The sequence below is a fragment of the Styela clava genome, chromosome 1 (assembly GCF_964204865.1).
Source record: "Styela clava chromosome 1, kaStyClav1.hap1.2, whole genome shotgun sequence".
Lineage (NCBI taxonomy): Eukaryota > Metazoa > Chordata > Ascidiacea > Stolidobranchia > Styelidae > Styela > Styela clava.
The window spans coordinates 27,338,141-27,626,498 of NC_135250.1; the positions used below are offsets into that span (position 1 = coordinate 27,338,141).

The 288,358-nt window shown below is 31.1% G+C and overlaps 23 protein-coding genes and 2 long non-coding RNA genes across 30 annotated transcripts; 9 read left to right on the forward strand and 16 right to left on the reverse strand.

Moving 5' to 3' along the window:
* Positions 1–3,454: 3,454 nt before the first annotated feature.
* On the reverse strand, positions 3,455–4,916 carry LOC120334985 (intelectin-1-like). The gene is made up of 4 exons (XM_078115107.1): positions 4,899–4,916; positions 4,530–4,717; positions 4,039–4,124; positions 3,455–3,734 (listed from the first exon to the last, which is right to left on the reverse strand). Exons 1-4 carry the CDS (start codon positions 4,914–4,916, stop codon positions 3,631–3,633), a joined length of 396 nt encoding a protein of 131 aa, XP_077971233.1. The 3' UTR covers positions 3,455–3,630.
* Positions 4,917–4,939: 23 nt separating this feature from the next.
* Positions 4,940–22,570, reverse strand: LOC144426847 (uncharacterized). The gene is made up of 12 exons (XM_078115766.1): positions 22,435–22,570; positions 22,020–22,216; positions 19,553–19,696; positions 19,137–19,272; positions 18,775–18,866; positions 18,093–18,255; positions 17,439–17,608; positions 7,616–7,680; positions 6,336–6,441; positions 5,881–6,033; positions 5,283–5,419; positions 4,940–5,031 (listed from the first exon to the last, which is right to left on the reverse strand). Exons 1-12 carry the CDS (start codon positions 22,505–22,507, stop codon positions 4,980–4,982), a joined length of 1,488 nt encoding a protein of 495 aa, XP_077971892.1. The 5' UTR covers positions 22,508–22,570; the 3' UTR covers positions 4,940–4,979.
* A 5,153-nt stretch (positions 22,571–27,723) lies between these two features.
* LOC120335080 (uncharacterized) lies at positions 27,724–36,542 on the reverse strand. Its single transcript, XM_078115255.1, has 15 exons — positions 36,421–36,542; positions 35,976–36,169; positions 35,418–35,561; positions 34,855–34,990; positions 34,423–34,514; positions 33,923–34,085; positions 33,237–33,406; positions 32,829–32,893; positions 32,206–32,311; positions 31,822–31,974; positions 30,745–30,875; positions 30,397–30,488; positions 29,472–29,634; positions 29,128–29,213; positions 27,724–28,874 (listed from the first exon to the last, which is right to left on the reverse strand). Exons 1-15 carry the CDS (start codon positions 36,491–36,493, stop codon positions 28,771–28,773), a joined length of 1,872 nt encoding a protein of 623 aa, XP_077971381.1. The 5' UTR covers positions 36,494–36,542; the 3' UTR covers positions 27,724–28,770.
* A 2,530-nt stretch (positions 36,543–39,072) lies between these two features.
* LOC144429231 (intelectin-like) lies at positions 39,073–42,046 on the reverse strand. The gene is made up of 6 exons (XM_078117558.1): positions 41,925–42,046; positions 41,562–41,677; positions 41,328–41,419; positions 40,773–40,944; positions 40,585–40,670; positions 39,073–40,129 (listed from the first exon to the last, which is right to left on the reverse strand). The coding sequence occupies exons 1-6, from the start codon at positions 42,024–42,026 to the stop codon at positions 40,026–40,028; spliced, it is 672 nt and encodes a 223-aa protein (XP_077973684.1). The 5' UTR covers positions 42,027–42,046; the 3' UTR covers positions 39,073–40,025.
* Positions 42,047–43,153: 1,107 nt separating this feature from the next.
* On the reverse strand, positions 43,154–48,657 carry LOC120335029 (intelectin-2-like). The gene is made up of 8 exons (XM_078115152.1): positions 48,499–48,657; positions 47,842–48,134; positions 45,365–45,484; positions 45,163–45,280; positions 44,735–44,788; positions 44,157–44,248; positions 43,739–43,901; positions 43,154–43,335 (listed from the first exon to the last, which is right to left on the reverse strand). Exons 1-8 carry the CDS (start codon positions 48,563–48,565, stop codon positions 43,154–43,156), a joined length of 1,089 nt encoding a protein of 362 aa, XP_077971278.1. The 5' UTR covers positions 48,566–48,657.
* A 15,005-nt stretch (positions 48,658–63,662) lies between these two features.
* Positions 63,663–65,656, reverse strand: LOC120335132 (intelectin-1-like). Its single transcript, XM_039402626.2, has 5 exons — positions 65,551–65,656; positions 65,333–65,424; positions 64,837–65,008; positions 64,533–64,618; positions 63,663–64,279 (listed from the first exon to the last, which is right to left on the reverse strand). The coding sequence occupies exons 1-5, from the start codon at positions 65,616–65,618 to the stop codon at positions 64,176–64,178; spliced, it is 522 nt and encodes a 173-aa protein (XP_039258560.2). The 5' UTR covers positions 65,619–65,656; the 3' UTR covers positions 63,663–64,175.
* A 7,651-nt stretch (positions 65,657–73,307) lies between these two features.
* On the forward strand, positions 73,308–74,448 carry LOC120335188 (uncharacterized). Its single transcript, XM_039402673.2, has 2 exons — positions 73,308–73,772; positions 73,979–74,448. The coding sequence occupies exons 1-2, from the start codon at positions 73,314–73,316 to the stop codon at positions 74,225–74,227; spliced, it is 708 nt and encodes a 235-aa protein (XP_039258607.2). The 5' UTR covers positions 73,308–73,313; the 3' UTR covers positions 74,228–74,448.
* A 3,182-nt stretch (positions 74,449–77,630) lies between these two features.
* Positions 77,631–79,319, reverse strand: LOC120335027 (uncharacterized). The gene is made up of 2 exons (XM_039402534.2): positions 78,798–79,319; positions 77,631–78,553 (listed from the first exon to the last, which is right to left on the reverse strand). The coding sequence occupies exons 1-2, from the start codon at positions 79,272–79,274 to the stop codon at positions 78,143–78,145; spliced, it is 888 nt and encodes a 295-aa protein (XP_039258468.2). The 5' UTR covers positions 79,275–79,319; the 3' UTR covers positions 77,631–78,142.
* Positions 79,320–79,520: 201 nt separating this feature from the next.
* LOC144427675 (uncharacterized) lies at positions 79,521–81,335 on the reverse strand. The gene is made up of 2 exons (XM_078116627.1): positions 80,592–81,335; positions 79,521–80,497 (listed from the first exon to the last, which is right to left on the reverse strand). The coding sequence occupies exons 1-2, from the start codon at positions 81,186–81,188 to the stop codon at positions 80,240–80,242; spliced, it is 855 nt and encodes a 284-aa protein (XP_077972753.1). The 5' UTR covers positions 81,189–81,335; the 3' UTR covers positions 79,521–80,239.
* Positions 81,336–88,739: 7,404 nt separating this feature from the next.
* LOC120335025 (uncharacterized) lies at positions 88,740–90,159 on the reverse strand. The gene is made up of 4 exons (XM_039402533.2): positions 90,035–90,159; positions 89,506–89,622; positions 88,919–89,023; positions 88,740–88,840 (listed from the first exon to the last, which is right to left on the reverse strand). Exons 1-4 carry the CDS (start codon positions 90,081–90,083, stop codon positions 88,746–88,748), a joined length of 366 nt encoding a protein of 121 aa, XP_039258467.1. The 5' UTR covers positions 90,084–90,159; the 3' UTR covers positions 88,740–88,745.
* A 2,576-nt stretch (positions 90,160–92,735) lies between these two features.
* LOC120335119 (uncharacterized) lies at positions 92,736–93,932 on the forward strand. The gene is made up of 2 exons (XM_039402614.2): positions 92,736–93,149; positions 93,355–93,932. The coding sequence occupies exons 1-2, from the start codon at positions 92,742–92,744 to the stop codon at positions 93,601–93,603; spliced, it is 657 nt and encodes a 218-aa protein (XP_039258548.2). The 5' UTR covers positions 92,736–92,741; the 3' UTR covers positions 93,604–93,932.
* Positions 93,933–97,702: 3,770 nt separating this feature from the next.
* LOC120335024 (uncharacterized) lies at positions 97,703–100,334 on the reverse strand. Its single transcript, XM_039402532.2, has 4 exons — positions 99,841–100,334; positions 99,012–99,376; positions 97,901–98,078; positions 97,703–97,819 (listed from the first exon to the last, which is right to left on the reverse strand). Exons 1-4 carry the CDS (start codon positions 100,315–100,317, stop codon positions 97,703–97,705), a joined length of 1,137 nt encoding a protein of 378 aa, XP_039258466.2. The 5' UTR covers positions 100,318–100,334.
* Positions 100,335–100,516: 182 nt separating this feature from the next.
* LOC144427998 (uncharacterized) lies at positions 100,517–102,432 on the reverse strand. The gene is made up of 2 exons (XM_078116634.1): positions 101,822–102,432; positions 100,517–101,396 (listed from the first exon to the last, which is right to left on the reverse strand). The coding sequence occupies exons 1-2, from the start codon at positions 102,287–102,289 to the stop codon at positions 101,148–101,150; spliced, it is 717 nt and encodes a 238-aa protein (XP_077972760.1). The 5' UTR covers positions 102,290–102,432; the 3' UTR covers positions 100,517–101,147.
* Positions 102,433–109,015: 6,583 nt separating this feature from the next.
* LOC120335127 (uncharacterized) lies at positions 109,016–110,351 on the forward strand. Its single transcript, XR_013474399.1, has 3 exons — positions 109,016–109,136; positions 109,614–109,730; positions 110,013–110,351. It is a non-coding gene; the product is annotated as an uncharacterized LOC120335127 (long non-coding RNA).
* Positions 110,352–116,444: 6,093 nt separating this feature from the next.
* LOC120334885 (gamma-aminobutyric acid receptor subunit rho-2-like) lies at positions 116,445–126,325 on the forward strand. 2 transcript variants are annotated; one of them, XM_039402401.2, is made up of 14 exons: positions 116,445–116,623; positions 117,748–117,855; positions 118,062–118,129; positions 120,658–120,775; positions 121,179–121,281; positions 121,622–121,704; positions 121,957–122,112; positions 122,681–122,833; positions 123,281–123,342; positions 123,608–123,757; positions 124,160–124,239; positions 124,493–124,616; positions 125,689–125,745; positions 125,858–126,325. In XM_039402401.2, exons 1-14 carry the CDS (start codon positions 116,482–116,484, stop codon positions 126,026–126,028), a joined length of 1,575 nt encoding a protein of 524 aa, XP_039258335.2. In that variant the 5' UTR covers positions 116,445–116,481; the 3' UTR covers positions 126,029–126,325. The 2 variants fall into 2 exon arrangements, with proteins under 2 accessions (XP_039258335.2, XP_039258336.2); XM_039402402.2 differs by lacking the exon at positions 125,689–125,745.
* Positions 126,326–128,705: 2,380 nt separating this feature from the next.
* On the reverse strand, positions 128,706–133,468 carry LOC120334943 (uncharacterized). The gene is made up of 6 exons (XM_039402460.2): positions 133,098–133,468; positions 132,714–132,859; positions 132,307–132,340; positions 131,345–131,466; positions 130,397–130,587; positions 128,706–130,012 (listed from the first exon to the last, which is right to left on the reverse strand). The coding sequence occupies exons 1-6, from the start codon at positions 133,228–133,230 to the stop codon at positions 129,766–129,768; spliced, it is 873 nt and encodes a 290-aa protein (XP_039258394.1). The 5' UTR covers positions 133,231–133,468; the 3' UTR covers positions 128,706–129,765.
* Positions 133,469–135,632: 2,164 nt separating this feature from the next.
* Positions 135,633–146,600, reverse strand: LOC120334927 (uncharacterized). 3 transcript variants are annotated; one of them, XM_039402443.2, is made up of 14 exons: positions 146,469–146,600; positions 145,906–145,982; positions 145,478–145,605; positions 145,036–145,128; positions 144,565–144,670; positions 144,133–144,260; positions 143,680–143,772; positions 142,997–143,143; positions 142,568–142,594; positions 142,222–142,356; positions 141,576–141,727; positions 140,959–141,017; positions 137,880–138,016; positions 135,633–136,963 (listed from the first exon to the last, which is right to left on the reverse strand). In XM_039402443.2, exons 3-14 carry the CDS (start codon positions 145,491–145,493, stop codon positions 136,296–136,298), a joined length of 1,761 nt encoding a protein of 586 aa, XP_039258377.1. In that variant the 5' UTR covers positions 145,494–145,605; positions 145,906–145,982; positions 146,469–146,600; the 3' UTR covers positions 135,633–136,295. The 3 variants fall into 3 exon arrangements, with proteins under 3 accessions (XP_039258377.1, XP_039258374.1, XP_039258375.1); XM_039402440.2 differs by having other exon boundaries at positions 145,906–146,017; positions 146,469–146,594; XM_039402441.2 differs by lacking the exon at positions 143,680–143,772 and having other exon boundaries at positions 145,906–146,017; positions 146,469–146,594.
* Positions 146,601–150,547: 3,947 nt separating this feature from the next.
* LOC120334941 (uncharacterized) lies at positions 150,548–158,929 on the reverse strand. The gene is made up of 11 exons (XM_039402459.2): positions 158,843–158,929; positions 157,628–157,742; positions 156,826–156,956; positions 156,366–156,464; positions 155,900–156,049; positions 155,609–155,644; positions 154,496–154,636; positions 153,112–153,263; positions 152,297–152,355; positions 152,118–152,206; positions 150,548–151,965 (listed from the first exon to the last, which is right to left on the reverse strand). The coding sequence occupies exons 1-11, from the start codon at positions 158,904–158,906 to the stop codon at positions 151,664–151,666; spliced, it is 1,338 nt and encodes a 445-aa protein (XP_039258393.2). The 5' UTR covers positions 158,907–158,929; the 3' UTR covers positions 150,548–151,663.
* Positions 158,930–167,827: 8,898 nt separating this feature from the next.
* Positions 167,828–169,935, reverse strand: LOC120334901 (uncharacterized). The gene has a single exon (XM_039402418.2). It carries the CDS (start codon positions 169,815–169,817, stop codon positions 168,639–168,641), a length of 1,179 nt encoding a protein of 392 aa, XP_039258352.2. The 5' UTR covers positions 169,818–169,935; the 3' UTR covers positions 167,828–168,638.
* Positions 169,936–173,263: 3,328 nt separating this feature from the next.
* Positions 173,264–176,527, forward strand: LOC144425709 (uncharacterized). Its single transcript, XM_078115249.1, has 6 exons — positions 173,264–173,385; positions 174,345–174,578; positions 174,735–174,929; positions 175,251–175,457; positions 175,779–175,967; positions 176,256–176,527. The coding sequence occupies exons 1-6, from the start codon at positions 173,349–173,351 to the stop codon at positions 176,525–176,527; spliced, it is 1,134 nt and encodes a 377-aa protein (XP_077971375.1). The 5' UTR covers positions 173,264–173,348.
* Positions 176,528–188,474: 11,947 nt separating this feature from the next.
* LOC144425689 (uncharacterized) lies at positions 188,475–193,161 on the forward strand. 2 transcript variants are annotated; one of them, XM_078115203.1, is made up of 8 exons: positions 188,475–188,645; positions 189,330–189,563; positions 189,706–189,900; positions 190,251–190,454; positions 190,732–190,920; positions 191,208–191,430; positions 191,799–191,936; positions 192,011–193,161. In XM_078115203.1, the coding sequence occupies exons 1-8, from the start codon at positions 188,609–188,611 to the stop codon at positions 192,045–192,047; spliced, it is 1,257 nt and encodes a 418-aa protein (XP_077971329.1). In that variant the 5' UTR covers positions 188,475–188,608; the 3' UTR covers positions 192,048–193,161. The 2 variants fall into 2 exon arrangements, with proteins under 2 accessions (XP_077971329.1, XP_077971331.1); XM_078115205.1 differs by having other exon boundaries at positions 191,208–191,427.
* A 26,120-nt stretch (positions 193,162–219,281) lies between these two features.
* On the forward strand, positions 219,282–222,165 carry LOC120326243 (uncharacterized). The gene is made up of 9 exons (XM_039392503.2): positions 219,282–219,352; positions 219,523–219,552; positions 220,013–220,024; positions 220,400–220,444; positions 220,931–220,963; positions 221,164–221,205; positions 221,418–221,432; positions 221,641–221,682; positions 222,038–222,165. The coding sequence occupies exons 1-9, from the start codon at positions 219,295–219,297 to the stop codon at positions 222,109–222,111; spliced, it is 351 nt and encodes a 116-aa protein (XP_039248437.2). The 5' UTR covers positions 219,282–219,294; the 3' UTR covers positions 222,112–222,165.
* A 2,827-nt stretch (positions 222,166–224,992) lies between these two features.
* On the forward strand, positions 224,993–229,105 carry LOC120335185 (uncharacterized). The gene is made up of 6 exons (XR_013477603.1): positions 224,993–225,050; positions 227,338–227,370; positions 227,556–227,597; positions 227,822–227,836; positions 228,458–228,502; positions 228,856–229,105. It is a non-coding gene; the product is annotated as an uncharacterized LOC120335185 (long non-coding RNA).
* Positions 229,106–269,907: 40,802 nt separating this feature from the next.
* On the forward strand, positions 269,908–274,714 carry LOC120326404 (uncharacterized). Of its 2 annotated transcripts, none has more exons than XM_039392688.2 (6): positions 269,908–270,135; positions 270,643–270,727; positions 270,957–271,093; positions 271,905–272,135; positions 272,750–273,083; positions 273,352–274,714. In XM_039392688.2, the coding sequence occupies exons 1-6, from the start codon at positions 270,102–270,104 to the stop codon at positions 273,602–273,604; spliced, it is 1,074 nt and encodes a 357-aa protein (XP_039248622.2). In that variant the 5' UTR covers positions 269,908–270,101; the 3' UTR covers positions 273,605–274,714. The 2 variants fall into 2 exon arrangements, with proteins under 2 accessions (XP_039248622.2, XP_039248631.2); XM_039392697.2 differs by having other exon boundaries at positions 272,873–273,083.
* Positions 274,715–278,865: 4,151 nt separating this feature from the next.
* LOC120326446 (uncharacterized) lies at positions 278,866–280,365 on the reverse strand. The gene is made up of 3 exons (XM_078115360.1): positions 280,266–280,365; positions 279,414–279,747; positions 278,866–279,210 (listed from the first exon to the last, which is right to left on the reverse strand). The coding sequence occupies exons 1-3, from the start codon at positions 280,363–280,365 to the stop codon at positions 278,925–278,927; spliced, it is 720 nt and encodes a 239-aa protein (XP_077971486.1). The 3' UTR covers positions 278,866–278,924.
* Positions 280,366–288,358: the final 7,993 nt, after the last annotated feature.

Here is a 288,358-nt window from a genome sequence, read left to right on the forward strand (position 1 = left end):
TAAGGTATTTAAGATGGAGTGATTTTGAAATAAAGTAGATTTATTTGTTTATCTCTTCGTAAAAAAGTTCGGCGGGTTTTTTATTGTCAATTTTGTAGCTGAGATTTAGATTTGAAATTGGCAACTGTGGACGATTTTAGCAAAAGTTTCAAGTCCCGAGGTATGAGTCGAAGTATTACTTTTCGATACTGAAAGTTATAATCGGATATAAACTTTCATGCACTCCGATACCCCTGATTAAGTATTTGTCGTTACCTATCGCAATTACTGCAATTTATTTTTGAACGATATCATGGAAGGCTCATACTAAAATGCTTCCTAGGAATGATTTGCGGTACTTATCCAACGTTAACACTAGGTTTAATATCAGAAATCCAATATAACTTTGCCTTATTGAATAATAAGTCAAATGCAGTAATTACTATTTATATTTGAAATGATGACTTGTCCATTCATTGAATTTATTTGCCTTGTTTCAGAATGAGATCCTTCGATTCTGATTATATTTGTATCGGGGGAATGTCTGATGGCTTGGAACAATATGGAACTTGTGGGGACTTTGCTGGTGAGTTGGTTGGCAATGCCATCAATGCTTTATTTAACATATTTTTTTATTTTTAAACATTGAAAAATAACCTTCAATAATTTATATTGTCCTTCATGTTTTAATATTTATCTTCGTATCCTTCAAATAACTTTTTATATATAAAAAGTCTAAGTATACTCATCGAGTTTTTGAAAAAATAGCCTGAGTTATAATGACTGAAAATTTAAAACATTTTATTGCTTCAGCTTGTTATTCGCCGACCATAACTCAGAATACTCTAACAAAACAATCATCATTTATCAAGTATCGATAATGTTACGAGACTTAATATTCATAGATTTGTTTTATTTTAGGATGGGCTGGAAAGCGAGACGACAATCTTCAAGAAGACAAACCGAGTGGACATGCTCACTCAAGTGCTGACATCTCTTTGGTTATTCTTATCTTTTATCGATGAGCTAGTTGGTGTTTTCCGGCGTTCGTTGTGGCCACATGTTTATTTTGAAGCAAAATGCTTATTTAAGGAATGACTATTTTTGTGGCTTTGTTCATCACAACTATTTCGAGATTGATTTCTGATTGTTTTAACATAAATATTATTCTTTTAATAAAACAAATAATTATTATGTTATTTAAAAATTATTCCTAAATTTCTGAATCACGAAAATATACAAATAGCTAGTAAAATTACGAAAACTAAATGATGCTTAAACCTTGAATGACAATTTTGAATTTTTTTATCGAATGGTAAAATTTTAATTGCTACATTTTTGTTCAAATCTTGCTGAATAGCTGAATCGATAAAAAACAATGATGCACATATATTGGGATTTTTTTCTCATTTATTTATTATCATTTTGAGTTGACTCTATAATATACAATCAATGCATTCATCGGTTGTCATTTAACTTTACTTAGTATTTTAGATCTTTGTAGGTAAAAATATTTGCGTATAGAAAGAATATTTTCAGAGAAATGCGTTTTGAACATATATTGCTGAATAGAACTCTAGCACACGCTATTAAAAAGCCACGAGTAAAGCTTTAGGGCCCAATGATTGACAAAAAAAAAATAACCCATGTAAAATGGCCCCAGAGCGACCGGTTGGGTAGGTAGGGTCAAACTATTTGCACTCAGCATCAAATTTTTTACGTTTTGTTGCCATTTGTCTAAGTATAATCAATAATAGGCTCATTAAACGAGTGATTGTGAATTATATCCTTGTTAGATCATATAATTTAGTGTCTCAAAACAAATCCTGTCACGTAAAGAATATAATCGTTAATGCAGCTGTTTTGGTCTGGATCGCTGACGTTAATATGCCCTAAAAGTTATGCAATGATCTTAACTTCAGTGTATAATGTATATACTTGAAAACACAACGTAATTCAGAAGTAATGAATTTTATTTTACGTGAAAATATTTAAGAAGGAAATAATTTGCAAACGAATTCTTATGTTAAATTGATAAAAATGAAAAATAATAGTTTTGTCACTGCAAAATGAAAATTAACAGGTTACACACAAAGAGTTTACTCAAATTTGCCTCTTTTTGGAATTAGGTAGCGTTTTTCAATTCCAACAATTTTCCAAATTAGTGAGTGTTGGAATTCTTAAAATAACCTATTTGATATTAATTTAATTTATTATATATTTATTTATCATTATCATAGATAGTATAGAAATTAAAGAATGATAATAGTATAGTATATAATAAAACTAGTAAGTATTGGAAGATGGAGCTCAAACAATTATCACTATACAATATATTCACGAAGAAAATTTCGAAATGACAAAATCAAGGTACGGAGTTCAATTAATTTATAGCGTAAGCTCAATTTAATCAAATTTAGATCAAATTATTTAAAATCATAGAAATAATTCTACATATAAATTTAAAAGTTCGACTCTTCGACGTGCAAATAAAAATCATGTAAATAAAACATAATTACTATTTGTGTTGAAAGTATGATGGTGTCATAACATCATCTTGTCATTGTGAAACCATATTTCCGAGAAAATTTACTAATCCTTTTATTTCAATCCTTTTAAAGAATTTCGAATAACCCACCTAGCCTTTTTGGTAATTTTATGATTTATAATTTACAAAATATTAAATATAAGGAAGCAAGAAACATTTAATAGTTTACAGGTGCTATAATAGAAATGCATTACTTCAATTTAGCAGTAGAACATGAGATTTAATAAATTTAATGAAAGCTAAAATAGCATAATATCATTATATTCAATATCTCAAAAAATGCTCTCAGTAGTTAAATTTAAAAACAAGAAGTATGACTTATGGACTCTTCATTATTAATGAGATATATTTACTATTAAAGATAAATTTTTAATAACATTATTTTGTCATCGTTTAATCATATTGGTGATCAAATAATTTTTTCTAGTTTTTATTTATTATCAGATTTCGCATAAAGCTATTTTAAGTTCTCTTTCGCGTTTTGTCATTCAAATAATCAAAGTCAATTAAAGAAAAAAAAAACGTTTAAATAATAATAAAATAATATATTATTTTACACAATATTCTAGCAGCAGAAGTAGGGAAAATTTATGTCAATTTAGGAAATGAGATAAAGAAAACAAAAAACGTTGAATAAATTACGTATAATATATTATTTTACACAATATTCTAGAAGCAGAAATAGGGAAAATTATGTCAATTTAGGATATGAGAATTTAGTTTTAAATATCGGAATTTATAATAATATTACATAACTGTTACTCTACTTCTGGCCCACTCGGCGTAACTCAAAACTTCAAAGAAAAATACAGGAACAGGATACAGGAAAATACAAAATACAGGAACGACAATGCATTGTAAGTAAGATATATTCACTATTACCGATAAAGCTATGATGATGTCATAACATCGTGTGAGCAACGTATATTTTTTTTCTATATTAATTTAAGAATTTCCCAAATAGCTGCTTTAAATTATTTTGTGATATTTTAATTTTAATAAGCAATGCAGATATAAGAAGGTAAAAAGAAATTCAATAAATGACGGGTGAATAATAATTTGCATAATATCACAAAGAGCATAAAAAATTGCACTTTGTCAACTTAACGATAAAATATGAGAATGGTAGAAGAGATGTCTTTTTGGGAGTGAGCATTCCCACTTGCATATTCACGATTAACGACATCCTTGCTTTTACCGGCCCAACCTGATAAATGGAAGACATTTCTTTAATGCAACGGCAATGATAGTTATCAACACAAACACACACAGATCAATCCTTATATATAAAAAATGTTTAATATTTCCCAGTTGGAATTTATACTTCGAGATTTTTACCATCAATTGTGAACTAGCCTGTTTTTTGTTAACTTCTGTTGTATTTATTGAAGTTTTAAAGTTTTTATTTATACTTTTTGATACGTAGTAGCATACGAATAATTCATTCTGTAATTAGCCATAACACTCGTTGAGCGTTTGAATATCTATTTGAAATACAAAGATTTAAACACCTGCAAAATCCCCACAAGTTCCTTCATCTTCAATTTGTTCCGATATTCCACCAATGCAAACATATTCTGGCCAGAATGATTTCACTCTGAAAAAATAATTGATGGTAAATTTCAATCTTTTAAAAAACTTCGATCAGTTTTTCAGTTCAATAAAACATCGCAAATTAATCAAAGTTGATTCGTTATTTCTAATAGATTGTCGTGAATTCTTTATCTATATTCTATATATTACAACACTAAATTCCAAACATCTTTTTTTATACAAAATGCAATCGACGTATTAAAACAAAAATTTCAAAACATCATTTAAATTTGACCTCGACTTTTGTATTTCTAATCACTTTTTTAATTGCAAATCTCAAATCTTTATTTTTTCGAATATTAAAACAAAAGTTATACTAGATTTCTTGACGTTTAAAGCAGTAAAAATATAAAACAAAAACTTCATGTTATATTAGGCCCATTAACCCTATTAATTCAAAGATACTCACTTGATGCCTGGGCACATTGCATTTGGATAACCAGTCAGATTGTACGCTTGAAACTCCAAATAACCAGCTTCAACTGTCGACCTGAAGTTTGTTGGAATAGTTTCTAGAATCGCATCGGTGCTTCCTTTGTCGAATGTTACCGGAGCATCAAGTCCTTGGACCTCAGGTTTTTCTGAAATAGCAACAACCTTTATTACAATTTTTGAACATTGTCGAGAGCTTGAAATTTTGCATGAAAATACATTGCCTTTATTATGTCGTATTTGGGTTGAAACAGTGTCTAGAAAATTAGTCTATATTTGTTGAGAGCTGGACAACATCATTGCGAAATGGCAAATTTGTATTATCTATATATCCCTCGCCACTGACGTGTTGTTGAGACTTCATGAATAAATAGAAGCAAATGTTACCTTGAAAAAGATTATGAATGGATGCAACAGCTTGAATAATCTAATCCGCAACACAATCGGCTTGTGATACAGTTATTTTTCTTCCTTTAGTTCTGAAAAACAAATTCGGTTGGTCAAGAACACCCACAATAAAAACTTTGCTAATAATTAATTCTTAGAGTTAGCTATTCCTTTGATTATCGTTATCATAACCTTGGCAGAATACGACTTAAAATCTTTAACAAAAATTTACATGATTGTAGCAAATTATCTATTTCTAATATTGTTTTTAATTTTTTCAGTTTTAAGGTTTAAAAATGTTTTAAAAGCATCATTAAAAAGTATTTTAGTTAAACTTAAAAACCTTGTAAGGAGCATGTATCCCATTACAATGTTGGATGGACTTCCGTAAACTTGAAATCGGTTATATCGATATGTAGAACTCGATGTTGAAAAGTGATTAGTTCTTTCAAATGATGTCGGGAGCCTGGACATCCAATCCTAGAAATATATATATATATATATTTAAATAAATATAAAGCTCCCATGCCCAGCAGACGTAATACTGCATTGAGATTCGAGAACTATAATAGTATCATGCCCTATTATAACTTTTTGTATTAAACAGTTTGAAAACATAAAATTCAAACATTTACAACTTGAATTGATTGCGTGCAGTGATTACAACAAAGAAAATGAAAAGGCAAATTAAATACTTCAGGAAATATTCAAATCGTTCTGTCAACACCAGGGTGAAAGTATTATGAGTATTATTATTAGATTCAAGTAATATTTTAGTCGATTGCCAAATATAAATGCATGTAAGTTTAAACTCCTATTCGATATATAATTCGATATATAAAAATCATTAAAAATATATATTTGAATCAATACATTTAATATCCTATATTTATACATAAATATTATGAAGTAAATAAATTAAGAAATAATTGGACACTTACTTTTTCGTTGCTTATTATAAAATAGAACCCGCAAACAGTGGCATAAGAAGGTTGGCTAAACTGCACAGCTTTGTATTGCAATTTGTAATTCCCGTTTGTTCTGTTATTTTGCATCAGTTCGATAGTGTCACCTGCGTGGCGATGGTCGGTAACCTGAATGAACATAATCTACATAAGATGAAGCTGAAGACCATTGCTGATGATAATAAATATAGCGTAGATAGGTAAATCATGTTTTCTTCAATCGAATAATTAATTTAATATTCTTTACTGCTGCCCAGCAGTAACAGGTTTCTGTCTCATTAAAATCCACAACATCATCAATATCACAGTTTATTAAACAAAACTTCATTCGGAATTTCGTATCTCAAGTACGACGCGTTCCTGTATTTCTGCTTAGTGTGTCTATAGCAATCCGATTCAGAATTTTTTCTAAAGTTTGCATTTAAACTTACCCTAATGTAGAAGTATTGACTGAAAGAATTTTCGTTTGATATTGCAGAAACCAATATGAAAGGCTGCGATACTTTCATGCGAACTATTGTATGTCCCCAAGACGTTCTAGAAATATCAAAGTTGCAAATGTTGCAAATAGGTGAGTAAAAAGTAATTAAATAAAAGTGTTTTTGCAAGTGTACTTTCTCACTCAAAACGTATAGAAACTCATTTAGAATGTTAATTTTACAATAAAATATAGATATTTCAATTTAGCTATGTAAATCTACTAACTTATTCGTTATAACAAACCGATTTTGTGCCCCAAGTGTTCCAACTGCAGGACATATCTTGAGTAGTAAAAATTATTATTATCAGTCCACAAATGGTACGTTTTGATAAAATGTATTTTTGTTTCATGAAATCATGCCCTCCAGAAGTTATGGGCTTATTTTTTCAAATTTTCATTAATTCAAAATGATTTAAGCTCTACAATGCTATTGTTTTTATTCTATTGAGTTCCAAGTCGACGTTGCTATTTTCATAAATGAGGCGTCACCATGTGGTATTGACGTGACGCCAGACTAGTCCAGCATCTCTGTTTAACTGTGATCTTACCGCTACAGGCGTAAATTAGTGCGGCGATGGGACTAATAAGCAGTTTTTAGTAAAAGCTCTTTATTCAGATAACGGGTCCATTAAAAGACGCATAGACTCCTCGCACTACTGTCAGTTTTTATAGCAATATGGTTCTTGCTTAAAATAAAAATAGCCAAGGACATATCTCAGTTTTGTGATGAATAATTTGTTGAGGATAATTGTTAATATTAGGTTCAAAATGCATATATTTTTCACACTGAAATATCATCAGCGATATGTTCAAAACATCTATACGTATATTACAAATTTACATACGGACGTTGAGGTTATAAATGATAGTCTTCAAAAAATTATTGAAAGCCGCAACTTTCGACGTTTTCACATTCATTTCCCTTTGAACCAGTCCTTAAATTTTAGACATTTCCGCTCGATCGGCAAAAATGCTCATGCATCTTCTAGTCACTCTAGTGGACGCAACATGCTCGCTTACAAGCCGTTCGGTAGTTCATAAGCACACAATCTATTGTTGACATAATTTTTCGGATATAGCAAAATTTGATATATATACAACTGCTCCGTAGAATTAGGAGAAAATTTGAAAACCCATGAAAATAAGAGCTTTAAAATAAACCGAAGTTTCAAAGTAAAATGCATATATGGAAATGAAATGTAAAACTCAAATCAAATGCATTACACTCACTCGTCATGATAATTTGTTTCGTAATTTAGATAGCCTTTAGTAGTTCTTGAATTACCAAATTGAATCTGCAATATACATAAAAAAATCTGATATTTTCAAAATTTTAACTCATTTTCGTAAAATATGCAAATATTTTTAGTGAACCCTAACACAATGCTGGTCAGCAAAGTTCAAAAATTTGGGAAAGCTTCAAACTGCTAGTAGCTTTCTCATGAGTTATCAAAAATTACTAAAAATGTTCATGAACAGTTCAAGTCGTAATACGAGCGTTCATCGGTGAATTGTCTTCTAAGAAAATTTAAATTCTAAGAAAAACTAGAGCTGCGTGCAGCTTTAACAGGCTTCCCGCGTAAAAAAAACTGAAGACGCGTTTTGCACACTGGAGCCTGAAAGCAGGGTCAGTCATGCATAAAATTTGCAATTTATGATGGGGGACTTATTATCTGCATGTGATGTAAATTTCAAGTCTCTAAGTAGTGTCGTTCTCGAGAAGAAGATGAAAATGTAAAATCCTATATTGCTCACTGGAGCGTATCGCCGAGGTCACTCATGCGTATCCTTGACATATCGTATCCGGAACATGTCCATTAATCATTGGTATGAATTTCAACCAAATAGCATGTATCAATTTTGAGAAATTGCAAAAAAAACTGAAAACGCGTTTTGCTCACTGGAGCGTGGTAGCGTGGTCAGTCATGCATAAAATTTGCAATTTATGATGAGAGACCTATTATCTGCATGTGATGTAAATTTCAAGTCTCTAAGTAGTGTCGTTCTCGAGAAGAAGATAAAAATGTAAAATCCAATATTGCTCACTGGAGCGTATCGCCGAGGTCACTCTTGCGTATCCTTGACATATCGTATCCGGAACATGTCCATTAATCATTGTTATGAATTTCAACCCAATAGCATGTATCAATTTTGAGAAATCGCAAAAAAACTGAAGACGCGTTTTGCTCACTGGAGCGTGAAAGCGTGTCAGTCATGCATAAAATTTGCATTTTATTGCTAGCTGAAAACTTCTGCACATTTGAGGTGAATTTCAAGTTTGTAGGACCAATTTGAAAAAAAAATAATAAAAATAAATAAATAATAATAAATAAATAATAATAATAACTAGAGCTGCGTGCAGCTTTAACAGGCTTCCCGCGTAAAAAAAACTGAAGACGCGTTTTGCTCACTGGAGCGTGAAAGCGTGGTCAGTCATGCATAAAATTTGCAATTTATGATGGGGGACTTATTATCTGCATGTGATGTAAATTTCAAGTCTCTAAGTAGTGTCGTTCTCGAGGAGAAGATGAAAATGTAAAATCCTATATTGCTCACTGGAGCGTATCGCCGAGGTCACTCATGCGTATCCTTGACATATCGTATCCGGAACATGTCCATTAATCATTGTTATGAATTTCAACCCAATAGCATGTATCAATTTTGAGAAATCGCAAAAAAACTTAAGACGCGTTTTGCTCACTGGAGCGTGAAAGCGTGGTCAGTCATGCATAAAATTTGCAATTTATGATGGGGGACTTATTATCCGCATGTGATTCAAATTTCAAGTCTCTAAGTAGTGTCGTTCTCGAGAAGAAGATGAAAATGTAAAATCCTATATTGCTCACTGGAGCGTATCGCCGTGGTCACTCATGCGTATCCTTGACATATCGTATCCGGAACATGTTCAATAATCATTGTTATGAATTTCAACCCAATAGCATGTATCAATTTTGAGAAATCGCAAAAAAACTGAAGACGCGTTTTGCTCACTGGAGCGTGAAAGCGTGGTCAGTCATGCATAAAATTTGCAATTTATTGCTAGCTGAGAACTTCTGCACATTTGAGGTGAATTTCAAGTTTGTAGGACCAATTTGAAAAAAAAAATAATAAAAATAAATAATAACTAGAGCTGCGTGCAGCTTTAACAGGCTTCCCACGTAAAAAAACTGAAGACGCGTTTTGCTCACTGGAGCGTGAAAACGTGGTCAGTCATGCATAAAATTTGCAATTTATGATGGGGGACTTATTATCTGCATGTGATGTAAATTTCAAGTCTCTAAGTAGTGTCGTTCTCGAGAAGAAGATGAAAATGTAAAATCCTATATTGCTCACTGGAGCGTATCGCCGAGGTCACTCATGCGTATCCTTGACATATTGTATCGGGAACATGTCCATTAATCATTGTTATGAATTTCAACCCAATAGCATGGATCAATTTTGAGAAATCGCAAAAAAACTGAAGACGCGTTTTGCTCACTGGAGCGTGAAAGCGTGGTCAGTCATGCATAAAATTTGCATTTTATTGCTAGCTGAGAACTGCTGCACATTTGAGGTGAATTTCAAGTTTGTAGGACCAATTTGGAAAAAAAATAATAAAAATAAATAATAATAATAAATAAATAATAATAATAATAAATAAATAATGATAATAATAAATAAATAATAATAATAATAAAACACAGGAATACAATAGGTTCCCTGCTGACAAGCAGCGGGAAGCCTAATAATAATAATAATAATAAAACACAGGAATACAATAGGTTCCCTGCTGACAAGCAGCGGGAAGCCTAATAATAAAACACAGGAATACAATAGGTTCCCTGCTGACAAGCAGCGGGAAACCTAATAATAACTAGAGCTGCGTGCAGCTTTAACAGGCTTCCAGCGTAAAAAAAAACTGAAGACGCGTTTTGCTCACTGGAGCGTGAAGGCGTGGTCAGTCATGCATAAAATTTGCAATTTATGATGGGGGACTTATTATCTGCATGTGATGTAAATTTCAAGTCTCTAAGTAGTGTCGTTCTCGAGAAGTAGATAAAAATGTAAAAACCTATATTGCTCACTGGAGCGTATCGCCAAGATCACTCAAGCGTATCCTTGACATATCGTATCCGGAACATGTCCATTAATCATTGTCATGTATTTCAACCCAATAGCATGTATCAATTTTGAGCAATCGCAAAAAAACTGAAGACGCGTTTTGCTCACTGGAGCGTGAAAGCGTGGTCAGTCATGCATAAAATTTGCAAATTATGATCGGGGACTTATTATCTGCCTGTGATGTAAATTTCAAGTCTCTAAGTAGTGTCGTTCTCGAGAAGAAGATGAAAATGTCAAATCCTATATTGCTCACTGGAGCGTATCGCCGAGGTCACTCATGCATATCCTTGACATATCGTATCCGGAACATGTCCATTAATCATTGTTATGAATTTCAACCCAATACCATGTATCAATTTTGAGAAATTGCAAAAAAACTGAAAACGCGTTTTGCTCACTGGAGCGTGAAAGCTTGGTCAGTCATGCACAAAATTTGCAATTTATGATGGGGTCTTATTATCTGCATGTGATGTAAATTTCAAGTCTCTAAGTAGTGTCGTTCTCGAGAAGAAGATGAAAATGTAAAATCCTATATTGCTCACTGCAGCGTATCGCCGAGGTCACTCATGCGTATCCTTGATATGTCGTATCCGGAACATGTCCATTAATCATTGTTATGAATTGCAACCCAATAACATGTATCAATTTTGAGAAATCGCAAAAAAACTGAAAACGCGTTTTGCTCACTGGAGCGTGAAAGCGTGGTCAGTCATGCATAAAATTTGCATTTTATTGCTAGCTGAGAACTTCTGCACATTTGAGGTGAATTTCAAGTTTGTAGGACCAATTTGAAAAAAAAATAATAAAAATAAATAATAATAATAATAATAATAAATAAATAATAATAATAATAAATAAATAATAATAATAATAAAACACAGGAATACTATAGGTTCCCTGCTGACAAGCAGCGGGAAGCCTAATAAAACACAGGAATACAATAGGTTCCCTGCTGACAAGCAGCGGGAAGCCTAATAATAACTAGAGCTGCGTGCAGCTTTAACAGGCTTCCCGCGTAAAAAAAACTGAAGACGCGTTTTGCTCACTGGAGCGTGAAAGCGTGGTTATTCATGCATAAAATTTGCATTTTATTGCTAGCTGAGAACTTCTGCACATTTGAGGTGAATTTCAAGTTTGTAGGACCAATTTGAAAAAAAAATAATAAAAATAAATAATAATAATAATAATAATAAATAAATAATAATAATAATAAATAAATAATAATAATAATAAAACACAGGAATACTATAGGTTCCCTGCTGACAAGCAGCGGGAAGCCTAATAAAACACAGGAATACAATAGGTTCCCTGCTGACAAGCAGCGGGAAGCCTAATAATAACTAGAGCTGCGTGCAGCTTTAACAGGCTTCCCGCGTAAAAAAAACTGAAGACGCGTTTTGCTCACTGGAGCGTGAAAGCGTGGTCATTCATGCATAAAATTTGCAATTTATGATGGGGGACTTATTATCTGCATGTGATGTAAATTTCAAGTCTCTAAGTAGTGTCGTTCTCGAGAAGTAGATAAAAATGTAAAAACCTATATTGCTCACTGGAGCGTATCGCCAAGATCACTCAAGCGTATCCTTGACATATCGTATCCGGAACATGTCCATTAATCATTGTCATGTATTTCAACCCAATAGCATGTATCAATTTTGAGCAATCGCAAAAAAACTGAAGACGCGTTTTGCTCACTGGAGCGTGAAAGCGTGGTCAGTCATGCATAAAATTTGCAAATTATGATCGGGGACTTATTATCTGCCTGTGATGTTAATTTCAAGTCTCTAAGTAGTGTCGTTCTCGAGAAGAAGATGAAAATGTCAAATCCTATATTGCTCACTGGAGCGTATCGCCGAGGTCACTCATGCATATCCTTGACATATCGTATCCGGAACATGTCCATTAATCATTGTTATGAATTTCAACCCAATACCATGTATCAATTTTGAGAAATTGCAAAAAAACTGAAAACGCGTTTTGCTCACTGGAGCGTGAAAGCTTGGTCAGTCATGCACAAAATTTGCAATTTATGATGGGTCTTATTATCTGCATGTGATGTAAATTTCAAGTCTCTAAGTAGTGTCGTTCTCGAGAAGAAGATGAAAATGTAAAATCCTATATTGCTCACTGCAGCGTATCGCCGAGGTCACTCATGCGTATCCTTGATATGTCGTATCCGGAACATGTCCATTAATCATTGTTATGAATTGCAACCCAATAACATGTATCAATTTTGAGAAATCGCAAAAAAACTGAAAACGCGTTTTGCTCACTGGAGCGTGAAAGCGTGGTCAGTCATGCATAAAATTTGCATTTTATTGCTAGCTGAGAACTTCTGCACATTTGAGGTGAATTTCAAGTTTGTAGGACCAATTTGAAAAAAAAATAATAAAAATAAATAATAATAATAATAATAATAAATAAATAATAATAATAATAAATAAATAATAATAATAATAAAACACAGGAATACTATAGGTTCCCTGCTGACAAGCAGCGGGAAGCCTAATAAAACACAGGAATACAATAGGTTCCCTGCTGACAAGCAGCGGGAAGCCTAATAATAACTAGAGCTGCGTGCAGCTTTAACAGGCTTCCCGCGTAAAAAAAACTGAAGACGCGTTTTGCTCACTGGAGCGTGAAAGCGTGGTCATTCATGCATAAAATTTGCATTTTATTGCTAGCTGAGAACTTCTGCACATTTGAGGTGAATTTCAAGTTTGTAGGACCAATTTGAAAAAAAAATAATAAAAATAAATAATAATAATAATAATAATAAATAAATAATAATAATAATAAATAAATAATAATAATAATAAAACACAGGAATACTATAGGTTCCCTGCTGACAAGCAGCGGGAAGCCTAATAAAACACAGGAATACAATAGGTTCCCTGCTGACAAGCAGCGGGAAGCCTAATAATAACTAGAGCTGCGTGCAGCTTTAACAGGCTTCCCGCGTAAAAAAAACTGAAGACGCGTTTTGCTCACTGGAGCGTGAAAGCGTGGTCATTCATGCATAAAATTTGCAATTTATGATGGTGGACTTATTATCTGCATGTGATGTAAATTTCAAGTCTCTAAGTAGTGTCATTCTCGAGAAAAAGATGAAAATGTAAAATCCTATATTGCTCACTGGAACGTATCGCCGGGGTCACTCATGCGTATCCTCGACATATCGTATCCGGAACATGTCCATTAATCATTGTTATGAATTTCAACCCAATAGCATGTATCAATTTTGAGAAATCGCAAAAAAACTGAAGACGCGTTTTGCTCACTGGAGCGTGAAAGCAAGGTCAGTCATGCATAAAATTTGCAATTTATGATGGGGGACTTATTATCTGCATGTGTTGTAAATTTCAAGTCTCTAAGTAGTGTCGTTCTCGAGAAGAAGATGAAAATGTAAAATCCTATATTGCTCACTGGAGCGTATCGCCGAGGTCACTCATGCGTATTCTCGACATTTCGTATCCGGAACATGTCCATTAATCATTGTTATGAATTTCAACCCAATAGCATGTATCAATTTTTAGAAATCGCAAAAAAACTGAAAACGCGTTTTGCTCACTGGAGCGTGAAAGCGTGGTCAGTCATGCATAAAATTTGCATTTTATTGCTAGCTGAGAACTTCTGCACATTTGAGGTGAATTTCAAGTTTGTAGGACCAATTTGAAAAAAAAATATTAAAAAATAAATAATAACTAGAGCTGCGTGCAGCTTTAACAGGCTTCCCGCGTAAAAAAAACTGAAGACGCGTTTTGCTCACTGGAGCGTGAAAGCGTGGTCAGTCATGCATAAAATTTGCAATTTATGATGGGGGACTTATTATCTGCATGTGATGTAAATTTCAAGTCTCTGAGTAGTGTCGTTCTCGAGAAGAAGATGAAAATGTAAAATCCTATATTGCTCACTGGAGCGTATCGCCGAGGTCACTCATGCTTATCCTTGACATATCGTATCCGGAACATGTCCATTAATCATTGTTATGAATTTCAACCCAATAGCATATATCAATTTTCAGAAATCGCAAAAAAAATGAAAACGCGTTTTGCTCACTGGAGCGTGGTAGCGTGGTCAGTCATGCATAAAATTTGCAATTTATCATGGGGGACTTATTATCTGCATGTGATGTAAATTTCAAGTCTCTGAGTGGTGTCGTTCTCGAGAAGAAGATGAAAATGTAAAATCCTATATTGCTCACTGGAGCGTATCGCCGAGGTCACTCATGCGTATCCTTGACATATCGTATCCGGAACATGTCCATTAATCATTGTTATGAATTTCAACCCAATAGCATGTATCAATTTTGAGAAATCGCAAAAAAAACTGAAGACGCGTTTTGCTCACTGGAGCGTGAAAGCGTGGTCAGTCATGCATAAAATTTGCATTTTATTGCTAGCTGAGAACTTCTGCACATTTGAGGTGAATTTCAAGTTTGTAGGACCAATTTGAAAAAAAAATAATAAAAATAAATAAATAAATAATAATAATAATAATAATAAATAAATAATAATAATAAAACACAGGAATACAATAGGTTCCCTGCTGACAAGCAGCGGGAAGCCTAACTAGAGCTGCGTGCAGCTTTAACAGGCTTCCCGCGTAAAAAAAGCTGAAGACGCGTTTTGCTCACTGGAGCGTAAAATCTTGGTCAGTCATGCATAAAATTTGCAGATTATGATGGGGGACTTATTATCTGCATGTGATGTAAATTTCATGTTTCTAAGTAGTGTCGTTCTCGAGAAGAAGATGAAAATGTAAAATCCTATAATGCTCACTGGAGCGTATCGCCGAGGTCACTCATGCGTATCCTTGATATGTCGTATGCGGAACATGTCCATTAATTATTGTTATGAATTTCAACCCAATAGCATGTATCAATTTTGAGAAATCGCAATAAAACTGAAAACGCGTTTTGTTCACTGGAGCGTGAAAGCGTGGTCAGTCATGCATAAAATTTACAATTTATGATGGGGGACTTATTATCTGCATGTGATGTAAATTTCAAGTCTCTAAGTAGTGTCGTTCTCGAGAAGAAGATGAAAATGTAAAATCTTATATTGCTCACTGGAGCGTATCGCCGAGGTCACTCATGCGTATCTTTGACATATCGTATCCGGAACATGTCCATTAATCATTGTTATGAATTTCAACCCAATAGCGTGTATCAATATTGAGAAATCGCAAAAAAACTGAAGACGCGTTTTGCTCACTGGAGCGTGAAAGCGTGGTCAGTCATGCATACAATTTGCAATTTATGATGGGGGACCTATTATCTGCATGTGATGTAAATTTCAAGTCTTTGAGTAGTGTCGTTCTCGATAAGAAGATGAAAATGTAAAATCCTATATTGCTCACTGGAGCGTATCGCCGAGGTCACTCATGCGTATCCTTGACATATCGTATCCGGAACATGTCCATTAATCATTGTTATGAATTTCAACCCAATAGCATGTATCAATTTTGAGAAATCGCAAAAAAACTGAAGACGTGTTTTGCTCACTGGAGCGTGAAAGCGTGGTCAGTCATGCATAAAATTTTCATTTTATTGCTAGCTGAGAACTTCTGCACATTTGAGGTGAATTTCAAGTTTGTAGGACCAATTTGAAAAAAATATAATAAAAATATATAATAATAAATAATAACTAGAGCTGCGTGCAGCTTTAACAGGCTTCCCGCGTAAAAAAAACTGAAGACGCGTTTTGCTCACTGGAGCGTGAAAGCGTGGTCAGTCATGCATAAAATTTGCAATTTATGATGGGGGACTTATTATCTGCATGTGATGTAAATTTCAAGTCTCTGAGTAGTGTCGTTCTCGAGAAGAAGATGAAAATGTAAAATCCTATATTGCTCACTGGAGCGTATCGCCGAGGTCACTCATGCTTATCCTTGACATATCGTATCCGGAACATGTCCATTAATCATTGTTATGAATTTCAACCCAATAGCATATATCAATTTTGAGAAATCGCAAAAAAAATGAAAACGCGTTTTGCTCACTGGAGCGTGGTAGCGTGGTCAGTCATGCATAAAATTTGCAATTTATCATGGGGGACTTATTATCTGCATGTGATGTAAATTTCAAGTCTCTGAGTGGTGTCGTTCTCGAGAAGAAGATGAAAATGTAAAATCCTATATTGCTCACTGGAGCGTATCGCCGAGGTCACTCATGCGTATCCTTGACATATCGTATCCGGAACATGTCCATTAATCATTGTTATGAATTTCAACCCAATAGCATGTATCAATTTTGAGAAATCGCAAAAAAAACTGAAGACGCGTTTTGCTCACTGGAGCGTGAAAGCGTGGTCAGTCATGCATAAAATTTGCATTTTATTGCTAGCTGAGAACTTCTGCACATTTGAGGTGAATTTCAAGTTTGTAGGACCAATTTGAAAAAAAAATAATAAAAATAAATAAATAAATAATAATAATAATAATAATAAATAAATAATAATAATAAAACACAGGAATACAATAGGTTCCCTGCTGACAAGCAGCGGGAAGCCTAATAATAATAAAACACAGGAATACAATAGGTTTCCCTGCTGTCAAGCAGCGGGAAGCCTAATAATAATAATAAATTATAATAATAAAACACAGGAATACAATAGGTTCCCTGCTGACAAGCAGCGGGAAGCCTAATTAGAATTGGTACTTTGAGAACAGTTTACTCCAGCTCCGAGTAATAGAGAATTTTTTTGTTGTCATATGAAATAAAAATAGGACTAATGGGATTTTCAGATAATACCTGTCTGTTTTTAAATAGCGCAGATAAATCCATGGGCGGATATAGAAATAAAAATACACCATATAAAAATTCAACCCCGCTCTAGATTTCATGTAAGACGCCAGTTGTGATCACATGACTAACTTATGGACATTACTACTCAAAATTTGCAGAATTAACCCGGCTTTGTTCTTTGACAAGGTATAACTTGAACTTTACCATGTTGCCATATGTATTGTACATTTCTCTGTTTTCTATTCTGTATCCGATATTTCCTGTATCGGTATACGTATACCAATTTGGAATGTTGGCTTTTATTCTTGCAGAATTCTTCTCTAGAGCATTTAAAACCAACTTGCTTCGCTTAAATATCACCCTTTTGAATTTTCCTGTAAAATCAATCACAAAGAAACCTCCCGCTAAAATTAAATACTGAAATAGAATAAATGAGAAAAGACGAAAAAGCTAAGCAGCAGCGCGATGAATAAACTTTAAATAAAAAAGTACAATACGATTATGATTGTTGGTTAAAACACATTGTATCGAATAGTAAACAAAACAAAAACGAGTAAAAGTGGCTAAGCAATTGGAATTACAATCACTGAAAATTGAAACCAAACTGCAGTTTTTATTGCCTTTATGCTGAAACTAAATGTTTTATTTTATATCGAGTCACACATTCACATTCACACGCACATACACACCTATTTACAATTCGATAATGCACAAACACAGCTACGATGTTGCTGTTTACGAATAATTTTGATACTTTCAATATTCTGTACTATAAAAAACACCACAATTCAGGTAAATTTGTTGTGCCTCCAGCTGGCTTAATATATCTAGTCGCAGAATTTGTCACATAAATCGTACCCGGATTAACTTTTAAGGGATATCTTTCTTCAAACATCTTTTTCAGATTCCCACCATTGTTTTGTAAGAAATGATTCGTTGTTCTGTAACGGAAACTCGCCTTTCTTTTCATAGTCGCGGTTGGGGTGTTGGATGGTTCGTGCCAGACCATGACGTCGTGTGCCTAAAATTAAGATAATGAAAGTAAGGTATGAAGACTTTTAAAGAAACTCAAAATTGTTGTATCACCACCAATTCAATTATCTTTGGAAGGAATATTCTCGTTTAGTTGCTGATATTGGTGTAACATCACGTGGTTATTGCTATTAATATAAGGTAATTCTATGTAGCGTGGTACGCACGAATTATTAGAATTGAAAGATAGTGTAGGATAAATAAGGATAAGATATTCATTTTTATTGTAAAAAAATAAGGAGTAAAAATCTATTTAAAGGATTCCCATAGCTCAATTACCTCTTTTCAAAAGTTTCAAATAAGGGTTCAACCCACTTTTTTAATTCTTCAAATACTTGCTAAAAATTATAATCTAGTAGAAAAATTTAACTCAGTTAAGAACCACAGACAATAAAATAGATCAAAATAGTATTATTATTATTTCGTTATGTACTACTTGGGCTTACTTACATAACATTCAAATACATATGTTGTTTAATCATTACTTAGTTTAAGACGACATTCTTACGTTCAAAGAGTAGTAGGCGGAATTTTTGTAATCATCTTTCGTGCATTTGCTAACCTCGCCGAAAACTTTCTTGTTTTCCCAGTTTGTTTTTTCTGTCAACATGCAAAAGGTCATACAATATTATTCAATTTTTTGGCCGTTGGGCTATGTATCAAATTTTTTACAAATCTGGGACCATAATATAAGCTCCAGAACGTGACCCGCGCGACGGCCGACGCGTTATGAGTTATTGGTTTGGGTTATAGTCATTGAAGATTTCAATGTGAATTTGGGAAGCATACTTTGACAATTTGAAGATTTAAACAAGACAAAATTGTACAATCACAATAAATTTTTAATGAAAGAAAATACACGACACGTACCAGAAACAGCAATATACTTTTCCGGTACGTAACTTGCCCATCTATCTTTTGCGTCACACTTTTGGGTAATATCTGATTCGTGCACGCTAGCCACAAGTGTCCAACCACCTCCATCTGTTTCCATATCGCAGAATGTCTAGACAGTAATAAACAGTAATATTGTGACACCTGGATTCAAAAGCTCAAAAGCTGAGTAAAACTTTTGAATGGCTCCGAGTTAGATTTAAAGTTTTACCCACTCCGAAATCATGAAGAATGGAATAATAAGTTGATGTGGTTGATTTAGTGCTTTTGAGCTTGTTTGAATAAACTTGAATAAAATGAAATAATTCGTCACGTTACGAAAATATGTCAATTGATCTCAGACAACATAAACATCTTGTATATTGTTTTCGGTTTCAAATTAAAAAGCTCACCGGAAATTGCATAAAATCATTTTCAGGCTTTATGGAATATATGCCATCAATCTTGATTCCAAGTTGCTTCAGTTCGTAACATGATATAGGTGATTGGGTAACGCGTTGTTGGTTGTTGCTGTTCAAACTGTTTGAGGTGTTGGTCTGATTGAAAATGAAATGCTAGTCTTTTATCTAAAGCTATATGTGTTTGCTGTATAGAAATCGCACTGATATTTTGCGTCGGATTTTTAGCCAGACCAGTATCTTCTAAAATCATATCGAATACGCTAATAAATTTAAAATTGACCAGGATGTTTCAAACCGGAAATAATACGAATTTGCAATTAACTACATTAGATAAATTTGTATTAGTGCAAGCGACTGACATAATGTATGTATGATGTTGAAAGATGCAAACTGGTATTTAAATTCATGATAGATATGAAATACCTACTTTGTACGTTAAAGTTCAGCCAATGGATATATCTTTGATGATTTTAATTGGGAAAAATAAATGCATTGTTCGAAAATTCTCAAAATAAGTTGCAAGAAACAAGATAATTAGAAAATAACGTTAAAATTTGAACAAGACGTATGTCTTTGCCTATGGAATGAATAAAATAGTATTATTTTTTCAATTCAATGACTGCTGATAGCATTATGTTCATGATAATATTTCAAAAATAATTTTAAACATAGGACTTTGTCTGCGAAGAGAATAAAATAATATTATTATTGCCTCAATTCATAATAACTAAATCATTGAAATCGCATTTTTGTGTCCACTAAGCAAACCTACTTTATGACATCATGCATTGGGAACACAACGTTATAAATGCTCAATGTTTTAATGAGTTTAGAAGCTCTACCACTCACAACACAAACATTGCAGCATGTAATATTATTCTGATTCAATTTACGTATAAAAAACATCGTGACAACATCGCACAGCAAATTTATGTATATATATCATTACAAATTGGAGAAGACCGTCTGTTTTACTTAAAATTGCATTTTTAAATTGCATTTTTGTCCAACATACGTTGCCATCTAGTATTGAATATTACTTTCTAGAAAATGAGGGAAGGAAATAAAAATTTTACTCAAATCCTCTACCTCTGACTTTTTAACTTGTCCCTTTCGAATGAAATCACAAAACAAATTACCATTAGTTGTAAAATAAGTCAAGTCTATATATTTTGTCTAGTCCATTTTTCAAATCTATGCCAATTTTCAAGCGTCCATTTTCAATAGTATAAACTTTTCAAAAGTTCGCCAGATTGCTAAATATTGATGACGTGTCACACAGATATTATTTATAATTATATTCATGCAATCTAATATACAGAAAAACCTGGAGGACCTAAATAGGACCTAAATACTAGTTTATTTTTTAAAATGTCATTGGGCATAAATAGGTATGTATTTTGTATACAGTAAGCAAACCTACGCTATGACATAATATATTAGCAAAACAACATGATTGATTGACGTATTATTTATTGGTTTAGCAATGCTACCACTCACAACATGAATAATCCAGTATGTAATAATATGCTGGTCAAAAATACAACACCACAAATAGCATTGAGACACCAATTTTATGCAAATAGTTTTTTTAAAATAAAATAGACCGTCTTCGTTAAAAACGGTTGCAAATCTCATTCGTTCCATACATTTCTTGCCATTTTTGCTAAAATTTACAAAACCAAATTCAATATTTCACTTGAGACTCATAATATTAGTTTTGATCCTTAACTTCTAAGTTTTGAATCCGTCAACTTTAAAGCTGTTCTCCACCTCTTTTGAAATTCATTTTTTTGGACCTTTGCCTCTGAACACGTTCTTTTTGAAAGACGGTGGTCACTTTGGTAATATTACCAAATTCAAAGTTTTGCGTTTGCATGACAACATTAATTATTTATATCTATATTTTCTAGCGTCAAATTTAGCACCCGCCCCAACACTGGCTGTTATTCGTTAATAATAGTATCACAATTCTGAGTTTCGATAGTCTGCAACAAGTTGCTATCAAATTTTCAAAAACTGAGGTGTGAAACTCAGGTGAAGTGTATTCGTCCAATAGATAAAAATAAAAATATCAAGACAATAAAAAATATAATATAGCAAAAATACTCTCGTCATCGGGCATAAATGGTATACGCTTACATAATTTTATATTGAATAATAATATGATATTCTACTTTGTGAATCATTTGAACTGATGACAAATGTGGTGTAGTGGTAAGGCGTAGTGGTAAGAGCTTGTCTTAAGGAAATATTTTAAGACCTGTCAAAAATATCTAATTTGAAAATAAAATATGTCGATTTGTGCTGGTGTCTCTTCATGACTTCAGCCAAATATCTGTGAAAGTTGCATCTTTATTAAGCTTTAAGTGTTTGTTTGGTCTCTTGATTCAGGTATCAAACATTTATTGTATCATACTTATATTATGGATACGGCTCATATTTTTCTAATGCTTACCTTAGTTAATGCGATATTCAGTTGAACTAGAACAGTAGCCAACAAAGCAATAGTAATCAATCCAAACCCCATCAGAAGTATCAGAATTGCTTTCATATTTGGAAGGTTTTTGACTGCGGAATTCTCTTGACCTTTGATTTTGATTTTTGGATCAGCATGTGATTTTATGGAAGGAAGTGGTCTTGAAGACATTGTAACTGAAACAGGGAGAGATAATAGAATATAACTACAGAAATAATAATGTCGGTCATGTGTGCAAATAAAATGTATCGAAAAACACAGATTTGCCAATGATATTCACTTTAATTATGTTCAAATATTTTAATGCCAAACCATGCAAATTCAATAAACTAGCATTATGTAAAAAAGTAAGCCTATACCAATCCAATCAATCAACACATTGGCGCCGACTTACCTTCATTATTCTCATATCTCATCGCATGCTCATATGGATTTTCATAGTTTTCGTCGTCGCCGTGTCGCTGCATTTTTGTAATTTATCGTACATTCAATAATTAGACATATTCTTCACCTGAGTAACTAAAAATAAAATTGAACAGTCTAGTTTTAGTATTACTTTTTATTGACCTATTGAACCAATATTTCAGCATAGACCAGCAAATCTCTTAAATATCGCGTGAAGCAGTAGAGCTGGAATTTTCAAAATATAGGATTAGCGATGCCAAAAAAATTAAAACTGTTGCTTCAGCCACTAAGCCAGCACAAATTTTTTAAGTTGATAATCCAACCCCATTTTGAATTAAATGCCGATGTAGGACTTTAAATAGTGATTCTGAATCCCGATACTATCTAGTAAATGGCAAATTGAAATTAAATTCCTGGTTATCATTTTAAGCCAGCCATAAGCCCATCATGTTTTGGTATACGTTATAGTACAAATTTTATCGTTCCTCCAAAAGGCTGAACTTCTCTTATAGACAGCACTACAAAACTGAAGATCATAATCTAATGCTTAGTCTTCAAAAAGCAACAATAGAACCTGTTATTATAAATTTATGTTGAAGCATTCAAATTACTTTGCCCACGTCGGGCTGACTTCCTTAAAAGCCATGTAGGACGAACTTAATCTGATACCACAACAATGTCTACGTTTTGTGATATGACGTCCTATTATTTCATTTTAATATAAAAGTATCCATATTCTAATGTTGCTGGAATATATTTGGATTAATACCTTATTAATTTATCTGAGACTAGAAGAGTTCAAGTTCACTGAAGTGGCATACCCGTATCAATGACATAGGAAGTTGATTAAATCATTCCTAGACAATATTTGCCCGCTGCAAACATTTGGGACTGCTCATACTTGAGTTATACATTTTTGAATTGGCATAAATACTTCGCATTAAATTATTTAATATACGAAGTAAAGCTGTTGTTTTTATTTATTTATGAAACTATCGATTAACGCTCAAATATATAAACACAAAGTACAAATATCCAATAAAAGTGATCCAATATGTCTCATAAATTCATTTCAATTCATTAGATTAAAACAGAATATTTTTTGCAAAATATAAAGTTTTATGTCCAGGATTCAGAGGAAATTTCAAACTGTAACAATAGCTATTTTTGCTCCACCCCTTTACTGAAAATTTCTGCGACTGCTAAAATTAGATATAAAATGCAAATATAATGTATATTTTATTAAAAAATCATGTTACCTTATTCAATGAAAAAAGTAAGTGACAAAACAAAAGAAAACGATTTTAAACGAAAAAATAAAAATACACTGCACACTGCAACCTAGTCCTAGGCAAATGTAAATCAATCCATTATTAGGCAGTCTTTTTCAATCAGGAAGCGAACCCGAAGTATAAATTCTTTGTATGTGATTACTGAGTTTGTTTTTACATCTATAAGTGACACCAATTTCTTCATTTATTTTGTGTAATGTACAGGAAAATATTTATCAATATATGTATATACCAGACCAATGCCTATGAAAAACAATGAGCGTTATAAATTATATGCAAGGCACAAATTTTGAAGGAAAAAATCACTAGAGAGGGCTTTTATAATGAAATAATTCAACGAAATTTTCTACACAAGCAACTTTAAAAACAAGAGGTTAAGTTAATCAACTTCTAATAAAACAAATTTACTATTCATTTTAAAAGTATAATGTCGTCATGAATTCATTTTTTCATCGAAAAATTCGATGAACAAAAAATTATCTTTTCACGATATGCCTAATTAATCTTTAAATTACTCAGCTGGCTGTTTAAACTATTTTGATAATTTATAATTTATATAATCAATGCCAATACAGGAATTTAAAATTTTTTTTTTAATAATTGACAGATGCTAAAATATTTTACACAATATTGCGAAAAGCAAAAATACTGCAAAATAACAAACGAAATATACCAAACAAAATAATAGATGCCATAATATTAAAGTCGATTTCCATTATAAAAATATTGAACTATCCAATTCAGCGATAGAATATCAGAATGCGAGTGAGCATTTCCACTGGCATATTCACGATTGATGACATCATCATTTTTACCGGCCCAACCTGTTTAAAATAAAAAAAATTTCCAATATTTCAACAACAACGAAAATCATAACGTTTTTGGGTACAATTTTTTTTTAATATTTCCCAATTGAAAATTCATATTTGTATGATAGTTTTTAATCAAAAATTAGTCTGACCTAGCCGATTTCTTTTAATTTGTTTTTTCATATTCGTCATTTGTCAAAGTTTCGAATTTGATTTATTGTTTCGAGTGTATACCAATCGTACTAATTCAATCTACTCTAAGTAATACCACACTATGAGTCTTGAATTCTTATTTATGATTTAAAAGTCTAAACATCTGCGAAATCTCCACAAGTACCATCATTCCCAATATCATCAGAGATTCCACCGAGACAAACAAACTCTGGATGGAACGATTTACTCTGAAAAAAATATGCTTACATTTAATTTTGAAGTTTTTAGGATTTCGTTCAGATTTAAAATCTAATAACAAAATTGCAACATAATCCAAAATTTACCTTAACTTCGGTATTTTTAATTAATTTGTGTCAATTCTATATAAAACGTAATGCAAAACTTTTAATAAGACGGATACCTAAAACTAATTCAAAGTTAAACTTACTTGATGCCTGGGCACATTGCATTTGGATATCCAGTCAGATTGTACGCTCGAAACTCCAAATAACCTGTTTCAACTGTCGATCTGAAGTTTGGTGGAATAGTTTCTAGAATCGCATTGTTGCTTCCTTTGTAGAATGTGACTGGAGCAACAAGGGCTTCACTTTCTGAAATAACAACAACACTATTTTATCATAAAAATTTTGAAATTAATATTTTAAGAGCTTATAATGTTGTAACCTAATGTTATAGCCTGTAAGGGAAGTTTACATCAGTATTGGAGAGCATCATTTCATTGAATCTAGTTCGAGTGTGGTCAACATTTACAAAAAAAAACTTTTGAGCTGATTGCATTTATCTAAATGAGAATACTTGAACTAACCAAAAACTAATTGCTAGTGATACTTAACCACAGTTATTGACTCGAATTCAGTGCGCCCCTTTTTTGTTAGTTTTATTCATCAGTAATCTAAACATGAAAACATAGGCACTCCCGTAGTATGTGTACCAGGTTAGGGTCGGTCATAATTTTATTCAGACCGATTTTTCTTATTCTAGTTCTATTACGAGGTTCGAGACTGTCTGTGTTAGCCTAGTCAATATCCCTATTTCCATCGGTTTCAGTGCCTTCACACAACTTGATGTAAAATAGACGAATAAAATTATTTACCTCCATATTGGTACACATATTTCTATACGACATACATTGCATTTATCATATCCTATTTCACTATGACGATTTCAAATAAAAAAAGCAACAGTTATAAAACATTGTGTGTGTGTGATTGTTATTGCATTTTTTTATTGTTAAACAATGCCAGTGCGTAGTGACAAATTTATTTCTGTTCTGCTTTCAATGAAGTGTATAGTTAAGCTATGCATGTAGTTATTGACACGTAATAACAAATAATGTTAACTTGGGAAAGATTTTGGATAACATCATCCGTGATACCATCGGCTTGCGATGCAGTAGTTTTTCTTCATTTAGTTCTGAAAAAATAAAGTTGGTTAAACAATAACCACCACAAATAATACTCTATCACTAAGTTCATATTCATTTATTATAAATTAGTTTAGTCCTATGATTATTCAAGGAAACTACCAAAAAGTGCGGGAATACGCAAAAAAACAAGGCAGCGGAAAAGGCCAATACAAAACCCGGAAGTGCCCATCTAGCGCCCATCAGAGTCCAAACCTTCGTAGAATGCAATTTAGAAATTGTTCAAAAATATACAAAAGCGTAAAAAATTTCATTTTTTTATTATGATAATTTTCAGTTTTTAAGACAAAGGTGAAAGTAACACAATAAATGTGTTTTATTTATGCACAGACCTGGCAAGAAGAATATAACCCATCACAATGTTGGAAGGACTTCCCTCAGCTCGAAATTGGTTATGTCGATATGCGGAACTTGATGATACAAAATGACAAGTTCTTCTAAAAAATCTCGAGGGCCTAGACATCCAGTCCTAGGAATAGATGAATCGAAATAAATATGTAGTTCTTATCGCGGAACACAAGAACATACATACACGTAACAAAGAAACAAATTAAAAAAGATCTACTGGTCTTATCACTTCACAATCACATTTGATTATTGATTGCATCATTTTTGTCTATTAGGCTATTTCTAAACATGCATGCACATCTTGCACATCTTGAATAAGATGATGCGTTTGTCGTTCAACATAAGATTAGACTCAAGTACATGAAGTGCATGTATAAATATTATAAAGTTACTAACTTATTATAATTGGACACTTACTTTTTTTGTATTGCTTTTAACAATAGAATTCGCAAACGGAGGCATAAGAAGGTTGACTAAACTGTATAGCCTTATATTACAAATTATAATTCCCGTTTGTTCTGTTTACCGAGCGTGTCAGTTGTATCATTCCTAAACAATATTTGGCATTTTCAAACAATTTGGGGCTGCCTATACTTGACTTGACGAATATCAAATAAAGTGATCCAATATGTCTTGATATGATATGATATTCGCATTCATTATATCATTCAGTAAAACGATCCACATGCACATTTCGAATCTAATAAACCTGTTATAAATACGCTATGAAGGAAAATTATATTATCTAAACTTAATATCAGGTAACCATTTTCGACGTTGCCAAAAGAAACAGGAAGTAATATAAGTAAAACGAGGCCGCGTAGGCGCAATGTTGTCAGACCATTAATATTGAAATCATTTGAGACGACGACAAATGTATTGTGTAAGACTATGTATTTACAGTATTTAGTTTAAATTCATGATTACTAATAAAATATTTTATGCAGACTTTTAATTTGATATGCGAATTTAAATCACATCGGCAGAACTGATGATGTTCCGACTAGGACTCAAATACCCTATTTTCCCGCAATTTGATGTACAGATACTCTTACTGAACTTTGATTCAATTTAAATCAATACTCAGACACGTTAATGTTATCATAATACATTTATTGAATAATTATAATAGCTATTTAAAGATTTAAAATACACAGATAGTCACAATTTTGTACTCAAAAATGTAAGAAAAGCATTTATTATCAGCGATAGGATGATATAATTGTAAAAAATATATCATTTTGCGATCGGTATTAATTGTTTTTCCCCCGAGTCTTGACCCAACAAAAAAAGTCTTTCTACAGTTTGGCATTGCAAAGTTTTTATATTTATTTCCAATACTCTATTTGCGCTATGTCGGATGATTGAAAACTTATTTTTTTGTTAAATACTTGAAAACTTACTCCGATAGATATTTTGCTACTGCCAAAATTAGATATGAAACACAAATATATTATATTTAAAATCTATGTTACTTTATTAAAAAAATATAAAATTGATGAAATGAGAAACGATTTCAAACGACAAAATAAAATTACACTGCTCCCTACAAGTTCACTAGCAAAGTGTAAATCAATTTGTTCAAATTAGGCATACGTTTTAATTGTGTATCGATCGATCGAGTATTATGACTTCGTATGTGATTACTGAGGTTTGTCGTACACATTTTCTAACACATTTGTCTTTTATGTCGGAATTCTTATAATTATGAGTGGAACCAATTTATTTAATTTTATGACGTGTACAGTTATGAAAATATTTATCCATAGATTTGTGAACCAGACCAATGCCCGTAAAAACAATGGGCGTTATAAATTTAATGCACGACAAAAATGTTTCAAGTCCAGTATCACTTTAGAGAGATTTTATATTGAAAAAATCAAACAAAATTTCCTACACAAGTAACTTTAAAAACAGGAAGTTAGGTTAATCAACTTCTGATAAAACAAATTTACTATTCATGTTAGAAGTTTTACAATTTCATAAATTCATTTTTTCATCATAAAATCATATTTAAAAAAATTTTTTTTTACATAATGCCTATTTAATTTTCAAATTACTCAACTAGCTGTCTATACTATTTTTATGATTTATAATTCATATAATCAGTGCCAATGAAAGATATTGTATAACCTCAAATAAGTGACAGATGCAAAAATATGTTACACAATATTGAGAATAGCAATAAAATGAAAGGAAGAATCAAAAATACCAAACATGATAACGAATGCTATAATATTCAATACGATTTCTATCATGAAAACATAAAATTAGTTAATTCAGCGATAGAATATCAGAATAGTAGAAGAGATGTCTTTTTGCGAGTGAGAATTTCCACTGGCATAATCACGATTGATGACATCATCATTCTTACCGGCCCAACCTATTTAATAGGAGAATATCTTTTATTTTATGATTTTGTTTAATATTTGCGTGCTGAAAAACCATATTTATATGATAGCCTTTTTTTTTTATCAAAAATTGAGTCTAAACTAGCCGATTCAGATGTGTCATTTTCCAAGTTTCGAATTTTTTGTAATGTTTCGAATGTGTACAAATCATACTAATCGTACCACACTAAGTAATACCACTCTATGAGTTTTGAATATTTATTTATCATTCAAAAATTTAAATACCTGCGAAATCTCCACAAGTACCATCATCTCCAATATCTCCAGAGATTCCACCAAGACAAACAAACTCTGGATGGAACGATTTCACTCTAAACAAAATTTATTAAAAGTCAATTTTTCAAACATCGCTAAATAATCAAAACTTATTCGGTATTTATAATCGCCATAATCACCAAATGAAATTGAATTTTGTTATTTCTAATCAATTTTTGTGACATGCTTATTTTTTTTGGTATATGTTAGTGATTAGTGAAGCTCTCTATTAAATATATAACGCCATCGCGTATAAAACACAAATTTGAGTTATATAAGAACCACGAAACTGATTTAATATTGAGTAGACTTACTTGATGCCTGGACACATTGCATTTGGATATCCAGTCAGATTGTACGCACGAAACTCCAAATAACCTGCTTCAACTGTCGACCTGAAGTTTGTTGGGATAGTTTTTAGAATCGCATTGGTGCTTCCTTTGTCAAATGTTACTGGAGCAACAAGTCCTTCGCTCTCTGAAAGAACAACAGCACTATTTTATCAAAATAATCAGAACATTTAAAGCATAGGACATTGCTTAGCATATGCCATCATATGACTCGAGTTAGAGTCAAATCATCAACAAAATTTCGAAGTACTCGAGTCATTGGAAATAAAAATACTATGATTCGTACTCAACTCCCAGTGAAACTTAACTTGATCAATTACTCGACTTCGAAATCATGCGGCGTTTGAAGAATTCTACGTAATCCTGGGCCACATATTAGACAATAAAGGGCCTTCATTGTACATTCATATCATTTCAGAATTTAATGGGTTGAAATAAAAACAACTATAAAAGAAATTTTGTGTAATTTAAAGACTATTTTTTTTGGTGTTAAACAATGTCAACGTCAACTTACACATTCATCTCTGTTCATATATTTACTGCTACTGACTAGTTTAACTCACCAATACCTCTTTTTATTAAGACGAAGAGAACAATGATGTGATTTGCGTCAAAGGTTCTTGGATTATCGTTATAATCATCGAAATCGTTATTCATAGTTTCAGAAGTTAGACAACTGCAGCCAATGCTTTGCATGCACGGCATCTGACAGCTAGCGATATTTGACGTTTCGAAAGTTATGTATTAGATTCAAGTAAAGCGTGTCATATTAATGCAGCTCTTTTGAAATGAGAGAACCTGTTGTTAGTGAGTTCAAAACATAAGAGAACTCGTTACCAGAATTTTGAATCCCACCACTGGTAATAAACGAAAGGTGAATAAATGTTACCTTGGAAAAGGTTATGGATGGATGCAACTGCTTGAATAATATTATCCGCAACACCATCGGCTTGTGATACAGTTATTTTTTCCCCTTTATTTCTGAGAATTAAATTTCGTAGCTCAAATCAACAACTTAAATAAAAAATTGTCTCTATGTTCATAGTAAATTATTAGAACTTCGTAAACTAGTGATGATTAATTTAGGAAAAAACATTTGGCATTTGTTTTTAGAGAGTATAGACAATTACCAATTTCTATACATTTCCGATATCATCATATCTTGAGTTTCTAGGTTAATTAAGTGAAATTGGTCAATAGCAAGCAATACGAAGAAAAACATTTTAATTTGACAAACCTGGTAAGAAGCATATATCCCATTACAATGTTGGAAGGACTTCCGTCAACTTGAAATTGGTTTCGTCGAACGGTAGACGATGAATAGTGATTGTTTCTCTCAAAAGATGTTGGGGGCCTGGACATCCAATCCTATCAAAATAAACATCAAAATAATCATCAAAATAAACCAATTGTTGTTATACATATCAACTTTCTTCTCATTGTGGAAACGGTTATCTGCTACAGTTCCATGTCCTATATTGTTCAAATTTAAAATATGCTGTAGTAGTTACTGTTACCTGCATTTTGTTTAATGACTGTTCAATCCTTTGAAAAGAATCGTTAATTTTTTTTTTAATATCTTTACGGTGATCAGCTTTAACTCAAGCACCGAGAAATATGAATTAAATAGTTACCATTCCATCCGTACATGCTCTACACAAATTATAACTTATGAATCCTGCAAAATACAAATCTGTCTCGGTAACTGTACGCTAACTTGCTGCCTGTGCCTCAGCTGAGCAGTTGCCGTGGTTACCTCGCTTGATGGTGCTTGGAGTCTATCTTTATATTAACGAGAGTCTCTGGATTTCCCAAAAATCCTCTGAATACTTGGAACGTTTCCAACATACAAATTTATTAGTGTGAATATTTTGCTTCTATATTATATTCATTTTAAGCTTTCTATATTATCTTGTTTTTCTTTATGTTGTGTTAGACCCCTTCTAGGGTGTCGCTGCTCAATAACCAGTACAGGTTTTTCGGCGTTTCCCTCCACCCTGAAATGCTATTCTTCTTTTATTCTATTCCTTATATGTATCTTACGTATTTTCAATATTGGTGGAAAAATAAATTACTGATTACTGATTACATGAATTCATATCCTCGGGTACCAATTTATACTGACAGCAAACTTGGACTCTAATAATTTAAAAAATAAAAAAAAAGAACTAGGAATATGTATCCTTTTCGTAGCCCTCTATTTTGTGAATTAATTCATTTTCTGATTTTTGGTCCTAAACTCAGAATTAGCGATGATCTAAAGTATTTTAGGTACCATATAGTCTCTATATGAAAATATCAATTAAACTCTTACTTTTGTGTTGCTTATTACAAAATGGAATTCGCAAACAGTTGCATACGAACGTTGTCTAAACTGCACAGCTTTGTATTGCAATTTGAAGTTCCCGTTTGTTCTGGTATTTTGTATCAGTTCGGTAAAATCACCTTTGTAGCGTTGGGTTTCGACCTGAGTAAACATAAACTTAAATGGATTAAGATTACTGCAAATAGAGAGTTTTCATAAACTATCAACAAAAGATTGCGGTCATTTAATACTGTTACAATGTACAAAACTTTAATCCGATTAGCTTTGACGAGTTCCTGTATTTTTTATCTGACATATATGCTATAACAATAATATTTGAAAAAATTACTTGTTTTAAAGTAAATATTACCTAAAGTTCGGAATCAAACTTACTTTAATATAGAAGTATTGACTGAAAGAATTTTCGTTTGATATAGCAGTAACCAGTATAAAAGGCTGTGATGCTTTCATGCGAACTATTGTATGTTCCCAATACGTTCTGTAAACATTGGGGTTGGAAAGGTAGAAAATAAGTAAGTAAATAAGTCATTAAAGAAAAGTTTTTCGTTAATTAAATTTAAAATTTATTAACTCATCTATGTAGTCTACTAGCCTATCCTCATACTCACATATTGGTTCGGTTCATTTAGAATTATTAATTTGTTGTAGAACTTTTTAAAGAATGCACCGTGTTCGTTGACAAGAAACTCGACGGCCAGAAATCACAATCAGGCAGTAGAATAACTCTCATCATATAGCAAAATTGTGGATATAAATTGGCTTTGGTATAACTAATAACAATTTGGACATGAATGTTAGTGTTATTGAAAAGCTAAAAGCTATTGATCTACCTGTTGTAATATTGGCAAGTTTGTTATGAACAATAACAAAAAGCACATGAATAACAACGCTTCCACAAAATAATTCATAGGGTGCAAAAATATAGTCATGTCGAAGTCAAATAATTGCATTTAAATCTAAAATACAAAATTTAAAATCAAGTGCATTGTACTCACTCGTCGCGATAAATTCTGTTGTAATACAGATGACTTTGTAATATTCTGGAATTACCAAAACTAACCTAAAAAAAAAAATTCTACATTATAAGCATAACTACTTATAAGCATTAACTACAGATATAGTGATACTCAAAAGTTTAGATTGGTTAATTGCAAAATCATGTTTTGATGTTATGTTAGCGATATTGTAATAAGAAAGATTGTATGTGAATTTTATTTAAAGATTGTATATAGAAAATTGGCACAATGTAATTGTGGAATGAATTATCGAAGCTTGTTGTATTTTTCTGGTATGAATTTGCTCGAAAAATGTCATGTATTTTCATGTGACTGAGTTGTACATATTTTGTCTCTCGACTCAGCATTCTCTTTTATTAAATAAACTCGATACAAACTAATTTTTACCCTATTGCCATATGAGCTGTACATTTTGCTGTCTTGTATTATGTTGACGTTGTTAACAGTATAGTTATACGTGTACCAGTTTGGTACGTTAGCTCTTATTTCTGCAGAATTCTTCTCTAGAGCCTTTAGCACCAATTTGCTTCGTTGAGACAACATTGTTTTGAATTTTCCTGTAAAATCAATCATAAAAAAGTTTGATTTTTTGCAGGAATCAAATGTTGTCGATTTTAAAATTTTTCTTTCATTGAGAAATTACTCTCGATGGAGCTAAGGTAGAAGAAAAAGTGCAGTGCGATGAGTCAACTTTATTATAAACATTCATGCACATGCATGCCAGTAGCGATGCATTTGATGCTTGGGTGGGGTTGATTCCTGCTACCATAGTTAGTGTGAATAGAGTGAATGTGGATGAATGTGATCGTGGATGAATGTGTTTTTGCGTACATTTAACGTCTAGTTACTATTAATTCGGAACTTTTAAATGCTACATACGAAGCTTATATATATACGCATACGTACATATTTATACTAATATAACACTTCTATATAAACGTGCATACACAGACATTCAAAAATATATTTAATTTTTTCTCTACCCTACGCAATAAGACGTTGCCATAAGAAGTCGGTAAATTTTGATAGCTATGGGTCATCGTAATAGAAATAATCGTTTTTCGATCTCGTACCCGGATAAACTTTCAATGGATATCTCTCCTCAAACATCTTTTGTAGATTTCCACCATTGTTTTGCAAGAAATGATTTGTTGTTCTGTAACGAAAACTCGCTTTTTCCTTCATAGACATGGTTGGTGTGTTGGATGGTACGTGCCAGACCATGACGTCGTTGGCCTAAAATTGAAGTGATAAAAAAGACTATGCAAACTATTTATGATTACTGCTATTATTTCAAACATTAGCTAACCTCAATCAAATAAACTTTAGTTCTAGTCCTTCCAATTATTCCCTCGCACCCAGCATATGGGCCACTGAGAGGTTCATTGAGAACCCCGACCAAATGCATTAACTTGATTCCATACGCAATGTCTACATAAATTTTAAATAAATTGACTTTGCTTTTATTTCTTTGAATCCTTTGATTTTTTTTTGTATTTTTCAAAACACGTATGTACATCTATAATTATTTCATACGGTTAAATGTTAAATAAGCGAAATGAATTATTCTTACGTTCAAAGAGTAGTAAGCGGAATTTTTGTAATCACCTTCCGTGCATTTGCTAACGTCACCGAAAACTTTCTTGTTTTCCCAGTTTGTTTTCTCTGTCAACATACAATAGTACATAAAAAATAATATTTGAAATTTTCCACTTAATCAACTTTGAGTAATGCTGACGAGTTTAATTTGGAATGTGTTGAGTTGCATATTTGCTCGAAGATTTCGAATGTCATGCGTTCGTTGATTTAGGGTACAAAATGTCACATCTGTAACAGTAAAGATGGGAAATACATGACAAGAAACTGTTTTCTTTGTGCAACATAATAGTTGCAATGATCAAAAATTTAGATTTAACATGAAAAACTTTGTAACAATATCAAACTTTAAATAAAACAGAATTTTACAATGATATAGCTTTTTATTAGAAGAAAATACAATAAGTACCTGTCGAGGCAATATACTTTTCTGGTACGTAATTTGTCCATCTATCTTTTGCATCACACTTTTGGGTAATATCCGATTCGTGTACGCTAGCTACAAGTGTCCACCCACCCCCGTCTGTTTGCATATCGCAGAATGTCTAAAAGAAACGAACCTTAAATAATGAAGTAATCAATTAACAGTAATAAGTCATTGAAAAGAAGGAAATCATTTACATTTGTCAGGGTAAATATATTTTTTGCAAGAATCTGCAGCTATCGTTCTGTTGGGTAACCCTGAGTCATTAGGTACTATACTAACTAAGTCATTTTGAGTCACGTTATCTCATTCACAGTCATTTAATATATTATGTTAACTGATTTCAATTTGTTGGCTTGTAAACATTGCAAAAGTTATTATTTTTTCAACCTGAAATCGGATTTCAAAAGCTGAGTCAGACTTGGATAAGACTTGGATGGAATTTATTACTCACTGCACGTTCATGTGGCAGGAAAAATATATCACTATAACTCAGTTGACATAATCATTATTAATAAACTGTTTTGATTTTTAGTCAAATAGCTTACCGCAAATTGCATAAAATCATTCTCCGGTTTTATGGAATAAATGCCATCAATCTTGATTCCAAGTTGCTTTAGGTCGTAACATGATTTGGATGAATGAGAAACTCGCTGATGGTTATTGATATTCAATGGATTTGAAGAGTTGCTCTGATTAGAAATTAAATGCCGAAGTATACCATATCTATTATTAATATTAACATAAACGTTCGCACCTTCAAACAATATATATTACTTTGTCGCTTGAACATATACATAGTTGAGTTTGCTGTTGAATGTTTGGCATAAAGTTTGATATCCCGAATGTTAAATTCACATATCGTAACCAATATTCAAGTTTTTAGCGATTTGGATTAGCACATATATTGTTTTTTACCTGAACTCGACTGCTATTTAAATAAAATGTTTTGCGTCTTACTTCAGCATAAGCAAAATGTATATTGAATTTTGTCACAAATATGCCTGATTCGGAATTCATCATGTATTTTATTGTGTATTTAGCCAATGATGGCCAATATGCTTAAGAACAGGCTTATTTTTTAGTTATTGTTTTCATTATCTTACCTTTGTTAATGATATATTCAGTTGAAATACAACGGTAGCCAACAAAGCAGTAGTAATCAATCCAAACCCGATCAAAAGTATCAATATCGCTCTCATGTTTGGAATTTTGTTGAATGATGGATCCTGTTGATCGTCTATTGTACGTTTCGGATCAGCATAACTAACTGAGGGAATTGGCCTTGAAGACATTGCGACTGAAACAATAAGTATTAACCAAATATAAATGCAGAAAGGTATGGGAGCGAAAAATAAAACAGATAACACAATTCTTTGGTAAAAGTTTAAGACCAATTATTTTCTTTATTATGGAACAACTTAAACCTCACATATAAAAAAATCTACTATTTTTGTAAATGAAAAATGCAAGATTTTCAATTTGCAATCAACTCATTTGTATGGCATAAATTGACGTATTATTTAGCATGTACAAAAAGTGCCGATTCACCTTCATCATTCTCATATCTCATTGTATGCTCATATGGATTTTCATAGTTTTCGTCGTTGACGTGTCGCTGCATTTTTTGTCCTCTCTAAGACAGATTCAGTAATGAAATATACTATTTATCTGATTGAAAAATAAACAGGGTAGTTTTAGTATATTTTATAATGGCTTTTAAAAAAAATATTAAGATTAGCGTACGATATTTAAATAAATCTTGCTTGAGACGGTACCTTGGGTTAGCTTTCGAAAGTCAGCAATCCCAAAAAATTAGAACCACCCTAATTAACACTAGGCAAATGCGTTTAAATTACTGTACCAAATTGTATTCTGAAAATATAATTTTGTTTGACATTGAATCTTTTACAGATATATAATCATTCATCGTATAATTTCATCTAATATATTCAAGTCACTATTGCCGATCAGCATTAGATTTCTAATTCTCATTTTACCCAACTTGTTCTGGTATGCTTTAATATACAAACGTTTTATTGTTTATTTAAAGTAAGTATGCTCTTCCTAAAGAGAGTGTTACTAAACTGAAGATAACAATATAATGTTCAGTATGATATAGCAATACCAACACTTATTGTTTTACATTCAAGAGATAACTTTGCCCACGTCAGTTCTACTTCCTCGAAAATAATGTAAGCCGTACTTATTTTGATAATGGCACGATGTGTGTGTTTCAACTATTAAGGGATGATCTTATCGTAACGATATCCTAATCAATTTCATCATAAATAGAATTATATATTTTTTGTAATCTATACTTAAGGCACCTATTTAGCTTCCTTTGTGACTTCTTTTGTTTCGTTGTTGTTGTATTCTATTTCATTTTAGTTTGATTCTTCATTCGCTGCTGAGTTACACTTCATGATTTACACAAACATATTAATATTGTACATCTCGTGTTTTGAGTTGCATTGATTGGGGAGAGAATGAGATTTGCATTTAAGATTAGGAATTGGCAGTTAGAGTGAAGCAAATCATACTTGAGCCAATATTTCGTGTTTTAGCAAAGTTGGTTACGGATATCGTGATTTTTTACTGCAGTATCTCATTACGAGTATTTTGCTTTAGATTTTAAAGCAAATTGGCAGTTATTTTCGTTAATTTTTAATTATCCTTGAACAGGAATAAACACAACATTGTACATAATATACCGTTTCCTTCAAACGCGCGTATCTGCCTTAGTATTTGTAATTTTACAAATATTTATAATTTTTATGAAAACGATTCTGCAATATCAAATCGAAAGTTGCACATCCCTAACGGCAAGGCTTCATCTGAGAACAAAATTTGCTGACAATATCGACGAACAATCCTATTCCACTTAATCAATATATTCAACTTATTGTAAGGAATGTGATGTATGGTGCCTTTATATTCATCAGAGAAAGCAGAACTGGGCCAAAGACACAAATCAGTAATCACCTAAATTAGTGAAATACCATTTAAAAAAAATTTAATTTTACTCAGTGTCAAGTAGGCTATTTAGTCAGAAGTTATCCCAGAAGTTTAGGTAAAATGGCAAAGGTAAACTTGAAAATGAGCTTAGATTCCTGCAAAAATTACCTTGAGTCAACTAAAATGATTATGTGCATTCACAGAATATTATAATCTCTTTTCAGTTGGTGTCATGGTCTGATTCTAATTCATGGTTACTAACTTTTGCGTTTTGAACAATACCCAAATAAAGGTCGTTCAAAAACTCTTGTATAGCGGAAGTATTTAATATTAATAGAGGAAGTGTTTAAGATTCCCCGAGAATATTACGCCAGGCATACAATTACCTATCTATATATCAAACAATAACAGCGATATGATAATATATTGAAACGAATCAGCTATGAACATTTTTGAGCACAGTAAGCATTAAAAAAATGAACACAACCCGAGTACAGATTGCACCACAAAATAAATTTATTCTCCTACAAAAGTTTTTCCCTTTAATAAATATAATATTATATTGTAACGATGATTTTAATTCACGTTTCGGTTTGGTGACTTCCATCATATGAAGCAAGAAACCGATATAGTGTCTTATTCTTTGTAAAACATTATTATTTTATGCTAAATACTAGAAGTTAGCAGTTGTTTCTGAGACTGTTGCAAATTGAAATTTTATTAGCACAAATTCACTTTATAGGAACAAGAAGAAAAAAATAAACAATTCTATATCTACTTTGTGAAACTTCACTTTAGAATGCTTGCAAATAAATCATTGGCTTCGTTACTTTGTTATGAGAATTAAGTTTAGATATTCCTGTTGCAGTGTGCGAATCTTTATTTTATATTTCGTCGTTATTATAGTATAGTTCTTTGTTGCTATCACTGATTGTCGTCAAGCGACAACGGACTGTATCCGTCTCACTGCATCAATTACTTTCTGTTACGAGTATTGGACGGTAGACCGATTAAGTTAGGACTATACAATTGACTCAATGTAATTATGTTCTTGTGTGTAAGTTTAGTTGTGTTTCCAGTTTCAGCCATATTATTATTTTCATACATCTGTCTGCTAGCACAAGCAATGTGATTCTGCATTTTGAATATAATTTTAACATAAACTGGGGACACTTATATTTTTACATTTATATATATTTCATCATTTATCCATAAGATAACTATAAAATCATGCATAAGAGCTCTTCACTAAAAGGATAAAGGTATTCAAAATGAAACATAAGAAAATAACTAATGGAAGTAGATGTGAGATATAAAACTTAGCTTATGTAAAACTTATGTGAAATGAAATAATGAGAGTAAATATAAAACTTATGAAAAATTTATCACCGATGTAGTCAGAGTTGCATATGGATTAATTTTGTAACAAATATATCAGTAGATGGCTGGTCCGATAAAAAATGTTGGCTGTGTTTGGGGAAACAGCTTAAAAGAAAGAACTTCATGGGCTTGTAATTTGAAATTAAATTGGATGCATTTTTGAGTAAGTATGCTTTTAGTGTGTTAGCAATCAATTATATTATAATTTCATTTTGACCAAACCAGTTAATGGAGATAATTATTTTCTGGTTTTTATAAATCCGTCAGTATGTAAAGAAATAAGTTGACGCTCTGGCAAAAGAAATCAGAAAATATAGCAAAGAAAAGGCACGCGAAAAATGTAAAATACATGGGAAAATTCACTGAAACTAAATAGAAGTTGTAGTATAGATATACCATTATTATTGTTTATACTGATTTTATCAGTATTCTACTAGCAAAGTGAAATTTGTCAGTAGCGTGGGCTAATACTTTCGCTAATATTTACCTCATTTAATTTTTAAAACAAAATCAATCTGTTTTACCATACTAAAATTTCATACACGTTATTAAACAATTTGATGAGCGAAGCAATAGGACAATATATACACAAACTGACAGAAGTTAGTAATAAACGGAATGAATGTTTATTGTCGATATATTACATTTATATATGCATATATATGGTTTTTGATAAACAATAATAAAAGCTTAAATATGATCTACTAGGGCTCAGAATTACGAAAAAATAAAGATATCGATAGCAAAAAAATGAACTTTCAAGATGAAAACGTTTGACTTGTTACCCATTACGAAATCTTTATGTGTGACTATATGTCTCAACGATAAAAAATCAATATCGTAGAAGAGATGTCGTTTTGTGAATGGGCATTCCCACTAGCAGTATCCGGATGGATCACGTCATTCTTTTTTCCCGCCCAACCTAATGTATAAGAATAAAAAATACTGATGATGTTGGTCAGTTTAATATTTATAGGTGTGTATAGTTTTAGCAAAAACTATTCATATATTCAGTGGAAATTTGTAATACAGGCCATTTGCCTTCTACCAATATGATATTACATCACGGCTTAATTTGCATATTTTATTTTTATAAGTCATTTATTCGCTTAGACGTGTATTAATTTCAAGGCGTAATAAAAAACATGCATCTGGCGCAAAGAAAAATTGTTTTTAATTAGAAAATATCATTTCTTGTTAGGATCAGGACTTCCGGTTCACAATGTTGAAACTATCGTGTGCTTTTTGGTTAAACTTGTATTGAAAGAGTTGTTCCATAATAACTTGAAATAAAAAGCGTTACATCGAATATCACTCATTTTATAATGTTTTTACATATTATTTATAGTAACTAAATACAGGAAACCACTAACAAACCTGCGAAGTCGCTACAGGTTCCAAAATCTTCGATATAATCAGAAATTCCACCAATGCAAACATATTGTGGACTGTATGACTTTATTCTGAACAAGTATACGTTATTACCAAATGTGAAATAATTTCAAAATTTATTTAAAACAAAGTTTTGAAGTGGAAACTAGATTGCAAATGTTGTATATACTCACTTGAATCCAGGACACATGGCATTGGGATATCCTGAAGAATTGTAAGGTCTAAATTGCAAATATCCGGGCACAACCGACATCTTGTAGTTTGGTGGAATCATTCGAAGTATCTCGCTTGTGTTACCTTTATCGAAGATGACCGGTACTATTAGTCCATCAATACCCGTATTTTCTATAACGAAAATAGAATGAAAGTTAAAATTCTATTCAGTATTTTGTTGCTCTATATAGTTTACATTTTAATATAATTTTTATATTCTAATATAATTAAAGGAAGCCGTTATTTAACTGAACAAATATATATGATTATATTTAAAATATATATTCAATATGCCCCAATTACTTACTACAAACAAAACCCCGCTAGGAGGTCATAAAATAAAAATATGAAATAGCTAATTAAACTAAAATCCTCTACAGTGGTGCAACCATCCGACCCCATCATCTCATATTATAGTTTAGTTTTGTAAAAGTTTGAGATCAGTCATAAGTTGTATATTTTGTTAGGATTTAATATGTAAATATTATCTGAATACTACCCTGTAACTTACTTACCATTGAAAAGGTTTGGAATACCAGAAACAGCAAGTAGAATTATATTTGCGACTTCATCAATTTGTGACATTGTTATGTAATTCCCTGGAGTACTGCAAGAGTATTAAATAAATATGTTTTTTTCTTATTGTATACGATTAGGTTTAATTTTTATCAATAAAAGTACACAAAACTTTGGGAAAAAAGATATGAAATATCGTATATGAGTTGTATTTTGATTAGTATTATGCTCACCTCGTCAAAAGCACGTAACCCATCAGTACGTTGGCAGGAGCTCCATATACTCGAATATAATTGTATGATCCACTTCTCTGATGCGAAAATGTACTAGGCTTTACAGAATGCCACTCCTAAAAAAGAACCAATTTTACATTTCATTTTATAGTTTAGTTCTAATGACTTTCAAAGTACAGCATTTGATTATTCAGTGTTACCCTGCGATCTATTTTATTTAGGAATAAATATCGAATTAATATTTATCTCGTTTTCTTTACTTCCTTCGCGCCCGCTTACCCGATCAATCTAACAGGCTCGCACGCAAGGTATACAAAAAACAACAAATATACTTAAATATAAAAACATTATTTATTTACACACATCAGCATTGCTTATGATGAAGTGCAATTCACAAATGGTGACGTAAGCTGGGTTGTACAAATGTACAGCTTCATACTGTAAAAAGAAATTTCCTTCAGTCATGTTACTTTCATAAACCTTGATGATGTCTCGAACATGTCGATCAGAATAAACCTGTTTAAAAAAAAATTATATAATAACTATACTAAGCCGATCATATATCAATTCTCATTTAACATTCAAAAATTGATAGAAAAAACTCACAGGGGAAATACTCTGATAACAAAAACCTGGCATTATTATATGAATAAATACAAATGAATGAATTTTATCATTATAGGTTAAATTAGACACAGTTTGGAAAATGATCTTGGCTACAATTTATTTTGAATATTTAAATATTAGCAAAAAACAGACACTTACATGAGTCTCAAATCGATCACTGTATCCATTATCATTATTTATAGCAGTTATCATAATGAATGGTTGAGCCATTCTTGTGACTACCGGGTTGTACTTCCAATAAGGCCTAAAATATTTTGAATAAATTATTCTTTTTTAATTCGTTCAGAATACTCTTTACTCAAGCTGAATATGACCAAATAAAATAGGAAAGAATTTTGATAAAGAGGCATCGCTAAATCTGTTTCTCAATTAGTAAGTAACAGTTTATATTTACTTACGATTCGTACATGCGACCATATTCTAAAGGCCCAAGTTGTCTTCTGTGGTTCATGAAATATACCTGAAAAACTTTCTGGATTTATTGATTTATTGACTACATACATTGTTTGTTTTGCGTATACCAAAAGTTCATTAAGCATTCAAATACCGATAAGCATGCTTTAAAGATTGATTGTAATATTGAATGGATTAAACATGTCAATGTTTAGCATGCAACCCTGACTTATCAATATTTTACCATGCAATAAAACTCAACTTCGGTCTTTTAGACATCGCACTGTGTTCACTTAATATAATTATACGAGATTTATTTTTTCTAAGTTGTTGCTCTGTCCATTATTTGTAGGATTACACGATTTATACGATATATACACGATTGCGAAAATTTGGTTACGTATTTGGTGAATTTTTTGTGACGTAGATGTATGTGATCAGGTTAATTTATGTGCGGCAAAATATCGATATTGTTGGCAAAATGCATAACAAAACATACTACCCTTGTCGCGATGGTCGCATACAACATGCACCCACCATATTAATAAAAAGATTTGAAGTTAAGAAAATTTTTATACTTTATTTCCGTTTCCATTGTACATTCTAGAATCTTCTATATTGTTGTTTATATTTCCGCTATGAGCATAGTGATAAGTATACCAATACGGAATGATTTTTCTCATCGTTTCAGAATGCTGCTCCAAGGCTTTGATGACCAGTTCTGATCTTTGAATCGAGATAACTCGATTATATCCTGGATTTAATAAAATAAAATATACTTATTCCATTCTGATAAAAATAAAACACTTGAAAAAATAAAATTCATTGATTTATAAAAAATGGTAAACAGCTATGCAAAGATCATCATGGCGATATTCTTCAATAATAATCTAAAACAAGAGAGCTATGCCCCAATTTATGGACACGGATTACATAAATAAACGCATAAATAAAAGCCTTCTAGCAAAAAAATACAGCAATTGGTCTAGTAATTAATGGGAGGAAAATTGATTGTTTTTATAACGATAGAAGGAAGAACACCAACAAGAACATCAACAGCATAACAACAATACGATCCTTATGTCAATTCCGTGTCCGACAATGAAAAAAATAAAAATAGTAATTCAAAACGGAAAATTCCAGCAAAAGAAATATACCATTTTTTTTTCTGAGAGGGTATCTTTCAGAAAACAACGATTTTAAGTTTCCGCCTGCTTGTTGCAAGAAATTGTTTGCTGTTCTGTAACGAAGATGTGCTCGACTTTCTATATTGTTAATTGGCGTTTCAGAAGAAACATGCCAAATCATGACGTCCTTTGCCTAAAATGTTGAACACTTTCATTACTTTCTTAAAATTAAATTCTGTGTTCATACTTACTTACTTAGTAATAGTTATTAAATAAAAGTATTTTAGAATTATAGACTTTCCTCACTTGGCAGTGTCAGAATGATAGCTTTATTGAATCTACACAATAATGTTTTTAATTTTAAGAAATTCAGTCTCGTTGATGAAGTCTATGTTCCAAACCTTTTATTAAGTTTTATAACAGTAAATAAAAGTTTCACGGAACTTACATTTAGTGCAAAATAGGCAGAATTTTTGTAGTCATCAAAGGTGCAGTTTTTTACTTCACCGAATACTCTTTTGTTTTCCCAGTTAAGTGAAACTGTAATAGAAATACGACCATATCAAAATTTTCAGACAAAGTGAAATTATATTATTTAATAAACAAACAAATTTCATACCCAAGGTAGAGTTTTTTTATCAAGACGAATACAAATAAATGTAATGTTTATGATTTATGTTCATTATCATTAATAAAAATGGATGCGACATATTTGTGATTTCATCATTCGTTTTGAAATTATGTTTAGTTTGTAAGGGCGTTCACGGATAATCAAAAATGCCCCTGCACGCCATGTTGTATTTTGTGCTACATTCCACATCGAGACATAATATTAGCATAAACGTTATTATGTGTTCATGTATGTGACAAATAATTTTCATGATTACCTTTAATACAAAAATCAGACCAAAAAAGTTCAAAACTTATTTTAATTGTGTGACAATATTTCGTCAATTTCTTATCCTGCTTCTGTAGCACTTCATGATCAAGAGACGCGCTTAAAAAAAAAAGATAACGAAAACTTACCTGATTTTTCCGTAGATAGATCAACTATGTTAATACCAAAATAGTCGACCCCTTCTAAAAATAACAACAACTAAATTCGGGAAAGAGTAGGATGAGACAATTTTTTTAACAAAATTTAATAATTTATTTATCCATAAAATAATAGATATTGAAAAAACTGCCTTGATAGTATTCAAAGCATTGAACTGATATATGATCTCTTTTCACAAACAGATTAGAAATTGCCGTTTATAAAATTAAGTTAATAGGAATAATTATATTTTATGATTCTACAAAATGTCCAGGAACACAATAGCATTGTTAAATTATTAACAAGCATCGGACAATTTGGTTGTAAAATATTACTATATTATTTCACTTTAGTTTTTACTAGCTAACTTTGAGCTATGCTGAATTTAAATTTGATGACTATGCTTATTCATTCCTACCATTAGGTATATAATTTGACCATCTATCTTTGACATCACATTTCTTTGTTATATCTGACTCATGGATACTGGCAACCAGAGTCCAACCACCACCGTCGGTTTCCATATCACAATATGCCTGTAAATTAAAGGTGAAAATAAATCGATTGCAGAAATTCAAATTTAAATGTTCAATAATGTAATATATAATGTTGAATCTTACTTCAATCTCTTTGAAATCTGACTCTGGCTTGATAAAATGGACCCCACTATTTGTGATTCCTTGTACAATCAGTTCTTTACAAGAAGATGCCTTTTTATTTTGCATGGTTGGCGCCGTAAGCTTCAAATAAAATATTTCTTATTAATATTTGTTTCTCTAATTCTTTTTAGTAAGTTGACCAACTTTTTTTTTCCAAATGTTTTGAATCTGTTTATTGAACTCAAAATGGACTACATAATGTTTCTCCGGTTCATGTAGCGGTTGCTACCGGAAAACCTGCATTTTTGTTTAACTGCTGATTCAATGACTACCGTATTTTACGGACCACAAGGCTAACCGGGTTATATGGCGACTGCGACTGTCAATATATTGCTTAGATTGGGATTTTATGCATACATCAGGCTCGTCGGGCTATAAGGCACAACTCAGTTTATTGTGTAGACATATCACTACTGGATCCATACATCAGGTACACCGGCTTATAAGGCGTACGATTGATTTTTGGGAGAAAAAAGTACACCATTTCGTAAAATAAGATATCCCAACGAAAATCTATTTATATATTCACTCAATAAATTCATCAATTTGAGTATATTTAATTTTCCTCATTTAATCGCTCATGAATTTTTGAACCACGCGAGATGACTTCATTGTACTCGTTACCTTGCCGAAAAGCAAGCAATATGTGACGTATTTGAACGTTTGACCAGGGTATCTAAATATTTTTATGAATACGTAAGCTGTGAGTAAATCTAAAACAAGCCAGGCGTTGAGATAAATTGATTTTAATGGTATCTAATTGTCGCTAGTTCTTTTGAACGGCGTTATCATTTGCACTTTTCGTACGCAATTTTGTATTTAGGTGACCTATAAGTAACAACAACAAAAAGTATGGAGGTGGTATAAATCAAATAAATATGATACGAATAAACAATATTGTAAAAACTGTAATCTTTATTTCATTGAAATTCCAGGTATTAAAACCTGCCAAAATTAAATACTCCAGATTTATATTATTCTACTACTGCCATACTGTAAACAGCCACCAAACTTTTGCATAAAGACGTAAACGAAGGATTTACGATTGTGGACCGGATCAGTGGTGTAACAAGGAAAACTGAAAAAGTTGCTAGTTACACATTTTCACATCGTTGTTTATATTCTTTTATTTTATTCGTCAGAGTGATGTGATCTTTAAGTCTGTAAACACTTTGATCCGTTCCGCCAATTTTTCCGAGCTGCCGACAAGTAGATATTTTGCGCGAAATGTACATCCTGCTGAACCTAGTTGCGAACATAGGCGAAGTAACGTTGAAGCTGGGGAATTTGGATTTTTTTGACCACGACAAAAAGTCTTGAAATTTGCGCCCGCTTTATGTTCACGTAAATATTAGAGCGATATCAATTGCACTAAAGATAAAACGAAAAATCATCATAAATTTTGTTTTAGGAGATTCTCGCCAGAGAATTTTTTTATCTCAACGATATTTTGGATAGTGTGATTTGCAATGTAACCAAAGTAAACGATACCGCGCGCAATTAAAAACACTATTTGACAGTGGTTTTAAAAGAACTCTACCCAAATTATCTATTTTATCCCCGAGAGTGATAGAATAAAATGAAATTTAAAAATTAGAGTTACTGGTTGTGGTCGTTCTATACTTTTCGTGACAAAATATGACCATCAACTGAGAACTTCATCTCTCTAACAAGAAGCAATTTCGACCGCAATGCCTTTTGGACGACGTGATTGATCTTTGTGCCGGATAATCGCACCATACAGAAATAGAACAACATAATCATGTAAAAATGTAGAGATATTTTATTTCAATTTGATGCCAATTCTCTCACAATAGTAACGTTACCGTTGTCTTGCTATATTTGTTTTTGTTAATGTTAACAATATGCGTGATAGTGACGGAAACCACTGGATTTATTCTTTAGTCATAAATCGAGCACAACAAAAATAGAAATACTTGTTTAATAAAATAATTCTAGACGAATGAAGTTTATTACATAAGTGGATTTTTTCAAATAATATTTCATCGTTAGAAGCGAAGTGTGGAGGGGGAGTGGACCACCTCCGCTGACCGCATGTAGTGTAAAATGGCAAATTATATGTCGTAAACTGCAAACATTCACCGTAAAAGTAATAGTTATTGCTTAAATAGTTTAACGTAAAATAAATGCATACAATTTTTGTCACTGGTTTGGATTTTATTGCGCACCAAAATTAATATCTGAATAGTCCACTTGATAACGCCAAATTGGATGTGTAAATTTAATATTGTTGTTATTATAAATATATTATAATAAATATATTTATAAATAAATATATTGTTATTATATTTGGGTTTTATATAACCTACGCAAAATTAATGTTTTTTTATCGTTGTGTGTTCATAAATAGTCATCACATTACAGATTCGAATTTTTGCCCATTCAAAACACATTTATAAATAAATATGAACACCAACCTTTTGGTATGATAAGCTTTGAAGTGTTGACGATGCAATAATTAAGATAACGGATAAGATTGTCAATGCAGCAAGAGCAAAGATCCACTTTTTCAGAGATTTTTGTGAACTGGTATCAGTTGATGATAACGGGTTGATGGGGATAGGCGTTGGTTGTGTCCTGCTGTATGTATTTCGATCCAATGGCTGCAAACTTCGAGGTGGTGGAAGATCACGCCCAGTATTGGATTTATTTATAGATGCCATTTTCAGGTATGGTCCAGTTTGACTGTCACGGCGAGAAATACTGACCACTGTAAATGTATGGATAAAAAAATAAAATCCAAATTTTTTGAAATCTATATCACACTTATGTCGTTTAATAAAATACAAATCACGGAAGAATTCTATATATATATATCAAATGTATCCATGCCGAGGTTTATTTTTAAAATTGTATATAATATGCCGTTATTTAAATTTTATTATATTTTTTCTATTCATAAATGTTTAGTTTATAAATGAATAAAATTAATTATTCGATTGTACTGGTAGTAGATGCTTTGAAATGTAAAATTAATAGTATATTTAAAATAGTATATTCAATGGTTTGAATAGCTCTTGCATCGTACTTTTTGATGTCGTTATGCTGGTATTAAGTTTTACATGACACCTTACCGTCTGATCTATTCTTATATCGCATGGCACATTCATAAGCGTTACCATCATCTTCGGATTGCCACATTTTTTTCACTTTATTAAAATGCTCGAATCATCAAATTCCCAAACACTGCCTTGAAAAAGAATTTTAATTTGACATTACATTATACTCTAGCTGTTAAACGTCAACTGAATATAGGATATGCTTGCACCAATGCTTTAAAACCTCTTTTGACCCTAAAAAGCAAAACAAATGTGGTTGAAAAAACGTGTGGAAACGTTATGTATACATGTCTCATTTTGATACGCACGTTGACTCAATATAAAACAGATTAGACAACCCCGATTGGAACAACACAAATTATGAATACTCAAAATTCATAACATAACCAAGGTGATGATGCATCCTCTTACAAACAAAATATTTGCAATTCCAGCTTTCATTAGGAATATCGATCTTTTAATTTTAAAAATAATGTTATTTGCCATAAAACGGTTGATTTTTTCTTTATAACATGGACACCGTCATCGTAATAGTGTTTAAGCCAGTTATTAAGACTTACTTATTAAGACTCCGGTATCAAGATGTAAGCTTTTGTTACATATCATTGATTTCAAGAATAAAATTACCTGTTCTCTAATTTTCCTTCAATATTTTATCATATTTTCAATCATTCTGTGCTATGGGCAAAACAGGTCGTCATCATATTGTCATGCCCGATGAATCACATTGGGAAATGATGATGTGTTGACTTAGATGGGTCAAGACGAGTTCAAGTTCGAGTTCAGAGGGCATTGTTGAATTTATTTTTTATTAGGGTATTGTTCTAAATTTACTGTATGGTGCATTTTAACAGTTGGCAATCTTTACCCATTTATACCCGAGTTTAACTTTGCATTTCATTGTTATGTAGCGTCTGCACAAATGATATTGCACAAAATAGGGAGGCTATCCTTATACTCATCAATTTGCTTTGTTATTACTGTATATTACATTCTACACAAACAAAGTACTCGTTTTTCTATATTTTTGTGACGAATGTTTATTTATTGTATTTTATCCAGGCTATATAGGCTAAGTATATTATATAAATGTATGTAAAAACTGTTCCAATAACTTAATATCAATAAAAAACAAATTTGTGAAGTCAGAGTGTAATCTTCACCTAAATTTCAAAAGCAGTGACAGGAAACACTGACCTATAACTAAATTTGAATTGTACTACACATTCGGTGTGAAACTGGTTACAAAGAAGTGGCGGACAAATTTTATATGAAACTTTTATCATGTTGTGAAATCGCCTAAAGTACCATCGAGCTTGCCAATAAACGAACTTTTCATTTGCTAAAACAAAATTCGCCAATCAACACACAATATGAATTTTTTTATCTTCATTTATTTTGGAACGTTTTGACGAATATATGATTTTCGACTAGTGCGTAGATCTTGTTGTCAGGATGAAAAGATCGGAAACAATCGAAACGATTACTGAGGTTACTAATTACTAATAATTGCTAATAATTACTAAAAATATGAAACGTGAACGGCCCATATAAATATATATCAAATCAAACCCGCTATAGCAAGAAAATACCTATCAAATCAATAGGACAATAAGCCAGTCCATTATTCTTCATCACTCAATTTTATCACTTTCATCTGTATATATATATATATCCAGTTCTTGTATTCAAAAATTCTAAGATCGAGTTAGCCTTTGTACTAAACTCACTAATTATACAATATGTTCCCCAATTTCAGGAAATGTATGATGGGCATTACATAAATCTAATATATAACTTTCGAAACACTAAATATAACGTTAGTCGTCATCTGCAATGCGCTCTACCTACCAGTCTAAAATCCAAAACCTAACTACGACATTCCATGAACAGCCTGTCTCAAACCTTATAATTTCCATCAGTGTGTATATACCATAATTAATATTACCATTATTACCGAACTATATTATCGAATTATTGACTAATTTCATCGACAATAAGTAAAAAAGAGTTTTTTGACTTGAAAAATGTATTCGGGAGTGGTAGTCGTGAATCACAATTTTGATATGATAGCATTATTCAAAAGAAAAAACCCTAAAAAATGTATAACCCCTTGATATGCGAATTTTTGGCAAGTGAAAAATTCATGTATTGGCAAGCTTGAGAATACTTTAAAACAGAAAAAAGAAGAGGTATTCAAATTTATTCTACTATGTCCTAAAAACTAACTTTACAATTGAATTTTTTAGAGCAGTGTTTCTTTTGACATAATATGAAGTGCAGAATATTTTTGAATGACTCTCTAAATATCTAAAATATTGATTTGAAGAATATTTTAATTTTTAAACTATGAACTATCATTATTTTATAATAATCTGATGTCAAATAATTTTATTTACTCTAGGTATATGAGTAAGTAAGTATACAAACCTCAAAACTAGTTACCTCAATAACAATAGTGAATTAATAGAATTTTATTTCAAATTACTCTACTTCAAAATTTATGTTAAGATAACTTTTCCAATTAACACTGATATATAATCTCACGTATTTAATAAAGAATAGGTTGCGGATGTAATATGCATTATTATAATTGCAATAGACGGGTAATAACAGCGGTTCTTATTTCAAAATAATTTTGTTGGAATATAATGTGTACAATATGTCGATACCACATAACCTTAAAGCATATGTATGATTGACATATCCCAACCTACGACAAATTTTAAACGCCACCTTTATCAAAAAGAATTCTATAATCTATTCTCAGTCAGAAATTTACACTACGGTTGAACGGTATTGACCCATCCATGTCAACACATTACTTTCGTTCCTCTATATTTGCTATATGATTCATGGATCATGACCGTGTGACGACCGTGTTTGTCCGCACGTGAGAAGGAATAAAATTATTGTGAAAATGAAGTGCAAGTATGTTTTATACCACGGGTGTGCTACATGTATTACTGGGGGCCCCAGATACACAGTACATTGATTACGTCATAGGCGAAGATAATAAATAGAATTTAGATATAGGCTTCAAAACGCCAAAAGATTAAAATTACTGGCACAAACTAGATGAAACTAAATTCAAAAATCATTTTTCGGGACGCAAACCATTCAAAATTGGCATTTCTCCACGGGTCGCACAATTTTTTCTTGTGGCACCGCATTGGGCCCGCGGGTCTCAGGAAGAAATACGGAAAAATATTTACATTATATACCTTGGTTTTTCATTTATCTGACATGGGTTAACTTCTTTGGGTGTACATAAAAATTGAATTGAGCATTTAGTATATTTGTTTATATTACCTATATTTATATTTGGCGCTGCCTTTCTCATCAGGATTATATTGAATGCGAGTGAAAAATTGTGATCTAAATACACGATGTTTTCATTTCTATTTATTTTTAGGTCACACGTGGCTAAAACAATTTTGCAACACTATTTACATTCAGTTGACAGTCAACGGAAAGAGTTAGCTGTCGTTCTCAATTTCTTGAAACCAAAAGAAATTTGGGTTGGTTTTAAAATTGTTTACGATTCAAGCTTTTTGGATACGATAAAAAAATGTGGCAATCCGGTGATGATGCTAACGCTTATGAATGTGACATGCGGTATAACGATAGATCCGAAAGTAAGGTACTATATAGAATTTAATAAATAAATAGTAACATGAGATAAAAAAAAAACGCTGCAAAGCTTTAAAAAAAGTTTTAAACCAATTTTACACTCCTACGGATGTTGTGGTAGAACAATTGAATATGTAAGTAATTATATTTATTGATAACCAAGATACATTGCAAACAATAAGAAAATGTATCAAAATTTAAATAACGCAACTTATAAAGTGTTGTTATAGTTGAGAAATTTTTAGCGAATTTTTCCGTGATTTACAATTTAATGAACGAAATGAGTCTGACGTAAAATTTCAAACATTATTTTTCATACTTTTTCAGTGGCCAGTATTTCTCGTCATGAAAGTGAAACTGGACCGTATGTTAAAATGTCATCAACAAAGCAATTTAATACTAGACGTCATTTTTCACCACCTCTGCCTTTGCAGCCATTGGATAAGAATACATTCAGCCGATCACAACCATCCCCTATCCCTGTCAACTCGTCCTCATCAACTAATATCATTTGGCAAAAATCATTGAAAAAGTGGATCTTTGTTCTTGCAGCATTGTCATCTATATCCGTTGTCTTAATTATTGGATCGTCAACCCCTCAATGGCTATTGTATCACCAGGTTGGTGTTTATATTTAAATGAGTGTTACAAATGACATATTTATTTATTTAAAAATATTGATACTATATTTGAGAATATCTTCATCCTCACTAATACCGATTTCATTATCTGTGTGAATATTTAGGTTTTCTTTCGTAAATGAACTAAATGCAATTTAAAATATATATAATTTTTTACATATAGTCAAATATATAATCTCATATCGTCCCGCAAGTTACGACATTCGGGCTCTTGCATTGATTCAGAAAAGGCTGCCACCATATATTTTTTGCCGAGTCGAGTCACATTTTTTTTGACTGAATTTCACAACGCCGAAGGTTCAAGATGTTTTCATTAATTTTAAACTTATTTTAATTTCCAGTAAGAATATTGACAGCTATTGATATTCCTATATCGATCTTTTCCCAATTTTTTTTTTGAATCTGTCTGTACTTTTGTATTGGTATAACACATTTACGTATTGCATTGTTTCACCTACCAATGTTAACAAAATTATTAGGTATTTCGTTTTTCATTGTTTCATATGATTCATTTAATGATGAAAATTTTTTATAATTTATTGTCATGAAATTGCAATCATTAAATTATAAAAATGCGAGAGGTAATATTTCAAAAACGAATTTCAATTAAAAGCAATAAGGTCACTAATGACCCGGCGTGTCCTTTGTTTCGTTTTGTACGTCATTATAAAAACATTCATTGAAACTCGCTGACAAACGCTGTCACGCCATACACCATGTCAAAGGTTTAACAATAGCATGCTTTGTTATTTTATTTGGATCGGATACTGCAGGAAATGAATTCAATTTAACCTTTCTTAATGAGACAGAAAAATGAAGAAGTTCATGACCAAAAAGGGCATTTTATATAACTCAACCCGTGAATATTATCAATAATGCTAAATGAAGTGATTTCTGAATAATAACTTCATCTATCCTTACAAAAAATAAGTAATTTCTTTGTATAAAAATTTTGGGATGTGAATTAAAATTAAATTCAATATATTCAAAATGACAAAAATAAATTTTGATTTGAATATTCTAATATACAGCTTACAACAACAAGTGTACAAAGATCTGAAGCGACATCTTGTAAAGAATTGTTTGAGCAAGGAATCATGACGAGTGGAAGTATCACATCAAACCAGAGCTTAAATTTGAGAATATCGAGGTATCTTGTAATATTCACAAGTCTATTCAGGTTTTAAATAATTTATATCTGTTTAATTATAACATAATTCCAATTATTGTAATATTCCATAGGCATATTGTGACATGGAAACAGGCGGGGGAGGATGGACTCTAGTTGCCAGTGTTCATGAATCAGATATTTCACAGAAACGTGACCACAAAGATCGATTGGCAAACTACGAGTCAAGTGGTGAGAGTTAGTTTCGTGTTTTTTAGATATTGAATTCAAGCTTAATCGATACACATGTAAAATAGCAAACAGTAAACATTTACACTGGGCAAATACAATGAAATACTTAAAACTCAATTTTTCTCTAAGCAAAATATTAGGACTAGTTTTTCAAGTATTAGTAACATTATAAACATTTAGTGTGAAGCAACATGTAAAGATTACCTCATGGAGAATTTTGTAATATACAATGTGGGAATTTCATCTTAAAACGTTCAATTTCAATGACTGAAATTTTGAAAACGATTGTAAAGAGGTGCACATAAATAAGAATTTCATATAAAAATATGTTACTTGATTAAAAATGCCGAGTCTATAGAACCACATTTATTAGCATCAATGAATCTTTTTTATTGTAGACATTTAGTTGTTGCAATTATATTTTGAAAAATAAAATTATGTTTAACAAAAGCAAACAATAATTGGGAAAACAAACAAATATTCGGAAATATTGAAAATTGTACAAGTGATGACTACAAGAATCCCGCATATTATGCGCTGAATGTGAGCAAATTTAAATTAATTTGCATGATGTACTGTGCAGGAATATTTGTACTTAAAATTTTTATTTAAAATGATTATTGGATAATATTTGTATTGTATTGTTTTCAAAAAATAAACAAAGTTGAGCATTCATATCTCTACTCCATTATATGCGTCAGTACATTTGTATTTCAGAATATGAACTTTTTATCAACTTTCGTGCTTCATGTTCCTCTCAATGTTTTTTGTTTTCATGTTTTCATCAATTAAAGGCCAGGGATATCATGGTATGGCATGTTACTTCCAACACCCAAATCGCTTTATTGAAAGATCGCGCACATCTTCGTTACAGAACGAAAAAACATTTTTTACAAAAAGTTGGTGGAAATCTACAATCTCTGTATTCTGAAAGATATCCTCTTGTAATAGAACTTGGTATGGCATATAGAATTTTGTGATATTTGTTGATTTAATTGTCTCAACATTTAAAAAAGTGTTATTCAAAATTTGAAAAAAAATTGAAACAATTTTATGATGATATAAATAGATTGACCATTGGTATGTAAACTTGCCAAATCAAACAGTATTACTTTATCATAAACAGAAAAAGGTAAACTTATTACCATGGAAAGATCACGATCTGTCGTACAAGCATTGGAAAAAAATTCTGCAGCGATTCGAGCAATTATTCCGAACTGGTATACCTATTCATATAATCATAGTGGAAGTATTAACAACAATATAGAAGACAGCTTAATGTACAAGTCGGATGGAAATTTTGTGAGGAGATATTTGTTATTATCCAGAAAATATTTATAACAAATATGCAAAAAACATATTGAATTCAACACCATGAAAACGAGATAACCAAGAATAAACATGTGAACAAAAACATTTTTTGAAATGCACGTCATTTTAGTACGAGCTCGGGCAATTCAAGTAAATCACTTTATTGTGTATTTTGTAATTCTAAATTTGGGTCTCATGGTATTTAACTTTCCACGCAAAAATCATTTAAAAAGTGAATATTATTTATTTATTTTATATACAGTATATCTACTCTAATAATTACATTACATAACATTTACGCAGATCACATTCAGAAACTCTAGATCGGGCTCGATCGGTATGGAATACGAACGCATGTATATCTCGTAAGTAAAGTTGTAACAGCCACTGCTAATCCAATAGCTCCAATTTAATAGATTTGCTAGAAATAAAAACGTCCTAAGGTTTTTATGGTTTCACTTATTTAAAATTAATATAAACTGTAATTTTAAGTAAGAAATATGACGCAATTTTATATATTTAACTCTTCTGTTTAAAATTGTAAAGACGAAATAAAGTCAGAAAAATTTATATTTTCAATAAAAATCAGGCCTAACTGGAAATACAACGCGGTAGTCACAACAATGGCTCAACCCTTTCTAATTATAACTGCAATAGCAAACGAAAACAAGCATAGTGAATATTTTCATACCGAAGTACGTAATTACATTAAAAAACATAGTTAATACCAAATGTTTTACTACATGTTTTACATGGATATTTTCTGCGAAGACATTGATTTCTGTAGAAAAATATTATATAGTCGGCCTAATAAGTACAATATTATTTTCGTGCTTACAGCTTTAAATAGTCAAAGAAATAGTTCAGTCAGTCAAAACAAAAATAGAAAGGCAATCCGTGAAACATTGCAACGACTATTATTAATATATTTATTTTGTTTTGAAACAGGTATTCTCAAATCGACGTAGTGATGACCTTCGCGATCTTCTAGAAAACAGCATTTAAAGAGGAAATTTTCTTCTTCATTATAAGGCTGTGCATTCGTATAATCCATCATCCATCACCATCTGCGAATTACATTTCATTATAACGAACACAATTGTGAGTAAGACTTGACCAATATTTTAAACATTCAAGGTTAGAATTGTGAAAATGAATTTGATAATTTAATTTGAAATTCAAATTGATATAGAATGCTTGTGATTACAAATATTTTAATTCTACCTTCCATTATATCTTTCACATTACAGGACAAGAATTTCGAGTTTTAATAACTTTTGTTTATAAATTCGATGTTTACAAAATAGTAAAACGTTACCAACTGTATCAACTCCCAATTTTTAACACGGCATAGAATACCCGATAGTAAAAAGTTAAAATATAGTTATCTAGTTTATGGACAGTTTTTTAAACACAGTGTGAACCTATTGATATTTTAAAAATGCTTCATTTAGTTCTGTACATTTCTTTTTCCCCATCGCAATACCATATAACTACAGATATATATATATCACGTTGAATCGTTAAATAGATATTTGAATATCTCTAAACAAAAGGACTAATTGTGTCTAATTGAGTATATACCATTTAGTTTTGTCACACTTTTGTTTTTCCAGTATAATGTATTTTGCTTTAGAAAGACAATCTACCTATTCATTACAATTTGAAATGATTAATCTGATATCTTTATTATATTTAATTAAACGTTTGTAAATTTAATCTTTGTGATTTCTTTAATTGATTTAATGAAAATTAACAAAAGTAAGGTAAATATACTTTTTCTAGAACTGGAGATCAACAGTTCCAAAATCATTTTATCGGACGCACTCGAGTGGGTCTGGCAGTAATATTTATAATCGCGTTCGAGTAGATGGAGCTCCCAGTAATATCTTAATGGGATACATGCTTTTGACAAGGTAAGTCACTAATTAACCAAAAAGAACTATGAAAATAATATTTATTTATTTGAAAAATTTGGTTGATTATTATCTAAAAGATCTTTGAATTATTTTTAGTCATCTCGGAAATAACATTACAATATATCAACTTGACGAAGTAGCAAACATAATTTTACAGACTGCATCCAGTCTTAAAGACATTTTTAACGGTAAGTAAAGTCGCGTTTGCTTCTAACATAAAATGAGGAGTTACCAATTCTTCATTTTAAATGAAATTTTTTTTAAATATTCCCTGTAACTAAAATAAGTATTTTATCGAGAGTGTGCGACCTTTGTTGTCGGTGGGTGGTATAGCCATTATTAGACATCTAGCTGAACCACGAAAAAATACGGAATGCGGCTATTGATTAGCCCATGTTTGAGTTTAAATTATTCATGCTTGATCCGGGTGTTCTTAATTACGGTGACGTCATCATATTTTTATTTATAATTATGTATAATTATGTATATGTATAATTTTCATTTTGCAACAAGGTCAATTTTATTTGTATGAGTATTTTAAAGCTTAAAAATAAACAAAGAATCTGTTGTTAGTTGAAAACGAAGTATTTTGAACGCGCGAGCAACGTTCTCCGGCTTATAATAAACAAACAAAGATACCAGACAGCACGCGATCAAATGCTCTTCGATAAAACGAATATCACTTCACTTACACACTTACACTTCACAACACAAAGTAATAAAGGCATCGGGCAAAACTGTAAAAGATTCACCACAGCAACAAGAGCAAAAAATATTATGTAATTTCACTTCTTTTTAAAATTAAACTGTTGGAGAAAAATATTAAGCTTGATGGGTTAAAGTCTGATTTTGTTGACAAGGGCCACATCAACGGTTTTGACGGGTGACTCGCGGTCTGTTGCAAGACAGTGATTGAAGGATAAAATCATTATAAATTATAATATTATTTTCATACGTGTAGCAAGCAATCAAAAACTAGGACACTTTGAGTAAATTACATTATTCCTATCAATTTAGAAAATTCAGAAAGTTGCGGATTAGGGACACCAGTCATCTTAGACAAAGGAAATAAGAGTGAAATACTTCAAATGATACCACCAAACTACAGAACCTCAGTTGAACCAGGATATCTGCAATTCCGAGCTTACAATTATACAGGTTATCCAAACGCATTGTGTCCAGGAATCAAGTATCATTTTTACATAAATTAAATTTGCATATTTTTATTGTAAATTGATATCCAGAATTTTATTGAATATTTCTATCATCTAAAACTTGCATAGCATTATTGCTTAAATTTCTTGTTTCTTGTCTTCTTGTTAAATAGTTTTCATTTACCACATTCGTAAAAATACCAAATTGAAAATTTATATTTTGCTATTTTGAAAAATCCAGACCCTCTTACTCATTAAATTCATAGAAGAACTTTAAAAGTTTTATTTATAATATTTTTAACTTTTAATGATGCCTAACATTTTGGATTACTGGATTTTTTACTTTCGCCAACATATGATATAGTTGATATTACTTCAAAACAATTCAATCATACCTAACTTATTCTATTTAGAATGATTTCATACAATTCACGACAGGTTTGCTTTGGTGGAGTTTCCGACGACTCAAAAGAACATGGGACATGCGGTGACTTTGCTGGTATTAATTTATTAATCCTATATATAACACATCGAATCATTACAGATACTAATATAATGTCGAGGTGTGTGTACCAGGTTAGGGTTAGGCCATAATTTTATTCCGATTTTCTTTATTTTAGTTCTATTACGAGTTCGGGAACTGTCTATGTCAGTCAAGTAAATATACTCCTTACCCATACGTTTTATTCCTTTTGAACAACTTGATATAAAATAGGCGAACAAAATTATTTACCTCCTTATTGGCACACACACTTATGGAGAGCCCTAGAAAGTATGACACGCCTGTACTTTTCGCTTATTAAAAATATTTTGAGAATTAGCAAATCAGACATGGACTTTTGAACAGCTGAACATGGAAATTCAAATACTTTATTTCGAATTATTAAGCAGTGAATTTGACGCAAAGATATAGATTGCTTGAAGGAATTACATTCACTATATATAGTTTTACTATATATTACATAATAGTTTGAAACTGAAACAAATATTAAAACTATGTTATTTTTACATTTGTTAGGTTGGGCGGGAAAAAAGTATGACGTCATTTATCCGGACGTTGCAAGCGAAAATGCACACTCACAAAAAGACATTTCTTCTACAATCCTGATTTTCTATCGCTAAGATATGTGGACACTAATCAAGATTTTCTCAAGACAAAATTTAAAATGCTAGTAATGAAAATTTAACACCCTAATATCAACTTAGCAAGTTAGATGGATAAAAATAATTATATTAATATACATCGACTTATTAAAAAAAAACATTTATTCAATAACCTATTCAATACGGATTAGGCTCAACGAATTAAGATGTTGCCCTAAAATGTGCCCATCAAAAGATTTGAATTTATTTCATAAACTGTTTGCCAATGCTGGTCTGCAATAGACCTAAAGTCATTTAAAACCAATCCCAAGCGGACAAATTGAAAATGGCATACAGAAAACAAATTTAACATTAGCTTTTACGAGGACTGTGTTCACCAGAGCAGAAAGCCTCATTTATTGTTATGGACGTGGAGTGAATTTCGAATAACAAGGTCTATTAATCATGAGTAATGCTATTATTATTTTGTTAGAATATAATAAATACTACAAGTGTGCAATCAAATGAAAAATTTTGCACACACTATTCTAATTCAGTAAAATGTGAATATCTATTTCATATTTCAAGTCTCTATTTATTGGAATTTTGTTTTCGTTTGAATAAATATAAATTTAATCTTTTCACAGAATAAAATACAATATTACCGAATCTATCTCCAATAGCTTCAAAGTTAAGTAGTGTTAATGTCATGATTTTGAGGCAAAAATTCAATTTGTTTAAAATCTGAAACAACATTGTATTTTATTGCATAACATTTATAAACATAATTTTTTAATTTGTCCATTTCATCCTTTCATTCTTTTCATATAAATTTATATTATATTTATAATTTATATATATTCAGTACTGACATGAAACATTACTCAACGCTTTAAATTACGATTGTATCCTTTTACTCAAAATTAATGTTTGAAATGTCCAATCGTTAAATTCCAATCAAGTTTAATCATCATTTGAATACTTAGTTTTGATGCTAGTAGACTTACTCAACAACACATTTACAAATATATTCCTGATTCTGCACAAGGTGGAGACTGTTAAAATAGTCCCAATATAGTTCTATTTTAATACCTAATAATTTTTCCTGTTGTAATTTCCTGGTATTTACCGAATACTTCCTGTTATTTACCAATTAGGTTTCACGTGCGCTATACGGCTTTTTGACGTTTCATTTTTTTTTTCTTATATTGGAAAAGACTTCTTCATGGCTGTATTATTATAATAAAACATATTGCAGAATTTAAAGCAACAGTGTATTTTATCAAAATAATAATCAAATCAAAAGTCAAAAGATTGCTAGATATTAATATCAGATATTAACAATATAATTCTGACGCTCCAGAGGTGTGTTTACCAATTTTGAGGTAACTATTTTGTTCGCCTATTTTACATCAAGTTTTGTAAGGGAATGAAACCTATGGGCATGGGGTATATTGCCTTGGCTGACACAGACAGTCCCCGAACTCATAATAAAACGAAAATAAGGAAAATCGGAATAAAATTATGACCTAACCCTGATCTGGTACACATGCTACGGGAGTACCATGATTCGTTTTTGTGCATTCCAAATTGCAGTTGCTCATCGCGATGAAATCTCAAACAGATGACACTACAAATAACAATTTTCAATCGAGCGCAATAAACCGAATGATATATTGAATATTTTGACGAAAATTTTAATTTAATTAGAGTTGACAATATACAGTGATGAGCATCAGACAACCGTTAAAAATCCAATTTTGGGATAACGGGATAGTCAATGAACCCATTCTTTTCTTTTGTTTTGGTTACCGCAGTAAATAGATAACTCGTACCGCCGCTGATTATTCAGTTTCGAAAGTTATGTGTTAAGATATGTAAAATGTGTTATGTTAAAGTAGCTTACGTAGTGCAGTTATGTCAAGTTTAGAACAATGAATAGATTCTCTGTCTGAAATTAGCACTCAGGTTGCTAATGAACCATTTACCTTCAGATATTACTCTCATTTTGGTACATAACGACTCGTTTTGCTATGGCCGTATGTTGGCCGTTTTTGTTCGCAGTTCAGAATGATTGTACATGCATGGGAAAATTTAAATACGGGTTTATTATACAGGGTGGCCCAAAAGTAGGTGGTGGCCCAAAAATAGGTATACAGTTATTAAACTAGTTTATATGCTTTGAAGCTACTTGCAGTTCACTTTATGTTACTTGTTAAGTACCACAAAAATTGCTTATTTTTTTCAGATTATGAACCAAGTGTGAATTTTACATTAGTTTCCTAGCTGCTTGGATGGTAATAAAAAATAAATAAAAAAACTGTATACCTACTTTTGGGCCACCCTGTATATAAAGCTTACGTATCAACGCTGTATGAGTTTGTTGCTCATTGAGTTATGTTTACGATGACTTATATTCATTGTTAAAAAGCAGTATTTATAAATCGCATAAAATGATCTGATCATTGATTGAAATAGTAAATTAAAAACTAATTTAGAAGTCGTTTAGTTTCGGGAATATGTAAATGACAACAGAAGCTGAATGTAGAATATGAATGCAATATTTTTATATTTCCTAATAGATCAAGTACAACTGAAGATTTTAGACTTGGTGTGATTCTTTGAAAAACTACATTTTTTCTCTTCTTGTTGAACACAGCACACAGTAGATACTATCAAACCATCCTTTCTCAAGTTGTTTTAAATGTATAAAAAAGAAGAATTTAAGCGAACATAACTTCCGACTGTTTCCAACATCATGTTATGTTAAAAAATTACTTATCCTCAATCAGATATAAGGTGACGTTTACGTTGACCAACAAGAATTAAACAAATTTGATTTAAATATTCATATCTCGGTATATTTCATATTTTTCGTTAGGAATTTGAATCTATTATATCGGTGGTTCTCAAACGGGGAGGCCCGCGCCACGAGGTGGCGTAGGCAATTTTTTGAAGTGGGCGTGAAGCTGATTTAAAAATAAAAATATTTGTTAGATATGATCTTGCCTGACTTATTTTGGATATTTACATTTATTTATTTTGAATATTTACGTTCCATCCACGACGATTTCCAACGTGTTTTTAAAGAAAACATACTTTCGCCTTAATATATATTTTATTTGTAGCTTATTGTTAGCTAATTATTTTTGTGGTAGGATGCGAGACATGGCGGTAAATTCTAAAAGGGTGGTCGCGACCTAAAATGATTGAGAAATACTGTACTACAATCGTCATTACAAATATTGTATAATCCTAAACAACGAAATAGACCTATTTATGACCTCAGGGCGGAAATAGTTGATGTTGAGTATTTTTTAATGACTCGGTATATAATCCTATCAATGACCTTGACAATCGAGTTGAAACGCCATAACAACTAACGATCAAGATTAGATTTAAATATTTTGTTATGTATTGCTTGAAGCTGTGACGAACAATATGATGAAAATCATGAGCAATTAGAGAAGTTACCAACTTTTTTTATCGTGGGTTTGTTGTGCAAATTTTATAATTTTGTTTTGTTGATTGCAAACTCAAGAACGTAATGTCTAGCAAACGTGACAAATATGGTCCTTGAGTTTGAGATTTGATTGGAATCATGAGCATTTATGACGATAATCAGCCCCTAGATAATGACCTATAGAATTTTCTACATTCTTAACTTGAGCGATGTGCAAACAAAATACATATATGTTTCTGTTCATATGCTTTATTAATGTGCTAAATCTTGATTATACACTCCATGCATACACTCACGGAAAATGGATTTAATAATTTGTAATATCAATAAGCACATAATTCAAACTATCGACCAATAAAAAGACAAAAATCGGTTTCCGTTTATTTTTTATTATTAAATTTGCCAGTTATTCACAAATGATGAAAACCTGTAATGAAAAATGAACTCTTTACATTGAAATATTCTATTCATTATATACTATTATAAATAAGAACGAGATACAATAAAAATTTCGACTGGAGTATTATTTTATTATTCCCATTAATACATTATTTAATGGTCATAATATTACAACTTCTTGTGTATGGATTGTTCGTAAACCCTCGAGTAGTCAAAAGCAAATAAAATTGAAATTGCATATAAAATATTGATTTTCTTCTAGGGATTGTTTGTGCATATTAATTATTAAACAGTTAATTCAAACATTGAGATGACGACGAACAAAGATGAAAAAATAAAGGATGAATGCAATTCAATAGAGAATGTTACATCAGCAAAGTAAGTAATGGATATTTTCACAATCACGTGTAAATTGCAACTGTTTACCAGTATAAATAGGTTAAGAATATTAAGACAAATACATGCTCAAAAAGAAATAATGTCTGTAAAACGACGAGTAAATTCCAAAAAACTTCCAACAAACTTGTCACTCGAGCATTATCGTTTTAAAGATGCCATGAAATAGGTGTTGATCGTAACGATTTGAATTTAATATACGGTATATGTACATATATAGTACTTATATAGGTGTAGTATTGTATGTCCCCGAAATTATTACAGGACAAGAAACTGCCATGGCTAGCGTGACTGAATTGTATAGGCTAGAATCTTGATCTGTGGTAATATGAATCAACGATAGAAAATCAGTATTGCAGAAGAGATGTCTTTTTGAGAGTGTGCATTCCCAATTGCAACGTCTGAATAGATGACATCAGTCTTTTTTCCCGCCCAACCTAATAAATGAAAAAGTAAATTGGTTCGATTTTTCATCATCTTACTGATACTAAATTATAATGAAATCATTGTAGTAGTTTGAAGTAATTTCATTATATATCAAACTAATGGCTTCAAATGAAACATTAGATATTTTTGACGTCTTTGTACTCACAAAGTTTTTGCCCAACGAATTTGAAAAATTTCCTTTCATTTATTTCATTCATTGATATATTGATAGCATTGTATAATATAGATTTGATAGACTACTACCTGCAAAGTCACCACAGGTTCCAGATTGACTAACATCTTCGGAGACCCCACCAATGCAAAGCTGTTGTGAGTAGTAAGAAAGCATTCTGAATAGTATAAGCATAGAGCAAATTTTATTTTAAATAACCCAGTTATGTATGCGTGAAGATTAAAGTTAAAATTTGGCTAACTTAACGTGCTGTTCAAAAACTGAAAATCAAAACTGTCTTTACAAAAATTTCTAAAAAATTACAGTATTTGCAATAAATTGTACAGATAAGATTTCAGAATTAAAAGACATTTTAATTTATTTGCAAATATTTACTTTATCCCTGGGCACAATGCGTTCGGATATCCTGTAGAATTGTAGGCTCGAAATTGAAGATATCCTGGTTCAACTGAGTTTCTGTAATTTGGTGGAATCATTTGAAGTATTTCACTCGTATTTCCCTCGTCAAAGATGACTGGTGTTACTAATCCACCATTTTCTGATTTTTCTAAATTGATATTTATCCAAACCATAAATATTTTCTCAATTATACAGTTTTAAATTTTTTGCAAGTTGTAGATAATTAAAACGATGTGGTTTTATAAAATCATAAATACAGAATTCATTTTGGCAGCAAAATTGGTATGATCATTGTACGATAATATTTATACACATTATCATACATGATAGATTTTATTGTACAATCCAATTTTCTTAAACGGTTTTTGGGTAGAATTATTTTTGGAACTATTTTACTTTAAAGCAGTTTCAGCATTATTGGTAAAATATCAAATTTTAGCTTACTCAACATGTGAAATAAACTTGTATTTACCATTGAATAGGCTTCTGAGGTTCGAAACAGTCTGTAAAATATTGTTTGCTACTTCATTAAGTTGCAATAGAGTAATGTTTTTTTCTGGAATACTAGAAACAAAATTTGAATTGAGATTAGAGTTTTATTCAGTTAATCACCAAAATTGATGACAATAAAAATTTGTATGAAAATTATAAAAAAAGGATTTATTCTTATCGTCAATTCTATTGGCTAACCTTGTCAGAAGCATGTAGCCCATCAAAATATTACTAGGACTTCCATCTACTATAAAATGATTTGTCATACTACTGCTTGACCCTCTTGAGTAACTTCGTCTGAAGGATTTTGGAATGGTTGATCTCCAGTTCTAAAAAGTTTAAATCTTTACTGTTCTAAATTTCGAATAGCTCGAATTCTTTGATAAAAATTGCAAAAATTGAAATCATCAATATATTATTGATTATATCGTCATAAAAATATTATTATGGTAAATATTGCTTGCCATGAGACTAATGGTTAGATGCCAGATTCTTTACCTTTTTCCGTGCCAAATTCAATTACTCAATTTAAAATATAATGATTACGACGACTGTGTATTTAAAGTAAATTTATCAAAGGAGCTGATAAAATCAACATTAATTACCAAAAAAATTCTCTGCTAAAGATTAAGTTAACCCGACTAATCACTCCTCGTCTTCGTGTTATAATTATATTCAGATCTTTACTTTGCACTCACTTGATAAATGAGACGTTAGTAATATCAATATTAATAACAAGGTATTGTAGAACAAACAGCCACAATTTATTGAAAAATAACTTTTTCTAAGCATTTGAAAGATATATTGCAAACTATTATTCAACTGTAAACTGTTTTTTTTTTCTAATCCTTGAATCCCTAAAAACGTCTTGTAAAGGTTTTTCTGTAATGTGAAAGATATAACATAAAAAGTAATTGATTCCATCATTTGTCATTAATTGTTATTCTAATTTTTCATTATCAATTCGAGAGTTTATTTGAATTTTCAAAATCGATTAATTGACAAATTCAATACGAATATATGCGATTGCTACTCACAATTGTGTTAGTTATTATAAAATGTAGTTCGCAGATAGTGACGGAAGATGGATTATAGGCATGCACAGCCTTATATTGCAACACGAAATTCCCACTTCGAATACTGTTTTCAAGGAGCTCGCGATAATCATCACTACGACGATTGGAACTTACCTGTTAAAAGGCGGGATTTATATTGTGTAATTATCATTATAATAGTTTTGTGCTGGTGAAATTGTTGAAGTGTTACGATAATCACATTTCCATTGATTTTATTTTGAGATCCAGAATTGTAGTCTCAATAATATCAGTGTAATATTTTTTATTTGAATAGGTTGAATAGAAAGTTTTTGAAAAGATCTAAGCAATGAAAATATCTATTGTTCAATATATTTATGAATTAAATTACTTACCTCAGTCTGAAAATATTCACTATATTTATTATCGTTTGCTATTACGGTTACCATAAGGAAAGGTTGAGTCATTCTTGTAGATACCGTGTTGTACTTCCAATAAGGTCTAAATAATTTCCAAAGCAGGTTAATATTATAATACATTTTAAACACTACATTTTTTGCACATTTTTGAAGTTTGTCACCCATTTTACTGAGCCCGTTATGTATGGCCATTCCCTTAATCGTTTGATCAACAACCTTACTCACGGCTTTTTAAAACTTGCTTGCTTTCGTTGAATTTGGCAAAATGGCGCTTAAAAGACCCGAGCAAAATTTAAAGTATGCGACCCAATAGATGATAATGTTAAAATTTACATAAGACCAAATGGGCGATCCAGTTATCAACGATACAATTATTTATTTATTACTATTCGAACCGATGTGATAGTTACAACTTTAGACTTACGAGTTGTGCATGAAACCGTAATTTAGATTAATACCCCGTCTTGAGTTTCGAAAGTTGATCTGAAGAAATAAAAGTTAATTTGCTTGTTATACTAATCGATAGGGACTGTGTAATAAGAATGGCATAAACTTTTTTTGGCCTTTATTTGGCGTACCTTTCGCCAAGATTGTCCAAATACCATTCAGTCATTTTCTAGAATGTTGTGTAATTTTTCTATGATTTCATAATTTTAAACAAATTTGTTGTAGTCATAGTTACCAATGTTATAGAAAAAACTCTCTATAAAATTTATTTTGAATTATGTACCTGAGGATGAATCAAAAAATGCCAACTTGAAAAGAATCTTCCCAATAACGTAATTTATTTGTATGTTTAAACCTTATTCTTTTATATTTTTGCTGTTTAAATAGATATGTCATACATATTTTAATTTCATACAAAATATCGCCTTACGAAATTTCCATTTGAATTGTACATTAAGCTGTTTTCTATATTGTTGTTTACATTTCCGCTATGCACATACGAATAAGTGTACCAGTTCGGAATGATTGCTTGAATGGCTGAAGATTTTTTTTTCAATGCTTGTATGACAGATCGTGATCTTTGCATTGCAAAAAGTTCATCTTTTTCTGGGTATAATACATTAATATTTTATTTCAAAAAGTTCAAATAAAAATTTATAAAAGTATAATATATCAAAAAAAAACTGTTTCTATTTTTCTTTAATCTAGGGCCTTCAAATACATTGCAACATTAATAAAAAAAAGTCAAAGTAGGTATAAATATAACTATATATGCACCGCAAGAAACTTTACAATACCAGATTCTATAACAAGAGGATATCTTTCAGAGTACAGAGATTGCAGATTTCCACCAGCTTTTTGTAAAAAATGATTTTTTGTTTTGTAACGAAGATGTGCTCGACTTTTTAATGATGCGAGTGGGGTGTTAGAAGCAACATGCCATATCATGACATCTTTGGCCTATAAGAGAAATATAAAACTTATTTCTAGGGTTAAAAATTACAAATATATGAAACGTTAGCTATTAAAAAAATAATTCAATGATCAATTACAATAATGAAGCCTTTAAGTTTAAAAAATTTCTTTGTGGGACACTCCAAATGCAGCGATCATGAATGTAGTCTATCAGCTATTATAAACCAGTTCCTCGACTCTGTGACTTAGTTCAAAATAACACGTAACAACGACTTGGAACAATTCATACAGCATCTCATTTCTAATACGTTTACTCACATTCAGCGCATAGTAAGCGGTGTTCTTGTAGTCATCATTTGTACAGTTTCGCACATCTCCGAATATTTTTTTGTTTTCCCAGTTATTATTTTCTGTAAATAAAAATACTATTCAATTAAAATAATAGATCAATAGAGAAAACAAAAATATTGTTTAGAACTATTTTTTTCAAAATACTATAAAATTAAAAATGATATTAAGTTATGGAAAAAGTTTTCTCAAATGTATTCGATGTATTCAATGATTCTCAAGATGTCTATAATAAGTTTTGTATTATAAAGACCTTTGAGTTTGACAATGTACGACACTTTTTTCTATTGTTGGCTACTTTTACATCCTTACTCTCACTACTTGATTTGTAATTTGCCCATCGATCTTTGTCGTCACATTTCTTTGTTATGTCTGACTCATGTATGCTAGCAACCAAAGTCCAGCCACCACCGTCTGTTTTCATGTCACAATATGCCTTTTAGAAAAAACGAGAGAACAATGCTCTAATACAAATGAAGACGAAAGCCGCGCATAGTTTTCTCTAGAGTAGAACTTTAACTGACTACCAATCTTGCCAAAACGATTGGAGGAGAAACGTGGGGGAAGAAGTATCTACATGCGGAATGAAAACTTGTTCCCATAAAGTCGATTCGCACATTAGTTACTGCGATAAGCGAATATTCACAGCAAAAACCCAATGCCTTGAAAAGCAATAACCATTTATCAAAATGACCAATAGGTTCCACATTTGCTTAATTTTATGAAGCATGCTCAATTCGGAATTACAAAATCATCAATTATGTTGAACAAAAGATAATTCTACCTCGATTGCCTCAAATTCGCGTTCTGGTTTGATGTCATAAATTCCACTCTTTCTGATTCCTTCTTTCAGTAATTCATTGCAAGAAGATGCTGTAGACATTCTGATATTTGGTGATGATGAAATCTAAAAATAAACCAAATTTTTTTTAATATATTTTCTATTGTGTTCGCTTATAAATCTTGCCCCAAATAGAAAAATACGTCGTAGAATGACTGGATAATGAGATTGTTTTTGCTTAGTAAAATGAAGAAGAAAATTATAAATTACTCCTCCATATTTGAACTTTAGTAACATATCAGGTATCGGGTACTGAATTGCTCTTTTCTATGTATTGGAAATCCCATCGATATATATTTAGAGTAAACGTTTTCAGGATTCTTTTTTAATATTTGCACCACGTGAATACTGGTTTTTGACACACGTGCAGTTCTATAATCTTAATAACCTTATTCAAAATAGGATTACCGCCATGTATAATTATCTGAACTGCGGGAACTAGGCATAGGAATGTACAAAAAATGATGTTTTCCCAAAACATATCAAAGTTTGAACTTTTGGCCATGATGTAGATTCTTTTTAGTAAAAGGAAGAATTATCTTAACGACAATGACTACTTTCTAGTGTGTTATATACAAAGGTTGAAGATTCAACCATACTATTGTATTTAAAATGTGCAAAATGAACGGAAAGTATCTGAACTGTCGCCTACAATATCTTTCTATCATAATTGATTTTCAAGTGTCATGTGTTTCATAACAGCTTCCGGTGGCCTTATGTGTATATGGTTCAATGAAACAGCATAAGTATATTAATTGGTCCATGTACCCTTTGGCGAATTACCAAAATAAATGAAGGCATTTAAATAAAAAATTAATTAATTAAAAATAAATAATTAAAATATTTATGCGTCTCATTTAGGCTAGGTCACTGCAAGCATCCCACAAAAACTTTATTGAAATTATTTTTGATAATCAATTTATCTTATTTTGCTAATCTATTTTTTTGTAAACAATACAATGAGTAATAGCATTCGATCTTCTAAAAACCTAATTTTAGGATAGTATATAAAAGGTCATTTGTTAAGAAAACAACTGCGTAAATAATTGTATGTTGAAAATTTTTTGATTAAAGGAATCATCCTTGTTGCATAATATAAAAAATGTTTCAAAGCTTAGGCCAGGACACAAATACGATGATGTCCACCACGAATAAAAAATATTTAATTTTCATTAATTAATATCAGTTTTTCAAGAGTTTTATTTTTTAGTAACACAAATGTAACTCCATAACATTTTAACAAAAATCCACCTATATTTCTGTGCAGCAAGACTGTTAATTGATAAATATTAACTTTTTTTATTCGAAAACTGCAGTATCATTTTGTAGACGCTCTTTAGCAAATTTGTCACATGACAAAATTTAGCAAAGGTATACGTGATGCAAGAGTCATTTTATTATATACACCTATTCATTCTAAACCTTAGTACTCCCTTGCCCCTTTGGTGACCCGGGTATCAATATTAGTCATCGGTATATTACGCTGCAAGGGCAAATAGGATGATTAAATTACCGCCGATGCCAACCTGTTTGTATGTTAATCCTTGAATAGATATAATCGTGACCATTGAAAGAACAAAAATGACTCCTGAAACTACTTTTGCAGCTTTCCACCTTTTACTTGCAACCTTATTTGAAATATCAACTTCTGGTGAAGCAACCAGAGGGATCGGTGTAATCTTTTTTTGATACGTTTTCTGCTCAAAAGGTTGTGGACTGCGAGGCGGCGGGAGGTCACGTGATCTATCATAAACAGAATGATTTGGTGATTGACTTAAGCTGAGTTGTGCTGGTTGACTTCTTGATAGTTGACTCCCGGGCGTGTTGACAACTAAAAAAAAATATTAAGCGTACATAAATATATAATAAAACAATGTTTGAGTATAAAATAGAAGAATATCGTTTGTTTCTTTTATATATATTTTGGTACGATGATGGGCTATCTATTATTACTTTATATAATGTGCCTAAGTTTATCAAAAAAAAAAAACGATACAGAAGTCTAGTGTTTTGCAAGTGTAGTATGCACTACGACATTGCTTAAAGTGTACTAAGAATTTCATGAAGTGCAATTTCCAACTAACATAGATAATAAATGGAGAATTGTACAAGTTTTTACTTTGCGTACGGTTCACATAACCATAAACACATCGTAATATTGTTATTTCTGAATCTTATTTCCTAAATATATTTATTATATTGCACAACTTTATAATGCTTATGTTTTTAAGGCCTATAAACACAAAATATTTAATTTTTTTAGGGCTTACATACCTTTCGATGAGTTTTCATATCTAATTGCATCTTCATAAACATTTTCATCTTCATAACTTTGCCACATCTTATTTGACTTACAAGATTGCTCGATAAAACTAAGTTTGAGAAAAATCTACAAATTTAAACAATATTTATGACAAGGAATATAGACACTAATAATAATATAACTTGTTTCCAATAAATTATGTTAGAATCTGAATAAAATAATACGATTCAATCTAAAATTATATTTTTTCGTTTCAATAAACGTTTTTGAGGAAAGTTAGACTTTCCACGTCTGGCATAAATTTTATATCTTTTCCCGATTTAGTAAAAATCGTTGTTTGGAATTTTTCCAATGTTGTAATGTTACCGTTCCTAAGCATTCACTAATTTAAATTTATTTTTTGTAGTTAACTTTATTTGTATTAAGCTTGCTAATAAGGAGCCTAACAACATCATATTAATAACCGGCTACATAGACAACTACGTAACCACGATACCCGTTTAAAAATTCACTCGCGAAAATTTAATTCTTTAAACTCATCTTGAATTTTTAGTTAATACAATTCACACAATTGAAAACTGCATACTGCTTTGTTACTGCTGGCCAAGATCTCAAGAAATGCCATTGTCACTTTATACCCTTCCGTATGTGGCTGTGGCTTTTTGACATCGAATGTTGTACAATTCAGCAACGTATGCAAGGAAACGTGATAATGTTATGAAGGGTAAAACAAAGTTTATAATAAAGCTGATAAATAATATAACCTTAGAGAATGTTATTGTACTATATTGTTTAATAACCACTACCGTCATCTCATTTCCGTTAATCGTTGCTTATTTAAAAAAAATATTGAAGTCAAATATATATCGTTTATTCATAGTATTTTAGAAGTATCCATACAAAAATACAAAATTAAGCATTTTTAATATTGGGTAACTGCATTTACTGAACAACAGTTTAAAAAAAATTATTTATTCAAAAAATAAATATAATTTTCTGATGGACAAAACATATTAAATAATGTCTCATTTATCTTTATGGTTTCTAGGTGAGCTGTGTTTTCATAACGAGAGAGCAATTTGTATATATATGTTAATAAATTTGTACAAGTATCACAATATACTATTTGTTATGTACTGCTTTATCGGAGCAACTGAAACAAAAAGTAAAAATTCGCGTTGTGGTACCATTTCCAAAAGTACATAACAACGGACACGAAGGAGTTTGGTTGAAATAGTAATACCACTAGGAGTCTAGTTCAATTAAAATATTTTAATCATTGCCTACAGTTTGAGTGGGTGCAATCTCCTAATTTTAGTAGAAGTTTTCAAAAGAATTATTCTCAATTGACCAATCCATAGTCTCCGTATTAGACATATAAAGAGTGAAAAATAATTTTAAGAAGACATATCGTCAGATATGATCGAGTCGATGTTTTATTTTTATTTGAAAAATTTATAAAACCATAGATTAGAAAACACACAGCAGATGGCTGTAATGAGTCACTGCATAAGCCTTGTCGTCGTGAGTGTTGTTGATTGCTTGGTCTAAAGAATATAATGCTCTACGTGAACGGGACGGCTTGGGGTTTTAGTATCTCTCAACTAGTTTGGGCCTTTGTTTTATTAATGTGTGTATACAGGGGCAATGAAAAATTAATTTTTTTGTTTGTTTTTTGTTACAGATAAGTAAATATGAGTACATTGGCTAGAAATGCAAAAGTGGACTTGGAAAAATTTAATATAATCTCAATATGTGACCAAGGAAATGAAACAGATATGGAAGACGCAGCTTGGAAAATTTTCAGTGGAGTAAAAGATGCGTCAACTTTGGAAAGGCGGTCATATCGAGAGAGAATGAAAATTATCGCAACATCTCCAGAAAGTCGGTCACAAAAATACGCAGTCAGTGAGCTTAAATCTCATATTTCAAAAACATCTTCCGTGGGAAGTCGTATTTCGACAATGATTTTTGCTTACAAGGGTGGAACTCAAATTGTTGAAGAAGCGTTCACTTTTCAATCACTATCAGGAACTTTACTAGATGAAGGGGAGCAAGAACGGCATATCAGCAAACGCATTCAGCAAATACGTGAATCTACGGTGATCGTCGCGATTGAGGGAAAGAACAACTTACCGGATGATTTGGCAAAGGTCTGTGTATAATAATAATATTCTATTGCTAAATACGCTCACAAACTGAAGTGAAAACCAAAAGTTTTCGATTGTTAATGTTGTATGTTCTTCATTGCGACAAATTAGTAGTACCATGTTTTAAATAGCTAGAATTAATCAACTAGGAAATTTGTTTAAATCACGGTTGTTGAATATGTTTTCGCAATGTGATATTTTTTATTCAGATTTCTGTAAATTTGAGAGAGCGTTCAGACGTAGAAGGGTCAGTAGAAGAGCAGACAATAATCGGACCCACCGGGAAAAGCGCTCATGAGGTCAACTTCAATTTTAACCAAAAAAAAAACCTGAAAAGAAGTTTACTAAATTCTTTGGCAAGTTCTAGCGCGGCCTCATTGAATATAGTTGAGTTTTTAATCGATACTGGAGCGCTAAAATTTATATTATCTATTCTTGGCATTACATTATCAATTTAAAATTATTGATCATGTGGAATATCATCATAAATTTATATTTCAATTGTATTGAACTAAATTAAATTAATTTATTCGTAGATTTATTGCTCAACACAGATTACTGATATTTTGTTTATAAAAAGCGAGTAGAATAAAAACAACTACATACTAAGCTAAAATTTAGAACTTTGTTGCCTAAAAACTTGGATTTTATGTGCGGTGCTTTTATTTGGCTAGTATATATTGTTAATAATTATATTGGAATATAAAATATTGTTAAAATTTTGTCTTTGTTCATCTTTGATCGTCAAGAAATATGTATTAAAAAACGATACATTCATAAACAAGGAAAAAAAGATTTTTGTTTGGAGGAGTGACTCTGAGCAACATATGAGGTTTTTGAAAGGAAACAATATCCTGGCCATCTAAAAATGTCCAAATATATAAAATAATCTTTATCAATTTTTTTTTGGGGGGAGGGGGGAAAAATGCAAGATTATCGGCAAAGGCATAAAGCCCTACACCGTGAGAAAATATGAAACGCTAAGAAAAAATTGAATTTGTCGGATTTCCAAACTTTAATGAAATGCCTCGTCGTGTATCCGTGATTTGTTCGGTAAAGTTTTGCATTTTGTGAGGAAATTCTTTTAAAAACTAGTCTCATTTCCACTAGTAGAAGTATTAGCCAAAATAGAAAATAGAACCACTGCATGTTGCAATCAACATTAAATTACAAAACATTCACCTAATAAAATGATAATTTATTTCATAAAAGTAATCACAAATTGAACTCATACATTTTGAGAGCAGTTTATTTATGTACATTACAAAGCATAGACAAAAACTTTTATTCACAAATACCTACAGATCAAACCACAATCCTTTGGCATCGCCTAAAGTGAATTGACCTGATACAAAAGAATTGCTTAGACAATAACAAACGCGAAAGGGATATGTTTCCTAATCATAGATTCTTCTCATATATCCAAGAATACATCTCATACGTGTAAGCCATTTTGTTTGTCATTCATATTAATTGCTCATAATAATTCTTTTACCATGTATAAATATATATATATATATCTTAAAAGAGTTATTACGCAACTCGATATTAGCATTTAGGTGAATTAAACTCACTTTGGACTGAGTTCAGTAGTAATATCTGACATTAAAAAACTCAAAAATTGTATGTAGTTCTGAATGCCATCAGAAATAAAGTAAAACTACAAAAAAAATGTTAAACTCATAAATTCTATTATTTATTAGCGTGAAAAAATACAAGGTACCAAAATAATGCATTGGAATCACCAACTTGAGAATTTTAGACGCTATGACAAAACTGAATCAGTCTGATCATTCCTAACTTTAGGGAAGTGCTTTTTTGTGTTTCTGTAATTTGTTCTGCTAAGTCTTGTTCAGCGTGGAAGAATTATATATGAAACAAACTATTTGTAATACATCCAGTATATGTAGAATTCAAAAAGTAAAAAACTGTTTTACGTTTGTAATCCACATTTAATTATAAAATATTCTCCTTATGAATTGTTTAATTTATTTTAAAATAAAGAATTAAAAATAAATTGGTATCTTATACTTTGGAAACAAATCACATCTGGAATATTTTATAAACAAACTACATATACATTTGGACAATGAAATAATTTCAGCATCTTGTGTTATGTGCCGCCCAGACTTCTTCAAGAAATCAAATCTCATACTTTAAGTATGATGTCAAGTCAAAATATTTTATTAACAGCTATTTACAAAACACCCCGAAATCTTTTTCACAGCGTAAAATGGTCAAATACATAAAATTGCCAAGATATTGAATATAAATCGTGAAAGAATATGCTTTCGTAGCTATTCCTCGTTCATTGGCACATACACGCAAGTATTTAAATTCTTTTTTAGTATTTTTTCGTTTTTTATAATAACTGATTTGGTCCAAATGTATTTTCACAAATATGTAATGAATAATTTCGTTCAACTCAATATTAGCATGTAGATGAAGAAACTCACTGCAGACTAAGCTCATTAGTAATATTGGACTTGTCAAAAACCCAAAAGGTGTGTGTAGTCAACAATGACCTAAAAGATTGAATTTCATTATTGAACACGTAGTGGACATAGTAATTGTTTTGTTGTTATGTTGTTCTTAGTCTTGTTGTTGTTGTTGTTGTTCTTTGACACGTTTTGAAGAAATGGCTTTTCTCTTCGATGACTGAGAAATTTTCAGTGGTTAAAGATAGAATTTTTCTCCAGAAGGCTATTACTTTTTTTCTCTATGACGTCATCAAATCACGTGGCTCAACGTGTCCATGTATTTGAGCGTAGCTCTCTTGTATTTATAACGTATAATACGAACTGGAGAAACTGTAAGATTTTCTGCACCAGCATTAGGCACACCACCTTTGAAAATTGCGTGCAAGATACGCTGTATTAGTCTATTCCTCCCAAACTTTAAGTTCTAAATCAATCATTTGTTTGATTAGAACATATATTTTGTGTGCGGAAGTATTTTTTTTTTGCAGAACCTATATAATTAGTTCGAGACGCTTTATGCGCCATAATATTGAGCTCTTGTGATTTGTCGCGGCAAATAAAGCCAACATGTTTAACGAAAATTTCAAATATAAAAACCATGTATTTCATGTTGTGATCAACGGTTATTTTTGTACGCTACTAAGCATAGTCATCATCTTTCACTCACAAATACCTACAGAACGAACCACAATCCTTTGTCATCGCGTAAAGGGAGTAGACCTAATTCAAAAGAATTGCCTAGACTAAACAATAACAAACGCGAACGTGATAAGTTTCCTTTTCAACGATTCGGCGCATATTCCCAAGAATCTATCTCATACGTGTAAGCCTTTTTGTTTTCTATTCATATTAATTGCTTCGTTCCCATTTTTGCATCTAGAATTATTTTACCATGTAACATAACCCACTTATGAATATATATATATTCAAAGAGTTATTACTTAACTCAATATAAATATTTAGGTGAACAAAACTCACTCTGGACTGATATCAGCAGTAATGTATGACATGTCGAAAACTTGAAATATTTAGACAGTCTTATATGCCTACGAAAAATGTCAAATACATGAATTTGTCAAGTACATTACATGAAAGGTTTCAAACTAACGCAGAAAGCTTGCCACCTCGGAGAAAATTTAGCCCGCTCTGACAAAACTGAATTAATCTGATCTTTTCAAATTTCAGAAAAGTTCTCCTTCGTGTTTTCGTGATTTGTTCTGCAAAGTCTTGTTCAGTGTGGAAGAATTAAATATCTCCTGTATATGTAGAATTCGGAAAAGTAAAAAACTGTTTTACATTTATGTTCAACATTTATTAACAATAAAGTAAAAGTGGAACACTAATTAAAAATTTCATTAAATTCAAGTATAGACCGGACTGAGGCACTTTGGTTCAAATTACACTCCTAGAGTTAGGTACAATTCGGGAACCAAAAAATTAACCATAGTTCCTATTTTCCATTTTTTTCAAGTTCATATTCAAATTACGAAATAATTGATTTATTTGATAAATCTTCCTGAATATTCTACTGCTTATGCCATGGACACTGAATCAATCATGTTTATTATTTTGAACCAAACAAGTGTTTTTGGCTACTGTGATCTTAAACCAAATTTTGTTTTCATACCAATTTAGAGACGTTTTTATCATTGTTCGTAATTTTATATTCAATTGTGAATTTACGTTAAATTCTTTTTTGCGCCCAAGTATGGAGCATAGGCTCTTTATCACTGTACTTTAAAACTTTATTTTAAACCAAATAAAACATTGGTAAGCTTATAGTCAAAAATTTAAGTTTCAATCACGTATGTCTGAGAAGAATTATTTGTCTTGATAATATTTTTTATGAGCAGGAAACCTGATTTTTGGTGGCAATCAGTTCGAATAATTTCTTCACGGCTTTTGTGAATATATTGGATCACATATTTTGACCCATTCATCATTTTTGTGTTTTTTAATCCAGTGCATATTTTCGGGTTCGTTTTTTGTGGTCGTCTCTGTGCAACCACACGGCACAGAATCGCCTTGCAGCCTCAACGTTTTCCAAATGAACCTCGTTATAGCACTATCGCTCGTATAATCAAACAGTAAATGTTTTGTTCCTTCAGTTGATGCGGTTTTCAATGTTTTTAATTGAAAGAAGTTTTCAAGTCGGACCGATATTGACTCAGAAGAAGGTCTTGATTGGGACTCCACTTCTCCGTTATGAAACTTTATTATTTCTGAGTTTTCACTGCTTCCTCCATACACCTTGTTGCCAAACTTAGATTTTACATCTTGTATAAATCTCAGGTTAAGACATATCTGCAAAGCAGGTCAATAAATATTTATTAAAAGTTGAATACATCGCAAACTAAATTATTGAACAGTTATTTTTTTGTTCATTTTAGAACAACTTGATTGACCGGATGCATCTAAGTGGTTCAACTACCTAAAAAAACAAAATGTTTTTGGATGAGTCAGCAAGAATTTGTTACTTCAATATTTTTGAATGTCAAAGATCATGTGCGCATTTGTGTTTGAACATGGGAATATCGAAGAAACAAACCTTAGCATAGTCTTTTGGAATTGTGTCGATGCCACCAAAAGTGAAGACTGCTAAATTATCTTTAATTCGATTGAGTTTATTAGAAAAGTCCACTCCACTTTCATTCAGACGATGTTTGACAAAATAGTAATAAAGTGAATTTTCACCAATTGCCGTTCTAACAATTTTAGCTCCATGACTGTGTGCAAAAATAATGCGAGTTATTCCATTTTTACAGTGAGGCATATGGAAAAGAATTTTGTGAATCTTTAACACAATTAACGTGGGTACTTCTGTCAAACTGCTTGCAGTGTCTACAATTGACTCAACGTCCCTGTAATGATTAATTCTTTTTCTTTCTGAAAAGTTGTGTAATTTTTTACATATCTCCCACGCTGCATCTTCAACTTCATTGATATCGGCTCCAAAACCTCCAATTAAATATGCTTTGAATCCTTTCTGGCAAACTTCTATAACATTGTAAGTTTCATCAGCCATTCACCTCACGTATTTTAATGTCCTATCGTTGGGAATCAAATTAAATAAAACCTGTAACAATCAAACAAATAAAATTAAAGCAGAGCAAATTTTACATATCAAACATAAGTAATTTTTATCAAATATATTTTTACCTATTCACGATATATATATATATATTAAAATAAACGCAATACAACACAATAAAGTAGTGAATCTGAACATAATCAAAATACAAACGTTTCTAATTTTATACATATTTTATACAGAGCAGGACATATGGTCAACTGACGTTGAGGGCATAACACAAATCCTGAATAATATAACTTGGCGTTAATCGTTTAATGCTGACGCTTGATAACGTTTGCATATTATATATTGTAAAGATATAAAATTTAAATTCATAAATTCTAAAAACATGTACAAAATAAAATGGCAAAGTTTGTTAAAATGGTTTAATTACTAACGCTGAAGTTGGCATTGAAATTTTTTTTTAAATGTTGTACAGTATTAAATGTACTAAATAAAAAAAGTAAAATAAATAGCATTTGTTTGACATAATTGATATTATACTCAAATAAAAATATAAAATCCATATAAATAAATGACAATACAGAACTGCGCTAATACAAATTTGCTTTTAAGACATTATTTCCACGTTCTGACAACTTGTTCCGACGAGTGGGCTCAGTCAGTTACGTGTGCATGCTTACATGCTTTGTGGAATTTGCTGTTTCTTTCAATAATGAACAAATAAGTCAGTAAGTTACACAAACCCACTCAGGGTTTGCTGCTATTTTTAAAAATAATTTCTGTTTTATCTTTTATTTAAAACAAGGATTAGTTTCAAATTCTAAAATATGAAGGCGAAGATAGTAAAAATTAAACGTTATAAAATTACAGTATTTAGAAATCACCCGTGGGTTTAGGTCAATCTTCAAACTTTTGAATTTGAAGATCTCCGTCTATTTTAATAAAATACTACATTACATTTTAAGATAAACGTCTATTGTTTTGAGCACGTCTTCATTATTCACATACTCTCGCAAAACATGATTTGCTTTATCCCATGATGATTGACTTAAATCAGCAAAAACTGTCGAGGAAAAGTTTTTTTTTTCAGATTTTGTATCTTTACTTTTGGTCTTCGGAATTGTTTTCTTGTTGCACTTTGTCGCTCTCCCGACGAGCTTTTTTCCAAACGTTGCAATGGTATCATCCTCCAACCGAATATTTAAACAAGACTAATAAAAAAAATATGAATATGAATTAAATATGAAAAAATATGTTTTACACGGTCTCCTCTATAACAATATAATGCTTCTTCTATCGTTTTACCTTAGCATAATCTTTAGGTATGTCTTGGATCCCCTCCAGCGAAAATATTGCTAATCGATCTCGGATCTGTTGAATTGCGTTCTCGATATTTTCTTCAGGTGTATTTTCCTTTATAAGAAACTTCCTTAAGGCCTCAGTTTTGCAAGCATCATATATGATCAGTGCACTGTGACTATGACCAAATAAAACATGAGTGATACCATTGCAGGTAAATTGTCTTTCATCCCATAACAATTTATGTATTTTTATGATGTCTGATTCTGAACATGCTTTCATTGACTTTGAGGCGTTTACAATCACACGAATATTTTCCTCGTGATTTTTCTTATTTCTATATGAAATATCATGCACGTACGAGTATATTGTCCAGCACGAATCTTTAAGTTTCGGTTCAATACCCGAATCTCCTTCTCCTCCATTATAACCCCCAACAAGTACAAACATTTGCCTTTTATCTATGCCGCTTGCCATGAGTATTTTAAGTCCAAAAAATACTGCCAGTAATCGCTCCTGTTTTAAAAAGATCTTGAACACTCTTAGCTTGGTATCGTAAAAAGCGCTCGGTGTTCTGTATCCCCCTCGCGTGATCGCGCGCATTATGGCTGCCAATACCCTGCGAAAGTGAACCCTTTCAATGAATCGCTTGTAAACGAATGTAGGTTTGGATTGATGGACAAAGAATTTCAATTATGTGATTATTTGAACCATTGGCATACTATTAAACCAAAGGCATACATTCGACATATTTACTATAAGAAGCGGAGGTTGTAAATTAAATACCGGTTTTAAATGCCATACTTCATGACCAGTCTTATCGCTGAAATAATCAATACAGGAATATTGTATTCTTTAAATCCAGTACAGTTGTTCTTAACACAATAGAGTGTATTTAACGGGTTTCTCAATAGTGTATCAAGCCTTCAACGCCCAGACAATAATATCAAGTTTCATCCGCCAACAAAAACAAGCCCTATAAATTAGGCTGTTGGTATATGCCACGATTTGGCCAAACAAGATATTTTAGAGTGAAGGTGTAATACTCAATCACGTACGAGTATATTGTCCTACATGTATCTCTAGGTATTAGCTTTATATCCAACCATTCTTTGTAAAAATATTTGGCGTTTATTTATGCCGCTTGCCATGAGTCTCTTTAGACAAATAAGTACTGCTAATCGCGCTTGTTTTAAAACTATTTCGAACACTCTTTGTTTGGTAACACAAAAATTTGCTGAGTGTACGCGTATATCGGGCTTTCTGGCTGCTTATACCTAACTAAAAAGGGCTTTCCAAATTAAGTGCAGCAATACAACTCTAACCTGGTACACATACTATATTCAGGAAGTGCGCCATCTTGGTGCACACACTTCTGGAGCTCCCTAAATAGCACCCTTTCCACGAATCGCTTGTAAATGAATGTAGGTTCGATTGATGGACAAAGAATTTCAATTACGTGATTATTTGCACAAAAACGTGCTGTTTTTGTTCGAGTACAATTGTTACTAATACAATCGAGTGTATTAGAAGGATTTCTCAGTGTATCAGGTTTCATTACGTTCGGACAGTACTACTTATTCGGTTTATTCAAGCTTTATAAATTTTGCTGTGCGTATATGCCACGATGGACCTAACAAGATTTCTGGAGTGAAGGTGTAATACCGTACGAGAATTTTGGGCAACATATAGCATCAGGACTTGGTTTCTTATGCGATCATTCTTTGCTCCTATTATAAGCCCCAACAAGTTAAAATTTTAGGTCGCTATCTATTCCACTTGCATTAGGTTTTCAGGCCAAATAGATAGGCTACTGCTCGTAATCCTTCTTGCTCCAAAAATTTCTCGAATACTCTTTACTTGTCAACATAATAATGCACTGAGGACCCCCCCTCCCCTCCGCCAAAACTATATATTCTGTTTATTCAAGCCCTATAAATTCGGCTGTATGAATATGCAACGGCTGACTGATGAAAATGCTGTCAATACCATTTGCTTGGGAGAATCTATTAAAAAATATTCCAAATTGCTATTATAGTTTTGTGATTGACATCTTTTTTTTGTAGCCGCATTTAAATATTTATAAATTCAAATATGATTTTAGCAACCACGTTTGTTAAAATTGGTCACTTTTACAAATTTTGCGCCAATTGACTACGTCAACGGTAAAGATATTTAAATACGTTTAAAACAAGATTTCCATTATTCATATAATAGGATTATTAACAAATCGTTAACATTATCCGATGTTTATGTAAACTGGCTTAAAGATTATTAAATTATTCCTCATAGATTTAAATTAACTTTGTAAACTTATTTAAGTATATTAGTACAAACAAGACCGAGTTCAGTGAGTAACGTTAAAAATGTCCCACAACATTAAATTCAATACTATAGAAATGTGTTTTGTCATTACATTACAATAATCATACATAATGGTACATTGGCAATGAGATACCCCTTTCAACACAGTATTGATCATTCTCTCTACCGCCGTCTGGTTGTACAAAAAAACATGAAATAGTTCAAGGGTTTTCGATAGTTTCACTGGTCCAGACAAACTTGTTTTCTTGTTTCATATTGTTCCGACCACCGTTTCTCAACCAGTGGGCCACGGTCCACTTCTGGGCCACAGATACATTTTCAGGTGGGCCACGAACCTATTAATAATTGCCACAATTTTTGATAAATTTGTTAAACTTTGATTGAAATGAATGATACTGCCGCATTTTTGGCTGTGGGTGGTGATGCTCATTTTAATTATTTATTAACGTGTCTATTTTTTCAAAAATAGTTTCTTGTATTTTTTATTTTTTTCTTTGCATTAGAAAGTTGATGGACCTAATAAATTCTTGTGCACAAAAAGTGAACCAAGACAGAATTGTGGATAACTATTGGTCAAGAACAATTCACACTGAAAATTGCCCAGACTGAATTATTGTCACGAGTCGACTGCAATGTTATTACTATATTTTAGTAAGTTTTAAACAAATTATGAAAACTGAATCTCATTGTCGCAATCTGAGTCTACAATTATTTTAATCTTTATTTTTGTAATTGTATCTTGTTTTGTTTGAATAAGTTAGACAATAATTTGAAAAAACTTTAAAAAAAATATGCTCACTCTTTCGAGGAAACGGATCACTTTGTTCTCATTTATCACATTTATCTTGTTCAGATATCATAGTGGCAATGCCCACATACGGATTTGAAGTAAGAAGTAGATAAGGAGAAAGGACCTGCAGTTCAATATCCAACATCCTAATACGCAATCATATGATCATAGTTATTTCATATCTTGCTTGGAGTTATGCATATGACAGTAAATATTAATCTTATAATTGTGAAAGGATACATTATAAGGTTATAGGTATTTCGTATTCACATATTCCAGTTCGAACCTTATATGGTTTCACCTTAAACAAATTTAATTCCAACATACAATTTAAGGTACTCCTGAAGTATGCGCACAAAGATGTCGCATAACCTGAACCCTAACCTGGTACACAACCTGAATTCAGTTTGTGCGCCATCTTGCTGCGCATATTTCAGGAGGTCCCAATTTAATATAACCGATATTTTTACCGTATTATTTCCTAAGTCTAATTGTAATTTAATTGTGTGTTTTTATCATTTTTACACCCCAATCTTTTCCTGGTTTAACTTTTTATTTCCAATTTATATTTAAAGATTTCATCCCAGTTTTCCAGGGCATGTTCATTTTTTCGTTATATTTGTGAAAATCTAAAATTTCCTTTTGCTTCTATCATTTTATATTTTAATAAGTATAAATTTAGATTTTGCAGTCTTTTATTATCTTTTCCGATCTATCATGACTACCTGTAAATTGCAATGAAATCTGGTATCCTTATGCATGATGCCTTGTCTTTGAAATATTAAGGATTTCCTGCATGACGAAATGAAGTTGGTTCTATTGGATGCATAGGACCTGTCGTTTGAAATTTTATCATATTCATACATATTCCCATTCTTTCTCTAACAGCATCTGCTATTGCTTGTGACAGAGACACAATGGCACAATCGAAATCAACAGAATCTAAGAAATTCAATTAAACGACAACGACCAGCACAAAAGATGAAGCAAGAGTTAAAATGAAGAAACTGAAGTTGCTGATGGTCAAATCGGATGTCGTCCTCCTACGTTAATCATAATTGATTTTAATAACAATTCATTAAATAGGCTGCTAAAAATTTAGATAATTTAGAAAAATATAAATAATTTTTTAGAGTGACCCAATTTTAGAGTGACCAAATACATGAACAATTCTAAAAATTATATCATACACTTGAATGAAGACTATGAGTATCAGTTCATAATTTTAAAACGCCAAGATTTGCTATGAAATTGAATTGTATTGGTTCAAAGTATTTATTTTGTATATACAAATTGATTATCAAATTCACTTAGCGCTGAATATAAAATCAGATTTGTTGCTAATATTTGTTACCACTTACCATCAACGCTTCCTGATAAAATTGGGCTGACGTGAAGGATATGCGCAAAGGAAGAGATATGTTTTATTTTTACTGTAAACTTTGTCGATATTATTTTATATATTGTATAGTCAGTCATAGCGAAATTTCGGTTTATAAAGAGATAAAGTAGAAGTGCTGTACAATGATGAAACTTGCTGAGAAAAGTCGTTATATTTTCAAAGCATTTGCATTACTTCTTTCTTCGACATTAATTTACAAATCTTCGCCAGCAGCTGGTGTGAGTTCCACAGAGAGACCCGGTGAGTGTACTGAACAATGTTATTTGAGATTGGACTAGCTAATTTCCATTCTATGACGAATTATATTATCCTGTAATATGGTATAGTATAGGGCAGGGTGGTCCAAGGTTGTTGGCTCCGCGGGCCACAAATTTATTTTTTTTATTGTCCGAGGGCCACAATAGTGCCTATAGAATAGGTAAACTGTGCAATACAAAACAAACACTTTAATTGTGCAAACACATAAGTATCAGACATAGCCATCCCAGGCTAATAGAATCCGCATTCGATTTTTAGTTTTCTAAAATGCCTATATTATTAGCATATATTCCCGACCAAAAAGATAGAAAGCCAGAGAATAATTTAGACTGCCAAGCACATCATTCAACTTTGCTATTTGCCTTGGCTAGCCATAACACTGGTCAATTCAGTGACATTAGAAATGAAAGAATATGTCAAAAGATTTTTCTGAATAATTTTATTACGAGACAACACGAAATGTGATTTATTGATTACTTTCCGAATGTGACGCGGGCCACAGGTAATGCAGCGGTGGGCCACATGTGACACGCGGGCCTGGGTTTGGACCACCCTGGTATGGGGTATAGTCATATACAGTGGTGAGATTCATCAGGTTCGCACCGGTTCTATAGAACCGCCTCGCGGAATTTTATGAGATCAGCGAACCGGTTAGCATTACTGGTTACTGTCAATGTTTTTTTTTGTAACAGAACCGGCTGAAAAGTTTAACTTTTGTGAAGTAACCGGCTGACAAAAAATTTGAACCCCACCACTGGTCATATAGTATAGATTGACCCGTGATGTATTTGGATATATTGTTCCATTCCATATTACAGTAACACAAGAAAAGTACAACAGTTGGAGACAGAAACTAAAGCAATGCTCAACGCCAGTGGTGTATTCAACATCAACAGTTGGTACGTTGACGAGTATACCAACAAACAGGACTATATTTCAAAAATTCAAGAGATATTTTAGGAAAAATTGAGACTTCCTACGTGAACGACAGAAGCTGTTTTAGACATGAAATTTTTGCATGTACAGATATTGTGACCCCCTTATACCTTTCAAATATTATGAAACAAATTGAATAATACTTGTATCTCTGTTTATATTGAGTAAAATGTAAATGTGATTATGTTGAGTTTTGTCAATGATTCCAATTTATGGGTTTTATTGTTATTCCCGCAAGTTCCTAGTTTGGCGTGTCATCACCCAACTGGTTCTTAATTCAAATGAAAATGATATGAATCTTCGATGATACTAAAAATCAATTTCTATTCCACTAAACATAAACTTATTATAGCTTATTTAAGTTCTGTTCGACACACGGAGTAAATGCGTATACAGTGCTGATAGAATTTCAACGGACAACTGACATGCTCAGTGCTATATAAAAGATTACTAGAGAACTTACAGTACACAGTACAGTACACGAGAGTTTAGTTTCGACTATTTCCTGTAAACTAGTTAAAAGATATAAATAATTGCAGCGATAGGTATTCACAATAAATATATATTCATCTTGAATATTCATTGTTCGCTTTTTTGTCCGATTGTTTGGGTCAGATATTTTTGAAATGTGTGTGCGTGTATTGAACAAAGTATGTGGCTTATATTCAATTTTTCACATATTATTATAGAGGGCTATGATGGATTTAAAGTTGATGATAAAACGGGACCATACAGCAGCAAATACGCTTCAACTAGCACAGGCGAGTTCGTTAATAAGATGTGATCAAAAATGTTTTCTCACACATATACAATTATCAACAGAAAAAAGTTCTCAACCAGTCCAAAAGCTTTAGTATTCTGACATGGTTACCTTTTAACTCCAATTGAGGTCCCTAATTAGTTCGAAAGTCTCTTATTGTTCTTTTTGTGTTTGTTATGTGTTGCAAGTTTTTATTGGTATTCTTCAAGTTAATATATACAGCATAATATTATTTTGCATAATAATTATTTGTAATATGTGAACCCGGACAATAATGGTGATTAGTCAGAAACTATTTGTATTAATGGTTAATGGTAAGAAATAGTGAAATGTGTATTTTAATATCAATACTGTTTTCATTGCATTTACGCCATGGTACTGACGAATGCAACTCTAAATTTAGATATCCAAAATGGACGTTATACTGCGTGCAACTTTCCGTACGATACCTGCTTCAAAACTTGGAGTGGCACCAGTCGCAAAAGATCGCCAACAAATCAATGTATATGCGACAATTTCTCTCCTTGCCCTTACAACAATAAAAAAATGCAGGATGTTGTTTCGAAGATCAGCAAGATGTTTCCGTGATTTATATTTGAATATGAATGAAAATTGATGTTTTTCTCATTTCAATCGCATTACGGTGTTGGGTAGGACTATTAAACATGACCTAGGCGATTTATTGAATTTATGAGATCAGTGTGAGCTGCCATTCTACCATATATTTAAACCAAAACAATATTTTGGAAGTTAAAATGATAATATATATGGTTACAGTACATATTAAGCATTAGAGAACAAAACATATGATACACAATTCATTTATCCGCAGTGCAGTGCACACAGTGCATTTATCTACCGAACGCAATCCCGAAGCGATACAAAGGTATGTAATGGAAAAGTATGGAAGAAGTGGGTCATTTTTAGTTTTAAAGTCTGAAGTCTATCCGCGAAATTGAAAAACAAAACCGATTTCACAAAACATCTAAATCTGCGGTTGTTGTGTAAAATAAATTGTGTTTAAGTTTTGTAGTTTTTGGATCAATTTTGTGATCAAAATGGTAATTGAACACGAAAAACTTCTTAGATACATCTAATGCAGGTCATTATTCTTTAAACTTAAGTTAAACTTAAGTTCGTGTACTTTACTTTATACGGCTAAAATCGTGATTCATAAAGTAGAGGCCTAAGTTTGTCGCCCGATTTGTTCCTGTATTATATAAGTTGTCGGCAAACTGTGGCCCGTCGTGCATTTTTTGCGGGCCTCCAATAAATTTCAATAACAGGTAGTGATACACCGAAAAGTTTTATAAATACAACATAACATATAATTATTTTAACAAATGGTTTGTGTGCATATATCAAACGATCATGCATTACGTTCATTCCATCTACAGTACCGGCATCACAATTATTCTGTTTTGTTGATTCCTGCGCAATTCATACGGCTATTATATACGTCTTGCCCTCCGAATAAGATTCTTTACAATCATGTACGAATATGTAATTGCCACTGCTTAAATAAACTATCTTCCATTCTGAGTAAGTTACCTATCCTTCACACGTGTCCTCTACAATCTTTGCGAATGTGAGAATCACAGATATCTATTAGTTTTTTTTTTTTTTCTTCAACAATGATTACAGCTCATTTAACAAAAGAAAAATATTTCAGCCTCATAGTTCCAACTATTAAATGTATTGGCTGAACACCAATGCAGATAAAAAGAAGAAAAGCATTGCTACTTTGATTCCCATCTTTTTTGAGGTTGCTCCATTGCATAACTCTAAACATAACTAGATTTAACATCAAAAATATTTTCAATATAAATAATTCATCATAAGTTTTTTCAACAAATCTTCACCTGTGTTACAGTAACATGTAGTTGTGAAAGTATCGCTATTTACATCACCTACGGTGCTGCATCCATCTGATCCACTGCTGCACAATCGCCCAACTTGGAGAACGCCTGAAAAGTAAAAATAGGCATGTACGGTGGAATATCTCAGATGTAGGCTTATTTAGTTGTCGTGAACTGTATATTCAAAATATCTAATGTTATTTAATATTGATTACTGAACACGGAGTGGACATATTGATCGTTTTGTTAATATGTTGTTGTTTTTGTTGTTGTTAGACGTTTTCTCCCTATCGTTATGAATAATTGTTTTTCTCATTAACTACTGAATAATTTGCTTTGAAATTTTCAGTGGTTGAAGATTGTATGTTTTGATTGGAGGCATTAATTTGTATTTGTATCAAAAATTTCTACAGGACCAAAGAGATTCGTTTTTTTGTGCGCTATGACGTTATTAAAAATTAAAATCTCCTCTCCTCCACCTTCGCTTTACCGATCGTGAAGTCCTACAAAGTCGTGAACATTGTGAGTACCGATAGTTTATTGTAAAAAACTGTATTTTATTTACCATAGATTTGATCGTTTGTACCCACCATTCAAAGTTGCTTCTACTTTCGTACAGGTCGGTGTAGTCCCATTACATTCTTTAGTTTCTGTTGATGAGTCGACGGTGTCACACACAAGGCATGTGTAACATCTGATGGCAGATGCTGTGAAATAAATCATAGAAATATGAATTATAGTAAATACTAATTAGTCAAGAATTATTTACTCAAAGTGGCGAAAGTCAAAAGTTCATTGAAGATATTTATTTACAATCTGACTCAACCTTAAAATTTTTGAACTGGATATCTGGCGCTCTATGAGTTGCACCAATAAATACACAGCTTGGAAAACTTTGCATGAATGTAATTTTATTTTATCGTCACGGTGTTTATAAATTATATTTTTAAAGAAGGAATAGATATTGAAGAGAAATTTGCATCATCAAAACTATCATACAATAAATGAGTATGTTTGCTCTCATATATTCTATTTTCTGAATCCAAAATACAATTTTAAAATTACTTCAGATGTACTGCCCTACTGTACTAAGAATAATTATTGATCGTACGAATATACCTGTGGCAAAAATCAGCATCAAAGCCGCATAATATTTCAAGACCTTCATTTGAAACAGAGAATTGCTAAATCGTAATAATTTTCCGGTATACTGATCTATGTATTAAAACCTGCCACGATTCAACCCGTGGTTTTTGTATGACCTGTCATTCCATAAAGTATCTCTTTTGAACCGTTTAATAACAATAGGAAATAAATTATGTGTGGCCAAAGGTAGTATTATATGTTTAAATTACTAATACATGCTTGGGACGTGCTTAAAAAGTCACAATATTTCTGACAAAAGAAAAATAATATTATCGTTTGGTCATTGGGAAAGCTGATACACTGTTAAGAAACACGTTAAATAAGCTAGAAAAATAATTGTGCTCAATATTTCGATTCTGCTACGTGTAGTGAATTAATCGACCACAGTACATTACATTTCAACCAGTACCTTGTCTTATTCTTTTTTTTTCATTTTGCAAATACTGAGTTTAACCGCCCATGTGTCGGTGTTGCAGACGTAGACAATAGAAATTCACGCTTGGAGGGTTGCGAATAATAGAACGTTTGTACATATTTGGAAAACAATAGTCGATTTTACCTAATATATATTTAAAACTTGTACATCTAATTGTATTCATTTGATAACCCTGTGTAAGTAAAATAAATTCGCATATGTAAATACTTTGAGATATTATGTGATAGTCCGACACACTCAAGCAATATGAATATGTCAATAACAAAAAATGAAACTATGGATATAGATTCACGTAATATTTACAAAAAAAATATATTCATATGAGCCTTATGCCAGATATGATTAAATAAAAAAGACATGTTTGTATTGATTAAAGGCAGTGGAACTTCATATGTATCAGCTATGTAATATGTAAAATCAGAATAAAGCACAAAAATTGTTTAATGAATTTTTTCCAAATTTTTAATCGTTTTTTAATCGCTCAGGAAAAATAGTTTAACCAAAACCAGACTGGTCTGCAATCATAATGCATTCTAAATACAGTTCGCTCTTTTAACGGCTTGGAATATACAAATATGTCAAAGTCAGTCTTAAAATTATTCCTAATACATCTTGGTTTTTCTAAGAAATCTATAAAAAAAAAAAATTAGCGAATGTTGGACAATAATGTTACTGTTGGAAATACAACATGGACATATCAACGTCAACTTATTTTTGATACATTTCATTATCTTAGATTCATAGTTTAGACTAGATTTTGATTTAAATAAGAGTTATATAACTGTTTAACAAGCAAGGCGTTATTCAACAATTTTGATTGAGTCACATTTAAAAGTCTCATTTAATGGTATGGCAAAGGTTCAAATCTGCACGTTTTGGTGCAAATAAATCCCATAATAAAAATTCTTTGCCCATCATTTGAATCTACATAAATTCTTAAGAGATGCATTGAGAGGGTGCGTTTCATTTGAGCAGCTAGAAGGCGCAATGTCACGCGATGGCGATACCCAAAACCAGTGTCATTGTTACGTTTCCAACTAAAGAGAATTAGAGATATTTTCAGAACAAGCCCGATCATGAGCAATTCTTATTTAGGCAATTCAGAGGTATAAGTACCGATATGAAGGTAACTAATTTTGTTCGTCTATATTACATCAAGTTGTGTAAAGGGAATAAAACCTCTGGACAGGAGATATATTCTGTTGGCTAACACAGACAGCCTTCGAACGCGTAGTAAAACTAGATATTGGAAAATCGGAATAACAGTATGGCCTCACCCTAAACACATACTACCTTATTTGGCCTATTTTGAGTATATGTCAGGCTCCATCGACTTAGATGAAAGACAAAAAAAATTTTTGTCGAGGATAATAATGAGAGAAAAGTTAGATCGACTATAAATATAATTCTGATTTCATCAATCAAACTTGTCACGAAAAAGACGTTTTCGACGCATGAAGCGTCCCAAAATGTTTTAAAATTACAAAGGGTATTTATCGACACTATATATTGTTTTGTACCTCAAAGATGTATTAAATGAAGTGAACAATTACTTATTAAAATACAAGAAACCTGGATAAGATATATTGAGATCTGATTTCTTAATAATATTGAAATTATAAATGGACTTCATGGACACCCTGCACATTGTGCTGCTTCATATTGTACCCTGTTTTAAATGGAATTCTTTGATCAGTAGTTCGAATCGTACATTTATATACATAATAAGCATTGAAAAGCTGCGGTTTAGTTGAGTACAGCTAGGGGGCCCTATGTCACGCGATTGTGTAACCCGAAACCGGACGCTTTATTTCATTTTTCAGCAAAAAAGTGTTTGATTTATTTTCGAAACAAGTTCGATCACGAGCAGAGCTTATTCGGCTTAATATGCGCATGACAAACGCGACATGGATAAAGGACGAATGTTTAGTAATATCGGTGGATATGATGAAATTAATGATTTTTCTTTTAATTACATATTTGCTTATTTTAAGTCATAGCCGTTCAAAAACAAAAACGTTTAATTATATACCATACACCAGGTGGATATAATTAGTTACGCTTCAATCTTGCAAATCGAGTGTTTTCGAATGTTTGTTTCAAATAGAATAACAGCGCCGAATAAGATAGGCGGTTTAAATATCCTACGACTACTTGAGCACTCGATACTCGATTTGTTCCTCTTGGTATACAAGGGCAATGAAAATTAAAGTGCTATATTTTAATATTTACAGAGCGTAAAGTATGAGTAAATTGGCTGGAAATGCAGAAGTGGACTTGGAAAAATTTAATATAATCTCAATATGTGACCATGAATATGAAACAGATATGGAGGACGTAGCTTGGAAAATTTTCAGTGGAGTAAAAGACGCATCAAGGTCTGAAAGACGGAATTATCGTGATAGAATGAAATTTATTACAACATCTTCAGAATTTCAGTCCCAAGAAGACGCAGTCAGTGAGCTTAAATCTCTTATTTCAAACAATTCTTCTCTGGAAGGTCATATTTCGACAATGATTCTTGCCTACAAAGATGGAACTCAAATTGTTGAAGAAACCTTCACGTTTCAACCATTATCAGACCTTCTACGTGAATCAATAATGATCGTGGCGATTGATGAAACTTCAAACTTATCGGATGATTTGGCCAAGGTTTGTATTTATTTTTTTCCTATAAAATAAGAGTCGAGATTACAGCGAGAATCAAGTGTTTTGACAGTTTATTTTGTTTCTTCCTCATTGGGGTAAATTAAGAGCGCATGTCCCAACTATAGTAGAAAGTAACAAATATAAGTTTATGATATCTTTATTGGATTGGTGATTAATATTACCCATTATTATGCGTTGTTTTTCATAGATATCTGTAAATCTTCGGGCGCAGTCAGACATAACAAGAATGCAGGAAGAGTACAAAGTAATTGGAGACAGAGGAAAACAAGCTCTCGAAGTCAGCTTCGGTGTAAAAGAAGAAAAACCATGGACACATAACGTGCTATCTTCAATATCAAGTTCAAGCACCACTTCGTTAAACGTGATTTCCTTTATGCTTAAAACTGGAGCTTCAGCCTTTATATTATCTCTTCTAGGCATTAAACTGCCTATTTAATTGAATACGCTTTGCGGTAACAAAATACCTTCCTTCAAAATACCACACTGTAGCTTTTAAAAAAAATAATTCTATTGTATCAAATAAAAACGAATAATACTAATATTTTACTTATTAAACTTATTTGTTTCTCTTTATAAGTGATTTACATGTGAATAGTGTCATTTGTATGTGTTTGGTTAGAGAAAAATTATAATAAATTTCAATAATACATTTTGTCTAGATGTACATTGATCAACAGGTCAGAATTACATGCCAGGCTGAGTCTTTTCTTTCGAAATTATCAAACACTCTTTGCCATATTTGTGATTTATTTAGAGTCCTGTTGTTTGTAATTTTTACGAAGTTTGAAAAATATTCTTTTTGATGTTGCTTTTAATATTTTCACAAATAATTCTTGTCATAAACATTTTGAATTTATTTTGAACAAATATCTACATATCTATAACGAATATAAACAGTTTTTTAATCAAGGTGTAGTCAAAATTCTCGTTTAAACAGTCAGACCAAGAAACAATGAGGGCTTCGAGTGAGGAACTAGTGTGTAATGTCGCCTTGGTTTTGGAGTCAAAGCATAAATCAATTACGGCATATATTGGGCGCGTAGAGATAAAACGTTTTACAAAGTTCAAACATTAAAAACTAGTACTTGTGGCAATCAAAATTCAATACAAAGAATTCTTCTCGTACATAATTTAATTTAGAAATAAACTGTTAATCTATAAAAACATGGCGTACCAGGAATTATCTTATCAAAAAACAAAACTTTAATACATTCAATAGGGAGCGTAGCCGAAATACCTTAATTACAAAACACTCTTTGCTATCGTGGTGCGAACGTGCTATCGTTTATCGTGGATTGGCATATAATTGTTTTAGCAATAAATGTAAACCGTAAAATTGTTTACTCAAAGCAACGTAATAATCTAATGTTCATACGGAAATCTATCTTTCGTACGCCATTTTGTCTACCATATATGTACGCATATATCTAAATCTGCTTTACCTGTCGCTTCAATATAAATATTAAGGGAATTTTTTCATTGCATAATTTTAGAACGAGGTTGAACAAAACCTAATCAAAAGCTATTTGACTTGTTAAATATCGAGAATGCTGAAATTAGTTGGCCGAGTTAACCGCTTTATAAAATTATCTGTTTACATTTCATTATAATCGTCCACTGCTGTTGTCTAAGATAATAGTATATTAATTTGGATTATCCTAAAAATTCTCTGTAATTTTATATCGCGATCCAATTAAAAATATCACTAAATGGCAAATGGTCAAAAAAAACGACCATACCTCGTAAAACTTACGAACTGTTAAAAATATAGAAATGCGCAATACTAAGTTTTTAGAGAGTTATCAACTTATTAGGATAAATGATTAGTACCAATGATTAGGGCTGGAGATGGTTAACCGGTTAACGAATTATTAAGTAAATATTTGAAAATCTGGAACTGCTGATTATGAATATTTGACAATTTTAGGTTCAGAATTAGTTCCGGTCATACGTTAGTAAAGTTTTGACAAACGCTTTGAATTTTTTTCAATATTCATCGCCGAATTGAATACACACTCTGATGGTACACTGATAGCAGGTATACACACATATATATATATATAGGATCTTTTGTAAAAGCTTCGCCTTAAAAACACCCCGTCGCCACTCAAAATTAAAAAAAAAATTGATTATCAGGTTAGGGTATGAAATATACATCACGCTGGAAGATAATATATCCAATCATTCCTAATACGAACCTAAATCTTAACGGGATAATTGCGAATTGTTATATTGAAACGCGGCAAGCGTATTTTTTTCAAATCTCACATTTTTGCATTAGTGGCTTGGGCCTTCTAGAAAAGATTCCATATATAAATTTTAGACCATTCCTGCTAGATATTTAAATCTGGATATATAAATCTCTTTCACTGCTGCAGTCTCTAGTGGACCAGAACTGCGAAATTGTTCTAAAACCCGTGTGACTCATTAATAGTAAATTTTTACCATTTACGTCAAGCGTCACGCTGCGGTTAACAGGTCAAGTATTTTAAACTGAAATTCGCAGCATAAACCAAAATGTGTGATACCAATTGTAGGACATCCAATATATGCAAATTCTTCCAGGAAAATTTAGTAAAATAAGTATCTTTGGAAAGTAGGGCAAACGCATAAAATTGCTTATCATTAAACTGAGGTAAATTAATTTATTATTATTATTATTTTGCACTCATCAAATTCATAAAGTTCACACTATGTAGCGTTAGATATGCAAGATTCTAAAAGCAAACGTGACGACAGCAAGCTCAAAAAATCTTGGGTAGACTAGGTTAAAGCTGAATAAGTATTATTCTTCAGTGCGAAGTGTGTGGAGTCTTGTTGACCGTCAAACTGCTTTATTAATTTTTTTTTTACTTTTGCCCACAAATTCTTCCTCTGGAGTCTTAACATATTTTAATAGTAAAAAGAAATAGAACGATAACGTCTTGCAAAATCAACAAAACAAAAACCATTTCTTGCTATATTGAAAATTTAATACAAATAATTATTTCAAAATGATGGATTAAAATAAATAGTCACAAAATGAACTACTGTATTTTACTACTGTACAAGGCTTAGCCAATTTTTTTTATCGCCTCATATATGATTGAACAATCAGACCACCGTTTTTTGGCGAAACAAGCATAGTCAAAATCTTTTATCAAAAAATAAACACAAAACACAACGCAATCTTCTATCACTGCCTATAATATGGAACAGTAAATAATAAATTCAACATTCACGAAAAACCGTAAAATGAGTGACTCTGTGAAGGAATGAAACAATCAATGTATAAAAAACAAATTGTATAGTATACGAAATTTTGTTTGGTGTTTCTAGTAACAGTTCTGGCCGGAATTGTATATTCATCTAACTTTACTGTACCTTGTGCTTGATATACCAGGGTGTGTAAAATCCCTTTACAATTTTAATTTTGTTATTAAGTAAGTTGGCAATATCTCTCAACCAGGTTTGTTGAATTTTAGAATTTTAATCATTAGTTGTTCAAGAATAATTACATCCTTTTACATCTGTGAGGACAAAAATATATCATATCAATAAATTCTTTCTGCAAATTTGAAAAAATCTAAGACTTTATGAATTTTTGATAAATAACAATTTTTGCACCGCATAATTTCATTTCCAAGGTGAAAGAATTTCAATTCCATCGAAATCCAATAATTAATCTAGATATAAACAGTATGTAATTGTTGAGGGTTAAAATACTTGGTCAGATAATCTTTCCGTCGTATTAAAACGGCCACAAGTTATTTTTGAACGTTAACTACCTTTCAAAATAGTAATTCAATTCCCGATGTAAATGAAAATATTTAAAAAAAAGTAGCTTCATGAAGTAATGCAAAACACTTCACAATGTTTCCCAACGAGTTGAATACAATTTAAAAATTTCTCACAATAATTACATGTCCGCGTCAATATTAAAATTACTCGCAAATATTCCAAATAAACTCCTTTTTTTGCAAAAAGATGGCAAAGCAGAGAAAATTTTTTTTGTTTTCAAAATTTTGTTCCGTGTTGAATTCTCAGCAACACCAGGGTAATTCATGCAGAAATTCTTTAGGTTTTCATTACCCCATTAAAAATATGTCAAATTTAACGACGTGGAATGTGACCTTCAACACTTCGAGTGGGAGGTCAAAATAGTTCATTGAAAGATAATCACAAAACACACTGCAATCGTTTGTCTCCCCTTTAATTGTGGATAAACAAAGAATTGTTTCAACAATAAACAAAAACCGTGAAATGATAATGTTTCAAGAGCAATGATTAAATTAATGTAATGTAATGTAAATTGAATTTATAAAAATAAATCTGTCTTATTCCATGCACAAGTAAGTCTCATCTTCAGAATAGCGGTTTTGCCTCAGATCACATATCGAATCTGTCTAGCTTCGTAGCTTACTGAACAAATTTTGTTTGGGAAAATGAATACTCGAGGTGAAGAAAACTTCGAATTGGAACTGAGTTGTCAAAAAACTTGGTGTGTAATTATTAGGGTTGCCGGGCGAATGTCGAAACTTATAGGACACCCTGTATCAATCAGTTATTTTTCTGTTCATTTTAGAACAACTTGGTTGACCGGATGCAAGGACGGGTGCATCTAGGAGTTTTGAATAACTAACAACAAAAAAACATGTTTTTGGATGAGTCAGCTAGAATTTGTTACTCCAATATTTTTAAATGTCAAAGATCATGTGCAAATTTCTGTTTAAAAATGAGAATATAGAACAAACCTTAGCATATCCTTTTGGAATTGTGTCGATACCACCAAGAGTAAAAACTGCTAAATTGTCTTTAATTTGCTCGAGTTTTTTGGTAAAATCCACTCCATTTTCAGGTCGACAATATTTGATGAAATACTGATGAAGTGAGTTTTTCTCAAGTGCAGTTCTAACAATTTTAGCTCCATGGCTGTGGGCAAAAATAATGCGTGTTATTCCATTTTTACAGTGGGGCATACAAAAGAGAATTTTTTGAATCTTGTAAACAATGGTTGTCGGTACTTCTGTTGAATTTTTTGCAGTGTCTACTATTGATTCAACGTCGCTGTAATGACCGATTCTCTTCCCTTCTGAAAAGTTGTATAACTGTTTGCATATCTCCCACGCTGCGACTTCTACTTCATTGATATCGGCTCCGATATCACCAACTAAATATGCTTTGAGTCCCGTCTGACAAACTTGCTTCACGTTGTCAGTTTCAACAGCCAAGTTGGAGGCAAGTCAAAATTAGACAATGAAATATTTAAAAATGCAACAATTATTTTTAGGTCAATATTTCACAATTAGAAATCTTTATCAACATTTTAAATCACCGGTTCAGCAGTCATACCATGAAACAATTAAGACATGGTAATGCTTTTAGTTCAGAGATTTTATAAAAAATGAAAATTGCAAAATATTCCTTTAATTAGAAAATTAGTAGTAATTCAAAATTATATTAAAGTTTGAGTAGATTAAAGTTGAAATCGTTTTTCGAAATATATTTACTATTCCTAAGGAAATCTCATATCACCGCGTAATATATGAGATTATAAGAAATTCATTCAACAATAAACAAAAACCGTTAAATGAACTGTATATGGCCCTGTAAAGTACCGTAACAAGCGATGCACATATAGAAATCTAACTATCGTGCACACCATTTTGTATATATATATATATGTGTGTGTGTTCGTAATAGCCAATTCGGCATGAATTCTAAACATAAATGAACTTGATGTGATTTTTTTTATATTGTTAAATACACCATTTACACTCATATAATTTAGAAACTGTAAAATTCAAATCCTATTTCGCTCATCAGAGATTCGTTTTGTAGAAGTATTTTGGGGCGCGAGCGTACGACCATGTAATATTGTGTCTTTTGATGTTCCATTCCTTATTTTCAAGTTTCTTCTTGGTAGTCGTCCCTGAGCATCCACATTGCACAGAATTGCTCTCCAACATTAAAGTTTGTAAAATTTTCCCCATTACAGCCGCGTCTTTTGTATATTCAAATAGTACATGTTTTGTTCCTTCAGTGGATGCTCTTTTTAATGTTTTCAACCGACAGAAGTTTTTAAGTTGATCCAATTTTGACTCAGTTGTTGAAGATTCCACTTCGCCGTTGTGAAACTTTATTATTTCTGAGTTTTGGCTGCTTTCTCCATAAATAATGTTGCCAAACTCAGAATTTATATCTTGTTTAAGCCGCATGTTGAGACATATCTGCAAAGTAGATCAGAAACTATTTATTAAAAGTTGAATACATCGCAAACAACATTATACAAGGTGTCCAACAGGTATTACCCAATTTTATAGTAATGACAATTGTAAGTTTTAATAAGTTTTGGTGTGTGATAAATGAGAACTATAACGTCCAACATGTGTAACATCAATTTCAATACGGATTGATTACAAATCATTTTACAATTAAAAAAAAATTCCTTTGATTATAAATACTTTACCATGGGCCGAAACTTATAGGACACCCTGTATTAATCAGTTATTTTTCTGTTCATTTTAGAATAACTTTGTTGACCGGATGCAAACACGGGTGCATCTAAGAGTTTTGAATAACTATTAAAATAACATGTTTTTAGATGAGTCAGCAAGAATTGGTTACTCGAATATTTTTGAATGTCAAAGATCATGTGCACATTTGTGTTTGAACATAGGAAAATCGAACAAACCTTAGCATATTCTTTTGGAATTGTGTCGATGCCACCAAGAGTAAAAACTGCTAAATTGTCTTTAATTTGCTTGAGTTTTTTAGAAAAGTCCACTCCATTTGCATTTTGACGAGATTCAATGAAATAATCAAGAAGTGACTTTTCATCAAGTGCCTTTCTAACAATTTTAGCTCCATGGCTGTGGGCAAAAATAATACGAGTTATTCCATCATTACAGTGTGGCATATGGAAGAGAATTTTGTGAATCTCGGAAACAATGGTTTTCGGTTTGTCTGACAAACTTCTTGCAGTGTTCACAATTGACTCAACGTCCCTGTAATGAATAATTCTCTTTCTTTCTGAAAAGTTGTATAACTGTTTGCATATCTCCCACGCTCCAGCTTCCACTTCATTGATATCGGCTCCGAAACCTCCAATTAAATAAGCTTCAAATCCTTTCTGACAAACTTGTTTTACATTGTTAATTTCATCAACCATTTTTATTGTATAATTTAAAATCCTATAATTATTTAGTACATCTCAGATTAAATAAAATCTTTTAAAATCAGACAAAGAAAAATTAGGCAAATACAAAGTCAGATTACAAATTGAATGAGTTCAAATTTATTTTTAATTCAAATATCATAATACCTCTTTACGATATATAGAGTAATAAGAAAGACAAGGCATTTGAATCAGGGTCTTACTTCAAATAATATTTTAATAGTATATTTGGAAATTCTCCAATTTCATTTTAATCAAATTCAGTGAACTTTCGGCAGAAAACGATATTTACAACTACTAGACAATAATAAGGTACAATAATAATAATATGACGCATTCGAAATTCAAACGGTTTTGCAAGTGACCGATACTAAGTATTGTGTCGCAAACAACGTTCCCTCTAAGAGCTTGGTAAGTTGCGCGGAATAGAAGGCCATGGAAGCTCCAAAAAAAAGTCTGCACGGAAAATTAGAGCTTGTATTTAGCTTATCTTGTTGTCAATACTCATGCACTTTTTCAAAAAGCATAAAAAATGAAATGCAATAATTATCAATATAAATGTAAATTGGAAAAACTGAATAGACTGTATATCAAAATATCAAAAAAATCACACAGATATGAGTAGGTTTCACTGATTATTCTGGAAATCATTTTATTTTATTTTAATATTGTAGCAAAAGAATTTGATTAATTCCATTGATATAGTTTTCTCAATGTGTTGATATGAAAAGATCAAAATTATGCAATGTAATACCTCAGAATACCAATAATTTATGTCGATATTTCATAATGAGAAAAGTTATTCTTTAAAATAAACTTTAATTTCATTTAAGATATGCATCTATAGTTTCGAGCACTTTCTCGTGATTTACATACTTTCGTAAAATATGATTTTCTTTACTGCACGATGCAGAACAGGACAGATTTGACAAAAACATTTGTTTCTGTGACTGTACAAATTGTTCAGGTTGTGGTTTTGATATGATTGTCTTGTTGCTGTCTGCATATTTCCCAAAAAGCGTTTTGACTGATTTTGCAATACCATCATTATCAAATTCAATATTCCAACACACCTGTTAAAAATTATATGTTAATCATTATATATAAATGTGAAATTGTATTTAGAAATAACTAAAAAGCTGTTTAATTATTTTATACATTATTTGAATAACAAGAGTTCAGTTTAGCGATTCCTAATTTAAAAATCTTCAATTCATATTTAATATTTCCTAATCATGGCTATAGCCGTTGGTTTTGGAACTGCTTTTTTAAATACCCAATTTAATTTTAAAAGATAATCAGAATTTACTGTTTGATTTATCGTGTTCTGCATAATATTAATTTAATTTAGTTCAAAATGAAGCTGTTTTGGATGAGATAAGATGCGCGCAATTCAACAGCATAGATTGAAATTGTTAATTACCACACGATATCAAATATATCTTTCAATGAAATGTAGCAGTTGTAATTTGTAATATACTTTATTTGACTGCGATACCTTTGCGTAATCCCCAGGTATGTCTTGGATTCCTCCCAGGCTAAATATTGCGAGTCGACTTCGAATCGTTTTAATTATGATCGGTATTTCTCTTTCTGGTGTACGTTTCTTTATAAGAAAGTTCCACAGGGCCTCATCTTTAAGAGCTTCATATATGACTAGTGCGCCGTGGCTATGACCAAGCAAAACATGAGTTATACCATCAAAAGATTCATCATTGTATAACATTTCATGCAATGCCGTGATGTCTGCTTCTGAATTAGCTTTGAGATATGAACTTGAGTCGTTAACAATTACGCAGATATTTGGCATGTGATTGGCTCTACTCCTAGTGCTAATATCATAAACATACGAGTATATAGTCCAACATGCATCCTCAAGGAATAATTTTCTTTCCGGTATTTTTTCGCCCCCATTGTAGCCACCAACTAGTAAAAATTTTGGCTTCCTAGCTACGCTGCCCGCCATTAGTGTTTACGTCCTCAAATAAATCTCGAAATCGTGTTCGCTCTGAAATAAATCAAACATTTAACCCATAGGAAAAAATGGGCTTAATGTTTGCTCTCGCCATCGCGTGCCATTTATTTCGAGGCGCTGTCCGTAAATTCAAAGTTTAAAACAGCGGTTCTTGAATGCGGCCACAATTTCGAGCAATTTCGGATTCACACGGAACTTTGATAATAACGACTCGCACATGATTTCACCTTGGTATTATAACATAATTTTAAAATATTGTTACACATGCAGTTAGAAAATTGAAGCACATTACAAAAAAAATTCCAATTCAACTTCAGTACTACCCAATTTTGAGTCATTGCATCTAATTAAAAATGAGTAATAATACCCAGTTTTCATTTAGCTATATATATATATACTGTATATATAATTATGCACAAAAAATCCTTGAACTACTCAAAGATGGGGCTTTGTCCTCTATACAAGCTAAGTCATAAGAAACAATAAACTGATATGGAGCGTCTGATATTCGACCTTTATTGAACTTTAACCTTAATGAACAACCTTTTAATTTAAATATGCTTTGACTCGGAATGTATCCGTGGCCATTTGCAATAAAATGAGAGAATTGTCGGTTCGTGTGCACTTTGAGGGACAACGGCGGCATTCAATCGATGATATTTTATCTTCCTGACAGACCCAGGCTAGAGCAATGATTTGACTGACTAGTACATAGATTAATTACCAATTTAGATCTACGTCAAATATTTCGATCATCGGGTTTTGCCGATGAATCGCATCAATTTGAGAACACAAATATGAATTTGACAGTGGTTCGTTTGGAAAATAAAAAACGTAGTTTCAATTAGACAAGCTTTATGAAAAATTTAAGTTTCAAGTTATTCATATCACATGGAGAGTAATTTTTGAAATTGTTGAAAATTGAGAAATAAATACTTGCGACGAAAAAATTTAAAAGAAGATCATAGTCATGCATGCGACCCAAGTAATATTAAAGTTGAATGACTACTGAATGCAATACGCATTCGTGCAGTCATTTTTGTAAAATTCACAATGTAACCGGATATGACAGACTCGTCGGAAACATGATGAGCGCGAAAACCTGTTTTTGTAAGGAAGATTGGTTATTTGTACAGAATTTCTTCTTTATATAGACATGGGGCACGTGAAATTGTACCTTTTTTACCTTTCATGGTTTTACCAGTTCGGTTCAATCAACTAACAATTCGACTGAGCGATAACTATAATAAAGAAATTACTAAACTTGGTCAAAAATGTTTTAGCTATAACATCATAACTGATATGCAATGATACTTTTATTATTTCCCTACCAATAAAATCGCATTCAAAATATTAAAAAAGTGTTGGCAATGTTTATGGAACTTTTTACTGACCTTACCTTATACGTAACTTTTATAATTACAATATTTGCAAAAAGTAGCAATGTTGCAATATACGAACACGTGGATTTAATACCCAACGACTTTGCAAATGATTCATATTCCACTCTGTATTCATTTTTTTTTAATTTTAATTATATTTATTAACTTTTTATTAATTATTTAACTAAATTGATGAGTCATCCGTTCGTTTAATCATGAGGATCATTTACCATTGAAAGTTGTTAAAATAAAGCTGATTTCAACATCATTTCAAGATCTGAAAAAAAAATTACTATTTGAATTGAATAGAGAATTATCATTTGCAAATAATAGAAAGAAAAAAAAATGTGCGATGATATTGATTCATGCCATCATGTGCGTTTTGATATTATGCGTTTCTTCTTCGGTTATCACAAATTTGATTGTTCTAATTCATTCGAATATTTCAACCTTATATTCCAGAGACTGTGGAAGTTTCCAATTCGAATCAGGAAATGATGTCTAATTTTCACACAGTCTCGATCATTCGTGATCGAGTACAATTGTTTATAACAAAATAAAGTTCATTTAACGGGTTGCCTGACAGTGTATCAGTTTTCTACGTACGAACAATAGTATCAGTTTTCTTCCGTCAGGAACATTGCAGCTTATTCAAGTTCGTTAAATTAGAATGTGTGTATATGCAACTATTGGACAAACAAGATGCTGTCAATACAATATGCTTTCTAATGCACATAAAAAAATGATAACTTATTATCATAGTTTGCAACTGGCGACTTTTCATCAGTATCGGAATTTAAATAGTATTAAAATTTAATAAGATTTTGGCAACCATGTTTGTTACCACTCGGCATTTTCATAGAAACTTGGCTAATTGAATGCCGCAACGGTAAAGATGATTAATCATCTTTAAAACAAGATTTCGAACATGCATATAAAATTACTAATAACAAATTGTTAACATTCTCGTTGTTGTTTGGAAAAGATCTTGCAAACCTACGGTAACTTATAGAGAACGAACTGTATAGAAATAACTGCTGGTTGACAGCTAACTATTATATAACTCTGCAGCGCAACAACAATTCACCAATTTGATTATCTCCAAACGTAATATACTAATATCGGAATCATAAATGTAATAAAATTATTCAAAATTTTGTTGCAATAGCTATATAAACCAATATTTCTATTAATGATTTAAGTCAGGGTGGTCCAAACCCAGGCCCGCGGGCCACATGTGGCCCGCCGCCTCTTTATCTGTGGCCCGCGTCACATTCGGAGTGTAACAAAAAAATCGCATTTCGTGTTGTTTCGTTATAAAATTAATCAGAAAAATTTCTTGACATATTGCTATCACTAATGTCACTGAATTAAATAGTGTTACGGCTAGCTGAGGAAATTAGAGAAGTTGAATGATGTGCTTGGCAGTCTAAATTGTTATCTGGCTTTCTAACTTCTTTGTCGGGAATATATGCAAATAATATAGGCAACATAGAACACTAAAAACAAATGCGGATTCTATTAGCCTAGAATGGCTATGCCTGATAACTAAGTGTTTGCACAATGAAGGTTTTGTTTTGTATTGCACTGTTTACCTATTCCTGGCACTATTGTGGCCCGCGAACAATGCAAAAATAATTTTGTGGCCCGTGGAGCCGACAACCTCGGACCACCCTAATTTAAGTATTTTTGTGTTTATTGATATTCGATTTTAGCATGAAATATTTTTCAAGAACTTTGATATTTGAAAATTTATTACATCACTTGGTACTATTTTCTCATATGTTTATATATATGCGTATTAAAAAATGCATGCTTTAAAACAAATGTAAACAACGAGTGTCTGTTTTAGTTTAACGATTTTACGGTAACCTTATATATTAAATTGAACCATCGACAACCTATGCAATTTTAAACGAACAATATTGTAGGCTTAGTCGTTTTTAAATGAATAAATGTAATTTGTTAATTTAAATAAACTCATTTTATAAATTTATTTGAGAATATTATTCCGCAAGTAACGTAGGAAATGTCATCACAACAGTAAATGTAATACTATAAAAAAACATGTTTTCTCAGTATATTACATCAATTTATCATTAATGTAATATACCAAGGAATCATTAATTATACAATTAGAAACAACAATAATTAACAATATTAATAATAAGTGAACACGAATTAACAACTGCTAATTAATATTGTTTATCACGTTGAGGTTTAATTTTGAATTTGGCATTGGTGGGTGGGATATTATATGTTCATTTCTTCTCACAAAGATATTTCAATTTTTTCGAGCATCTTTCGTCATTCAGTAGAAAATAACTATCAGAACCAGTTTTCACACAATCTTGGTCATTCTCTCTACCGCCATCTGGTTGTCCAAAAAGCCATGGAATTGTTCGAGGATTTGCGACAGTTCCATTTGACCAGACAAACGTGTTTTCTTGGTTTATATCGTCCAGACCAATCCACACTGGAAATTTGCCAGACTTGATCAATGGCACAAGTTGACTGCAATGTAATTACTACATCATTAGTAAATTTTATTATTAAATAGAAACTCGAAAGCTTTGTGTCGATTAAAAAAATTTCCATGAAGAATGTCCTATTTAAAAAATAAAAATCTAATATAAACTGAAAGAGTATATAAATACATTATATGCCTACTGAATTAGCCGAAGTATGGGCCACAAAATCATGACAGTTGAACAAATGTACTCCTGTAGTATGCAAACCAAGATCGCGGACACCAGAACGTGGTATGCGTGCCAGGTTAGAGTTAGGCGGTAATTTCAGGTACAAATACTACGAGAGTCACTTGGCTAGTGTCCGAACTCGTGATAGAACTGAAATCAGAAAATGGGAATAAAATTATGGTCGAACCCAAACCTGGTACACATACTACGTTCCGGTGTTGTCATCTTGGTTCGCATATTACATGAGTACCGAACAAAACAGATACAAATGATATTACTATTTTACTTGTGAATTGTGTTATCACGAATCCCCTCTGATGACAGCATTGCCCCCTCCTTTATACAGTTTAATTTAGCAGTTGTGTAATCCACTTTATCATCGAATATTTTATAGTAGAATTTGTTACTTGCTTTGTACCAAGTCTTTAGTTGGTCCATGTTGTTGAGTCTGTATATTACACTTTCCATTTCTGTTAAACGAGACTATCATTGAATATACAATTATGCTTGAACTCGTATATACTGCAGTTGCAAAAGAAATTCTTAATTAAACCATAACAGACAGACTTAGTTTAAAACGCAAAAAAATGGAAATTAAAAGTCCCAGCTGCACGCAAAATATAATCTCACCTTTTTGCAGTCCCACTATGAGGTCGTGTTCTTCAGACCGCTGTTTCAATATAGAATTAAACTTTGCTTCGAATTGACTTTGAAGCCCTATAATTAATCATATAATATGTTGCGTTACCTAGCATAATAAAAAAACACTCCCTTTTTAAAAAGTATATATTTACGTTTTTCATATTCCGTGTATCTTTTTTCATCATCACTTTCAGGAAGTTTTGTAAATCGGTCGCAAGTAATTTGAAAAGTTTGTCTTTTCAAATAATCCTTCAATACTTTCTTGGTCTTTGCTGTTTCGTCACATTTATCTCCGTCGCATTCGGATTTGAAACTACAATTAAATTCCTCGCTCAAACATGTGGTCAATATTGACCACACAACAACAAGAATTTTCAAAAATCCCATCATTTTTTATCAACTAATGATCCGTTACTAATAGTCCTATTGAGGAAAAATAAATTTTAATCATGAACAATGCATTTTCTCTTATAATTGTTTCTATTCATTCTAAGAATCAGTTATTAATGGATGTTTTTTTTTATTTCACAAATGTCCCTGAACAAGTCAACAAGTGTAATTGGTTGATATAATTTCGGAAAAGAAAGACAGTTGTACTCCCGAAGTATGTGAACCAATATGGCGGACACCGAAACGTAGTATGTGTACCAGGTTAGGGTTAGGCAATCATTTTATTTCAATTTTTCTTATTTTTGTTCTATTACGGAGTTCATGGACTAGACAAGTGACTCCCGTAGTACCTGAAATTATGGCCAAAGTCTAACATGGCACACATCCTACATTCCGGTGTCCGCCACAGATTTTGCATTGGATATTCGACTATTCACTTATCGATCAGCTAATCAATTCCATAAATGCATGCTGCTAATGCGCGTAAGTTCACTATCGTTCACTATTTTACTAATATGTGATAAAAGTAAATTTAAGACTGCCTTTGACAAATTTATATACATCATCGTCCAAATACACGAACTGTACTTAATATGCATTGTGATTGCAGACCAGTCTGGTTATGGTTAACTATTTTTCCTGATCAATGCAAATTTGAGAATTTACATGATTCGAAAGTTTTGAAATATGTCTTTGAATATTCTCGCAATTCAAATATTTGAACCGGTTTCATACGTCATCATAATCAATTAAATCAAAAATAAAAAAAACTATCAAAAAATAAAACAGTTTATTGAACAAGTTTTTGTGCTTTATTCCGATTTTACATAATATATATCTGGTACATGTGACGTTCCCCTGCTTCAATCAATATCACCACGTCTTTTTTATTTACCCATATACGTCATGAGGCTCATCTGAATATAATTTTTTTTTGGAAATTTTACGTGAATCTATCCAATAATTATTTTTGCTATTGACATATTCATATCGCTTGAGTGTGTCGTACTTTGGCATAATACCTCAAAATATTTACATATATGCGAATTTATTTTACTTGCATTGGGTTATCATATGAATACAATTTGATGTACAAGCTTCAAATATTTATTAGGTTAAATCGACTTTTATTTTCTAATTATATATAAACGTTTTATTCCCAACCCTCCAAGCGTGAATTTCTATTGTCAACGTCTGCGACACCGACACATAGACGGTTAAACTCAGTATTTGCAAAATAAAAAAAAAAGAATATAAAAACTTTTCACAAGGACTGGACACAGTACTGGTTGAAATTTAATGTTCTGTGGTCAATTTTACACTACACAAAGCAGCATTGAAATATTGTGTAGAAGTGCACAATTATTTATCTAGCTTATTTAACGTGTTTCCTAACAGTGTATCAGCTTTCCAAATGTCCAACGATAATATTTTCTCTCTTTTGTGAGGAATATTGTAACTTTTTCAAGTCAGTTCCAAGCATGGACAAGTCATTTGCACATATAATACTACCATTGATCACACATAATCTATATCTTATTGTTATTAAACGATTCAGCAGAGATACTTTATAGAATGTCAGGTCAGACAAATACTACGCGTTGGTCCACAGCAGCATCAGATATAGTATAGGTCAGCGCTTGATAATTATTAGAATTAATCTATTCACTGTTCAAATGAAGATCCTGCAATACTTTTCGGTTTTGGTGCTGATTTTCGCTACAGGTATGTTAGGACGATTAATAATTATTCTCAGTTCAGTATAGCAGTAGATGTAAAATAAATTAAAATTACATTTAAAATTAGAATACGTGAAAGCAAACGTTTATTGAACGTTCCAGGTCAGGGTTTGGCCATAATTTTATTCCGATTTTTGTTATTTTAGTTCTATTACGAGTTCGGGGACTGTCTGTGTTAGTCAAGTGAATGTACTCCCTGCTCATAGGCTTCCGTCCCTTTAAACAATTTGATGTAAAGTAGGCGAACAAAATTAGTTACCTCTATATTGGTACACATACTTCTGTGACGCCTAATGTTGCAATTTAAAGAGCACCAGATATCTAATTCAGAAGTTTCAAGGTTGATTCGGAATGTAGATAAATATCTTCAATTAACTTTTGACTTTTCGCCACTTTATGTAAATGATCTTTGGCTAATTAGTTTCTACTATTTCCATAAGTATTTTTATAATTTGTTTCACAGCATCTGCCATCAGATGTTACACATGCCTTGTTTGTGACACAGTCGATTCATCAACAGAAACTAGAGAATGTAATGGGACTGAAACGACCTGCACAAAAATAGAAGCAACATTGATGGGTGAGTATAAACGATTAAATTTTTGGTAATTAATAAAATCATTGATTAAAATTGGCAAATTTAGATATAAAGTTCACAACAATGTGCCAATGCCATATTGCTTACTAAATGATCCTAAATGTGAGATATTTCAGCGTACATTCAAATTGATAAATAATAGTATAACCAAAATTATTAACATGGTTGATTTGAATATGCAGTTTACAACATTGTGCCATATAGCTAACGAAATAAGCCTACATCTAAGATGTTTCAGCGCACATACTTATTTTTACTTTTCAGGCGTTCGCCAAGTTGGGCGTGTGTGCAGCAGTGGATCAGATGGATGCAGCACTGTCGGTGATGTGAATAGCGATACTTTCACAACTACGTGTTATTGTAACACAGATAAAAATTAATTGACTTCCGATGCATTCAAGATATTTTTGATGTTAAATCAAGTTATTTTTAGATCTATGCAATGGAGCATCCTCAAAACAGATAGGAGTCAAAGAAGCAATTCTTGTCTTCTCTATATCAGCACTGGTGTTCAGGCAATACATTTAATAGTTGCAACTATAAGCCTTGAGTGTTTTTGTTTGTTGAATGAGCTGTAATCATTGTTGAATAAATTAAACAGACTATGGAATATCTTTCCTTTTTTATTTCCACAATCATTTTAGTTGACACGTGTTAAAGATAAGTAACTTAGATGATAAGATACTTTATCAAAGCAGATAGACATCAGTAGATACTTGTACATGATCTTGTTTGGAGCGAAAAACGTGAACAGAATTCGTATGAATAGCGTGATAACGGGAACAAAGCGGGCAACAAACTTAAGACCCTACTTTAAAAATCAAGTCTCCTGCCCCACCTGAAAAACAACTAGCTAACAATGAGCTAAGAATAAAAGATAGTAAGGCGAAATAATAATGAAAAAAACGTTGAAATTTCGTGGACGGAATGTAAATAATGAAATAAATGATAAATTCTGAAATTTTGAATAGCCTCACCCCCTTCAAAAATTGTCTACGACTCACCGTTTGATTCATCGTTTAATATATTTTAATTTACTATATTGTTTCGGTTGAAATACTTGGTAGAATGACGGCTCAGACTGATCTCACAAATTTAATAAATGACTTACTTCAGGTGTAATGGCTTTACCCAACACCGAAAAAAATCGAATATCGTTATTGGGCACTGAAGACTCCAATAGCTCCGACCGAGCGAGATGTGACATGGAATTGGTAAGGCTTACAATAATACCAAGCATAATTCTTCCTTTGCTTAAATCCTTGACGTTACTATAATGTAAACATGACATGCTGTCAGTAACACATAGTAAATTAGAAACTATAATCAGCATTTAAATAACTCTATATTGAACTTATGAAAATTTATCATCTGTGGATTATAATTTTTGATAATTCTATTAAATCAAATCAGGGAAAACATGACCCCTATAACATCATTACACCTAATATTATACTAATTTCACCTTTTTTATCTATAAATCTTTTTGGCGACCCAGCGAATTAGTTTAGGTGTTGTTTGAAATATACGATCAATGCTGTAGAACATAGCAATTTTTGTGACAATAAACGTGTTTCCAGTGTCAAAACAAAGTGCTGCAATTGCTACATGTTGCACTTTTGTCTTAAATTATTGAAAGCTGATATTATTGAACCCTGAAAACTACCGATGCATGAATATAGGAAAGTAAATGACACAGAATACAACCTCATTAAGTTCAATATACTTTATTAGACTTCATCGATTGACAGACGTTGGTTAATGCACTTTAATTCAAACTAATATGAAAATGTTATCTACAATTTATTCTCATTATGTTGCAATATGATATGATACTTCAGTTCTGCAGCGAGACACTCAGATATAGATACAGAATTTGCTTGAAACTTTCAGGAGTCAGGAGCGTCTGATTCATTTGTTTTATTTTGCGTATGGAAGGCAGTGAATAAGTGTTTGATAAAAAACTATCTTTTTATATAGTTTATTCCTAACCCAATAATACATGTAAAAAGAATACATCTGGATAGAAAAACAGATATGTTATCAAACATTAAAGCATTTTGTTTTTACAGAGGAAAGTGCTTGAAAAGGGATAATGCTGGAGTACTAATAAGTTTCATGTTATCTAAAAGTTCTTGAGATATATCATGTTATATTTTGTTCTGATAATAAACCAATTTCATTGCCAATAAAAAATATTTTCTGGTAGCTCGTTAGTCCTGACGATCCTAGAAATATTGATAGAACTTGCATTTTACCCGGTGAAATGGTAAAATGTTAATGGCTTGAAGCGTGAAATACATGCTGTAACACTATATTTACTATAGTGAATTGCTGCCTAGCTGCTGTCAATGAAGAGTTCAAAGCCGATTAGCGAGGACAGGCATAAATAATTCACAACAAACAAAATTCAATAATGAGTTCAAGTTCATTGCTACGATTCATTGAAAAAATTTAAGAATTCTCAGGTTCAAATTTTGAAGAGATCACAGGAAGTGTTTTTATATGTGAAGCGCTATAACAGCGAGTAATCAAAACATGCAAAACAGGTTTGTTTTCAGGTACTTGAGAAATGAGGCATTTGAACTAAGTAAATTGTTCCAAAAAAGACTTAAGCTGAAAATTGTACACCTAGACGTATTGTTAGACCGCCGTTTTAAAATATATACTCGCTATGATGTCGGAGATTAGAATAAAGCTCAATTTCACGTACGAAAAGCAAAATTTTATTTACCGCTATTCTGAACGTTTTTGTGGCTTATCTATTCCAAATGCAGGTTTATTTAATATCGTACTCGTGTGCTTGCTTTGAGTAGCGCTTTAGAGTCATGCTATAGGAAAATATTCCTAAAGCGAACCAAAAAAATATTTAATAAAAGTCAATTATGGCATTTTTCAATAAAAGTCACTATATGTTGTTTGCAGCATGTTATCAAATAATTAATATAAATAGGGTGGGATTCATAACTGATTCTGAAGATCCTGACTCTCGTAAAAAAGTCAAGTAACATCCATTTGAATATGAATCTTTTTGCCTATTGTATTACGGGAATTGTAAATATTTCTCGTGAAAATGATGATGACAACTGTGGGTATTTAATTGTCGCATCTTTGATGTAGGTTATAAAAATTTATCGTTTACCTTACTTGATTAAATTGTGACTTACGATGCACATAAAAAAGTTTTTCCTGTTCGCTTTTAACAAACTGAAAAGGTATGAGAGGGTTTTTATTGAAATGTTGCTTTTTTACTGGTTATTTGATAATTTTTCAATTTTTGTATTGGATATGTCAATTTCATACCTATAGATATGGAATATAGAATTTTATCAGCAGGATAATTGATAAACTGAGGTAGTGTTCCTGTTCTGTATCTATCTTGTCCCTGTCACAAATGTTGTACAATAGTATTTTCAGGTTTATTTACAGTTCACGTTTATTTACCTAGAATCACATCTAATAAGTATTATGACTATAAAGCAGTGCTCTTCAACAGAGGTTCCAGGTTCCGCAATACATGCAGTGGGGTTCCGTGAGTTCATAAGGTTCCGCGCTTTTTTTTTTTCAGGGGAAATCATTTATTACTTCAGCATGTTGATGCGTCATTATAAATATTCTTAGACCATCGGGTCTCATTCAAACTCCAAGTAGGCCAGTTCGTTAAACAGGAGGTTTGTTTAGGCACAGTGCAGTTAACAGACAAAACAGAAATATTTTCGGTTGTTGCGTCACTTTAGTCATTGTTATGCAACTAACAAAAACGCTATTGTTGGAACATAGTTACATGATGTTCAAAGTATGTAGAATGTAGATATTGCTCGAGATTAGAGAGAGTATATACTACAAACAAGAGCTTTTGTTGGAATATAGTAAAAATAGTCAATACAGATGAAGCAAAATAGTATATTTTCCTATGTGAGGCGAAATAATAACAACGGTGTAGGTCAGGACGGCAATGAGCAAAGTAGTTCAAATGCAAAAAGCTGTACCTGCTCCTCCTCCGAAGCGAACCAGGTGTAATTCAATTGCCAAAGTTAGAATTTTTTTTTCAATTTTGTTAATTGGGGTTCCATAAAAAACGAAAAAACTATATCAGGGGTTCCACAATAACAAAAAGGTTGAAGAGCATTGCTATAAAGTACTGTTTTTGTTGTACAATAGGACTTCTTTATTTTGCTTAACATGCCTAAGATCGATTTGAAAACTTGTGCTGCCCTTGTGCTTATCGCTTTTGTATAAGGCTTATAATGAAACAGTAATTGGAGTTTAATCTTATTGTGGGATCTCTAATTCAACACGCGCTCAAGTTATGTCAGGAAAATGTATTTCCCGTTTCATCTTAATTGTGAATTAATAATTAATGCAATGAAGAGAACACAAGAATTTTTACAGTTGCAATCAACATGAAAAATGCTAGAAAACAAAAATAATTAACAAGCAGTGTTTTGGTATTTGGCGAAGATACAAACTTATGACAATGCTTGCATATAAGTTCATTTATCTAATTTGAATTGTAAAATGGAGTATATTCTGGCAGCGGTGTATCCCAGTCATAAAAATTAAACGAAGGACCAAATAATTTCTACCTATTAATATAATTGACTTTTCCACAATTGTTGCATATATTTCAATCGGTATTGATTTTTAACGTAGAAGACAGTCTTTATTGACTTTTTCAAAGTTTCTAATTGCCATTCCAATCGACCCATTCTATAATGATACCTTGTTTAAAAATGTTAAAAATCGTGTAAACTTTACAAATGTTTTAATGTAAATGAATTATATAGCTCCATTTTTTTATTATTTTTCATGGTGAAAGGATAAAAATTGTTCGCGTTAAAAATAAATTTGTTATCAGAAACAGTGAACTTTAGAAACATTTCAATAGTGAAAGATTACATTCCATATTTTTCATATTTTTTTCGAAGTAATTCCGAAAGACGTATGGGATAGCAATTATTGATGGACTTCGAAGTTGAGTGACACAGTGACACAGCACGACTAGTAGCTTTATTATATCTTCATTTGTCTGGTTCCTACTGCGATATTATGAAATGTCTTTATTTATTTTTTGATAATTTAGTATTATACAGAACAAAATGGTATATGAAAATATGCTTGCTTTCTTTAATAATCCCTTTTTATTTAGTATGGATATTTTCCAAAGGTTTTTGTTTGTATTGACGCCAGTGTCTTTTAAAGGCGCAAGTTCAATGAAGAGAAACCTGTTGCGGACACCGTGTACTGTTCAGTCCGGATGCATTTAACTAGCAATATGTGTATATTTAGTTAGACACCAGTATCCGAGCAAGAGTTCAAATATAGTTATTGTAAGTAAGTTATGGCGTCAATAACTTCCTATGGGAAATCTACTTATTCCGCTTTTCCTTAATCTCGAGTCGAAAGGTCATACTGTCACATTTTCGGGTGATAATGATATGTCGTGAGTCTTTGAAGTCGGCGACGTTTAAGTCTGAGAAATAATATAAATATGAAAATGCCGCTCCTATAATCATATGTACGCAATTTAGGCAATGATTGTGTCAGCTATGCAGCATATTGATTTCGGAAATTCTGTAGATATAAATTTTGCAGCAAGATAGTTTGATAGGACTGTTAGAGATTGGGGGAGACTTTATTTGAATGAATATTTAAAATACCTTTATCAATATTATTTTTTATACAAAAATGAATTAGTTTTGTATTTTTGCCAAATAATGATGTACTATCTATATACAAAAACGCCATAAATGTAGCGTATTAGAATGAAGGATTGGCAGAGACCCGCAGAAACTATTTACTGTCATTAACAGTAGGAAAATTGTGCTTTCATAGGTTGAAGATCTGTATATTTACTATTTTTCATCCCACGTATTTGTAATGTAGCAAGCAAAACGTGTATTTTACTAGACCTATTATTCATACATTTGTGTATCTTTTTCAGTTGCAGCAAAAATTATGTGAAGTGATATTTGAAAATAATATATGTGTTATTGTGTGAAATTTGAAATTTCCAAGAAGACAATAATTACCAATTGGATTTTCACTTCACTAAAAATATGGTCAAAAGCCAATTTTCTTCAGCAATCTAAGCAAACAGTCGTGGATCTTGAATGACTCTAAAGATGTAGTGCACAATATTTGTTGATTCCGATTATGAATTCAATTGCAGTGTATCACGGGAGCAATAGTAAACAAAATTCTCATACTATAATGATAATTATGGCCAACAAACAACACCCAAGTTCGGTAACAATTGCCCCGGCGTCCAATTAAAATTGAAAGCCAAAGCCAATTAAAAAAAATTGTAGGTCATTTACAAAGGAAGGGATTTGGTTAAATGAGCATTTTTCTGTCTGAAATATGAGCTAGTTAATCATCATTTCAGTAATATATAGTCCAGTATTTTTATCAGAAAGAAAAGGTTCGGTTAATCTTTTTCCATCTTCTCCGAAATATCAATCACAAGGATGATCAATATCGTGCTTACCGATATGTTATGCGGCCGTTTTGTTTTATAGAGGGAATAAAAAGTCTTAGTTCAACATATGATTTCGTTGCCAGAACAGTTCAAATGAATAACTATAAACACTGCAATGAAATCATTTTGAGCTTCAGAGAATTACAAATACCTCAATTTTCTCTGGACTAATCAATCCTAACTATTCTATTGTTTACAGAAATTATATAATTTTTCCTCAGTCGCTTGGTTTTTACGTTTTTAAGATTTAAAATGACTATTTTTCGAAAAGCAACTCTGGTTTGGTATATTATCATTCTTTCGGATATGTCGTCAGAAGCAAAAAGGCGGAACAGATCAAGAAACGATGATCATATTGCTGAAGAAGCAGATCTCAAAAGTCGAAGTTATTATGGTATAAAATTATTTTTATAGCGGACCACTCTCAAAAAGCCATCACTTTGCCTACAAGCAATCTTTTTCATAAGAAGTGGCACCAGGAGGGTTATTAGGATATTTATATAGATAGACACGGCATAGTGTCTACCTTGCGTTTGAACAAGAGATTCTCATAGTCCGAGAAGTTTAAAATAGCCTTGCGCACGGACTTCTATGCCACCTATTTTACTAAAATTGCTCTTTTCGATAACATGGTAAAGATTTAAACTTGTCATTTTTCATATTAGCTACCACAGATGACATTAAAAATTAGAAACCTAGTAACACAAGGCGACGTATGGCCTATTCCACTTTTTTGTAATTTTTTTTCAATACTAGGGCACGGAAGCATGGAGGTTAGACTTAAATATGACTGAATCGCAGGCTGTAATGTCAGATTCGAATCACATGCACACCACTTCACTCGTTGCGTAACAAACTATGTAAGCCAGCGGTTCCCAAACTTTTTGTTTGTGCGGCACTAAATTATCAGGAAAAAACAAACGGCGCACTTACACAAAAAAAACAAATGCTGCTTTTAAATTGAACTCTATTTTTGTAACCTTGATGTGTACTTCATGCCTTTCAAAGTTTGTAAACACATAGATCTAAGGAATAAAAAAAATATTCACTTTTTTTTCTCATATTTGCCTGATTTTACTTTGAAATGCTGAGAATATCGCATATGTTCCCTAAACTCGGTTCAGCAGATAAATAAACTGCAACTTGCAAAATTGCAGCAAGTAATGTTTATTTCTATTATTACGTAACAATAGAGGCAGACCCTACGTAACAGAAAGTAAACAAAATAGGAAGGTAAAATGAATTGGTTTGATCATATACACAGCATTTTAAATAAGAAACAATAAAACTTACATACTAAATACAGTATGTAAAATATTTTATCATATTTCAGTTATGTTTAAAATAATTTTGTTGATTTTTGCGGCGAATTGTCAAGTTGGCGTACCCTTTGCTGGATGGCAACGCTGTATCTGCAAGATTCCTGTTCATCAAGACCAAATCAGTCCTCGTACAGAGCCTTGTTCTAAGCGTATGGTTTATAAACACGTCATATTAAAATATCAATTATTTGTTTAGAACAGAGTCATCCGACCCTTGATCCTCATACAACATCTATGACGCAGCAAGTTGAAAAATTGTTCAGAAGTCATGCATATGAGATGAGCGTCAGTCCTTCAAGAAACGGTAAAGAGCATTTTTCAGTAAATTTCACACGTATTTATAGATCAACCCACTTCATCTATAGACATAATATTTTAGATTAATGATTAGATTAAATAGTGATATTGATGATCTGGGCCCTGCGATAATAGACGGGTCAAAAATAGCATTTCTGTACATTATATTTTATCATAGTTCATATTATCAAGATTCATTTCATGTACTTTTAGATGAGCCTGTGCGCGTTGGAGTTGCCATACTAATTGAAAGTATATCAGACATTTCAGAAGTGAATATGGTAAGTGTACAGCTTTCCTCTATATATTGTAAGCGTTTCGTTGCAGAGATAATTTTATATCGCTGTAAAAAAAAAATTTACAACAAATTATTACAGTGAAGCGCTCATTGTATTAAAGGACAGCAGATAGGATTAGTATTTACGTAAAAATTCTATAACTACAAATATTTAGAATTTCAATCAGAGGCTTTATTACATATCGATTTTAATCGGTAAGTATGTTGATAGTTATTTGTCTGTCCATCTGTCTGTTAGATGCACGCGATATCTCACGAAAGCTAGATTAAATCTTCTCCAGATTGCATGTGCATTCATCATATCAGAAGCCTATTAATTTGGCGAATTATGTCGTATAATTAGCGAGGTATTAATTAATTAGTGATGGGACACAAGGTGTCACTATGGAGTAAGAGCGCTGTTATGGCGGATCCCCTAACTTTCGATCGATAAGTCTTCGGTCTCTGACCGATATTCTCGTTTATACGTTCATGCAATATATTTTTAAGCGTTTGCTTATATTTCAAAAATAACGGAAGTTGACATTTGTATATGATTTTTATTCTGTGAGAAAAGAATACTCAATAGAGTATTGTTGCGGTATAACAACAAAAGTAGTGCATTAAAAAAGGATGTTTATTTATTTGAACAGGAAAAAATTAATTATAATTTAGAGCCACGTGATTATATATGTTTTCACTATACACTCGTGTAGTCCTAGAATTGGAGTTAGTAACAGAATACCAGACCCATATGTCTTGCGAAGAAAGCACAAAAGCGTTTTTCATTAAGCAGTATTTATGTTTTTGCTATGTTGTTTCATTTATTATTAATGAACTTGAATGAATATTCATGAAAAATGTTTTAGGTCATAAATTGGGTTGTCGAAGACTAATAATTTTTGATGTCGATGAAAGACGACATATGATATGACATTCAGAAAGTATATGAAAATAGTCAGTTGATTTTGTTTTTAAATCGGGAACAACGACAAAATTTCGTCACGCAGTTTTATTAATTTTCTAAAAATTTACCAAATTTTGAATTAGGCTCAGTTCAAAGCACAGTTTGGTACAATTTATAAAGCTTCGTACGTCTTCCTAAAATCGCCCGTTGTTATTCCAGCTTATCTTTAGTTTATAATATTGACTCGTGATTGTTCTTAAGACATCGCAATGTATAATTCCATACTTTACTCAAATGTCAGATCCAAAATTTTAATTGATTTATTTATACTTAATAGTGGACAATTGATTAGGGAATCTGGAGTAACCATCTAATGCCGATTCACAAATTCACGTCATCTCTGACTTCAAGGTTACGTGTGAATGTTGATATACTTTACCAGTATAGTTTGATTACAGCAATATTGAGTTTCAACAACTTCATGAATATTTAATATAAAAGTCACTTGAAATCAACACCGCATTAAAATACAATTTAAAAATCAATGGCAATTCTTTCTAATGAACGTTTTGACTCTGTTTGGCAGGCAATATTAGTTGGTGACTGATGAGATTGATCGTATATTTTGCTATTAAAATTTTTTGGAACAATCTAAGACGTGAAAAACAATAAATTAGAATACAAAGATGAATATGATAAATTTTAGATCTTATTTTTTTAATCTTTTATTATATCCGTGCAATTATTCAAAGATAACATATATTTTAATTAGATTATAGTTATTTCAATTGTATACCGTTCCGAACACGAAACCATTCTTCAAGGATCTCGAAAATGAAACTCAAAGCTCAGTGGTGAGGCCTATGTCACACCTAAGCTTCATTTTTTATTGTTAGTTTTTTGAGAAGAGAAAATTAAAGCAATTTTCAATTTATCTTGGAATTAGGTTTATACATCATACGTAGTAAGAGTGTCATTCAAAATCAGATCGCGTTTAATATTTCGCTTCTACTAGTTTATGTACAGATCTTTCGTTTCTCGCGTCATTTCTCTTCTAGTGTCGTTCCGACATATTTATCGATTTTCCGCTTTAAACTGCCACTCTATTTTCATTGGGCAATCAAGATGTATATGTGAAACATATTGACATGCGTAAGTAGCTGAGCAAAAAATCAATACTTCTATATTTTTGAGTCTCTGTGTCGCGGTATCTTTTCAGGATTTGTAAAATAAGTTACTCTTACTACAGATTTATTTCCCCGAAAATAAGACAGGGTGTTATTTAAATTTTTTTCATTCGAAAAATAACAATGGGGCTTATTTCTGGGGAATGTCTTTAATTTTAATTTATCGAAAACGAAATTGCAAAGTAGAGAATTACGAGCTTTTCGAATATACAAAATATGAAAACCGATATCCGTTTACTTATAAATAACACGTTTAGAAAAAAACTGCTAAACATAGATTATTCAAAAATGACCAACCATTAACGGAAGAGTCAATTTTTTTTTCGCCTAATCGACTAGGTCTTATTTTAGAGGGGATGCTTAAACTAAAATAATTTTTAAAGTTTGGGCTAGGTCTTATTTTCTGGGAAACACGGTATTATTTTGATCTCATTCCAGGATTTAACATTCACATTACGGATATGGAAGTCATGGACTGATGAAAGACTGAAGATGACAGGAGAGCATGAGAGTATTGTTTTACCTAGTAGATTAATTGACAAACTTTGGGTACCAGGTAAGTAAAAACTACCCTTAAAATTTCAGAAATCTGAGAACATATTTATTCAATCTAAATATCATCATCACAATTTGAACTATGGAAATAATATTGTTTCCAATTTATATAGTATATTTTTATGAATAATATTTCATCACTTTCATAAGTTCAATATGTACTTAATACATTCTTTATTAGTCCTAAATATAACCCATAGTTTATGCACGGTAGTTTACAATTGTATAATATGTCCGATAATTGCAAAGACTGCAATTCCAATAAATGTGAATTATGTATGGATGAATAAAAAGCTTACATATTAATACATTGCAATAAAGTATAAAATTAATTTAATTTTACCAAATTTTTTTTTCACCAAAATAAAGATTCAATACGTTTAATATTTTTTCAAATTTTCAAGATTTATTCATTGTTGGATCTAAGAAATCATTTATTCATCGCACTACAGTTGATAATATTATGCTGAGGCTTTACAAGAATGGAACAATTAGTTACAAAGCTAAGTAAGTAATACTGTGTTTAAGATATACATAATGTTTTCCTACTTCAAACATTAGTAATTCTTGTTTCTATAATAAATAGAATCATGGTTTGCACGTTTTAATTCCATCGAAGTATATAAATATATTGCCCAATATGTTACGAATATTCACGTTGACTAACTTCCAACATAGTCTGCTTCCTTCATCACACTAACTAGCGCAATAATATTTATACATTTAATATATATATATATGATTTGTATCAATTTATCATTAATAGCATTAATTAATATAATTCAATATTATTATATTATGTTTTAAAGCTGACTGATATGGAAAATTTTATTAATAATTTTTTCAGAATAACCACAACTGTGGCATGTCAAATGAATTTGTACAACTTTCCTCTTGATATAGAAAACTGCACTTTAGCTATACAAAGCCGTAAGTATGAAGCCTCACTACTTTGTTGCAGTATTAATATTTATATTATTTTATGATATATTTAACACACAACAACATGTAGAGATTATTGCTGTAAACAAATATTCAACTTGAACAACTTTTCTTGGAATGAAACAAAATTTTTATTTGGAAGAACATGTTTAGCGTACAACATCGCTAGATAACTGATAGATGAGAATTTTGATTTTAGGTTCATACCGCTCAATTAAAAATACTTTTTTTGTCCTTTAGTCGCGTACACAACGGATGAATTGGAATTAGAATGGCGAATGGGAGAGAAAATGGAACATCTTTTCATGGATCCCAAATTAGTTAGCAACATGCCAAAGTTTAAACTTGTTCATCATATTCTTCATACAAATACTGTACGTTGTAAACAGGGTGGAGGTAATTAATCAGATACTTTTATTGGTATTGGGTATTATGATCAGGAGAGTATTGCTCAAATATATGCACACGAAGACGAAAAACGAAATATTTCACCAACAATTCCCCACAATCATATCCCGAATAAAACTGGAACTCTGGATAAGCTACGATAACTTATCGGTATACTGGTATCAGTATCGGTAAGCGGATTGGGCTAGCTTTTCCATGTTCTGTACTATATAATCCGAGTCTCTACTGTATTATCAGGTACAGTACTGTAGTCTACCTAACGTTTCTATAAAAATTCTCCGCTGACGATCGCAGAGCCGCTACAATTTTAGATGGAAAAAGCGAGTTCGCGAGAAGTAATAGCCTCGTAGTGACAACAAAAATATCCAACCACTGAAAAGCAATTGGTCCTGTAAATGCGAATTTGAAACAACAACAATAATAACAACAAGAAAAAGAATATCGCCAGCAACAACAACATAATAACTCCGTGTCTAATGAATATTATAGCAACAATTGTAATATGGTTTGTTGTGGTAATTTTAACCCCAATTCTATTAAATCTCTTTTACTTCAGGCGAGGTATCTGAACTGCGTGTCAGCTTTGAATTACAAAGATATCTTCTATCTGTATTTTTTCAATCCTATTTCCCAGCTATTATTATGGTGATACTTGCAGGATTAGGAATGTGGCTAGATCCTAGATCAGTGCCTGCCAGAGTTGCGATGGGTAAGATATATTCTCACTGTCTTTAGCAAAAGTCAAAAATGGCATTATATTTTATTAATTAGATCCCATACGATCATGAAAGACTTGAATGAAAAAGATAAATTGCGTCTTCGAATTGGGTTAAGCGGAATATTTTATTACTATCAGGTTAGGATGAACATAAATGAATGCTCCACAATTCTAGGCAACGTTCACATAGAAATTAGGGAACATATAGATGTTCATTCAAACCAAATATTAATATTGGATAAAGAGTTACAAAGCATACAATGTTGATATAATCAATAATATAAACATACACTAATTTGAACTCTTCGGCTATGATATCTAGGAAAATGATAAGCCCGTGGTTTTTATTTTCATTATTAATTCAGTGTTAATTATTGTTGTATAATTTACTTGAATTTAATACTATGTGTACAGTGAAGTAAAATTTCAATTTTTCAGGAATTACATCAGTTCTCACCATTTCCACAATAATTACTGGATTAAAGTCTTCACTGCCAAAGGTGACGCCTTTTTCGCTTTTTTGTAAAATAATTAATTGTTGCTATTTTTCAAGTTTTCTATCCAAAATATTCTAATAACAAAAGAATTTCGCGAACATTAATATAATTTTATTCATTCAAAAAATGCAGGATTGAAATTAAAATAAAAAATTGAGGATTGATAACATATTGTTAAAAATATTTGCTACTCAAACAAAACTTCAATCAGGTAAAAAACGTTGTAAAATTATAGTATTACAATTTATTTACTTGATTCAACTTTCAGGTTTCTTATCTAACAGCCATGGACCTATATCTATGGGCTTGCTTTTTATTTGTATTTGCAACCGTACTGGAATACTGTGTTTTAAATTATGTCATGACGATACAAGTTAAAAAAATAAGAAGAGGTTTAAAAAATGAAGAAATGATTTTGGTAAGATAAGGAAATGTATATATATATACTCATTTAATAGTTCGTTGACTGTATATTTTTTACTCTGTGTTTGTATTTAGTAAGTATGATTATGCTACTCCTTTAGTGTGTGTACCAGGTTATGGTTAGGCCATAATGTTATTCCTATTTCCCTTTTTTTAGTTCTATTGCGAGTTCGGGGACTGTCTGTGTTTTCAAAGTAAATATATCACCTGCCCATAGGATTCAGTTCCTTCACACAACTTGATGTTAAGTAGGCGAACGAAAAGTTACTTCTATATTGGTATACTGTATACAAATACTTCTGGAGCGCCAGATATAGATTTTGCATGTTTTAAATTTTACTAGCTTTTTATTGGAGATTCTTCTATAACATTTATTGCTATTTTGTTTTGTATCTAGAAAAATGGACTGAATCATCATAACAACACCTATCAAAGATTTACGAAACAAACAAGCAATGATTCAGTACAAAGACATAGGTAGTGCTTATTTTTCCTACATTGCAATAAAACATCACCGCCACAAATTATTTCACAAATCATTTCTTAATCTGTTTTTGCAGTATTACCTATCCAAACTTTGTGAACGAAGCAGTGTGAAGGATTCAAAACAATTTTTGCTTGATATTGAACATCTTCTCTTTATTAAATCATGCACTTCAAGTTATACTTATGGATTTTGAATAATAACTTCAATCTAGAACTAGACCTTCACATTTCATACCGTTTACAGAAATTCAAGGACTGAGAAGGATAAAGCTGAAGAATGTTCTGAAATATTTTCTCAAAATTTTTCATCAAGGCAGCCTCACACTCAGTATTCCAATTCAATTGGACCTTATGAAGAATCCCAAAAGGTAATTACAAAATTTAAATTGGATTTTAATAATTGATTCAAACAACAATTTGTCCCAAATGCACGTCAATCTGTTTTAGTTGTATATATGCAATATATTTATACTGTCGTAACCTGTTATGTTTTGGGCCAAAATGGCGTACTCAAATTCCGGCGCATGTTCACAAAACGCCGTAAGAATTCCTAGTTGGCATGGCACAAACTTTTTCCATATGTCATTCCTAAATCCCACCTGACTACGCCATCAAAAAATTACGTTACTAATTGCCAAAGCTTGCCAAAGAAAAGCTACGATCGCCCGAAATGTTATATCCGCCGACGATAACGAACTCGCAAACGCCACCGATCTCTCTCATATCGGGATCGTTACGACGAAAAAACGATAGAAATAGCTTGCTCAATTTCAGGTGATCGTCTGCGCGTTTTAGACGAAAATCCGTATACTTTGACGAGCCTTATTTCGTCAATGTGACGTAATGTTTGAATGACGTAGTCAGGTGGGGGTTAGAAATAACATATGCGAATGGTCATACCACGCCAACTAGAAGAACTTGACCGCGTTTAATGAACTAGGCCCCAAATTCCATAGTTCTGTCGATTTTATACATTTGTTGGAAACATTATGACTATAAATTTTGGCAATATTTGCAATCGTTTACACAAACAAGCTAATTCACGCAGGGAAAACTATATTTAGGCAGACACGCCAGGTGACCCTTTGACATTCGAAATGCAGTTGTTCAGGATTTAGTATGACACATATTTATATTAGTCCGAAGATAATCAGAAATTTTTTCTTAATTTAAAAAAAAATATCTGGCAGCATATTACCCGGTATCTCTCCTACATTTACGACGATTAGAATGTAAATGTGTTTGTTAGACTTTGATGTAATTATAAAAACGCACCATATCTACATAATGCGTACATAAATTACTAATGTATGTTTTGCAGATCCAATTACAGTTTGCTTATGTGATATCTAATTTAACCATGCTTTCTCTTCTATTTCTTTTATATACATCGCTTCATTCTTTTCACTACTCTTTTCTATTTCTTCCACTTCGATGTAGGATACTACTCCTAAAGCTGAAGCTGTGAAAATATTCAATTGTTCTACAAAATCAACAGTGAGAATAAATATATCTTCTTGCTATTTTACTATTTCTGCACAGTTATTTTTCTTGAAGCGTCTGGATCACAACCGTTCAACAGCCCTTTTAATCATTTTTATTTGTTTAGAAACGTAAATCTTCAAGATTACAAACTCACTCTATATTCAACGACGCCAACGATGCAACAAAACTAGACGTTTTCTTCAGAATATTCTATTTTCTTTCTTTTATAATTTTTAACATTGCGTATTGGTTTTATTATGTTATATCAACAGACCACAGAAATATGGATGAATAATATGACAGTAGTCTACTTTTTGTAAGTACCCAACACAGAAGGTCCATGATGCCTGATAAAAAGTTCGGCGTAATGGTTGCGTAAAAAGTTGTTGACAGAGCAACAATATATACACGCTGAGAAAGAACACAACGAAAAACTTGTTCGTTTTGAAATATTTGCAAAATTCTTATTGTAGAATATAAGTCAAGTAACAACAAACTTTTGCATGAATGCTCTGCACAAATATATGAAAGGCCTTGTTGATCAGTAAACATGAGAATTGTTATTTATTATTTTGTAATATATATCACGTCTATTTTCTCCTTGAGTTATTTCATTTATCAGTTTATTTGGGATCTGCAGGGAGCTACATTCTGATACCGGGGTACAGTCGATGAATTGTTTAACCCTCAGCCCCACTGTAGTTTTTCGTATTGGATAATTCTGGCATACCCGCGTTTATTATCTTGGTTACGTGTCCTATATACAGCGTCATGAAACATACGAATATGGGTGCATTCATATTAAAATTAGTGGTATTTCGAAAGTTAGCGAGGATATTAGTTGCGTAAGCATCCATTATCGATTGAAACAAGTTTTTGACAGAGAACAACATCAGGATTGGGCAAGTTCACTTATCGTTACACTGCAATAATTTATAATTTCCATGTTCAGTTGCATTCACGCTTGTCATGTAATATCAGTGAAAATTGACGCTTAATATTTCCGCGTGGAAGAAATATCAAAAAATTCTGCCAATATTCATGGTTATTGTGCTGCTGAATTGATAGCTGCATTAGTCTGTCTGTCTGTAGGGGATGTTGAAGGGTTAGGGCTGTTGTTAACTTGTTACACATCGATATTGTGATTCCAATATTAATAACCGTAATTACCTGGCAAACCTCAGCGGAATTACCAAAACTTCTCGTTAAGTATTACTGTATTGTGCTTCTCTAGTTTGGTATTAAACCGGGAACGATAACCTGTTTTCACTGTAACGTTCATGGGTATAATTAGGGACGGTTACCTGGCTAGTGATTCCCAGTTCAGGAGTGAAATTGTCATGGTCCTATCTATGCCATGGGAAATCAAGACTACCCCGCTTCAAGCGACGTCCCAACACTACGGCAAGGCCAGATAACTAGTAAAGCAGGCGGAGATAACTAATAATGCAGCGATAAAAATATACCTCAGAATGTGGACAGAATAACAAAATTTCGGAACTAGTTCCCACGCGGAAATATTCTGAACTCCGATTTCAAAAAATCTAGTTACAAGATTTTACCCCGTGTTTATATTTTGAACGTAATAGGAATCATAACTAAACTGATATTTGCCGGTTATAAAAAAAAACTACACGAGGTAATTAGACACATAGAACTAATTACTTCAAAACGTACCTGCAATATTTATATAACTTTATTTCTAGAACATTGGGAGTCAATTACAGATTTTCTCGATCAATGCCTGTGAGCCATTTATGCATAAGGAAATAGCTTATGAACATCATTTCGATTCGTTATCGTGTAATTTTGAGCCACGTTCAACCATAAAGCTTTCAACTAATTTTCCTTTGTTGTACTACTTATTCTAGAAATGGTGAAATTATTTGCGAACGTTGACGCGCCACAGATTAATCACCACTGATATATGCTACCATTTTTAAAATTTTGTGGTCAATTGAATGCTACTGATAATTCAACTAAAATACCAACATGCGTTCAAATTGCTAATCGATTAAAAGCAACTATTTGCTACCACCAGGTAGCGGTACCGAAACGCTCTATCCATAACACGGCGGAATACGCATGTAGTAATTTAAATTATTAGGTATTTCAATTAAGCATCGAACCGGTATTGTGGCTTATTGTGCCATTACTGTCTGAAATAATAGGTATGCACCAATACTATATGACGTGCTGATCGTAAATTATAGTCGTTCATATTGTCACCACCTAGCTTAACTGTATGTTCCCATTCTAGCTTCAGGAAATATATGTACAAATGAATAAAGTATTTGTGTATATATTGTAGGTAGTACAAAAATGTTTTTAAATCTTTTCCCCTGGGAATGAACGAAATTTTTGATGTCCATTGATTCTAAACCAAATTTCATTTGATGCTGCCCGTGGCTCAATTTTAGGACTTTTATCGCTTATTCAAAAATGGGTGCTCCAGAAGTATGCGCACCAAGATGTCACACAGCCTGAATACTAACCGGTACACACATCCTATGTTCAGGTTGTGCGCCATCTTGGTGCGCATAATTCTGTAGGTCCGTGGTACTCCTGAAGTATGCGCACCAAGATGTCGCATAACCTGAACCCTAACCTGGTACACAACCTGAGTTCAAGTTGTGCGCCATATTGGTGCGCATACTTCAGGAGGTCCATCTGCATATGGTCTCATTTGCAATCACGTTATGTGTGTTGAGTACTCTATATGTGACGAGCACACTCAATATAACATTCGTTATTCTTGTTTTGATGCAAAACGCGGTACTAATCAATGTTTCTAAATGACCGTAAAATGAATCAAATTTGTGTTTCAGGGGGGTTGCCAATGGTAAGTCTTTACAAGCTCTAAAACCCCAAATAAGGTCACTGTCGCTCAACCTTTTTTCAAAATGGTGATTCGTCTCCTTCCCTTTGCTATATGAAAAAAAGTTGCATGCGTTTAAGTCTTTAGTTTATTTTTAAAGTTTCAAATAATGTTATAACGATATTTTAATATATATATCACATACATTGATTAATTTAATCAAGTTCGCATAAAAGAATTGTCAATTTGGTTATTCGCGTAAAAATGCATTACAAAAATTGACTATTTTTTTGGTGCGCAATAAGAGATTAGTTATATGCGAGTCATGTATGTTCATATAATAATGGAACACAGAAGCATTTTTGGTTATATGGTGCATTAAATTCATTTTGGAAATACAAAAATTCTAAAGTCATATTGGAAATACTCTAATTCTTAATTAAAATACAAAAATTTTCACCAAATTAAGCCATTATGGGACATATATAAGAAAGATTTAAAAATATAAGTTGTCAAACCGGTCTTCAACAAAAGGTTCTTTCTTCTGTTTTATAATACACACTTACATCATACATAGACAACGTCAGCTTGTAATAATAAACATAACGGAAAGCATTATAAATAAATTATTTATGCTCGAACAATGAGCAATTTTTTATATGCTTACCCCCAATGTTGATCACTATTTAAGTATATAATACCCACATGAGTGAACCTATTCAGACATGATATTATTGCAAATCTTGTGTTTTATTAAAGATAAATTTAGCATCCGCTATGTTGAAATGGCAGAAATGACTTTCTCAATACACCAGACAAGCAGATAAAATTGCGGAAAAGTTTAACGCTAAGGTATTCCCAAAAATATTCTATTTTTAGGTACGACAGTAGATAACAAGATACTATAGAGCGTTTCTCATTCTTACGTGTTATTTTAGTTTGAATATTTAAAGCAATATTTCAGAAATAAGTATTGTTGAATTTCATAAAATAAGAATCGATAAAATAATTAAAAAGTACAACAATATTTTATTTCAAACTTCACTAAACAAACCTTTTGTTGCGTTTTGAGTAATATTACATGGTGTGGTGTGAATATTTAAACACAGCAAGAAATTAGATTCGTCAAACAAGAATCAAGACGAGGCAAAATAAAGTAAATAGCAAAATATTGTAATATTTGAAAAAATTGTTACTTATATACCACAGATTAATTATGCTTCGCACAAAAAGGAAGATGGCAATGAGCAATTTCTGTCATTAATCCCGCTCATATTTATCTCTCCACATGCCTCGGTCCACCCATTGTACATATTTGGTTCGTACAGACCCCAATCTGTATTTCTATCGTTTGCAATTATATCATCCGACCATATCCATAAGTTGTTTTGATGTTTACGTAAGCCGATCCAAGTATGGGAATTCAGTATTTCGGGAGCTAGTCCCCTATTTTTCAATTCACTGAAAACAAATCGCATTTTTATCGTCATATATTGGGCAAAATACTTTATAGTCTAAACCTAAAAGTTCTATCAATATGAGGTAAACCAGAAATAAAATGAAAGATTTGAATTATATGGCAAAAAGTTGAGGTGAGTTATGAAAGCAGTGCGATTTCTTATGATATAGACTCGTAATAATAACTGCTTATAAAACGAAGAGCTCTTGCTGATATCACAAATGTAACAATTTTATTAACACTATAATAGGAACCTGATTAGGCTTACAGTTTTACCATAACATGATATTTTGGTGGAATATTAACTAAATCTAAATTAATGATATAGGTGTAAAGGACATTTGCATGCAATACCACAGTGTTATTTGTTGGGAAGAAGCACTTACTTTCTGATACGATTGTCTCTCAATCCAGTAGATGCTAATTTTGCTCCGACCATTTCACACTTTTCTTTTGCTTCCGTATAGTTTACCATTTTGCGATATCTTCTATACAGCTTATTATTTTTTGCTACGTACCAACCCGAGACACGGATTGCACTTTTCATCTTAATATTAGCTTTTTTGAGAAGTGCAAACTGAAATTTAAGCAGATTTTTTATTGACATAATTGGTTTTGAAGAAGAAAAAAATGGGATAAACGTAATCATGTCAGTCAATTCACGGTAGACGTATACCAATAGGAGGATAAAAAATTGGGGCTTGTCAAAGAGCGCGATACTCGAGTGTATGGACAAGAAATTTAAAACGCCGTAGTACGGGTATGCAATCTGTCGCAATAGGTTCTGGTGCCGGCAGTAACGATGTCATAAAAATGTGGAAGACAGCCTTCACGATATCATAAACACGTGGTCCCATAAATTAAAATATATACAGCGCATTTTTGATGAAATATCAGATCTCACAGACATTTAGGAACAAATAAAAATAATAATCTTCTAGCGAAAAATACAATCTTTAATCACTTAAATTTGCAAATTATTTGGTCCATTAGGAAATGAGAAAGCGATTTAATAAGGTGAAAAGTAGAAGAAGAATAACAACAACATAATATTAACATAACGATCCATAGATCAATTTTATGTTCAACAAGCATGAAATGAAAGCCACAAACGGTCGTTATCAGAGGTCATGTATATCATAATTTATATATTGCTTAACATGTGACTATGTGAGATGTATTCGGCTTGGCTATTTAAAGGAAATGAACCAAAACCAGCTGACTCTGATAGTATTATTACAGTTTTATGATTATATTTGTAAAATTATCATGCTCAAGGAAATGCATCCAGTGTAATAATCAAAAAAATTATATAAATCATTAAATTACTCAACTGCATCAACCAGCGTTTTAGTTTGTGTTGTAACATTCGCTGAAACTGCTTTATTGGGCAAATTTTCATCCGGTGTATTTGTGGTGGGAATAAATAAAGATGAATCGTTTTCTGTCTTGCTTTCTAAAACAAAAACAAAAAAGTTTGATATTCGATGGGGAACATTTTTATCTCATCCGACGTATTTAGTAAAAATAAATAAAATGAGAAGTTTTCTGTCGTGCTTTCTAAATTGAAATATTTTTGTTTTCGATATATCGCTTTTATAATCTCGGAACATACATAATATAAACCTATGAATTGTTTTGCTATTATTTGTATTATCGGGGATGTTCATGACATTTTCATTACATCGTTTTTTCCTATAACTACTATTGTTTTAGCAGCAATAGTAGACGTCTCTAGCAAGCCGTGCTGTGCGGGCGAATTTTTACTTAGTCTAATCGTAGTAGTAATAATCTTGGGACCAAATATTGGCGGATTACTGCCTTTTTCAAACAGTAAGAAATTCTAATAAAACTTACGAAAAAAAGTAGTATTTTTTGTAATTATTTCAGCTGTAGCATGATTGTGACTGATTGTCTAAATCTTCGCTAGGAGTCAGGTTAGATCAGTGGGGGTAATTATGGACAAGACAATTGTATATATATAATGACATAACTTTAGGCCGTCATATTGCCTTTTCCTCTCTTTTTGGATAAATATGTAAACCCTTTTCTTTTGTACTATACGCGGGACATGGCTATTACGCATGGAACAATTTGAAATTGTTGGAATGGATTTGAAAGTCATATATTGGGTTAATGAACAATATGAAGTAGATGATAACTCTGATTAGCCAAATAATACTAATGTGTTATGAAGGAACTGAGATTATGCTAACAAGGTACACATTAAAACGACTTGTAACGTTCTATTTATAGTGCACGAGTTAGGAGAAAATGAATAAATGAGAGTTTATACCTGTCTCGTTCAGCATAATAGTTCCATATCTTTGCTGCGAATAAACAAAGATAATGTAATTTTATAACGTCAAGAAACAAAAGAGTTACTGCTTACAAACATTTTTAATTTTTCTATCGATAGATTTATCAACTTATTAATTTGGTCACTTATTTTGGGCCTCATTCTACGCATATTCTAAACTATAAATATTTTCAAATATTTATTTAAATTTAGAGGTATTTCAAGTAATTCTTCCTGATTTTTCAATATTCACAAGATACCTAAATATCTCAACAGCCTAATATACTTTGACTGAGAAATATACGCAAAAAGCTTGTAGAATAATATGCCTAATGAACCACTAAAAGTATTTCGATACGTGCGTAAAGATTAACATGTGGGAAGAACTAAATCTGTTCTATTACCTCCAGAACCATATACAAGCACCAAGCCAACAACCCTGCCATGCATATCACAAACACAGAAAAGGTAAGAACTGTCCACATCAAACTTTTTTTTAGTTTCTCCGCTTTTTTGCAATCAGAATTCTGGTTGGGTAGCGGAGGAAGAGCTGAAAACATTATATGATACATAAATATACATATGGCTGTGTTTCTAACTAATCCATTTATATATCTTGGGTATATATTAAAGATAAACTTTTCCATAACAAATTTATTTAGGAGTTATTTTACTTTGCACTTTTTCATGACATATGACATATATTTGGGATATATAAAGTCTATAAAATCGTGAAAAATATTTTTTTTCAGTGGCCGCTGCTAAATATTAATTACATGTTTTATCACCTTCATTTTGCCTGTCCATTCTAACGTATCCATTATCAGGAAGTCTTCCAACTTCAGGATTTTGATAAACCGGCTGGCCATTTGAAGTTTGAATTGGTTCTGTTCGAAGAGATCTTTGATTTGTGTCAGCCATGATTTAATGCAGTATCGGCAACGGAACTTTTTTTATGAAGAAATCTGATTTAAATATTACTTAATTCTCAATTCTACTGACTAGCCTGAAATGAATGTAAAAGTTTGAAATTGCCGAAGATTTTTACTTTTCTTTAAATTATTAAGGTTGCTTCGAATCAGTCATAGTTCAAATAAAGCGATACATTTATTTATTTGTATGTAAATACAGACAGGTATTTTATTGAACTCTCATATTGTTCAATGTGTTTGCTATACTATAGATCATTATTAAATTTCTTAGTGTGCTGTCTGTCTATCACCTCATTCTCAAGATTAAGTTAGTAATTATTTTATTTCATTAATCTGCTCTACAATTCAATTAGAACTCTGTTGCCGAATACAAACAAAAAACGTATTCTTCTTATAGACGTTCATATAAATGTAACGATTCTTATCTTTTTTTAATTCAAGATTACCCGATTGGGAAGACTTACATAAATTGCTGGTTATTTCCCCGATATTTTTTCAAGTTGCACTGAAAGTGTTTGCGTATGTAACTTATAATTAGAAAATGAGAAATTATCTATACCTAGGATAATTTTTTTATAATTTCAGCTCTGTTTACGTACATTTCAAAATAAGTATCATGCGTTGTAATGGAAAGCAATAATTTGTGGGCATTCATTGCTTCGTAACAAAAACAATAATAATAAACACTTTTACTTTGTGCTGAGCGTGATCGTTTAAAAATATTTTTGAGACTTGTGGTATGGTGGTTAGCGCTTTGACGTTGTAATGAATTGTTATCGTTTGAAAAATATATTTGAAACCCAATTAGACATAACATTCCGAATCCAAATCAACCACATAACCCAGCATGTCATTAAATGTCTGATGTTATGTGAAAGTGATAAAAAATATAAAATAAACTCAAGTTCAGATGCTCTAAACTTTGTACATTGAAAATAGTTTTAAGATTAACTAGCCATAATTCAAGCTTGATCTATATAGGCCGATATCATGAAATGTTATTTGGTCTACCTGTAAAACGAAAATAGCTGAGGTATATATATATATAGATATTATCTTGAAGCTCTTCTATAAGATTAAATGACAATATGACAAAATTGTTTGCGAGGTTAAACCCATAAAAATACCGAATATCAAAACAAAAAAATCAAATTGATTCTCATGTTTTTATGCCCATAGATCATTCAGATAAGTCAGTATACATTATTACGTAAAGACTAAATGTTTTAAACCCTATTAGTAAAGATTAAATTAAACAAAGTTATAAAGGTGACAAACGTGACGTATGTTGGACTTGGCGGAAAGTTGAAGCTTTGTGTTCAAATGCAAGTTAAGAATGGTTTTAAGAAGAGAAAGTTTTCAATCACATCAACGAAAATGCGTTTATCTTCTCACATGTTAATAAAGTCATTTGTATTTGTCTTGCCTATTTACTTTTGTACAAATTGGTTGGTACACTATACTAATTAACAATAACAAATTGAAATGTTAAAAATAGTACTTCGACTATAATCTACAATGTGCTGCATTAGCGTAAAGTAACTGAAAACGAACAAACATGCAAATCTCTATTGAAGATGCATAAAATGGATTACCATCGCTTAGTCGCTTTCTTCTAGTGGTAATTGCTTCGTAAATAACCTCTAACATTTAACAATGCGAAAATGCGTTCATCGGAAACTCTAGACCAGGGTGGTCCAAACCCAGGCTTTATTATCTATGGCCCGTGTCGCCATTGCGGGAGGGTTAACAAAAAATCAAACAAAACAAAATTTCGTGATGTTTCGTTATAAAAATAACCAGAAAATTTTTTTGACATATTGTTACAACACTAATGTCGCTGAATTGACTAGTGTTATGGCTAGCTGAGGCAACTAGCGAAGTTGAATAATGTGCTTGGCTAGTCTAAATTGTTAACTGGCTTTCTATCTTTTGGGTCTGGAATATATGCTAGCAAAATAGGCTTTATAAGTAACTGAAAATCGAATGAGGAATCTATTAGCCTAGGTTGACTATGCCTGATAACCAAATATTAATGTTATGGCCGAACAATATAATTTCTGCTGGGTAAATACCCTCCTGTATCTCAAAATTAGTAAAATTCGATAATAAATCAATCTGCAGTTATTTAAAGTTACACTCTTGTGGCCCGCGAGAACATAAAAAATAATAGTGAGAACATCAACCTTGGACCACCCTGCTATAGAATGTCTATGCTGGAAAAGAAAAATTACGCTGCAGCTCTTATTACCACCACTAAACTCGCATGCAAAAACTCAGATAACAATTTCAAAAAAATCAATTTGGCATAAGTTTCACAAGTCTGTGGTGATATGAAAAATACCAATCAAATTAAATTAAAAAACACGTTGTCAAATTTATGTGTATAAAGATGCATTATGGACTCAAATTGGAAGTTGAGAGAAACGGATCTACACTTTTTGATCTACAATTTTTACGTGAAAAATACATCGTTGAAGCCAGCAATTGCAGAATAATTCTGATATAAATATGTTTTCTAAGTGTTTAACATTTTGTTTATCTCAAATTTGGTCATAATGTTTATAAGCGATTCAAACTCGATTACACCCACGTTGTTCACACACTCGACAAAATCGCTTCGCAGTTACCTAATTTTTACAAAAAATAAAATACTTCAGATACGAAAATATTTATTTCCTGATTTTTGGTACAATTTATTATATAAGTGGTTAAATGAAATGTTACTAGTTCAGAAAAAAAGTAGACATTTTTTATAATGTGACCATTATCCCCATCAGCAATATTAACAGAAATTTATCAAAAATCAATTATAAATTACATGAATACCCGTCGAAAATGGTGTTTAGCATAGTTAGATAATTTCAAATAAAATATTACACATAGTTTTACTGTAGAATTACTTTATTTTTCAACATAACAAATATTTTAGTGGAACCAAGTTGACCTGATGATATTTGATACCATAAAACACAAACATATCAAACAAAGTACTCGTTGTCAATGACAAACGTAAATCAGGTAACTACGTCAAGAACTCTAGCCGAGCCGCTTTCACTTTGGACTATATAAGGCTGCATCAGTTGAAAAAGAATCTGAGTTTACAGTTTTTGGAGCAAGACTAAATACAGAGTCTTCTACATTATCGATATTTGCGCAGACATGGCGAGATGTCGATGACATTGGATTGTTTTTACCTTCAAGGAATTGAGGCGAATAATTTACCGGTACATCCATTTCAAGAAAATGGGGTTCATCTACACTTGATAAGTTTGTATTGCTTGTTGTCTTACCAGAAACGGGGCTTTTGGCCAAGTTATCACAATTAATTTTTATTGTTTGTATTTTATTGTTTGGCAAATGTTCTCTCCTGTTTTGAACAGACTTTTGCGCGTTCCTTGCCATCGTTTGGATTGCACAGCCATCTTCGTCAGTTTGAACAGGGGTTTGTAATTTACGTGGCGAAATTTCTGGCAATAATTGACTTGGTTCATCGTTTTTAATTCGCGGTCTGTTGGTTGTCGCGTCGATTATCAAGTGGTGGGCTTGACTTTCACGAGAGGTATTCCACATCTCCCTCATATATGGGTGGATATTGTATAATGCTTTGTTGTCTTCGAATAGAATTTTGCTTTCAATTTTGTTAATTTCGAATTCCCCGTGTTGAACAGGTTGATGGGTTGTTTCGTTAAAGTTTTCATATATTGAAGTTCTTTTCACATCTGAAGAACACAATGTGCCATGTTACAATATTGTCCATATTATTAATTTTGCTTCTGTTTCGTTTCTAATACAGGATTGCGAACGAGGCATCAAAAAAGGTTCTGCAACACGTAGCTCTGCAGCGGCGTGCAACCGATTTTTTTACTTCGTTTTAATTATAGCTAGTGATGAAAATATTTTTTTGCATAACGCAGTAACTGTTTGAAAATATGGACAACAGTTTTATTGCTCGATTACTTAGCGATGGCTATCCTCTATCAAGAAATATCCAAAATTGTGAGAGTAATTTTTTCAGAATTTGTATTGTAAAGTAGAATCGCAATTGTAATCAAGTGTTCTCTTTTTCATCGGTTCATCATATTAATCCCGCTGCAGTTGATCGACGCCCCAAACGAAATGAATTTACATTACAACGACAAAGTCATCGATAACCTACTGTGTTCGCTCAAAATACTGGAAAAGATCTCTGCGGCCCATGCTTTTTTGCGCGTCTCGTGATCACCTGCAGGGTCGGAACAAGTTCATATCTTACTGGAATATTATACTGTCCTTGACTGTTTTCTGGTTCAAACAAAGAAATATGCATATCGTTTTATGTAGATGCTCACATTAATCAGAAAAAGCACGCCGAACAAAAAAAGCACGCGTGCCGATTGTTCGGTTTTTGAGTCTTGCGAGGTTTGATGGGGCGCATTCGCGATGAATCGGGGCCTAAAAAGCGAAAAGTGTTATTACTCGACGCCACGGTATCACGAAAGACGTCGCAGTAAGACGCCGGAAGAGAAATTGCGTAATAAACCAACGCAACTTCGTCTTCGATGAAGCGTTCGAGACGGCATAAAAATAACAAAACAACGAGATTTCTCGCAAACCGGCGGCTGGGAACCACTGCTTTGAACTATGAATATAATATACCTTCTAGATTTTGCGTATTATTCGCGTTCTGTGGATTTGGAATGTCATTGATAATTTCAGAGCTGCTATCTGAATCAGCATCAGCTTTTATTCCTTCTTCATTAGATTCTTTTGCTTGCAGTAAATCCCAATTGCAGCTGTTAGATATAAAACATGAAATAAATATTTGAGCAAAGTTTACTCAAATAAAAGCGTGATCTAACATACCCCTACATATCTTTTGGAACCAACATATATTTGCTGTTTTAGCCATATGACGCTGGACCAAGATGTCAGTGCTCTCATACGTTTGAAAGATATTCACCATTTCACTCCGAATAAGTCGCTTTTCCAGACCCAAATGTCTCATTTTTGTGATGTGGGGCGTCTTGTTGGGCGACTATTTTTTTTGGGGGGGGGGGGGGGGGGGTGTACAATTTGAACTATAAAATACCTTGAGAGTGAAACATCCCTCACGTCAGGTCAGTTTAAATGAATTGGCGTTCTCGCACTGTGAATATGGAATATCACGGCTGTGATTATTATATTTGAAGTTGCAGCTTGTGTGTGTATCACGAGCCGAGGCTATTACCGATACCATCACACGTGCGATTGCATTTTGTGAAATTCGCGGAATGGTTTCGTCATCGTGATGTGTTATTTGGGCCGTAAACATCTTTTATTTCAGCATTTATTCTTCCTAAATCACAAATATTTTTGACATATCTTTGGCGTCGCGAAGACATGATAAGTACATTTTTGTTCTTAAACGCACGATGACACCTGTAAAAAACGAGTTTATAGCGACAGCGACGAGATGCAAAGAAAGGAGTGAATACGCCACCCAAATTTTTTTGATTGAGGAGCGGCATTATAAAATACTAAAAATGAAACGGAAAACGCCATAAGTCTTGTTTTAGGATGGACCGTGACATAATTAAAGACGCTTTTTAAGACATTGCATATTGCAAAATATGATTGTTATATGTAAAAACCCATTGTCAATTTACAAAAAACCACTTGAATATTTTACGAACGTCAGTTTTGAAATCGCCATATTTCTTATTGAGGCATTAGCAGTTGTTGAGATCACATTTTCCTTTAGAAAGGTTTGTATATTCATTTCTAATATAGCGAATAAAATGTTATACTACCCAACAATATAGTTTGAATACTTAAGGTATTTAGACAATGTTTCGTAAACAAACACGCTCGTAAATCCGTAAAACAGATTGTGATAATTTACGACCTGTTCTATTTCTCAGGAATTTTGTAAACAATTAATCAACTATATAAACACGATCAAATTAGAGCGCGCATCAAGATATAAATTGATAATACTCATTCAAAGTACTTAAATTTGTATCAAAAAAGATTTTGTTACCCCTTTGCCAGCCAATTCAAGTCTACAGTGTTTTATTAAAATCTCATTTAATTTTAAATTATAGAATTCAAAATCTCGAAAACAGAATGCGTCCAGATTTGTCAACTGAAAATTATAAACGAAAACAAAAAATAATTTGAGGATAATATTTTTTATATGGTCTGGATGATAAGGATATACATAGGCGGTCACCGGAGTCGGTTACTACCCAACTTTATTTGTTACTCCTGACGTAATGCGCCAAAATAAATATCGAGGCCAGTTCGGTGGATTTTCAGGTCAGCGTAAAGCATTAACACTTACGCAATTTATTTTCATATGTAAATATTTTCAACAGGAATCTTTCATGATGTCACTCAAAATTTGAAATCTTGCTTTCATTATTTCAACGATAGCGTAGCAAACTTAGCATAAATGTTTGATAACAATACTTAACAAGGAATATTTCAACCGATCATATCTGAGTACAGCTTATAATTACAAGAAAATATTTACTATTGCGATGACGTATATTTGTTTTTTCATACCATTTCAAACATTTCTTACGATTGAGGTATATTTTAACTGTTTGCCAAACAGATGTGCTTATCACGAGTCAATATGTTATTTACCTCATGCCGAAGAGGGAAAATTGAATACCAACATGGTATTTGAGGTTTTTAATTACAGCGCGGTGTGGTTAAATGACCTATAATCGAACTACATTAAAATTTTAACAGTACTCGATATTCTAGTTTCATTTTTGATTATCGGCTTGAGAATACAGAAATCATTTTCATACCACCAAATTCTTTTTGTATGATTCATTTTGTGCAACCAAGTCTTATTTTGCTAAATTATACTATATTTTCAAAGTCGTTCGAAACCTTTTCTATTTTAAATAAAAAAGTCAATTAGAGTGTAATTTATATAAAATATGAAATTCAATTTTAAAATAACTTTTACTTCCAAAATTCATGATTTTGATGGGTATGTTGGTTTTACATCACACATACATGTATTTATAAATTTTCACATCTTAGCCAAAATCTTATACAGCAATGAGAAATTATTATTTATAAATATTATTTCAACTCGCCAGCGGTAATGGTTGAAATCTACACAGCCAACGCAAATGTTAATAAGCGTTCCCTTTTAAAGATATGAAGATCCCTATTACATCTTATTCATTATTGTCAAATATTTTGCGTCGACCAATCACTATATTTTACACGTAATTTTTGTCTTTGATGCAAAACTACCAGAAAAATATTCTATTTAATGAACAATAATAATGTAATAACTAGACGTGAACAGACGTAATTTTGAATTTATGCTTGTAATTAATTATCTTGTTGCTATATAAACAGCAGATTATTTTGACACATTGTTATTATATATCTAAATAATTATTTTTATTGGACCTAATAATTTTTACACGACGTTGAAATGACGTTTATACCGCGAACAAGGATGGCTGCTATATTTTGGTAGTATTAGAATCTTTTCGGTTCTGAATTGCCTACTCAATTCATAAAACCCTTGATAGATGGACAACGAATTGAGATGATAGAAATTGATGTTCAGTCAGAAATTTGAAACCTGTCAATATTGTTTGGCATTTGTTCTATAGTTATGAATTGCTCATAAAAATGTATTCAATTATGTATGTATATTTAATCTTCAGTAAATGGTAAAAATGTGGATATTCTATATTATAGGATAGAAATCGCTCACCAGCAAAGTAGATTTATTGGCTCTTTTGCTTTATTTTCGTAATCACATTTGATTGTATTCTGAAAAAGAATATTAGGAATACTTGCTATTTTTTATTACTCTAATACAGCCATTTTTTATATATACATTGGGCTTTGTTTCACTTTCACAGGTAAACTGCTACAAAAGAGATAAATAAAATTCTAAATGCTGCCAAACAAGTAATTTTTGATAATACTATTTAGATAATATTGTATATATTTCCATTTTTTCCTGCCAAACAAATATTTATTATAAATATATATATATATATATGTATATAAATGCTCACTGCTCAGTAGTTACCTGCATGCGACACTTACCTAATTTTCAGGTAAAAATTTGCGTCACTTTGAAAAAAATTGCAAGTACAAATAAACAAAATATTTTTGTCAAGTGTACAAAGACTTAATTATATTACTCTCGAAAATCTTGAGGCATTAACTGGTATAACAAATTTTGATGAACAAAATCGTTACTCGACTTAATATATTTATATATATAAAATTTTTATACATAGCTCCGAACATTTTATAAGTTTTCCCAATTTTCAATACCAAGGAATACGTTGTTGTTCGGTTATTGAATAGATTACTTACCACATTATCAGGAATAGGAAGTTTTAGCAATTGGCTTGGTTCTTTCAGAAATGTTTTAAATAATTTCCATATGCCAAACACAGACGAAGCTAATAGTAAACATCCAAATAGTGTTAAAAAGAGTGCAAGTTGTGCTTCTTGAGGAAACGGATCTGCAAAATATGTATTTTGAGTATTTGCGTATATGTATTATGAAATGTGCTTATTAAATTTCGGAAAGACGAATTACTCATCCTTTCTTAGAAGGTTTGTATAACAATATTCCACAACTTCAACTCGGACTGAAAAATGCAAATTAACGGTCACAGCGTTTAGGTTGTTAATACCAACAACCTCATTTAAGATGTTATGAAGTTGATTTAAACATTGCTAAACACGAAAACCTGATGTCTCATTACATATCAGTGGCTGGTTGTCAAAAAATTGACTGAAACCGATACATGCACGATGGGGTTCTAATAGCTTAATAATGTGAATCGATTTAAAATTACTAGATAGACAACAACATGCAAATAGAATTAAATCACTGATTAGCAAAAGTGTTTATATTTTTTATTTAAAAATAGCTAATCATTACAAATTCTTTTCGATTTTCATTGATGTCAGCTTCCAGTAGAAATGATTTTATTATCAACTTAACACTTACCATCTAATGTTTTTGTGTAAACTGTAGCATTGTCGCTTTTTATTCTTTTGTCTGTTCGTGCCATATACCAGGATTTTACCGTGTAGTTGGTGCCTGGCTCTAGTGTTATGTTTGTGTAGTACGGTTTACAGTTACCTGCAATAGAGAAATTATATTGCAATATTCTTACAAAAAAAATTTATTAGTTGATCTTGGACAGTTCAAAATACAAATCAAAATCATGTTCAAAAGTATGAAATAATAGGTACAATTTTATTTTTCAATCTTTTTGTAATTTACCATACACGTTTTGTCGTCAAAATTTTAATTGAAACACTTTTTTTAAAAAAAAAATTCTTGTACTTACTGTATGGTTTTCTACATTCTCCTTCATCTGCAATGAAATTATAATAATATGTTATATATAATAAATTATTGCAAACAAAATAATATAAGACAAAAAAATAATTAATAAAAACGTATAAATATAAAACGTATTTGATTTCAATGTAAGTCCGCAAGGTTATATTGTAAAGAATTTTAAACAAGTTGTTTAATCAAGTTTATCCATTGAATCATCCAATTATATTACACGCTTGGTAAATTGATCCACATGGATTATATTTAATAGTGACGAGAGCATGGCTCCAAATTTGACAATTAAAATGCTAATGCTACTTTTATTCCTTTAGCTATCAAATGCATATCATATATGACTAAATTTTTATATGATGATAAATGTGTTACTCACTTCATAAAATTAAAACCTACTAAATTTATTAAATAACTAAATTACCTTTAAACAAACAGAAATAGTATATTATTCCGAGATCATAGTCGTAAAGCGTTGTAATGCTCTTAGTCAGTTCACTTGGTAAAGTCAAAAACACACTTATTGAAGTTGTGGTACGTTGAAGTTGTAATATCGGTGCCGACAGTGACACTAAAATAAATATTGATAGAACAAAACAAATTTACAAATTATCATTTACCTGCTTGCTAATAATACAGTTTACCACATGGTAACAGCAATCAATTCTGCAGGTGGATTTTAGAACCCCTATTATCTCTACTATTTACAAACAAAAAATTTTGAATATTAAAAGCGCTAATACAAGTTCTTTATTTAAAAATCCCTACACGGAACACCCTTTTCAATATCATTTTGCATTTTCCATTTTCGGGATTAAAAAAATTAATAGTTGATCATTACAATTGTGAGAATACTGAATTGAGATATTGTACTGGTCTAAAGAAAATGATCACAAAATGTAGTTGTAGTCGGTAAAGCACAATTAGTCAATACATAATAAGTCCAATTATACTTTGAAATTATTTTGCAATAACCATTTTACTTATACCACACTGCAAATTTTATTTGAATTAAAAACTTCAAGTTTTGTCGTATTGGGGTAAAACATACGAATACTGATATTTTCTTATAAGATTATTAGTAATAGTTTCCTATTCTTTTCTTACTTTGATTTTGAAGGGGTTGACACTCATTTAGTTTATACAATCTTGTTTCATTATTTTCATCATTTTTATAAATTGATATTACCCGGAACGTGACTGTAATCAAAAGTACAAAATCAAAAAAGACAAATGAAATACTTGATGCCAAAAAATTATATTACTTTAGATGTTTAGAATAAAAACTCTCTAAACAATTTGAAAGTTGATATAATTTCTGAATATTCAGATACTTCGCACTTCCCAACATTTCTATATATCTTGAGAGTTCAATATACGTATAGCATAACTTGCAAAACGAGGAACCTGACAATTGATTTCCTATAGGGGCATACACTATATGACCTTCAATATTCCTAAGAAAATCACGTACAGCATGCTTATTTTTGTAACAAACCTTTGGTAAAATGGACAAAAATCTTTGACAAAAAGAGTTAAATGTTATATATATATTCTTACCGTAGTTGTACGGCAAAAAAATTTCGACATCTACTTTACATTCTGTGACGTTTAAATCAGTTATTTCTATGGTTCTGTCGTCGTCCTTGTAACAGGCCAGAGGCAGAAAATAATAGGAATATCCGATGCTGAAAAGTTGGTAAATTTAAAAAAAAAAAATTTTAATTTATTTACTGACATGATTAAAATCTGTGTTAAAATTGACCTTGCGTTCAATATATGTTTATCCCATTGAGCCGTAGGAATAACATCCTTTAAACACACACACTGCTCCTACAAAAATTTATAATTAAAACCAAGTTGTAAAAGAAAAAGAGACTCAAGAATTGAAAAATGTTTACTTAAAATATATTAAATTACTCTTTATAGTAATACATGTATACATTCTCAAACTGTTTGATATGATATATGCTAAAAAGATTTTTCGGAAACCTAAATTCCACTTCATATTTCAATAGTTCAAAATCATCTGATACATTTTCTGCTTTCCATTTCAAAGTTCTCTGCAAGTTACGATCGATGCATTTCAAATCCGGATCTGTGATACAAATTGGATTACGCCATGATATATATACAAATTCAATTCAAATATGATTTTACTTGTATCGTGTGTCTTCCGGAAGTAATTTTAATATAGTTGAAATCCCTCGTTAAACTGTTGAATATTTCCTTTAATTCGTCAGATTATAGCATGTAATATAAAAATATAGATAGTGGCATTAAAGAGGAATGAATTATAGAGTCATGCTTCAATTTATGTCTGGAATTCTCTGATTTCATTCCCAAGGAAAAAGAAAGTGCTGTTCGTCTGGGCGACCATTTATGAGGTGATGCTTAATTTCACATAATATACTAATATTTTCTTATATGATATTTAGTAATAGTTTCATATTCTTTTCTCACTTTGATTTTGAAGGGGTTGACACTCATTCAATTTGTACATTCTGGTTTCATTATTTTCACCAACTTTATAAATTGATATCACCCGGAACGTGACTGTAATCAAAACAACAAGATTGAAAAAGGCAAATGAACTATTTGATGGCAAAGATTATATTATTTTAGAAAAAAACTCTTTGTATTATTTAAAAGTTGATATAATTTCTAAATAATCAGATACTTCGCACTTCTCAACATTCCTATATATCTTGAGAGTTCAATATACTTATAGCATAACTTTCAAAATGAGTAAACTCAAAATTGATTCTCCCGGGGCTTACACTATACGACCTTCAATATTTCTACAAAAATCACGTACAGCATGCCTATTTTTGTAACAAGCCTTTGGTAAAATGGACAAAAATCATTGACAACAAGAGGTAAATGTTATGTATATATATTTTACCGTAGTTAAACGGCATAATTTCCTCGACATCTACTTTACATTCTGTGACGTTTAAATCCGTTATTTCTATAGTCCTGTCGTCGTCCTTGTAACAGGTCAAAGGCAAAAAATAATAGGAATGTCCAATGCTGAAAATTTGAGAAATTCAAAAAAATAATTTTAAATTTATGTACTGACATGATTATAATCTGTGTAAAAATTAACTTGCGTTCAATATAGGTTTATCCCCTTAAGCCGTAGGAATAAAATCCTCTATACACACATAGTTCTCACAAAAATATAGAATTAAACCAAGTTGTGGAAGAAAAGAGTGGCCGTTCAATTGAAAAATGTTTATTTAAAATATATTCAATTTCTCTTATAGTCATATATACGTATACATTTTAAAAAAGGAGATCTAAACTATGCTAAATAGATTTTTTGAATACCTTTTGAATATCTCCACTTGATATCTCAATAATTCAAAGTCATCGGAAACATTTCCTGCTTTCCATCTCAAAGTTCTCTGCAAGTTACGATCGATGCATTTCAAATCGGGGTCTGAGATACAAATTGCATCACGCCATAGTTTTATGTACAAGTTCAATTCAAATCTTATTTTACTTGTATTGTGTGACTCACAGAAACACAATTTTTTAATGGAGGTAATCCCTCGTTGAACTTTGAATTACTTTTTCTAACTTATCAGAGTATATTATATGATATAATAATATAGATAGTGGACTAAAGAGGGATGGATGATAGAGACATTCCCAATTTATGTCTGGAATTCTCTGATTTTTATTCTCAAAAATAATAAAAAAGTTCTATTTGTCCGGAAGACTATTATGAGGTGAAGCTTAATTTCACATGATATTGCAATAAATTATAAATGAAAAAGAGCATCCATCGTCTTTTCAAAAATATAATACAAAGTGAAGAAAACTTTGAAATGGAGCTAATCAATCATTTTTGAAGATTTTTGAAAATTCAAAATCACACACATACATACCTATATTCTGCATATCGTAATCGTTATCTGCATAAATAATCTCGGTTGCATAAATTCTACATGATAAAGACGCAAACAAACACAAGTATATAGCTAAGTTTATTGTAATAAGTTTAGTCATTTTGAAACGTGCTGTTATATTGGAGTGAAAAAAAAATGATAAAAGTTTAATAGTGTAAACAAATAGTATTCATTTGTATCAAAATCAAAATTTTTGGTAGTGATACTGTCGCAAAAGTGGAAACAGTTTAACTGAAATAGGTTGCCAAAATGAATTATTATGTACTCTAAGAAATTTGTCGAATATAAACAATGATGAACTTTTAAACAAATTATTCGCCTTTTAATTCGATATCTCACGTATACATGTATACGATGCAATGCTGTGTCTAAAAAGTAACAGTTGTATATACAAATTTATACTGTTAGCAATATTGACATAATAATTGGTTTTGATTTTTCTCCTTTACATATTTCTGATAAAAATTGTGATTAATTGGATCTGCAATGCGTTAATTTGTTTTCTGCCACTGTTCTTCGTCCACCAGGAAAACGTGAATTTCATTCATTACAAAGACATTACAAATTAAATCATTACGTAACTAAACTGTGATCAACACAAAATGACAAATCTTCTGATGCCACTCAAACGATCTATCGAATTCATATCAGTTCGCCGAATTTATGCCTCGTGCTTTGATAAATACTTTTGTATAGCAACATAAGAGTTAGAACTACAATGATTATATAACATTATTACGCCACTCTACCTGTCTAGTTCTAACTGCCACAACAAAACATTCTTGTGAATTGCAATACATCGGTTCTTAGAGACCTCGTTATATAGAAATGTTTGTTTTGTCCTCTAATTCTAAGTACCTCATGTTATCTACAGTAAACAAATACTGCCAAACAAATGCGTTGATTTAAGATGAGTTTTCGGTATGTAATTTTATAAGCAAATGGATTAAAAAAGCCTAAATTAGGTTTCACATTAAGATCTGTCCGAAAACGATTCTTCATAATAAGATTGAAATGAATATAAATTACAGTGAAATTGAAAGAGATACATTTTATTGAAAGTGAGTTAACTAGTACACTTTAGGATGATGAGCGATTCACGATCATATGAGTAATTATACCAAAGATAGCGATTTTATCAGGCTTTGACGAATTGCCTACAACAGGCTATACTCAGATATTCTCTTTTCAAAAAAATAGGATTGTAAATTACTACAACAGGAAAAACATCTTGGCACTTTTAAAATGACTTCGAATACTGAACTCAAACATTAATTCACATAAAAAATTTTGAAATGTGTTACTAAAATCCAAAATCAGTATTTATAACTTTTAGTATGACTATTAAACTTGTTTAAAATCAGATTATATTATGACATATATTGAAACATTATATTATCGTTCAGTGGTGACGAATTTATATCAGCATGCTATACCATTTAAAATATGAATACTCGACATCAGAGATTGGAAAGAAAAGAATTTGAGCAAAATTTTAAAGATAACAAGAGACCGCTAAAATTTATAAAATGATATGAAACCAAAGAAAAATATTTAACTATGGGACCTCCTGAAATATGCGCACCAAATGGCGCACAACCTGAACTCAGGTTGTGTACCAGGTTAGGGTTCAGGCTATGCGACATCTTGGTGCGCATACTTCAGGAGTACCCAACTATCGAAATTTTGAATGAAATATCCTTTTAATGAGATTTATCTATCTGTGAAACATGCTTTTAGCCATCATTCGTTTAACACAGAACGAAGCACAACTATCCAGATAGTGAGCAATTTGGTACCTCGGTTAGAGTGGCGTGTGTAAAAGTTTTTAAAGAAAGTTCACCGTTGTTTCTGCAATATCTTCAATTTAATTTTCTAACTACTAAAGCCAACATATTGGGAACTAGCATGTGACATTTGACTTATTTTAAGTTAATATTCTCCTAAATTTTCTATTTATTTTTTAATTTTTTAGGAGAGATATACAGCGTTTTACTTCATGTTGTGTCTTTAAATTTGAATGAAATAAAGTCGAAGATGAAGCGGTCGCAAGGTGTCGCTTTGCAGTCGCGTAATCCTTATCAATCTTGAAAACGTTTCGAATATGGCGTACCCATGGAATGCAAATGTATAAATATTCGCACATACGAAATGGTTGTCATAAATACAGACTAGAGATAAGATTAGGAATATCATTCAATTTTTTAATGCCAATGAAATTTTAGGTAAAAGTCATTAATGGACATGATATGGTCATATGGATCGTCTTCCTACGTTTTGTTTTGTTATTTTATTTATTTTTTTTTTGTTGAACGAATTTTTGATTGCAAAATAACCCTTCTTTACAAAAAGAGGGATAATCAATTAAAAAGTCAGTGCTCGAAGGTAAAAGCACTCGCATGAACCTATTTTATTTATTTTATTTTTTTTTTCAAATTTCCGTGTGAATCCCACAAGATCCGATATTTTACCTAAAATTTTATTGTTTTATTTTAACTCTTTAAAACGGCAAACGTGACTTCAAAATATCAAAATAGAATCATGTTATTTTTTTGAATAGAACTTGCGAACTACGGTTTCCCTTATTTTATGAAACCATGCCGTTTGCTGCTTATCATGACATTCCATAAACGCTACTCGCGGCCCCATGCGTTCATTGAAGTCAGTTACCACCAATCAGACACGTGACCCAAAAGTTTCATGACGTGATTGGTCAACGCAATACGTTCAGCCCAGGTGATGTTAGTGACAAAGATCAAAAGAATGTATGATTGCAGTAAAAAGCAGTAGGTTGATCTCTGTTCATTCATCCAAGATGACTTGAGTTGCTTGTTTTCAGGTATCGTGCGTATTTCTAAGATTGGTGCTTTTTTCCAGCTTGCGTCTTATAAAGTAACGTTGTGCCTATTTCTCAGAAAAGTGTTTATTTTTTAGTTGCGTGCTTAATTGGTCCTAGAAACGTTTTTATTCTGTCACCCATGGCAACCTACGTCTTGGCTATTTTTTCCGATTTTGCGAAATATATACTCAGGCTCATTTCCTGTAATCGCAAAGCCTACCGGTACTATGGCTACTCACGGGACTTCAATGTCCATATATTGCTATCTTGTTTATATAAAAATAACTTCTTTGGCTAGATATAATTTAAATAGATGGCCTCCAGACCACAACCCGCTCGCGATGTTAATTCAACACTCCCCAATTTTTTTTTTTAATAGAAATAGAAAGAATATAGTTGAAAAAATATGATAATTTGTTGTTATTGTTGAAGTAAGATATTTCGCCAACAAAATATAGCGGCGTTCTCATAAATAAAATTTGTTCAAATACATTTTCCTAATTTTAAAACAAGGTTCAAATCATTTTTCTGCGGCATTTATTTCCAATTTCTTTGATTCACTTTTTCGTTAAACAGCCATTAATAGTTGCCCATCACGATTTTTGAAATAAAACAGAATAAACAGCATGCCTATTGTATTACATAATGTGGGTTCAATCGGATTAGATTCTAATTCTCATGGTAAAATCCCCCCACCCCTCGCGATCAGAAACAGGCACCACGACGTCACATTTTATCATGAAATCTTACCATAGCTTGCAGCTGCTTAATTTGCCGCAGTTATCAAATTTACAACCGAGCATACTTCATTTTACTCACAATTTTGTATGTTACCCATTTGTTCAAAATTCATTAATTGCTCATAACGTCTTAACTTATTTTACGGACATGCAATATGACGTTGCAGTTTCATTATTTGGGTTGTTAAATTTATAAAGTGTTACACAATATTTTGACGTCACTGGATTTAAAATTTTTACGTTCTCCCATATCCACGAAATCCTGCGAAGCCAGCGTTTTTAACCTTTAAGGTAAGCAGGCATAACATGAACGCATTGAATACCGCTAAGCTATTCGGTAACCCAAGCGCTAATTCATCCCTTTTTTTGTCTTTAGGACATGAAAATATCGATTGGAAATCCTTTCAAAATGGCCTTTCTCACGTTAAATTTTATAATATTTATGAAAAAATGGTCATATTTTGTTTAGAAATGTTTTAGTTTATTTTGACGTGATGAAGTAAAATTTAAAAAATGATAACATGATATTAATAATAACAAATAGAAAGGCATAAGCAGTAAGAAACGATACAAGAAGCCATTGAATAAAACGTTTCAGCTGAACAGTTGCTGAAATTGAATGGCTATATACAATTTACATAAAACCATTATCCCTTTAGTATGTTTGTGCTTTGCAGTAACTTTCAAAACCTCGAGTATAAAATACAAAGGAACTTTTCCACAGCCGAAATAGTCAAAACTATATGAAGAAATATAAAAGATTATTGCATTAAATTTCTTCAATATCGATTCCGAGTAGCGAATATTGGAAAATATTAGATGATGTCGCAAGATGGCGCTCTCAAGACCATTACGATCAATTTGATGTGATAGCAGACTGTGATTTATTTTTGTGCTTGATTCACTCTATTGGCACCATTCAAAAATTTAATTCACGAAATCAGTTCCTTCTAATTGACTGTTGCATTACGTTTGAAATTATTTTGTTGAAGTCTACGTAGGTTTTCAATGTTGACATGAGGTAAACATTTATTACCAAATATTGAATATCCCAAGAAATAATTAAAATTTGGTTCGTTCTCAGTCATTCGACATTAATAAGAAATATTTGTAAACAAAATTTATAATTGCTTTAACGATAATTGGTTCAACAAAGTATTTCTCAACAACATCCATGAGATGCTCACATATTATTATATAGCTGAGTTACTGAATTGATAAACTTTTCAAAACACAACCGTCATATAAAGTTTTTACAAAATCGACTCATTTAAAAAAAATATTAAATCAAAATTTATTTGAATAAGGAATTCTTTTTATGTATATATCACGAATGCTATTCACATTATATTGTTGTCAGCGAAACCACCTTTAATAACATATTTTTTCAATTTTTTATACAGGAATATGTCCCTGAGATGCAAACGCATTGATAAAATAAAAAAGAGAGCTGAACCAAATAAATTTGAAAAATGAACAATAAAAAATGAAAGAATTTTTGGTTATAATAAACTGTACTTTTTAACAAAAAGAAGAGATTTGCTGGAATATTTTTCTGTTTTCAACTGAACCAAATAATAATTGCTCACGAGAAGTTATGAGACTATTACGCAATTACGTTTACGTTGTGTTGTTTGCGGTGTTATTGCATCATAAAGTTCACTATTTGTGTTAGTAGTTTTAGCATGAGTACTTGATAAAGTTTCTTTTCGAGAAACATCCTTTATTGTGAAATTAATAATTTGCCTGTCTTTCACAATAGATGACGTATGATTTTTCATGACGTAAGAGGGCGGTGAAATCACAGGTTCTTGACACTTCTCAAATGTATTCGCATGTGTGGTTTCGGTTCTACTTGATGAATTTGAATATGTTGTGCCATTCAAAGGGTTAGAACCTGAAATTAAAACAAATTAAGCACTGTAAATACATTTTCGATGTATAGATTTGAAAATAAGTATATTTTGGGTTAATTTTTCAAACATGATAAATTTATGGGTGAAATAAATAAATGAATATGGATTCAACAAAAGTTAATGAATAATATACCTGTTGAACTATTTCTTTCTTTCATCGGGTCGATATCTTGTTCTGGCTGATTGGTTAAATGTCGCCTTTGTAGTACATCCCAGTTTGTGCTTAATAAAACAAAATATATTAAAATATTTATCAATTATATGCTTTCTCAAAAACTAAAATATATGTATAAATTATAACACGCCTCTCACCTGTTTAATAAATCCGAGTCTCTGGTTGGGTTAGCTTCTAAATCTTTAAAAAATTTGCTCTGCAATAATAAATTATTTTTCATAATGAGGCCACTTGCTTCTGTGAATACCCCAAAAAAATTCAATGATATTTCTCACAGATTAAAATATTCATGCATCGTATGTTTACAGATTTTTAGTTTATTGCGTATAGTTTTGGAATTATTTTCGGTGAATCATAAGACAAAACCATATTTTATATTTCTGTTTTAAATAAATAATTTGTATATATATATGTTGAATAATTATTATTTGTGGTTATCAGCATACGCTTCGAAAATAATGATTTGGCGTTAAAACAGGATCAAAGTGGGTTCTGGTCGATTTAATGGATGCGAAAGCAGTTTCTATTTGCCGACAGCTATGTTTTTTCAATGGGCTGAATGGATAAATTGAATTACAGATAAAATGAAATATTTGTGTGCACATTTGCTACTACAAAAATAATATCTTTGCAATAACAATATCTAAAACTTATAGGTATAGTTAGACTAGAGATTTTGATTTTATTTTCAAAACCTGTAAAACCATGATCATAGTGTAATTATTTCATTCAAATAATAATTCAAAACTCAATGACCTTATTTACACATTCAAATATTGAATATTACATATTGAACTTTACTTGGTAATATAATCTAAGACAAATCGTGGTTTTCATTGTTTAAAGGTATAAACATGACGTTATCACACGGCCGTATAAAAAATAAAATGAAATAAATATCATGGATACTTTAGTAGGTTATCATGTAATATAAATTAGCAAACAACTTTACCAGTATTTCTGGAAACTGATCTGGATACTGTCGACTAATCTTTTTCCATGCTTTTATTAAATATCTTGCAACGAAGAGAAATATAGCAAGGAAGACAAAAAATCCAATCAATGATACACACAATAATATTTTTGCTACGTCCGGAAAAGGATCTGTTAAATGTAGTAAATAATGATAATAGAAAGAAAACCAGAGATCAGTGCTCGGATATATTGGTTTGCGCATTGCTACCAGTATCAAAAAACCCTAAAAAAGCATTCGTTTAAAAAAAATAATAATGATTACGAAGATGTGTGTCCCAGACGATCGATAGTGCTGAGTAAACTGTTACTATAAATGTTTCACATATCACAACTTTGGGTAAATTAAGATGCTCCGTTGGACACGAAGAAAAAGTATGAAAAAGAATTATGAAAGAAAAACAAATTATATCTTTTAGCACAGTGGTTCTCAATCTGTGGGGCTGGCCCCACAAATGGGTCGTAGACATTTTTTGAGGGGGCGTGATGCTGATTAAAAAAGTATTTGTTAGATTTGATCTTACCCGCCTGATTTTATATATTAACATTTTAAAACTTTTCGTTTATTTCATTATTAAATTTCCATCCACGCATTTTCAACGTGCTTTTGAATAAAACATACTTTCGCCTTACTACCTGATATTTGTAGCTTATTGTTAGCTAGTTATTTTTAAAGTGTGGCGCGAGACTTGACAATGTCTAAAAAAGAGTCGCGGCTCAAAAACTTCTAATGAGCTTTGGCCATTGTCAAGTACTGAAAAATAGTTGTAAAAACAAGAGTCACGTGGGCTAAATCAAAATATCATCAGCAAAACTTTTACAGTTCCGGAAGTCTAAATACAAGATCGCTTGATTGTGAAGGAAAAGATTTAAGCTGTTCAAATTGTAATGTTGACGATGTCATAACATAAAATTTTAAACTTCAACGATTCTCATTAAGCTCACGAAAATATTTGATATAAATAAACGTGAAAGTTTTTGAAGCGAAAAAAAACTTTGACCACCTAAAAAGTTTAAACAGTTGGTCCAGTAAATGAACAGAAAAGCTTTTAATGTACAACAGCAACATGAATACTGAAAAAAAAAAAAACTAATAACGAACCAATCCATAAGTCAATTTTGTGTCCAAAATCGAGCATTATCAAATAAAACCACAATCATGGCGACAAAAACAAATTAGCATACCCATCAATAGATGCACTACGTATCCAGTTGAACAAAATTAACAAAATGTTGCTTTACTATGTATGGTCAAAAAATGTGTTTTTCAAACTCCCGAGCAATGTTATTTCAGTTCGGAATGTTGTTATGTTTATTATGATTTTGCATTTTGTTATCTGATAAATGTCCTCATTACCACATACCTATTTTTGTATTGACTTGTTTTATGGACTTTTTGCTTTTAATTTTGTCCTTTCCATTTCCAAATGTTTCAAACCAAGCCTCAACTGTATATTGTGTACCGGATTTCAGCAGTTGAAAAGTTGAGACTGAATCACATTTTTCTGCAATAATATTGTGATTGTTAATATTAAAAATACAAGCCGGTAGCCGACGAGGACCTCCGCTGTAGTTTAGGTTCGCACTCAGGCAATAGGTTACCATCCATACTTGTGGATTTTTAAGACATAGAGGCAGCTTGAGTTAGCGATCTGGTTACCAAAAACTTACAGTTCATTTAAGCGCTGTACGCTTCGTAGACATTATTGCGTACTGGTATATTGTTTCAAATAATTAAAATGATGTTCACTGAAATCCCCAAGGCTTCTCCAGGTAATTGGGGCAGGAATGCAAAAGACGACTTGGTAGACTTGGTATTTTCTTCTGCGAGAGGTAACGTCATGAAAAAGGAATTTCAATTTTCGAATTGGTTGACGAGAAAACCGCGTTAAATAGTGAACAACTTGAAAATTTTATAACAATCGGCGCCGCAGTTGCCATGGAAACGAAACTTCAATCCGAACTTTCTATAAAACGCACATTACTAGGGTGACATGATAACCGACGTGGGAAATTTCCACCAGATCGGTATCGTTAGGACGTTGAAGCTTGGACAGACAGAACCATCGCGAATAATGGTTTCATATAGCGAAAATATGTTATTTATTTGTTAAATATATCAAAGGATTAGAATAATAAAGTTTAATTATGAACCACGCAGTTCAAAGTAGTTTCAAATAAAGTAAAATAGTTTGTCAAATATGTCTCAGATAACCCAAGGCAAATAAGACATCGCAGTTATGTGGAAGGTACATTGAAGCACCCGGTTACTGAACCAAGCAAGAACTGCGACTGCGTAAACAACCCTGTGGCTCATGGTATTAGTCAATCAATTTCAAACAATTGTATATTTCTGTTATCTATGGAATTCTGCGAACTTATGGTAATAGGCCATAGCAAGCAGGTACACTAAACATTTGAACTTTTGTGACAAAGTAATATAACGTAAAAAAATGAAATATAAAATTTGTTCTCACTGTATCTGCAACCGATTTTCGACGTGTTTTCTGAAACTAAATATATCATAATTTTAATTATCAGCGAACTCTTTATTAATAAAAAATATTGTTCAATTATGTGTTATGTCCAAGTAATTTTATTACTAAAGCAGATAAAATTAATTCAAAATCCCAAGTATAAAATCAAAAATACGAATACCCTTAAATTGGGAAAAATAAATTTAGTCCTTTACCCATTAGTGATAAAAGGTCACAAATAAAACAAAAACAAAATGACGAAATTGCTTTAATTTAAAGCTTTCTTCATACCTTCACCCTCATAAAGACAGAAGGAATATTGAATTCCAATCTCGTAACCGGAAACATTTTGCGCGTGCACGAATTCTGTTGGCAATTCAGAATGGACTTGAATAGAATCCTTTGTTGAGGATGCATTGATGCTTGGAGATGAAAGACTCACTAAACAAAATTGTATTTCAATCATCATTAATTGAACATCTCAAACACGAATTCATTACTACCATTATATCAACTTAATATAAAACGTGAACTATTTTCTAAGTGAGCGGACTGATTTTGTTTACAAAAAATCGAACGATTTTTATTTACGAAGAATACAATTTATTACTTTTTAAAATGTTTTCTAATTCATCATCCTTACTCATAATTTAATGCCAAAAAAATAGAATTCATTTCTCCCATATAGATATCTAATTATATAATAAATATTTTTTAAAGTTGAACGCGTGTTAAAACCTATAATATCAAACATTACTTTGTGATTTGATAGATTTGCAGATAATATGTCTTTTCTTTGATTTTACTGTCGTTTTGTCACTCGTATTTGAAAACACAGCTTCGACGTAGAATATATCTTTTAAAAGAAAGAGATAAATCATGTATTTGGGGAAAAAATAAAAAGCTTTTTTTTATTTCTGTCGCAACTTTGAACAATGAACATGATTTTGTTAAAAAAAAATTCTGTATTTTTTATTAATTGTTTTCCAATACATTTTTCTACTCTAAGCTCGTGTAATGCAATAATGAAGATTCAATAATGGCGACTGAAAATTGATATGAAAATTTATTTAGTTAACTTCTAGACAAAAAGGAGCTAAATTATAAAATAGGACCAGAAAACACAATTTCAGTTATGCTTTGTCAAAGTTTCATTGCTTTATTTCCTATATGGAAAATTAAAACAAACTGTCAATTATACTTTCTTAACTACTTACAAACACCCCAAGCATCCAACTGCTCGATTGAAGTTTTGCACATTGGTGAAGCCGTATTTATGACTTCTATGGTGCGGTTAGTGTCTTGATAACATTTTAGGCGCTCCTTTGGATCGCAAGATGCCATGGCACTGTTAAGGTTAATCGATGTTACGTCAATTAATTTTTGTAACTATAATAACGTATTTAATACGGTTAATCAGTAGAAAGATTGTGATTTTTGTTGGGCTTTTTATTTTATCATTTCCTGAATAATCGGGTCTATTTTCCTTATTATGGTATGGAAATGAACTCTGGTTTTAGGCGTTAGTTATTTTTATATTCTGTAACTCATTTACTACTTACATGAAGAGTATTTAGATAATTACACAATTGAGTTTCGAAATATGAAGATCAGGATCACGTAATGCCTGATGATATGTTGAAGATCCCCTCCACAAAACAATATTTAGAATACCGTGTCAGTCTTCAGAAACAGACTTAATGCAAACATAGAAACTCTGTTATATCTGACCACATTCACTGACAAGCGTTGCGCCTTGCTCTCGTAAGCGTTATTTGAAACGACATCAAACTAAGTATTAAACAAACACAGAGGTGTTTATTTGTCAAACATGAAACTAATAAAAGTATGTTCTATATGCTTCTCAAGCTAGCCATGGTATAATTTTATTCAATATTATTCTTTTTGAGTTATTAATAATATACATATAATAATAATAAAGATCCATAGCATTTGTCAAAGAACATAACATGTAAATAAGTGGACTAAGTAAGCTAAATTATTTATTATAAGTATTACCAGTATGAAGTTTCGTAATGCTCCAGTTTAAGTTCATCACTTCTGGGTTTTGGTGGTTCCCATACTAAATTTCGTTGAAGGTTTTTATCTACACATTTGAGATTTTTTGGTCGCCCTGATGAACATAACAAACACATTGAACTAATGGAAAATACAATAAATTTTTCAACAATAAACAAGCGCTAATAAAATTGTCTTTCTATAAAAAAAAATTAATCTTAGATTCTATATCAATTTGCCTACCTTTATTATTATTTCAATTCCTGATCGCATTCATTTCATTGTCAAATGTCGGACTTAATTTTTAAATTTCCTATTTTTGGAAATTCTTACAGTCAAAGTTTTGAAAATTTATAAAAAGAAGTGAGGAATATCGTCACGCTAATAACCGAATTGCGTAAGTCATTTTTAAAACTCCCTAATGATATTGCTATGCCATTGAGAGTCAATAATTTGCCATAGTTCAATTTTTTGATCATAGCCGGATTTAAGTTAAAATTTGTATGACGCAGTCATCTGACGACGTCATAATGGCGCCCTGTGGCTTAGGCAGAAATGTGTCTATGACTAGGGGACATACGCAATTTTGCAACGTGACTATATGTACCAGTCCTGAAATTCAAACAATATAAAAACAAATATAATTCTTAGTACATACGATGTCTAATCCCCAAAATAGCTAATCTGTTTGAATTACATTATTTTTTATGTTCAAAAATATATTTCATCAATATAACACGCTCTGCACATCCACCGAAATAAGAATAAAATTAAATATAAAGAATAAAACAGCAATGTACCCTTATATAAAATCCAACCAAGGTGAATTGGATTCAGACAGTGAATATCACAAGTGCACGTTTTCCTATACTGTAGTATAAATTAAAATTTATGAGCGCTAAGCTAGAATCTGAGATGCAAAAACTCGAAAATCCTTCGCCGAGGTTATTTTGCCTTTGTGACGTCACAATAGTCCTACATTAACAAAGATAATTCATTATGACGTAACAATTGAACAAATTTGCATATTATACAAAATCTATATTTCCATGGGTTTCGGAATTCTTAAAATAAAATCTGTGTTAACAGACAGGTGGGCAACATTACATAAATACCTATTTTATAAAAAAAACTCAAAACCGCCAAAAATGACTTACGCAATTCGGTTATTAGCGTGACGATATGTAAACTAGCAAAGAATAAACGTTATCTTACTTGGTATATGTCTACTTGTGATTTTCTGTGAGGAATTGATATTTATAAAACACCATAGTAACATTAATAGATATACTTTAAAAATATTCATCTATACAATATGATAGACGTACAAGTATTAAATTTTTGATCTTTCATAAATAAAATAAATTTATTAGTATAAAGTAAAAAAGTAGTATCTTGCAATGGGCTTTCGTTATACACTTTCTGCTCCTTCAATATTCAAATATTAAATGACAAATCCTCTTATCTACCTTTTGTTTGTTTGTTATTAGATATGAGGATATGACACTAATCAGTAATAATATGATATGTTATATATTACAAATGTTCAATACAGTTAATGTTCCATACAGTTGCTGCAGTTTAAAATATATGCTACGCACAATTGGGCACAACCTAGGGTTACCAGAGGTTAGGTCTGCTAATTTTCGACAAATACCTGCTAATTCCATATAGTTTATCCACTGAAACACATTGTGGTGTAATACGGACTTTTTATTAAATATTCATTTTCTTGTTTCTTTGATATTTTTAGAGCTTATAGTTATACTCCATGAATAAGCGAACCAAGCAGAGTAAATAATTCTTCGAACCAACTTATTTTCAAATATTACGAATTGATATTAAAGATTGTAGTTCGAATTAATTGTTTCCTCTTGACGTCAAATAAAACTACAGTATTTAGTATAACTTATACATTTTAGTATTTACTATCTAATTATATTCATTTGCATCTACAAACTGATTCGAAGACTAAAATCATATTGATACACGCTTACAAATCGTTTCACAGAGCAGTCTATTTAGCTCCATATTTCTTGTAAGCGAACAGAATACTTCATTGTATTGTATGTACAGAATAGAGTGGCAAATATTTGTTCAGTTCCGTATGAGAGGTCGTCGTGTGAGATTCGCTTGCGCTATTCTTTAAATTGGATCAAGCATGAAACGTAAATCTTTCGGACAATCAATACGAGACATTTATAGGTCATGCTTGTTTCCCACAAGAATAGAATATTAATAAAATAGGGCATGTAAAATACTTATTTAACATTTATTGGGAATGCGATTGCGCTCATTTTTCTTGGCTATGCCAAATATATAAATAGAAAATTCATTTCTAAATGAAAGAAAATTAATTGATTGAGACGTATACGATATCGATTAAACTTTGAAGCATTGCAATATTGACAGAAAAGCCCAAAATTCAATTCATCCTAATGAATTTTCTTATCAGTCGTGTTCACGTTGCGGAAAATACTAAACTTGGCAAAAATATGAAGAGAATAATAAAATGAATAACCTGATCTAGTAGTATATTACAGTGACGACAATTATAAAAATAAAATAAACAAGCTGTATATATTTTAATATCAAATATTTTTTTAATCAGCTCACATTTCTATGAAAACGAGAAACTTTGTTCAAATTAAAAAAGATGACAAACAATATATATACGTATATCATTTCATTCTTTTTATTCATCGTGAAATTCAGACAAAATAAATCGAATACCATTAAAGGCTAAAAATATTTAAATATTTAACACTAAAAGTTTTTATCATCAACGTATGTAAAGATGACTCCAGAACCAAAATTACAAAATATCATTGTCGTTGTTTCAAAAACTGTACTTTTCTGTGGTGAGCGATCTGCAACATAATACTTCTGAAAATGAAATAAACTTTTCACTAAGTCACTTATAAACATCCCTAATTTAATGATTACTATGAGGACAATTAGTGAATAGCAAACTTCCATCTAAAAAAAATCTAGAAAGTTGAATGCTTTTTGTCACAAGGTTTAAGCGTGAATAAAAACAATTCTCACACCAAATCCACTACATTGTAAGTCCTGGGATTTTTGCAGTCCTTTATATTTGGAAATCTATTTATAGTTTTGGTCATATATTTACTCTAACAAAAAAAATCGATTATAAAATCAAATTTCATATATATATATATATATATATATATATATTCATTATAAATATTTCGACAAATCATTTAAAATTGTTCCGGGTATTCAAATATTATGTGAACTGGGTGTTTTAATTTTTTGAATATTTACACGTTGGTGTCAAATCAGAAGTAGAAAATCTAATAAAAAGATTCGAAGCCTTAAATTCATCACAATTTCTCTTTCAATTTGAAGCTTTAATCCCAGGTTATTTCGCTTATTTTTTCAGATATAGAAAAATGGAATGAACTACTCTCTCTCTATCCTAGACGAGATAGTCATTGCTGACAAGCCGTTGCACTTTTCACGGATCGACGCCATTGATTCCGGTTTTACGACAATTTGAACAACTGAGAAAACTACTCTACATTTTTGTAAAAATAAGATTTTGTCGAATAGAGGTAATGAACTAATGTAGTGTTGATTATTGAAAAAATCTTTCTTTGCTGAATGCTTTGTGTTGCCAGTCGTGTGTGTTTCATATTCAAACTGCATTGGTAGCAATATGGGGGGAAATTAATACAGATTCTGACATGAGTAATAATCATTCAATATTTTGATTAAATACTCAATATTCAAGTTTGATATCATTATTTATTAATTAAATAGGTTGAAGCATTTAAATGTAACTAAAAATTTTCCGAGATTGGCCCAAACAAAAATCATTTATAACTATTAAACATCTTGGAATTATTACTCATTTTATGATAATCGTTAAATATATTTATTACTTGATTTGACGACCGAGCAGAATGTTTATTATTAATTATGATTTCGAAAGCAGTAAAATCCACGAAATTACATCGGAGCTAGTCGCGCACATAAATTCTCTGAAATGAGAAGGATAGTATTGACAAATTACGCATTTTTGTTGAATCAAACAGAACTAATTTTATCTTTAACCACGATTGCAGTACTTTGATAGATGACTGTTTCTGATTGTACAGCATGATTTAACATAAGGATTATTATTACTATAAATCAAAACTTAATATTTTATGAATAAATGTAAAGTGATATTCTCCACGTTTTGGAAGACCTATGACGCCAGCCTATCTATTTTGTCAACAGGTTTTTTAAGATGAAAGCCTAAGTTTTCATACATCACTGTTATTTGGATTGGAACATATACGAATCTTGAAGTAATTTTGGCGCTGTCAGTTCAGGTACAAGCTAAATATGCATTCAACAATTAGAACTTGGGATAGTGTAATTAACAAAAATGACTATTTAACAATACTTAACAAACTGTAAAGCACAAATTTGTCTATTTATACGAGATTTAAAGCATTGAATGCGAATTTGACCCTCAGTATTCGATCGAAAAATTCAACATAGCAAATATGATATCAAAAACTTCGTTAACATATTCTCATTCTATGCTAACAATTTAGGAAGTCATTGTAAAAAATTGAAATATGATAACATCCACATATTAGATTGATATGAGAAAATTCCTCAATTCATATATGAATTGCTGATTAAATATAATTTTTAACGTAATTTACTAAAAGATATTGGCAATTTATGAAATTGTCACGTCATCATGAACTAGTCATTTTTGTTAAATATAAAAAACACGTGGGGAGAATGATTGCTTCACATATGCTTATACGTCAGCGAATCAATTTTTCATTTTGTAACAACTCTTACACAAAAGTAATGCTGCCTTGCTGTCTTTTCAAAGTAGTTATATTATTTAAATTTTTGTAATATAAAAAACATAGTCGATGGCCACTCACAACCTATTGGATTACACACTTTCACGGTATAAAAACTAAAAAATGTAACAAATTATTTCAACACGAGCATGACTACTACGGGAGGTAGAAATTACTTGTCAAATCTATTTGAACTCTGTTAAGAAGAAAAGAACATCATTCAATGAATTAATTCTTGGAAAACTATTTCATAAATGTTTGATTTATTTTAATTAAATATATAACAACACACCCATACTGACTCCGATAAGCCCGCAATGAATCACTCTAACAACTGGTAGACCACAAAATGTATAGGATCACGTGTATATTTTATTGCATATTTACTGAATCTTGTGTTTCATGGTATTTAAGATAAGATTCAATTAAAAAAGCCCTTTCCTGAGAATTGTATTTCTTTCATTTTCTCCAATCAATGGATCCTTTGTTGTCAATATTGATTTGAGGTTATTTCCTGTACCCAGGCAAATAGGTATCTGTTTTCTTGGAATTTGACCTGTAATTTTTTCTAATATCATATTCATGTTGGTGTATTCATTGCATTTCATTTTCAATAGTTTTTGCATTCTGATTTTGTCTTACTGTGTGCTTTTGTATCTAAGACCGAGGGTACCTCATTCATATACTCCAAAGTCTATCGGTTTCATTTCCATTCGGAACAACTGTTGCTCTCCAGGTTCAGATGTTTGTCAAAAATACTCAATAAAGGTATTAAAATAACTCTAATAGGACAAGCGACTGAATAACTAACTTTAAAAATTTAAACATTGAATAAAATATATTTTATGTTAAATAAATCCAAGCATTGTATGACAGAAGTCGTACATTGTCAAATAAAAGAACCGAGAAACACTTGAACTTTGAAGGCTAATTGCGTGTTTTCGAATATCGTTATAAAACAAGCTCACACATTAAAAACGGAATTCATTTCTCCTGTCTTACATTATAGCTTACTCATTTCATTTGTTTAATTTTTGATAACATGACCTTTTTAATATATGAAAAGAAACTGAAAATGGAAGATATTTTCCATTTTGTAATAGAAAAATTTTCGTATTTCATAACATATGTCATTACCAAAAAGGATAATGTTAAGCTGGGTCATAATGTCTAAGAATAAAATAAGGTATGGGATTTGGTTCATAACATATACAAACCGGCTTATGAATGAAATACTCGCCTGAATGTTGCATTTAGGATGCAAGTTATTCTAATGGATCCTGAAATGATAGGTACAGTAGTAAAACAACCATCAATATCACCAATATCTTTCAAAAATATGAATGCATAATTTATTGGTGCTAATGTTTATAGAAAATATGCAAGGAGTTCACTATCGAGACACTACAAGAAAGATAGTGACTAAATTTTATTCAATTTCCTATTCTTTTTTTAATAATAGTTACAAATGATTAATTTTTTTAGAAATATTTGGATGAAAAAAAATGTCCAAGGAATACCAAACTGAGGTATTGCTAATATTTTATATTTGACGTAAAATGTTTTCACATCATTATTCGAAGATGGCAATTGAACATATGTTCAACTACCATGAGATAATTGTGGCAACTAGTTTCGAAATAAAACATATGTCTCAGTTTCGTTCAGTTTCGAACGCTAAGATTATTTCTTTTGCATATAGTGATTTCACTATTACCATTTATCTTTCCTAAATCTCTAGTACATTTGATTGGTACAGTGTCGTATAGATCAAAAGCCTATTTTTTCTGACATGAAAAGTAAAGGATGAGATATGATTTTCGTTTTTCTTTTATACATTAGGTTATAATTTCCCATCAAATTTATTTATTATTTTTCAGGTTTTCATATTAATTCTTTCTTTTACTATGAGAATTTCTATTAGGATTTGAAGAATATCTTTATATTTTTCAACCAGTGATTGTATTGAGAATATATGAATGGGAATTTGGCAGTCGATTAGAAGTAATATATTCTTTAATATTTTGGATATTCCCGCTTCAGCTTATCACTTTAAGGCTTTGTAGAATGCCTAAATTTGTATGTTTGTAAAATACCATCAAACATAATAAACTGATTAGGTAATAGTAACATTTTTAGTAATGTTATCTGTGCATCAAGACAAGAAGTTTGTTGCGCACCACACGCTCAAATTGAATATCAATTTTAAGTAGTAGTGGGAAATTGTGATAACTTGCAATTGGATATATTGCTAGAATATATTATGTTTATCTTATGTTTTAACTGCCGTACCAAAATCACAATACACTGTAGTAGCCAGTACTAAATGAATACCAGCAAAGTTGAATATGATTTTGTTATAAAGCAATAAGAGTAGAAAATCTCCTGAGACACAATAGAAAAATTGCTGTAAAGAAAAAAGGAAACTGAACTGAAAAGAAAGAAATGAATTTTCTGTGTTGATCATTTATTTTTATTGAAATATTGAGGATCGGAATAATATTAAAATATGAATAATACAATTATGTACATATTTATCTCAGATATTGCGGGGGAATAGTTTCCACGAAACATATATCGATTTTGGTTCACAGAAAACAAAGATACGATTTTATTAGTACTCTCTGTTTTGCACAGTCATCCATTTGAAATCAGAAAATATTTTTATTATTTTTGCAATTGTTTTGATTGTTCATTTCAAAAAATAAATTATTAAGCGGGACTAGAACAAATAAAATGCGCTGGCAAAACGGGTGGCTAAAATTGATTTCTTAAAATAGACCACGCACTACAAAACATTGTTTATGACTCAGTTCCATACTCTAGGGATTAATAATTTTTATATATTGATTCATGAAGTCAAAAATATTCAGCTGGAAACAAATAAAATTTTAAAGAAATGCAGTATATTAGAATTGTAATAAAGTACAATATTATACAACGTTGACTGTGAGAGATTCAAGCGGTTCGACGGATTATTTTTTTAAATTTTTCGATGATTAAGTTTATTGAGTGAAAATAAGGTGAGCATTTAATTTTCACCTGACTGTCCTTTTTGTATAACTTATTGTATTTTTTAACGCAAAAGTTTAAGCGCAACCTAATTTTAAAAACTGAAAAAATATGTATATATTTATGTGTAAAAATAAGTGTATAGTTAGCAAATTTGTGATTGATTAAACATGCGCACATAAAACACATACACCTATACGTTATCCGATCTAAATGAAAATGAAAATATCGTTTCAAAAAGTTTGACACTACTTTTTAACATGATGATCTATATGTGATACTTTTTGAAACTGCAATTTTATTAATAATTCTATCCAATCACAGTTGATAACGAACTACGACCACTAATTATTAATTTTCATCGTTCCGTGTCACAATAGTTCACGACTAATGAGAATTATCAATTTTGAGAAATTATTGTGAATAATAATGATGTTATTTTTTGTTTTGCTCAACCTTTAATTTAGCATTTGACATCTAAATAAAACTTATAAATTATTTCATATTCTCTTAGCTTTTAGTGGACGCCGACATTTTCTACCAAAATTCGGTAGTAGTAAATTAAGTAATTGAAATAAAATTGTGTACGTATTAAAGAGACGTATCAACATGGAAAAAAAATTAAATTCAAGATCCAACTCAACCGTGTTGTATTTCGAAAACAAATACTACTGCTGTGGTATCGCTGTTTGGCCGCTGGGGGGCATCTCGTTCATCTGACATCAGAATATTATTGAAATCAATATCAGACGACATATTTTGTTTTTTCCCGTTGAAATCTATCCGAAATCTAAAGTATAAAGAGAATTATCATAAATGTCATTATGCAGCAACACATTTTTTAAATTTAGTCCCAACAAAACTTTAAAACTGTATCTTCAATAGTTGAAACATACGAGATTGCCGCTAAGTTGGCTGAGATTGAAGACGACAGCGTGTATACTGAATAATATAGAATTTGGATGCGAAGGTATTCTAAGCCGACTAAAGACATTCTGTAGAAATCAAAAACTTGACAAGTGCAACTAACACACCCATTCAGAAGTGCTCAATTTGAGATAAGCTTCCTCATGTCAAATAACCAAAGTGTCTATTACCCAAAACAACTCGATCCAGTCGTTAGCCTTCCAAAACCTATTTTGTTCTTCGACTGGACAAAAATATGCAAAATAATCTATGTCTTTGTCGCAATAACATATGGAAAATGTTTGAAACAATCATCGTTGTCGTTATCGAGTTTCGTTGATGAGAGAAAATTTCAGTCTTCATTCGCAGTTGCTTCAATATTTCAAACAAAAATTGGCATTGGTAAAATAAAATGTTTATAGTATCCCTTTCTCTCGAGTAAATGAAATATATAAGTTGAAATAAAAACAATAGTTTGCTTTGAACAGGTATATTTATTGTACCTGTGCTCAAGGAAAGCCTAAAGATATTAAATATAAGTTTAAAATTAATGATTGGAAACTCATCATCAAAGATTGTAGTCTGTAATCTGTGTAATACCTGTTTACCAACCATATACCGCACACCAAAACCACATTAACATCGTTAAGTCTTCACTTTTAATCCCATGCATGATCAACATTCCACCATGAATAAGCGTGGGTTAAGAAAACAAGTACTTACCTTATTTGCTAGAAAGTTTTTCTTAATCCGGTAGAATAGGTTATAAATTTCAATGACTTATTTATGTAATTACAGCCCCAGGACATTCGAGTCACACTCCAGGTAATCTGTCTGCCATCAGTTTAATATTAAATGGTCGCTTGAAGTCACAAATTATCCCATTACAATTTCATACCTAATTTATGCCATAAACAAAACTTAATCGTTCAAATTGGTCGTTTCATGTTGAAAACGAAAAAAATAACTGGGCTGTGTAATTTAGACACACAGAACAACAAAGACAATCTGTTACTTATCAATTCATTCGGACATCGAATTTAAAATTTCTTGGGTCTCCAATACGGTGTTAGTGAATTTTATTGAATATCTAATTTTCAAAGCAAATATTTACAAATACTTGTGAGGATTTATAGACAATATTGCAAGTCTATTGACTACATTCTGTTTTTGTTACCAGGTCCAAATAATCTTCCCTTTCTTCAACTCCTCAGTGCGTACCAAGCTTTTCAATACAGTTATTGTAAATAGCACATTGTTTGTTACAAAGATTATAAAATTCAATTTGATACATCTCCGACGTATGCACCTTGCCTAGTGCCTAGATTGAATGCTCAACGAATGTTCAGTAAAAAAAAATTAAGTAAAGAAATCAACAATCATGCTATGTTACTTTTTAAATCTTACCATTTGAAACCCAAAATTCACAACCACAAAATATATTATTGAGCCATTTTATTGCATTTTATTAATTCAAATAAAATTTTTAAAATAATTCTGATATATATATATATATAGCGTTAAAGTTTTTATTTTGAAAGCATCAAGTTCTAATTTGGTCTAAATTTACTTTGGGCTGAAAAATGAATTTAAAGATTTCAATCGATTAGTCCAAGGTTAAAGTTTTTATCTCAGCAATTACTATTGAAAAGACGTCCCGTGACAATAAGTGCCTTTTATGTTCCAATCTAATCTTTGAATAGAATCAGTTTTATTATTAATTTTGCATATATAAAATTGAAATAGTACAAAAATGATTGAAACACGAAGTGAAAATATTAATTTTATTTGGAAATATATGAAGAAATTATATTAAGTTATAAGTGAAACCACATAATTCACAACTTTCTTGTTTTTTATTATTACATTATGCCCATATCTTGGCAAATAATATGTATGGTACAGCAGTCATTTGGCAAATAGCAGAGTGAGAAATCCAAAATATTTGAACAAATTTGTAACGCAAGAGTAAGAGTATACCCTTGTTAATGCGACAAATCAGGGATGTTTTGAAAATTAGAATAGCATATACTTTTCACAGTGTACAAAAATGCGTGAATATAACTAAAAACATCCTCGCAAATCGCAATAATCTAATGAAGATAATTGTTTCCTTTCCAAACGATTGGGATAGCAAATTCGTATTTTTTATTAAAAAAATGGAGTAAAATAAAATTGAATACACCTGTTTGAATGCGCATTCAAGAATAAAATAGTTGCAGATCAATGGAATATAATGGAATATATGGATTGCGTTATACCGTAGATTCTGATGTATTGATTCGTTGACTCTTCGTATCTCCGAAGCTTTTTCTTCTAGTGAATTCGGGGATCACCGTGGAAAATTGCAACTTAATCATGTCCATATTCCATATTGAACTTCTAACTGGGTCGGATTGGTAAAGATGTGTCTTTGTTTCTGACTTGGGAGATGAGTAGTAAAATGGAAATAATGTTTCCTTCCAGTTTGGAAAAGAAACGATTGCCATACAAACATTGATTAATAAGCTCAATTGCATTAGCTGGGTAGATATTAAAGAGTTCTTTATGAACATAATCGTGAGGGATATACCTATATCCGATATAGCGCAGATCAATGCTGAAGCAAATGCACGTTTTAATAAAGGCATCAAATTATCAGCGGCTCCGCCTACGTTTCTTCTATGTCTTACCAAAGGTTGCAGAAAAAGATACAGTAACGTTGCTTGCATTACCATAGAACATACGGCGAATCCAATCCACATAGACCCATTTGGTAACCATGATTGAACAACAGCGCAACCATATTGCGACATGTCGATACGATATCCAGCTATATAAGCAGTTGGGTTGCCAACAGCAGTCGCCAATATGAAAACCAAAACAACTACACTCAATGCCCTGGATAAACCTGTTGTTAAATGTTCAATGTTTTTGTTTTCATACAACAGTCTTTGTCGCAACCATAGAACAAAATAACTGATAGAAAGCACCAATACGCCTGATAAAGTTTTCGAATATTTTGTCACTGGACATATTTGTGGTTCATATTTCTCTACGACGAATTTTTCTACAAGGTTGGAAAGACAGTTTATCAAAAAACAAATAGTCAATATATATCTCATTATTACCATGAGTTTGCCAATTCGTTTTGCAGTGCTTTCCTTTGTTTTTCTTTTATCAATACGCTTTTGCATTCCTATTGTTAACACTCCAAATATGTAAAAGCCAATAGCTAAGTATATAGACGTTGCCAATATGTTAGTAATCCAAGAAAGTTCATTTTTTCCATAAAAATATAATGCTTCCTCGACTTCAGATGTTGTAAAATTTGTCAATGTTTCATTCACATAGTCTTCAGTATTGTTTTTAATATCAAAAGCTATTTCAATCCCATTATATCCGATTGATGTCAAATATACTGTTGACGAATTGCCATCATAACTGTTGTTCATTATACTAAAAACAATTTTAATTGTAAATAAACTGACAATATTTAACAAATGAATTCATTTTTGTAGACGCTAAAAACTAATATATTTCAACTACTACAATTAGCAATTTTAATTTTGATCAAAGATAACAACCAAACTATGTTATTATGGACTGCTTTCCGTTACAGAAGCTGACGTTAAAGCCACGCATGTATGGAACGAATACGGTGCCTCGGGCACATAATTTAACAGTTGTTCAAACTTGACTAGTTTCTAAATGTTCTATAGTAGTAATTGTCCAACATTTTGCACTTGATTATACATAATTACCTCGGCTCTGCTTTATTTTTTTATCAACCTAGTTATTATATGTAATTTAAGCTTAAGTTCGTTTTCAATTTTTCATTATAATCTGGCTTAATTAAAAATGTATTAAGGGCTTCACGTTTAAAATATCATGTAATAACTATTTTACAAAATTAGTGTTTATAGATGAACACTCACACATATATATATATATATATATATACATATTACTCATTATTATGACACAGTTTATTTATGGAGCTAAACTGCTTTGCCTACTAAGTCACACCAAAAATCGCAAAAACAGCTTAAATGGAATTCCGTATCAATTCCAATACCTATCTACTTCATTTTTAGTACATTTTTCTATGATCACTTCGGCGGTATCGCCTCAAATCATTTTCTATTAGCCATAACTTTTTGGTGTAATATATTGTTACGTCCCGAAAAATAATCGAATGGCAGATAAACTACAAATACATTTGTGTTTCGTGAACTGTGTATAAACATGTTAACATGGTCCTTCGTGAACGTGATTCAAAACAAGAAACAGCAAAACGCGTAGAGTCTTGTTGAAGCTCGCTCTACTAATAGTGTATCTGAATGTGGAGATCGTTCTTTTAATCATGACGAAAATGTCCCAACTTATGACGAGCCGAAAATTTCTTTATTTTGCAAATTTTAGGTAATATGAAATCAACTATCACGTTTAATTATTTTAATATCTTTGGGATGAGAACAGCACCTTTTCATACCAGATACCAGATATAACACACGGTACGTTTGTTGCGAAGGCATACAATTACAAACTCTGATACACGATTTTTAGTACACATAGCCACTGGCTTCATGGTTACATATGACTCAGCATCAAAGAATGGCATTATATCTGCAAGGGTACAATGCAAACTGATGCATCAAAACAGAAAAAGTGTAATAGTATTAGTGATTTTTCACATTGGCGATTAATATTTTTATAGTGTGTATTGATATTTGGTATATAGAAATAAAATTCAATGAGATTTTTTAGTTCATAGAATGAATATTCGCATATAGAGGCTGAACCAATATACATCATAAATACAAATAACAGCAAAAATAAAATATATGAAATTCAATATTGCAGGGGTCAAACTATGACAAATATTTTTAATGAAAAATTACTGTCACATACTAATACTTATGTCTCTTTGGTATTTTATTCAAAATATGACATAAAGAAGATAATAAATTTTAAATATATAAAAAATTTCAAAACATTGAAATAAATGTGCTTGTGCTTAGCTATAACAACAGCCATTTATTAATGAACACTTACGCTAACAAAATATCTATTCTTTATTCAAATGTACCTATTGAGTACAATTTTGAGCAATTTAGCGATATATGATAATAGATTTTAAGAGGACTATAAGGAGGATATGACATACATAAAGAATGAATCTCGATGCTATTTTTCAACAGTGTTGACTGCCGTCACAATTATAAGACGCATAAAGTATTGACTTGAATGATAGTGTCTCTTCATACAATATAATCCTACAATACAAATTGACGCATCGAAACAGAAAGAGTGTAAGAGTTTTTTTTTAAATTTGCGCACTTGCGCATGTGGTGCATTGGGTAATGCTATTTAGTACATAGAAGCAAAATCCATTGTGATATTTTGGTTCATTGGAAGTTCTCATATGGAAGCTGGAACAACAGATTCCGAAAATAAGCATAACGGTTATCAACATTGCATGAAGAAACTCCAGAGTGTGAATATGAAGTGTGATTAAGAAAATAGTTCTTGATTAATTCAAATATTTGAAATACAATAATAATAACAAACATTTTGATAAAAAGGTAATGTCACATACTGATAATATCATGTGTGATTTGAACTGCAGTCAACTTGTTGCGCTCCAGATGAGGGTAAGCATACGAGAAATTTACGAGTAGAGGTGCATAGAATATGGGTACCACATTTGTGTACCTTACCTGCAATGATTCTAAAATTTCCAAACTTTTTATAAAAAGAGTATCAAAAGTGGTTGTAATAAATGTGTATCTTATTTTCAGAACGTTTTTTTTTTCAATTTTAGCAGGACTCTGCGGCGCAACATTATGGTCCACCACTGATGTGCCAAGAGCTGCTGAAACTTTAATATTAATTTAGTAGAATACAGTGAAGCAGTTCAGCTCGATACGAACATAAAAGCAAGCATGAGGTAGTGTAAAACATGTTCTTATATAATTGCATTGTGGGTTCACCGACAGTAAATCGAAAGTTCAAAAGACCACATTTTAATATAATATCCATAAATATTCATGTTTAAAGGTGTCGCACATCTAATTATTTTTAAACTTGCTGAACTTTCTATTTCTAGCCTTCCAGGAATCAATATTGCTCAACAAAATCTTCCATTAGGTGTGGATTGCTGCAATTGAGATTTGATGATAGTTTCACTAGCAGATAGATATGTTGCATGTCTAAAAAAGTTTTAATAAAGTCAAATATCTAAATGTGTCCCTGTTTTAATTCACGGCGCTGAAGGAAATCCTACATATTAGAAACTATAATGTTTTACTATGATGAGAATTATCAATACTTTTTGTTCAAACAAAGACAATTCAAATTGTAAGAAGTTCATCGAGCCATATTGTGTGCACTTCTGTTCAAAGATATATTTGAGCGTATCATATTATTTTATTGCATTTGTTTTATGACTGAGCTCTTTATGAAATGAAGCGCTTCAATTTACAAAAAAATAGAAACAATTTTTGTCTCAAAGATATTTCTGTAGTATAAATCGTTTTTTTTTTTTATGCAAAATCCAATGTATGGCAAACATTCATAATGCGAGCACTTTCATTCCCGATATGCGTTAGTGGCAATCATATTACCAATGAGTATATTTGTTCCAGGTAGGAAACAAGTAAAAGAATACCTCAAGTAGTTTCTATTCAATTGATACAGGAAGCAACGCAAGTGAAATGAGATTTATCGTTTTTTACTGGCATTTTGTTTCATAATATTTCAACGTTCTAAAGCGTCATTCAAAGTGTATAGGTAATTTCCATAGGAAATATCTAAGCAAAAGCCATTTTCTTATATATGAGCTGTTATATTCTTTCCATTTTAGTGCAAGGGTGATATGCGAATCATGCGCATCAAAGTGTAAACGTTTCTTATAGAGAATGAAAATTATTATTCATCGTTACTTTACATGATAGCTGTAGGCAAGCATTGATAATCAAAATATGCACTGTTTGATTGGATTTATTCTGGTATTCCTTGGTGAGTAACTGCAGTAAGTGCAATTTCATTACAATACAATTAATCAAACTACTTTTCTGTATTTATAAAAAATCGAAACTATCCCAACTACAATGTGAAGTTTGAATCGAAACATTATTATTACAAAATTATATAACTATTATATTTTGAATTAATTTGTTCGACTATTTTTATGTAGTGCGCGTGCATTGAATTATTGAAAGTCAAATGAAAAATCACTTTTCACCAATTTCAATTTGTTATGCTTCAGCATATATATAAGCGATAATCAGTTCTCTTCAAGCGTGAACAATCTGTAACAAACCCATTTCAATAAAGTAATAATTTTTTTTTAAATCAGCAACAAAATACTTGAAATTAATGAATTTAAAGTTTTTGTTGGGAAATATAAATAAAATTATTGCCACAATTTTTTTTTATACCCAATCAAACACTTATGTTTTTTTGACTTTTATCTTCTTATGCTCTATACCGGTGGTTTTCTAACGGTGGAACGTGCCCCGTACCAGGGGGTAGACAAATTTTTGAGGGGCGTGAAGCAAAATAAAATTAAAAATATTTGTTAGATTTGATTTTGCCCGCCTTATTTTGAATATTTAGATTTCTTTGTTTAGAGATTGCGATTCCATCCACGTATTTTCAATTTGTTTTTTAAATAAAACTTTCGTCTGAATATCTGTTATTTGTAGCTTATTGTTAGCTCATTATTTTTAAGGTGGGCGCGAGACGTGATACATTTTAAAACGGGGGCGCTCTATATGTTCTTGAGTTGGTATTGTAAACTAGTAATTAAACTGAAAAAGAGCTCTATATCATGATTTATGACAAGGAAATAAATACTAAGCTAATGCACTATTGTATATTACTTATAAATACTAAGTGAATTGGTAATATTGACTAACACCATACTAGCGGGTTTCAGCGGTTTCTGATTTTGGGCAATAAAACTCTTATTTCAGGTTTGATATCGTGTTCAAGAGCTAGCACCTGCGCAGATGGGAGTTCAATTAAGTACGAATCAGGAACAATAATGAGCCCGTCACAACGGGATGAATGCAAAGACAAAATATGTTCATGGAGATTTCGGTTGATAATCGATGGATATTATACCACAAATGACAAATTACTTGTATTGAATATTTCGAAAAATTATGGCGTTGGAAATTCTGATTTACTCTGGATCGAAGGAGAAGGTAAACAGAATAAATATGACATTAATTTATTAAAATGAATAAAAAGTAAAATAATTGATTACACCTACTTTGCCGAACTAGTTTCAATTTCGCAAAAATACATTTTATTTATATTATTTTCTCTTATTTACACCAAGTGAAAACTTTGAAATTCAGGACTGAATTACAAAAATATCGATTTTGAATCAACATCTACTGTGTGTTTATCCTACTACATCTCTGATAAATGTTTGGAGGAAATAAAAACTCTTCAGTGGAATGCTCTTCAAGTACAAGAAGACATCATACTCAAATTTAAATGCGAGCCAAGCAGATTCCAGTTTACTATAGACTATGCGATTTATCCTTGTGGTATGTAGTTTGTTGTAAGAAAAATTGAAATTTTAAACGTCGTTTTCGAAAACTTCAATAATATTGAATTCTACTTTTTAAAACTGTCTATTTTTGTTTCTTTTATAATATTCGGTCACTTCAAATGTGTTCAGATGAAACTATAGTTTTCGTAGCAGCATAACGAGATCCGCATACAACTTGGAATAATTAATTTCTCACTTAAATTTATTGAAATATAATATCTGAAATTTTTAACATCATATGTTGGATATCACTTCCGTTCACCAACCATTTTTACAAAAGAACTTATTAAAATAACTCAAACTACTTTTATTTAAGAGAACACGTGCAAAGATATTTCGATATCTAATTCTAATGGAACAATTCAAAGTCCTAAAAACAAATCGGAATGTGACCAAAGAGTATGCACATGGAAGTTTAGTTTTTCTACTTATGGTCAAGAGAATACAGCAGAAATATTAATTCTCAACTTTACTGGAACTACAAGTGCAAAATATAGAGAAATGCTGTGGATTGAAACATCAGGTATAGTGTATTTTATACTAAACGCATTTTGTTGAATATCAGCAATTAGTTCAAATTTTGAATTATTGCCTGAATTTCATAAATTAGACGCAAGAATTTTTTTTTATGTTTAAATATAGATCCAATTTTAGGTTCTTTGCAATTTTTGGCTAAATAAATATCAAAAACTAAAGATTTTTAGGTTCAGTGTTTTTACTCAATAAATTTATTCAAGCGTTTAACATAAGCAAAATATACCAACTTTTGGCGTTAAATTGATCGACAACTAAAGATCGTTTGAGTTTTATTTACTTAAATTTTTTTTTACCTGTGTTTGTTTAGAAGGCTATAACAAACATATCAACTTCAGCTCTGACGCGAAATTTGTGTGTATGATATACTACATGTCTCATGATGGGGGATTTGACGAACCAAATTGTGTTACTCAAATAGTGGACACTTCTGAAATATATCTGAAATACATGTGCGAACCATCAATAATTCAATTTAGATTGGAATATATTAATTTTGGTAGGCTCAGATTTATTTTTGATAATAACGAATAAGCAAATATATTACAATTATCTATGTAAAAATTCGGAAACAATATTAACACAAAACACTTTCCATTCTATATACGTTTTGGCTTTCAAACATAACAAATGGTTACTTTGATTTTGTCAGAAAAAAACAATAAATTAAAATTATGAACAAATAATTATTAAATACACTATAGTAAAACAATATTTGAACAAGCTAAAGAATTCATATTTTTAGTAATTTAAGAAATTGCAATAAATATTTTAATTCTTTCGACAGGTAATCGATATTCCGGCTTAACATCCGAGGAAGAATTTATCATCATGTTAACATGTGCTCTGTCCGGTTATATATTAAACATGACCTTGATATTATTTGTCATAAAAAACAAGAGGAGGCAACAAAATACTCAAAATCGTGTTATTGATTCAATTGGGATGTCTTCAAATTTGCAAAATACCGTTGACTCAGTAAATTCAAATGAAGAGCGTGAAAACACCTCACATATCGATAACTCGCCAACATCTGCTCCAATCACCCCCGAGTGGTAGGCATAGTTTTGTTACACAAGATTATTACCTTTATTCAGTTGTTTTGAGCACATGCCACAAATCTTCATTATTAATTTTGTTTTTATATGATTTATTAATGGTTCGGTATCGGTTGTTAATCAATCAGCGTTTAGTTTATACTAAGCCTATATATCCCTATTTTTTCAAAACAATGCTACGCTTAATTAACTAACAATTTAATCGAGCATATAAATATTCTGCGACAGCTAAATATTTTTCGCCATTTCACAGAGATGATTCACAGTTTAATCAATTTTTAGCGATCAGAACCAGACACCTGACTCAAATAAATTCTTACTCCGTCGTTTGCCTAGTCTTCCCTCGATGGATTTACCAAATATACAACGTAGGTCGGATGTCTCATTTGAAAATATTTACGAAAAACTTGTGAAATTGGATACTACATTTGATGAAACGGTAGAAGAACTTGAGGAATATTTTCAATTTGAAAAGTAAGAACAAAATTGTATCGTTCTCTATCTAGCTTTACGGGTTCTCAACAAATGACTCGAGATCACCAACTCATAATATCAGTTAACATAAAAAGCACACTGTACAGTAGAACAGTTACAAGAGAAATACCTCGTTTTGAAATGACAACGAAGGTAATCAAACACAGGTAGCGAGCGCTCTAGGATATATCGTGTCATGTCGTAACACCCCCTTTTTATAAAAATGTATTAACGCATCAATGTTTGAGGTCCTCATTTTTATATATTAAGAAAAATCCAAATGTTTTCATTCTTTATATCAACATGCAGAACCACGGAAGAATATGCTGTTCAAATCTTTCACTAAAGAATTATTCTTGATATTTTTAATAAAAACGGAAGACTATATGTATATATCTCAAGTCGGAAGTGAAACAATTGTGAATTCTATATTAGGGATTCGATCGTGAATATTTATATTGTAGTTCAATTTGTGAGTTAGTCAAATATTGGTAAGAACATGTTTAGGGTATTTTTTTTTTGCTTTTAGAAACTTTTATTTGCTTTATATAAGATAAATTTCAACAGATTTGAGTTCACGCAATGTATTGTTTTCATTATATTTAAATTAAATAATAGGACACAGTTACAAAAGCATATGTTTTTATGTCTCAATTACAGTATAAAATTTAAATAAACTCGAAGTTCAAAAATTTGACATTGATTGGAAATTATAATCATATTACACAATATCGATGAACAAACTCCTACTGAAATCGGAGTACTTCGAATAAATATTAATTTGTTTTCAAACTGAAACTAAAGAACACACATGCAGATCATTTGTTTATTGTCGTCTTCTGCAAAAATAATCGCTTTACTCTCTGGATATTTGTAATTAAAGTTGACTTATCTGTTTTTTCCGAATTTTTTTCTTACCATGTTTTTTTAACGGGAGTAAAAATGAAACCTTATGAAATAGATAACAATTGTATTTTTACATATGTCATGCATTTCTAGTGAGATGGACTATTTTATTTGGTCATATTTAAATTCATTTTTAGACGTATAAAACAATGGTGTGCAAATGAAAAATAATATTTTGTCAAACTAGTAAAATATTAAATATGTATATTTTTTACGAATAAAAGAGTTTGGCCAAGTCGTTTTTTTTGACATAGACAAAATTACTTTTAATTGCTTGTAGAAACTTTGTATAATATACTTGTTTTAACAAAACATCGTGTCATTTAATACAGATGATAATGCTTTTACGAGAGTAGTAGATTGAAACCTTTTCATCAATTTTTAACCATATGTGAAGAAATCGTAATTAAAGTTTTAGAAATTAAAATGTTAACTTTAGCAATAAAATACTATATACATCAAAGCAGTTTTCTCTATTTATTTCATTAAAACGAATACTTCTAAGAATTTGGATTGAAAAAATAACATCACAGAAAACAAAAAAATATTAGACGCGCTTGGCGAGTATTCAAACGATTCAGCAGCAAATTGATTATGAAGCTTTGTGTCCCAGGGTCATAGCACACAGGACTGAATGTATTTATGTCTCGTGTTATAGTTCTAACATGAACAAATCAAACAAGAACGCATACTTTGGGATAATGATATGAAAATGAATACATCAGGGGTCGGCAAACTGCGGCCCGCGAACAAATTTTTTGCGGTCCTCAAGCGACTTTTAATTCATAAAACAAAAATTGATCTTTAAATGTATCGTATCCATGTTAATTTATGTGGTAACAAGTGCCGCTGTTCGTCGCTTGTTTTATAACGAGTTGCGTCAGTCGTAAGTGATTTACTTTATGAACGTTCCATCGTTGGTTGTAATTATAAAATTTAAAAATGTCTGAAAGGGAGGAAAATTTTCGACGAGGGCCGAACATTCCAAAGTGCTTCAAAGGAAAAATATTTTTCTTTCTTGCGCGTTTTAAAACCAGTTTGCTTGAAATGCCACGTCAGCATCGCAGGTATTAGGGTATTTGATGTTAAACGTGTAATTGCGAAAACAAAATTCGACACCGAGACCCCGGGCTGCGCCACTGCTCATCTGTGCGACAGTGTAAAACGTGAAGTGTATACGTTCGAGAGCACTTATTGGTGTGAGATCTAAAATATAATAAAATAAGTACAACCAAGTTGCCGCTTTGACCAGGACACAGAAAGCAACAACATCCTTAACACTGTTAATAAGTAAAAACAATGTATTGTTTGATAAAATATATAGAAAAGGCCATATACACGTCTCACTGTTACAGCCTTTTAACACAGCAATAGAAGGTGCTTGTGCACCATAATTTGAAGGTATGTGTGGCGATTGTTCATAGTCGGAAATTAATGCGGCCCGCACCCTAGCGGGCAAGTGGATATTTCGCCCGCGAGTACATAAAGTTTGCCGAACACTGATTTACATTATAAACAGAAAGGTTATGAAGATGATCACGTTTTAATTTCCGAGTACAACTAGTTTGTGGAATGAAATGTGATATTTTATAGGAATATAACGTCTGTGACATTCGCATTGACGTTACATTTTTCGACGAAAACTTCAGTTTTGCTGGATTGAGTAATACGTATATAAACAAATAGAAAAAAACATTTAGAACTAATGTTTCACGGATTTATACATATATTTTACATTCATCTACAGTCGCATTCAATTGCAAATTTGCACTACATGTTTGAAAATTAGTCAGCTTGTTTTGACATGTTTTTGTTCCACTTCAACTATTTGAGGATTAGTAAAAAACACAAAGATAGCATTTTAATACTTCAATAGAAATAACTCACTCTTGTATGAAACATTCACAATGAAATATCATATGTTCAGAATAACTTTGCTACGTTATGCAATTGAAATGTGAAGGCGTGAATATTTGGTCGGATCAATGAATATTATCTTGAAAAAGGCGGTTGTAGTTTGAATATATTATTTGAATTCGATCATTGGATGACAACAACATTTTGTGAATACTTTGTCATAACATTTCATAATGTGATTGCATATATCAATGGGTTATAAAGCTATATACCTAAATTTTAAAGGAAATACATATATATATTTTGTCGTGGAAAAAACGAAACTAATTGTGAGGCTTGCATGTAATCGCTTCACTTGACATAAATATATTTGTCTAAAGCAGTCTTACTCTCTTCCGACGGAACGTTACAAAAATGCAGAGTTATGGTTAAGTCTTTTAGGTATTTAATGTAAATTGTTAGGGAACCGTAACTGTTTCAAGTACTAGTTTATGTATAAATACTTTCTAAAGCCAATAGGCTGAGCGCAAATGGAAATAAAAACAAAGTATTTCTGGATCGCGCCATTGTTTATTCTTTATAACTATTACTTTTATATGTCTTTTTTTTAAGTTCATCTTATAATTATTCTTTCCTGGTATGTAACATCGAATGTATATATATGAATGGGTGGTGTAAACCGCACAAGTTTCTTGAAACATTGTTGGAAAACACGTGTCTACAATTTGTCGAGTTGTTTCAAGTTGGTAAAAGGCAAACTATGTTAATTTTACTGAACATGACGCCATTAAATTTTGCACTTGTTTAAACTTATTTTAATACAAGTAAAATTGTCTGTTTCTATTTTCCGTTTGTAAATAAACTTTCCAACATTACAGTTAAATATTTTTTGAGTTGGCTATATTTTAGTAAAGTTATTACTTTCAAAAAATTTCTGTATGGAATTTTTTGAAATTTTGAATGTGTTCTAGCTCCTTTTTTTAATGAATTATTAGTGATATTGGTAGGAATTTAGATTTTTAGATTTTCAGAAGTTGTCTAGTTTAATTACAGTGGTTACCAATTTTTAAAAATTTAAAGGATTATTCAAGTTTTACAAAATGTTTGAATTTTTCAACAAAAAACTAACAATATTGATTAGTTTTGAAGTATTTGGTGTCTGACTTGAGCCATAGAAATGTTGAGTTGTATAATTAGCTATTTTAAATAGTTTTAAACAATTTTGGGGTTTAATACCCCTTTTCTTTAAAGGATAGCATATAAATATAATATATGAATGTGTATGAAATGTTAAATATATACATATTGTTCAATTTGGCAGGCAATTTTGTCGTTTTTGTGGGTTTCTATAAACATAGGTGTACGTCTGGGAGCGCAAAATTTTAGGAACCAAATTGAATATTCAACCACAAGTATATCTTTTTCAATGGCTTCCATATAATAGATATAAGACACGATATAGCTTGATGCGGGGGAAGACAATTACAAATTCTGATACACGATTTTTAGTATACGAAGCCACTGGCTTCATGGTTATATGAGACTCAGCATCCAAGAATGGCAATAAATTTGCAATGGTACAATGCAAATTGACGCATCAAAACAGGAAACTTTTAAAGAGTATTGGTAATTTTACACATTGGGGAATTATATTTTATAGTACGTATGTCTGTTAGATATATAGAAATAAAATTCAATGAAATTTTTTTAATTCATAGAATGAATATTCGCATATAAAATTTGAACCAATATACACCATAAATACAAATAACAGTAAAAATAAAACGTATGAAATCAATAATGCAGGGTTCAAACTATGACAAATATTTTAATGAAAAATAACTGTCGGATACTGATATTAATGTCTCATTTGTATTTAATTCAAAATATAACTTAATGAAAGTATCTTAAAATTTCTGAAACATTGAAATTGTTGCACTACGTCTCTTGTTGAAATCTGCAACAGCATTTGGGTTATTATTTTGCGCTTCCGATAAGGATAATTCATCTTCGTGAGTTTTCAAAATATCATTGATTGCATTTATTTTTGCTACTATATATGTCATTATGCAACCGCACCGGATTTTTTCAGGATGAATTTGGGATCAACGATTATCACAATAAAGCCAATTTTGCGCAAATAATATTTATTTTTCCACCGGCGGACTAAGGCAGATGTAGACGCAATTATTTTTTTATTTTCATTACATAAATTTAAGACGATAGAACGCCCGCATATGGCGCCATACAAAGCTTTTTGACTCGAATAATTTTGAAAAGCGTGCATGCTCTATTTTTTGTCAGAAAATTAACAATAAGTTAACAACAATTGACTGAAAAAATATTGTAACGTGTTTCAGAACAAGAAACACAAAACTGTAGTGTCTTGTTGAAGCTCGCCCCCTTGATAATGTATCTGTATATGGAGATTGTTCTTTTGATCATGAGAAAACTGCCCCGATCTCGGCTGAGCGGAATATCCCCTTTATTTTGCAAATTTTATGTAATATGAAATCAACCATAATATTTTTAATATCTTAGGTGTTTACCAAAAGCTCTTTTTGAGCTATTTGGGATTATCTAAAGATAGTTACGGGTTTTCATAAGAAGGAACCGTAACAGGCGCAAGGAACAATCCGGAAACAATCCAAGTAATCGGAAACAATCTAAATAATTTAATATCAGTTATACATTAATCCATTTCTGAAGGTTCTTATAAACACAATTGTACGTTTGGGAGCGCTTGATTTCAGAAACCAAATTGATTTCTTACACACCGCTGTCTTCTTTTAAATGGCTTTCCTAGGAATAGATATAACACAGGGTATAGTTTGTTGCCAGGAAGACAAATACAAACTTTAAATACACGCTCTTTCGTTTTCTTAGTCACTGGCTTCGCCGTTTACACGAGAATTCGCATCCAAGAATGGCAATTTATCTGCAAGGATACAATGCTAATTGACGCATAAAAACAGAAAAATTGTAATAGTATTTGTGATTTTTCACATTGGAGATTAATATTTTTATAGTGTGCATTGCTATTTGGTATATAGAAATAAAAAAACAATAAGATATTTTAGTTCACACATAGAGTATAAACCAACAGCATTCATACATTTAAATTCCACAAACATAAAACATATAACATTCAATAAGGCAGGGTTCAACCTCTGACAAATATTAAAAATAAATTACTGTCACATACTAATATTTAAGTCAAATTTGTATTTAATTCAAAATATAAATTAAAGAAGACATCCAAAAACTTTTAAAACATTGAAATTGATGCACTGAGTCTACTGTTGAAATCTGCAACAACATGTTGGTTATTATTTTGCATGTATTAATGCTACTTCTTGTGCCAATCTTCACCAGCAGCGGATTTTTTTAAGGATAAATTTAGTATCAACGATCATCACAATGAAGTCAATTTTACGCCTATAATACTTGTTTTTCTCACTTTCGGACTAAGGCCGATGCAGAACACGATTATTTTTTATTTTTAATACATACATTTAATATGATTGAACGCCCGCATGTGACGTCATAAAAACATTTTGACTCGAATAACTTTGAAAAGCATTCGTGCACTATCATTTGGCTGAAATTCATCACTAATCCAAGTGTCGACATTGTATTTTGATATAAAAAGTCGGTACGCTAGAAATATGTACACCAAAATATCGCACCACCTGAATCCTAACCGGTACACAATACTGTGTTCAGGTTGTACGACATCTTGGTGCACATACTTCTGGAGCTCCAAAAAGCCACCTATTAAACAACATTTATGCTAACAAAATATCTAAAACTTTATTTAATTGTGCCCCTTTGATAAGATTTTAGGCCATTTAGAGAAGTGTCTATAAATTGGATATAACATATATAAATAATGAAACTTTATGCTATTTTTCAACAGTGTTGACACAATTCACAAACGTTAACACGTATCAGTATTGACTTGAACGAAAGTGTCTCTGTCATACAATACAATGCAAATTGACACATCGAAACAGTGAGAGTGTAGAATTATTTTTAGGATACCACTTTGCAAATGTGGTACATTGGGTAATGCTATTTAGTACATGGAAGCGAAACCCACTGCAATATTTTTGTTCATTGGAAATTCCCATATGGAGGCTGGACCAAATTAAGATCCCGACACTGAATTGAGGGTCGACATTGTATTTTAATATAAAAACCCACCTTTTAACTAACATTTATGAAAACAAAATATATAATTCTGTATTTAAATGCACCTTAGAGTAAAACTTAAAGCAATTTAGCAAAATGTCTATAAATAAGAGATAAAATCTATAAATATTGAATCTTGATCTCTTTTTTGATCAGTTATGACAGAATTCACAAACTGTGACACGCATCAGTATTGACTTGAATGAAATTGTCTCCCAATACAACAATACAACGCAAATTGATGCATTTAAACCGGAAAAGTGTGGGAGTAAGTTTGAAATAACGATCTGCAAATGTTGTTCATTGCGTAATGCTATTTAGTACGTAGAAGCCAATTCCATTGTGATATATTTGTTTATTGGAAACTCCCATATGGAAGATGGAGCAACAGATTCCGAAAATATTCATAACAACTTCTAATATTGCATAAACAAAACTTGGTCAAATCTGATAAAAAAAATTGATAATCAATTAGTCACTGTAACATAATAAAAATATTATGTTTCGCTAGTACTGCAGTCAACATGTTGCGCGTCTGAAAAGGATGAGTATACAATAATACGTGCATGGGTGCATAGAATTTGGCTACCACAATTGTGTACCTTACCTGCAACGATTTTAAAATTGCCAAAATGTTGATAAAAGAGTATCAAAACTGAGTTGTATTAAATGTGTATCCTATGTTCATAACGTTTATTTTTTAATTTGAGTGGGGTCCAGTTCAACCAAGCAGAAATAAAAGACCCTGGTATATATGCATAATTAGGGCCACCACCGAAGTGTCGGGAGCTACCAAGACGTATTTACTCGAGTGTTTTGCTGAAAATAACAAAACGTATTTAGGATGAAATACTAAATACATGATGCTTCAATCCATGTAGTTCTCTGTCTTTTTCTGTTCTTCATTAGAAAATACCGCAAGACGCAAGATTTGAAGCATTTTAACTTGAAACTGATTTGTATACGCGGAGAACCCCATTCCCTTTTCTTTTCGTGAATGTTATAACATGAAAAACAAAACGAGCAAAAAATGTTCGAATAACAAATTATATTCTTGGCATATTGAAGTTTGCATAATTAAATTTTACGCATTTACACATGACGATATTTGCCTGAATATTTTGTGTAAACTTTTTTTTATCTTAGTAATGGGTGTGATTTCTTCACCCCACCATGAAGTCTTTTTAAATGAGTAAATGAAATAGGTTTCCGGTAAAAAATTAATTTCAAAGAAATAAGCTTGACTTTGGTTGAAATATTGGTGTAGCATATATAATTGTTGCCAAACGTTTTGGTATTTATTTTTGCATTTCTATTACTCAACTTCGTATGTACAAAAATCTTCTACTGGACGAGGGTCGCTGCAATTGATATTTGATGTAGGTTATCCAGCAGCTATGTTGCAGATCTGAAGCATAATTTTTATTAAAGTCAAATATCTGTAAGCATCCCTATTTTTATTCATGGCAATGAATGAAATTCAAAATATTAAATCTATACCGTTGCATATTATTAACTCTTTATGTATGTATACGAGTATGTAAATATTATAACATAAAATTTCAATATCATATAGAATTGATTAATTTATACTTTATTGGCCACACGGAGTCAATTCAAATTGAGAAAAGCCAAGAGATTCACATCGCGTGAACTGGGCATGAATATATTTGAAAATATCTAACTATTTTTTTGCATTCACATCATCAGTAATATTGTTTAGAAAACAGTAGTCTACTTTTATATTAATTTTTTTTTTAAAGATATCTCATCAAAAATAATAGTTAGTTTTAATGCAAAGTACAAAATTCATTGAAAATGTGTATGTGAGCGATTTTTTGTGAGCCATGCGTTAACATTAATTTCATTACCATTGGATAGTTTTGTCTTATTGGTAGTAAACAAGTAAAATATAAGCTTCGGTCGTTTCTATTCTATCGAAACAGGAAGCGACGCAAGAAAAATGAGATTCCTCGCCTTGTGTTGACATTTTGTTTTAAAAAACTTCAATGTTCTAAAGCGTCATTCAAAAGGCATATGTGAATGCAAATGTATATTATTCACACATCCGACTATTATTTGCCAAAAGTATATGTTTAATATTTCTTCCTTTCACTGGCATTTAAAAACATTGTGAATAAAAAATACAACATTTTGACTTGAACAACATTGCTATTTTTTGTCAGAAATGCATCACTAGATAAAGTGTCAACATTGTATTTTGAGACAAAATACCACCAAAACTTATAATAACAAAATATATAATTCATCAATTAAATGTACCCTTTGAGTGAAACTTAAATCAATTTAGCAAAATGTCTATAAATAAGATGTAATAAATAATGCATGTTGATGCTAATTTTTAACAGTGTTGACAGCATCCACAAACTGTAATGCGCATCAATATTATAAGTATTGACTTGAATGAAAGTGTCTCCTAACACAATATAACAATACAATGTAATTGACGCATAGAACAGGAAGAGCGTAAGGGTATTTTTGAAATAACACATTGGGTAATGCTATTTAATACATAGAAACAAAATCCATTGTAATATTTTTAATCGATGGAATATCCAATATGGAGGCTGGACCAACAGAATCTGAAAATAAATATAACAGCTTCCAATATTGCCATAAACAAAATCCCTAATATACTATTTTTGATAAATTTATTATTAATATTATTTAAAATACAATAATGCCTTGGTCAAATTCTGATGAAAATTTTGATTAAAAGTCACTGTCACATACTTATAATATCATGTGTCGTTTGTACTGCAGTCAACACGTTGCGCTCCTGATGAAAGTGCGCATAGGAGAATTTCACGGGTATCGGTGCATACAATATGGTTACCACATTTGTGTACCTTACTGCAACGATTTTAAAATTTCCAGACCGTTTATAAAAAGAATATCAGAATTGAATTGCATTAAACGTGTATCTTATGTTCATAATGTTTATTTTTTTAATTTGAGCAGGATTCAGTTTAATATTCAAGCAGAAATAAAGGATATATGTGCAAAATCATGCAATATTTCAAGCATGGAAGTATAGTAATTTATATACGAGGAGAACCTCATTCACTCATTCAAATCCCATTCGTCCTATGCCATTATTTATACGTAAATATTATAACATCGAATACAAAGCAACCAAAAATGTTCAAATTACAAGTTCTATTATTGCCATAATAAAGTTTGCATTATTTAATTTTGAGCATTCTCGCATGTAGATATTTGCCTTATTAGTTCAGTTTTACCCTTCAGAGAAAATATAAATCTAGTTTCGTGCATAAGTTTCGTGCATGAGTATTAAGTTAATTTTTAATCGTAGCACTGGGTATGATGTTTGACTCCAGCAAAAAGTGTTTTGTAAAGGAGTAAATGGGAAAAATTCCCGTTAAAATTAATCTCAAAGAAATAAGCTTGAATTGGGTGGAAATATTGGTGTAGCATATATGATTTTGGTTAAACTTTCCGGTATTTATTTATATATTTCTAGGAATCATTTTGGTATGTCCAAAAATCGTTCACTCGGTGTGGTTTGCTGCAATTGACTTGCCAAAATCAATTTTACTTATTTAAGTAAAGAACTATAGTACCCGTGAATATTATCAATTTGCTAACAAATCCTAAAATTATTTCCTTTGTTATAGAATACGTACTCGTAACGGGTCGAAGCATTTTAACACCCAACGCTTAATATCACAGTCCTGGTGCGCAAAACTAAGCCAGTTATAAGCATCATTAAAATAATAATAATATTAATAATAACCAGCAGCTATGTTGCAGCTCTAAAACATAGTTTTATTAAAGTAAAATACCCTTAGGTATCCCTATTTTTATTCACGGGGAATGAAGGAAATCCGAAATATTAAAAACTATAACGTTTCATTTTATTAAATCTTCATATGTATACGTGTATGTAAATATTCTAAAATTAAATTTCGATAGAATATAGATGTGATTAATTTATACTTTTGTGTTCACACGGGGACAATTCAAATTGAGAAAAGCCAATTGAGTCACATCGCGTGAACTTGGCAAGAATATATTTGGGAATATCTAACTATTTTTTGCATTCACCTCATTAGTGATATTTATCAGAAATACAGTGTTTTCCCATTAAAATAAAATATTTTTTTTCGAAGATATCTCTTCAAAAATAATTGCGTGTTTTTATGCAAAGCACAAAATATGGCGAAAATGTATACGTGAGCGATTTTATTTGCGCCATGCGTTAGCAGCAATTCTATTACTGATGAATAGTTTTGTCCTATTGGTAGAAAACAAGTAAAATAATAGCTTCGGCAGTTTCTATTCTATTGGTACAGGAAGAAACGCAAGCAAAATGAGATTCATCGTCTTGTATTGACAATTTGTTTTGAAATATTTCAATGTGCTAAAGCGTCATTCGAACTGTATATGCGAATTCTATAGGAAATACCCAAGAAAAACTCATTTCCTCATATATGCGCGGTTATATTTTCTTTCCATATTAGTGTATGGGTGGTATGATAATCATCCGCATTAGAGTGTAAACTGTGAAGATTGACGTATCTTACAATTTCTTTCTTATACTGATTAAAAATTCATTATTAATTGTAAGTTTACATGATCGCCGTCGGAAAGCATTAATATTCACAGGATGCAATGCGTGATTGGATTTATTCTCTTAGTCCTTGGTAAGTGAGTAGAGTAAGAGCAACTTCATTACAATACAATTATTTAAACTACTTTTTTCTATTCATAAAAACTCGAAACTGTCCCAACTAAAATGTGAAATTTTAATCGAGAACACTATTAAAATGAAATTATATATCTATTATGTTTTGAATTCTATTTGTTCGATTATTTTTATATATTGCGTGTGCATTAAATTATTGAAAGTCAAATGAAAATCACCTAATTACTAATTTCAATTTCGTATGGTTTAGAGGAGGTAGACAGTACCCTCCAAATGTGAATAATCTATAAAAACGCAAGCCAATAAAGTAATAATTTTTTTCACTCAACAATGAATTACTTCAAATTTATGAACTTGAATTTGATATTGGAAAATATAAAAACAAATATGCGTCAGAAAATGACATTATATTTCAAAGACAGTAAAACAATCATGTTATTATGGGTCCATGGTTCATTATTGACTTTCATCTTATGCACAAAATGTTGTTAAGTTTACTTTACAATTTAGTAATTAAAGGAAAAATAGCTCGTTATTCTAATTTATAACATGAAAAATACAATATAAATAATTGGCTAATCCACTATTGTATATCAATTACAAATACTGATATTATGACATTTATCTGTCACTAATAACGTAATTCAATGATTTCTGATTGTCATCAAAACTAATATTTCAGGTTTGATATCATGTTCAACAGCCAGCACGTGCGCAGATGGGAGTGTAATCAATCAAGGATCAGGAACAATAATGAGCCCTTCAAACCAGAATGAGTGCAATAATAAAATATGTTCATGGAAATTTGGGTTGAACAAAGATCATCATTATACCAAAAATGCCAACTTACTTGTATTGAATGTTTCGAAAATTTCTGGCGTCGGAAATAATGATTTACTCTGGATTGAAATAGAAGGTATAGTAAAGCTAAATAAATATGACTTAATCTAATTGAATGAATAAAATGTAAAACATTTGATTTCACCTAGTTTGCATAACATAAACATCAAATTTCTTTTAAGCCTTTATTTGAACAAAACGTAAATTTTAAAATTAAGGACTGGATTACAGAAAAATCGATTTTGACTTAAATCGTACCGTGATTTTGTCTTACTACATCTCAAATGATTGTTTGGATGAAATGAAAACTCTACAATGGATTCCTCGTCAAGTACAAGACGACGTTATACTCAAATTCAAATGCGAGCCCAGCAGATTCCAGTTTACTATAGACTATGCGTTATATCCTTGTGGTATGTATGTTGATATTGAATGAAAAAATAAAAAATTCAATTTTCAAATACATCATTAACAATAAAAATCATTTTCATTTTATTCGGATATGTCGAATAGTTATTTTTTGAATTACAGTTGGTGTAGCGGCATAACGGCTTCCCATACGACTCAAAACATTTCTTTTCTCAAATAAATTTATTCATTTCATTTAAAAAAAAAAAATCATATTTTTCACATCACACTTTTTTCCGATTTTTTTTAATGGTTTTCACACATCCCACTGTTTGTTACAAAAATATATGTTCAATATATCCTCCTTTCACTTGCACTTAAAATATTTGTGAATAAAACAATACTTTTCTTCAAGAGAACACATGCAATGATATTTCAATTCCCAATTATAATGGAACAATTCAAAGTCCTAAAAAAAAATCTGAATGTGGCCAAAGAGTGTGTTCTTGGTTTTTTAATTTGACTGCTAGTCAAAACAATACGAGTAAAATTTTAATTTTGAACTTTACCGGAACTACAAGTGCAAAAGACAGAGAAATGTTGTGGATGGAAACACCAGGTATGGTGTATCTTATGACAAAGATACTTTGTTGATTTTCAGCAAAACGATCATATTTTCAGTAAATACCTGAACTTCATAAATTGAACGCAATAAAACATATATATATATTTTAAATTATTTTCAATTCATGTTTATTTTAATTTATACTAAAAAAATATCAAAAACTAGAAACATAGTCAAACTATAACAAGTTTCCTCGTTGAATAATCATCAATTAAAATTTTGTTCAAATTCTTTATTTATTTATTTTTAATTTTTAATCGTATACATTTAGATGGATATAACATGAATATTAACTTCAGCTCTAACGCAAAATTTGTGTGTATGATCTACTACATGTCTTATGACGGCGGTCTTGGCAAAACAAATTGTGTTACTCAAAAATTGGATACTCCTAAAATATATCTAAAATACATGTGCGAACCATCTTTAATTCAATTTAGATTGGAATACACAACTTTAGGTAGGTTTCAAATGTAATTTGGATAATAACATTTACGCAAATATATTACAATTAATTATGTATAAATTTAAAAACAATATCAACACAAAAATCTTATTATTCAAACATTTTTTCTTTCAACCATCATAAAAATAGTTCTTTTGATTTTGTGTGACAAAAAATTAAATATAAAATTATTAACAAACAATTTATCAAACCCATAATACTGGAATTTTTTTGAAAAAGCTTTAGCTTGAACATTTTTAGTGATTTCTAAATTGCGTTAATTAATTTAATTCATTTGACAGTTCAACAAATTTACGTCATGAACGAAAACGTGCTACTTCTCATTATACTTAGTGTTCTAGCGGGTTCATTTTGCATTGTAATTGTCTATGTTTTGACCGAAATTAAAAAACTCAACAGTAGGCAACAACCAAGACAAAATGGCCTGCCAAATTCAAATGAAGAACCTGGAAACACTTCACACAACGATAATTTGACAACATCTGCCCCAATGCCCTCCGAGTGGTAAGCCTAAGCTATATATTCGGACATTTATTTTCATTCAATTGCTTTAAGCTCATTTAACAAACTTTCAATTAAAATTTCTTATGATTAATGATTATAGGCAATCGGTATCATTATTAACGTTAGGTATATAGTATACATATACAAAAATTAGAATTCACGCTATTAGTTGTATGCAATTGTATCGTGATGGGAAATCGAATTATTTCAAATTTTTATTCATTCAGTATTGAGTAAATAAGCTTGATTGAATATAACAATTTAATCAACCATATAAATATTTTTGTCAATTCAAAGACATGTTTCACAACTCGATCAATTTTAAGCGATCAGAACCTAACATCTGACAAAAATAAATTTGTACCTAGTCTTCCCACGATGAATTTACCAAAGTTACAACCTTGGTCGGATGTCTCATCAGAAAATATTTACGAGGAAATTGAAGAATGGGATGCTACATTTGAAGAGAAGATTAAACTACTAGAGGAAATTTTTGAAGTTGAAAAGTGAGAACACCATTAACTCAATTTTATGTATTTAAGGTAAATTCAAAGGTTTGTATTTTTTTATGTACATACAGAGTCACGGAAAAATATGCTGTTCAAATCTTTCATTGAAGAATCATTGATGACATTTTCATTGAAAATGAAAGAATATTGTTTTGAAGACCATCGTTTGTAAATAATCTGAAACACCCAATCAACAGTGAAATAGTTGTGACTACTTCTATATTTCGGATTCGGTTCTAAATATGTTATTGTTTTGTAGTTTGAGTTGGGAGTTAAATCAAGGGCATGTTTAGGACTTTTTGTTGCTTTTAGAAAATTTAATTTTCTATTTTATATAAGATATATTTCAAAAGAAAGCTTGGTCCTTGCAAGCTAGTGTTCTCATTATATTTAAATTAATATAATAGCCCACACACTACATGTCTTTTTGTCTCTATTACAGTTCAAATTTTAAGTAAACTCGAAGTTTGAAAAATTACGCAATGATTGGCAAGAAATTAGGCAAGTTCGGGAAATTTTTTTAATCCCTGCCGTGTGCACTGAAACAAAACATTAACATTCAGTATGTTTCGATATTTGGTAAACGTTTAAATGATTAGCTACCGCACTGCAGTTAGTAAACATGGGGTGGCATAATTTGAACTCTCTCTGTCCACATCACATTGAAATCGAAACAGAAAGTGAAGAATCAGTGACCCCTGCCGTGATTGCAAAGCAGCAAAAAATGACTTTTCATAAATTTTAGACTTGATTTTTGAATTATAAAGCTATTAGCAATATTACAGATTTGTTTTGCGAACCCTCTGAAAGTGCTTCACGGACCTCAAAAGTTTGCTGACCCCAATTTGGGAACCACTGGTTTAATGTATTTTTCTCTTTTCTTTTTTCTATTTTTCTCTGTTTTTGTTTTTTCAACGAGATTAAGAATGAAATCTTATATAATAGGTTATATCTAAATTTTTTACATATTTAATGCATTTCTGGTAAGTTTGAATATTTTATTTGTTGATTAATAAATTCATTTATAGGCGTATAGAACAATAGTGTGTAAATGACAAAAATATTTTGTCAAAATATCATAAATTCTAAATTTTCTTTTTAAGTACGAAATAGTTTTTCTACGTCGTTTGTTTTATTTTTGAGGAATTGTAAAGTTTTATTGCCATAACTAAATTACTTTTAGTTGCTTGTATAAACTTTGTAAAATATATTTGTTTTGACAAAATAAATTTTCATTCAATACAACACAGTAATATTTTTGACGAGAGTAGTAGATTGAAACCTCTTCATCAATTTCATCAAGCTGTCTCTATTGTTCATAATAATAAATAATTTAACAAAATTGGATTCAAAAAATAACTTTAAAAGGAAACAAATATATATTAGTCGCGCTTGGCGTGTATTCAAACGAATGAGCAGCAAATTGATTACGACGCTTTGATTCCCAGGGTCATAGCACACAGGATGGCAGATTAGGTCTCGTGTTCTAACTTGAGCAAATTAAACAATAATGTAAACTTTGAAGTTATGACATGAAAATGAATCCTTTATATCAGGGCTTCCAAACTAGGCGCCGCGAAACGAATTTTGGGGGCCGCAAATGGAACACTAGTTTTACACAAAGTAATATATATATCTAATGTACTTTTTTAGACTCTTGATTCGAAACACAATTAATAAAACTTGTGTAAAACTAAAACCTAACGATTCCAAGTGAATACCCCGAAAATAAAACATTGTCTTCAATTTTTTTTTTTTCGAAAAATCACACTAGGGATTATTTCGGGGGGATGTCTTTAATTTTCATTTATCCAAAACAAAATTACAAAGTAGATAATTATGAGATTTTCAAATATACAAAATATTAAAACCAATTTCCATTCACTACTAAATAACATGTTTTTATTTAAAATAACTGGTAAACATAAATTACTAATCATTTAAAAAGAGTAGGAAAGATTTTTGCTATCGACTAGGTCAAAAAAAAATTGGAGCTATCAACTAGGTCTTATTCAGAAAAGTAGGGCTTTTATTAAAATCTTTTTTTAATTTTAGGCTTGGTCGCATTTTCAGGCCAGGTTCTATTTTTGGGTAAACACGGTAGAATCATCGTGCTTGCATAGCAATGACAAAAACCCGATCTGCGCGTGCTTGCACAACATTGACGCTTTAATCGTTAAGTCAGCGGTTCCCGAAGAAGATTTGCTAAATGCGCCTCGAAAACTAAGAGATTTGTGTTAAATATTAACTTATATAAGATTTAATATTTCACATATTTCATTTTTTCCAAATGTTTTGTTAGCAAAGTGGTGTATATGAATCAATAAATTCGTCTTACCTTTCTATGTTGTTTAAATTCTGTTACGTATGGTCAATTGTTACGTAACAGAAGAGGTAAACGCTACCTGCTGCAATTTCGTAGGCTGCAGTTTATTTATTTTCTTAACCGTGTTTATCGAACATGAGTGATTTTTTTTAGCATTTTAAAGAAAAACCAGGCAGAGATAAGGAAAAAAAGTTAACCTTTTGCATTTATATTTAGGCCTAACTGTTTATAAACTTTAAAAGTCATAAAGTACACATAAACGATGAGAAAATTGTATTTTATTCAGAGGCAGCATTTTATTTTTGTGTAGGTGCGCCGTGAGTTTTTTTCCTGCTGGTAATTTGACGCCGCACAAACTGCTGCCTTATGCTGAATTTGATCACTACGAATGAGTAACAATGCCAATCGACCATGACGTCGGTGGCCAGAGATCCTAATTCATAACTATTGTGACCTGCATAAATAAACAAACATTGAGCAACAACAAGAATTGCTGTGCAGCAAAAATCATTCGCACCCATCATACTGAATAACTGAGTAATGTTAACCTGAGTGAAAATGTGTTTGTTACTGAGTAGTTCTACTAAAACTTGATAATTGACTATGTCATTAAAATATCAAAAATGCATATTTCGGACTGTTCAGCATTATTAAACGTTAACAGTGGCCGCGAAAAATTTAGAAATGTTGAAAGAGGCCTCGAGCTTAACAGTTTGAGAAGACCTGCTTTATATTATAAATGGAAAGACTATGAAGATGATCACGCTTGAATGTTTGAGTATACAACTAATTTCTGGAATGAAATGTGATATTTTTATGGGAATACGACGTCTTTTCGTATGCATATTGATGTTAAATTTTTTGACGAAAACTTCAGTTTGGCTGGATTGAGTAATACGTATATAAACAAATATAAATAACAAGCCGGTAGGCGCCCATGATCTCCGCTGATAGTTGAGGCCCGCACCCAAGCTACTTATTGCCATCCATAGAAACTTGAGGATCTTTAACGGTGGCGCGATTAACTAAGTGAGCGGGTTGCCAAAAAGTCCAACTCATTTTGAGCGCTGCGTATTTTGTAGACATTCTCACGTGACTGATTTGCGGTGACTAAAAATTTAAAAGAATAATGTTCATTAAAATCTCTGAGGCCTCTCTAGTTTATGGAGTATCGAGACCAACGATGACTTATTGGGAAGAGTATTTTCTCGCGCGGAAGGTAGCGTTCTTAGAATTTCAATTTTCAACTTGGTTAACGAGTAAACGGCAATAAGTTGTGAAAAATGGGAAATTTTTTTAACGATCGGCGCGTTATTCGTTGTTGCCATGGAAATGAAACCCCCATCCAGACTTTCTATAAAACGCACAATACTAGGGTAACATGATAACCCACGTGAAAAATTTCATCCCGATTGGTCCAGCCGTTTAGACGCTACGTCTAGACAGAAAGACAGACAGACATACACACATACGGACAGAACGACTGATAATGTTTCACGGATTTATACATACATTTTAAATTCTGTTATATTAGAATTGAATTTGCCAATTTGCACTACATGTCATAATTTTAGTCAGCTTGTTTTGTAATGTTTTTGTTCCACTTTAGCCATTTGGGAATAGAAAATAACAGGAAATATAGCATTCCAATACTAAAAAGCATTTAACTGAATCTTGTATGAAACATTCATAATGCAGCATAAATTTTCAGAATGACTTTGTCTTGATATGCAATTGAAGTTAAATAATATCACAACATTACTGGCATAAAAATATTCGAATATGTATTACAAATCAGCTATATATATATATTTCCATTTACATGGTTCCCTCAATGGCAGAAGTGCAAAATAGTAAATTCAATATAATTTCAATTTGTGTTCTATGGAGGATTTTTGTCCTATAATTAACTTTATATTTCCTAGTTTCAACGTGCTGTTTGAAGATAAATAATTCATTCACAAATACAATTTAATTTCATGTAAAGTCAACACCTTTCGACATTCAAATCAATCGAACCGGTTTGGTCGAGGGAAACAAATTTTCAGTTAACGAGTATCAACATTATTGATTAATCATCGGTAAAGCTTTTTATAATTTTTTAAAAGTCTTATTTTCATTTTTAAAGCAGACAATTCATTTAACTCTAGCTGGGATATTTGGACTGCGCAATTTGAATTATTTTCTGAATAGACAATTTTAGACAACATTTGTAAACATGTCAATTCCTATATTTTAACAGCACATGTTGTTTTTGTAACCAGTTTTAAATTAAAAAAAATTAAATTAAATTAAAAGTAGATTGTCTCATTATTTGATAACGGACTCTGATGGGGAGGAAACTACTCATGAATGATTGCGCAATTGTAAGTCTATAAAATCCGTCAATACATCAATATTTTGTTGAAATTTGAGATGTGTTATATATTGTATTAGACGTTACTGTCATTAGAAATCGATTTTCAAAACAAAACGTTGTTGTTACAACTACATTAAGCTCTGAAGAAAGGTTTGGTCAATTGTGCACCGACGCTTGAATATTTGGTAGTATCGACTAATATTATATTGGAAAATGTTGTGGTTTGTGTGGTTTGAATATAATATTTGAATTCGATCATTGGATGGCAAAATACATGCATATTCTCAAAAATTTGAAGGTTTTCGAGAATAAGCTCTCACGTAAATAATGGGAATTTGAATTATGTGGAAAATTCGATGATTGAATTGAAGTGAAATGTGACGAGCATTATACAAAATTACAAAATAGTATTGCAAAATAAATTCCTTGAAATACTCGTGATTACTACTTAATTAAAACTCTTGTAAATAATTTTATCAAATTGGATATAAATGAGGTTAAGATTTTTTGATCAAGTTATTATTTGACAAATATTCAAAGTTATTTAGCCCTAAAACACCGAAATACTTTAGAATTGTTTTATGAAATTTAGAACCATTTAATGTAAATTGTTAGGGAAACGTAACTGTTTCATGTACTAGTTTATATCCGAATACTCTCTAAAGTTAATACGCTAATTGCTAACATTATTAGCGAGATTGATTGGAATTTAGATTTTTATTGGGATTTGAAGGTTGTCAACTTTAATATCAGAGGTTACAAATTTTTCGAAATTTAAATGATTAATCGAGTTTTAAAAAAATGTTTGAATTCTACAACAAAAAACCAACACTATTGATGGACTATCGATTTTTGTAGATTTCAGGAAGCAAATCGATTTATTGACCATAAATACATATTATTCGTTGTCTTTTATATGAGTAGATGTAACACATGGTATTGGTTGTTGACAGGGTCGACAAATACTAACTTTGATACACGCTCTTCAGTATTCGTAGTCATTGGCTTTGCCATTTATACGTGACTTCGCACCTAAGAATGGAAATATATCCGCAAGGAATGCAAATTGACGAATCGACACATAAAAAGTATTAGAATATATTTGTGATTTTCTCCATTGAAAACTTAACTTTTATAATGTGTGTTGTCATATTGGTATATAACAATAAAATGCAATTAGATTTTAAGTTCATGGAATGAATATTAGCATATAGAGGCTGAACCAATAAAAACCATAAATACAAATAATAGCAAAAATAAACTTTTCAAATTAAATATTGCAACGGTCAAACTCTAAAAAAAAAAAAGTTAATGAAAAATGACTGTCACATACTAATATTTATGCCTCGTTTGTATTTCATTCAAACTATAAAATAAAGATGGTTCTAAATTTCAATATCTAAAAAAATCGAAAACAATGAAATCAATGCAATACTTTTCCAGCTGAGAAACATGTGGATTAATATTTTCCGCTTGAGATAAGGATAAGACATCTTTATGATTTTTTGAAAATATCATTGATTGTATGTATTATTGCTACTATTTGTGTCAATCTGCAACGGCACCGGATTTTTTCAAATATAGACTTATTATCAACGTTCATCACAATAAAGCCAATTTTGCGCCAATAAAATTTGTTTCGCCACTGTCGGGCTAAGGCAGATGCAGAAAGAATTTTTTTTTTTTTCAATGTTACTCCATAAATTTAAGGTGATAGAACCTGAATGATGAATTCAGATGAATTCATCACTAAATTACGTGTCAACATTGTATTTTAATATAAAAAGTCATCAATTAAATATCATTTATGCTAACAAAACATTTAATAGTTTATTCAATCGTGCCCCTTTGATAAGATTTTAGGTCATTTATAAAAATGTCTATAAATAGGCTATAACATATATAAATAATGTAATGAGGCATCGGAACAGGAAGACTATAAGAGTATATTTAAAATACCACTTTGCAAATGTGGTACATTAAGTAATGCTATTTAGTACATATAAGCAATGTTCATAACTATATGTTTGTTTATTGGATATTTTCATATAGAACACTGGACCAACAGACTCCGTTAAATAAAGATTCCGACACGGAATTAAGTTTCAACTTTGTATTTTGATATAAAAAAAACAATAAATTAACCAATATTTATGATAACAAAATAGATATTTTTTTATTCAAATATACACCTTGAATAAAACTTTGAGCAATTTAGCGAGGTGTCCATAAATAGTAAATTACATACCGTATTTTCCGGCGAATAAGACTACCCGGCCAATAAGACGAGGCCTGTTTTTGGCACCAAAAAAAGGGGTTTTTCCGTGTATTCGTCCAATAAGACGAGTAAGAAAATCGCAACCCTGCGTATCCGTTCGACAGTTGAGCAAAAAAGCGCATAATTTTTTTTTAACCGATTTTGTTGTTTTATTTTTCAGTTAAAAGTCAGGCGGGCAGGCAGGCAGGCAGGCAGGCTGCTTAAAAGTTTGGGAAGCCCTGCTCTATATTATAAATGGAAAGGCTATGAAGATGATCACGCTTGAATGTTTGAGTATACAACGAATTTCTGGAATGAAATGTGATATTTTATGGGAATACGACGTCTTTTCGTATGCATGTTAAATTTTTTGACGAAAACTTCAGTTTGGCTGGATTGAGTAATAGTATATAAAAAAATATAAATAACAAGCCGGTAGGCGCCCATGATCTCCGCTGAAAGTTGAGGCCCGCACCCAAGCTACTTATTGCCATCCATAGAAACTTGAGGATCTTGAACGTTGGCGCGATTAACTAAGTGAGCGGGTTGCCAAAAAGTCCAATTCATTTTGAGCGCTGCGTATTTTGTAGACATTCTCACGCGACTGATTTGCGGTGACTAAAAATTGAAAAGAATAATGTTCACTAAAATCCCTAAGGCCTCTCTAGTTTATGGAGTATCGAGACCAACGATGACTTATTGGGAAGAGTATTTTCCAGTGCGGAAGGTAGCGTTCTTAGAATTTCAATTTTCAACTTGGTTAACGTGTGAACGGCAATAAGTTGTGAAAAAATGTAAATTTCTTAACGATCGGCGCGTTATTCGTCGTTGCCATGGAAACGAAACCCCCATCAAGACTTTCTATGAAACGCACAATACTAGGGTAACATGATAACCCACGTGAAAAATTTCATCCCGATTGGTCAGGCAGGCAGGCAGGCAGGCAGCTTAAAAGTTTGGGAAGCCCTGCTCTATATTATAAATGGAAAGGCTATGAAGATGATCACGCTTGAATGTTTGAGTATACAACGAATTTCTGGAATGAAATGTGATATTTTATGGGAATACGACGTCTTTTCGTATGCATGTTGAATTTTTTGACGAATACTTCAGTTTGGCTGGATTGAGTAATAGTATATAAAAAAATATAAATAACAAGCCGGTAGGCGCCCATGATCTCCGCTGATAGTTGAGGCCCGCACCCAAGCTACTTATTGCCATCCATAGAAACTTGAGGATCTTGAACGTAGGCGCGATTAACTAAGTGAGCGGGTTGCCAAAAAGTCCAATTCATTTTGAGCGCTGCGTATTTTGTAGACATTCTCACGCGACTGATTTGCGGTGACTAAAAATTGAAAAGAATAATGTTCACTAAAATCCCTAAGGCCTCTCTAGTTTATGGAGTATCGAGACCAACGATGACTTATTGGGAAGAGTATTTTCCCGTGCGGAAGGTAGCGTTCTTAGAATTTCAATTTTCAACTTGGTTAACGTGTAAACGGCAATAAGTTGTGAAAAAATGTAAATTTCTTAACGATCGGCGCGTTATTCGTCGTTGCCATGGAAACGAAACCCCCATCAAGACTTTCTATGAAACGCACTATACTAGGGTAACATGATAACCCACGTGAAAAATTTCATCCCGATTGGCCAGCCGTTTTGACGCAGGCAGGCAGGCAGACATACAGACATACAGACATACAGACATACAGACATACAGACATACAGACATACAGACATACAGACATACAGACATACAGACATACAGACATACAGACATACAGACATACAGACATACAGACATACAGACATACATACATACATACATACATACATACATACATACATACATACATACATACATACATACATACATACATACATACATACATACATACATACATACATACATACATACATACATACATACATACATACAGACAGACAGACAGACAGACAGACAGACAGACAGACAGACAGACAGACAGACAGACAGACAGACAGACAGACAGACAGACAGACAGACAGACAGACAGACAGACAGACAGACAGACAGACAGACAGACAGACAGACAGACAGACAGACAGACAGACAGACAGACAGACAGACAGACAGACAGACAGACAGACAGACAGACAGACAGACAGACAGACAGACAGACAGACAGACAGACAGACAGACAGACAGACAGACAGACAGACAGACAGACAGACAGACAGACAGACAGACAGACAGACAGACAGACAGACAGACAGACAGACAGACAGACAGACAGACAGACAGACAGACAGACAGACAGACAGACAGACAGACAGACAGACAGACAGACAGACAGACAGACAGACAGACAGACAGACAGACAGACAGACAGACAGACAGACAGACAGACAGACAGACAGACAGACAGACAGACAGACAGACAGACAGACAGACAGACAGACAGACAGACAGACAGACAGACAGACAGACAGACAGACAGACAGACAGACAGACAGACAGACAGACAGACAGACAGACAGACAGACAGACAGACAGACAGACAGACAGACAGACAGACAGACAGACAGACAGACAGACAGACAGACAGACAGACAGACAGACAGACAGACAGACAGACAGACAGACAGACAGACAGACAGACAGACAGACAGACAGACAGACAGACAGACAGACAGACAGACAGACAGACAGACAGACAGACAGACAGACAGACAGACAGACAGACAGACAGACAGACAGACAGACAGACAGACAGACAGACAGACAGACAGACAGACAGACAGACAGACAGACAGACAGACAGACAGACAGACAGACAGACAGACAGACAGACAGACAGACAGACAGACAGACAGACAGACAGACAGACAGACAGACAGACAGACAGACAGACAGACAGACAGACAGACAGACAGACAGACAGACAGACAGACAGACAGACAGACAGACAGACAGACAGACAGACAGACAGACAGACAGACAGACAGACAGACAGACAGACAGACAGACAGACAGACAGACAGACAGACAGACAGACAGACAGACAGACAGACAGACAGACAGACAGACAGACAGACAGACAGACAGACAGACAGACAGACAGACAGACAGACAGACAGACGGACACACAGACGGACAGAACGACTGATAATGTTTCACGGATTTATACATACATTTTAAATTCAGTTATATTAGCATTAAATTTGCCAATTTGCACTACATGTCAGATATTTAGTCAGCTTGTTTTGTAATGTTTTTGTTCTACTTTACCCATTTGGGAATAGAAAATAACAGGAAATATAGCATTTCAATACTAAAAAGCAATTAACTGAATCTTGTATGAAACATTCATAATGCAGCATCAATTTTCAGAATGACTTTGTTTTGTTATGCAATTGAAGTTAAATAATATCACAACATTACTGGCATAAAAAAATTCGAATATGTATTACAAATCAGCTATATATATATATTTCCATTTGTATGGTTCCCTCAAGGGCAGAAGTGCAAAATAGTAAATTCAATATAATTTCAATTTGTGTTCTATGGAGGATTTCTGTCCTATAAGTAACTTTATATTTCCTAGTTTCAACGTGCTGTTTGAAGATAAATAATTCATTCACAAATACTATTTAATTTCATGTAAAGTCAACACCTTTCGACATTCAAATCAATCGAACCGGTTTGGTCGAGGGAATGAAATTTACAATTAACGAGTATTAACATTATTGATTAATCATCGGTCAAGCTTTCTATAACTTTTTATAAGCCTTATTTTTAATTTTAAAGCAGACAATTCATTTAATTCTAGTTGGGATATTTGAACAATGCAATTTGAAATATTTTCTGAATAGACAATATTAGACACCATTTGTAAACATGTCAATTCCTATATTTTAACAGCAAATGTTGTTTTTGTAACCAGTTTTAAATTTTAAAGTAGATTGCCTCATTATTTGATAACGGACTCTGATGGTGAGGAAACTTCTCATGAATGACTGCGCAATTGTAAGTCTATAAAATCCGTCAATACATCAATATTTTGTTGAAATTTGAGATGTGTTATAGAATGTAATAGACGTTACTGTCATTAGAAATCGATTTTCAATACAAAACGTTGTTGTTACAAATACAATAAGCTCTGAAGAACGGTTTGGTCAATTGTGCACCGAGGCTTGAATATTTGGTTGTATCGATTAACGATTTGAATTCGTTCATTGGATGGCAAAATACATGCATATTCTCAAAAATTTGAAGGTTTTCGAGAACAAGCTCTCACGTAAATAATGGGAATTTGAATTATGTGTAAAATTCGATAATTGAATTGAGGTGAAATGTGAAGAGCATTATACAAAATTACAAAATAGTATTGCAAAATAAATTCCATGAAATACTCGTGATTACTACTTAATTAAACCTCTTGTAAATAATTTTATCAAATTGGATATAAATGAGGTTAAGATCTTTTGATCAAGTTATTATTTGACAAATATTCAAAATTATTTAGCCCTAAAACACCGAAATAACTTAGAATTGTTTAATGAAATTTAGAACTATTTAATGTAAATTGTTAGGGTTAACGTAACTGTTTCATGTACTAGTTTATATCCGAATACTCTCTAAAGTTAATACTCTAATTGCTAACATTATTAGCGAGATTGATTGGAATTTAGATTTTTATTGGGATTTGAAGGTTGTCAAGTTTAATATCAGAGGTTACAAATTTTTCGAAATTCAAATGATTTATCGAGTTTTAAAAAAATGTTTGAATTCTACAAAAAAAAAAACACTATTGATGGACTATTGATTTTTGTAAATTTCAGGAAGCAAATTGATTTATTGACCATAAATACATATTATTCGTTGGCTTTTATATGAGTAGATGTAACACATGGTATTGGTTGTTGACAGGGAAGACAAATACTAACTTTGATACACGCTCTTCAGTATTCGTAGTCATTGGCTTCGCCATTTACACGTGACTTCGCACCTAAGAATGGCAATATAATCGCAAGGAATGCAAATTGACGAATCGACACATAAAAAGTATTAGAATATATTTGTGATTTTCTCCATTGAAAACTTATCTTTTATAATGTGTGTTGTCATATTGGTATATAAAAATAAAATGCAATTAGATTTTAAGTTCATGGAATGAATATTAGCATATAGAGGCTGAACCAATAAAAACCATAAATACAAATAACAGCAAAAATAAAACTTTTCAAATTAAATATTGCAAGGGTCAAACTCTGAAAAAAAAAATTAAGGAAAAATGACTGTCACATACTAATATTTATGTCTCGTTTGTATTTCATTCGAACTATAAAATAAAGATGGTTCTAAATTTCAATATCTAAAAAAATCGAAAACAATGAAATCAATGCAATACTTTTCCAGCTGAAGTCTGAGAAACATGTGGATTAATATTTTCCGCTTGAGATAAGGATAAGACATCTTTATGATTTTTTGAAAATATCATTGATTGTATGTATTATTGCTACTATTTGTGTCAATCTGCAACGGCACCGGATTTTTTTAAATATAGATTTAGTATCAACGTTCATCACAATAAAGCCAATTTTGCGCCAATAATATTTGTTTAGGGTGATAGAACCTGAATGATGAATTCAGATGAATTCATCACTAAATTACGTGTCAACATTGTATTTTAATATAAAAAGACATCAATTAAATATCATTTATACTAACAAAACATTTAATAGTTTATTCAATTGTGCCCTTTTGATAAGATTTTAGGTCATTTATAAAAATGTCTATAAATAGGCTATAACATATATAAGTAATGTAATGAGGCATCGAAACAGGAAGACTATAAGAGTATATTTAAAATACCACTTTGCAAATGTGGTACATTAAGTAATGCTATTTAGTACATATAAGCAATGTCCAAAACTATATGTTTGTTTATTGGATATTTCCATATGGAAGGCTGGACCAACAGACCTCGTTAAATAAAGATTCCGACACGGAATTAAGTTTCAACATTGTATTTTGATATAAAAAAAAACAATAAATTAACCAAGATTTATGATAACAAAATAGAACTTTTTATTCAAATATACACCTTGAATAAAACTTTGAGCAATTTAGCGAGGTGTCCATAAATAGGAAATTACATAATTAAATAATGAATCTCAGTGCAGTTTTTAAACTGTTCTGACAGCATTCACAGTTACAGAGAGCAATGCTCAAATATATGGACACGCAGAACTATTTCCCAAAATTCAGATGGGGTGACTTACCAGTAGTACCTGTATCGGGGTACTGTGACGGTACAGGAACTGTCATAGATATTTTAGGTTCTGTGACAATGATCCATTATTCTTGATTATATTGAAACATCAATTGAAATACCTCGTCATATGAGTCAATTATGTACCGTATTACCTTATGAGGTTCCGAACCACAGTCAAAAATTTCATGAACAAAAAAAACATGCGTCAACTTAACACCACCTGAATCGTGGTACAAATTTTGGTATAGTGACTGTCATAGCCGTTTAGGGCTGATGGACAATTCGACTACACGGACAACTCACCAGGCCTATCTGTAGTCGAATTGTCCGTGCGAAGTCGAGTTGTCTGCCCCCCATATTACATGTACCGTGGCAATGATCTATTCTTCTCCATTCAATTGCAACATGAATAGAAATAATAAGTAATCCGTTTCACTCCCTTCTCCATTATTGGAACAAAATTTAAAATACAAGCCCCGCCTTTACCAGACAGCTACGAGTTAGTTCAGTGTCACTGCGCTGTGTTACGGTACCGGATCTGCCCTATATTTAGCAGTTCCTGTCTTGTGAGAGCGTGGATTGAAATTGCAAGATGGTCCGACTCCCAACTGTAGTTATACCAACGGTCCGAGTCACAACTGTCATTTAACACCAAGTACGGCACTATTCGCTATTCACCATTCCTCAAATCTTAGCAAAGCAAGGATTCCGTTACGAACCACCGACGTTCGATGTCACGTGATCAAAAAAACAAAGAGGAGTGCCATGCGTCCGCAGAACGTTCGGTGACGTCATAGCAAACAAAAACAAATCTCGCAGAGCTAACAGCAATTTTCGAAATAAATAAAAGTAATAGCCTTCTGAAGAAAAATTTCATCTTCAACCACTAAAAATTTCAAAGCAGTGGTTCTAGCAGTGGTCCAGTAATCAAAGAGAAAAGCGATTTTTTAGGTTTTCGACTAGGTGTCCAAAAAGGTGTCAAAGAACAACAACATAATATTGAAACGATCCATAGGTCCACTACGTCTCCAATAACACGCACCAGTATTGACTTGAATGAAAGTGTCTCCTCATACAATACAACAATACAATGCAAATTTACTTATCAAAACAGGAAGACTGTAAAAGTATTTTTGGAATGACACTTCGTGAAAGTGTTATAATGTGCAATGCTATTTTGTATATAGAAATACAATCTATTGAAATATTTGTTTTACTGGAAATTCCCATATGAAGGTTGTACAAACATATTCCGTTAAACTAAGATTCTGATACTGAATCACGTGTCAACAATGTATTTTGATATAAAAAAAACACATACTAACCAAAACTTATGCTTACAAACAAATTTACCTCTTGAATACAACATTGATCAATTTAGCAAAATGTATATAAATAGGAGATAACTTATTTTAATTATGAATCTTGATTCTATTTTTCAACAGTGTTGACATCATTCACAAACTGTAACACGTATCAGTATTGACCTAAATGAAAGTGTCTCCTCGTACAATATAACAATACAATGTGATTGAAACATCGAAACAGGAAGAGTATTTTTGAAACATTACTTGTGTAAATGTAGTACATTGGGTAATGCTATTTAGTACATAGAAACAAAATCTATTGCAATATTTGTTGTAATATTGTTCATTTGTAATTGTCATATGGAAGCTGGATCTGGACACTGAATTAATTGTCGACATTGTATTTTGACATAAAAACCCCATATCACCTAACTTTCATGATAACAAACATATAATTCTTTATTTAAATGTACCCTTTGAATAAAACTTAAAGCAATTTAGCAAAATATCCATAAATTGAAGATAACCTATATAAATAATTAATCTTGATAAGTTTTTGAGCAGTTTTGACTGCATTCACAATTACAACACGCAGATGTATTGACTTGCGTGTCACCGCGCACAATATAACAGTACAATGCAAATTGACGAAATCGAAACAGGAAGAGTGTAAGAGTATTTTTGAAATAACACATTGCGAATGTGGTACATTGGTTAATGCTAGTTAGTAAATATAAGCAAAATTCATTGCTATATTTGTTTTGATTGGAAATTCCCATATGGAGGCTGGACCAAAATTAATATAACTGCTTCCAATATTGCACGAACAACCCCCAGAATATAGAGTGTGATTAGAAAAAGAGTTCTTGATGAATTTGAATATTTGAAATACAATAATGCCGTGGTCAAATTCTGATATATTTTGATAAAAAGTCAATGTCACATACTAAAAATATCATATTCGTTTGTACTGCGGTCAATGTTGCGGTCAATGTTGCGCTCCTGTTAAGGGTGAGCATACGATAATACGTTCATGAGTGCATAGATTATGGCTACCACATTTGTGTATTTTTCCTTCAACGATTATAAAATTTGCAAACTGTTTATAAATAAAATAACAAAAGTGAGTTGTATTGAACGTGTATCGTATTTTCAGAATTTTTTTTGAATTGAGCGGGATCTAGTTTAATCAAGCAGAAATAAATTTTTATGCATAAAATTATGCGCCACCAGTGAAGTATCAAGAGCTACCAAGACATATTTACTCAAAATTTGAGGGGTTTTCTGAAAATTAACAAGACGTATTTAGGATGAAATACTCAATAACTGATGCTTCAATCCACAACATTTCTCCGCCTTTTTCTCTTTTATCTTAGAAAATATCGCTAGAGGCAATATTTGAGGCAGTTCATCTCGATATGACAACAATAACAAACATTAACTAGTGAATGTCAGACAACTATTTTGAATATCACGTTCTCATACTTTTTCATTGTGGGTTCACTAAGAGTAGACCGAAAGTTCAAACAACCACGAATAAATATAATTTCTATAAAATAAGCCCGGAGTCATCAGACATTTCTACCACGAAAAAAAGTTTTCAATTTGAGAAATACTTGAAAGCCAATCACACTTAATGCTTGGTGCACTCTAACAGAATTAGAACGGCTACTGGAGCACCAACAAAATGTTGACAGCAATAATTCATGCATGAAATTATAAACGGGGAGAACCTCATTCACTCATTCAAATCCCATTCGTCTTATGCCGTTATCTAAACGAAAATATTATAACATCGAATACAAAGCAAGCAAAAATGTTCAAATTACAAGTTTTTTTTCCTCTTAGCAATGGGTGTGATTTTTTTACCCCAGCAAAAAGCGGTTTGTAAAGGAGTAAATGGGAAAGTTCCGATGAATATGATATTCCACAAATAAGCTTGAATTTGGGTAAATTAATGGTGTAGCATATACGTGTTGTCAAATTTGCTGGTATTTATTTTTCTATTTTTAAGAATCAACTTCGTATGTACAAACATTTCCAATTTGGTGTGGGTCGCTGCTATTGAGATTTGATGTACTTTAAGCAGTAGTTATGTTGCATCTCTGAATCAAAGTTTTATTAAAGTAAAATATCTTTAGGTATCCCTATTTTTATTCATGGGGAATGAAGGAAATCCAAAATAATAAAAACTATAACGTTTCATTTTATTAAATCTTTATATGTATACCTGTATGTAAATATTCTAACATCAAATTTTGATAGAATATAGATGTGATTACGTCATACTTTTGTGTTTACACGGAGACAAGTCAAATTGAGAAATAATCGCATGTTTTTATGCAAAGTACAAAATATGGCGAAAATGTATACGTGAGCGATTTTCTTTGCGCCATGCGTTAGCAGCAATTCCATTACTGATGAATAGTTTTTTCCTATTGTTAGTATACAAGTAAAATAATAGCTTCGGCAGTTTCTATTCTATTGATACAGGAAGAAATGCAACCAAAATGAGATTCATCGTCTTGTGTTGACATTTTGTTTTGAAATCTTTCAATGTGCTCTAAAGCGTCATCCGAAATGTATATTCGAATTCTATGAAAATACACAAGAAAAAAGTTATTTCCTTATATGTATGCGCGATTATATTCTTTCCATATTAGTGCAAGGGTGGTATGCAAATCATTCGCATTAAAGTGTAAATTGTGACAAGTGACCTAACTTACAATTTTTTTCTTATATAGATAAAAAATTTGTTAATTATTGTAAATTTACATGTTAGCCGTCGTTAAGCATTAATAAATACAAGATGCACTTCGTGATTGGATGTCTGCTCCAATTCCTTGGTAAGTAAGCAAGCGCAGTAAGTCTAATTTTATTTTCAATACAATTATTCAAAATACTCTTCTTTATTTATAAAAACTTGAAACTATCCCAACTGCAATGTAAAATTTGAATCGATACTTTCTTATAACAAAATTTTATATCTATGATGTTTTGAATTCAGTTTGTTCGACTATTTTTATAAATTGCGTGTGCAATAAATTATTGAAAGTCAAATGAAAATTATCTATTTAATATTCAATAAAAACCCATGCCAATGAAGAAATGAATTTTTCACTCAGCAACAAAATACTTTAAATTAATCAATTTGAATATGTTGTTGGAAAATATAAAGACAAACATGCGTCCGAAAGTGACATATCATTTTGAAAGAAGTAAAACAATTAAGTTATAATTGGTTCATTAATTATCTTTGACTTTCATCTTATGCACAAAGTTTTGTTTTCAATTTAGAAATGAATGAAAAATAGCTCGCTCTTCTAATTTATAACGAGGAAATTACAAAATAAATACTTAGCTACTCCACTATTGTCTATCACTTACACATACTAAGCTAATGACGTTTGTCTGCCATTTTTTGTACGTAAATCAATGGTTTCTGATTGTCATCAAAACTATTATTTAAGGTTTGATATCATGTGCAACAGCCAGCACGTGCGCAGGTGGTAGTTACATCAATCATGGATCAGGAACAATAATTAGCCCTTCAAACCAGAATGAATGCAAAGACAAAATATGTTCATGGGAATTCGGGTTGAACAAAAATTATCTTTATCCCAAAAATGCCTACTTACTTGTATTGAATGTCTCGAAAATATCTGGCTTCGAAAAAAATGATTTGCTTTGGATTGAAGAAAAAGGTACCAAAGACCTAAATAAATATAACACTAGTTAACAATAAAAAGTGAAACTGTTGATTACATATAATTTTCCAAAAGGTTGATATTCCCAGAAAAATTTTTTTTTATTTTTTTTCTTATATACACGAAACGAAAATTTTGAATTTAGGACTGAGTTACAAAAATATCGATTTAAAATCAACATCTACTGTGTGTTTGTCCTACTACATTTCTGATAATTGTTTGGATGAAATAAACACCCTACAGTGCAAGCCTCGTCAAGTACAAGAAGACGTTATACTCAAATTTAAATGCGAACCAAGCAGATTCCAATTTACTATCGACTACGCTTTGTATCCTTGTGGTATGTATTTTGATTTTGAATAAAAATAAATCAACTTTTATCTTAATTTTTTAGATATCAATAACATTACATTTAATTTTTTATAGCTGTTTTTTTGCTTCGATTTCATTTAGGTACTTCAAATGTGTTTATTTAAATATATAGTTATTGTAGCAGCATAACAAGTACCGTATACAACTTCAAATGAAACTTTCTCATTTGATTCTATTGAAATAAAAGAAATAATAGGTCTTACATCACACCTCTTAAGTTTTCAACCACATTATATTATTTTATAAAAATAACACATTTGAATATTTGTTGTCAGAAGTATATGTTCAATTACGTTTTTTTGGAAGATAGTTTAAATTTATTTAACGTGAATAAAACTAGATTTTTTTTTCAAGAAAACACGTGCAATGATATTTCGATATCCAATTCTCATGGAAGAATTCAAAGTCCTAAAAAGAACTCCGAATGCGACCAAAGAGTATGTGCTTGGTCGTTTTATTTGTCTTATTTGTCTGCTAGTAGAGAAAAAACAGAAAACATATTAATTCTGAACTTTACTGGAACAACAAGAGCAAAGGAACGAGAAATGTTATGGATTGAAACACCAGGTATGTGTAAATTAGAATAAAGATATTTTGTTGATTTTAAGCAAAACCTTCAAATTTTGAGTAAATACCCAAACTTCATAAATTGAACGTAATAAAACAAATATATATTTTTTTAATTTTGTAATATTAATCAAATTATAAATTCTTTGCAATTTTTGGTAAAAAGGTATCAAAAACTAAACAAATCCTTCTTAGGTTAAGGTCTAAAACGTTTTTATTCAATAAATTAATTCAAGTGCTTGACATAGGCAAGCTATAACAACTTTCCACGTTAATTGGTAACACCTAAATATTTTTTCCATTTTTTCGTTTGATTAAAAAATTTTTAATTGTATACTTTTAGAAGGCTATACCAAAAATATCAACTTCAGCTCTAACGTAAAATATGTGTGTATGATGTACTACATGTCTCATGATGGGGGATTTGACGAACCAAATTGTGTTACTCAAAAAGTGGACGTTCGCAAAATATATTTGAAATACATGTGCGAACCATCTATAATGCAATTCATATTGGAATATAGAACTTTAGGTAGATTCGAGTTAACTAATACCCAAATATAATAAAATTATTTAGAAATATTTAAAATTTCTGAAAAATATTAAATGAAAATTTTGATAGTTCTATGAACTGTTTGGCTTTCAACAATTGAAAAAGGATTTTTTGATTTGTCAAACAAAAATGAAAATAAAATTACAAATAATTTTTTTTAAACTCAAAATACTAGGTCATTTTTAAACAAGCTATATCAGTCATATTTTTTGTAATTTAAAAAGTTTCACCAAATATTTAATTCATTAGCAGGTCATCGTTATTACGTCTTGACAGAATATGATGTTGTCTTCATTACCGGTCTTGGTTTGTCGGGTCTGCTAGTCATTGCAACTGGTTTCGTGATATATGACTTTATAACGAACAAAATGACCAGCAGTCAACAATCGAATGAAAATCATGTTATTAATTCAATTCGGATGTCTTCAAATTTGCAAAATATTACGGACTCAGCAAATTCAAATCAAGAGCGTGAAAACATCCCACATAAAAAAAATTCGCCAACATCTGCTCCAATCAGCCACAAGTGGTAGGCATATTCTTGTTACACAAGCCTTTCCTTTTATTCATTTGTTTTCAGCACATGCCACAAATCTCCATTAAGTTTTTATATGATCAATTAATATCTCTGTCGAATTAATAATTCAATCGAAGAATGAAGATTGAAGAATTTTGCAACAACAAAATAGTTTTGTCATTTCAAAGACATGATTAACTAACTATTCGATTAATTTTAAGCAATCAGAACCTAACATCTGACAAAAATACATTTCTACCTAGCCTTCTTCCCTCAATGGACTTACCAAAGACACAAGGTTGGTCGGATGTCTCTTCTGAAAATATATACGAGGAAATTGAAGAATGGGATGCTACATTTGAAGAGAAGATTGAATCACTTGAGGAAATATTCAAAGTTGAAAAGTAAGAACACCATAAATTCATTTTCATGTATTTAATTAAGGTAAAATCAAATGTTTGTATTTTTTTATATTAACATACAGAGTCACGAAAGAATATGCTGTTCAAATCTTTCATTGAAGAATCATGGATGCTATTTCCATTGAAAATGAAAGAATATTGTTCGGAAGACTATCGTTTGTAAATAATCCGAAACACTCAGAAAAAAGTCAAACAATTGTGACTTCTATATTTCGAATTCGATCCTAAAAATTTTATTTTTGTTTGTAGTTTAATTTGTGAGTAAGTCGAATGTCGGAAAGAACATGATTAGGATATTTTTCCTGCTTTTCGAAAATGTTTTTATATTTTTTGTACGATATATTTCAACAGATAGTCTACGCAAGGTATTGTACTCATTATACCTAATCGAAATAATAGACCACAGTTATAAAAGTATATGTTTTGTGTCCTTCTGCAATGCAAAATTTAAGTAAACTCAAAGTCCAAAAAATCCGCAATGATTGGCATGAAATTATGCAAGATTGTAATGATATTGCACAACTTCAATAAACAAATTCCTACTAATATCTAAGTTCTTTGAATAAATTAAATAATTTGTTTTCAAACTGAATCTCAAGAACACACTAGCAGATCCATTTGTTCACTGTTGTTTTCTGCAAAAGTAATTTGCTTTTCGCTCTTGTTATTTGTAATCAAAGTTGATTTATTTGTTTAGTCTGTTTTTCTCTTTTTTTTTCTATTTTTTTTCTGATTTTTTGATGAGAATAAGAATGAAACCTTATGTAATAGGTTACATTTAAATTTTTTACATACGTAAATTAATTCTGGTAAGCTTGAATATTTAATATTTAATGTTTAATCTTAAATTCATTTATAGACGTATATAGACGTATAAAACAATAGTGTGCAAATGACTAAAATATTTTGTCAAATTATCATAAATATTTATTATTATTTTCAAGAATAAAAACGTTTGGCTAAGTCGCTTGAGTTTAATTTGATTATATAGTTTTTTGCAATTGACAAAATTACTTTTAGTGGCCTGTAGAAAATTTGTATCATATTTGTTTTACCTAAACATCGTGTCAGTCGATAAAACCTGGTAATATTGTTTGACGAGAGTAGAGGATTATAACCTCTCCATCAATTTGTTAATTTTGATTGAAGAAATAACATTACAGCAAATAAAAATATAATAAACCCATTAATCCCCAATTGGCTAGTATTCAAACGAATCAGCAGCAAATTGATTACGACGCTTTGAGTCTTAGGGTCATAGCACACCGGATGGCAGAATTTTATGTCTCATATCCCAACTTGAGCAAATTACACAAGAACACCAACTACAGAAAATCAGTGTAGATAAGCATGTGCGGTGCAGCGTTGCCAGATTTGGCTACTTTCGGAAACGTTTCGTTATTTAAAACTACTTGTTCAACTACTGGCGACTTTTTAACTACTGTTAGGTTACTTTTTGGCCTTTTAATATCGTGAAATATTAAATAATATGTTATCAATTCATACTTTTGGGCAATTCGTAAAGCTTTTTGCTAAAATAGCCGATTGTTTTTGTTAATTGTTATTTTAACGTTTTATTAGGCCGTAAACACTTTTAAGTTGGTCTTTATTCTCCCTGAATCACAAAAATTATTTCACAACAACGAAAATTAATAATTTCATTTTGTAATCACCCACAAATGTGAATTTGCTGAGATTTACTATGCAATAATTGGCGGCGAGTTTTTTGAGTCAAATCGGAGTGAATCGAAGACGCAAATTTTTTCATTGGAATGCGGCAATATGAAATACTAAAAATGAAACTGTAAACAAATTGTTGTAGAAGGCCTGCGTCTGATTAAAGTCGCTTCATTAGGCATTTTGTAACTTGCAAAATTTTATGGGCCTAGGACACACATAAGTTTGAGCGGCGGTGATCATATCTTCACTAGAACCGAAACACAGTTAATTGTGCGAGGATTTTGCCTTTTTATTCATTACTTCAAATTGCCGTCGGAAATTTTCGTGTTTATATTATACGATCCATATTACAAAGTTGGAAACGCAACTTTTTACCGAGTCGTGGTGATATATTAGATAATTAATTAAAGTATATTCAACTAATCTTTATTGTCCTAAAATAAATTTCACTTCATGAGATTTCATAGCAGACTTGGGTATTTTTCTAACGGCTTTATCTGAAGAAAATTATGTCCTTGGCAGCATTGCGATAGAGCGGAGTCATTATTGCAAGAACAGCTTAGGTTTGTCAAATTCGAAAAATGGCGAAAATACGAATCAAAACTAGATAAAACCGGGAAGTTCCCCATACATTTTTATGTCGGATTGCTGTGGTATTTTAGGGTAGTGATGCGTTCATATTGTCGACGCAACCGCAAGTTAAATTGAAGACAAGTAAATTAAAAAAAAAAGCAAGACATTTTAATGTGATGACCTTATCGGTCATGGATTGATTACTTTGCACAACAGAAAAATCATTATTATTCGTCGAAAAATTCGTTCCGCGGGGATTTCTAAGCGATGAATATGTATTTTTGATTTATTTATGTACTTTATACGTATTTAATTATACTCTACGAGACTTTTATTACAGATCTTGAGATTTTTTTAACGGCGATAACGAATTCGCAAGATCACAAAAAAGTATCAAAACTAAATACAATTAGTCTAGTAATGTTTATATTTTGACGCAAGATGACGCAACCGCGATTTACGTTGGACACACAATTATTATAAATATAGAAGAAAACTTTATAGATTCTCATACCCGTCATGAATCGAATATTTTACGCGACAAAAAAGTTGATATAAGCTGAAAAGGCGGCTCTTAACGAGCGCGTAATCGCGGTAACTGTTACAGAAGAGAATGAAATATTTCGATTTCAACCCCCATTTCAGAGTAATAATGAACACTGCGTGAGAAAATTGCAGTCATTGCTGGAGATACGAAACGAAGTTTTGAACTCGGAAAAAAGAACGTCAGCAAGATGTAAAACAAAAGAAATTCGGAAAATAGGCTCTCTAGAAACATGCCCTTTCTACAGATCACAAAATTCATTGGGAAAACAGCAGGATATTAGAAAATGAAATTCACTACAGGGAAAGACTATTTCTCAAATCGTATCACATAAACAAATAGAAAAATTCAATGACCGATAAAGAAACTACATTGTTCCCGCATGTGTATAAGTCATTGTTAAGATAGCCGCATATATTTTTAAACTTGCGCCAATTCACTCGAATTTATTATCCCCTTTTGTTGTATTTTTTGTTTGTCCCCTTTTTCCCCCTTTTTTTCCCTTTTTCCCCTTTTTCAATTTTTTTCACGCCGTGATAATTCTTACCTTTTATTTTTGTGCTCTATATATATATATACGATAGTGTACTCTTCATATCATGCCCTGATAAATTTTTCTGAATGAAATTTGAAACGTCGACAAATTAAATCGCTTTACTATACACCGGTTGTGCTTCACTTATCTTCTACACGCGATAGTGCTCATGATTCATAAAATGGCAAGCTGAGTTCAAAAGGTTGCAAACCCCTGCTTTACAATATATATGAAAAAGTGATAAAGATGAATACGACTAGTTTGTGGAATGAAAGGTAATATTTTATAGAAATATATCTTGGGTGACCTCGGTAACTACGTTACATTTTAGGACGCAAACTTCGGATTCGTTGTATCGGGAAAAACCTATATAAACAACATTTTGGGTGACTGATTTTTAACTTATATAATACATTGTGATATTTTCACTTTAAATTTTCAAATCTGCACTACATGTTAAAAAATTTATCAGCTTGTTTTGAAATGTTTTTGTTTACCTGAACTCTTTTAGGATTATCAAATAAAGGAAAAATAAATTAGCAAGCATTTCAATACTGAAATGGAATTAACTAACTCTTAAATAAGACATTCATTATTCGTTATAAGTTCAAAATGAATTTGCCATTTTTTGCAATTGAAATTCTAAAACTATACTTTGCATGCTTTGAAACACCACGACTAGAGCATTAAAAACAGGAAACTTCGCATTAAGCCGAAATTTAATTTAAACCTAATTCATGTCGTCAAATCCTATTTTACTTAAAAATTAACCATGATCCTATTGGTTAGCAAAAAACAAGCATGATTGGTATTTTTGAAATACGAAGATATAAAGTAAATGTATATTTATACGCAAATACAGTTATTTGCAAGTTTTATTTGCGAGTCTGTGTACTCAAGACACAGCTGGTTTTAAAAATGTTCCTTACGTCACATAATAGCATTGTTTCATAATTAACATATGCACAACACAATAGAATAGTCATTTTGAATTCTTGAATGAATTTTAAGATGCCACTTATTGCGTATTATTCTTTATGTTTGAATACACTATATATCAGGGGTGGCCAACCTGCTTACGACCGCGATGAACTAAAATTTTTAAAGCAGTTCGCGATCAACTTACTGTTTGGTAATAAGGTCATACACAAAAACGAAAAAGTAATAAATATACGGATAACTAATAACACACATACAAAAACTCCGACGCTGCTAATAAGCTCGGCTCCGTGTGCGCATTTTTTTGAAATCGACTCATGTTCCATCAAATTTGGTTTTGCAATTGTACCAGGTGTAAATGTTTCAACTTTTATTTGAGATTTATTCAAATATAACAATTCAGATTTAAGGCCTGCCTAACTTTTAGTCGTAAGTGATGAAACTTGCTCAAAAAACCTTCCAAATATCCGTATTTTCCAAACAGCGTGAAAAAACTTCTCAAACCATAAATGTTACATCACTGATCAAACTTATGGGCATTGGGCATTGGGCAAAAAATTGGGCATTCTGATGTCACTCTCTACCCTTGCGAATAAAGTGTATCACATTATTCTTGGAATGAGACGATAACTTTCGCATGCTGCGCAAGAAGGTATTGTAGGATCGTTTCTCAGACAAGACACACAATATTCAGCACGTTCATTCCTTAACCATGGCATAGGCGAAACTTGCATTTGTTACGTAATAATATGCTATATATGTCGGACTATGTCTTACTGTATTCGTCTTGTTTCAAAACATACAACCGGCCCTGAATGAAACTGGCAAGACAATTATTTGGGGCATGGTATTGAATTCACTCAACATCAGACGCGATCGACTAATGGAGACGTGGCTATCGACGTGTTGGCCACCCTGGTATATCTCATTTAGCCGAGTTTGCAAGTTATGGGTTTGTTTTATACAAAATCTCGACCAGCTGAATCAACATTAAATAATCAACATTGGACTTGAACAACGCTATTTAAACACCCGACAATTCCTATCTGTGAAACATCAAATGTTGTTTTTTGAACCCTTCCTACATTTATGCAATTTTGAAAAAAAAACACATTTTCGAAAATCAATTTATAGATTAAAGTTTCACTACTAATATGATTTTTTGATAACAGGCTCTTATGTGAATGAATCTATTTATAGGTTTCTTTGCGATGACAGGTCTATAACATTTGTCAATTGCTCTATTCAGTTCAATATTGTAATGAAACTAGAGATGCGTTATAGGAAGTTATTGATATTTCCATCATTAGAAACAGCCAATTGCTTTTTAACATCCTGTTGTTATGCATTGAGGTCTAAAGACGGTGCACTCTATTGTGTACGAGTTGTGAATATAAGTCGGGTCAGAGACTAGTTACTTGAAAAATATTGTGGTTTGAATATATTATTCCAATTCGATCATTGGATGGCAATTACATTATGTAAAATATTTTCATCACATTGCAAAATGTGATTCTATACATCAGGGCTACTCAACTATTTTTATCGAAGGTCCGCAAACAAAACTTCAAAATTATTTGGGTCCGGTATTTTCAGAAATTATATTTCGGCATCCTTAAACGAGCACTTCCTCGACCGACTAATGATTAGTAGAAAATTTAAATTGTTTATTATGGTGTTATAATTTTTTTCGTATATATTCAAAACTATGAAAGTCATTTTTTAATAGAAAATTCAAAAAGTGGGGCTAATGATCCAAAATAAATAATTAGGTGCGGTCCAAATCCAATACTCGAAAGGTCCGGATTCGGACCGCGGTCCGCCAGTTGAGTAGCCCTGCTATACATTCCTGGCCTATAAAGCTCATTATATACATAAATTTAAAAAATCATAATACATATTTATATTTTGTTGTAAAATAAAATGATCACAGCAATTCCGTTCGCACTCACTCAGATATATAGAAGTTGTACTCCGAGTAAAGTCTCTGGCCACCCTCAAGTCGCAAAAGCTACTGTTATAATAAATTCCACAAATTTTAAGTTTTTGCGAAGAAGGTTTTACGTAAATGATGTAGGTTTCCATTTTAGGTCAGTTTTAATTCCTGAATCAAATTAATCACTTAGAATATAAAGAAGTATTGCATAATCTATACCACAATTTTTATATATTTGGATTAATTTAAAGAATTTATCTCCAAATCATTAGTCTTCCAGGTTTTAAACAGCATATGATTAAAATATTTGCCGGTATCGTGTATTGTTCTTTTATGCAGAATTCCGATAATTCTATGACGTCCATATAGTAACCAATCCATGTGTTTCCAACCTGCTGTTCACCATACATTATCAAATATGTTCGAGTTAATAAATAATCACTACTGGAGGTGCCGTGTACTTTATTTCAAACATTCTTTTTATTTGTTAGGATCAACAACATGCTGAAGAGTCTTGTAATAGTGGTAATATTGGCTGGTTTTGTCTTCAGTGAAGATGGTAAATACAGAAAACGAATTTGAATTAAATACTGCTTCTCGGTTGTTGTTTATAGGTTTTGTAATTATTTTTTCTGTTTAATCTGATTTCTCGATTACCAAAATTGTGGGTGTAAATTTATTTTTATTTAATTTTTTCTTAACTCCTAACGTTTTGCATTTTATTTTTAGGATCGACCCCTACAGCAATTGATAGTGTAGGTTGGTATATTTATTGTCTCTTCAGAAATTTAAATAAATATTATGATTTGCATCAATCTAGCTATTTTACAGAGTTCGATGGAATTCATCTTCATATTCGTTTGCTTTCACTTTTCAAATTTAAACTGGCTTCAAATTAGTTTTACATACAGTCCTACGTATCCTGTTTTGAATCTTATTTTATTTACGTCATAATATTTTACTATGCTTGCTACATTTAATTACCTTTACTGATACTTTGTATCGTGAAACAATGCTGTTGCATCTGGCATAGTAATTCAGAAATTAACGATCTGTTCGTTTTTTGACCATTGCTAAAAATATTAAAACTTTTTAAACTATGCAGATGGCTTGATAACTGATTATAAATCTTTCATGTATGGAATTTGATATATTCACTTTTTAAGTTTCATATGCAACAAATTAACAACTTTTATTAAAATATAACTTTTTTCTACAGAGTCCGTATCAAGTGAGTGTAAACTTTTTTTAATACTTTTATGGCATATTTCAAATAAGAGCAAATTAAAAATGGAGAAATTTTCATTTGATTACCATAAAATATAATCTTATTCTTTTAAACATTAAATGTATTGAAAAAAAATTATCTTATAAAATAACATGTCATGTTAGGTTTCAATAAATATCTGTTTGCATGTATTTTAATATATCGAAATTCCCAAATTAAAATACGTTGGCATTTGTAAATATTTGTGTGCAACATAAGTTGTCTGCTTTAATACATAGAAAAAGTTTAATTGACAACGCTTAGGTGAATAATTAATTATTAAAATAGACTTAATTATAGATTTCTAAAAGTATAATTGCATTAAACAAAATCATTCAGACTCTGCAACAACCGAAAGTATATCTAGAGATTTGAAAAACACTGGTATGTTTATTACTGTTAGTAAAGAATAATTTATTAAACAATTGGATAATAAATTTTGTAGTAGTATATAAAGTATATAAACGATGTTTTACTCCATGATCTCTCATGGACGAGATTTGCGATTGAACATTGCAGCTTATACGAAATATTGACAATAAATTTTTGAAAAATATTTTTTTTATGTAGAATTTCTAAATAAATAAAATTCAATATAGAAAATCCATTTTTGGTATATATTCACTATACATTTATATGCAATATGTCCAAAATCTAGAAATTAATGCATTATATACACAAGAAATATAAATAGCATTTTAGTCTAGTTTTAGACTATGAATTTTTCAAACAAATTGGCAATTTCGAAAACAATATTTTAAATATTACAAATAACTAATGCTCACACACACATATTTTACGGTTTTATATTTAGTAAATGACATACATATTTAGTAAATAACATACTTATTTAAATATGGGTTACTTTAGAACTTGATCTACAAATATTGCAAGGAATAAATAGTAAGTATGTTTATTTTTATTTTAGTGAGATTTCATTGTCTTCCAGGTGTATATTAAGTCATATTTCATCTAGTTGAATCAGACGCCAATCGAATTAAATTCATTGTGAAAATATAAAATACACTTCGAGATGGAACAAATTTTTGTTTAAAACTGGAAAGTTATAATTTTCAGTTCAAATAAATTTTTCATTTATTTAGAAATGGAAAAAGAACTTATTGATGAGGCACTTTCTGCATCTGGTAAATACGTATTTTAAGTTTTAGTAACATCATAAAGGTTATATTTGTGAAAAAAACATGATTTTATTCTGGAAAATAATTTATATTGATTTAATATGATACCGAAAAAGTTGGAATTATTTTTTTTAAATGTTTCACTCTTTATTTAACCAGTATTCAAATACCTACATTTATCATTCTTAACTGTTAATTAATATTGTTGTATTTGACAGGTCGGATATCAGCTAGTAAGTATTTATATATGTTGCAATTGCTTTATTTAAAATCTCGCATCTAATTGTGTTGACAGACTTCACTTATTTAATTTTCTCTTCACGTTCTTAAAATATGTTTTTTTTTCAGTATCGAAGATCACTTGACAAATAATATATACCAACTTACTTTTCTATACTGGAAAATAAAATAAAATAATTACTTTGTTGCATTGATTTGTAGGTGAACTATTGGAAGCGCAGATGAGAATGACCGAGTTCACAAGTGAGCTAAAAATTTAATAAAACTTTATATTCTCATTTTAAATATATTGTATGCCAAGTTTCATTCAATATTTCTGTAATGCTCTTATCAATAATACGTGTTCGAAAATTTTTCATTTTTATCTTTTAATAATTTTTTTTTTTATTATAGTAAATTTTTAATTCGATTCAAAACTTATATCAAATCCAAATTTTCCATTTTTAAGTGTGCATGAACACTGATTAGTTTGAAATGTCGCTGAGATATAATTATAAACAAACTATATCACATTGCATTAGATGTGTAAAATGATCCATGCAATAAGCTAATCTAATCTCTATTGTTGATAACAGTCTTATTTCTGTTTTTGTTTTAGTTCGAATGGAGTTAATGTCAAAAACAGTCAGTGCAATGGATAAAAATATAGAATCACTTCTCAAATCGCAGTGAAGATAACTTCTGAATTATCAGAAAATAGCATCAGAATTGCATCATATGATTGGCAAAGAACCTCGTTGATTTAGTTTAATTTGAAAAAATGTGTGGTTAAAATAAATAAAATATCATTCATATGGAAATTGAATTTGTTTATCTCATATTTATGTCAACAACTTACAGTCATTTGAAAGCGAAAGCTTTGCTGAGTATACATATAAAGATCTTACTACATACTCTAGTTACGTCTAGTAATTATTGTTACATAGCTATTTTTACCAAAGTTACGTACACAACATTTAAAAATTGCCGGGGTCCGATCATTCCCAGAACGTATTTTAACTAATCATGATAACTGCAAATCCAACGTTTGACAAAATACAAGGGCAATGCTCATCTATTTGGTGCCTTTGTGACAAGATTTCAGTTGTATAGCCGAGCGCGTGAGATATTGTGAAATATTCGCCCCCATATTACTAGTAAAATATTTATTTATTTAATAGGTTTCCATCGACTTGAATTATCTTTAAGACTAGAAGTTTGGAATATAAGAAAAACCACGAAGTACACAAGAATTTTAGAAATTTATTGGTCGACGCCGTGTCCAATAGCGGACGTCAATTGTTAGTCTCAGAAATTACATTTCACTGTTTAAGCCAATTATTACAATTTGGTTCTAGGATGTGAGAGTATAAACTATTTTGCAAAATTGAGTAATTTGTTATATTTTTAAAATTCAATAATATAAATATAAAATACGATAAAATCTGACAAATAGCTGCATGCTATGAGCTACATAATAAGGAATGTTTGCCCTAATATCTAAAAATCTGTGAGGAATGTATTCTAAAAGCAACTCCTTTTAAAACATTGAATCAAAATGGAACATTGGAAACTTTATACAATTAATGATAATATATTAAAATAAAGCATTGGAAAAAATTTAAGACCACTTTTATTGAAAAATGGACTATAGTGTAAAACTTTCATTTCAAACTTTGTTTTAACTCTAATGTAATATGATCAATATGTTACCTAATAATAGAAGATGTTAAAGGAATACTTTATTGCTTTTAAGTTATCGATCAATGTATCAAAAAAGCTTGTACTGTTGAGTTAGTGAGTGACTCTTATATTTGTCAAAAATAATATTCTCTAACAATAATTTTAGGAATTTAACTGCCTCGCAAATAGTAAAAGCATAAATATTTCATATGCTCTGTGATTTAGAAACGGCTATTTTTTAAAACTCATTTTTAACAATTGAATTATTACCAAAAATTTAGAATAAAGTTTCAATTTTTTACTAATTGATGTTAAATCATCAAAAATATATCATCAATTTGAAATACAGAAAATATGTTTTCCGTTTGATACAGAAATTAAAATTTATCTTCTAATTAGAGAGAACAACTTTTTGTTCAGTAAATAAATTTAAATAAATAAAAGCTTGTGTTGATTAATAATATAATACAATGATTAAATAAAAAACATAATTATATTTTCCCAATGTTATTTGATATAAAAAAAAAAATTGCAAGGTTTATGGTACAATTACATTTTTCTCAAATGAGTCAATTTTTTTGGCAAAGGCTATTTTTAATTTGATATCACTAAGCAGAATTGTTGTCGGAATTACTAAACTACAATTGAGGTACATACAACCTAATATTAGTTTTTACTAATTTATATTAGATTTATGTCAATATTTTACAGTATTTCAAAACAGAAAACTTCGATAGCAGTGATTTATATTATAGATATAAATTGTAAAAGAACCTTATCTGATCATATATATCACTGAAGGAGACAAAGGTATGTACCGTGTATTGCATGCCTAATAATTAGGAATTTTATGGAGGTAATTGCTACTAACAGCTTAAGTATTCAGAAATTAAACACTCGAAATGAAAATCTATACGTAAGTGAAAAAAAGGATTTTTGAAAAACAGATTTACCATGCGGGGAAACATTGCTTGCTTATGAATCCATTTTTGTTGTCATATTGGTATTTACCATTTTGTTTCTTATTTATATTTCATGAGCTTTAAAAATAAAATCAAGTGAAAATGTCTCATTCCGTGCTCGCGGTAATGTAATTGTAATTGGTAAGGTTTAAAACCGATTTTGCAATTTAACCTATTTTATGATAAAATTAAAATTTGTGAATAACTTACTTTTGCAAGACCAAAAGTTTAGTCCTAAAATTCATATAACGCACAGACATAAATGCATATTAACACAAATTTAGTGGGATCAACGTATATTAATATTGGGAACACTGTACTTTGTCTGTAACAATGTAAGATTATTGACTGAACTATGAAAAGATATGTGCTATGATAGATATATAAATATAAATAAAATTAAATTTAATAAAAATGTGTTACTTACTAGAGGACCTGTTATTATAAGAACAACGTAAAATTAACTCATAATATTTGTTGTAACATTTGTTTCATACACGATGTTTTACAAAATAATTTTGGGCAAATGGATTATTAACTTGTCCACGCTGTCTGTAAAAAAATATTTTAGTCCAAATAAAAGACGTCTTTTTTAAATCACTCGTTCTCAATGTTTTCAATCTGAACAGAATATAGTTGAAATATTTTCCTGCGTCATTAATTCATTTTATTCACAATTATCAGATGTCCAGAACAATTACACGGCCATATTGTGAACAATACATTGTTTACCTGCGTCATTATTTCATTTTATTCACAATTAACAGATTCCCAAAACAATTACACGGCCATATTGTGAACAATACAATTGTCTTTTTCACACCTGTTTTCTATATGCTACCAAATATTTATTTGCCAAAATATAACAACTACGAGAATGCACAATGCATTTATTTTGAAGTTTCTTGTACATCGGGTGCATCGACAACATGATGAAGAGTTTTGCCTTAGTGTTAATACTAGTTGGTATCGTTACTTGTGAAGATGGTAAGTGTGAATGGATATTAACGTAGACAGGATATTTCATTTTTCGTAATTTTAGCCATCCGCAATTATTTTATTGTGATTTGCGTTCAAAATATTTCAAGTAGATATTTACTAATTGTCCAGGGAAAGTTTGGATACACATGCCCTTTCGAATACCCACACATAGAAAAATCTTCTGCGTTCAAGTCAAATGAATGAAGTGCCCATTCTACACCACTGATCAAACTTTCTGAAATCCATCTCCAATCCAGTCATGGGCGTCATTTGATATGTTTGGGTTCTCTCTGTCTTGATGAAACTACTAATAAACCTAATCAATTCCTCTACCTCGTCCAAGAGATGCCCATTTCTCCCACAGCATCGCCTCATACTGTTCTATATTCAACGCTTGATTTTCGACTTGGACCAAATATGGATCAGTTTTGCAAAGTAAACGACTCTTCATGCTGCGCAATGTACTCAGTGCTCAGTGCAGTTCACCATACCTAATCAAATATGTTCTAGTCAATAAAAAATCAGTACTAGAGGTGACATGCACTTTATTTCATTCTTGGTATTTGTCGGATATACAACATGCTGAGAAGTTTTGCTTTAGTGGTAATATTGGCTGGTTTTGTCTTCAGTGAGGATGGTTAATATAAAAAGAAATATTTAAAGTGAATTCGATTTCTCGAATTTTGTTTTCATATTTTGTAATCATTTTAATTTTTAATTTATTTTTTCGATTACATAAATATTATGTTTATGTATTTTATTTTTAATTTTATTTCTCACATTTTGATGTTTTCACATTATTTATAGAATCGACCTCTGCAACAATTGCTGGCATGAGTAAGTATATTTATATATAATTATTATCTGTTCAGAAATGTATATGAATATTATAATTTACATCAAGCTAGTTATTTTACAGAGTTCGAAGGAATTATTCTTTACATTCGTGTGTTTTACACATTTTAAACTGGTTTCAAATTAGTTTCGCATAAAATTACCTCGTATTCTGTTTTAAATCTTACTTTATGTGAGCCATTAATAATTCTTTTTTATGATTAATAAATATATTTATTTATGTACCCAGTGGTGTGCAACCTTTTTTGCAGGAGGGCCAAATACAAATACCTGACTGAAACCGCGGTCTGCAACTTTATTAAACATTTGCTTTATAGTATTCGAAAGCACTAAAGTTTTAGTTATTGTCTTATGATATGTGTAATTTGTACAAGCTAGCTGTAAGAGAAATTTTTTAATAAACTGTGCAATTGTATAAAAATTCTTTGTCAGATATTTGTTCCAAAAATCATAGATTTCAAATATTTTACTCTAAAAATATTATTTAGCCAAATATAATTGAATTTAGTTAATAATTTTGTATATAAATATATATTGTTTTCTAGCTGCCGCATCAAGTGAGTGTAAACTATTTTAACTACTATTAGATCTATTTTTAAAATATAACAATTTTAAAATAGAGACATTTCGATTGTTATAACACTTGATTATTTTTAACTTGAATTGATGAAAAATAATTAATATGTTATTAAGCATTATGCCACGTTAAGTTTCAATGACAATCTGTTTACGGGTATCGAGTATTTTTATATTTTAAAATTAGGTTTTGAAATACTTATTGAGATTTTTAAATACTTGTGTACAATATTTGTCTGTTTCAATACATAGGAAAAGTAAAATTGGGAGCGATTAGATGAACAAATATTTTATAATACAGTTCAATTTCAGATTTCTAAATGTATGTATACATTTAAACGTAAACATTGCATTCAGACTCTGAAACGCTTGAAGGTTTATCCAAAGATTTAAAAAACACTGGTATGTTTATTATATTTCATGTTAAAATAATATATCCACTTAGACAACAAATTTCTGTGAAAAAATTTGAATAATATTTTAAATTTTTATAATTGCTCATGACCGAACATTTCAGCTTATACGAAATATTCACATTAAATTTTGTATAAGTTACTTTTTTTTTATGTGAAATTTCTAAACTTTCATATATCCAAAATGCAGAATCTATGAGAAATATTTTAGGTATATACCCGCAACATATTAGTACGCAATATATCTAAAATCTATAAAATGATATAATATACAGATGAAATAAAAAAAAAGCATTATATTCTAGTTTCAGTATGATATCTTTCAAACAACTTGGCATTGCAAAAACAATATTTCAAATTTTAAATCACACATACAAATTTTTACAGTTATTTAACCATTGCAATTAGTAAATATAACATTACATATTTCAAAATTTGTGTCAATTTAGAACTTGATCTTCGAAAATTGCGGGAAATAAATAGTAAGTTAGTTTAATTTTATTCTGGTTGGAGTTTATTGTTTTTTGAAGAGATTTTAGGTCGTATTTATTCAAGTTTAATGAGAACTCAATCGAGTAATTGAATGCTCAAAATACACTCAGGGATTAAACAAATTTTCCTAAAAACTGTAAATACTTGTATGCTAACGACTTTTTTGTTTATTTAGAAATTGAAAAAGAACTTATTGATGAGGCACTTTCTGCATCTGGTAAATACGTGTATTAATTTTATATTAATATCATTAAGTTTTTATTTGTGAATAAATATTATTATGATCTTTTTCACAAGAATTACTTAATAATTTATATTGATGTTATATTAGTAGAAAATTGTTTGAAGATATTATTTTGTTTTTTGTTTTACTTTTTATTTGTTTAAATATTTTAAAAAATATTTTTAATGACATATATTTAATATTGTTGTTTTTGACAGACCTGGTAACAGTTAGTAAGTATTCATATATATGTATTTTTAATTTATTTGAAATCTTGCATCTGCTAGCATTGACAGACCTTCTTTAATTTCTTACTACATTAACTCTTTCTCACATACTGCATTAATACCAAATGATATTTTGAGTATCGAATATCAATCACCTAATTTACGGCTGCTTACCCTGAGGTCATTTTGCACTTTTTATTTCAAAATTTGTTGTTTTAGCAATTGTTAGTTCCTAAAGATATACTTATGCCTTTTTACTAGCGCATGCTAGAGTTCTATTTCTAGCTATATAACTTCTATACATAGTTCTTCTTCTTCGTCCATTTAGCTATATACCTTTGAAAACAACTCTGAACTTTAGAGTAGGTTTTCCCTGGTAGAGGGTTAAGAAATAATTGTAGATATTAATTAATATTTCAAAGTTGTTTTCTGTTATTTTACAACAAAACATCACCACAACCACTATTACAGCTAAATCGCTAATGTGAAATTCACATTTGTATTACGAAAATTACGAATTTGACATTTTAGTTGGTAGTTTTAATGACGTCACACGCAAATTATTAGTGTATCAACACAAATTTTTTATATTGAAATGAAAAATTAACGAAATACTTTGTTTTGTAGGCTTGGTTCTATTGGAAGCGCAGATAAGAATAAACGAATCCAATCGTAAGTTAAAATTTGGATAATTTTTTTAATATTCTCCGTTTGAACATTTTTTATTCCTAAAACTGAAAAGTTTCATGCAATTTTTTTGGAACAACATACGTTTATATAAAAGTTTAATTTTTATTATTTTGTAACTACTTTTTTCACACAATTTGAAATTTATATCCGCATACAGTTTTTTTATATTAATCGGTACATTAGAGTACACAAGAGTGTCGGGTTTAAAATGCCACTGAAATAAAATGATAAATAAACTATAGCAAATCGCATTAGATGTGTAATATTAACCTTGCAATAAGTCGGTATAATCTCAAATATTGTTGATACCAACCTTGTTTCTGTTTTTTTCTTAGTTAAAATGGAGTTATTGTCAAAAGCAACAAGTAAAATGGCTCAAGAAATAGACTCCCTTATCAACGCACAGTGAAGATGAATTATTAGAGAAATGATTATCATCAAAATTTGCATTATATGATTGGAAATGAACCTCGTTAATTTAATTTAGTTAGAGAAATTATAATCAAAATAAATGAATTATCATACACATGAAATTGTTTTATTTATTTCATGTTTATGACAACAATTTACACTCAAATGAAATAAGAAGCGTCGATGATAGTATTATTGTATCCTTCAACAAATGTTTCGTACACAAATTTTTAAAATTATCGATGTCGATCATACCAAGAATATACATGCGAATTATGCAAATGAATTATCTTAAAACTGAATTAATATTAACACAAGTTTATTGTGATCAACGTATATAAATATTAGGAAAATTATTCCGTTATAAGCATCTATAACAACGCAAAACTAGTGATTGAAATAGGCAAAGAAATGTGCAATGATATATTTATATGAAAAAATTTATATTCATTAAAAATTTATTACTAATGAGAGGCGCTGTTATTGTAAGAAGTTCGCCAGATAAAACGAACTTATAATATTTGTTGTTATGGTCGTTTCATTCACGTTGTATTAAAAAATAATGTTGGCTGAAGTGCTCATTACCTAGTAATTATGAATTATTTTGGTCTTCACTTCTAAATCACTTATTCTATGAAAAAGGAAAAATAATCATTAAATTTCGTTTATGCCTCAACTTCTATTTGAACATGATTGTACCCGAACGTCTCTGGAACGGGGATTCTTTGCTTAAAAGTGATGTTCTGTCCAGAATATGTTTTAAATAACCTCTTATAATGGCTCCTAGGCATAGGAGACAGACTTGCATGGGCTGCACAAAATCGTCCAATCACTCACATAAAACCTCAATTAGTTATTGTTTTGATTTTTGTTGCGAATGCAGTTTAGAGTTTACCAATCGTTCGGGGAATGTTCTGATACACATTGGCATTCGCATACCGCCACAGACAAAAATCTGAGGTGTTCAAGTGCAATGATTGAGGTTCCCACTCTTCGTTACACTTCCTGCGTATCAGTCTTTTCTGACATTGCTCATGGGTCATGGTTGTCATTGGATATGTGGGGGTACACTGTGTCTTGCTGAAACTACTAATCGACTCGATTAATTCCTCTACAGCGTCCAAGAGATGCCCATTCTTCCTCAGCACCGCCACATAATATTTCATATCCAACGCTTGATTTTCGTCTTTAAACCATATATGTCCAGTTATGTAAAATTAGGAAATGGCTTCTCATGCCGCACAATACATTCAGTGTGTCGTTCTCTGTAAGATATTTCTCGCGGGTGTTGTACTCAATAATTTTGCCATCGACATACCCAGACAGCAGAAAACTGAAAGGATGATTGATAAATTATGCACAGTGTATATATGTTTGTCTCTGTGCTTAGGAGGTGATTTGGAACATATTCTAGAGAGAAGCTAACTTTATTGCATAACGTCCCCAATTTCTGCAACACTTGGGTAAAATCATATAGTAAACTAAAGTTCGAGTGTAAATGAAATTAAATTATTTACCAAGATTTTATCCTTCATGGGAAATGCAAATAGGTTGGAAGAATCTTAAAACTACGTCCAACTTATCAAACAAATTTGAGAAAAACTTTTCGAAACATTTAAAACGATTAGTTGGTCATATTTTCATATAATTTCTATTTCAATTTAAAAATATTTCCCTTCCCAAATACCTTGAAACTACCGATTATAATATGAATATTTTTTTTGAACTTTGCGCACTGTAGAGGGCTATCCTGCTTGTGATTACTGAAATAATGATATCAGTATTGAGAAAAAAATAAAAGGATGAAAGTTTCAATCTAAGGAACATAAAAACTACGATGACTTATATTCAATTACTGGACTTCGGTCTTTTAATTTCCAGAAATTGAGCCATAAAATCTCAAAACAAGAAAGAGGTACATTATTAAGCAAAAGGTGGCTTGAGCAACCGAACCGTGAATTCAACTAGTAACTATATTTATCTATTCGCAAAGTTAGCGCCATTGTCTCAACCAGAGCTTTCAGGATACATGATTTATTATGCCCCGAAAATCCATAAGTGAGCTCACCTAGTTCTGGGGAAAGGGCAGGTTATAAATCCGTCATGGCAGAAAAGTCACACATGTTGACACTTCACGTAACAACTTCGACACCCCACACTCAATGATGTTAACCGGCATTTTATCTGGTATGTGTAATGTGAAAGTCAAAAGCTCCCTTACACATCACAATGTATTCTAGGTTTAAAACAAATACCAAACACGGAAATATACAACTATTTTCCTTCAACTGTAGTTAGGTCAATGTGAACCTACCTTGATTTCTATCCACAGTACAGCGTTGTGTCCAAAACTACATCTGCACGAAAAATAGCCTAGATCACTTCCCAATGAAATGTAGAAAAGCTATCAATCAAAGTATAATAAACTGCTTCTTGATTTAGTGAGTAAATTATATCCTTATCTACGTGTAAAAAATATTTTTGTTCCGAGGAATATGCTCTCTGATAAATTGATAAATTATTATTATTGGTAATTAGGAGAAAAAACATAATCAGTTGAACACACCAAATACATCTATACATTACATAACAAATATTTAACAGAATGACTCGTTAATTTATATTTGTAGAACTTTATTGAAGTATAACGTTGAATTCAAATTATACTTGAAAGATTTGAAGAAATACAATTATATGTTAAATTTGCTTGAAGCTAATTTCCTGTCATTGCTAAACCCAAATTTTTTCTGAGTCAACAGTTTGACGGATATTTTAACGTTTCAGAAGTTTAGAGCAACTGAGTTCAGGATATTCATCTTCTTGTCCAACCAACTGTCAATATATTCCAAACTTTCTAAAAATAAAAATAAAAATATGTATTCTATCCCGCTTTGCAAAAGTTGTTATTATTTGTATATGTGTGGCAAAATGCTGATGGTTAGCACTGATAGGTAATATTTAGTTTGAGAAGAATGGCATTGTGTTCTAAAGATTCCCATTAAAACTAAATTTGAAAAAAATGCTTTAATGCATATTTATAATCTCGGATTATAAAAATGAAATTTAAACATTCATTATCCCCGAAACCAATGTACTGCGCATTTACATTTCAATTTGATTGCACTAAACTACTTGTTACAAACGTGGTTACTTACTTTACTCAGGTCAAATGGTTTACCGCAGTCTCACGCTAAAGGAACTAGCTATAAACAATATATAGTAAGGCCTTACGATAACGATAATAAAAGATACAAACAAAAAAGTACTCTGCAAACTCTAAAACAGAGGTGTGCAAACTGCGGCTCGCGGGCCAAATGCGGCCCGCAAGAAGAAGTTGTGCGGCCCGCGTAGAAATCACAATTTCGAATGGTGTACCCGCAAAACGGATATTTATTCTTTTTCGTCGCAAAGCCCATATCAGTCATATTAGCCAAACAAGCTGGCAAAATTCTGTTGCAAAATAGACGATTTATATCACAAAAACGTGTTTCTCACTGCATTCGTTTGAAGTCGGTGTGACAAAAAATTTGAATAGCAGTTTCTGCCGAAGTTTATGCGTTTTAAATCTACTATTTCTGCAATTACCCCTAATAATGCCGTAAGATCAATAGCAAATATAGGCAATTTTTTTGCTTGCAACTACCAGAAAGCCTAAATTAAATAAAGGTGCGGCCCGCGGCTTCACCCAGTTACTTGTATTTGGCCCGCCAATAAAAAAGATTGCACACCCCTGCTCTAAACAATAAAAAATGTAAATATCTAAAGTAAGGCAAGTAAGATCTAGTCAAGCTAATATTTTCATTTTTATTTAGCTTCACGACCCCTCAAAAATTGTCCACTACTCACTGTGGGCGCACCCCACCGTGTATAAAAACCACTGGTTTAGCGCAGGAATTATCAAATAAAAATTAATTCCTAAACAGTTGACCATGACGTTAATTGAACATAGAATAAAATAGCTAAGCAGAATAAGTTCTTAGCTCACTGTTCATTCTTGACGTATATTGATTCAAATCTATGGAGAGTAGTTCAGCTTTAAAAAAGACAAGTCGAAATTATAGAGTGATTGATATCAATTTATGTTAAATTGTAATGGTATAAATTTTATATTTTTATTTTAATTATATTTGATTAATGAAAAATAATCAATTTAGTTTATTTTAATTCCTTTAACGGCATCCACGATCTAGTTAAATTACTTGATAGCAAAGTTGATGCAAGGTTTCATATTATCTTCCAAAGCAATTTTATTGATATCTATAGACATCCGACCTAAACATTACTTCTTGAGAGATTGATAAATTCTTCACTATTAAAATGTTGTAATTTTTATGTAAAACAACCAATATATAACCAACAGATAATAAGATTACTTTGTTTGGCCCTCTGAACATAAGTCAGCATTGTATATACAAATAAAGCACAATATCACAAAAGGCTTTAAGAATTCATAGGTTGCGTATTATGTCATATTCACTTCTTGAAATTAAAAAATAAGTAAGAGCAATATTATTTAGTAAAACAATAGGAAAGAGCTTTTGTTTAGTTTTCAGAGAGTTTATTTATTATTTGAAACGTACCGTCTGATTGCAATTTTTTGACTGTAAACATAATATTGAAGAATATAGAATATAATGATGAGCAATCGTTAAAATAGTTTTCTAGAATTGTACTTGTGTTTGTAAAGCTTTATACATAATTCATTGGTATATCAAAATTTATGAATAATGAAAATAATTCAATACTAAAATTTTTTTTTTCAACAAAATAAAAACGTAAAATAAATTGTATTAGCACAAAATATCTGTGTGTAATAACTCTGTATTGTCTGACATTTCAATCCAAATTTATTTTGGGCTTCGGAATAATTCAAAACAAGAAAATACCCACGATAATTTTCAAGATCTTCTAAAATGGTCATTTATTCTTCTGAAAAGTAATATAATTGTGTGAAAAACAAGATCTTGTTTTGGAGTTTTGGATATTTATTTTTATGTTTGGCTTGCATAAAAATAACAAAGCCCACTATTTGTTTACGTTTCATTTTGGAAAATACGAGATACTATTTACTGGTATTCAAATAACTAACACATCAAATTGTCAGAATTTATACAATTGAAAAATATTTTGAATATTTGAATAAAATTTCGCAACTATGCAAAATTGTATAAACATATACACAACAGGGTGAAATTATACATGTAATTTGTGTGGTTGGGAAGTAAGCCTTGGAAATAGATCCGTTCAGTGGATATTATAAAAGTAGAGGTAAAATGAATAAATAGCACTGACGATTAATTTCTTCCATTGAATTCAGTTGAAAGTCTAAAATAAAATTGACCTTTTCGTTATTTCCGATTTGAAGTTGTTTTTATGTATTGCAAGAATGAAAGACCGAATAGTTTTTTCAATCATCATGTGGAATGTTAGAGAACTAAAATAGATTTTTATTTTGTAATAAATCTTGATCATAATTTTTGATCGACTATTTGAGCCAAAATACCTTTTCGGTGCTCAAGTTACACTTTAAATTGTTCATTAGACTTGAAATATAATTAATGATTGCATTTTTAGTCCAAATTAAGTTTCTTTTCATAATATTTCTGATTCCGTCGCCTGATATTTAATTTTTCAACTGTATTTTGCATTCCGCGTCATTATTTCGATAAATATATCTTTGTTACGCACGCTTTAAAAATTTGAAGAATAATTATTTGTTCAATCTATAAAAAATTTTACTTTTAATTGATAAAAGAAACATATTAAATTCATTTTATATTAAACATTTCAGCGCCATTCATAATCTGGTACAATTTAGTTGATAGTAAAGTTGCCTCAAAGAGTCAGAATACCCGAATCGGTTTTGATAATATAAAAATTTGTGACTGTAAGAGCTATTAAAAGAATATCTGAACATTATCTATTGTAGGATTAATAATACTTCACAATTAAAAAGTTGCAAATTTTGTGTAAAACAACCAGTATATGACCTGTAGAAAACAAGATTACTTTTAAGTTAGCATTGTATATATAAAATACCAATGTCAAACCTTTTCATAACTCATGATGAAATATACTTCCTAGAATTAGAAAAAAACTAGGAATATTTTAATAATGGAGCAATACTATTTTGAAAAAGAATACGACAGAGTTTTTGATTTTTTTTCAGCGAGTTTCAATTATTAACAGTGCTCATCTCAAAAAAATATCATTATTTACTTCTGATTCCAAATTGTCTAATGTGAACATAATATTAAATAATATAAATATTTAACAATATTAAAAAATTTGAAATCTTTTTTCTAGTAAAGCATTTGTGTGTAAAAAACAATATACCTGATTATGTGATCTTCCAAAATAAATGATAAATAGTCCAATACTAGATTTATATTTAATCAACAAAATAAAAACAAAAGTAATTTCGTTTTTATAGTTCATTTTGTAATTGATATTAGAGTCAAAAATCTGTGTGGAATAATTCTGTGTTTACCATATGACATGTCAATACAAACATCTTAATCTAAACAAGAGAATAATATAAATACTTACTATAACTGGTAATATCCCCCAAAATTGTCATTTCATGTTCTAAAAATTAAATTATTTGTGTTGAAAACAATATATTTTTGGAGTGCCAAATATTTTCCTTTAACGTTGGCTTGCATAAAAGTAAAAAAATCATTTTTCGTTTAATTTTGTTTGATTTGAAAGATACAAGATGCTATATATATATATTATATTTATCTATATATAAATGAAACATGTCAGTGGTGTTAAATATGGAAGACTGAATATAAATATAATTAAATGTACTCACGATTATATTCTCCCATTGCTTTCAGTTCAAAATCTAGAATAAAAATAAATACATAGGAATTGTATTTTGTTAGCAGCATTGCGCAGTGTCAGCTTTTCTATATTCAGCATAATCTTTCATTTATTATTACTATATTTTAATATCTAAATTCAAAAAAAACAAGATTAATATAATTGGTATTGATTATTTTTCCAAATATTCTGAGAGAAACTGCAGTTTCTATGCGGTGCTTAATCATCATACAACGTTTTTATTAACGAATTGAACAGTTTTAGTTTTATATTTTTCGAGTTTTCAAAGATATTTACATCTGAAATGTAGCTACAAAGAGAAAACAGAGCAACTTTCTACAGTTATATTTGTAAAAATCAACGAGAAGGTTTTATTCTTTGATGAAAATATATCTTGGACAGAGATCAAAAAAAGTTTTCTCATTAAAATGCAATACTTAAAATAGTAAATACTTACTATAACTGTTAAGATCCTGTAAAATTGTCTTTTCGTGTTCTAACAATTAATATAAGTGTGTAGCTAACAAGATTTTTTGTAGTGTCAAAAGTTTATCTTTGAGCTCGTTTTGCATACAAATACCAAAATCAGTTTTGGTTTATTTTGGTTGATTTGAAATATACAAGATGCTATTAATTAGTATGCAGTTATTTACCAGATAAAAATTTTATGATTTATGGCATTGAAAAAATCTAGTTATTTCAATTGATTTTTGTTACCTCGAAGCATTGTTCAAACATACACACAACATAATATAAATGAAACATGTGAATGGTGTTATTGGGAAGTATGCTTTAAGAATACTTGAGTAGAGTGGATATAAAGCCAAATATGAAAGACTGAATATAAATATAATTAACAAGCACTAACGATTAGTTTCTTCCTTTGATTTCAGTTCAGAGTCTAGAATAAAAATAAATATCTAGGTATTGTATTTTGTTACCAGCATTATGGAGTGTTAATTTTTCTATAATCAGCATAATCTTTCATTTATTATTACTGTATTTTAATATCTAAATACAGAAAATAACACAAGTTTAATATAATTCACATTTATTCAATCAATAGAATTATTTTTGGTAATGAATATCTTTTTAAATATTCTGAGAGAAACTGCAGTTTTTATGCAGTGCTATGCTACTATTATATTTGTAAAAATTAAAGAGATGGTTTTATTCTTTGATGAGGATAAATCAGCGGACAAAGATCAAGAAAAAGTTTTTGCCTGATATTAAAAATGTTTTTTCATGAAATAAAACAAAATGACAAAATAAAATTTTGTGTTAAATATTGTTTTTTTTCGAAAGAAAATAAAAAACAATGAAATTTAAGTAATAATATATTTTTAGTCTTTTAGCAATTTGTCCTTAAATTTTAAAATTTTTAATATAGTGGTTTAATAGTTGCGAGGAAAAACAGTTTTGGCCAATTCTAACAGCAATCTCTTTGGACTTCTAAATCTATACAAGATATTGATGTGAATACCTACCATAACTGATAATATTTTCTACAATTATCGTTTCGTGCTCTAAAAATGATTGAAAGAAAACAAATTTTATTTGTATTGTTAAATATTTATCTCGAAGTTTGGCTTGCATAAAAATAATTGCAGCAATTTATTTTTCATTTTCAAAAATACGAGATGCTATTTATTAGTAGGCAAATAATTAATTAACACGTAAAATTGTCACGATATATAGTACAGTATTATAATTTTTATTTGACAATCAAACAATTTAGTTGAATAGCATTTTGTGACAATGCTGTATTGTTCAAACATGATACAAGCACATCATGATAAATAAAACACTAACGAATAATTTCTTCCATTATTTTGAGTTCCGTGTCTAGAATACAAATAAATATTTAGTTAGTTTTATAAGTATTGAAAAAACATGACCATAACAGTAAAATAGTTTCTAAATACGGAATGTCTGTCATTAAACTATGAAAAATGACTTTTATCTTGTAAGAAACCCTGATAAAGAGATTTTAACCATTTCAAATCTATAGAATGTGTATTTTTCATCAAGCTACTTTTTAGCCATCTCCTGTATAACTTTTTTTTATTGCATTTTAATTATTCCTATTTTCCATTTAATAAATTTATTGATTCCGTCGAAAGAGATGTCATTTTTATTACGACTACATTATGCAGTATCAGTATTTCGCACAACAAAATAAACCTGCATCAATTAATAATATATTTTAATACCGATATGAAGAAAAATAACGAAAGCTTTATATAATTGATATTTGCTGAATCTATGAAATTAAATTTTTGAAAGATTACCTGTACTCTCTATATACTCTGATAGTAACTGAAATTTGTCCGCGTTGATCATGGCATCATATTTTCTGTCAGTAAATTAAACAATTTTCAAAACTTGTTGAACATTTTTACATTTAATAATTCATTGCATAGATTAGAAAAAACCAAGTATCTTATTACGATTTTATTTGTAAAAGTGTATGAGAGTGTTTTATTCTATAATGGCAATGCAAAATAAACTATTGAATTTATTAGAGTTTCAGTATTACATATCTACATTGACTTGCAAATTAGGCTAATCAGTCAACCAAAGGTAAGGAAAAGTTTTCCCATAGTCATAAAAATATTTTTCCATGGAATAAAAAAATAAAAAAATAAAATGTTGTCCAAAATATCAGTTTTGTGTAAAAAATACGACGATCCCAAATAAAAATTAAAAAATGAAATAATTTAGTCTTCTAACGACTTCCTTTATATTTAAATATTGAATAATTTATTCCAGTAAAAGACAAAAGAGCGATGCTCAAATGTATGGTGTTACAGGCATAGATAGAGTCACATCAGAAAGTACTGCTGTGTTCACGACTTTGCTAGACCACAGGATTTCTGACGCAGAATCGCCGCAAGGATCACAATTTTTGATTTAATTTAATTGCAAAAAAACGAATCCTTGGGCTTAGAGCCTACAGGAATTTTTGAAATACCTAAGAGTAATAATCGTCTAGCGTAAAATTCAATCTTTAACCAATGAAACATTTCAAAGCAATTGGTCGAGTAGTTAAAGAGAAGGGCAATTTTTTCATAACGATATAACATCAAGATGAATATTAACAAGAGCAATAATATAATACCAAAAGCATTCATAGGTCCATTTCGTGTCCAATAAACATTCTTGGCAACTTCTCCTTAATTCATGAAGTTTGAAAATTGTTATAATAATGGTATATATCCCATTTCTAATTTTGTGTATAATAATTAAAATTTTGTTTCAGTTTTCTTTCGAATAAAAATTTGGATACCAGCCTTTGTCTGACCAAATGTAATAAAAATACAGGCAAAATGAAAAGTTTTTTTTTTGTTAGCTCTCAACAGTTTATACTAAAATTTGGTTTTAAACATTTTATACCTATACTTGCTTGTCTTAGATTATGTTCCAGACTCAAATCAGTCGAAGTTGTGTCTAGTGTAAAATAATAAATACATGAAAAATAATAATAACCTTTTGTTCCAATTAACATTTAATTCTAAACATCATTAAGAAATATTGGCCCTGAATAGTTTATAATAATTTTGGTTTAAAACATTTTATAATAATCAATGCTAGTCAAGGTAGAAAAAAATTGTACCTGTAACATCAGTAGTACTTGTGTCTGTAACATAACAAATAAAAATGAATACATGTTCAAAATTGACCCTAATAAATTGAAATAATTTTTTGTTTATATTCATTCAAAGTATAATTCTACACACCGTACTGCTATAGGTTTCGTATAATTTGGATCGTTCGTAGAAAGCTTTGAAGAATTGGGATCTAGTGTAGAAAGCTTATAGATATTAAATATCAAACTGCCGTTTGATTTGAACAATATGTCATTAGGGCTAAATGTGATAAATAGGAAATAAAATTTATAAATTAGTTGGTAAACAAGATTGATATAAACTAGTTTACTTAAAAGAAAATAATAATAATAATAATAATTTTTTCAATATCACTAATGATTATAATAAGTCAGTGTGTACCTTTGTTAAATAATCTTGCAGCACAAGCATGATTTTCAAAACTGCTGGCAAATACCAAACATAGCAACGTCAAATATTGCAAATAATTTGTTGATGACATGACGCAGCAAACTTCATCAAAGTGCGTCTTCTATTCAAGATCTTTACTGAATGAATTATGTTGAGTTACGCAGATGATTTATACACAATAAATTGAGATAATATGTTTTCCATATTGTAAAACATATTTGCAGCAACATTTTACATCGTATGGTTCATAACAAATGATTGAATTGAAAAGCTTTGTATTGTCTAGGCGTACATTGTTTTGGAATTTCGGACAATTTCATAATATATGCCGTAAGAAATATGAAATTGCTTCAAATATAGCATTCTGGAACATTTCCAATCATGCAGGTTCAGGGTGGATAAATGTATCTTTATGTCATTCCAACGGCAGATATGAACGAGTTCAACTAAGATCGTTTACTAAAAAACACACCCACCTTGAGTTAATGAGAATTAGCTAAATTATTAAATGTTCAAATTGACCAAGTAATAACAATACAAACCAAGTTCTTATATCATTTAGTTATGATACCAAAATACTGTTTCTATATTGAAAAAACACGAGATAGCACCCCCTAAAAAATTATCTATTTTTAGTAATAGCAATATTCTTTGCATATAATAATAGTAAAACCTAACATACGTTACAAAAATATACTCCAAGTTTGTACAGAGTTTTGAAATAAAAATCTACCTTAATAATTTTTATTGGTTGAGCTTCTCCGATTACAAACAGAACTAACTAGTGATTCCTTCGCTATTTAACGAAACCCATTTCTTAGAATATATATTAAAATATCAAACAATCCCTCCTCATAATTTGATTTGTGACACCAAACTTCAATTCCTAATTTTAATGTTATTGTATTTGAATATCTAAAAAGTAATGCATATTCAAATGCAAATGATCACTCAAATACATAACACATTTTTATGGAATACTAATAGTTCTTTAGGTGCTATGTCTGAGTGTTTTTTGTCACTCGTCTTTGAACATTTGAGATGCTGAAGCCTCAACTCGACAAAAAGCCCTCGAAGTGTGAAAAGCTAAATCACTCCGCTGCTCTTGCTATTGGAATGTTTATAATTGATAATATAAAAGTTAATGCAGACGAAAAAACAGGGAAGATGAATTTAATTTTAAATAAATAAATTTGGAATACTTGTACCTACCAAGGTAAAAACATTTGTTTAATAGTAACCTATAACTGCAGTCGGCATAGCCAAAAGATCATTAAACTCTGATACTGAGTTACGAATGCTTTTGAATATTTTCATTCTCATTTTTCATTTACAAGAACAATTATATTTGACTAATTAACACGTTTTGAAATATTTCAAAAACTAATTTAAAGCAAGCAAACTTAAGATTAACATAAACCAATCGTCAGAATTGAATATTAATTAAAAATTTATATTCGACAAAATAGCTTTAAAAGTACATCATTTGAATAAGAAACATCACGATGATTATTAAGTTAAAGAAATAATACAATTTGTGAGAATTTGCAACGACTATATCACAAACTACGCAAAGGTGACAGCAACATTTAGTCTGAAGAACAAAATCGTCAGACCAATATTTTTTGAATTTTATTAGGTTGTAGATGAAAAATAATGTTTCTGTTAATACAGCAATTTTAGAAAATGCTGCATTCTTGTCTAATTTTCAATTTCGTAGGGGGGATATTACTTATACATTAACAGAAAGCTATTATATGGTCATAAGCTTTTTGCTTGTAATACCGAAAGATCAAAAACCATCAAATATGTCCGTTTATTACTCAACAATTTTGAGCTTGGCTAAAACTTGAAATAAAAATTCGACTTTTTTTGAACGAGTCGGAATTAATTTTTTTTTGTAGTCTGAAAATAGATTTGAAACAGTGAATTTTGAATTTTGCACATCCGAGAGAGTGAATATTATTTTACATACTCAAAACCGTTAATTTCTACTTCTGAGTTACAAAAAGCACAATTTGCTAAAACTTATGACTAGTGAGGCTAATAACTTTCTTCATATGCGATGTTAAAACATATATATTTAGTATTCAATTTATATTTTTCAAAGTACATTAAAGGAATTCCGAAATAGACGGGCAAGTCTAATAAAAACGTGAATAAGAATAATTCCATATTCAGTCATTTGGTCCTGGTTTCTCTGTATTTTACAATCTGTCGGAAAGTGACTGTAGAGACTGATCCAATCTTATCCAATGTATTGGACAGATATTCCAAACTTTATGAAAATAAAGTGATAAATATGTTGTTTGTTCACTCATTTTTGAACCAACTAATTTTTCAAACAATGCTATTAAAATGCTGATAATTAGTGACAGGTACCACTATTAATAAAAAATATTGAATTCTGAAATTAATAAAATATTTTGTGAAGTTTCATTCAACTTGTGTTTGCAAATATCTAACGATATTTTGAAAATATTCCTAATGAAATATTTTCAAATTTATTAATATTAGTTTATTAAACAATGTATTGTTTACTGGGTATTCTCGACGCAGAATTACATTTCAATTTTGCTAATGCCAATCATTTATTGTTTTTGTTTGAGAATATGTTTGTTTCTTATCCTTCAATTCCAACGTTTTAATATTGTTCTACTAACCATTGGAACAGCTTAATATTGAATAAAAATAATGACGTGAACTAAACTCACATGCATTACTTAAAGTTATTAAAGTTATGTATACAATGCAATCAAACCGCAGACATCGTTCTCAAATTAAAAAGTCATGATAGTTGCAGCCTACAACTAAGCCACTGCCCGTAATTATTATTATTTAAAATAAGCCTAAAAAATTACTATCAAGTTAACATTTAAAAAATCACTTCAGTTACTTACGATAATTCAAAAAATCTTGTATAATTGACAATTCTTGTTTTAAACAATTGTAAAATATTAAATTAAAAATAAATAATAATTTTTAAAAAGAATTTTTTTAAATGTTACATTACAAGGAATATGAGTATTCACATGTCGTTTCTCTATAAAGTGCTAGTTTTCGATTTTGAAATAAATTGTAATTAACAACCATGTGTGTAATTATGCGTAATTCGTAATTCACCAATATTCAGTAAGTTAAAAAATACAATATGTATCAAAGTAAGTATGCACTTTTAATTTTGATTTGATTTTCAGGTACTCACTATATGGCGTTTCTTTTTTTAGAAAACGATCTTCCTAATCTTTGTGCACCAACTTTAGATCCAGTTTTCATAAATTTACGATGAATTGCATAACTTGTTTGTCATGTAGGAGCCGAATTAATTCCAAATTCTATGTTAAAGAGGCGCTGAGTTTGCCTTACTGATTTGTATGCTCCTATCTTCTTGTCATTCAGTTGGTTGATGCATATTGCAAACATCTAAATTGTACTACTCATCCATACTATGTTTTCTGAAAAAATGAACGCTCTATGATGAGTACATGGAAAGCAGATCAAAATTAAAAGTGTATACTTACGTTTGAGACACCCTGTATAGTATATAAATGGAGTTATATCAATTCATGAAAAAGTATTAATAACGATTCTAAAAGACGAATTACATATAGAGAAAAAAATAGTAAAATTACTAACTTTTTATTGATTCCATCAATTTTAGTTCAGAGTCTGTAAAATATAAGTGATGTTATGTTTTATAATTGCGGATTTTTGTATTGCTCAAACCGCGTGATCACACATTATGTCGTAAAAATACTGTTCGAATGCAGGTATGAATATTTAAAAAACTGTATCTTTTAGTACATGACATCTTAAAATATAAACTTGAGCTATCCTAATCACCCCCTACTTTTATAATGAGTTTGAAGTATTAAAATGCGCGTTTTTGCCTTACAGCAGGGTCTTTGTACAAAATATGGATTACCTGTAATTTCCAGATATCCTGACAGCAACTGCAATTATTCTTTGTCGCTCGTTAATTTGGAACAAGTTCCTAATATTGAAAAAAATGTTCTGATTTGTTCAATTAAGTTTTTTTTTTGACTTCAACGTGATTTCTGACAATTTGAAAATTTAACCATGTTTGGCGAATAGATCAAAGTTATTAATTGCGATGATTTTTTCTCCTTCAGTTTCTCTTTCAGCCGTACTTGGTAGATCCGAAGAACCTGATTCATTGATTAATTCGAATATTTTCCAGCCAGCAATATTTCAATTTATTTTAAATATTGCGTAGTGATATAATGACCTATTCCATTAATTTAACATTTGCTCATTCATTTCATTCTGTTGTTGTATGGTAATTTTTTTTATAATTTGGATGCTATTTGTTCGGTCCATTTTTAGTTTTATGGAATGACATTCCCTTTGATATCAATTTGCTGTTTTGGCTCCTATATCCTCTGCTAAATTGTAAAAAGTAATGGTCCAAAAACGATTTTCTTCAGAGATTTGTAATTTCAGATATTTTTTTAATATCACTGAAAGATTTGAAAACGTAACAAGAACCTACATCAAAGTATTTTAAAGCAAAAGCATGATTTCCATTACCTAGAATGCTTGCACATATCAAAAACATCCAAGTTGAACATTTCGAAAAATTTTCTGATGAAATTATAGAAATTTTTTCTGAAGGACGTCTTCAATTTAGGCTCCCCACTGAATGAAACATGTTATGGTAAGCAGATAATACATATTAGCAATATGACTTCCATATTGAAAAACTTATTGGCAGCAACAATTCACTTTGCATGAATTTTGAATGTTTCTTATCTACGCCAGCAGCATTGTGGTACATTCTGAAATAGCCAATTTATCTTTGTTTGAAAAAAATATTGAGTTCCCGAGATACTCTTTATGTACACAGGGGGAGATAAATATATGTAACTATTTTTCACTTTAGTCTCGTTGTTTTACTTGGAAGTCTAAGCTATCATAAATGCAGCCAAACGAAAAACACGCATATATTAGTCAAGCTCATATGATTTGGATGTCGTTAATAATTCTAGGATTGATTTTGGGAATAGAGATCTCTCGATGGATGTCTCAACGATTATAAGAATGCTCGAACGTTGTGTACATTGTGTGCAGCCAAAAATGTACCTGTTGTCAAAAATGTATTGTATACGTTAGCTTTTTTAGGAATTTTTATTTCAATATTCTTCATCATTTATTGGCTTTAGTATATTAAAAACTTCAAAAAGGAATTTTCATGTATTGTATGTAACCGTTATGAATGGAAGCAAATTTTCTATTTTTAATGAATTCCACTTTAATCTTCGCAAAACTCCGTGTTAGCGGAGACTCGTTGGGACTTGGCATCGCGGTTTTTCGTCCAGTTCGAATATCACTTGCTAGATAGAGTAAAAAAATGTTTATCCAAATGTGGGTATGAATAATACTTACATGGGTACTTTAAATTTAGAAACTAATGATTTAAGTTTGGCAAGCAATGTTTTCTGCTTTAGTATGCGTAATAAGTGATACGTACATAGTTACTCTGAATTTGTAACTGAAGATTTGAATTTGGCAAACAATGATTCAAGCATGCGTAACAACCTTTACCCTGGCCACGATTTACGTTTCAAAATTGATACCTTGGGTTCACCAAATGAAGTTATTTGGTGAATGATTAAGGGAAAGCCACCAGACATATTCAAAAAATATGCATTTGTTTGCGCCGATATTGTTACTTACAGGTAAGTAAATTTTTAAATATTACTTTTCATTAATGATTTTCAACCGTGATTATCAATAAATACAATTTATTCCAATAAGCAAAGTAAATGAATTTGTTAATGTAAAATTCCTTATTCAAATTTATATAATTTCAAAAGTATTTTAGACTGTGGGATGTTATTAGTAGAATTCATTAAACGATTTATATTCTCTTGAGCAGCGTTCCCCAAACTTATTTATGTTACCCTTCTATGTCATTTACTTTCCATTACGTAGTGTTTACCTCTAATGTTACGTCTAATGGAGATAGAAGTACTTGCTATAATTTCTTGAGCTGCAGACGCGATATTGAACGGTCAGTTGGGCGACAACTTCACGTTCCATAGATCTCCATGTGGACCAGTTTAGACGTATTTTTGATTCCTTTTCTACGGAACACTTCGAAGATGTTCGAGGAACACTAGTGTTCCGCGGAACACAGTTTGGGAAACGCTGCTCTAAATAACAAAACTTTTTGTTCAGAAATTAAATTTTTTTGACAAGGGTATAGGGAATTGATGTAATTACATTTTTCACCTCTTATAACTTTACATATATTTGAATCATCTGTCAAAATATGCCACATATTTGAAACTCAAACTTGTACTAGCGGATTAGCAAGAGGCAAAAATTTAATGTAATTAATTTTCAATTTTGTTCACCGATATCGGCAGCAATACTTCACCAATCTATTGGTCAAAACCAGATCAACGTTGATTTATGTACTACTCCAGAATCAGAAGTAAAAGTAAGGTAAGTACTTTCCTAAATGTTTCTGCTGATAAAAGTTAGAAAAAGTACACAACAGTTGAAAAAATTGAACATTGAATGAAATTGTAATAAAACAGATGAAAATACCGATTTAATTAATTTCTAAATACTGTTAAATTAAACATGTTCAACTGTAAATACATAATAAAATATTAGATACAATACAAATATAATATTTATAATTTAATTTTGCAGACGTGCATTTCAAGAAGTTCACGACGTATGGGAATTCAACTCCGATCATTGCAAGTCAGTAAACCGAGCTCTGATAGTTAAAGTGGTCAAAAATAATTTGAAACCGAACAAGCATTGCGTTGGAACTTTGAAAATTGCAGGTAAGCAAAAAGATTAAAATGAGTTTTTGCGTAGAAACTACGCGACTTTCTCAATTTTAATTTATTGACCAAGTTTTGATTTTGTGAAAATAGTTTTTTGTAAACATGAACATTTAAAACGATTGACAATTGCTGTGAATCGTTGATATTTTGCAAAAAAATTTAAAGCAGAAATGGTTGCCTCTCTTAGAACTTGTTTATCGGTTATAGTATGTTACATAAATCCCTACTTATCTAATCTATGCTAGTTTCACAATTGTCTTTTTAATATTCTGTTGCGTAGATTTGGAAATTGAAAATGTTTCAGCCCTTGTTATTTATTTTGAACCATCACAAACTTATATAATTTCCCTGAATAATACAAGCGTCTAACAAACGTGAAGCATCTTTCTATTATATAAAAAGCCCTTTCACTGCATAATAAATCATAGAATGTATTACTTCAATCATAAAACATTACACAATATAGCTAGGTATACTCTTTAACGAGATTTCTATGTAGACAGCCAATAAATCGGATATGTTATGCAAATTAGGATCTTATATTCACATCACTGCGAGATGTGATAAATTTCAGGAATTATTTTCAAAGATTTTTATTTTGATTGTATAAAATGCGTCATGTTTTTCAGCTGGCTATATGGGCACAGAACTTTGCGGTTCACAAACAAACGAATGTTTCCTTTTTGCTTCAAGACTTGTGAATGATGAATATATTACTGAGGACTGTGACATGATATTTTTTCATAGCTTTAAAGATAGTATATTTCCCTTCACTTTGACATATTGGACAAAGGATGATTTCTCGGATGAATTTCAAGAATTTTTTATTAGGTGGATATACGTGATGATGAACAGCACAGGTACATAACGATGTAGTAATTACTTACGAGGTTAATCGTGATTTGCATGCAAACTAAATAGTTATATGTTTAAACACCCAATAATGGATATTATTGTTTGAATGCAATATAAGCATAACGCAACTTTCCATAAGTATTTCCTTGTCTCACAGAAACATGTCGTTTGATAAATATATAGAAGTTGTTTGGAAATGGGTCTGTTAAAAATACTTAGTGACATATACATAACGTTAAGGTTAATCAAGGGTAATAAGGTTCGTACCAGTCTCACGGAAGAATTGTGTATTGAAATTTCAATTATACGTTTCTTTCTAAATTTTGTAACTTGGGGTGTCTAGTTGATCAATATGAACTTTGAGAACGCTTCTAATTTTTAATATCAATAGCTCAATTGTGCATGATCTATTGACTCACATTCTTCAAAGAACTTTATAATAAATCCATAAAGGTGATGAAAATGCAACTACAGAAAATTTCTCAAATTCTACAACAACGACAGCCAATTATATAAAAAGTAGTGACCAACCTACACTTCCTAACACCGATGTATCGATTGAGAAAACTGGAGTTGTCGATATAACACAACAGATTCCTTGTAATGACGACTTTGAAAAATTATTTGAAAAAATCTTCTTCATTTCTACTTTTGCATTGGCCATTCTTCTCTTCATTGCAGTGATCATAATCATTGTTCTTGCTATCAGGTAAGATCTCAAATCACTATCGAGCGTTGAATAAACACTGTACTCACAACAACATTACTTTTAAAGAACTGATTTCAGAGTTGTCTTCTTTCGCTTTCAAATATTAACGGACTTGAAATCTGCTTAGTTTCGATGCCACCCATAATTTTTTTTAATTTCGCATGTTTATATAAGAGAGTTCAAATTAGTGAATCGTTGATTTTAAACAAAGTGTCAACTCATTCCGGGAGACTCTGTAATTCATTTATTTGGTATATATATATATTATTTTCCGATTTTAGGTTGAGAAACAATAAGAATACTACGAAGTTTAAAACAAATGGAAAACAAAATAGGGAAAACAATAAAGAAGCTTGGGTGACTTATGACAAAGGAAAAAATAAAAACAACGTCTATAACAGTCGAAGAAAACCAGCACTGAAAGTCGAAACCTCCGCATACTCATCACCTGCTAGTCGCGAGTATTCCGCAACAACTAACTATCCCGATCCAGGACATCATATCCAATACTTGACGACCAAATCATTGCAACAACCTGATGGATCATCCGGATACGAACCGACAAATTTTTACGAATATTATGATATTGAATATTAACTTCACCACTACTTTTTTTTTCTTTATATCTTTGCACAAGTTAGTATTTGTTTGTGAATTGTCGCAATCGTGAATTAAGTTAAATTCTGAATTGAATAGTGTTTTTGACAAACCGATTATAAAATAATATTTGAAACTGCAAAATTTATCAATGTGAGTCATGTTTTCTTTCTTAAGTCGAATAATGGAGACAATTTATTTGTATTAAGTATTCTTCCGTGTATGTTATATTTTATAATTTTCGTTTACCATAGTAATTACCCAAAATAAATGTGAACACATATAAAAGTTTTGTGAAAGTTAAATGGGTATTATAAGGGTATTTAATAAAAAGTTATTAAAAACTGTTTTTTGGGGTTGAACAAATGTTTAAAGTAATTTGTAAAATTACTTCATTTATTCATCAAAATTAACTTCATTTATCTTTATAGAACACAAATTGACAAAAATCAAAGATGTGTTATAATCTCTTAGTTATCAAAGTTTAAAAAAAACTATAAGCCTTACATTGCAATTTGATTTCGATCGAATAAGAATTGCGGCTTTACTCTTTTTTGTAACCCATACTTCAATGCATAATAGTAAATTATGGAAAATAGTATAGAGCATGTGGCGATCTAAAATACAATTTGGAAAATTAAGAATGAAGAGCAACGTAATAGTGAACAGGTTTTAAAAAGAATATGAAAAAGTTATGACAAATGGCGCATTATTTTAAAATTAGTTGTCACCAATAAGTTTTTGTGCTACAAACCGGATGTAATGACTCGTTGATTATTCCTGCTTGCCTTCTCAACTTACTTTGAAGTATTTCCTTGAGATGGTTGATATTGCAGATTACTTAGACGAGGCGGTAAAGTGCTTAAAATATAATGACAGTGCTCCAGGTCGTAAATAAAACATGTTCAGTCTATTTACGTCCTAGGTTCCAACTATAAGCAACACAGTGCTGATCCTGAACACCCATGAAAATTTACACATACATGTTATGTATAGTTTTGTTATATGCCATGCTCCTTGATACAAGTCCTATCAAAATATTATTTGAATTATTGTATGACGCAGAATAACATTATGTTAAAAAGTAGGGCTGGGCATTTCAAATCGAATATTCGAATGGAATACTAAATTATTCGAATCGGTTCAGAGCAAAATTTCGAATCGCCGTCATCTTTTTTTTTTTCGCCAGTAATCGAGGTGAATTCCCCAATTTTTTTTTTCATTGAAGCCATATTTTTTCAAACAATTCTGACATATGACTATTTTCTATAGTGAGTTATTGATAAAACGTGTTTGTTATTGTGTCTGAAAGCTCAGAAATCTATCTGAATAATGTATTCTATGTATTCAGTAATTAATTTGTTGAGAGGAACAATTACAATAAAAAATTAGCTCACAACTATATATTTCCAAGTATTCGAGATTCGATTCAATTCTGAAATCCCAAGATATTCGAAAATGCCCAGCCCTATTAATAAGTGATAGTTTAAGTACAATCCACAAAATGAACAAGTACCTCATTGGAGCATTTAGTTCATATTTTTGGGCATTACCATTATGCTGGACACAATTTGGGCTCATAAATCATTCGTTTTGCTAAATTGTTTTTGTTGTTGATAGTATGAGGTAGTTGTTGTTGTTTTTGATAAAATATATACGCGGTACTTACAGATGGAAGAAAATTCAATAATATAACTTTGATTCATGATAGCACTTTTATGAAATATGGCAATATATTTTTCTACACTAATTGTCCGCCAATCTTTTTATTAAGCTTGGTGCTCAACTAAAACATGCTAAAACTGTAGGACTACCAGATAATGAAGCGCGACATTCGTGTCTATTTATATGAGCAATACCGTATGTTTTTTTATAGAGTTCTCGAGTGCTTTAATCATGTCATTTTATCATGCAATCATGCCAATGCATATATTGGGGAGAATAATCTGGAAATACATAAAGTGTTTGCGATCCTAGTGAACAGTAATAGTAATCCACATATTCTTTGTAAGAGTCGAGTAAAGTTGTTGAATTACATTCGCCAGATCATTATTTTAAACATCAAAATGTAGTACGTACAGTGTAACATCTGATTTCTTTCATATGAGAGAAGTGATCTCACTTCTAATTACAAATTCCACAAATTACTAACTCCCATTACTAATTCCTCAATGAACGTACTTTATGATACGAATCTGCATTTGGCAAGTAATGTGCATCGATTTGGTGTGAGCAACAAGACAATTTGGAAAGTGATGTGTATCGCCTTAGTATATGCTAAAAGTGGAGACGTGTCCAGGAACTCTGATGAATGTATGTGTAACAACTGTTGTCTTGGCCATTAATTATAAATTCAGAAATATAACTTTGAATTACCGAAGACAGTTTATTGGTATATGTGGAAGAAAGAAGACTGGAAAATTTGAAGAAGCATGTATCTGTTGGAGACTGTGTTGTTGCTAATAAGTAAGTAATTTTTGCGCATCTTTTTTTCTTTAGTAGCTCCCAATAATGTATATAGGTGTTGTTTACTTTATAATATTACGAAAAATGAATTACTTTGCTTGGAATGAAAGTTTGAATTATCAAAAGCTTTAGGCGGCATACTTATTTAAGAGGACCGTTTTCAAATTCAATAACCTAATTTCGTTTTTTTTACAACGTTTGGTCATACATTTGGTTATTTGGTCACACTTCCCTGATATAATTTGCGTGATAACATAGAAATTTTAATTCTCGTGATTGATTTGTGATCGATGTAGAGTGACATTCAAAAACAAAAAGAATCCATCAGCAATAATTTGCAATCCTGCACGTGGTGATGCCAATTCAAATATTTGTTCTGTTTAACCATTTACAGTGGAAGGGATAATTCACAATTCCCATGGTCAGACACAGGTCGTGCAGAATTTGTGCTCAACGGCTATTTCAACATGGAGATTTAAGTGAGTATTGGGTTTCGCCGAATTATTTGATACAACTGGTATAACAAAATAATAGATTGTACATATAGTGTAATATTATATACCGTATTTTCCGGTGAATAAGTCTACCCGGCAAATAGGACGAGGCCCGTTTTAAATCCTGAAAAAATGGGTTTTCGCATATAACCTGCCAATAAGACGGGGTAATAAAATCGCATCAACATCGAACTCTAAAATTACCACGCAAAAGCTTTTGAGCGGCGCCGTGGCAAATTTGTGACTTGGGGAGAATAAATGCTGAAATGAAACATGTTTACTATCAAATAAGACATCACGCTGACAAAAACAATCGACAATTTTCACAAATTGCAATCCCATGTGTATCGGTAATAGCCCTTCACTCGTGATGCACACACAAATGCGGCAAATTCAAATATGATTATTACAGCATTGAAATTCCAGATTCACAGCGCGAGAATGCCGATTTATTTAAACTAACCTGATGATGAGGTAGGGGATGCTATCGCCGAAGTTATTTTATGGTCCGAATTGAATGATAAGCGATACACAAAAAATGATAAATTATCATACTCGCCAAATGAGACGACTCCCCCAAAAAAGGCCAAAAATTTGGGTCTAGAAAAACGAATTATTCGCCGGGAAATACGGTAATTCAAGTAATTTATATAATAATAGAGTTAAATATGAAAACACCCTCAATATCCATATATTTATCCATAATTTCTGACTTGTATGTATCTTTTTAATTTGGTTAATTAAATTTGCAGAAGACCCGATTATACGCATGGAATTATAAATTTCACTGCTGGTGATTGTAAATCAGACAACAGCTTGGTTAAGTTCAAAATTCACGAAATTAAATTAAAACCCAACATGGATTGCATAGGATCCCTGGGAATTACAGGTAAGACAAGTAAATAAAAATGCAATGAACTTTCTGAGTAAATACGAAAATAGTCGTCTCCGAAACTCATTAAGTAGAATGGGTTTCTTGTGTTAGTTTACTATTGTCGATGGATGGATGCTATTTGTATAATGACGAATATTATTAGAAATTATATGATTAGAAATTTGCTATGAATTTTTTGTGTTAAAACAAATTTATAGTAGCTTTGTTTAGAATATATAGTTCGTTCTTATGCTTGATATTATACTACGAAAACCGTTAACATATCTGGTTTCGTGTTTTCTGCAGTTCAATAATATTCGGCAATTTCACATTGACGGGGGCGCAAAAATCGCCGACTTTAAGTTTGGGTATATACTTTCGTATTGAATTGTTCGCACTGATGAAATTAAACATACTCTAGAGTCTAGACTAGAGCCAGTGCTATATTTTACAAAACCAAAATTGCTTGAAAACTTGGTGAAAACTGGTTCAATACTCTATTGTTAACCAAGTAATTCTATCTTGTATTTTTAAATAGAATTGTTAAAAATATATTGTCAAGTTCAAGGTTTATTTGCGAAATGAAGAGAAAGCTACATTGTATGGAGTCATTCAGGGTTTTGAATTTCAGCCTAGACCATGACATTGAGGCTAACATGAAATATGATCATAATGAAAGTTCTAATCTGGATATGAAAAAATAAATGTCATGAAACGTTTGTTATCATTTTTTCCAGTAATATTGAAGATATTCAAATAAGAAATACTATATATACTTGTTATGTTGATTTTAATCATTTATTATGTTTTAAAAATCAGCATTTTTATGATTATATCGAGGAATACCTAGTTGTTGTACGGTATACATATGAGCCGGTTTCCGAGTATTTTTTATAGATATACTAGGAATACATCTTAATCACTCGACGCGTCGAAAAAACAATACAAGTGGTCATTCTTCGTTTGTTATGGCACAAAATTGGGGCATCGTCACAAAATAATATGTGAAAAATGCAGGATATATTTCAAAGTTTGGGAAACTATATAAATTTACTAGTTATCACAAGAAAAAGTTTTGCAATCTCCAACTTGAAACATGCTCATCATAGATTGAAACGCTTTGTAGTTTGAAATAAATATATAAAATTTGGGAAATTCTATAGTCAGACAACTAATTGTTGGAAATATTAACTCTGTGTCATACTCTGACTGAGCATCCATCTATTTATATAATTCATATTTTTCAGATGGACTAGTGAACGTAAAACTTTGTGAGCATCAACCAGGTGACTGTTTCATTTATGCTTCAAGAACTGTAACTGATGAATCTATTACCGAGGGATGTACCAAGTTATTTTCTTATAACATTGAAGATAATACATTTCCGATAACTTTGACGTATAGAACAAACGATGGTTTCTCTGGTCAAACTCAAGAATTTGGTATTTACTGGGAGTATGTCGTTATGAACAGTACAGGTAATAGCGTTCTTGCAACGATTAGGAATTTTGTCAGGCACATTTAAATGTAGGTTTTTTCACACGTAAAATACAAGATTTGACAATAATATCTGTTGATATATATAAAATGTAGCTTTATCTCTGTACACGACATTCTATTTTATAACGCACTTATTGAAGTTTTATCCTAATAAGCGACAAACCTGAATTTTACTCAAAATAAAACTTTTGTTAATTCTCTTCAATATCAGATACTTGACTTGAATTTAAAATATTATTTTTCAAATTGACATTCACACAATACTATAATAAAAACGAATCTTTACCAATTTGTAGTGCATCAACAAACTACAGCAAGGAATAGTATTCCAACCACATCTTACAATCATGTCACAAATTCGGAAAATGGGCCGACAGCGACAAAACCCGTTAATTTGAAGAACAATTTACAGAAAGGCAAAACTTTCATTTTACTGAGACAAATGTTCTGGCAATCTTGCTTTGCTTAACTGTGAACATTATATGAGTGCCTTTACATTGAGATAATTTGAATATAGATTTTTTTGATTTTTTTTTGGTAAATTCTGTATGATTTATGATTATATACATAGCGCTGTAAAAATTATTTATGTTATTATTTTGCGAAAAATGACAATTTATAAATTTTAGGAATTGTATTTTAGTTTAGTTAACCAGTCTTACAGAATAAATTTGTGAGTGTGTGACAAATGCACGAAACGTTCAAGCAACAGATTGTTATGAACGATACTCGAAAGTTTAGTACGGCTTAAATTGTGATGTAATTGGGAGTGAGCAAAATAATTATCACATTGTAAACAGTCATTGACAATGTATAATACGGCAACAAAAACCTTTAGATATTTGTGCAAGGTTCAAAAATTCAATTATATTAAAATATTAAAATATAAAATATAAAAAAACATAATACAACAAATTTCCGTTCTATTGTATCTGAGAAAAAAAAATTGTACACGTTTAGCAACTCCTCGTAAACCGTATCCTATAGTTAATTTTTTCTAATAAAAATTTATGTTGTGTGTGGAGCCCTAAGACAACGTCATAAGAAAAAGTGACGTATAATGAGACTGATAACAAAATGAAAACATAATACAACAAATTTCCGTTATATTTTATCTGAGAAAAAAAAAATTGTACACGTTTAGCAACTCCTCGTAAACCGTATCCTATAGTTAATTTATTCTAATAAAAATTTATGTTGTGTGTGGAGCCCTAGGACAACGTCATAAGAAAAAGTGACGTATAATGAGACTGATAACAAACTGATCATTGAGAGTAGGTTTCTTCTTTCCTTAATTTAATATTGCCAATATTGCCAATATCATGTTGTGAAGAATATTCATTATTTGAAAAATTGAATTATATCACAACTTAATAAATTCACATAGATAATCAAGATGCAACTACTCAAGGCAACACGCTCCTTTGCACAACAACTGCATCGTTTAATCAAATTGTAGTTGAGGAAATACTAAAACCTACGAGTAGCGAATACTATGGCAGAGAAACAGAGAAAATCGTCTTCGTCTCCACTATTTTACTTGGCATTCTTCTCATTATTGCAGTGATCATCATTATATTCCTTACTATCAGGTAATATTTAAATCACTGCTGCACATTAAAATATCAGTGCACAGACATTGACCTTGCAATAAAAGCTAACATTTAGTTTATTTTTTTATATTCTATATAATGTCGGACTTCACCAGCTTTCAAAGAACCAAACGTTTTATAAGCCATACATGTAGGCTAAATATAAGTGCTCTAAAATTTAATTTCCTATTTTAATTAAAATCAACCGTGTTGTGCGCTATGTAATTCAGAGTGAGTGATTGGCTCATTTGTCGGATGACAGGTAACTGTAGTAGTATATCGAATTAATTGTAAATGACAAAATACAATAAATTTTTGTCGGAGTTGCTTTTGTTAGAATTTTTAAAAAGTCTGTATAACAGTTGTAATTCTTGTAAAAGGCTTTGACAACAATATAACAAAGCATGCAATAATTCAATGCCACCATAGCTCAAATATATATATATATGTGTATATATTTATTATTATTTTAGATTGAAAAACTACAAGAACACAACTACTTCCCGAAAGTATAAAGGTGAAAAAATGAATAACACAAGGACATCGCAGTTTAGACATATTCACGAAATCTACGATAACAACGTTGTAAACAGCAAAAAGAAACCAGCTATACAATCTGCATCTTCTGGATATGAATTACCTATTTGTCACGAGATTTTGCAACGATTAATCATCTCAATCCAAGACATCAGATCCAATACATGACAAGCAATTCATTGCCGCAACCTGATGAATCATCTGAATATGAGCCGACAAATTTCCATCCATATCATGATATTGAATAATGATTTGATCTCATACCTATTAACTTTTGATCATTGATTTATCTTTGCCCACAACTTTGATACCTTGAGAATTGTAACAAGAGTGAAAATTGTAACTGGTTAGGGTGAAATTTCAAAACCTAATATTTTGTTAAAACTTGCTTTTTAGAACTTGCTTTAACTGTATCTACATTATCAAATTACTCATTAAATGTTTTTGTGCTTGATTAACTTGTTAAATACTAGATTTACATGTTTGTTAAAACCAACGTTCAATTTGTTGAACTTGCTGAATAATTGATAAAATTGATAATTTTGTAATGTTTTATCACTAATCACGTCACAGATTTAACCACAATGGGACATAACGTTTGCGTCTTTATACTTCATTCCTGTAATGTTCAGCTTTATGTAATAAACAATTGTATTTTATAAATAAATACTTTAATTTGGCTTTTTTTTTATCTTGGAGTAAATTACCACAAACTGTGGAAATATGGGTCTATATCAATTTTTCACAAGGCATGTCAAATGCAGAGTAAACTAAAAACAGAACTCAGATAATTTGAATTCTGGAAAACTGAAACTATTGGGCACAATCTAAGCAAAATTATCACTTGTTAAACAAATTTCCTTTTTTTTCCGTAGAAGTATATTTAAAGAATTTATAGTCTTGATTTTTAGTCATCCCTTTTTAATTTTTTAATTTTTGTAATAAATTTGTAATGTAACAAAAAATGTATACAGTTGAACAAATTGAACATGCAACTGTAAATAAAATTAAAATATAAATATAGTCCAAATATACTTTTCAAAATTTAATTTTGCAGGCGTCATTTCAAGAAGTTCATGTCGTATGGAAATTCAAAGCCGATCATTGCACTTCAGTGAACAGAGCTTTGAATATTAAAATTGTTCAAAATAATTTGAAACAAAAAAAGCTGTGTAATGGAACTTTGAAAATTGCAGGTAAGCAAAGTGTATAAAATTTGCTGTCTCGTAAAAAATAAAACGACTTTCTCAATATTGCTCTAATGGTCGAATTTTAATTTTGTGCCTACAAATAACTTTTTCGCATCTGGAATAGAATTGTTTGTAAATGCTAAAATTTTTACCGATTGACAATTGCAGTGAATCGTTGACACTACGCCAAATAGTATAAAGCAGAAATGGTTGTGAAATGTTATGCAAAATTGAGATCTTATATTCACATCACTACCAGATATGGTAAATTTTGGGGATTATTATCATTGATTTGTAACATGTTTGTTAAAATACGTCACGTTTTCAGCTGGTTACATGGGCGCAGAATTTTGCGTTTTCCAACCAAACGAATGTTTCTTTTTTGCTGCAAGAAATGTGAATGATGAATTTATTACGGAGGGCTGGGATAAGAAATTTTCTTTTAATATTGGAGACAATATATTTCCCTTTACTTTGACATATCGGACAAATGATGATTTATCAGAGGAATTACAAGAATTTTATATCAGGTCGATATACGTGATGATGAACAACACAGGTACGGTACATTGTTATGTAATAATTACTTGGTTTAATGTGATTTGCATGCAAACTAAATAGTTATATACAATCATTAATGAATAATATAGTTATAATGTAATATAAGCATTATGTATTTTTTATCAATTTTTTCTTGTCTTACTGTAACTTGCGGAAATTGTTTTGGAACGTGTCTGTTTAAGCGAGTTTAATATCGTTCGTACCCGTCCAACGAAAAAAATTGTGTAGCAAAATTTTATTCCTCCGTTTCTTCTCAAATTTTGTAATTTGTCGTGACAAGTTAATCAACATGAAATTTGAGAATGCTCCTAATCTATTATATTAATATCTCAATTGTGCATGATCAATTGACTAACATTTTTCAAATAGCTTGGAATAAATAAACTTTATATTAAATTCATTAAGGTTGAAAAAAATGCAACTACAGAAAACTTAGCATATTCTACAACAACGGCATCTAATTATACAGACAGTATACAGTAGCGACCAACCTACAGTTTCTAACAATGATGTATCGACTGGAGTTGTTGATATAACTCAACAAACTACTTGTAATGACAACTTTGAAAAAATTATTTGAAAACATCTTCTTCATTTCCTATTTTGCATTGGCAATTCTTGTCGCCTTTGCAGTCATCATTATCATCGTTCTTGCTATCAGGTCAAATCACTAATAGCGTTGAATAAATACTGTACAAAAAAGTTTTCTTCTTTCGTTTTCGAATCTAAACAGTCTCTGATCTGTTGAATTTTAATGGTCGCCATTATTTTACATATTTTACATTCTTGTATAGTAGTGTTCAAATTAGTAAAATGTCGATTTTAAATATAGTGTCAACCCGTGGTTTGGCGACTTAGTCATTGATTCACCTCCAGTTAGATCCGAGTAACTACTATTCAATAAAGAATCGAAATGTCTCGAGACATCTAAATATAATGACTCGACTCATCGTCAACTAACTGCTAGTGAAACTCAACTTGAACTTGGAGTCGACATCTCAACAAAAATGAACCGTTATTATTATTCCTCGTATTTCGGTTGAGAAACAATAAGAATTTTTTTAACGTTCAAGAAGACTGTGAAACCAAATATGGAAAACGCTAGAAAATCCCAGTTGACATATGACAACGGAATCTATAGGAACAACGTATTTATCAATTCAAGAAAGCCCGCCCTACAAGTCGCAACGTTTGGATATGCATTATCTATTTTTTTTGTCCACAAAAACTAATGATCTCGATTCAAACCATCAGAATTAACACTTGACGACCAAATCATTGCAACAACCTGATGAATTATCTGAATACAAACCGACAAATTATTATGACAATAAATATTACCTTTATCTTTACCGATATTTTTTTTTCTTTATATCTTTGTACAAGTCAGTAGTTGTTTGTGACTTGGCGCAATCGTGATTATAGTAAAATTCCGAATTAAATAGTGTTTTTGACAAACCGATTATAAAATTATATTTATAACTGCTAAATTTATCAACGTGAGTAAATGAGGGTAAATATTTAACTGTTTTCTTTCTTAAGTCGAGTAATAGAGGCAATTTTAATGTATTAAGTATTCTTCCGTGTATGTTATATTTTATAATTCCACTTTTACCATAGTAATTACCCTAATTAAATAGGAACACATATAAAAGTTCTTGAATAATAAGTGAATTGCAACAGCAATCCGCACGTATGATTTCGAAGAGTCGAGCAAAGTCGTTGAATTACGTTAGTCAGATGCCTGATTCAAATATTGAGACTGAGCAAACTGCAATAGATTGTAAGACTGTAACAGATGTTATAGACAAACTAACTGTTTGCATAGGAGGAAGTGATCCCACGCATTACTAATTTCACACCGAGCGTACTTTACAATTACGTATCTACATTTGGCAAGTAATTTACATCGCCTTGGTATGCGCCAGAAGTAGGCATTTTTTTATGACATATTTAATTTTAGTTTAATTATTGTGCGCTTGGCACACGTATGGTACAAAATTTTACTGCAGTATCTGTCAATATATATTATATATTATTATGATTGTAACTACGTATCTTCATCACTATACAAGGAATTATGTTTTTCTAACACACATATTAGAGTTATTCCAATACGCGACAAATCTGAATTTAAACGAAATAAAACTTTTGTTATAATTAATTAACTCTATTTAATATCAGATACGGTAATAACAAAACAATATCCTAAATTCATAGGTACGTTCTTTTTTTGTGGTAACCAAGCATTCTTTTTTAGTTAAACATTTAACATTGAAATCACAATGCTCTAGGAGGTTTCTTCAATAAATGTTATGTTGAAATGTATCGCAAAATTAGGATTCAAAATGGTAAAAACAAAACCTGGTGTTGTGTATTGATTTTCCATGTATTTTATGTTTCCACTAGCTGGCGTTAAGTGTTTACTATTGCATCATTCTTGTAGAACCTCATGTGACATTAGTAATTCGGTGCGCTGTTATAAGTTTGCTTGCTAAGCGTTGTTATTGTTTGTTTTCATTAAACTGATGTTTCTATCAAGTTGGATTCTTGTATAGTTCATTAGTCAGTGTCAGGGACACAACAGAATGGCGACGAGGATTGGTGATTTTTAAAGAGTCGTTGAAAATATGACATAGTGAAAACAGGCAAATTACGGAAGTAGACTACTGGTGACGTCATATTTCGGAAGAGAAGAAAAGTGTGATAAATGGCTGAATTACATTTACCACCACCGCAATGTTTCTTGCAAAGTCCAGGTGAACCACGAGTACCTTGGAAACGTTGGTACAATAGTTTTGAAACATATATGAAAGCTACTGGACTTGATCAGGAAAATGTATCTGCTGATAAAAAACGTGCAATTCTACTGCATTGTTTAGGCATTGAAGGCCAAAGAATTTTTGCTTCGTTATCAGACACAGATACTTATGAACAAGCAGTTGCTGCTCTATAAAAGCAGTTTGGTAAAAAAGACAGTGTAAAAATGCAAAGACATCTATTTTGAAATAGAAAACAGCATGATGGTGAGTCAATAATAGAATATGTCGCTGCACTAAGAGAAATAGTGTCAGAGTGTAATTTTGCAGATATGTCAGATGATATGATCTGTGGTCAAATAATTGAACACACCATCTCACCAAGAATAAAAGAAAGGTTGCTCATGGAACCTGATACACTGACTTTGGATCAAGCAGTAAAACTGGCTTGTCAAATTGAAACTGCTCATGAAGAATCACATCGTATTCAGAAAGAAACCAATTTCAATGGAAAACAAAAGTTCAAAAAAGAAGAAAATCCTATTGTGCAAGGAATTCAAAGGCAAAGATTTCACAATCGATGGAAAAATCAAAAAGCAAATTCATCATATGCTAAACAACATTGTACTTGTTGTGGATCAAATTCTCATGCTTCATATAGTAGGAATTGTCCTGCTAAAAATCGTATTTGTCATGCATGTGGCAAAAGAAATCATTTCATGAAAATGTGTAGGTTTTTGAAACAAAAGACTACAAGACGAGTGTTGCCATCACAAAAACAAAGTGACGATGTGCAAAATGTATTTTCTGTTAAAAATAACAGTGATTCTGTTAATGGTATTTGTAAACATTGTTCTTTAATGATTGATGGTATAGAAACCAAGCTTTTAATTGATTTGGGTGCCAAAATCTCAATAATGAATGAAACCATGTATAGAAAATTGTTTTCAAAGTATAAGCTTAAGCCCACAACCCCGAAATTGTGTGGATATGGAGGGTCATCTATTGAAAGTATTGGGGTTATTGATTTACCTAATATTCAGTATGGAAATGAGACCATTGATGTATTTTCATTTTTTGTAACTAAAAAGGGAGTTAGTCTTATGGGAGTTGATTTATTTGATCGTTTGAATTTTAAAGTTACATGTAATGGTGCTACTGTGAATTCTATTGATTTTCGTGCTAAGTATGCTAAAGTATTTACTGGCTTAGGTAAAGTGTCAAAATTCCAACATGATCCCATGGTTGATCATACAGTCAAGCCAATATCTCAAAAACTGAGAAGGTTACCACTTTCAATTCGTGCTAGTGTGTCTGCAGAATTGAAAAGGCTTGAAGATAATGATGTTATTGAAAAAATTGAAACTTCGCCATGGATTTCTAATATTGTCATTGTCCCTAAGAAAAATAATGAGATTCGTCTATGTGTGGATCTCAGACAAGTAAATATGGCAATAATACCTGATAAATATCCATTACCTACAATGACAGAGCTCACATCAAAATTTCATAGCTCTACAGTGTTTTCGAAACTTGACTTGCGTCGAAGTTATGAACAAGTGCCATTAGCTAAAGATAAAAGGTATCTTACTGCTTTTATAACACATGATTCTATATATCAGTATAAAAGAATAATACCTTATGGTTTATGTTCAGCGCCCTCTTGTTTTCAAAAAATTCTGTCCCTGATTTTGAAAGATTGTGAAAACACAGTCAATAATATTGATGACGTAATTGTGCATGGTATAAATCAAGCAGACCATGATGAAAAGCTTGATAAAGTTCTCAGAAAACTTGCTGAGTATAATTTAACATTGAATGTGGATAAGTGTCAATTTTCTGAAAATTGTATTAACTTTGTTGGTTACAAAATTTCTGGTTCTGGTGTATTACCACTTGAGTCAAATGTTGAATCTATTTTGAATATTCCCATGCCTAAAAATAAGAAAGAGTTACAATCTTTTCTTGCAACTACTAACTTTTATTTGAAATTTGTGCAAAATTATGCAAATGTTGCTGAACCATTGAGGAAACTTTTAAGAAAAGATATTCCTTGGGAATGGACTGACTTACAGTCAAATGCTGTCAATAAGCTAAAAGAAAGCATAGCATCACCACCTATACTTGCACATTTCAATCCAACTGATCAAACTATTGTAACTACAGATGCTTCTGGTTATGCTGTTGGTGCTGTATTGTCACAAATTGACGGACAAGGTAATGAAAAACCTGTTGCATTTGCATCAAAAACTTTGAGTAACACAGAGAGAAAATACTCAACTTGTGAAAGAGAAGCACTTGCATCAATTTATGCATGTGAACACTGGCATATTTATTTGTACGGAAGAAAATTTATACTTCGTACTGATCATGAAGCTTTGAAATCATTGTTATCTACAAGTGGATCTGGTCACAGACCATTGAGAATCTACCGATGGACCGATAGATTACTCCAGTACAATTTCAAGGTAGAACATGTAAGTGGATCGAAAAATGAAGTAGCTGATATGCTAAGTAGACTTGTGCCAGATGATGTAAAGGAATCTGAAAATAAAGATGATTCAGATATTTTTGAAATTAACCTAGATGGTTTGGTTACCAAAGAAGACCTGAAAGAAGAGTCTAAAATTGACCCAGTGTTTCAAGAAGTTGTAAAATGTTTACAAAATGGGTGGACTTTTCCAATTTCACCAGATGTTGCTGTATTTTATAAATTGAGACATGAATTAAGTATCTGGAATGATGTTTGCCTTGCAAGAGGATCTCGTGCTATAATTCCAAGTCAATTGAGAAAAATCCTAGAAATGGCACACAGTGGACATCCTGGTATGGTCAGAATGAAGCAAAGGTGCAGAGAGAATGTATGGTGGCCAAGATTAAATGCACAAATCGAAGATTTTGTTCGCAATTGTCAACCTTGTGCAATGAGCGGGAAATCAATCAAACCTGCCGAACCACCACTTCAATCAATACCATGGACTAGTGAGCCTTGGAAAGATATTTCAATTGATGTATTTGGAGAAATGCAAATTGCACCTGTGAAAGATAGATTTGCTGTTGTTATAAATGATCTACATTCCAAATGGCCTGAAGTTGCTTTGACATCTAATGTAACATCCACATATCTAATAAACATATTAGAAGGATTATTTGCAAGATGGGGAATTCCTGAATCTATAACCTCTGATAATGGTTCTGTTTTTGTATCCTATGAGTTTAAACATTTTCTTGCAAAACATGGGATAAAACAGAAATTATGTGCTTTGTACAATCCTACTTCAAACTATATCACAGAGAGATTTAACAGAGTTCTAAAGGAAGGACTAAAAACTCATTTGAGAGAAGGGAAGACAGTTGGTAAAGCTATTCAAATAATTCTACAAAACTACAGAGCTACTCCTCATGCTTTAACAGCAAAATCTCCAGTAGAACTGATGACTGGAAGGAAAATGAGATTGTCATTAGAATGTCTTAAACCTTCGAATACTGAAACAAATATTGACATTCCGAAAATGCAAAAAGAAATTGCAATTCGTCAACAAAAGTCAAAATTGTACACTGATTATAAAAGACATGCAAGAGTACCTATATTTGAAGTCGGAGATTGGGTTCGAATAAAAAGACCAATTCGAGGTCACAAGTTCAAATCAAGTTTGTCGAATCCTCACAAAATTACAAGGAAAGCTGGACCTGCAACTTATAAATTAGAAGATGGTTCAATGTGGAATGCAAAAAGACTTGTACGTTCCTATCAACATAGTTTTCAAAACGAAAATGATTTTCATGTGGGAACTTTTGGATTTAATAATGAAGATATTCCTAATTTGAGACAAAGTCCAAGAAATGCACGACGAAATCCTTATAGAAACCGAAGACTTCCATCGTATCTACAAGACTATGAGTTAGGTTAAAAAAATAAATTTTTCTTTTCAGGAAGGAGGGAAGATGTTGTGTATTGATTTTTCATGTATTTTATGTTTCCACTAGCTGGCGTTAAGTGTTTACTATTGCATCATTCTTGTAGAACCTCATGTGACATTAGTGATTCGGTATGCTGTTATAAGTTTGCTTGCTAAGCGTTGTTATTGTTTGTTTTCATTAAACTGATGTTTCTATCAAGTTGGATTCTTGTATAGTTCATTAGTCAGTGTCAGGGACACAACACCTGGTAATCTGATGACCAATACACAGAAAGGCATTACTTCAATTCTACTGTAAACAGTAATAGGAGATTCACAAACACTCAACGGTTCTGATGAAAACTGTAATAGAAATGAAATGCCAAATACAATAATTGTTCTGGCAAAATTGCTTGGCTTTTCAGTGATCATTACAATCATTCTTACATTGAGATAGTTTACATAATTGGCAACATTCCATTTTTCTCAATTCTGTATGGTTCTAATTTTACATTTTTATAAATAGGGCCAAAAAATATTTAGCAAAAACTTGAAAAATAACGTTTTTATAAATTGTAGCAACTGTAGTCTGGTTTATTTAACACCTATCATCCAGAATAAATTTGTGAGTGTGTGACACACGCAGGAAGCACACGCTATTGAAACATTTCCAAGCAACAGAATATTAACAACGATTGTCTAAATTTTATTACAACCTAAAATTTCTTGTAATTTTAATCGAACTAAAAAGTTATCACATTGTAAGCGGTCATTGACAATGTATAACATAAAAACAAATAATATTAGACATTTGTGCGATTTTCTAAAACCCGATTTCATCAGACTATAAAATAAAGTATAAGGAAAATAATAATACAACGCATTTCCGTTATTTTGTATTTATAAAAAATTGTACACGTTGAGCAACTCCTCGTAAACCGTATCCTGCAATTAAATTTATTCTGATCAAAATCTATGTGGCGTGTACAGTTACTCTGTCATAACAAAAAAAGTATAATAAGACTGATAACAAAATGATTATTGGGAGTGGGTTTATTATTTTCGAAATTTAATGCTGCCAATTTTGCAATTGTGCATGTTGTGATGGTTAGTCATTATCCAAAATATTGATTTATATCATAACTTAATAAATTCACATAGATACTCAAGATGCAACCACCGAAGGCAACACGCACCTGTTCACAACAACTGTATCGTCCGAGCAAACTGGAGTCAAGAAAATAACAAAACTGACTACAAGTAGCGACGACTTTGGCAGAGAGACTGAGAAAAAATTTTCTTCATTTCTACTATTGTACTTGGCATTCTTCTCGTCATTACATTGATAATCATTATTGTCCTTGCTATCAGGTAAGGTTCAAATCACAGTTGCACATCGAAATAAAAACGCACAGACGTCGCCTTTGCAATAAAAGCTAACATCAAATTTGTTTTTTCCTTGCTCTAAGCAATATCGGAATTTACCAGCTTTTAAAATACCAAACGTTTATAAGTAAATATACATGTAAATATAAGAGCCTTAAAAGTGCATTTTTTCTATTTAATAATATCGACTGTGTTGTAGACTATTTATCTTTGAGTAAGTGGTTGGGTATCTAGTCTGGTGACAAGGAACTGTAGTAATAGTATTTACAAAAAATTGTTGCTTTCGTAAGGATTTTTTAATTGTCGGTATCACTTGTATTTATTGTCAAATTCTCTGACAACAATATAGCCGATCCTGCAAAAACTAAGATACTTCTTGCTCAAATATATATGTATATTTTATTTCAGATTGAAAAACTACAAGAATACAACTAATTCCCAAAAGACTGAAAATACGGAGATGAATACCACAAGCAGAGCTCAGTTGGGTCATAATTACGAAATCTATGAGAACAACGTTGTTGACAATAAAAAGCAATCAGCCATACCTGCCGAATCTTCTGGATATGAAATACCTATTTTTCACGAGCATTCTGCAACGACTAGTCATCTCGATCCAAGACGTCAGGTCCAATACTTGACGAGCAATTCATTGCCGCAACCTGATGGATCATCTGAATACGAGCCTACCATTACCATTATCTTTGTGCAAAACACTGATATCTTGGGAGTGATAACAAGAGTGAATATTTTGAGTGATAAGTGTGAACTTTCAAAACAAATTTTTTTTGAAATATGTATATCAGATAATTAACTTTATTCACATTATCAAATAACTCATTATACGTTTTTCTTGCATAAATTGTATTTTTGAAACAGCTTGAAAATTGTACATGCCCAACTGTATACACATTTTAGATTTGATTTATTGTTAGGTATTAGCTAAACATAATGATTAGAATCAACGTTCAATTCCTTTAAATTGTAAAATAATTAATAAAAAATTAATAGTTTTGTAATCTTTTATCATTGGCAAATAATTGGCTGCAAAAACTTTAACACTCCACCCCACAGATTTAACCACAGTTCACATAACCGCTGCATTTCATCTTTCATTTTCCTGCCCTAATCATCTCCATGTGGACTCAACATATTATTAAATACAACTGGGCCCGGTTTCCAATACATATTAAAAAATTCCACGATGGCATTAAAAAAATTATGAAAGCTTTTGAGAATACATATTCAGATTTAATAAAATAATTTAACGGTAAACGAGTAAAATGGATATACATTAATACTTTCATTTGGCTTAGAAATATTTTGGAGTAAATTACTACAAACTGCGAAAATTTGTGGGTCTATTTTAATTTTTCATAAGTGATGTGAAATGCAGAGTGATCTAAAAACCGAACTCAGATAATTTAAAACCTAATTTAGAAGAATCTTTTGTGCGATGCGTATTAGATTACCGAAACTTTTGGGCATAATCATAAAACAAATAAAAGTCCCAAGTGTTAAATATATTTATTTTTTCATTTTCGTACAAGTAATTAAGGAATTTATAGTCTTGTCTTTTTATTCATGTCTTGTTTATTTAGTCATCTTGTATTTCACAACCCTGTTTTTGATTTTGTAATATAGAAATAAACAAAATTGAAATATTTTTCGTCTTTCTTTGGTCACGCATGAAATTTAAAGAAACTTATGAAAGTTTGTATAAAGATTTGCTAATTCAGTATAGCTCTAAATAAAACATTGTATGAGTAAAATATTATTTCAATTCATAAGCGTAGATCATACCCTGGTAAATTGCAGCTTCTTTATCTTTTTTTGTAATTGCTAAATAATGCGGAATAATTATTAAATAGAAAATATCGTGAGAATTTTTACGAGATCAAAATGTGTAATGATCCTGAATTCTGAAGTATTTAGGAGCTTGGATGAAGAGCAACGAAGTGTGACAGTCTTAATAAAGTAATGGTATACAAGAATATCCAGAGGAAATATCTCTTCCATAGAAATTCATGTTAGGTAATATTTGCCATATAAGTGTGCGATAAGTAGGATGTAATAATAAGTACTTCAATCCCGCGTGCGTGACATCTCAAATTACATCGAATGTTAATTCGTTTAATTAATTAGTGCAGAATATTTAAAACATGCAATACAACTGCTTGTTGCTTAGAGTAAATAGGACATACATGTTCAATTCATTTGGTTTTCATTTGTCCTGTTGATTAAACCTATATGACTTCATATACTTGTTTCTTAGATTATATTGTCTGTAAATTTTGATCTTGTCGCTATGTAGTATGGCTGACTATTCTAGGTATTGCATATAAAAAAAAATGAGTAGGTAAAATTCAACTTAATTATGATAGACTTTTCGATACAAATCTGATTAAAAATTTCTATTCCATAATAAATAAAAAAATTGCTCCCCAAAAGCAATTAGAACGTATATGATTGTAATGAAAAAAAATTTATATTAGCACGTAAAATTCAATGTATATTTTATTCGCGTTTATGATTTGGTTCAGTAACTTGAAAAATAAAAATATATTTATAAATCATTTTTCTCGTCAGCCCTGCCATTGGTGCAAATTTGGGCGCTCCAGAAGTGTGTGTACCAATATAGAGGTAACTAATTTTGTTCGCCTATTTTACATCAAGTTGGGACTGAAACCTATGGGAAGGGGGTATATTTTCGAATGAATAACACAGACAGTCCCCGAACTCGTAGAAGGACTAAAATAAGGAAAATCGGAATAAAAGTATGGTCTAACCCTAACCTGGTACATACACTACGGGAATAAATCTGGATACAATTTGTACGGCTATCAGATTGGGATTTTTATGGCTGTACTTATGATATTACGTCGCGATTTGATTCCAACCGATAGCATCGTTAGGTGAAAAAATACATACATATTTTTGGAAAATACGCGAATGTTCTTGTTGTTGTGGAAAATTGCGTTTTTCGTAACTAATGGACCAATCATATTCAAAATTTCAATACAAAAACATTGTTTAATTGTCACAACGTGTAATTACATCATATCAGTTCGTCATCATTTTGATGAAGAGGGCACTCACTGCTCAGCTACGGCGTTACAGGTACCGATGTGGATTACTTTTAAAGTAGAAATTCATTTGCAATTTTGCTTGAATTTCGAATTATCAGATAAAGTATTTGAGTGTAAGTCTCATAGATTATCAGTACTGTGCTTATTCGATGAATCGTGGAGTAGATATATCTGTGCATTGCGACCTTGTTGGGCACAAAGTAAATATATGGATCCTTTGAATAAAATGTTTTTGATGTTCCTGTTTTTATTGTTGATTGTGTGAAATTGCTGTTGTTGTTAAAAAATGGCTTTTCCTCACAAATAATGAGTCAATCAATTTAAAATTGTCAGTACTCACAGATGAAAGAGGACGATCAACTTTGATTCATTTTTCAAATATCATCTAACTGTCATGAGACCCAATATTTTAAATAAGTATTAATAAGATTTAAATTATGGAAATAGATACGCTATTCCGTTACATTTGTTTGCCTATCATTTCAATGCTCAGCTAAATCTTACTGGTCAGGTACCGATGCGCTACCGCCGGTTTGAGAATTACTTTTTTTTCATAGCAATATTTAGTGATTTGATTCTATCATTCTCCATACATAACTAAAAGTGTTGAAAATTTTTGAACGACATCGAATATACATATATTGTTTGGAAGATTGATGCTAAAGCTACAAATTTCGTTAGTCATAACATTTTTACAAATATTGAGGCTTAGTAAACTGCAACAGCTGATTGTTTGCATAGGAGGAAGTGATCCCACGCATTACTAATTCCACATCGAACGTACTTTACAATTACGTATTTGGCAAGTTATATTCACAGTTTTAGTAAGCTCGATAAAGGAGTACGTGCATGGTAAATCTCAGTAATGCATTAGAAACGAAAGATATGTTGGCCAAGTTTCTTGATTGAATATTTGTCATCTCGGGATACCAAAGATAGTTATTCTGTTCGTTTGCAAGTGAAAGAAGCAGTAAAATTGAAAAAAGACATGTATCGGTTTCAACACGTTTTATTGCTTACACGTAAGTTATTTATCATTAATTCAAGCAAAATAAATATTTTTACTACTTGGATCAACATGTCTAGGGATCATTTTGATTGAAATGTTTCACTAAAATTTAGATTAATCAGGTAAGTGTTGTTTACTTCACTTCATAATAGAGCAATAGATTTAATTTGTCAAAATATTTCGCTCTGCCTCGGACTAAATGAAATGAAAAAGTCTGAAAATACCTTTGAAATTGAATTATCAGAAGTTTCAGGCCTACTTACCCACATGATATTTTTGATTTTTAATAACCCAATGTTCAAGGTTTAACTGACTGAGCAAAATTGTTTTCGTACAACGTGTTATTTGTTCATACTTCCCCAATATACTATTCGTGATTATATATAAATTTTGATTCTTCATGATTGAGTTGAGATTGATGTGAAGTGATATTCAAAATCAGAATCTCATCAGCAATAATTTGTTTATTCCACACGTGGTTATGCCAATGTAAATAATTATCATATCCAACTATTTACAGTGGCTGCATTAGCTCATAATTCGTATGGTCAGACTCAGATTGTAAAAAATTTGTGCTCGACGGCTATTGAATCTTGGAACCTAAGGTGAGTATCGGGCTTCACACCGAATTATTTGATAACACTGTTAGAATAAAATACTAAATTGAAAAACGAGTGATTTTATATAATATAAATAATATATTAAATATGTAATAACAAAGAACAATATGAAAACATCATTGAAACAAAATATTTAAAATTATTTGAGGTGTAATATTATGAAATGACATCTTCCTCTCTTCATACTCTCCATTTTCTTAATTTGGTTTTGCAGAAGATCCGAGTATACTCATCAAATTGATAATCTCATTACCAATGATTGTAAATCAGAGTACAGTGTAATTAAATTCAAACTTGTCAACATTAAATTGAAAAACAACACTGATTGCATAGGATCTCTAACAATTACTGGTAAGTCAAAATATGTTCATCTCAGAAATTACTAGAGCAAAAATTTATTCTTGTGTCAGTTTGTCGATAGGTGCAAAAAAATGTTTTGTTTATAAGGACAAACAGTGTTGGTAGTTTAATCGTAATAAAACAAATGTTAATGTCAATTTGTTTAGAATAGAAGGTTTGGTGAGCTTGATATTATACTACAGAAGCCGATGACATGCCAACAAGACTTTTATGAGAAAAGTTACTTTGTATGGAGGCCATTCGTTACTTTAGTTTTTATCTTGGATCCCAAAATAGAAGGCAAATATGGCGATTATTCATAACGAAAGTTCAAATCTGATTTGTGCAAATAAACTCTAATGAAACGTTAGCAAGCAACTTTTTTCATTAATATGTCTGTCATGTTAATTTAAATTAGTTTTGTTTGCATTTTCATGTTGATATAGAGGAACACCAAGCTATGATACGACGAACCAGTTTCCTAGTTTATATATATATACTTGAAACAAATGCTAATTTTCCAACGCCTCAAGATAGCAATACAGGTTGCTCTGTCTTTGTTGGTTAGAGCATAAAATGCAGAGTGTGTGAAAAAAGCAATATGATATTTTAAGGTTCAAAAACTATATAAATTTCTTAAAAATTATAATCGCAATTTTTCCGATTTTTACCTTCCAAAAAATGCTTGTCATATTGTGTAGCACTTTGTAAAATTAAATAAAAACTTGTGGTAAAATTAAAAACTGTGTGTCACATGATTATTTAGCATGGTATTAAATATTTCGAGTGATTATCCATCTATTTGTATTCTTAATGTTTTTAGCCGGCCCAGTGAACAAACAACTTTGTAGGTTCCAAACAAACGACTGTTTCTTTTTTGCTACAAGAGAAGTACCTCATGAATCCATCACCGCGGAATGTAATAATACATATTCTCACATCATTGCAAATGATATTTTCCCGATGAATTTGACATATAGGACCACGCATGGTTCTCCTTATCAATTCCAAGAATTTAGAATCAAATGGATGTACGCCATGATAAACAGTACAGGTAAGGAGCTTTATAGGAGTACAAGACAATTAAATTATGGCCATTCAATTTATATTATATTGCTTAAATGAAATTTACACCATATGATAATAATATTGGTGAACTTATTTTATATATCATTATAATTATTTTCGTAATAATATACGGCATTTTTATTCACATATAAAACACACATATTGAAAAGTTTTATTCTGATACGCGACAACCCTGAATCACACAAAAAATAAAACTTATGTTATAATTAATTAACTCTATTCAATACCAGATACAGTAATGCCTTAAAATATCTTCATTTCAGTGGTACTTACATGCTCCTTTGTGGTAGCCAAAGCACTAATTTTTTTAGGCCAGAGAAACATATATTATAAGATTAATTTGAAACTGAAATATAATATAACAATAACAAGGAATCCAAATAAAATGTGGTAGCAAATGTGTCTTGATTGAAAAATTACACGGTTTAAAAGCACTCAAGTTTCACGATGGAAAAAATTAGATATGAATTACTTAGGGTTTTGAAATATAACGAAGGCTTATACTTAAAATGATCTATTTTAAATTGACAATGATACGTAACAATACAATGATAAAAACGAAACTGTGTCTATTTGTAGACCATCAACAAACTACAGAAAGGAATATTATTCCGACCACATCTATCTATCACGTCAATAATCAACAAACAACAGAAAGGAACAGTGTTCCCACCACATCTAACTATCAAACAAAATATTCAGAGAATGGAAAGACTGCAACAAAACCTGGTGATTTGATAAACAATACACAAAAAGACATAACCTCAATTCCGATGTCGACAAAAATAGAAGATTTAAAAACACCCAACGGTTATGATGAAAACTGCAATAAAAAGGATAATCCAACTTTGATAATTATTCTGGCAGTCTTGCTTGGTTTAGCAGTACTTCTTATCATCATCTTACTATTGAGGTATGTACATATTTATTTTCGATTTTCTTCAATACTGTATGGTTCAGTTTCAAGTTTTTATAAATACCGATAGATTTGTTTAAAAATATTTCATGAAAAAAATTCCAAAAAAAGCATTTTATAAATTGTAGGAAGTCTTTGTTTAGTTTATGCTAATCACAGAGAAAATAATCTTTTTTATACAAGACGTACAACCACTTTCAAGTCGTTACTTATTGACATCAACGATAGTCAAAATTTCAGAACTTCTCGTTTGGTTTTCTTTCAGCTTTCGTCGCAAATGGGCATACTATCGTCAGCTAGTATCTACAAATTCAAAGATTCCCCCGAAACCGGAACAGCGGCATGAGAACGAAATGCGACAAGAAAACGAAGTGCAGCAAGAGAACGAAGAGACACAAGAAGCAAACAACCCGCAAAATATCGAAGCTATGTATAGCGTCGTCAACAAAAACGCAAAAACTTCAAAAAACGTTGAGTCCGAAAGAGAAATGGTAGACAACGTGCTTTATAACATGTAGATGCATTCATTTCTCAAAACACTAATATTTGATAATAATTCTTCGGACAACACGAAACGTGCTATTTATATGACAGCATTTTTTTTTTCGATTATGGTAATGCCGAAGAATTTTCAAATTTCATTTGAAAGCTATTTTCTTTATTCTATTATTTCACTTTTGTTAAAGCAAATTTTGTACATCAAGCTAGGCTTTATTTTTATTTATCATATATGTGTGTAGTGACGTAGATATAAATCTTCCCGTGCGTGAGGAATTGCTCTCATTCGCCGCTTTTAAATATTTCCTCTTTAATAAAAAATTAATATTTAAGGAATTATTCCAATTTTTAGAATAGATCTGGTACAATCATTTATTGACAGGTAGAAATGACGCAAAATGTAACGTGGGAATACGTCTTAATCACACCGTCTAGTGAAATAAAATGAAACACGAAATTTGCCTACATTGAATGATTCATCACATACATCTTATAAAAAATGCTCGAATTTAAACTAGTTGTACATAAAATGCCTTGTTTTTGTGATTTTATTTTTTATTTACGCACAGGTAATGGTGTAGCCCTTTGTTGTACTGCTTACCTTGTTACATTAGTATTATCTTTAACATTGCTCTATCATACCAAAGCCACACCAAACTTTATTCTATTTGGAAACACTTTTGGTATAAAATAGTCAAAATGCACATTAGCAACATTGGTTTGTTGCATGATGGTTTAAAAAATACCTAAATTACCACTGGTATTTCCCACTTCGCTTTGAATAGATTTTTAGATAAACAGTGAGTGAATCATACGCAGGGAGCTGTTTTGGCTTAGAAATGCCGGAAACTTAATTAAGAAAAATTTAATAAATTTATTACAACCTTTTGAGGCGGTTTGATGGCGATTGTGACGTTGTGACGTTGAGCCAAATTAGCTGCCACTATAATTGAACCAACTAATTTTGAACGAATGTATTTTTACTTTATTGTATGTTTTACTTGATATAATTTAAATGTTATTTATGACCTATTAAATATTTCAACGTTTATTGAGTAATATATGAAAGTTTTCACAAATCAAATTAGTATTTTTGAGAAATATTCTAGGTTAGGGCCTAAAATATGAACCAGTTTGCAATTAATTCCATATCTTCGGGGATGTGCATTAATGACGTGGCGCATTTGCGGACTTAAGGTGTTCTGATGTGCAGATTTTTGTTTTAATACTAAGGCTTCACGCGGGTATAGTAAATTTGTATACTACAGTAAAGTATAAGACAGAGCTAGCATATTCAAATATTTCAAAATATTAGATGGATAGTTGTTGTAAACACTTTATGACCCTGCTAGTTGATGAGGACCATATTTTTGAATCATGATCGAAACGAAGGTGATATAAATTTGCGTGTGAGCGATTCGTGTTCAAATGTAGACTCAACGCAAGCTATTCTTAGCTTATCCACTTCAAATATTCAGAAGACAATATATGTATCGACTCGAATTGACTCATTAATACAACCGCATGCTTTACGAAAGCTTATATTATTGTTTTATTCACCATGATTCATCATACTCGAAACGTGGCAAGTATGAAAATATAATCTGGCTAGATTTCTACATTGGGTTTTATAGATTTGCATTCAATTACGTCACATTTACTATACTTTAGAGTTTAGAAATCCTGGTAAACAATAGAATTCTAAGTATGATATAATAAGCAATGCAGGTATTCGTGCTCATGGGTTGACTCAAAAGACTGAACGATATATTAAAATAACATATGGGACGGATAAGTGTAATCGATGCAGGCAACAAAAGGTGAAAACGTTGTAGAATGACACTTAAAAATACCATATGTTCACAATATGAAATGATTTGATAAGATCTGCCGCTGAGGTAACACTTTTAAATCATATTAAATATACGGGATCATTAAACTTATGTCATACCTTAATGAATCGGCAACGATCACAATTGTGATACTTTACGCGAAATATCTCCTGATTTAAACTGCGTTTTCAGAATATAATTCCAACGTTATTTCATTTAGGCATCCATATTTTTCTAATAAAACTATCGAAGCTCAATATGCTTTGTTAATCAAATTTATTGACCCGACATGCTCTTCCTGGTATAGTTCATGACAGTTTAACTTGCCCACTTTAAAGTGTGGAAATTATGTCGTGTGAGTTTGCTCATGACTTATTCCACGCACGGTGCAACTACAGGTCAAATATCGGATAAAAGTTGAAACAGGTTTTGAAAAACTAAAATAGAAAGATTGCCAATTTAAAAGCCGGATAATAATAGCTTCGTAATAAATCGCTTTAAGTTTTTTATTTTATTGTTTGAAGATAAAATGTGATTAGAAATTTCCAGAAAGTTGTTGAAGGTAATAACTAGCACCGATCATAATAGTTTCTTGCGAGATGAGATGCAAATGCGAGAACGCACTTTTTGCATGAAACAATTGAACTTGAGATGCGGTGAAATGATAACAATCCAAATTATATCACCTGAAGCCCCAACAATAAGCTGCGGTCGGATATTTAAGAAGAAAAGAATTGATAACATTCATTACATAATATTCAGGATAGACTTACAAAAAATAAAATGAAAATAAACTTGGTAATAATAGAAAGTAGTAAAACAAAAGTATACACATACAAGCTCCAGCAATAAATCTAGTAAATATAATTTTTTAGGGATTTTTTCTACCAAATATTAATGCCTTGCAAAAAAATCTACAATATATTTATATATAAGTATAATGATCTCTGCTTAATTTTTAAAATAATTGTAGATGCCTAAATTAAACGAAGTTAAAGTATTTTCAAAACACACAATTTATTTCGGGACAGATTTTGTAAAAATATCACGATCGTGATCTTTTCCAATTCATAAAGGTGTGACGTAAGTTTAATGATCCCTAATATTTTATGTGATTTATGAGTGTAACCTCAGTAGAAAATCCTATTAAATTATGACGTGTGGTGTACTTGTATTGTTAGAAGTCATTTTACAACGTTTTCATATTTTGTTGTCGTCTACTCTAAATTACACTTAGTTGCCCCTTATCTTATTTCCATATATTTTTCAGTCTTATAAGTCAACTAGTGAGTATAAATATCTGCATTGCTCACTGTAAAATAAGCACTACTAGTAAAATTGGCATAATTAAATACAATCTACAAAACCCGACGTAAAAATCAAGCAAGATCAGCAAATATATCTTCATACTTGCCAAAGATCGAGTATGATGAATCATGGTGAATGAAATAATAATATGAGCTTTCATGAAGCACGCTGTTGAGTTAATTCGAGTCATTACTTATATTGCCTACCGCATATTTGTAGTGGATAACCTCAGAATAATTTGCGATCAGTCTACGTTTTAAACCGATTTGCTCATAAACAAATTTCTATCAACGTTTGATTTATTCACGATTCAAAAATGTGTATATCATCATAAACTCGCAGGCTAATTAAAAGGTTTACGTTGGTTATCAGTTCGCTGATTGAGAATATTTGCATATGCTAGCTCAGTGTTATGTTTTACTATAGTATACAAATTGACTATAACCACACGTAGTTATAGTCTCATAACAGAAATAGCACATCGTAACACCTGTGGTCCGAAAATGAGACATTCATGAATCACCCAAAGACATAGAATTAATTGCTAATAGGTTCATATTTTATTCCCATCCTGCAGTGGCGTATATACTTAAAATGGCGTCTATGGCAAAGTCTAAAATGCAATTTATGACAATGACAATTTATAACGATTATTAATGAATTAGGTTACTTCTATGTTATTATTTGAGTAAAAATACAAGTTTTAGTTATTCCCAATTTGAAATTATTTCATTGAAACGTTTTATTATTAATACTTTTCGCCGTTTGTTCAAACGGCGCCCATGGCACGAGCCATGGCTGCCACACCCTAGATACGCCACTGTCAACCTGGAATATTTCTCAAAAATGATTTGATTTTTACTCCGTAAACGTTGAAGTATTTAATTAATACGTTATGAAATTATTTATAGATAAAATAAAACATACAATAAAACAAGAGAGCTATGCTCAAATATATGGACACGTAACGCCACCCAATGGCAATAATTTTGATGACGTCATAGCAAAAAAAAAGTAATAGCCTTCTGGAGAAAAATTTTATCTTTAACCACTGAAAATTTCAAAGCAATTGGTCCAGTATTCGAAGAAAAAAGCGATTTTTTATAAATGATAGAGACAATTAACAATAACAACATAATATTGAAACGATCGTTATGTCCACTAAACGTGTCCAATAAGAATACATCAATATGGTTGGTTTGATTATAAGGGCAGCTCACTTGGTTCATTGATGCGTAAGAAGTCAAAACCAACCAACAGCTTGTCATAAACCGAGTTGGTTTCAATAAAAAAAATATATTTCGGAAAAAAAACGGTATTTCTGAACCATGACAGCTCTTTAGGAATGAATCTTCAACTCTTCTTCTAACATTCTATTAATAGCGAGGTGGGAAATATCGGTGGTAATTAAGGTGTTTTATGATATTGAACTATTATGCAATTACAAGCGAGCACTGGTTGATCGCGCCCCAGTGTTGCTAAGATGCATTTTGATTCTATTTTACCATAAGTGTTTTCAAACAGAATAAAGTTTGGTGTGTCTTTGGTATGTTACGGCAATGTAATTAATATATAATATAACTCATATTCTGAAACGAGGACAGCAGTGCAGTAAAGTGATAAACATTACATATGCGTAAATAAATAAGAAAATCACGAAAGCAAAAACATTTAACGTACAAATATTACTCGAAATATTCAAATTTGGGCAACTAACCTGATATATGTGATTAATCATTCAATGGAAGCAAGTTTGATGATTCATATTATTTCATTAGACAGTGTGACTATGACGTATTTTCACGTCACATTTTGCGTCATTTCTACCAGTCTACCAGCCAATAAATGATTGTATCAGATCTATTCTGAAAACTTGGAATACTTCCTAGAATATTATTCTTTATCGAGAGGGAAACATTTAAAAGCTGAAAATGAGGGCAATTCCTCAAGCACGGAAAAATTTATATCCATGTCACGACATACATATTCGATTTTAAAAAAAATAAAGCTTAACAATATGTACAAAAAATTTAAACGAAAGTGAAATAATAAAATAAAGAAAATAGCCTTTCGAAATTTGAAAATTCCTCGGCATTACTTTAATTGGAAAAAAATTTGCTGCAATAAAAGAAGCACGTATCGTGTTGTCCGTAGAAATATTATCAAATCTTAGTGTTTTGAGAAAAAAAAATGAATTCATCTACATATTATAAAGGACGTTGTCTACCATTTCTTTTTCGTTTTTTGAAGTTTTTTCCTTTTTGTTGACGACGCTATACATATCTTCAATGTTTTCTGGGTTGTTTTCCTCCTGGGCCTCGTCGTTCTCTTGGCGGACCTCACTGTCTTGCTGCATTTCATTCCTTTGCTGCACTTCTTTCTCTTGTCGCATTTCGTTCTCATTCTGCAGTTCGGGTTTTGGAGTTCGGAGAATTTCCGAAGTTGTAGAGACTATCTGACTATAGTATGCCAGTTTGCGAAACAATCTAAAACAAATTAAATAGAGATAATGAAAAGCTTGAAGAAATCCAAAAGAGTACTTCTGAAATTTGACTATCGACATGGAAGTGGTTCCAAAGTCTTGCATACAAAATTAATCTTGTGAGATTGGTATAAACTAAACTAGACTTCCTACAATTTATAGAATGGGTATTTATATAGGTGCCACTCAAAATTTATTCATAATTACCTCAATGTTAGGATGATTACAAGAAGTACTGCTGAACCAAGCAAGGTTGCCAGAACAATTATCAAAGTTGGGTTATCCTTTGTATTACAGTTTTCATCTAAACCGTTGGGTGTTTTTAAATCTTCTATTGTCGTCGACAGTGGAATTGAAGTAATGCCTTTCTGTGTATCGTTCACAAAATGTCCAGGTTTTGTCCCAGTCGGCTCATTTTCTGAATTTGTGGAAAGATAGTTAGATGTGATGGGAACATTATTTTTTTCTGCAGTTTGTTGATTTGTGAAGTGATAGATAGATGTGGTCCGAATATTATTCCTTGCTGTAGTTTGTTGATGCCCTAAAATTGGTACAGTTCTGTTTTTAATATTGTATTGTAAATTATCATTGTCAATTTGAAAAATTTCATTTTAAATAAAATGTCTTACGCTACATTCCAAAAATCCTAACTAATTAATACCTAAGCATGAGTTACTTTTTAAACGTGTAATATTTTAATCAAGAAAAAACGAGCTCCCGCATCTTAATTTAATGTCCTAGTATGTTTCAATTCTAAAACAATTTTATCAAATGCGTTTCTCTAAACGACACAATTATTTCTTGGCTGCCACAAAGAAACATGTTCCTATGAATTAAATATATTGTTTTGTAATTACTGTATCTGGTATCAAATAGGTTTAAAGAAATTATAACATTTTATTTTGTGCGAGTTTCAGGTTTCTCGCGTATTAAATTAACACTATAATATGTGTGTTAAAGAAAAATAATGCCGCGTATGAAGATGAAACTGCGGACTCACAATCACAATGATTAAATTAGCCACCTAAATATGCCTTATCGTTGATATATCGCTATTACCTGTACTGTTTATCATAGCATACTTGAAGTCGATACTAAATTCTTGTAAGTTGTCGGAGAAACCATCCACTGTATTATACGTTAAAGTTATCGGAAACATATTATCTTCAATTATATAAGAAAATATCCTAGTGCATCCTTCAGGAATATATTCATCATTTACAGCTCTTGACGCATAAAGGAAGCAGTCGCCTGGTTGGTAATCACAAAGTTCCAAGTTCACTGGGCCAGCTGAAAAACATGAAGAATACAAATAGATGGATAATCACTCAGAATATTTCATACATTGTACCATGTAAAACATAATTTGTAATTTTAACAATAAATTATATGTCTATGGAGAGTTCGCATTACAAAGCATGTCCCAAATTTTATGTTTTTATTTCAACTCATAAAGTGTTACACACTATAACAAGCATTCTTCAAAAGTTGACGATTGGAAAACTTTGTGCTTTTAATTCTTAAGAAATTTATATAGTTTCTCAAACCTTGAAATATAATATTGCATTTTTTCGCACATTCTTTTCCGCCAACCACTTTAATTTTGGGATCCAACCAACAAAGACTAACCCACCTATATATTGCACTTTTACGGCGTTGAGAAATTAAGATATATATATATATATATATATACTAGGAAACTATGACGTCGTACTATAGCCAGGTTTTTTACAAAAAAAAAAACATAAAAACTAATTTAGCTAGGGGTCTCCAACTCAAAACATGTCGCTGGCCACTTTTTGAAATTTATTGACCATGCGGCCCGCAAACCATGAAATGAGGTAGAAAAATGGGTATATGAATGTATTGCGTTGAAATTACACTTGAATCTTACAGCAAACGAGACATGAAACATATTCATTTAATTGTGCTGGATTTTTGGTCTCCATGTTTGGCCTTATTTTGCGTTGGTTTGCTAGTCTCAAGACAACATGCAAATGCTCGTCCGTTAGTCGTGTGCGGAGGGCTGACTTGCTAACTTTCATAGTTGAAAAAAAAACTACTCGCAAATATAAGAACTACCAAACGTCGCAGTTACGCGACGTGAATGTGCAATGTGCAAACCTTTCTTAGGGCACAATGGACTGACCGAAACTCGTTTATTTCGTAACAATGAAGATGCGAAATAAAAATTATTGCATTTATATTTGGATTATAACAATTGAATAAAACATGAAGGTGGTAGGGTGGAATACCAGGGGGGAATTTTTGCTTCACTTTTTACCGTTTGGCGGACCGGACTCTTGATGATAGAGGACAAGAAAAAAATTATTAATAGTTGACTTCTTACTATTTTATTTTTTATGGGAAATCCCAACCATGTCGCGGGCGCACAAAAATGCCTGGCGGGCCGCGTGTTGGAGACCCCTGATTTAGACCAACATGACAGACATATATATCACTGAAAAAGTCGATAGCCAACGTTTTATTAGAGCTTATTTGCACAAACGCATATTAGAACTTTCAATATGAGATTACTCGCCACAACAGCGCTGTATATTCGGATCTAAGCACAAAAGCCAAACAACAAATGGCCTCCACTTATGGAATAAATTTTTTTTTAATCGAAAACACCTAATTGGGCATGTCATCGGTATCGGCAGTTAGGGCTTTGTTTTTTATCAATTCTAAAAAATACAGTCTGTTTTGATACAAGTGTTGTTGTTACAAGTCTTGTTTAAAATCAAATTTTTCTGTATCTTTTGTATTTTTTATTGCAATACCCCTTGCATCGCCGTAAAACTACGCCAAATGGTTGCATTCCGGTAGCTGCACACGCTGCGGAATACAAAATTCAAAAATTTAAAAATTCTCGATTTGACTTATACTTTTTGAGCGCATAACTTTATCACTAAGTTAGTACCTACACCAAAGTCCTAAGTCTTTTATTTTCCGAGATATCAGGGAGACGTATTAAGTAAGAAAAGGCAAAAAAACCTGAAACATAGCCCACAAAATATTTTTCATAAAATAAAGTCTTTATCACGGTTTATTGTTTAGTTTCAAATTACTATACTTTGTTTTCAAGATCCAAGGGATATAGTTTAAGTTATACAAATTCATTTATTCTGTTGTATTTCTATTTTTAAATATTTTTATAAGGTGAATATTTGAAATTCTTAACGAAAAATACGATATCTATAAAGTTTTAAACAGACATTATTCTAGAAATTGCCTTCACATTTTAAAATGGATTTCCAAGGTTTGAGGGCCCTAGGCTTTAGCCTACCTCATCTAATGGTATACCCTACCCTGAGTCGAATACCATGAGTGTTGTGACAATGTGAAAAAGGATTGCTGGACTCCTCGTCGTCGCAGGTTATTTCACGTAATGGCTTATCGTTTACGTCTTCCTCCGTCAGCCACTGTGCGCTGCAGCTTGAGAATGCGAATTCCGGCAAGTCTTCGATATTTGCAGCGTTTTGAAGGATTTATTGGGAATAGGAAGCACTTGGAAAGTTTTTACATTCATTTTTATTGTTTTAGATTTGAACAATTTAATACAAAAAATAAAATTATACAACTATTTTATACAAGACAGGCGAAAAATACTTAATTCAAAACATTTTTTTAAAACGACTCCTTTTGAACAAATTCCTATCGGCAGTATAATATTACGCCAAAAAAGTTTATGTTAGAAACAAATCTGACATAAATATTTGTTTTCTAACGATAGAACTACCAATATTGTGTATATCGTGTCTTATTTAATTAACTAATAGAGAAATACATTCTATGACATTTTATACAGTGAAGGGCATTCACGTTTGTCCGACGATTGTGATATTTAAGGAAATTATATGCTTATGCGGGGTTTTGAAATGGATAACAAGGACTAACACATTTTTAACTCTCTATTTTATTGAAACGAATAATTGAAAACACAATTAAAAACTATCATAAACTAGACGAGTTGTGCTTTTATGTAACATAGAATAATTCATAAACAAGTTCTGAGAGAAGCAACTGTTTCTGCTCTAAAAGTTTTGGCAAAGTATCAACGATTAACAACTATTGTAAATCGGATAAAATTTTCATCTTTACAACTATTCTATTCCACAAGTGAAAAAAGTTGTTTGTAGCTACAAATTCAAAACTCAGTCAATCAATAAATATTGAGTAAGTCGTCCTATTTTTTTACGCAAAAACTCATTTTTAGCCACTTTGCTTACCTCCAATTTGCAAAGTTCCAACACAATGATCGTTTAGTTTCAAATTATTTTGGATTATTTTAATAATCATTGCTTTGTTTACTGAATTACAATTATCTGCTTCGAATTCCCGCACGTCGTGAACTACAAATCTGTGTCTGCAAAATAAATAATTAAAAAATTATATTTTGATCATATTCTATATTTTAATTTGTAGGAACAGTTGAATAACATTTAACTTACCATATTTATAAAATTAATGGGGCAGTAGTTTAATCCGTTTCACATTCATTTATTCATTCTTATCTCTGTTTATTTTTTATATACTGTATTCTTGCTTTCTCTCACTATTATCAGAAACATTTGAGAAAATACTTACTTAAGTTTTACTCTATATTCGGGTGTTGTACATAAATCAACGTTAATCAGTTTCTGACCAAATGATGGGTGAAGTATTGATGCCACTATAGGTGAACAAAATTGAAGATTAGTTAAGTTAAATATTTTCCTTTTGCCAATCCACTAGCATGAGGTATGGCATATATGTACAGCTAGCTATATGCGGGGCAAAATGTAATACCATAAATTACCTTTATCGTTGCCGAAAAATTCAAATTTTAAAACAAAAAGTTTATGTATTTCTGGAGAATTGAAATCGTCTAGGAAATTGTGAAATTAACATCAAACAGTTTAAAATACTCTCGGAATTATTCTAATTTTAATTAGACATTTTACCTCAACAAGTCTATTCACTTTCCGTAATGAGGTAAATTGTATCTATCTAAACTCATGGTTGAAAATAACCAATGAGAAGTAATATCTACAAATTACTTACCTACAAATATCAATACAGGCGTAAAGATATGCATGTTTTTTAAATATGTCTGGCGGCTTTCTCTTGTACACACACTGAATAACTTTACTAGGATATCTCAATATATGAATGTTGAAATTTTGAAACTTGGCCAGGGCAACTGGTGTTACGCGTATCAGACTACCCATATACGTCACTTATTATATATATCACTTATATATCACTTATTACGCATACTAAAGATAAGAACATTACTTGCCAAATGAAAATAATAACTTGCCAAATTCAAAAATGTGGTTGTAATGTACGCTTGTTGATGATTTGCTAATGCGTGGGATTACCTCATTGTGTATGGAAGATCACCTGTAACAGGTAGTTGAACTCATTAATTGAAATAATTAGCTTACTAAGGCCATTCGTCGATTTTATGTTTACTTCTCCAAATAATATTTCAAATTTGTGATACTTTCCACAGATTCTCAAACACTCTGTTCGTTTAAAAAATTATTTATATTTTTTTCGCAAAATATGTATTGAAAATGAATCGGTTAAATTAGGAAATATAAATTGGAACAAGACAGAGCAATACCCAAATACATGAACATCAAGGTCGGGCATCGGGACCTTTACTTGCTGAAAAAGTTCGTAGGGTACACGTGGCGGAGGAGATCGACCGTGGCTGAATAAAGTGTAACCAATAACAACAACCATATGTGTGATGTTTGTTCATATTTGCTTGTTGTATTCATCTGCAACAAAAGGGCACAAAGATTCAATAACCAGTTAAAATCCCGCTAGCATATGCGAATTACACTAAAATTTGATTATTTAAAACATTATAGCAAACTTGCAAATCAGGTTTTAACACGGTAGATATACACATCGATGACTCAACAAACTTAAATGAAATATATTGAAATACGGCAGCACCGCCTAATTCTAATTTAATAAATTAATTATTGCGAGAAAATCAATCAATCATTAGGCTACTTCAGCTATCCAAAATTGTGAACATGCGACAACGTAAATTCGCTATACCATCAATTGTATTTCTCAGGAAGGCATGATTGGACCGGACTTTCAAATGGGGATATTTTCAAAGAAATTCTCGAACCTGATATCGTATTCGAACTTGTACTTCGCAGTCGAAGTTATCCAAGGCATATAAGCGCGAATTTCCATATCGTTCGTTGAAAGGATTATGGGTATCAAACCATGAAACGCCCTGTTTTTTAGTAATTTCTTAAAAAATACAGGAAAATCTTATAAGGAAATGCGTATGAATTCATGTCTTACTGCAAATGCCGCAAAACTGCATTTATAAAATGTTGGAAATATGGGTGGGGCCCCCTGGCTGTTATGGTTGTTGACCCGATGACGAAACTATCGTTTTTTTACAACTTCTGTCATTTATGCATTTGCAATGTATTACAGAAACTCCAACGTTTTTTAATCATAAAATTGATTTCTTTTCCTCATTTAAAAATAAAATATAACTCCGACCGACCCTGACATAACAAAACTAAGACTTGAGACAAAACGATTTGTTAGTTTAGTTTATTCAATCACTCATCAGTTGCAACAACTTACTTCAAGCTTGTTGATTATCAGTATAACACGCTGCCGTCAGCCCACGAAGCCTTTAAATAGACGTCATCATATCTGCAAATTGCTATTTAAGATAATTGCTATATCTGTAAATTTGCTTACGAGCGGAATATCGTCACAGAATCCCATGCGACAGCAAAAAGGAAATATGTAACCAATAAATATTCCATGTGTTGATTGCGAATTCTTTTACCTAAGACTAAATCGTGTACATGGAATCGTTCACGACAAAAGCATTGAATTAAACTGTAATATATACAGAGAAGAACGAAAATTATTTAGATGGTATTTAAGCTATTGACACGCACTGGTTGGTGGATAGCGCTTTTTCGCGAAAATAATACAAATGACCTTGGTTGGACAAAAACTTTCATTAAAAAATCTAATGTGAATCAAGTAATGCGCTGCGCAAAAAATTAGTTGGCCGATAGAATAAAAATCAGTGATGTACAGCAGACACTGCCATTAAAATTGTTTATAAATATAATTATATATGGACCCAGAACAAATCTTTTTTACAGTGTTCTAGTTATACTTTCCAAGATCAAGAATTGCATAGATTGTACATTATTATTAAACCACAATATTTATTTTTTCAACAGACAGATGCTGCGTACAAAGCTATTGTCACCTATGCTGGAGTGGGAAAGGCAGGTAATTATTTTAATAAGTCCCTGTTTACTCGTGTTTGAACTCTTTTTGTTTCTCTCTTTCTCTACTATTTGTTCAAATACGCTCTACGTCACTGTTTTTATCAGTTTTCTACCAATGCACGTCTGTATACGACACAAGTATATATCAGTCCGTGAAAGTTTGAGTAATAAAATAGTATTCAAATAGTGTGATAAAATAAGAGGCTGTCATCATTTATTCCATAAACAGAAAATGCGCAAATTTAGCAGTACTTTGGGTCTAGGCTATATATACGAATATAGACATATGTCAATGTTTTTTATTATCAAAATTCGATTCTTTCGGAAATTGGAGTAAAAATCAGCACCATCTTGAATTTTTAGTTGACATTTATTTAACAGGAAGTCGGATAATTGTTAATTTTAAGACTTTGCAGTTATGCTGTTAGAGTGTTTCATTCGTTGGTGAAGTTAGTTATGAAAACATTTATTTATTTACATAACAAAAGTTTTACACGGTCAATAATGTTTGAATATTTTTTCCAGGGATTCAAATAGGCAATTGGGCTAAAGTTACAAACGGTGAGGATATTTTATATTATTCAGAATTTGTTCCAGTTGTTGTGAGATCTATATTAAACAATATTTTGAATGTCGTTTTAAAAATGAAATTTTGTTTCAAGGTTTGGAGTTTAATTTGTTAGGTCACGAAATTTTGATGACATAATAACACAAAACTTCGAAATGAAAAACCAAACACATAGAGCAAATAGATATAGCAACATCCACTTCGTGTTCGAAAATTTATCATACTTGCCGTTACATGAAATAGTTTTAAACAAATCGTTTCTAATTCCAGGTCTGAATTATGCGACCAAGTTTAATCTTCACAAAGGTAATATGCTGTTGAATTGCGTATATTTTACAAACCATATATACTTAATATTTAGAATAAGATTTCATGTTTATTCAAAATGGGACCAAGGCTCATAACGGCTCGACCAACTAACTACTGGTCTAGTTACATTAACAAAAGGTATGGTATTATTGAGATACTCCAAATAAATTTTTTATTCGATTAGTGTTAGTTCAACGCGCTTTTGGGACGCCTATCCACTATAATATATTGGGTATAAACCTCTTTAATGGAGTGGAACCTCGAGGAAACACTCCGGAGGAACGCCTGCAAAATTATTCAATCGTCTTCTATTGCCTGATTTATATATAAAAGATATATAAAATATATATAAAAGAAAACCCAATACTGGCAAAACAAAATGATCTATAAAGTGTAGTAAGTTTACCCTGTGCTCACTTTTTTCAGTTTTAACTATACATAGACATTGGGGCGAAGGTTGCAGACCCACTTGCTTTCGTTGAGAAACATCAAACAACTTTCTCCAAATCTTCTGAAATTTAATTACTTACTGTAATTTTTGTGAAATGTTTCTTATATTTGATTGCTGAATTACATTATTAACGATCGGATTAACCAAATTTGTTTTATTTGTTATTTTTATTATGTGTGGAACAGGAATTTGTCATTGGCAGCTAGACAGTGGGATTGGTTAATTTGTTATTTTTATAAAAGTTGGAATGCTGTGAAATGAACCCACAGTGGAGAGAGCTATCCAGGTATTCTCTCATACGTATATTCTTTCCACGGGATTCGAACCAGTAAACCTAAGCAATGTAATTAGGTAGCAGGTATATTCCTAACACTTATCATGATGCACCAAACTATCGGCCTACCTGCACCTACTCAGATTTCTACATTCCTACTCTTCATTTTGCATAAAATCGAATCTTCAAAAGTATTTTACCTATAATCTTTATTTGGGAATAGTTTTCTGGATTACAATATATCATGAATGACTGTGGCTGAGG

Coding starts and splice junctions, on each gene's coding strand:
- LOC144427675 (XM_078116627.1), bottom strand. CDS start 81,188: ATGCGCGCGATCACGCGAGGGGGATACAGAACACCGAGCGCTTTTTAC. Junction 80,498..80,591: donor TACCTAAAGATTATGCTAAG/GTAAAACGATAG, acceptor TTTTTTTATTAG/TCTTGTTTAAATATTCGGTT.
- LOC144429231 (XM_078117558.1), bottom strand. CDS start 42,026: ATGACTGAAGGAAATTTCTTTTTACAGTATGAAGCTGTACATTTGTAC. Junction 41,678..41,924: donor TCATCATAAGCAATGCTGAT/GTGTGTAAATAA, acceptor GTTCTTTTTTAG/GAGTGGCATTCTGTAAAGCC. Junction 41,420..41,561: donor GGTTACGTGCTTTTGACGAG/GTGAGCATAATA, acceptor ATACTCTTGCAG/TACTCCAGGGAATTACATAA.
- LOC120335119 (XM_039402614.2), top strand. CDS start 92,742: ATGAGTAAATTGGCTGGAAATGCAGAAGTGGACTTGGAAAAATTTAAT. Junction 93,150..93,354: donor TATCGGATGATTTGGCCAAG/GTTTGTATTTAT, acceptor TGTTTTTCATAG/ATATCTGTAAATCTTCGGGC.
- LOC120335025 (XM_039402533.2), bottom strand. CDS start 90,083: ATGAAGGTCTTGAAATATTATGCGGCTTTGATGCTGATTTTTGCCACA. Junction 89,623..90,034: donor GATGCTGATTTTTGCCACAG/GTATATTCGTAC, acceptor TTTATTTCACAG/CATCTGCCATCAGATGTTAC. Junction 89,024..89,505: donor AGTAGAAGCAACTTTGAATG/GTGGGTACAAAC, acceptor TTTACTTTTCAG/GCGTTCTCCAAGTTGGGCGA.
- LOC120334941 (XM_039402459.2), bottom strand. CDS start 158,906: ATGTTACTATGGTGTTTTATAAATATCAATTCCTCACAGAAAATCACA. Junction 156,957..157,627: donor CATTACGAAACTTCATACTG/GTAATACTTATA, acceptor TAACCTTAACAG/TGCCATGGCATCTTGCGATC. Junction 151,966..152,117: donor AGAAAGAAATAGTTCAACAG/GTATATTATTCA, acceptor TTTTAATTTCAG/GTTCTAACCCTTTGAATGGC.
- LOC120335080 (XM_078115255.1), bottom strand. CDS start 36,493: ATGCAGCGACACGTCAACGACGAAAACTATGAAAATCCATATGAGCAT. Junction 32,312..32,828: donor AACAGAATTTATCGCGACGA/GTGAGTACAATG, acceptor CAATGTTTACAG/AACGTATTGGGAACATACAA. Junction 31,975..32,205: donor GTCAATACTTCTATATTAAA/GTAAGTTTGATT, acceptor ATGTTTACTCAG/GTCGAAACCCAACGCTACAA.
- LOC120334901 (XM_039402418.2), bottom strand. CDS start 169,817: ATGAACAACAGTTATGATGGCAATTCGTCAACAGTATATTTGACATCA.
- LOC144425709 (XM_078115249.1), top strand. CDS start 173,349: ATGCACTGTTTGATTGGATTTATTCTGGTATTCCTTG. Junction 173,386..174,344: donor ATTTATTCTGGTATTCCTTG/GTGAGTAACTGC, acceptor CTCTTATTTCAG/GTTTGATATCGTGTTCAAGA. Junction 174,930..175,250: donor CTATGCGATTTATCCTTGTG/GTATGTAGTTTG, acceptor CTTTTATTTAAG/AGAACACGTGCAAAGATATT.
- LOC144425689 (XM_078115203.1), top strand. CDS start 188,609: ATGCAATGCGTGATTGGATTTATTCTCTTAGTCCTTG. Junction 189,901..190,250: donor CTATGCGTTATATCCTTGTG/GTATGTATGTTG, acceptor CTTTTCTTCAAG/AGAACACATGCAATGATATT. Junction 190,455..190,731: donor GTTGTGGATGGAAACACCAG/GTATGGTGTATC, acceptor GTATACATTTAG/ATGGATATAACATGAATATT.
- LOC120326446 (XM_078115360.1), bottom strand. CDS start 280,365: ATGTTTCCGATAACTTTAACGTATAATACAGTGGATGGTTTCTCCGAC. Junction 279,748..280,265: donor TGCTATGATAAACAGTACAG/GTAATAGCGATA, acceptor TACCAATTTTAG/GGCATCAACAAACTACAGCA. Junction 279,211..279,413: donor GTAATCATCCTAACATTGAG/GTAATTATGAAT, acceptor AATTTGTTTTAG/ATTGTTTCGCAAACTGGCAT.
- LOC120326243 (XM_039392503.2), top strand. CDS start 219,295: ATGCTGAAGAGTCTTGTAATAGTGGTAATATTGGCTGGTTTTGTCTTC. Junction 219,353..219,522: donor TTTTGTCTTCAGTGAAGATG/GTAAATACAGAA, acceptor TTTTATTTTTAG/GATCGACCCCTACAGCAATT. Junction 220,964..221,163: donor AATATTGCAAGGAATAAATA/GTAAGTATGTTT, acceptor TCATTTATTTAG/AAATGGAAAAAGAACTTATT.
- LOC120335188 (XM_039402673.2), top strand. CDS start 73,314: ATGAGTACATTGGCTAGAAATGCAAAAGTGGACTTGGAAAAATTTAAT. Junction 73,773..73,978: donor TACCGGATGATTTGGCAAAG/GTCTGTGTATAA, acceptor TTTTTTATTCAG/ATTTCTGTAAATTTGAGAGA.
- LOC120334943 (XM_039402460.2), bottom strand. CDS start 133,230: ATGGCTGACACAAATCAAAGATCTCTTCGAACAGAACCAATTCAAACT. Junction 132,860..133,097: donor AATGGACAGGCAAAATGAAG/GTGATAAAACAT, acceptor TAATGTTTTCAG/CTCTTCCTCCGCTACCCAAC. Junction 130,013..130,396: donor AGAGACAATCGTATCAGAAA/GTAAGTGCTTCT, acceptor ATTTGTTTTCAG/TGAATTGAAAAATAGGGGAC.
- LOC144427998 (XM_078116634.1), bottom strand. CDS start 102,289: ATGGCGGGCAGCGTAGCTAGGAAGCCAAAATTTTTACTAGTTGGTGGC. Junction 101,397..101,821: donor TACCTGGGGATTACGCAAAG/GTATCGCAGTCA, acceptor AATTTTTAACAG/GTGTGTTGGAATATTGAATT.
- LOC120334985 (XM_078115107.1), bottom strand. Junction 4,125..4,529: donor GCAATGTGCCCAGGCATCAA/GTGAGTATCTTT, acceptor TTATTTTTTCAG/AGTGAAATCATTCTGGCCAG. Junction 3,735..4,038: donor AACTTGTGGGGATTTTGCAG/GTGTTTAAATCT, acceptor TCCATTTATCAG/GTTGGGCCGGTAAAAGCAAG.
- LOC120334885 (XM_039402401.2), top strand. CDS start 116,482: ATGACTATTTTTCGAAAAGCAACTCTGGTTTGGTATATTATCATTCTT. Junction 123,343..123,607: donor TAAAGTCTTCACTGCCAAAG/GTGACGCCTTTT, acceptor TTCAACTTTCAG/GTTTCTTATCTAACAGCCAT. Junction 124,617..125,688: donor CTTATGAAGAATCCCAAAAG/GTAATTACAAAA, acceptor ACTTCGATGTAG/GATACTACTCCTAAAGCTGA.
- LOC120326404 (XM_039392688.2), top strand. CDS start 270,102: ATGTATCGGTTTCAACACGTTTTATTGCTTACAC. Junction 270,728..270,956: donor ATTGAATCTTGGAACCTAAG/GTGAGTATCGGG, acceptor TTGGTTTTGCAG/AAGATCCGAGTATACTCATC. Junction 271,094..271,904: donor AGGATCTCTAACAATTACTG/GTAAGTCAAAAT, acceptor TAATGTTTTTAG/CCGGCCCAGTGAACAAACAA.
- LOC120335132 (XM_039402626.2), bottom strand. CDS start 65,618: ATGACAAATCATTTTATAGTAGATGGAAGTCCTAGTAATATTTTGATG. Junction 65,425..65,550: donor GGCTACATGCTTCTGACAAG/GTTAGCCAATAG, acceptor TTTTGTTTCTAG/TATTCCAGAAAAAAACATTA. Junction 64,619..64,836: donor GCATTGTGCCCAGGGATAAA/GTAAATATTTGC, acceptor TATACTATTCAG/AATGCTTTCTTACTACTCAC.
- LOC120335024 (XM_039402532.2), bottom strand. CDS start 100,317: ATGGTTGATGAAATTAACAATGTAAAACAAGTTTGTCAGAAAGGATTT. Junction 98,079..99,011: donor AGACACAATATTACATGGTC/GTACGCTCGCGC, acceptor TTTTGCCCACAG/CCATGGAGCTAAAATTGTTA. Junction 97,820..97,900: donor TTCCAAAAGGATATGCTAAG/GTTTGTTCTATA, acceptor AACAAATTCTAG/CTGACTCATCCAAAAACATG.
- LOC144426847 (XM_078115766.1), bottom strand. CDS start 22,507: ATGCAGCGACACGGCGACGACGAAAACTATGAAAATCCATATGAGCAT. Junction 18,867..19,136: donor AAAGTATATTGCTGTTTCTG/GTACGTGTCGTG, acceptor GCATGTTGACAG/AAAAAACAAACTGGGAAAAC. Junction 18,256..18,774: donor CCGCCTACTACTCTTTGAAC/GTAAGAATGTCG, acceptor TCTTAATTTTAG/GCACACGACGTCATGGTCTG.
- LOC120335029 (XM_078115152.1), bottom strand. CDS start 48,565: ATGTGGCAATCCGAAGATGATGGTAACGCTTATGAATGTGCCATGCGA. Junction 48,135..48,498: donor ATATAAGAATAGATCAGACG/GTAAGGTGTCAT, acceptor ATACATTTACAG/TGGTCAGTATTTCTCGCCGT. Junction 44,789..45,162: donor GTCAAATTATATACCTAATG/GTAGGAATGAAT, acceptor TGTTATTTTTAG/AAGGGGTCGACTATTTTGGT.
- LOC120335027 (XM_039402534.2), bottom strand. CDS start 79,274: ATGGCTGATGAAACTTACAATGTTATAGAAGTTTGCCAGAAAGGATTC. Junction 78,554..78,797: donor TTCCAAAAGACTATGCTAAG/GTTTGTTTCTTC, acceptor CCTGCTTTGCAG/ATATGTCTTAACCTGAGATT.
- LOC120334927 (XM_039402440.2), bottom strand. CDS start 146,589: ATGACTAAACTTATTACAATAAACTTAGCTATATACTTGTGTTTGTTT. Junction 144,261..144,564: donor AAATATGAAGTGGAATTTAG/GTTTCCGAAAAA, acceptor CCAACTTTTCAG/CATCGGATATTCCTATTATT. Junction 142,357..142,567: donor AGAATGTAGAAAACCATACA/GTAAGTACAAGA, acceptor TCTCTATTGCAG/GTAACTGTAAACCGTACTAC.